This window comes from Cavia porcellus, unplaced genomic scaffold (genome assembly GCF_034190915.1).
Source record: "Cavia porcellus strain 051 isolate PalLab524CR breed Dunkin Hartley unplaced genomic scaffold, mCavPor4.1 scaffold_9, whole genome shotgun sequence".
Classification (NCBI taxonomy): Eukaryota; Metazoa; Chordata; class Mammalia; order Rodentia; family Caviidae; genus Cavia; species Cavia porcellus.
In genome coordinates this window covers 93137113-93425470 of record NW_026947492.1, presented here as the reverse complement: position 1 = coordinate 93425470, position 288358 = coordinate 93137113, and positions in this window count along the sequence as shown.

Below are 288358 nucleotides of genomic sequence, written 5' to 3'. Positions count from 1 at the left end.
GTCAGATTCATGAAATAGGCCCTATGAAAGAGAGCACAGGAAGTTGGATTCAGGAAATCGAACTCAGGAAGTAGACCACACGAAAAAGCATTCAGGAAATAGGCCTCAAGGAGAACACAGGAAGTAGGATTCAGCGAATACAATTACGGAAGTAGAACACAGCAAGCAATATTCAGGAAATAGGCCTCATGAAGCAGAATCCAGGAGCTAGGATTCAGGATATATAATTCCTCAAGTGGAACAAAGGAAGTAGGATTCAGGAAACAGAATTTCAGCAGTAGAACACAGGAAATACAATTCAGGAAATAGAACTGAGGAACGAGAACACTGGAAGTAGGATTCAGGAAATAGAACTCAGGAAGTACAACGCAGGATATAGTATTCTGCAAATAGGCCTCATGAAACAAAGCACAGGAAGTTGGATTCAGGAAATAGAACTCAGGAAGTAGAACACAGGAAGTAGGATTCAGGAAAACAACATAGGAAGCAGAAAACAGGAATTCAGATTCAGAAATAGAACTCAGGAAGCAGTACACAGGGAGTAGCTTTCAGGAAATAGAATTCCGGAAGTGGAACACAGGAATTAGGAGTCAGGAAATGGAACTCAGGATGTAGAACAAAAGACTAAGATTCAGCAAATAGAACTCAGGAAGGAGAACACAGGGAGTAGGATTCAGGCAATAGAATTCCAGAAGTCGAACACAGGAAGCAGGATTCAGGAAATAGAATTCCAGAAGTAGAACACAGGAATTACTACTCAGGAAATCGGCCTCATATAGAGAACACAGGAAGTAGGATTCAAGGAATAGAATTCCAGAAGTAGCAGACAGGAAATAGAACTCAGGAAGTAGAACACAGGAAGTAGCATTCAGAAAATAGAACTTAGGAAGTAGAACAGAGGAAGTAGGATTCAGGAAATAGAATTCCATATGTAGAAAACAGGAAGTAGGATTCAGGAAATAGGTCTCATTAAGGAGCACACAGGAAGTTGGATTCAGGAAAGAGAACTGAGAAAATAGAACACAGGAAGTAGAATTCAGGAAATAGAACTCAGGAAGTAGAACACAGGAAGTAAGATTCAGGAAATAGGTCTCATGAAGGAGAGCACAGGAAGTTGAATTCAGGAAATAGAACTCAGAAAGGAGAACACACGTAGTAGGATTCAGGAAGTAGAATTCCGGACAGGAATTAGGATTCAGAAAATAGAATTGCCTAAGTAGAACCCAAGAAGTAGTATTTAGGAAATAGGCCTGATGAAGGAGAACACAGGAAGTGGGATTCACAGAAAAGAATTCTGGAGGTAGAACAAGGGAAGTAGCATTCAGGGAACAGAATTCCGGAAGTAGAACACAGGAAGTAGTATTCAGGAAATAATCCTCATGAAGGAGAATATAAGAAGTAGGATTCAGGAAATAGAATTCCGGAAGCAGGAAACAGGAAGTAGTATTCAGAAAGTATTCATGAAGGACAACACAGGAAGTAGGATTCATGGAATAGAATTCCAGAAGTAAAAACAAGAAGTAGGATTCAGGAAATAGAATTCCGGAAGTATGACACAGGAAGTAAGATTCAGGAAATAGCACTCAGGAAGGAGAACAGAGGAAGTATGATTCAGGAAATGGAATTCCGGTATTAGAGCACACGAATTCGGATTCAGGAAAAAGAATTCCGGAAGTACAACGTGGAATTAGGATTCACGAAATAGAACTCAGGAAGGAGAACACAGGAATTAACATTCAGGAAATAGAACTCAGGAAGGAGAACACAGGAAGTAGGATTCAGGAAACAGAATTCCAGAAGTAGAACACAGGAAGTAGTATTCAGGAATTAATCCTCATGAAGGGTAAAATAGGAAGTAGCATTCAGGGACAAGAAATCCCGAAGTAGAACACAGGAACAAGGATTCAGGAAATAGAATTCCGGAAGTACAACATAGGAAGTAAAATTCAGGAAATAGAATCCCGGAAGTAGATCTCAGCAAGCAGGATTGACAAAACAGAATTGCGGAAGTACAACACTGGAATTCGGATTCACAAAATAGAACTCAGGAAGGAGAACACAGGAATTAACATTCAGGAAATAGAACTCAGGAAGGAGAACACAGCAAGTAGGATTCAGGAAACAGAATTCCGGAAGAAGAACACAGGAAGTAGAATTCAGGAAATAGAACTCAGGAAGTAGAACACAGGAAATAGGATTCAGGAAAAAGAATTCCTGGATTACAACACAGGAAATAAAATTTAGGAAATAGAACTCCCAAAGGAGAACACAGGAAGTAAGATTCAAGAAACGAAACTCAGGAAGGAGAACACAGGAATTAGGATTGAGGAAATAGAACTCAGGAAGTAGAACACAGGAAGTAGGATTCAGGGAATACAATTCCAGAAGTAGAACACAGGAAGTAGGATTCTGTAAATAGATCTAAGCAAGTAGAACACAGGATGTAGGATACTGGAAATAGGCCTCATCAAAGAGGGCACAGGAAGTTGGATTGAGGAAATAGACCTCAGGAAGCACAACAAAGGAAGTAGGATTCAAGAAATAGAATTCTGGAATTAGCACACAGGAAGTAGGGTTTAGGAAATAGGATTCTGGAAGTAGAACACAGGAATTAGAATTCAGGAAATAGATCTTAGGAAGTAGAATACAGGAATTCAGAATAAGAAATAGAACTCAGGAAGAGAACACAGGGAGAAGGATTCAGGAAATAGAACTCAGGAAGTACAACGCAGGATGTAGTATTCTGCAAATAGGCCTCATGAAAGAAAGCACAGGAAGTTGAATTCAGGAAATAGAACTCAGGAAGTAGAACACAGGAAGTAGGATTCAGGAATACAACATAGGAAGCAGAAAACAGGAATTCAGATTCAGAAGTAGAACTCAGGAAGCAGTACACAGGGAGTAGCTTGCAGGAAATAGAATTCCGGAAGTGGAACACAGGAATTAGGAGTCAGGAAATGGAACTCAGGATGTAGAACAAAAGACTAAGATTCAGCAAATAGAACTCAGGAAGGAGAACACAGGGAGTAGGATTCAGGCAATAGAATTCCAGAAGTCGAACACAGGAAACAGGATTCAGGAAATAGAATTCCAGAAGTAGAACACAGGAATTACTACTCAGGAAATCGGCCTCATATAGAGAACACAGGAAGTAGGATTCAAGGAATAGAATTCCGGAAGTAGCAGACAGGAAATAGAACTCAGGAAGTAGAACACAGGAAGTAGCATTCAGAAAATAGAACTCAGGAAGTAGAACAGAGGAAGTAGGATTCAGGAAATAGAATTCCATATGTAGAAAACAGGAAGTAGGATTCAGGAAATAGGTCTCATTAAGGAGCACACAGGAAGTTGGATTCAGGAAAGAGAACTGAGAAAATAGAACACAGGAAGTAGAATTCAGGAAATAGAACTCAGGAAGTAGAACACAGGAAGTAAGATTCAGGAAATAGGTCTCATGAAGGAGAGCACAGGAAGTTGAATTCAGGAAATAGAACTCAGAAAGGAGAACACACGTAGTAGGATTCAGGAAGTAGAATTCCGGACAGGAATTAGGATTCAGAAAATAGAATTGCCTAAGTAGAACCCAAGAAGTAGTATTTAGGAAATTGGCCTGATGAAGGAGAACCCAGGAAGTGGGATTCACAGAAAAGAATTCTGGAGGTAGAACAAGGGAAGTAGCATTCAGGGAACAGAATTCCGGAAGTAGAACACAGGAAGTAGTATTCAGGAAATAATCCTCATGAAGGAGAATATAAGAAGTAGGATTCAGGAAATAGAATTCCGGAAGCAGGAAACAGGAAGTAGTATTCAGAAAGTATTCATGAAGGACAACACAGGAAGTAGGATTCATGGAATAGAATTCCAGAAGTAAACACAAGAAGTAGGATTCAGGAAATAGAATTCCGGAAGTATGACACAGGAAGTAAGATTCAGGAAATAGCACTCAGGAAGGAGAACAGAGGAAGTATGATTCAGGAAATGGAATTCCGGTATTAGAGCACACGAATTCGGATTCAGGAAAAAGAATTCCGGAAGTACAACGTGGAATTAGGATTCACGAAATAGAACTCAGGAAGGAGAACACAGGAATTAACATTCAGGAAATAGAACTCAGGAAGGAGAACACAGGAAGTAGGATTCAGGAAACAGAATTCCAGAAGTAGAACACAGGAAGTAGTATTCAGGAATTAATCCTCATGAAGGGTAAAATAGGAAGTAGCATTCAGGGACAAGAAATCCCGAAGTAGAACACAGGAACAAGGATTCAGGAAATAGAATTCCGGAAGTACAACATAGGAAGTAAAATTCAGGAAATAGAATCCCGGAAGTAGATCTCAGCAAGCAGGATTGACAAAACAGAATTGCGGAAGTACAACACTGGAATTCGGATTCACAAAATAGAACTCAGGAAGGAGAACACAGGAATTAACATTCAGGAAATAGAACTCAGGAAGGAGAACACAGCAAGTAGGATTCAGGAAACAGAATTCCGGAAGAAGAACACAGGAAGTAGAATTCAGGAAATAGAACTCAGGAAGTAGAACACAGGAAATAGGATTCAGGAAAAAGAATTCCTGGATTACAACACAGGAAATAAAATTTAGGAAATAGAACTCCCAAAGGAGAACACAGGAAGTAACATTCAAGAAACGAAACTCAGGAAGGAGAACACAGGAATTAGGATTGAGGAAATAGAACTCAGGAAGTAGAACACAGGAAGTAGGATTCAGGGAATACAATTCCAGAAGTAGAACACAGGAAGTAGGATTCTGTAAATAGATCTAAGCAAGTAGAACACAGGATGTAGGATACTGGAAATAGGCCTCATCAAAGAGGGCACAGGAAGTTGGATTGAGGAAATAGACCTCAGGAAGCACAACAAAGGAAGTAGGATTCAAGAAATAGAATTCTGGAATTAGCACACAGGAAGTAGGGTTTAGGAAATAGGATTCTGGAAGTAGAACACAGGAATTAGAATTCAGGAAATAGATCTTAGGAAGTAGAATACAGGAATTCAGAATAAGAAATAGAACTCAGGAAGAGAACACAGGGAGAAGGATTCAGGAAATAGAATTCCGGAAGTATAACACAGGTAGCAAGATTCAGGAAATAGAATTCCGCAAGTAGAACACAGGAAGTAGTGTATAGGAAATAGGTCTCATGAAGGAGAACACAGGAAATAGGGTTCAGGGAATAGAATTCCGAAAGTAGAACACAGGAAATAGGTTTCAGGAAAGAGATCTTATGGAGTAGAACACAGGAAATAGAATTCAGGAAATAGAATTCCTGAAGTAGAACACAGGAAATACGATTCAGGAAATAGAATTTAGGAAGCACAACACAGGAAGTAGGAGTCAGGAAATAAAACTCCGGAAGCAGAACACAGGAAGTAGGATTCAGGAAATAGGACTAATGATAGAAACGACAGGAAGTTGGATTCGGGAAAGAGAAATACAGAAGTACAACTTGAGAAGTAAGTTTCATTAAATAGAACTCCTTCCTGAGTTCTATTGAAGGACAACACAGGAAGAAGGATTCAGGAAATTGAACTCAGGAAGCAGAACACAGGAAGTAGGATTCAGGAAATAGGACTAATGATAGAAAAGACAGGAAGTTGGATTCGGGAAAGAGAAATACAGAAGTACAACTTGAGAAGTAAGTTTCATTAAATAGAACTCCTTCCTGAGTTCTATTGAAGGACAACACAGGAAGAAGGATTCAGGAAATAGAACTCAGGAAGCAGAACACAGGAAGTAGGATTCACGAAATAGTCCTCATGAAGGAGAGAACAGGAAGTTGGATGCAGGAAACACAACTCAGGAAATAGAACACAGGAAGTAGGATTCCGGAAATAGAATTCTGGAAGGAGAACACAGGAAGTAGAATTTAGGAAATAGAATTCCGGAAGTATAACACAGGAAGTAGGATTCAGGAAATAGATCTGAGGAAGTAGAACACAAGAATAAAATTCAGGAAAGATAACTCAGGGAGTAGGTCACAGGAAGTAGGATTCAGGAAGTAGAACTTAGGAAGTAGAACACAGGATTCAGATTCAGAAAGAGAACTCAGGAAGCAGAACACAGGGAGTAGGATACAGGAAATAGAATTCCAGAAGTGGAACAGAGGAAACAAGATTCAGAAAATAGAGTGCCGGAGGTAGAACACATGAAGTAGTATTCAGGAAATCGGTCTCATGAAGGAGAACACAGGAAGTAGGATTCAAGGAATAGAATTCAGGAAATAGAACACAGGAAATAGGATTCATGAAATAGAACTCAGGAAGTAGAACACAGGATGTCAGATTCATGAAATAGGCCCTATGAAAGAGAGCACAGGAAGTTGGATTCAGGAAATCGAACTCAGGAAGTAGACCACACGAAAAAGCATTCAGGAAATAGGTCTCAAGAAGGAGAACACAGGAAGTAGGATTCAGCGAATACAATTACGGAAGTAGAACACAGCAAACAATATTCAGGAAATAGGCCTCATGAAGCAGAATCCAGGAGCTAGGATTCAGGATATAGAATTCCTCAAGTAGAACAAAGGAAGTAGGATTCAGGAAACAGAATTCCAGCAGTAGAACACAGGAAATAGGATTCAGGAAAGAGAACTGAGGAACGAGAACACTGGAAGTAGGATTCAGGAAATAGAACTCAGGAAGTACAACGCAGGATGTAGTATTCTGCAAATAGGCCTCATGAAAGAAAGCACAGGAAGTTGGATTCAGGAAATAGAACTCAGGAAGTAGAACACAGGAAGTAGGATTCAGGAATACAACATAGGAAGCAGAAAACAGGAATTCAGATTCAGAAGTAGAACTCAGGAAGCAGTACACAGGGAGTAGCTTGCAGGAAATAGAATTCCGGAAGTGGAACACAGGAATTAGGAGTCAGGAAATGGAACTCAGGATGTAGAACAAAAGACTAAGATTCAGCAAATAGAACTCAGGAAGGAGAACACAGGGAGTAGGATTCAGGCAATAGAATTCCAGAAGTCGAACACAGGAAACAGGATTCAGGAAATAGAATTACAGAAGTAGAACACGGGAATTACTACTCAGGAAATCGGCCTCATATAGAGAACACAGGAAGTAGGATTCAAGGAATAGAATTCCCAAGTAGCAGACAGGAAATAGAACTCAGGAAGTAGAACACAGGAAGTAGCATTCAGAAAATAGAACTCAGGAAGTAGAACAGAGGAAGTAGGATTCAGGAAATAGAATTCCATATGTAGAAAACAGGAAGTAGGATTCAGGAAATAGGTCTCATTAAGGAGCACACAGGAAGTTGGATTCAGGAAAGAGAACTGAGAAAATAGAACACAGGAAGTAGATTTCAGGAAATAGAACTCAGGAAGTAGAACACAGGAAGTAAGATTCAGGAAATAGGTCTCATGAAGGAGAGCACAGGAAGTTGAATTCAGGAAATAGAACTCAGAAAGGAGAACACACGTAGTAGGATTCAGGAAGTAGTATTCCGGATAGGAATTAGGATTCAGAAAATAGAATTGCCTAAGTAGAACCCAAGAAGTAGTATTTAGGAAATAGGCCTCATGAAGGAGAACACAGGAAGTGGGATTCACAGAAAAGAATTCTGGAGGTAGAACAAGGGAAGTAGCATTCAGGGAACAGAATTCCGGAAGTAGAACACAGGAAGTAGTATTCAGGAAATAATCCTCATGAAGGAGAATATAAGAAGTAGGATTCAGGAAATAGAATTCCGGAAGCAGGAAACAGGAAGTAGTATTCAGAAAGTATTCATGAAGGACAACACAGGAAGTAGGATTCATGGAATAGAATTCCAGAAGTAAACACAAGAAGTAGGATTCAGGAAATAGAATTCCGGAAGTATGACACAGGAAGTAAGATTCAGGAAATAGCACTCAGGAAGGAGAACAGAGGAAGTATGATTCAGGAAATGGAATTCCGGTATTAGAGCACACGAATTCGGATTCAGGAAAAAGAATTCCGGAAGTACAACGTGGAATTAGGATTCACGAAATAGAACTCAGGAAGGAGAACACAGGAATTAACATTCAGGAAATAGAACTCAGGAAGGAGAACACAGGAAGTAGGATTCAGGAAACAGAATTCCAGAAGTAGAACACAGGAAGTAGTATTCAGGAATTAATCCTCATGAAGGGTAAAATAGGAAGTAGCATTCAGGGACAAGGAATCCCGAAGTAGAACACAGGAACAAGGATTCAGGAAATAGAATTCCGGAAGTACAACGTAGGAAGTAAAATTCAGGAAATAGAATCCCGGAAGTAGATCTCAGCAAGTAGGATTGACAAAAGAGAATTGCGGAAGTATAACACTGGAATTCGGATTCACAAAATAGAACTCAGGAAGGAGAACACAGGAATTAACATTCAGGAAATAGAACTCAGGAAGGAGAACACAGGAAGTAGGATTCAGGAAACAGAATTCCGGAAGAAGAACACAGGAAGTAGAATTCAGGAAATAGAACTCAGGAAGTAGAACACAGGAAATAGGATTCAGGAAAAAGAATTCCTGGATTACAACACAGGAAATAAAATTTAGGAAATAGAACTCCCAAAGGAGAACACAGGAAGTAAGATTCAAGAAACGAAACTCAGGAAGGAGAACACAGGAATTAGGATTGAGGAAATAGAACTCAGGAAGTAGAACACAGGAAGTAGGATTCAGGGAATACAATTCCAGAAGTAGAACACAGGAAGTAGGATTCTGTAAATAGATCTAAGCAAGTAGAACACAGGATGTAGGATACTGGAAATAGGCCTCATCAAAGAGGGCACAGGAAGTTGGATTGAGGAAATAGACCTCAGGAAGCACAACAAAGGAAGTAGGATTCAAGAAATAGAATTCTGGAATTAGCACACAGGAAGTAGGGTTTAGGAAATAGGATTCTGGAAGTAGAACACAGGAATTAGAATTCAGGAAATAGATCTTAGGAAGTAGAATACAGGAATTCAGAATAAGAAATAGAACTCAGGAAGAGAACACAGGGAGAAGGATTCAGGAAATAGAATTCCGGAAGTATAACACAGGTAGCAAGATTCAGGAAATAGAATTCCGCAAGTAGAACACAGGAAGTAGTGTATAGGAAATAGGTCTCATGAAGGAGAACACAGGAAATAGGGTTCAGGAAAGAGATCTTATGGAGTAGAACTCAGGAAATAGAATTCAGGAAATAGAATTCCTGAAGTAGAACACAGGAATTACGATTCAGGAAATAGAATTTAGGAAGCACAACACAGGAAGTAGGAGTCAGGAAATAAAACTCCGGAAGCAGAACACAGGAAGTAGGATTCAGGAAATAGGACTAATGATAGAAAAGACAGGAAGTTGGATTCGGGAAAGAGAAATACAGAAGTACAACTTGAGAAGTAAGTTTCATTAAATAGAACTCCTTCCTGAGTTCTATTGAAGGACAACACAGGAAGAAGGATTCAGGAAATAGAACTCAGGAAGCAGAACACAGGAAGTAGGATTCACGAAATAGTCCTCATGAAGGAGAGAACAGGAAGTTGGATGCAGGAAACACAACTCAGGAAATAGAACACAGGAAGTAGGATTCCGGAAATAGAATTCTGGAAGGAGAACACAGGAAGTAGAATTTAGGAAATAGAATTCCGGAAGTACAACACAGGAAGTAGGATTCAGGAAATAGATATGAGGAAGTAGAACACAAGAATAAAATTCAGGAAAGATAACTCAGGGAGTAGGTCACAGGAAGTAGGATTCAGGAAATAGAACTTAGGAAGTAGAACACAGGATTCAGATTCAGAAAGAGAACTCAGGAAGCAGAACACAGGGAGTAGGATACAGGAAATAGAATTCCAGAAGTGGAACACAGGAAACAAGATTCAGAAAATAGAATGCCGGAGGTAGAACACATGAAGTAGTATTCAGGAAATCGGTCTCATGAAGGAAGACACGGGAAGGAGGATTCAAGGAATAAAATTCAGGAAATAGAACACAGGAAATAGGATTCAGGAAATAGAACTCAGGAAGTAGAACACAGGATGTCAGATTCATGAAATAGGCCCTATGAAAGAGAGCACAGGAAGTAGGATTCAGGAAGTAGAACTTAGGAAGTAGAACACAGGATTCAGATTCAGAAAGAGAACTCAGGAAGCAGAACACAGGGAGTAGGATACAGGAAATAGAATTCCAGAAGTGGAACACAGGAAACAAGATTCAGAAAATAGAATGCCGGAGGTAGAACACATGAAGTAGTATTCAGGAAATCGGTCTCATGAAGGAGAACATGGGAAGTAGGATTCAAGGAATAAAATTCAGGAAATAGAACACAGGAAATAGGATTCAGGAAATAGAACTCAGGAAGTAGAACACAGGATGTCAGATTCATGAAATAGGCCCTATGAAAGAGAGCACAGGAAGTTGGATTCAGGAAATCGAACTCAGGAAGTAGACCACACGAAAAAGCATTCAGGAAATAGGCCTCAAGAAGGAGAACACAGGAAGTAGGATTCAGCGAATACAATTACGGAAGTAGAACACAGCAAGCAATATTCAGGAAATAGGCCTCATGAAGCAGAATCCAGGAGCTAGGATTCAGGATATAGAATTCCTCAAGTAGAACAAAGGAAGTAGGATTCAGGAAACAGGATTCCAGCAGTAGAACACAGGAAATAGGATTCAGGAAATAGAACTGAGGAACGAGAACACTGGAAGTAGGATTCAGGAAATAGAACTCAGGAAGTACAACGCAGGATGTAGTATTCTTCAAATAGGCCTCATGAAAGAAAGCACAGGAAGTTGGATTCAGGAAATAGAACTCAGGAAGTAGAACACAGGAAGTAGGATTCAGGAATACAACATAGGAAGCAGAAAACAGGAATTCAGATTCAGAAATACAACTCAGGAAGCAGTACACAGGGAGTAGCTTGCAGGAAATAGAATTCCGGAAGTGGAACACAGGAATTAGGAGTCAGGAAATGGAACTCAGGATGTAGAACAAAAGACTAAGATTCAGCAAATAGAACTCAGGAAGGAGAACACAGGGAGTAGGATTCAGGCAATAGAATTCCAGAAGTCGAACACAGGAAGCAGGATTCAGGAAATAGAATTCCAGAAGTAGAACACAGGAATTACTACTCAGGAAATCGGCCTCATATAGAGAACACAGGAAGTAGGATTCAAGGAATAGTATTCCAGAAGTAGCAGACAGGAAATAGAACTCAGGAAGTAGAACACAGGAAGTAGCATTCAGAAAATAGAACTTAGGAAGTAGAACAGAGGAAGTAGGATTCAGGAAATAGAATTCCATATGTAGAAAAGAGGAAGTAGGATTCAGGAAATAGGTCTCATTAAGGAGCACACAGGAAGTTGGATTCAGGAAAGATAACTGAGAAAATAGAACACAGGAAGTAGAATTCAGGAAATAGAACTCAGGAAGTAGAACACAGGAAGTAAGATTCAGGAAATAGGTCTCATGAAGGAGAGCACAGGAAGTTGAATTCAGGAAATAGAACTCAGAAAGGAGAACACACGTAGTAGGATTCAGGAAGTAGAATTCCGGACAGGAATTAGGATTCAGAAAATAGAATTGCCTAAGTAGAACCGAAGTAGTATTTAGGAAATAGGCCTCATGAAGGAGAACACAGGAAGTGGGATTCACAGAAAAGAATTCTGGAGGTAGAACAAGGGAAGTAGCATTCAGGGAACAGAATTCCGGAAGTAGAACACAGGAAGTAGTATTCAGGAAATAATCCTCATGAAGGAGAATATAAGAAGTAGGATTCAGGAAATAGAATTCCGGAAGCAGGAAACAGGAAGTAGTATTCAGAAAGTATTCATGAAGGACAACACAGGAAGTAGGATTCATGGAATAGAATTCCAGAAGTAAACACAAGAAGTAGGATTCAGGAAATAGAATTCCGGAAGTATGACACAGGAAGTAAGATTCAGGAAATAGCACTCAGGTAGGAGAACAGAGGAAGTATGTTTCAGGAAATGGAATTCCGGTATTAGAGCACACGAATTCGGATTCAGGAAAAAGAATTCCGGAAGTACAACGTGGAATTAGGATTCACGAAATAGAACTCAGGAAGGAGAACACAGGAAGTAGGATTCAGGAAACAGAATTCCAGAAGTAGAACACAGGAAGTAGTATTCAGTAATTAATCCTCATGAAGGGTAAAATAGGAAGTAGCATTCAGGGACAAGAAATCCCGAAGTAGAACACAGGAACAAGGATTCAGGAAATAGAATTCCGGAAGTACAACATAGGAAGTAAAATTCAGGAAATAGAATCCCGGAAGTAGATCTCAGCAAGTAGGATCGACAAAAGAGAATTGCGGAAGTACAACACTGGAATTCGGATTCACAAAATAGAACTCAGGAAGGAGAACACAGGAATTAACATTCAGGAAATAGAACTCAGGAAGGAGAACACAGGAAGTAGGATTCAGGAAACAGAATTCCGGAAGAAGAACACAGGAAGTAGAATTCAGGAAATAGAACTCAGGAAGTAGAACACAGGAAATAGGATTCAGGAAAAAGAATTCCTGGATTACAACACAGGAAATAAAATTTAGGAAATAGAACTCCCAAAGGAGAACACAGCAAGTAAGATTCAAGAAACGAAACTCAGGAAGGAGAACACAGGAATTAGGATTGAGGAAATAGAACTCAGGAAGTAGAACACAGGAAGTAGGATTCAGGGAATACAATTCCAGAAGTAGAACACAGGAAGTAGGATTCTGTAAATAGATCTAAGCAAGTAGAACACAGGATGTAGGATACTGGAAATAGGCCTCATCAAAGAGGGCACAGGAAGTTGGATTGAGGAAATAGACCTCAGGAAGCACAACAAAGGAAGTAGGATTCAAGAAATAGAATTCTGGAATTAGCACACAGGAAGTAGGGTTTAGGAAATAGGATTCTGGAAGTAGAACACAGGAATTAGAATTCAGGAAATAGATCTTAAGAAGTAGAATACAGGAATTCAGAATAAGAAATAGAACTCAGGAAGAGAACACAGGGAGAAGGATTCAGGAAATAGAATTCCGGAAGTATAACACAGGTAGCAAGATTCAGGAAATAGAATTCCGCAAGTAGAACACAGGAAGTAGTGTATAGGAAATAGGTCTCATGAAGGAGAACACAGGAAATAGAGTTCAGGGAATAGAATTCCGAAAGTAGAACACAGGAAATAGGTTTCAGGAAATAGATCTTATGGAGTAGAACTCAGGAAATAGAATTCAGGAAATAGAATTCCTGAAGTAGAACACAGGAATTACGATTCAGGAAATAGAATTTAGGAAGCACAACACAGGAAGTAGGAGTCAGGAAATAAAACTCCGGAAGCAGAACACAGGAAGTAGGATTCAGGAAATAGGACTAATGATAGAAAAGACAGGAAGTTGGATTCGGGAAAGAGAAATACAGAAGTACAACTTGAGAAGTAAGTTTCATTAAATAGAACTCCTTCCTGAGTTCTATTGAAGGACAACACAGGAAGAAGGATTCAGGAAATAGAACTCAGGAAGCAGAACACAGGAAGTAGGATTCACGAAATAGTCCTCATGAAGGAGAGAACAGGAAGTTGGATGCAGGAAACACAACTCAGGAAATAGAACACAGGAAGTAGGATTCCGGAAATAGAATTCTGGAAGGAGAACACAGGAAGTAGAATTTAGGAAATAGAATTCCGGAAGTACAACACAGGAAGTAGGATTCAGGAAATAGATCTGAGGAAGTAGAACACAAGAATAAAATTCAGGAAAGATAACTCAGGGAGTAGGTCACAGGAAGTAGGATTCAGGAAGTAGAACTTAGGAAGTAGAACACAGGATTCAGATTCAGAAAGAGAACTCAGGAAGCAAAACACAGGGAGTAGGATACAGGAAATAGAATTCCAGAAGTGGAACACAGGAAACAAGATTCAGAAAATAGAATGCCGGAGGTAGAACACATGAAGTAGTATTCAGGAAATCGGTCTCATGAAGGAGAACACAGGAAGTAGGATTCAAGGAATAGAATTCAGGAAATAGAACACAGGAAATAGGATTCAGGAAATAGAACTCAGGAAGTAGAACACAGGATGTCAGATTCATGAAATAGGCCCTATGAAAGAGAGCACAGGATGTTGGATTCAGGAAATCGAACTCAGGTAGTAGACCACACGAAAAAGCATTCAGGAAATAGGCCTCAAGAAGGAGAACACAGGAAGTAGGATTCAGGGAATACAATTACGGAAGTAGAACACAGCAAGCAATATTCAGGAAATAGGCCTCATGAAGCAGAATCCAGGAGATAGGATTCAGTATATAGATTTCCTCAAGTAGAACAAAGGAAGTAGGATTCAGGAAACAGAATTCCAGCAGTAGAACACAGGAAATAGGATTCAGGAAATAGAACTGAGGAACGAGAACACTGGAAGTAGGATTCAGGAAATAGAACTCAGGAAGTACAACGCAGGATGTAGTATTCTGCAAATAGGCCTCATGAAAGAAAGCACAGGAAGTTGGATTCAGGAAATAGAACTCAGGAAGTAGAACACAGGAAGTAGGATTCAGGAATAAAACATAGGAAGCAGAAAACAGGAATTCAGATTCAGAAGTAGAACTCAGGAAGCAGTACACAGGGAGTAGCTTGCAGGAAATAGAATTCCGGAAGTGGAACATAGGAATTAGGAGTCAGGAAATGGAACTCAGTATGTAGAACAAAAGACTAAGATTCAGCAAATAGAACTCAGGAAGGAGAACACAGGGAGTAGGATTCAGGCAATAGAATTCCAGAAGTCGAACACAGGGAGCAGGATTCAGGAAATAGAATTCCAGAAGTAGAACACAGGAATTACTACTCAGGAAATCGGCCTCATATAGAGAACACAGGAAGTAGGATTCAAGGAATAGTATTCCGGAAGTAGCAGACAGGAAATAGAACTCAGGAAGTAGAACACAGGAAGTAGCATTCAGAAAATAGAACTCAGGAAGTAGAACAGAGGAAGTAGGATTCAGGAAATAGAATTCCATATGTAGAAAACAGGAAGTAGGATTCAGGAAATAGGTCTCATTAAGGAGCACACAGGAAGTTGGATTCAGGAAAGAGAACTGAGAAAATAGAACACAGGAAGTAGAATTCAGGAAATAGAACTCAGGAAGTAGAACACAGGAAGTAAGATTCAGGAAATAGGTCTCATGAAGGAGAGCACAGGAAGTTGAATTCACGAAATAGAACTCAGAAAGGAGAACACACGTAGTAGGATTCAGGAAGTAGAATTCCGGAAAAGGAATTAGGATTCAGAAAATAGAATTGCCTAAGTAGAACCGAAGTAGTATTTAGGAAATAGGCCTCATGAAGGAGAACACAGGAAGTGCGATTCACAGAAAAGAATTCTGGAGGTAGAACAAGGGAAGTAGCATTCAGGGAACAGAATTCCGGAAGTAGAACACAGGAAGTAGTATTCAGGAAATAATCCTCATGAAGGAGAATATAAGAAGTAGGATTCAGGAAATAGAATTCCGGAAGCAGGAAACAGGAAGTAGTATTCAGAAAGTATTCATGAAGGACAACACAGGAAGTAGGATTCATGGAATAGAATTCCAGAAGTAAACACAAGAAGTAGGATTCAGGAAATAGAATCCCGGAAGTACGACACAGGAAGTAAGATTCAGGAAATAGCACTCAGGTAGGAGAACAGAGGAAGTATGATTCAGGAAATGGAATTCCGGTATTAGAGCACACGAATTCGGATTCAGGAAAAAGAATTCCGGGAGTACAACGTGGAATTAGGATTCACGAAATAGAAATCAGGAAGGAGAACACAGGAATTAACATTCAGGAAATAGACCTCAGGAAGGAGAACACAGGAAGTAGGATTCAGGAATTAATCCTCATGAAGGGTAAAATAGGAAATAGCATTCAGGGACAAGAAATCCCGAAGTAGAACACAGGAACAAGGATTCAGGAAATAGAATTCCGGAAATACAACATAGGAAGTAAAATTCAGGAAATAGAATCCCGGAAGTAGATCTCAGCAAGTAGGATTGACAAAAGAGAATTGCGGAAGTACAACACTGGTATTCGGATTCACAAAATAGAACTCAGGAAGGAGAACACAGGAATTAACATTCAGGAAATAGAACTCAGGAAGGAGAACACAGGAAGTAGGATTCAGGAAACAGAATTCCGGAAGAAGAACACAGGAAGTAGAATTCAGGAAATAGAACTCAGGAAGTAGAACACAGGAAATAGGATTTAGGAAAAAGAATTCCTGGATTACAACACAGGAAATAAAATTTAGGAAATAGAACTCCCAAAGGAGAACACAGGAAGTAAGATTCAAGAAACGAAACTCAGGAAGGAGAACACAGGAATTAGGATTGAGGAAATAGATCTCAGGAAGTAGAACACAGGAAGTATGATTCAGGGAATACAATTCCTGAAGTAGAACACAGGAAGTAGGATTCTGTAAATAGATCTAAGCAAGTAGAACACAGGATGTAGGGTACTGGAAATAGGCCTCATCAAAGAGGGCACAGGAAGTTGGATTGAGGAAATAGACCTCAGGAAGCACAACAAAGGAAGTACGATTCAAGAAATAGAATTCTGGAATTAGCACACAGGAAGTAGGGTTTAGGAAATAGGATTCCGGAAGTAGAACACAGGAATTAGAATTCAGGAAATAGATCTTAGGAAGTAGAATACAGGAATTCAGAATAAGAAATAGAACTCAGGAAGAGAACACAGGGAGAAGGATTCAGGAAATAGAATTCCGGAAGTATAACACAGGTAGCAAGATTCAGGAAATAGAATTCCGCAAGTAGAACACAGGAAGTAGTGTATAGGAAATAGGTCTCATGAAGGAGAACACAGGAAATAGGGTTCAGGGAATAGAATTCCGAAAGTAGAACACAGGAAATAGGTTTCAGGAAATAGATCTTATGGAGTAGAACTCAGGAAATAGAATTCAGGAAATAGAATTCCTGAAGTAGAACACAGGAATTACGATTCAGGAAATAGAATTTAGGAAGCACAACACAGGAAGTAGGAGTCAGGAAATAGAACTCCGGAAGCAGAACACAGGAAGTAGGATTCAGGAAATAGGACTAATGATAGAAAAGACAGGAAGTTGGATTCGGGAAAGAGAAATACAGAAGTACAACTTGAGAAGTAAGTTTCATTAAATAGAACTCCTTCCTGAGTTCTATTGAAGGACAACACAGGAAGAAGGATTCAGGAAATAGAACTCAGGAAGCAGAACACAGGAAGTAGGATTCACGAAATAGTCCTCATGAAGGAGAGAACAGGAAGTTGGATGCAGGAAACACAACTCAGGAAATAGAACACAGGAAGTAGGATTCAGGAAATAGAATTCCGGAAGTACAACATAGGAAGTAAAATTCAGGAAATAGAATTCCGCAAGTAGAACACAGGAAGTAGTGTATAGGAAATAGGTCTCATGAAGGAGAACACAGGAAATAGGGTTCAGGGAATAGAATTCTGAAAGTAGAACACAGGAAATAGGTTTCAGGAAATAGATCTTATGGAGTAGAACTCAGGAAATAGAATTCAGGAAATAGAATTCCTGAAGTAGAACACAGGAATTACAATTCAGGAAATAGAATTTAGGAAGCACAACACAGGAAGTAGGAGTCAGGAAATAGGACTAATGATAGAAAAGACAGGAAGTTGGATTCGGGAAAGAGAAATACAGAAGTACAACTTGAGAAGTAAGTTTCATTAAATAGAACTCCTTCCTGAGTTCTATTGAAGGACAACACAGGAAGAAGGATTCAGGAAATAGAACTCAGGAAGCAGAACACAGGAAGTAGGATTCACGAAATAGTCCTCATGAAGGAGAGAACAGGAAGTTGGATGCAGGAAACACAACTCAGGAAATAGAACACAGGAAGTAGGATTCCGGAAATAGAATTCTGGAAGGAGAACACAGGAAGTAGAATTTAGGAAATAGAATTCCGGAAGTACAACACAGGAAGTAGGATTCAGGAAATAGATCTGAGGAAGTAGAACACAAGAATAAAATTCAGGAAAGATAACTCAGGGAGTAGGTCACAGGAAGTAGGATTCAGGAAGTAGAACTTAGGAAGTAGAACACAGGATTCAGATTCAGAAAGAGAACTCAGGAAGCAGAACACAGGGAGTAGGATACAGGAAATAGAATTCCAGAAGTGGAACACAGGAAACAAGATTCAGAAAATAGAATGCCGGAGGTAGAACACATGAAGTAGTATTCAGGAAATCGGTCTCATGAAGGAGAACACAGGAAGTAGGATTCAAGGAATAGAATTCAGGAAATAGAACACAGGAAATAGGATTCAGGAAATAGAACTCAGGAAGTAGAACACAGGATGTCAGATTCATGAAATAGGCCCTATGAAAGAGAGCACAGGAAGTTGGATTCAGGAAATCGAACTCAGGAAATAGACCACACGAAAAAGCATTCAGGAAATAGGCCTCAAGAAGGAGAACACAGGAAGTAGGATTCAGCGAATACAATTACGGAAGTAGAACACAGCAAGCAATATTCAGGAAATAGGCCTCATGAAGCAGAATCCAGGAGCTAGGATTCAGGATATAGAATTCCTCAAGTAGAACAAAGGAAGTAGGATTCAGGAAACAGAATTCCAGCAGTAGAACACAGGAAATAGGATTCAGGAAATAGAACTGAGGAACGAGAACACTGGAAGTAGGATTCAGGAAATAGAACTCAGGAAGTACAATGCAGGATGTAGTATTCTGCAAATAGGCCTCATGAAAGAAAGCACAGGAAGTTGGATTCAGGAAATAGAACTCAGGAAGTAGAACACAGGAAGTAGGATTCAGGAATACAACATAGGAAGCAGAAAACAGGAATTCAGATTCAGAAGTAGAACTCAGGAAGCAGTACACAGGGAGTAGCTTGCAGGAAATAGAATTCCGGAAGTGGAACACAGGAATTAGGAGTCAGGAAATGGAACTCAGGATGTAGAACAAAAGACTAAGATTCAGCAAATAGAACTCAGGAAGGAGAACACAGGGAGTAGGATTCAGGCAATAGAATTCCAGAAGTCGAACACAGGAAACAGGATTCAGGAAATAGAATTCCAGAAGTAGAACACAGGAATTACTACTCAGGAAATCGGCCTCATATAGAGAACACAGGAAGTAGGATTCAAGGAATAGAATTCCGGAAGTAGCAGACAGGAAATAGAACTCAGGAAGTAGAACACAGGAAGTAGCATTCAGAAAATAGAACTCAGGAAGTAGAACAGAGGAAGTAGGATTCAGGAAATAGAATTCCATATGTAGAAAACAGGAAGTAGGATTCAGGAAATAGGTCTCATTAAGGAGCACACAGGAAGTTGGATTCAGGAAAGAGAACTGAGAAAATAGAACACAGGAAGTAGAATTCAGGAAATAGAACTCAGGAAGTAGAACACAGGAAGTAAGATTCAGGAAATAGGTCTCATGAAGGAGAGCACAGGAAGTTGAATTCAGGAAATAGAACTCAGAAAGGAGAACACACGTAATAGGATTCAGGAAATAGAATTCCGGACAGGAATTAGGATTCAGAAAATAGAATTGCCTAGGTAGAACCCAAGAAGTAGTATTTAGGAAATAGGCCTCATGAAGGAGAACACAGGAAGTGGGATTCACAGAAAAGAATTCTGGAGGTAGAACAAGGGAAGTAGCATTCAGAGAACAGAATTCCGGAAGTAGAACACAGGAAGTAGTATTCAGGAAATAATCCTCATGAAGGGAGAATATAAGAAGTAGGATTCAGGAAATAGAATTCCGGAAGCAGGAAACAGGAAGTAGTATTCAGAAAGTATTCATGAAGGACAACAGAGGAACTAGGATTCATGGAATAGAATTCCAGAAGTAAACACAAGAAGTAGGATTCAGGAAATAGAATTCGGGAAGTACAACGCAGGATGTAGTATTCTGCAAATAGGCCTCATGAAAGAAAGCACAGGAAGTTGGATTCAGGAAATAGAACTCAGGAAGTAGAACACAGGAAGTAGGATTCAGGAATACAACATAGGAAGCAGAAAACAGGAATTCAGATTCAGAAGTAGAACTCAGGAAGCAGTACACAGGGAGTAGCTTGCAGGAAATAGAATTCCGGAAGTGGAACACAGGAATTAGGAATCAGGAAATGGAACTCAGGATGTAGAACAAAAGACTAAGATTCAGCAAATAGAACTCAGGAAGGAGAACACAGGGAGTAGGATTCAGGCAATAGAATTCCAGAAGTCGAACACAGGAAACAGGATTCAGGAAATAGAATTCCAGAAGTAGAACACAGGAATTACTACTCAGGAAATCGGCCTCATATAGAGAACACAGGAAGTAGGATTCAAGGAATAGAATTCCGGAAGTAGCAGACAGGAAATAGAACTCAGGAAGTAGAACACAGGAAGTAGCATTCAGAAAATAGAACTCAGGAAGTAGAACAGAGGAAGTAGGATTCAGGAAATAGAATTCCATATGTAGAAAACAGGAAGTAGGATTCAGGAAATAGGTCTCATTAAGGAGCACACAGGAAGTTGGATTCAGGAAAGAGAACTGAGAAAATAGAACACAGGAAGTAGAATTCAGGAAATAGAACTCAGGAAGTAGAACACAGGAAGTAAGATTCAGGAAATAGGTCTCATGAAGGAGAGCACAGGAAGTTGAATTCAGGAAATAGAACTCAGAAAGGAGAACACACGTAGTAGGATTCAGCAAGTAGAATTCCGGACAGGAATTAGGATTCAGAAAATAGAATTGCCTAAGTAGAACCCAAGAAGTAGTATTTAGGAAATAGGCCTCATGAAGGAGAACACAGGAAGTGGGATTCACAGAAAAGAATTCTGGAGGTAGAACAAGGGAAGTAGCATTCAGGGAACAGAATTCCGGAAGTAGAACACAGGAAGTAGTATTCAGGAAATAATGCTCATGAAGGAGAATATAAGAAGTAGGATTCAGGAAATAGAATTCCGGAAGCAGGAAACAGGAAGTAGTATTCAGAAAATATTCATGAAGGACAACACAGGAAGTAGGATTCATGGAATAGAATTCCAGAACTAAACACAAGAAGTAGGATTCAGGAAATAGAATTCCGGAAGTATGACACAGGAAGTAAGATTCAGGAAATAGCACTCAGGAAGGAGAACAGAGGAAGTATGATTCAGGAAATGGAATTCCGGTATTAGAGCACACGAATTCGGATTCAGGAAAAAGAATTCCGGAAGTACAATGTGGAATTAGGATTCACGAAATAGAACTCAGGAAGGAGAACACAGGAATTAACATTCAGGAAATAGAACTCAGGAAGGAGAACACAGGAAGTAGGATTCAGGAAACAGAATTCCAGAAGTAGAACACAGGAAGTAGTATTCAGGAATTAATCCTCATGAAGGGTAAAATAGGAAGTAGCATTCAGGGACAAGAAATCCCGAAGTAGAACACAGGAAAAAGGATTCAGGAAATAGAATTCCGGAAGTACAACATAGGAAGTAAAATTCAGGAAATAGAATCCCGGAAGTAGATCTCAGCAAGTAGGATTGACAAAAGAGAATTGCGGAAGTACAACACTGGAATTCGGATTCACAAAATAGAACTCAGGAAGGAGAACACAGGAATTAACATTCAGGAAATAGAACTCAGGAAGGAGAACACAGCAAGTAGGATTCAGGAAACAGAATTCCGGAAGAAGAACACAGGAAGTAGAATTCAGGAAATAGAACTCAGGAAGTAGAACACAGGAAATAGGATTCAGGAAAAAGAATTCCTGGATTACAACACAGGAAATAAAATTTAGGAAATAGAACTCCCAAAGGAGAACACAGGAAGTAACATTCAAGAAACGAAACTCAGGAAGGAGAACACAGGAATTAGGATTGAGGAAATAGAACTCAGGAAGTAGAACACAGGAAGTAGGATTCAGGGAATACAATTCCAGAAGTAGAACACAGGAAGTAGGATTCTGTAAATAGATCTAAGCAAGTAGAACACAGGATGTAGGATACTGGAAATAGGCCTCATCAAAGAGGGCACAGGAAGTTGGATTGAGGAAATAGACCTCAGGAAGCACAACAAAGGAAGTAGGATTCAAGAAATAGAATTCTGGAATTAGCACACAGGAAGTAGGGTTTAGGAAATAGGATTCTGGAAGTAGAACACAGGAATTAGAATTCAGGAAATAGATCTTAGGAAGTAGAATACAGGAATTCAGAATAAGAAATAGAACTCAGGAAGAGAACACAGGGAGAAGGATTCAGGAAATAGAATTCCGGAAGTATAACACAGGTAGCAAGATTCAGGAAATAGAATTCCGCAAGTAGAACACAGGAAGTAGTGTATAGGAAATAGGTCTCATGAAGGAGAACACAGGAAATAGGGTTCAGGGAATAGAATTCCGAAAGTAGAACACAGGAAATAGGTTTCAGGAAAGAGATCTTATGGAGTAGAACACAGGAAATAGAATTCAGGAAATAGAATTCCTGAAGTAGAACACAGGAAATACGATTCAGGAAATAGAATTTAGGAAGCACAACACAGGAAGTAGGAGTCAGGAAATAAAACTCCGGAAGCAGAACACAGGAAGTAGGATTCAGGAAATAGGACTAATGATAGAAACGACAGGAAGTTGGATTCGGGAAAGAGAAATACAGAAGTACAACTTGAGAAGTAAGTTTCATTAAATAGAACTCCTTCCTGAGTTCTATTGAAGGACAACACAGGAAGAAGGATTCAGGAAATTGAACTCAGGAAGCAGAACACAGGAAGTAGGATTCAGGAAATAGGACTAATGATAGAAAAGACAGGAAGTTGGATTCGGGAAAGAGAAATACAGAAGTACAACTTGAGAAGTAAGTTTCATTAAATAGAACTCCTTCCTGAGTTCTATTGAAGGACAACACAGGAAGAAGGATTCAGGAAATAGAACTCAGGAAGCAGAACACAGGAAGTAGGATTCACGAAATAGTCCTCATGAAGGAGAGAACAGGAAGTTGGATGCAGGAAACACAACTCAGGAAATAGAACACAGGAAGTAGGATTCCGGAAATAGAATTCTGGAAGGAGAACACAGGAAGTAGAATTTAGGAAATAGAATTCCGGAAGTATAACACAGGAAGTAGGATTCAGGAAATAGATCTGAGGAAGTAGAACACAAGAATAAAATTCAGGAAAGATAACTCAGGGAGTAGGTCACAGGAAGTAGGATTCAGGAAGTAGAACTTAGGAAGTAGAACACAGGATTCAGATTCAGAAAGAGAACTCAGGAAGCAGAACACAGGGAGTAGGATACAGGAAATAGAATTCCAGAAGTGGAACAGAGGAAACAAGATTCAGAAAATAGAGTGCCGGAGGTAGAACACATGAAGTAGTATTCAGGAAATCGGTCTCATGAAGGAGAACACAGGAAGTAGGATTCAAGGAATAGAATTCAGGAAATAGAACACAGGAAATAGGATTCATGAAATAGAACTCAGGAAGTAGAACACAGGATGTCAGATTCATGAAATAGGCCCTATGAAAGAGAGCACAGGAAGTTGGATTCAGGAAATCGAACTCAGGAAGTAGACCACACGAAAAAGCATTCAGGAAATAGGTCTCAAGAAGGAGAACACAGGAAGTAGGATTCAGCGAATACAATTACGGAAGTAGAACACAGCAAACAATATTCAGGAAATAGGCCTCATGAAGCAGAATCCAGGAGCTAGGATTCAGGATATAGAATTCCTCAAGTAGAACAAAGGAAGTAGGATTCAGGAAACAGAATTCCAGCAGTAGAACACAGGAAATAGGATTCAGGAAAGAGAACTGAGGAACGAGAACACTGGAAGTAGGATTCAGGAAATAGAACTCAGGAAGTACAACGCAGGATGTAGTATTCTGCAAATAGGCCTCATGAAAGAAAGCACAGGAAGTTGGATTCAGGAAATAGAACTCAGGAAGTAGAACACAGGAAGTAGGATTCAGGAATACAACATAGGAAGCAGAAAACAGGAATTCAGATTCAGAAGTAGAACTCAGGAAGCAGTACACAGGGAGTAGCTTGCAGGAAATAGAATTCCGGAAGTGGAACACAGGAATTAGGAATCAGGAAATGGAACTCAGGATGTAGAACAAAAGACTAAGATTCAGCAAATAGAACTCAGGAAGGAGAACACAGGGAGTAGGATTCAGGCAATAGAATTCCAGAAGTCGAACACAGGAAACAGGATTCAGGAAATAGAATTACAGAAGTAGAACACGGGAATTACTACTCAGGAAATCGGCCTCATATAGAGAACACAGGAAGTAGGATTCAAGGAATAGAATTCCGGAAGTAGCAGACAGGAAATAGAACTCAGGAAGTAGAACACAGGAAGTAGCATTCAGAAAATAGAACTCAGGAAGTAGAACAGAGGAAGTAGGATTCAGGAAATAGAATTCCATATGTAGAAAACAGGAAGTAGGATTCAGGAAATAGGTCTCATTAAGGAGCACACAGGAAGTTGGATTCAGGAAAGAGAACTGAGAAAATAGAACACAGGAAGTAGAATTCAGGAAATAGAACTCAGGAAGTAGAACACAGGAAGTAAGATTCAGGAAATAGGTCTCATGAAGGAGAGCACAGGAAGTTGAATTCAGGAAATAGAACTCAGAAAGGAGAACACACGTAGTAGGATTCAGGAAGTAGAATTCCGGACAGGAATTAGGATTCAGAAAATAGAATTGCCTAAGTAGAACCCAAGAAGTAGTATTTAGGAAATAGGCCTGATGAAGGAGAACCCAGGAAGTGGGATTCACAGAAAAGAATTCTGGAGGTAGAACAAGGGAAGTAGCATTCAGGGAACAGAATTCCGGAAGTAGAACACAGGAAGTAGTATTCAGGAAATAATCCTCATGAAGGAGAATATAAGAAGTAGGATTCAGGAAATAGAATTCCGGAAGCAGGAAACAGGAAGTAGTATTCAGAAAGTATTCATGAAGGACAACACAGGAAGTAGGATTCATGGAATAGAATTCCAGAAGTAAACACAAGAAGTAGGATTCAGGAAATAGAATTCCGGAAGTATGACACAGGAAGTAAGATTCAGGAAATAGCACTCAGGAAGGAGAACAGAGGAAGTATGATTCAGGAAATGGAATTCCGGTATTAGAGCACACGAATTCGGATTCAGGAAAAAGAATTCCGGAAGTACAACGTGGAATTAGGATTCACGAAATAGAACTCAGGAAGGAGAACACAGGAATTAACATTCAGGAAATAGAACTCAGGAAGGAGAACACAGGAAGTAGGATTCAGGAAACAGAATTCCAGAAGTAGAACACAGGAAGTAGTATTCAGGAATTAATCCTCATGAAGGGTAAAATAGGAAGTAGCATTCAGGGACAAGAAATCCCGAAGTAGAACACAGGAACAAGGATTCAGGAAATAGAATTCCGGAAGTACAACATAGGAAGTAAAATTCAGGAAATAGAATCCCGGAAGTAGATCTCAGCAAGCAGGATTGACAAAACAGAATTGCGGAAGTACAACACTGGAATTCGGATTCACAAAATAGAACTCAGGAAGGAGAACACAGGAATTAACATTCAGGAAATAGAACTCAGGAAGGAGAACACAGCAAGTAGGATTCAGGAAACAGAATTCCGGAAGAAGAACACAGGAAGTAGAATTCAGGAAATAGAACTCAGGAAGTAGAACACAGGAAATAGGATTCAGGAAAAAGAATTCCTGGATTACAACACAGGAAATAAAATTTAGGAAATAGAACTCCCAAAGGAGAACACAGGAAGTAACATTCAAGAAACGAAACTCAGGAAGGAGAACACAGGAATTAGGATTGAGGAAATAGAACTCAGGAAGTAGAACACAGGAAGTAGGATTCAGGGAATACAATTCCAGAAGTAGAACACAGGAAGTAGGATTCTGTAAATAGATCTAAGCAAGTAGAACACAGGATGTAGGATACTGGAAATAGGCCTCATCAAAGAGGGCACAGGAAGTTGGATTGAGGAAATAGACCTCAGGAAGCACAACAAAGGAAGTAGGATTCAAGAAATAGAATTCTGGAATTAGCACACAGGAAGTAGGGTTTAGGAAATAGGATTCTGGAAGTAGAACACAGGAATTAGAATTCAGGAAATAGATCTTAGGAAGTAGAATACAGGAATTCAGAATAAGAAATAGAACTCAGGAAGAGAACACAGGGAGAAGGATTCAGGAAATAGAATTCCGGAAGTATAACACAGGTAGCAAGATTCAGGAAATAGAATTCCGCAAGTAGAACACAGGAAGTAGTGTATAGGAAATAGGTCTCATGAAGGAGAACACAGGAAATAGGGTTCAGGGAATAGAATTCCGAAAGTAGAACACAGGAAATAGGTTTCAGGAAAGAGATCTTATGGAGTAGAACACAGGAAATAGAATTCAGGAAATAGAATTCCTGAAGTAGAACACAGGAAATACGATTCAGGAAATAGAATTTAGGAAGCACAACACAGGAAGTAGGAGTCAGGAAATAAAACTCCGGAAGCAGAACACAGGAAGTAGGATTCAGGAAATAGGACTAATGATAGAAACGACAGGAAGTTGGATTCGGGAAAGAGAAATACAGAAGTACAACTTGAGAAGTAAGTTTCATTAAATAGAACTCCTTCCTGAGTTCTATTGAAGGACAACACAGGAAGAAGGATTCAGGAAATTGAACTCAGGAAGCAGAACACAGGAAGTAGGATTCAGGAAATAGGACTAATGATAGAAAAGACAGGAAGTTGGATTCGGGAAAGAGAAATACAGAAGTACAACTTGAGAAGTAAGTTTCATTAAATAGAACTCCTTCCTGAGTTCTATTGAAGGACAACACAGGAAGAAGGATTCAGGAAATAGAACTCAGGAAGCAGAACACAGGAAGTAGGATTCACGAAATAGTCCTCATGAAGGAGAGAACAGGAAGTTGGATGCAGGAAACACAACTCAGGAAATAGAACACAGGAAGTAGGATTCCGGAAATAGAATTCTGGAAGGAGAACACAGGAAGTAGAATTTAGGAAATAGAATTCCGGAAGTATAACACAGGAAGTAGGATTCAGGAAATAGATCTGAGGAAGTAGAACACAAGAATAAAATTCAGGAAAGATAACTCAGGGAGTAGGTCACAGGAAGTAGGATTCAGGAAGTAGAACTTAGGAAGTAGAACACAGGATTCAGATTCAGAAAGAGAACTCAGGAAGCAGAACACAGGGAGTAGGATACAGGAAATAGAATTCCAGAAGTGGAACAGAGGAAACAAGATTCAGAAAATAGAGTGCCGGAGGTAGAACACATGAAGTAGTATTCAGGAAATCGGTCTCATGAAGGAGAACACAGGAAGTAGGATTCAAGGAATAGAATTCAGGAAATAGAACACAGGAAATAGGATTCATGAAATAGAACTCAGGAAGTAGAACACAGGATGTCAGATTCATGAAATAGGCCCTATGAAAGAGAGCACAGGAAGTTGGATTCAGGAAATCGAACTCAGGAAGTAGACCACACGAAAAAGCATTCAGGAAATAGGTCTCAAGAAGGAGAACACAGGAAGTAGGATTCAGCGAATACAATTACGGAAGTAGAACACAGCAAACAATATTCAGGAAATAGGCCTCATGAAGCAGAATCCAGGAGCTAGGATTCAGGATATAGAATTCCTCAAGTAGAACAAAGGAAGTAGGATTCAGGAAACAGAATTCCAGCAGTAGAACACAGGAAATAGGATTCAGGAAAGAGAACTGAGGAACGAGAACACTGGAAGTAGGATTCAGGAAATAGAACTCAGGAAGTACAACGCAGGATGTAGTATTCTGCAAATAGGCCTCATGAAAGAAAGCACAGGAAGTTGGATTCAGGAAATAGAACTCAGGAAGTAGAACACAGGAAGTAGGATTCAGGAATACAACATAGGAAGCAGAAAACAGGAATTCAGATTCAGAAGTAGAACTCAGGAAGCAGTACACAGGGAGTAGCTTGCAGGAAATAGAATTCCGGAAGTGGAACACAGGAATTAGGAATCAGGAAATGGAACTCAGGATGTAGAACAAAAGACTAAGATTCAGCAAATAGAACTCAGGAAGGAGAACACAGGGAGTAGGATTCAGGCAATAGAATTCCAGAAGTCGAACACAGGAAACAGGATTCAGGAAATAGAATTACAGAAGTAGAACACGGGAATTACTACTCAGGAAATCGGCCTCATATAGAGAACACAGGAAGTAGGATTCAAGGAATAGAATTCCGGAAGTAGCAGACAGGAAATAGAACTCAGGAAGTAGAACACAGGAAGTAGCATTCAGAAAATAGAACTCAGGAAGTAGAACAGAGGAAGTAGGATTCAGGAAATAGAATTCCATATGTAGAAAACAGGAAGTAGGATTCAGGAAATAGGTCTCATTAAGGAGCACACAGGAAGTTGGATTCAGGAAAGAGAACTGAGAAAATAGAACACAGGAAGTAGAATTCAGGAAATAGAACTCAGGAAGTAGAACACAGGAAGTAAGATTCAGGAAATAGGTCTCATGAAGGAGAGCACAGGAAGTTGAATTCAGGAAATAGAACTCAGAAAGGAGAACACACGTAGTAGGATTCAGGAAGTAGAATTCCGGACAGGAATTAGGATTCAGAAAATAGAATTGCCTAAGTAGAACCCAAGAAGTAGTATTTAGGAAATAGGCCTGATGAAGGAGAACCCAGGAAGTGGGATTCACAGAAAAGAATTCTGGAGGTAGAACAAGGGAAGTAGCATTCAGGGAACAGAATTCCGGAAGTAGAACACAGGAAGTAGTATTCAGGAAATAATCCTCATGAAGGAGAATATAAGAAGTAGGATTCAGGAAATAGAATTCCGGAAGCAGGAAACAGGAAGTAGTATTCAGAAAGTATTCATGAAGGACAACACAGGAAGTAGGATTCATGGAATAGAATTCCAGAAGTAAACACAAGAAGTAGGATTCAGGAAATAGAATTCCGGAAGTATGACACAGGAAGTAAGATTCAGGAAATAGCACTCAGGAAGGAGAACAGAGGAAGTATGATTCAGGAAATGGAATTCCGGTATTAGAGCACACGAATTCGGATTCAGGAAAAAGAATTCCGGAAGTACAACGTGGAATTAGGATTCACGAAATAGAACTCAGGAAGGAGAACACAGGAATTAACATTCAGGAAATAGAACTCAGGAAGGAGAACACAGGAAGTAGGATTCAGGAAACAGAATTCCAGAAGTAGAACACAGGAAGTAGTATTCAGGAATTAATCCTCATGAAGGGTAAAATAGGAAGTAGCATTCAGGGACAAGAAATCCCGAAGTAGAACACAGGAACAAGGATTCAGGAAATAGAATTCCGGAAGTACAACATAGGAAGTAAAATTCAGGAAATAGAATCCCGGAAGTAGATCTCAGCAAGCAGGATTGACAAAACAGAATTGCGGAAGTACAACACTGGAATTCGGATTCACAAAATAGAACTCAGGAAGGAGAACACAGGAATTAACATTCAGGAAATAGAACTCAGGAAGGAGAACACAGCAAGTAGGATTCAGGAAACAGAATTCCGGAAGAAGAACACAGGAAGTAGAATTCAGGAAATAGAACTCAGGAAGTAGAACACAGGAAATAGGATTCAGGAAAAAGAATTCCTGGATTACAACACAGGAAATAAAATTTAGGAAATAGAACTCCCAAAGGAGAACACAGGAAGTAACATTCAAGAAACGAAACTCAGGAAGGAGAACACAGGAATTAGGATTGAGGAAATAGAACTCAGGAAGTAGAACACAGGAAGTAGGATTCAGGGAATACAATTCCAGAAGTAGAACACAGGAAGTAGGATTCTGTAAATAGATCTAAGCAAGTAGAACACAGGATGTAGGATACTGGAAATAGGCCTCATCAAAGAGGGCACAGGAAGTTGGATTGAGGAAATAGACCTCAGGAAGCACAACAAAGGAAGTAGGATTCAAGAAATAGAATTCTGGAATTAGCACACAGGAAGTAGGGTTTAGGAAATAGGATTCTGGAAGTAGAACACAGGAATTAGAATTCAGGAAATAGATCTTAGGAAGTAGAATACAGGAATTCAGAATAAGAAATAGAACTCAGGAAGAGAACACAGGGAGAAGGATTCAGGAAATAGAATTCCGGAAGTATAACACAGGTAGCAAGATTCAGGAAATAGAATTCCGCAAGTAGAACACAGGAAGTAGTGTATAGGAAATAGGTCTCATGAAGGAGAACACAGGAAATAGGGTTCAGGGAATAGAATTCCGAAAGTAGAACACAGGAAATAGGTTTCAGGAAAGAGATCTTATGGAGTAGAACACAGGAAATAGAATTCAGGAAATAGAATTCCTGAAGTAGAACACAGGAAATACGATTCAGGAAATAGAATTTAGGAAGCACAACACAGGAAGTAGGAGTCAGGAAATAAAACTCCGGAAGCAGAACACAGGAAGTAGGATTCAGGAAATAGGACTAATGATAGAAACGACAGGAAGTTGGATTCGGGAAAGAGAAATACAGAAGTACAACTTGAGAAGTAAGTTTCATTAAATAGAACTCCTTCCTGAGTTCTATTGAAGGACAACACAGGAAGAAGGATTCAGGAAATTGAACTCAGGAAGCAGAACACAGGAAGTAGGATTCAGGAAATAGGACTAATGATAGAAAAGACAGGAAGTTGGATTCGGGAAAGAGAAATACAGAAGTACAACTTGAGAAGTAAGTTTCATTAAATAGAACTCCTTCCTGAGTTCTATTGAAGGACAACACAGGAAGAAGGATTCAGGAAATAGAACTCAGGAAGCAGAACACAGGAAGTAGGATTCACGAAATAGTCCTCATGAAGGAGAGAACAGGAAGTTGGATGCAGGAAACACAACTCAGGAAATAGAACACAGGAAGTAGGATTCCGGAAATAGAATTCTGGAAGGAGAACACAGGAAGTAGAATTTAGGAAATAGAATTCCGGAAGTATAACACAGGAAGTAGGATTCAGGAAATAGATCTGAGGAAGTAGAACACAAGAATAAAATTCAGGAAAGATAACTCAGGGAGTAGGTCACAGGAAGTAGGATTCAGGAAGTAGAACTTAGGAAGTAGAACACAGGATTCAGATTCAGAAAGAGAACTCAGGAAGCAGAACACAGGGAGTAGGATACAGGAAATAGAATTCCAGAAGTGGAACAGAGGAAACAAGATTCAGAAAATAGAGTGCCGGAGGTAGAACACATGAAGTAGTATTCAGGAAATCGGTCTCATGAAGGAGAACACAGGAAGTAGGATTCAAGGAATAGAATTCAGGAAATAGAACACAGGAAATAGGATTCATGAAATAGAACTCAGGAAGTAGAACACAGGATGTCAGATTCATGAAATAGGCCCTATGAAAGAGAGCACAGGAAGTTGGATTCAGGAAATCGAACTCAGGAAGTAGACCACACGAAAAAGCATTCAGGAAATAGGTCTCAAGAAGGAGAACACAGGAAGTAGGATTCAGCGAATACAATTACGGAAGTAGAACACAGCAAACAATATTCAGGAAATAGGCCTCATGAAGCAGAATCCAGGAGCTAGGATTCAGGATATAGAATTCCTCAAGTAGAACAAAGGAAGTAGGATTCAGGAAACAGAATTCCAGCAGTAGAACACAGGAAATAGGATTCAGGAAAGAGAACTGAGGAACGAGAACACTGGAAGTAGGATTCAGGAAATAGAACTCAGGAAGTACAACGCAGGATGTAGTATTCTGCAAATAGGCCTCATGAAAGAAAGCACAGGAAGTTGGATTCAGGAAATAGAACTCAGGAAGTAGAACACAGGAAGTAGGATTCAGGAATACAACATAGGAAGCAGAAAACAGGAATTCAGATTCAGAAGTAGAACTCAGGAAGCAGTACACAGGGAGTAGCTTGCAGGAAATAGAATTCCGGAAGTGGAACACAGGAATTAGGAATCAGGAAATGGAACTCAGGATGTAGAACAAAAGACTAAGATTCAGCAAATAGAACTCAGGAAGGAGAACACAGGGAGTAGGATTCAGGCAATAGAATTCCAGAAGTCGAACACAGGAAACAGGATTCAGGAAATAGAATTACAGAAGTAGAACACGGGAATTACTACTCAGGAAATCGGCCTCATATAGAGAACACAGGAAGTAGGATTCAAGGAATAGAATTCCCAAGTAGCAGACAGGAAATAGAACTCAGGAAGTAGAACACAGGAAGTAGCATTCAGAAAATAGAACTCAGGAAGTAGAACAGAGGAAGTAGGATTCAGGAAATAGAATTCCATATGTAGAAAACAGGAAGTAGGATTCAGGAAATAGGTCTCATTAAGGAGCACACAGGAAGTTGGATTCAGGAAAGAGAACTGAGAAAATAGAACACAGGAAGTAGATTTCAGGAAATAGAACTCAGGAAGTAGAACACAGGAAGTAAGATTCAGGAAATAGGTCTCATGAAGGAGAGCACAGGAAGTTGAATTCAGGAAATAGAACTCAGAAAGGAGAACACACGTAGTAGGATTCAGGAAGTAGTATTCCGGATAGGAATTAGGATTCAGAAAATAGAATTGCCTAAGTAGAACCCAAGAAGTAGTATTTAGGAAATAGGCCTCATGAAGGAGAACACAGGAAGTGGGATTCACAGAAAAGAATTCTGGAGGTAGAACAAGGGAAGTAGCATTCAGGGAACAGAATTCCGGAAGTAGAACACAGGAAGTAGTATTCAGGAAATAATCCTCATGAAGGAGAATATAAGAAGTAGGATTCAGGAAATAGAATTCCGGAAGCAGGAAACAGGAAGTAGTATTCAGAAAGTATTCATGAAGGACAACACAGGAAGTAGGATTCATGGAATAGAATTCCAGAAGTAAACACAAGAAGTAGGATTCAGGAAATAGAATTCCGGAAGTATGACACAGGAAGTAAGATTCAGGAAATAGCACTCAGGAAGGAGAACAGAGGAAGTATGATTCAGGAAATGGAATTCCGGTATTAGAGCACACGAATTCGGATTCAGGAAAAAGAATTCCGGAAGTACAACGTGGAATTAGGATTCACGAAATAGAACTCAGGAAGGAGAACACAGGAATTAACATTCAGGAAATAGAACTCAGGAAGGAGAACACAGGAAGTAGGATTCAGGAAACAGAATTCCAGAAGTAGAACACAGGAAGTAGTATTCAGGAATTAATCCTCATGAAGGGTAAAATAGGAAGTAGCATTCAGGGACAAGGAATCCCGAAGTAGAACACAGGAACAAGGATTCAGGAAATAGAATTCCGGAAGTACAACGTAGGAAGTAAAATTCAGGAAATAGAATCCCGGAAGTAGATCTCAGCAAGTAGGATTGACAAAAGAGAATTGCGGAAGTATAACACTGGAATTCGGATTCACAAAATAGAACTCAGGAAGGAGAACACAGGAATTAACATTCAGGAAATAGAACTCAGGAAGGAGAACACAGGAAGTAGGATTCAGGAAACAGAATTCCGGAAGAAGAACACAGGAAGTAGAATTCAGGAAATAGAACTCAGGAAGTAGAACACAGGAAATAGGATTCAGGAAAAAGAATTCCTGGATTACAACACAGGAAATAAAATTTAGGAAATAGAACTCCCAAAGGAGAACACAGGAAGTAACATTCAAGAAACGAAACTCAGGAAGGAGAACACAGGAATTAGGATTGAGGAAATAGAACTCAGGAAGTAGAACACAGGAAGTAGGATTCAGGGAATACAATTCCAGAAGTAGAACACAGGAAGTAGGATTCTGTAAATAGATCTAAGCAAGTAGAACACAGGATGTAGGATACTGGAAATAGGCCTCATCAAAGAGGGCACAGGAAGTTGGATTGAGGAAATAGACCTCAGGAAGCACAACAAAGGAAGTAGGATTCAAGAAATAGAATTCTGGAATTAGCACACAGGAAGTAGGGTTTAGGAAATAGGATTCTGGAAGTAGAACACAGGAATTAGAATTCAGGAAATAGATCTTAGGAAGTAGAATACAGGAATTCAGAATAAGAAATAGAACTCAGGAAGAGAACACAGGGAGAAGGATTCAGGAAATAGAATTCCGGAAGTATAACACAGGTAGCAAGATTCAGGAAATAGAATTCCGCAAGTAGAACACAGGAAGTAGTGTATAGGAAATAGGTCTCATGAAGGAGAACACAGGAAATAGGGTTCAGGGAATAGAATTCCGAAAGTAGAACACAGGAAATAGGTTTCAGGAAAGAGATCTTATGGAGTAGAACTCAGGAAATAGAATTCAGGAAATAGAATTCCTGAAGTAGAACACAGGAATTACGATTCAGGAAATAGAATTTAGGAAGCACAACACAGGAAGTAGGAGTCAGGAAATAAAACTCCGGAAGCAGAACACAGGAAGTAGGATTCAGGAAATAGGACTAATGATAGAAAAGACAGGAAGTTGGATTCGGGAAAGAGAAATACAGAAGTACAACTTGAGAAGTAAGTTTCATTAAATAGAACTCCTTCCTGAGTTCTATTGAAGGACAACACAGGAAGAAGGATTCAGGAAATAGAACTCAGGAAGCAGAACACAGGAAGTAGGATTCACGAAATAGTCCTCATGAAGGAGAGAACAGGAAGTTGGATGCAGGAAACACAACTCAGGAAATAGAACACAGGAAGTAGGATTCCGGAAATAGAATTCTGGAAGGAGAACACAGGAAGTAGAATTTAGGAAATAGAATTCCGGAAGTACAACACAGGAAGTAGGATTCAGGAAATAGATATGAGGAAGTAGAACACAAGAATAAAATTCAGGAAAGATAACTCAGGGAGTAGGTCACAGGAAGTAGGATTCAGGAAATAGAACTTAGGAAGTAGAACACAGGATTCAGATTCAGAAAGAGAACTCAGGAAGCAGAACACAGGGAGTAGGATACAGGAAATAGAATTCCAGAAGTGGAACACAGGAAACAAGATTCAGAAAATAGAATGCCGGAGGTAGAACACATGAAGTAGTATTCAGGAAATCGGTCTCATGAAGGAAGACACGGGAAGGAGGATTCAAGGAATAAAATTCAGGAAATAGAACACAGGAAATAGGATTCAGGAAATAGAACTCAGGAAGTAGAACACAGGATGTCAGATTCATGAAATAGGCCCTATGAAAGAGAGCACAGGAAGTAGGATTCAGGAAGTAGAACTTAGGAAGTAGAACACAGGATTCAGATTCAGAAAGAGAACTCAGGAAGCAGAACACAGGGAGTAGGATACAGGAAATAGAATTCCAGAAGTGGAACACAGGAAACAAGATTCAGAAAATAGAATGCCGGAGGTAGAACACATGAAGTAGTATTCAGGAAATCGGTCTCATGAAGGAGAACATGGGAAGTAGGATTCAAGGAATAAAATTCAGGAAATAGAACACAGGAAATAGGATTCAGGAAATAGAACTCAGGAAGTAGAACACAGGATGTCAGATTCATGAAATAGGCCCTATGAAAGAGAGCACAGGAAGTTGGATTCAGGAAATCGAACTCAGGAAGTAGACCACACGAAAAAGCATTCAGGAAATAGGCCTCAAGAAGGAGAACACAGGAAGTAGGATTCAGCGAATACAATTACGGAAGTAGAACACAGCAAGCAATATTCAGGAAATAGGCCTCATGAAGCAGAATCCAGGAGCTAGGATTCAGGATATAGAATTCCTCAAGTAGAACAAAGGAAGTAGGATTCAGGAAAAAGGATTCCAGCAGTAGAACACAGGAAATAGGATTCAGGAAATAGAACTGAGGAACGAGAACACTGGAAGTAGGATTCAGGAAATAGAACTCAGGAAGTACAACGCAGGATGTAGTATTCTTCAAATAGGCCTCATGAAAGAAAGCACAGGAAGTTGGATTCAGGAAATAGAACTCAGGAAGTAGAACACAGGAAGTAGGATTCAGGAATACAACATAGGAAGCAGAAAACAGGAATTCAGATTCAGAAATACAACTCAGGAAGCAGTACACAGGGAGTAGCTTGCAGGAAATAGAATTCCGGAAGTGGAACACAGGAATTAGGAGTCAGGAAATGGAACTCAGGATGTAGAACAAAAGACTAAGATTCAGCAAATAGAACTCAGGAAGGAGAACACAGGGAGTAGGATTCAGGCAATAGAATTCCAGAAGTCGAACACAGGAAGCAGGATTCAGGAAATAGAATTCCAGAAGTAGAACACAGGAATTACTACTCAGGAAATCGGCCTCATATAGAGAACACAGGAAGTAGGATTCAAGGAATAGTATTCCAGAAGTAGCAGACAGGAAATAGAACTCAGGAAGTAGAACACAGGAAGTAGCATTCAGAAAATAGAACTTAGGAAGTAGAACAGAGGAAGTAGGATTCAGGAAATAGAATTCCATATGTAGAAAAGAGGAAGTAGGATTCAGGAAATAGGTCTCATTAAGGAGCACACAGGAAGTTGGATTCAGGAAAGATAACTGAGAAAATAGAACACAGGAAGTAGAATTCAGGAAATAGAACTCAGGAAGTAGAACACAGGAAGTAAGATTCAGGAAATAGGTCTCATGAAGGAGAGCACAGGAAGTTGAATTCAGGAAATAGAACTCAGAAAGGAGAACACACGTAGTAGGATTCAGGAAGTAGAATTCCGGACAGGAATTAGGATTCAGAAAATAGAATTGCCTAAGTAGAACCGAAGTAGTATTTAGGAAATAGGCCTCATGAAGGAGAACACAGGAAGTGGGATTCACAGAAAAGAATTCTGGAGGTAGAACAAGGGAAGTAGCATTCAGGGAACAGAATTCCGGAAGTAGAACACAGGAAGTAGTATTCAGGAAATAATCCTCATGAAGGAGAATATAAGAAGTAGGATTCAGGAAATAGAATTCCGGAAGCAGGAAACAGGAAGTAGTATTCAGAAAGTATTCATGAAGGACAACACAGGAAGTAGGATTCATGGAATAGAATTCCAGAAGTAAACACAAGAAGTAGGATTCAGGAAATAGAATTCCGGAAGTATGACACAGGAAGTAAGATTCAGGAAATAGCACTCAGGTAGGAGAACAGAGGAAGTATGTTTCAGGAAATGGAATTCCGGTATTAGAGCACACGAATTCGGATTCAGGAAAAAGAATTCCGGAAGTACAACGTGGAATTAGGATTCACGAAATAGAACTCAGGAAGGAGAACACAGGAAGTAGGATTCAGGAAACAGAATTCCAGAAGTAGAACACAGGAAGTAGTATTCAGTAATTAATCCTCATGAAGGGTAAAATAGGAAGTAGCATTCAGGGACAAGAAATCCCGAAGTAGAACACAGGAACAAGGATTCAGGAAATAGAATTCCGGAAGTACAACATAGGAAGTAAAATTCAGGAAATAGAATCCCGGAAGTAGATCTCAGCAAGTAGGATCGACAAAAGAGAATTGCGGAAGTACAACACTGGAATTCGGATTCACAAAATAGAACTCAGGAAGGAGAACACAGGAATTAACATTCAGGAAATAGAACTCAGGAAGGAGAACACAGGAAGTAGGATTCAGGAAACAGAATTCCGGAAGAAGAACACAGGAAGTAGAATTCAGGAAATAGAACTCAGGAAGTAGAACACAGGAAATAGGATTCAGGAAAAAGAATTCCTGGATTACAACACAGGAAATAAAATTTAGGAAATAGAACTCCCAAAGGAGAACACAGCAAGTAAGATTCAAGAAACGAAACTCAGGAAGGAGAACACAGGAATTAGGATTGAGGAAATAGAACTCAGGAAGTAGAACACAGGAAGTAGGATTCAGGGAATACAATTCCAGAAGTAGAACACAGGAAGTAGGATTCTGTAAATAGATCTAAGCAAGTAGAACACAGGATGTAGGATACTGGAAATAGGCCTCATCAAAGAGGGCACAGGAAGTTGGATTGAGGAAATAGACCTCAGGAAGCACAACAAAGGAAGTAGGATTCAAGAAATAGAATTCTGGAATTAGCACACAGGAAGTAGGGTTTAGGAAATAGGATTCTGGAAGTAGAACACAGGAATTAGAATTCAGGAAATAGATCTTAAGAAGTAGAATACAGGAATTCAGAATAAGAAATAGAACTCAGGAAGAGAACACAGGGAGAAGGATTCAGGAAATAGAATTCCGGAAGTATAACACAGGTAGCAAGATTCAGGAAATAGAATTCCGCAAGTAGAACACAGGAAGTAGTGTATAGGAAATAGGTCTCATGAAGGAGAACACAGGAAATAGAGTTCAGGGAATAGAATTCCGAAAGTAGAACACAGGAAATAGGTTTCAGGAAATAGATCTTATGGAGTAGAACTCAGGAAATAGAATTCAGGAAATAGAATTCCTGAAGTAGAACACAGGAATTACGATTCAGGAAATAGAATTTAGGAAGCACAACACAGGAAGTAGGAGTCAGGAAATAAAACTCCGGAAGCAGAACACAGGAAGTAGGATTCAGGAAATAGGACTAATGATAGAAAAGACAGGAAGTTGGATTCGGGAAAGAGAAATACAGAAGTACAACTTGAGAAGTAAGTTTCATTAAATAGAACTCCTTCCTGAGTTCTATTGAAGGACAACACAGGAAGAAGGATTCAGGAAATAGAACTCAGGAAGCAGAACACAGGAAGTAGGATTCACGAAATAGTCCTCATGAAGGAGAGAACAGGAAGTTGGATGCAGGAAACACAACTCAGGAAATAGAACACAGGAAGTAGGATTCCGGAAATAGAATTCTGGAAGGAGAACACAGGAAGTAGAATTTAGGAAATAGAATTCCGGAAGTACAACACAGGAAGTAGGATTCAGGAAATAGATCTGAGGAAGTAGAACACAAGAATAAAATTCAGGAAAGATAACTCAGGGAGTAGGTCACAGGAAGTAGGATTCAGGAAGTAGAACTTAGGAAGTAGAACACAGGATTCAGATTCAGAAAGAGAACTCAGGAAGCAAAACACAGGGAGTAGGATACAGGAAATAGAATTCCAGAAGTGGAACAGAGGAAACAAGATTCAGAAAATAGAGTGCCGGAGGTAGAACACATGAAGTAGTATTCAGGAAATCGGTCTCATGAAGGAGAACACAGGAAGTAGGATTCAAGGAATAGAATTCAGGAAATAGAACACAGGAAATAGGATTCATGAAATAGAACTCAGGAAGTAGAACACAGGATGTCAGATTCATGAAATAGGCCCTATGAAAGAGAGCACAGGAAGTTGGATTCAGGAAATCGAACTCAGGAAGTAGACCACACGAAAAAGCATTCAGGAAATAGGTCTCAAGAAGGAGAACACAGGAAGTAGGATTCAGCGAATACAATTACGGAAGTAGAACACAGCAAACAATATTCAGGAAATAGGCCTCATGAAGCAGAATCCAGGAGCTAGGATTCAGGATATAGAATTCCTCAAGTAGAACAAAGGAAGTAGGATTCAGGAAACAGAATTCCAGCAGTAGAACACAGGAAATAGGATTCAGGAAAGAGAACTGAGGAACGAGAACACTGGAAGTAGGATTCAGGAAATAGAACTCAGGAAGTACAACGCAGGATGTAGTATTCTGCAAATAGGCCTCATGAAAGAAAGCACAGGAAGTTGGATTCAGGAAATAGAACTCAGGAAGTAGAACACAGGAAGTAGGATTCAGGAATACAACATAGGAAGCAGAAAACAGGAATTCAGATTCAGAAGTAGAACTCAGGAAGCAGTACACAGGGAGTAGCTTGCAGGAAATAGAATTCCGGAAGTGGAACACAGGAATTAGGAATCAGGAAATGGAACTCAGGATGTAGAACAAAAGACTAAGATTCAGCAAATAGAACTCAGGAAGGAGAACACAGGGAGTAGGATTCAGGCAATAGAATTCCAGAAGTCGAACACAGGAAACAGGATTCAGGAAATAGAATTACAGAAGTAGAACACGGGAATTACTACTCAGGAAATCGGCCTCATATAGAGAACACAGGAAGTAGGATTCAAGGAATAGAATTCCCAAGTAGCAGACAGGAAATAGAACTCAGGAAGTAGAACACAGGAAGTAGCATTCAGAAAATAGAACTCAGGAAGTAGAACAGAGGAAGTAGGATTCAGGAAATAGAATTCCATATGTAGAAAACAGGAAGTAGGATTCAGGAAATAGGTCTCATTAAGGAGCACACAGGAAGTTGGATTCAGGAAAGAGAACTGAGAAAATAGAACACAGGAAGTAGATTTCAGGAAATAGAACTCAGGAAGTAGAACACAGGAAGTAAGATTCAGGAAATAGGTCTCATGAAGGAGAGCACAGGAAGTTGAATTCAGGAAATAGAACTCAGAAAGGAGAACACACGTAGTAGGATTCAGGAAGTAGTATTCCGGATAGGAATTAGGATTCAGAAAATAGAATTGCCTAAGTAGAACCCAAGAAGTAGTATTTAGGAAATAGGCCTCATGAAGGAGAACACAGGAAGTGGGATTCACAGAAAAGAATTCTGGAGGTAGAACAAGGGAAGTAGCATTCAGGGAACAGAATTCCGGAAGTAGAACACAGGAAGTAGTATTCAGGAAATAATCCTCATGAAGGAGAATATAAGAAGTAGGATTCAGGAAATAGAATTCCGGAAGCAGGAAACAGGAAGTAGTATTCAGAAAGTATTCATGAAGGACAACACAGGAAGTAGGATTCATGGAATAGAATTCCAGAAGTAAACACAAGAAGTAGGATTCAGGAAATAGAATTCCGGAAGTATGACACAGGAAGTAAGATTCAGGAAATAGCACTCAGGAAGGAGAACAGAGGAAGTATGATTCAGGAAATGGAATTCCGGTATTAGAGCACACGAATTCGGATTCAGGAAAAAGAATTCCGGAAGTACAACGTGGAATTAGGATTCACGAAATAGAACTCAGGAAGGAGAACACAGGAATTAACATTCAGGAAATAGAACTCAGGAAGGAGAACACAGGAAGTAGGATTCAGGAAACAGAATTCCAGAAGTAGAACACAGGAAGTAGTATTCAGGAATTAATCCTCATGAAGGGTAAAATAGGAAGTAGCATTCAGGGACAAGGAATCCCGAAGTAGAACACAGGAACAAGGATTCAGGAAATAGAATTCCGGAAGTACAACGTAGGAAGTAAAATTCAGGAAATAGAATCCCGGAAGTAGATCTCAGCAAGTAGGATTGACAAAAGAGAATTGCGGAAGTATAACACTGGAATTCGGATTCACAAAATAGAACTCAGGAAGGAGAACACAGGAATTAACATTCAGGAAATAGAACTCAGGAAGGAGAACACAGGAAGTAGGATTCAGGAAACAGAATTCCGGAAGAAGAACACAGGAAGTAGAATTCAGGAAATAGAACTCAGGAAGTAGAACACAGGAAATAGGATTCAGGAAAAAGAATTCCTGGATTACAACACAGGAAATAAAATTTAGGAAATAGAACTCCCAAAGGAGAACACAGGAAGTAACATTCAAGAAACGAAACTCAGGAAGGAGAACACAGGAATTAGGATTGAGGAAATAGAACTCAGGAAGTAGAACACAGGAAGTAGGATTCAGGGAATACAATTCCAGAAGTAGAACACAGGAAGTAGGATTCTGTAAATAGATCTAAGCAAGTAGAACACAGGATGTAGGATACTGGAAATAGGCCTCATCAAAGAGGGCACAGGAAGTTGGATTGAGGAAATAGACCTCAGGAAGCACAACAAAGGAAGTAGGATTCAAGAAATAGAATTCTGGAATTAGCACACAGGAAGTAGGGTTTAGGAAATAGGATTCTGGAAGTAGAACACAGGAATTAGAATTCAGGAAATAGATCTTAGGAAGTAGAATACAGGAATTCAGAATAAGAAATAGAACTCAGGAAGAGAACACAGGGAGAAGGATTCAGGAAATAGAATTCCGGAAGTATAACACAGGTAGCAAGATTCAGGAAATAGAATTCCGCAAGTAGAACACAGGAAGTAGTGTATAGGAAATAGGTCTCATGAAGGAGAACACAGGAAATAGGGTTCAGGGAATAGAATTCCGAAAGTAGAACACAGGAAATAGGTTTCAGGAAAGAGATCTTATGGAGTAGAACTCAGGAAATAGAATTCAGGAAATAGAATTCCTGAAGTAGAACACAGGAATTACGATTCAGGAAATAGAATTTAGGAAGCACAACACAGGAAGTAGGAGTCAGGAAATAAAACTCCGGAAGCAGAACACAGGAAGTAGGATTCAGGAAATAGGACTAATGATAGAAAAGACAGGAAGTTGGATTCGGGAAAGAGAAATACAGAAGTACAACTTGAGAAGTAAGTTTCATTAAATAGAACTCCTTCCTGAGTTCTATTGAAGGACAACACAGGAAGAAGGATTCAGGAAATAGAACTCAGGAAGCAGAACACAGGAAGTAGGATTCACGAAATAGTCCTCATGAAGGAGAGAACAGGAAGTTGGATGCAGGAAACACAACTCAGGAAATAGAACACAGGAAGTAGGATTCCGGAAATAGAATTCTGGAAGGAGAACACAGGAAGTAGAATTTAGGAAATAGAATTCCGGAAGTACAACACAGGAAGTAGGATTCAGGAAATAGATATGAGGAAGTAGAACACAAGAATAAAATTCAGGAAAGATAACTCAGGGAGTAGGTCACAGGAAGTAGGATTCAGGAAATAGAACTTAGGAAGTAGAACACAGGATTCAGATTCAGAAAGAGAACTCAGGAAGCAGAACACAGGGAGTAGGATACAGGAAATAGAATTCCAGAAGTGGAACACAGGAAACAAGATTCAGAAAATAGAATGCCGGAGGTAGAACACATGAAGTAGTATTCAGGAAATCGGTCTCATGAAGGAAGACACGGGAAGGAGGATTCAAGGAATAAAATTCAGGAAATAGAACACAGGAAATAGGATTCAGGAAATAGAACTCAGGAAGTAGAACACAGGATGTCAGATTCATGAAATAGGCCCTATGAAAGAGAGCACAGGAAGTAGGATTCAGGAAGTAGAACTTAGGAAGTAGAACACAGGATTCAGATTCAGAAAGAGAACTCAGGAAGCAGAACACAGGGAGTAGGATACAGGAAATAGAATTCCAGAAGTGGAACACAGGAAACAAGATTCAGAAAATAGAATGCCGGAGGTAGAACACATGAAGTAGTATTCAGGAAATCGGTCTCATGAAGGAGAACATGGGAAGTAGGATTCAAGGAATAAAATTCAGGAAATAGAACACAGGAAATAGGATTCAGGAAATAGAACTCAGGAAGTAGAACACAGGATGTCAGATTCATGAAATAGGCCCTATGAAAGAGAGCACAGGAAGTTGGATTCAGGAAATCGAACTCAGGAAGTAGACCACACGAAAAAGCATTCAGGAAATAGGCCTCAAGAAGGAGAACACAGGAAGTAGGATTCAGCGAATACAATTACGGAAGTAGAACACAGCAAGCAATATTCAGGAAATAGGCCTCATGAAGCAGAATCCAGGAGCTAGGATTCAGGATATAGAATTCCTCAAGTAGAACAAAGGAAGTAGGATTCAGGAAACAGGATTCCAGCAGTAGAACACAGGAAATAGGATTCAGGAAATAGAACTGAGGAACGAGAACACTGGAAGTAGGATTCAGGAAATAGAACTCAGGAAGTACAACGCAGGATGTAGTATTCTTCAAATAGGCCTCATGAAAGAAAGCACAGGAAGTTGGATTCAGGAAATAGAACTCAGGAAGTAGAACACAGGAAGTAGGATTCAGGAATACAACATAGGAAGCAGAAAACAGGAATTCAGATTCAGAAATACAACTCAGGAAGCAGTACACAGGGAGTAGCTTGCAGGAAATAGAATTCCGGAAGTGGAACACAGGAATTAGGAGTCAGGAAATGGAACTCAGGATGTAGAACAAAAGACTAAGATTCAGCAAATAGAACTCAGGAAGGAGAACACAGGGAGTAGGATTCAGGCAATAGAATTCCAGAAGTCGAACACAGGAAGCAGGATTCAGGAAATAGAATTCCAGAAGTAGAACACAGGAATTACTACTCAGGAAATCGGCCTCATATAGAGAACACAGGAAGTAGGATTCAAGGAATAGTATTCCAGAAGTAGCAGACAGGAAATAGAACTCAGGAAGTAGAACACAGGAAGTAGCATTCAGAAAATAGAACTTAGGAAGTAGAACAGAGGAAGTAGGATTCAGGAAATAGAATTCCATATGTAGAAAAGAGGAAGTAGGATTCAGGAAATAGGTCTCATTAAGGAGCACACAGGAAGTTGGATTCAGGAAAGATAACTGAGAAAATAGAACACAGGAAGTAGAATTCAGGAAATAGAACTCAGGAAGTAGAACACAGGAAGTAAGATTCAGGAAATAGGTCTCATGAAGGAGAGCACAGGAAGTTGAATTCAGGAAATAGAACTCAGAAAGGAGAACACACGTAGTAGGATTCAGGAAGTAGAATTCCGGACAGGAATTAGGATTCAGAAAATAGAATTGCCTAAGTAGAACCGAAGTAGTATTTAGGAAATAGGCCTCATGAAGGAGAACACAGGAAGTGGGATTCACAGAAAAGAATTCTGGAGGTAGAACAAGGGAAGTAGCATTCAGGGAACAGAATTCCGGAAGTAGAACACAGGAAGTAGTATTCAGGAAATAATCCTCATGAAGGAGAATATAAGAAGTAGGATTCAGGAAATAGAATTCCGGAAGCAGGAAACAGGAAGTAGTATTCAGAAAGTATTCATGAAGGACAACACAGGAAGTAGGATTCATGGAATAGAATTCCAGAAGTAAACACAAGAAGTAGGATTCAGGAAATAGAATTCCGGAAGTATGACACAGGAAGTAAGATTCAGGAAATAGCACTCAGGTAGGAGAACAGAGGAAGTATGTTTCAGGAAATGGAATTCCGGTATTAGAGCACACGAATTCGGATTCAGGAAAAAGAATTCCGGAAGTACAACGTGGAATTAGGATTCACGAAATAGAACTCAGGAAGGAGAACACAGGAAGTAGGATTCAGGAAACAGAATTCCAGAAGTAGAACACAGGAAGTAGTATTCAGTAATTAATCCTCATGAAGGGTAAAATAGGAAGTAGCATTCAGGGACAAGAAATCCCGAAGTAGAACACAGGAACAAGGATTCAGGAAATAGAATTCCGGAAGTACAACATAGGAAGTAAAATTCAGGAAATAGAATCCCGGAAGTAGATCTCAGCAAGTAGGATCGACAAAAGAGAATTGCGGAAGTACAACACTGGAATTCGGATTCACAAAATAGAACTCAGGAAGGAGAACACAGGAATTAACATTCAGGAAATAGAACTCAGGAAGGAGAACACAGGAAGTAGGATTCAGGAAACAGAATTCCGGAAGAAGAACACAGGAAGTAGAATTCAGGAAATAGAACTCAGGAAGTAGAACACAGGAAATAGGATTCAGGAAAAAGAATTCCTGGATTACAACACAGGAAATAAAATTTAGGAAATAGAACTCCCAAAGGAGAACACAGCAAGTAAGATTCAAGAAACGAAACTCAGGAAGGAGAACACAGGAATTAGGATTGAGGAAATAGAACTCAGGAAGTAGAACACAGGAAGTAGGATTCAGGGAATACAATTCCAGAAGTAGAACACAGGAAGTAGGATTCTGTAAATAGATCTAAGCAAGTAGAACACAGGATGTAGGATACTGGAAATAGGCCTCATCAAAGAGGGCACAGGAAGTTGGATTGAGGAAATAGACCTCAGGAAGCACAACAAAGGAAGTAGGATTCAAGAAATAGAATTCTGGAATTAGCACACAGGAAGTAGGGTTTAGGAAATAGGATTCTGGAAGTAGAACACAAGAATTAGAATTCAGGAAATAGATCTTAAGAAGTAGAATACAGGAATTCAGAATAAGAAATAGAACTCAGGAAGAGAACACAGGGAGAAGGATTCAGGAAATAGAATTCCGGAAGTATAACACAGGTAGCAAGATTCAGGAAATAGAATTCCGCAAGTAGAACACAGGAAGTAGTGTATAGGAAATAGGTCTCATGAAGGAGAACACAGGAAATAGAGTTCAGGGAATAGAATTCCGAAAGTAGAACACAGGAAATAGGTTTCAGGAAATAGATCTTATGGAGTAGAACTCAGGAAATAGAATTCAGGAAATAGAATTCCTGAAGTAGAACACAGGAATTACGATTCAGGAAATAGAATTTAGGAAGCACAACACAGGAAGTAGGAGTCAGGAAATAAAACTCCGGAAGCAGAACACAGGAAGTAGGATTCAGGAAATAGGACTAATGATAGAAAAGACAGGAAGTTGGATTCGGGAAAGAGAAATACAGAAGTACAACTTGAGAAGTAAGTTTCATTAAATAGAACTCCTTCCTGAGTTCTATTGAAGGACAACACAGGAAGAAGGATTCAGGAAATAGAACTCAGGAAGCAGAACACAGGAAGTAGGATTCACGAAATAGTCCTCATGAAGGAGAGAACAGGAAGTTGGATGCAGGAAACACAACTCAGGAAATAGAACACAGGAAGTAGGATTCCGGAAATAGAATTCTGGAAGGAGAACACAGGAAGTAGAATTTAGGAAATAGAATTCCGGAAGTACAACACAGGAAGTAGGATTCAGGAAATAGATCTGAGGAAGTAGAACACAAGAATAAAATTCAGGAAAGATAACTCAGGGAGTAGGTCACAGGAAGTAGGATTCAGGAAGTAGAACTTAGGAAGTAGAACACAGGATTCAGATTCAGAAAGAGAACTCAGGAAGCAAAACACAGGGAGTAGGATACAGGAAATAGAATTCCAGAAGTGGAACACAGGAAACAAGATTCAGAAAATAGAATGCCGGAGGTAGAACACATGAAGTAGTATTCAGGAAATCGGTCTCATGAAGGAGAACACAGGAAGTAGGATTCAAGGAATAGAATTCAGGAAATAGAACACAGGAAATAGGATTCAGGAAATAGAACTCAGGAAGTAGAACACAGGATGTCAGATTCATGAAATAGGCCCTATGAAAGAGAGCACAGGATGTTGGATTCAGGAAATCGAACTCAGGTAGTAGACCACACGAAAAAGCATTCAGGAAATAGGCCTCAAGAAGGAGAACACAGGAAGTAGGATTCAGGGAATACAATTACGGAAGTAGAACACAGCAAGCAATATTCAGGAAATAGGCCTCATGAAGCAGAATCCAGGAGATAGGATTCAGTATATAGATTTCCTCAAGTAGAACAAAGGAAGTAGGATTCAGGAAACAGAATTCCAGCAGTAGAACACAGGAAATAGGATTCAGGAAATAGAACTGAGGAACGAGAACACTGGAAGTAGGATTCAGGAAATAGAACTCAGGAAGTACAACGCAGGATGTAGTATTCTGCAAATAGGCCTCATGAAAGAAAGCACAGGAAGTTGGATTCAGGAAATAGAACTCAGGAAGTAGAACACAGGAAGTAGGATTCAGGAATAAAACATAGGAAGCAGAAAACAGGAATTCAGATTCAGAAGTAGAACTCAGGAAGCAGTACACAGGGAGTAGCTTGCAGGAAATAGAATTCCGGAAGTGGAACATAGGAATTAGGAGTCAGGAAATGGAACTCAGTATGTAGAACAAAAGACTAAGATTCAGCAAATAGAACTCAGGAAGGAGAACACAGGGAGTAGGATTCAGGCAATAGAATTCCAGAAGTCGAACACAGGGAGCAGGATTCAGGAAATAGAATTCCAGAAGTAGAACACAGGAATTACTACTCAGGAAATCGGCCTCATATAGAGAACACAGGAAGTAGGATTCAAGGAATAGTATTCCGGAAGTAGCAGACAGGAAATAGAACTCAGGAAGTAGAACACAGGAAGTAGCATTCAGAAAATAGAACTCAGGAAGTAGAACAGAGGAAGTAGGATTCAGGAAATAGAATTCCATATGTAGAAAACAGGAAGTAGGATTCAGGAAATAGGTCTCATTAAGGAGCACACAGGAAGTTGGATTCAGGAAAGAGAACTGAGAAAATAGAACACAGGAAGTAGAATTCAGGAAATAGAACTCAGGAAGTAGAACACAGGAAGTAAGATTCAGGAAATAGGTCTCATGAAGGAGAGCACAGGAAGTTGAATTCACGAAATAGAACTCAGAAAGGAGAACACACGTAGTAGGATTCAGGAAGTAGAATTCCGGAAAAGGAATTAGGATTCAGAAAATAGAATTGCCTAAGTAGAACCGAAGTAGTATTTAGGAAATAGGCCTCATGAAGGAGAACACAGGAAGTGCGATTCACAGAAAAGAATTCTGGAGGTAGAACAAGGGAAGTAGCATTCAGGGAACAGAATTCCGGAAGTAGAACACAGGAAGTAGTATTCAGGAAATAATCCTCATGAAGGAGAATATAAGAAGTAGGATTCAGGAAATAGAATTCCGGAAGCAGGAAACAGGAAGTAGTATTCAGAAAGTATTCATGAAGGACAACACAGGAAGTAGGATTCATGGAATAGAATTCCAGAAGTAAACACAAGAAGTAGGATTCAGGAAATAGAATCCCGGAAGTACGACACAGGAAGTAAGATTCAGGAAATAGCACTCAGGTAGGAGAACAGAGGAAGTATGATTCAGGAAATGGAATTCCGGTATTAGAGCACACGAATTCGGATTCAGGAAAAAGAATTCCGGGAGTACAGCGTGGAATTAGGATTCACGAAATAGAAATCAGGAAGGAGAACACAGGAATTAACATTCAGGAAATAGACCTCAGGAAGGAGAACACAGGAAGTAGGATTCAGGAATTAATCCTCATGAAGGGTAAAATAGGAAATAGCATTCAGGGACAAGAAATCCCGAAGTAGAACACAGGAACAAGGATTCAGGAAATAGAATTCCGGAAATACAACATAGGAAGTAAAATTCAGGAAATAGAATCCCGGAAGTAGATCTCAGCAAGTAGGATTGACAAAAGAGAATTGCGGAAGTACAACACTGGTATTCGGATTCACAAAATAGAACTCAGGAAGGAGAACACAGGAATTAACATTCAGGAAATAGAACTCAGGAAGGAGAACACAGGAAGTAGGATTCAGGAAACAGAATTCCGGAAGAAGAACACAGGAAGTAGAATTCAGGAAATAGAACTCAGGAAGTAGAACACAGGAAATAGGATTTAGGAAAAAGAATTCCTGGATTACAACACAGGAAATAAAATTTAGGAAATAGAACTCCCAAAGGAGAACACAGGAAGTAAGATTCAAGAAACGAAACTCAGGAAGGAGAACACAGGAATTAGGATTGAGGAAATAGATCTCAGGAAGTAGAACACAGGAAGTATGATTCAGGGAATACAATTCCTGAAGTAGAACACAGGAAGTAGGATTCTGTAAATAGATCTAAGCAAGTAGAACACAGGATGTAGGGTACTGGAAATAGGCCTCATCAAAGAGGGCACAGGAAGTTGGATTGAGGAAATAGACCTCAGGAAGCACAACAAAGGAAGTACGATTCAAGAAATAGAATTCTGGAATTAGCACACAGGAAGTAGGGTTTAGGAAATAGGATTCCGGAAGTAGAACACAGGAATTAGAATTCAGGAAATAGATCTTAGGAAGTAGAATACAGGAATTCAGAATAAGAAATAGAACTCAGGAAGAGAACACAGGGAGAAGGATTCAGGAAATAGAATTCCGGAAGTATAACACAGGTAGCAAGATTCAGGAAATAGAATTCCGCAAGTAGAACACAGGAAGTAGTGTATAGGAAATAGGTCTCATGAAGGAGAACACAGGAAATAGGGTTCAGGGAATAGAATTCCGAAAGTAGAACACAGGAAATAGGTTTCAGGAAATAGATCTTATGGAGTAGAACTCAGGAAATAGAATTCAGGAAATAGAATTCCTGAAGTAGAACACAGGAATTACGATTCAGGAAATAGAATTTAGGAAGCACAACACAGGAAGTAGGAGTCAGGAAATAGAACTCCGGAAGCAGAACACAGGAAGTAGGATTCAGGAAATAGGACTAATGATAGAAAAGACAGGAAGTTGGATTCGGGAAAGAGAAATACAGAAGTACAACTTGAGAAGTAAGTTTCATTAAATAGAACTCCTTCCTGAGTTCTATTGAAGGACAACACAGGAAGAAGGATTCAGGAAATAGAACTCAGGAAGCAGAACACAGGAAGTAGGATTCACGAAATAGTCCTCATGAAGGAGAGAACAGGAAGTTGGATGCAGGAAACACAACTCAGGAAATAGAACACAGGAAGTAGGATTCAGGAAATAGAATTCCGGAAGTACAACATAGGAAGTAAAATTCAGGAAATAGAATTCCGCAAGTAGAACACAGGAAGTAGTGTATAGGAAATAGGTCTCATGAAGGAGAACACAGGAAATAGGGTTCAGGGAATAGAATTCTGAAAGTAGAACACAGGAAATAGGTTTCAGGAAATAGATCTTATGGAGTAGAACTCAGGAAATAGAATTCAGGAAATAGAATTCCTGAAGTAGAACACAGGAATTACAATTCAGGAAATAGAATTTAGGAAGCACAACACAGGAAGTAGGAGTCAGGAAATAGGACTAATGATAGAAAAGACAGGAAGTTGGATTCGGGAAAGAGAAATACAGAAGTACAACTTGAGAAGTAAGTTTCATTAAATAGAACTCCTTCCTGAGTTCTATTGAAGGACAACACAGGAAGAAGGATTCAGGAAATAGAACTCAGGAAGCAGAACACAGGAAGTAGGATTCACGAAATAGTCCTCATGAAGGAGAGAACAGGAAGTTGGATGCAGGAAACACAACTCAGGAAATAGAACACAGGAAGTAGGATTCCGGAAATAGAATTCTGGAAGGAGAACACAGGAAGTAGAATTTAGGAAATAGAATTCCGGAAGTACAACACAGGAAGTAGGATTCAGGAAATAGATCTGAGGAAGTAGAACACAAGAATAAAATTCAGGAAAGATAACTCAGGGAGTAGGTCACAGGAAGTAGGATTCAGGAAGTAGAACTTAGGAAGTAGAACACAGGATTCAGATTCAGAAAGAGAACTCAGGAAGCAGAACACAGGGAGTAGGATACAGGAAATAGAATTCCAGAAGTGGAACACAGGAAACAAGATTCAGAAAATAGAATGCCGGAGGTAGAACACATGAAGTAGTATTCAGGAAATCGGTCTCATGAAGGAGAACACAGGAAGTAGGATTCAAGGAATAGAATTCAGGAAATAGAACACAGGAAATAGGATTCAGGAAATAGAACTCAGGAAGTAGAACACAGGATGTCAGATTCATGAAATAGGCCCTATGAAAGAGAGCACAGGAAGTTGGATTCAGGAAATCGAACTCAGGAAATAGACCACACGAAAAAGCATTCAGGAAATAGGCCTCAAGAAGGAGAACACAGGAAGTAGGATTCAGCGAATACAATTACGGAAGTAGAACACAGCAAGCAATATTCAGGAAATAGGCCTCATGAAGCAGAATCCAGGAGCTAGGATTCAGGATATAGAATTCCTCAAGTAGAACAAAGGAAGTAGGATTCAGGAAACAGAATTCCAGCAGTAGAACACAGGAAATAGGATTCAGGAAATAGAACTGAGGAACGAGAACACTGGAAGTAGGATTCAGGAAATAGAACTCAGGAAGTACAATGCAGGATGTAGTATTCTGCAAATAGGCCTCATGAAAGAAAGCACAGGAAGTTGGATTCAGGAAATAGAACTCAGGAAGTAGAACACAGGAAGTAGGATTCAGGAATACAACATAGGAAGCAGAAAACAGGAATTCAGATTCAGAAGTAGAACTCAGGAAGCAGTACACAGGGAGTAGCTTGCAGGAAATAGAATTCCGGAAGTGGAACACAGGAATTAGGAGTCAGGAAATGGAACTCAGGATGTAGAACAAAAGACTAAGATTCAGCAAATAGAACTCAGGAAGGAGAACACAGGGAGTAGGATTCAGGCAATAGAATTCCAGAAGTCGAACACAGGAAACAGGATTCAGGAAATAGAATTCCAGAAGTAGAACACAGGAATTACTACTCAGGAAATCGGCCTCATATAGAGAACACAGGAAGTAGGATTCAAGGAATAGAATTCCGGAAGTAGCAGACAGGAAATAGAACTCAGGAAGTAGAACACAGGAAGTAGCATTCAGAAAATAGAACTCAGGAAGTAGAACAGAGGAAGTAGGATTCAGGAAATAGAATTCCATATGTAGAAAACAGGAAGTAGGATTCAGGAAATAGGTCTCATTAAGGAGCACACAGGAAGTTGGATTCAGGAAAGAGAACTGAGAAAATAGAACACAGGAAGTAGAATTCAGGAAATAGAACTCAGGAAGTAGAACACAGGAAGTAAGATTCAGGAAATAGGTCTCATGAAGGAGAGCACAGGAAGTTGAATTCAGGAAATAGAACTCAGAAAGGAGAACACACGTAATAGGATTCAGGAAATAGAATTCCGGACAGGAATTAGGATTCAGAAAATAGAATTGCCTAGGTAGAACCCAAGAAGTAGTATTTAGGAAATAGGCCTCATGAAGGAGAACACAGGAAGTGGGATTCACAGAAAAGAATTCTGGAGGTAGAACAAGGGAAGTAGCATTCAGGGAACAGAATTCCGGAAGTAGAACACAGGAAGTAGTATTCAGGAAATAATCCTCATGAAGGGAGAATATAAGAAGTAGGATTCAGGAAATAGAATTCCGGAAGCAGGAAACAGGAAGTAGTATTCAGAAAGTATTCATGAAGGACAACACAGGAACTAGGATTCATGGAATAGAATTCCAGAAGTAAACACAAGAAGTAGGATTCAGGAAATAGAATTCGGGAAGTACAACGCAGGATGTAGTATTCTGCAAATAGGCCTCATGAAAGAAAGCACAGGAAGTTGGATTCAGGAAATAGAACTCAGGAAGTAGAACACAGGAAGTAGGATTCAGGAATACAACATAGGAAGCAGAAAACAGGAATTCAGATTCAGAAGTAGAACTCAGGAAGCAGTACACAGGGAGTAGCTTGCAGGAAATAGAATTCCGGAAGTGGAACACAGGAATTAGGAATCAGGAAATGGAACTCAGGATGTAGAACAAAAGACTAAGATTCAGCAAATAGAACTCAGGAAGGAGAACACAGGGAGTAGGATTCAGGCAATAGAATTCCAGAAGTCGAACACAGGAAACAGGATTCAGGAAATAGAATTCCAGAAGTAGAACACAGGAATTACTACTCAGGAAATCGGCCTCATATAGAGAACACAGGAAGTAGGATTCAAGGAATAGAATTCCGGAAGTAGCAGACAGGAAATAGAACTCAGGAAGTAGAACACAGGAAGTAGCATTCAGAAAATAGAACTCAGGAAGTAGAACAGAGGAAGTAGGATTCAGGAAATAGAATTCCATATGTAGAAAACAGGAAGTAGGATTCAGGAAATAGGTCTCATTAAGGAGCACACAGGAAGTTGGATTCAGGAAAGAGAACTGAGAAAATAGAACACAGGAAGTAGAATTCAGGAAATAGAACTCAGGAAGTAGAACACAGGAAGTAAGATTCAGGAAATAGGTCTCATGAAGGAGAGCACAGGAAGTTGAATTCAGGAAATAGAACTCAGAAAGGAGAACACACGTAGTAGGATTCAGCAAGTAGAATTCCGGACAGGAATTAGGATTCAGAAAATAGAATTGCCTAAGTAGAACCCAAGAAGTAGTATTTAGGAAATAGGCCTCATGAAGGAGAACACAGGAAGTGGGATTCACAGAAAAGAATTCTGGAGGTAGAACAAGGGAAGTAGCATTCAGGGAACAGAATTCCGGAAGTAGAACACAGGAAGTAGTATTCAGGAAATAATGCTCATGAAGGAGAATATAAGAAGTAGGATTCAGGAAATAGAATTCCGGAAGCAGGAAACAGGAAGTAGTATTCAGAAAATATTCATGAAGGACAACACAGGAAGTAGGATTCATGGAATAGAATTCCAGAACTAAACACAAGAAGTAGGATTCAGGAAATAGAATTCCGGAAGTATGACACAGGAAGTAAGATTCAGGAAATAGCACTCAGGAAGGAGAACAGAGGAAGTATGATTCAGGAAATGGAATTCCGGTATTAGAGCACACGAATTCGGATTCAGGAAAAAGAATTCCGGAAGTACAATGTGGAATTAGGATTCACGAAATAGAACTCAGGAAGGAGAACACAGGAATTAACATTCAGGAAATAGAACTCAGGAAGGAGAACACAGGAAGTAGGATTCAGGAAACAGAATTCCAGAAGTAGAACACAGGAAGTAGTATTCAGGAATTAATCCTCATGAAGGGTAAAATAGGAAGTAGCATTCAGGGACAAGAAATCCCGAAGTAGAACACAGGAAAAAGGATTCAGGAAATAGAATTCCGGAAGTACAACATAGGAAGTAAAATTCAGGAAATAGAATCCCGGAAGTAGATCTCAGCAAGTAGGATTGACAAAAGAGAATTGCGGAAGTACAACACTGGAATTCGGATTCACAAAATAGAACTCAGGAAGGAGAACACAGGAATTAACATTCAGGAAATAGAACTCAGGAAGGAGAACACAGCAAGTAGGATTCAGGAAACAGAATTCTGGAAGAAGAACACAGGAAGTAGAATTCAGGAAATAGAACTCAGGAAGTAGAACACAGGAAATAGGATTCAGGAAAAAGAATTCCTGGATTACAACACAGGAAATAAAATTTAGGAAATAGAACTCCCAAAGGAGAACACAGGAAGTAACATTCAAGAAACGAAACTCAGGAAGGAGAACACAGGAATTAGGATTGAGGAAATAGAACTCAGGAAGTAGAACACAGGAAGTAGGATTCAGGGAATACAATTCCAGAAGTAGAACACAGGAAGTAGGATTCTGTAAATAGATCTAAGCAAGTAGAACACAGGATGTAGGATACTGGAAATAGGCCTCATCAAAGAGGGCACAGGAAGTTGGATTGAGGAAATAGACCTCAGGAAGCACAACAAAGGAAGTAGGATTCAAGAAATAGAATTCTGGAATTAGCACACAGGAAGTAGGGTTTAGGAAATAGGATTCTGGAAGTAGAACACAGGAATTAGAATTCAGGAAATAGATCTTAGGAAGTAGAATACAGGAATTCAGAATAAGAAATAGAACTCAGGAAGAGAACACAGGGAGAAGGATTCAGGAAATAGAATTCCGGAAGTATAACACAGGTAGCAAGATTCAGGAAATAGAATTCCGCAAGTAGAACACAGGAAGTAGTGTATAGGAAATAGGTCTCATGAAGGAGAACACAGGAAATAGGGTTCAGGGAATAGAATTCCGAAAGTAGAACACAGGAAATAGGTTTCAGGAAAGAGATCTTATGGAGTAGAACACAGGAAATAGAATTCAGGAAATAGAATTCCTGAAGTAGAACACAGGAAATACGATTCAGGAAATAGAATTTAGGAAGCACAACACAGGAAGTAGGAGTCAGGAAATAAAACTCCGGAAGCAGAACACAGGAAGTAGGATTCAGGAAATAGGACTAATGATAGAAACGACAGGAAGTTGGATTCGGGAAAGAGAAATACAGAAGTACAACTTGAGAAGTAAGTTTCATTAAATAGAACTCCTTCCTGAGTTCTATTGAAGGACAACACAGGAAGAAGGATTCAGGAAATTGAACTCAGGAAGCAGAACACAGGAAGTAGGATTCAGGAAATAGGACTAATGATAGAAAAGACAGGAAGTTGGATTCGGGAAAGAGAAATACAGAAGTACAACTTGAGAAGTAAGTTTCATTAAATAGAACTCCTTCCTGAGTTCTATTGAAGGACAACACAGGAAGAAGGATTCAGGAAATAGAACTCAGGAAGCAGAACACAGGAAGTAGGATTCACGAAATAGTCCTCATGAAGGAGAGAACAGGAAGTTGGATGCAGGAAACACAACTCAGGAAATAGAACACAGGAAGTAGGATTCCGGAAATAGAATTCTGGAAGGAGAACACAGGAAGTAGAATTTAGGAAATAGAATTCCGGAAGTATAACACAGGAAGTAGGATTCAGGAAATAGATCTGAGGAAGTAGAACACAAGAATAAAATTCAGGAAAGATAACTCAGGGAGTAGGTCACAGGAAGTAGGATTCAGGAAGTAGAACTTAGGAAGTAGAACACAGGATTCAGATTCAGAAAGAGAACTCAGGAAGCAGAACACAGGGAGTAGGATACAGGAAATAGAATTCCAGAAGTGGAACAGAGGAAACAAGATTCAGAAAATAGAGTGCCGGAGGTAGAACACATGAAGTAGTATTCAGGAAATCGGTCTCATGAAGGAGAACACAGGAAGTAGGATTCAAGGAATAGAATTCAGGAAATAGAACACAGGAAATAGGATTCATGAAATAGAACTCAGGAAGTAGAACACAGGATGTCAGATTCATGAAATAGGCCCTATGAAAGAGAGCACAGGAAGTTGGATTCAGGAAATCGAACTCAGGAAGTAGACCACACGAAAAAGCATTCAGGAAATAGGTCTCAAGAAGGAGAACACAGGAAGTAGGATTCAGCGAATACAATTACGGAAGTAGAACACAGCAAACAATATTCAGGAAATAGGCCTCATGAAGCAGAATCCAGGAGCTAGGATTCAGGATATAGAATTCCTCAAGTAGAACAAAGGAAGTAGGATTCAGGAAACAGAATTCCAGCAGTAGAACACAGGAAATAGGATTCAGGAAAGAGAACTGAGGAACGAGAACACTGGAAGTAGGATTCAGGAAATAGAACTCAGGAAGTACAACGCAGGATGTAGTATTCTGCAAATAGGCCTCATGAAAGAAAGCACAGGAAGTTGGATTCAGGAAATAGAACTCAGGAAGTAGAACACAGGAAGTAGGATTCAGGAATACAACATAGGAAGCAGAAAACAGGAATTCAGATTCAGAAGTAGAACTCAGGAAGCAGTACACAGGGAGTAGCTTGCAGGAAATAGAATTCCGGAAGTGGAACACAGGAATTAGGAATCAGGAAATGGAACTCAGGATGTAGAACAAAAGACTAAGATTCAGCAAATAGAACTCAGGAAGGAGAACACAGGGAGTAGGATTCAGGCAATAGAATTCCAGAAGTCGAACACAGGAAACAGGATTCAGGAAATAGAATTCCAGAAGTAGAACACAGGAATTACTACTCAGGAAATCGGCCTCATATAGAGAACACAGGAAGTAGGATTCAAGGAATAGAATTCCGGAAGTAGCAGACAGGAAATAGAACTCAGGAAGTAGAACACAGGAAGTAGCATTCAGAAAATAGAACTCAGGAAGTAGAACAGAGGAAGTAGGATTCAGGAAATAGAATTCCATATGTAGAAAACAGGAAGTAGGATTCAGGAAATAGGTCTCATTAAGGAGCACACAGGAAGTTGGATTCAGGAAAGAGAACTGAGAAAATAGAACACAGGAAGTAGAATTCAGGAAATAGAACTCAAGAAGTAGAACACAGGAAGTAAGATTCAGGAAATAGGTCTCATGAAGGAGAGCACAGGAAGTTGAATTCAGGAAATAGAACTCAGAAAGGAGAACACATGTAGTAGGATTCAGGAAGTAGAATTCCGGACAGGAATTAGGATTCAGAAAATAGAATTGCCTAAGTAGAACCCAAGAAGTAGTATTTAGGAAATAGGCCTCATGAAGGAGAACACAGGAAGTGGTATTCACAGAAAAGAATTCTGCAGGTAGAACAAGGGAAGTAGCATTCAGGGAACAGAATTCCGGAAGTAGAACACAGGAAGTAGTATTCAGGAAATAATCCTCATGAAGGAGAATATAAGAAGTAGGATTCAGGAAAGAGAATTCTGGAAGCAGGAAACAGGAAGTAGTATTCAGAAAGTATTCATGAAGGACAACACAGGAAGTAGGATTCATGGAATAGAATTCCAGAAGTAAACACAAGAAGTAGGATTCAGGAAATAGAATTCCGGAAGTATGACACAGGAAGTAAGATTCAGGAAATAGCACTCAGGAAGGAGAACAGAGGAAGTATGATTCAGGAAATGGAATTCCGGTATTAGAGCACACGAATTCGGATTCAGGAAAAAGAATTCCGGAAGTACAACGTGGAATTAGGATTCACGAAATAGAACTCAGGAAGGAGAACACAGGAATTAACATTCAGGAAATAGAACTCAGGAAGGAGAACACAGGAAGTAGGATTCAGGAAACAGAATTCCAGAAGTAGAACACAGGAAGTAGTATTCAGGAATTAATCCTCATGAAGGGTAAAATAGGAAGTAGCATTCAGGGACAAGGAATCCCGAAGTAGAACACAGGAACAAGGATTCAGGAAATAGAATTCCGGAAGTACAACATAGGAAGTAAAATTCAGGAAATAGAATCCCGGAAGTAGATCTCAGGAATACAATTGACAAAAGAGAATTGCGGAAGTACAACACTGGAATTCGGATTCACAAAATAGAACTCAGGAAGGAGAACACAGGAATTAACATTCAGGAAATAGAACTCAGGATGGAGAACACAGGAAGTAGGATTCAAGAAACAGAATTCCGGAAGAAGAACACAGGAAGTAGAATTCAGGAAATAGAACTCAGGAAGTAGAACACAGGAAATAGGATTCAGGAAAAAGAATTCCTGGATTACAACACAGGAAATAAAATTTAGGAAATAGAACTCCCAAAGGAGAACACAGGAAGTAACATTCAAGAAATGAAACTCAGGAAGGAGAACACAGGAATTAGGATTGAGGAAATAGAACTCAGGAAGTAGAACACAGGAAGTAGGATTCAGGGAATACAATTCCAGAAGTAGAACACAGGAAGTAGGATTCTGTAAATAGATCTAAGCAAGTAGAACACAGGATGTAGGATACTGGAAATAGGCCTCATCAAAGAGGGCACAGGAAGTTGGATTGAGGAAATAGACCTCAGGAAGCACAACAAAGGAAGTAGGATTCAAGAAATAGAATTCTGGAATTAGCACACAGGAAGTAGGGTTTAGGAAATAGGATTCTGGAAGTAGAACACAGGAATTAGAATTCAGGAAATAGATCTTAGGAAGTAGAATACAGGAATTCAGAATAAGAAATAGAACTCAGGAAGAGAACACAGGGAGAAGGATTCAGGAAATAGAATTCCGGAAGTATAACACAGGTAGCAAGATTCAGGAAATAGAATTCCGCAAGTAGAACACAGGAAGTAGTGTATAGGAAATAGGTCTCATGAAGGAGAACACAGGAAATAGGGTTCAGGGAATAGAATTCCGAAAGTAGAACACAGGAAATAGGTTTCAGGAAAGAGATCTTATGGAGTAGAACACAGGAAATAGAATTCAGGAAATAGAATTCCTGAAGTAGAACACAGGAAATACGATTCAGGAAATAGAATTTAGGAAGCACAACACAGGAAGTAGGAGTCAGGAAATAAAACTCCGGAAGCAGAACACAGGAAGTAGGATTCAGGAAATAGGACTAATGATAGAAACGACAGGAAGTTGGATTCGGGAAAGAGAAATACAGAAGTACAACTTGAGAAGTAAGTTTCATTAAATAGAACTCCTTCCTGAGTTCTATTGAAGGACAACACAGGAAGAAGGATTCAGGAAATTGAACTCAGGAAGCAGAACACAGGAAGTAGGATTCAGGAAATAGGACTAATGATAGAAAAGACAGGAAGTTGGATTCGGGAAAGAGAAATACAGAAGTACAACTTGAGAAGTAAGTTTCATTAAATAGAACTCCTTCCTGAGTTCTATTGAAGGACAACACAGGAAGAAGGATTCAGGAAATAGAACTCAGGAAGCAGAACACAGGAAGTAGGATTCACGAAATAGTCCTCATGAAGGAGAGAACAGGAAGTTGGATGCAGGAAACACAACTCAGGAAATAGAACACAGGAAGTAGGATTCCGGAAATAGAATTCTGGAAGGAGAACACAGGAAGTAGAATTTAGGAAATAGAATTCCGGAAGTATAACACAGGAAGTAGGATTCAGGAAATAGATCTGAGGAAGTAGAACACAAGAATAAAATTCAGGAAAGATAACTCAGGGAGTAGGTCACAGGAAGTAGGATTCAGGAAGTAGAACTTAGGAAGTAGAACACAGGATTCAGATTCAGAAAGAGAACTCAGGAAGCAGAACACAGGGAGTAGGATACAGGAAATAGAATTCCAGAAGTGGAACAGAGGAAACAAGATTCAGAAAATAGAGTGCCGGAGGTAGAACACATGAAGTAGTATTCAGGAAATCGGTCTCATGAAGGAGAACACAGGAAGTAGGATTCAAGGAATAGAATTCAGGAAATAGAACACAGGAAATAGGATTCATGAAATAGAACTCAGGAAGTAGAACACAGGATGTCAGATTCATGAAATAGGCCCTATGAAAGAGAGCACAGGAAGTTGGATTCAGGAAATCGAACTCAGGAAGTAGACCACACGAAAAAGCATTCAGGAAATAGGTCTCAAGAAGGAGAACACAGGAAGTAGGATTCAGCGAATACAATTACGGAAGTAGAACACAGCAAACAATATTCAGGAAATAGGCCTCATGAAGCAGAATCCAGGAGCTAGGATTCAGGATATAGAATTCCTCAAGTAGAACAAAGGAAGTAGGATTCAGGAAACAGAATTCCAGCAGTAGAACACAGGAAATAGGATTCAGGAAAGAGAACTGAGGAACGAGAACACTGGAAGTAGGATTCAGGAAATAGAACTCAGGAAGTACAACGCAGGATGTAGTATTCTGCAAATAGGCCTCATGAAAGAAAGCACAGGAAGTTGGATTCAGGAAATAGAACTCAGGAAGTAGAACACAGGAAGTAGGATTCAGGAATACAACATAGGAAGCAGAAAACAGGAATTCAGATTCAGAAGTAGAACTCAGGAAGCAGTACACAGGGAGTAGCTTGCAGGAAATAGAATTCCGGAAGTGGAACACAGGAATTAGGAATCAGGAAATGGAACTCAGGATGTAGAACAAAAGACTAAGATTCAGCAAATAGAACTCAGGAAGGAGAACACAGGGAGTAGGATTCAGGCAATAGAATTCCAGAAGTCGAACACAGGAAACAGGATTCAGGAAATAGAATTACAGAAGTAGAACACGGGAATTACTACTCAGGAAATCGGCCTCATATAGAGAACACAGGAAGTAGGATTCAAGGAATAGAATTCCGGAAGTAGCAGACAGGAAATAGAACTCAGGAAGTAGAACACAGGAAGTAGCATTCAGAAAATAGAACTCAGGAAGTAGAACAGAGGAAGTAGGATTCAGGAAATAGAATTCCATATGTAGAAAACAGGAAGTAGGATTCAGGAAATAGGTCTCATTAAGGAGCACACAGGAAGTTGGATTCAGGAAAGAGAACTGAGAAAATAGAACACAGGAAGTAGATTTCAGGAAATAGAACTCAGGAAGTAGAACACAGGAAGTAAGATTCAGGAAATAGGTCTCATGAAGGAGAGCACAGGAAGTTGAATTCAGGAAATAGAACTCAGAAAGGAGAACACACGTAGTAGGATTCAGGAAGTAGTATTCCGGACAGGAATTAGGATTCAGAAAATAGAATTGCCTAAGTAGAACCCAAGAAGTAGTATTTAGGAAATAGGCCTGATGAAGGAGAACACAGGAAGTGGGATTCACAGAAAAGAATTCTGGAGGTAGAACAAGGGAAGTAGCATTCAGGGAACAGAATTCCGGAAGTAGAACACAGGAAGTAGTATTCAGGAAATAATCCTCATGAAGGAGAATATAAGAAGTAGGATTCAGGAAATAGAATTCCGGAAGCAGGAAACAGGAAGTAGTATTCAGAAAGTATTCATGAAGGACAACACAGGAAGTAGGATTCATGGAATAGAATTCCAGAAGTAAACACAAGAAGTAGGATTCAGGAAATAGAATTCCGGAAGTATGACACAGAAAGTAAGATTCAGGAAATAGCACTCAGGAAGGAGAACAGAGGAAGTATGATTCAGGAAATGGAATTCCGGTATTAGAGCACACGAATTCGGATTCAGGAAAAAGAATTCCGGAAGTACAACGTGGAATTAGGATTCACGAAATAGAACTCAGGAAGGAGAACACAGGAATTAACATTCAGGAAATAGAACTCAGGAAGGAGAACACAGGAAGTAGGATTCAGGAAACAGAATTCCAGAAGTAGAACACAGGAAGTAGTATTCAGGAATTAATCCTCATGAAGGGTAAAATAGGAAGTAGCATTCAGGGACAAGAAATCCCGAAGTAGAACACAGGAACAAGGATTCAGGAAATAGAATTCCGAAAGTACAACATAGGAAGTAAAATTCAGGAAATAGAATCCCGGAAGTAGATCTCAGCAAGTAGGATTGACAAAAGAGAATTGCGGAAGTATAACACTGGAATTCGGATTCACAAAATAGAACTCAGGAAGGAGAACAGAGGAATTAACATTCAGGAAATAGAACTCAGGAAGGAGAACACAGGAAGTAGGATTCAGGAAACAGAATTCCGGAAGAAGAACACAGGAAGTAGAATTCAGGAAATAGAACTCAGGAAGTAGAACACAGGAAATAGGATTCAGGAAAAAGAATTCCTGGATTACAACACAGGAAATAAAATTTAGGAAATAGAACTCCCAAAGGAGAACACAGGAAGTAACATTCAAGAAACGAAACTCAGGAAGGAGAACACAGGAATTAGGATTGAGGAAATAGAACTCAGGAAGTAGAAAACAGGAAGTAGGATTCAGGGAATACAATTCCAGAAGTAGAACACAGGAAGTAGGATTCTGTAAATAGATCTAAGCAAGTAGAACACAGGATGTAGGATACTGGAAATAGGCCTCATCAAAGAGGGCACAGGAAGTTGGATTGAGGAAATAGACCTCAGGAAGCACAACAAAGGAAGTAGGATTCAAGAAATAGAATTCTGAAATTAGCACACAGGAAGTAGGGTTTAGGAAATAGGATTCTGGAAGTAGAACACAGGAATTAGAATTCAGGAAATAGATCTTAGGAAGTAGAATACAGGAATTCAGAATAAGAAATAGAACTCAGGAAGAGAACACAGGGAGAAGGATTCAGGAAATAGAATTCCGGAAGTATAACACAGGTAGCAAGATTCAGGAAATAGAATTCCGCAAGTAGAACACAGGAAGTAGTGTATAGGAAATAGGTCTCATGAAGGAGAACACAGGAAATAGGGTTCAGGGAATAGAATTCCGAAAGTAGAACACAGGAAATAGGTTTCAGGAAAGAGATCTTATGGAGTAGAACTCAGGAAATAGAATTCAGGAAATAGAATTCCTGAAGTAGAACACAGGAATTACGATTCAGGAAATAGAATTTAGGAAGCACAACACAGGAAGTAGGAGTCAGGAAATAAAACTCCGGAAGCAGAACACAGGAAGTAGGATTCAGGAAATAGGACTAATGATAGAAAAGACAGGAAGTTGGATTCGGGAAAGAGAAATACAGAAGTACAACTTGAGAAGTAAGTTTCATTAAATAGAACTCCTTCCTGAGTTCTATTGAAGGACAACACAGGAAGAAGGATTCAGGAAATAGAACTCAGGAAGCAGAACACAGGAAGTAGGATTCACGAAATAGTCCTCATGAAGGAGAGAACAGGAAGTTGGATGCAGGAAACACAACTCAGGAAATAGAACACAGGAAGTAGGATTCCGGAAATAGAATTCTGGAAGGAGAACACAGGAAGTAGAATTTAGGAAATAGAATTCCGGAAGTACAACACAGGAAGTAGGATTCAGGAAATAGATATGAGGAAGTAGAACACAAGAATAAAATTCAGGAAAGATAACTCAGGGAGTAGGTCACAGGAAGTAGGATTCAGGAAATAGAACTTAGGAAGTAGAACACAGGATTCAGATTCAGAAAGAGAACTCAGGAAGCAGAACACAGGGAGTAGGATACAGGAAATAGAATTCCAGAAGTGGAACACAGGAAACAAGATTCAGAAAATAGAATGCCGGAGGTAGAACACATGAAGTAGTATTCAGGAAATCGGTCTCATGAAGGAGGACACGGGAAGTAGGATTCAAGGAATAAAATTCAGGAAATAGAACACAGGAAATAGGATTCAGGAAATAGAACTCAGGAAGTAGAACACAGGATGTCAGATTCATGAAATAGGCCCTATGAAAGAGAGCACAGGAAGTAGGATTCAGGAAGTAGAACTTAGGAAGTAGAACACAGGATTCAGATTCAGAAAGAGAACTCAGGAAGCAGAACACAGGGAGTAGGATACAGGAAATAGAATTCCAGAAGTGGAACACAGGAAACAAGATTCAGAAAATAGAATGCCGGAGGTAGAACACATGAAGTAGTATTCAGGAAATCGGTCTCATGAAGGAGAACATGGGAAGTAGGATTCAAGGAATAAAATTCAGGAAATAGAACACAGGAAATAGGATTCAGGAAATAGAACTCAGGAAGTAGACCACACGAAAAAGCATTCAGGAAATAGGCCTCAAGAAGGAGAACACAGGAAGTAGGATTCAGCGAATACAATTACGGAAGTAGAACACAGCAAGCAATATTCAGGAAATAGGCCTCATGAAGCAGAATCCAGGAGCTAGGATTCAGGATATAGAATTCCTCAAGTAGAACAAAGGAAGTAGGATTCAGGAAACAGGATTCCAGCAGTAGAACACAGGAAATAGGATTCAGGAAATAGAACTGAGGAACGAGAACACTGGAAGTAGGATTCAGGAAATAGAACTCAGGAAGTACAACGCAGGATGTAGTATTCTTCAAATAGGCCTCATGAAAGAAAGCACAGGAAGTTGGATTCAGGAAATAGAACTCAGGAAGTAGAACACAGGAAGTAGGATTCAGGAATACAACATAGGAAGCAGAAAACAGGAATTCAGATTCAGAAATACAACTCAGGAAGCAGTACACAGGGAGTAGCTTGCAGGAAATAGAATTCCGGAAGTGGAACACAGGAATTAGGAGTTAGGAAATGGAACTCAGGATGTAGAACAAAAGACTAAGATTCAGCAAATAGAACTCAGGAAGGAGAACACAGGGAGTAGGATTCAGGCAATAGAATTCCAGAAGTCGAACACAGGAAGCAGGATTCAGGAAATAGAATTCCAGAAGTAGAACACAGGAATTACTACTCAGGAAATCGGCCTCATATAGAGAACACAGGAAGTAGGATTCAAGGAATAGTATTCCAGAAGTAGCAGACAGGAAATAGAACTCAGGAAGTAGAACACAGGAAGTAGCATTCAGAAAATAGAACTTAGGAAGTAGAACAGAGGAAGTAGGATTCAGGAAATAGAATTCCATATGTAGAAAAGAGGAAGTAGGATTCAGGAAATAGGTCTCATTAAGGAGCACACAGGAAGTTGGATTCAGGAAAGAGAACTGAGAAAATAGAACACAGGAAGTAGAATTCAGGAAATAGAACTCAGAAAGTAGAACACAGGAAGTAAGATTCAGGAAATAGGTCTCATGAAGGAGAGCACAGGAAGTTGAATTCAGGAAATAGAACTCAGAAAGGAGAACACACGTAGTAGGATTCAGGAAGTAGAATTCCGGACAGGAATTAGGATTCAGAAAATAGAATTGCCTAAGTAGAACCGAAGTAGTATTTAGGAAATAGGCCTCATGAAGGAGAACACAGGAAGTGGGATTCACAGAAAAGAATTCTGGAGGTAGAACAAGGGAAGTAGCATTCAGGGAACAGAATTCCGGAAGTAGAACACAGGAAGTAGTATTCAGGAAATAATCCTCATGAAGGAGAATATAAGAAGTAGGATTCAGGAAATAGAATTCCGGAAGCAGGAAACAGGAAGTAGTATTCAGAAAGTATTCATGAAGGACAACACAGGAAGTAGGATTCATGGAATAGAATTCCAGAAGTAAACACAAGAAGTAGGATTCAGGAAATAGAATTCCGGAAGTATGACACAGGAAGTAAGATTCAGGAAATAGCACTCAGGTAGGAGAACAGAGGAAGTATGTTTCAGGAAATGGAATTCCGATATTAGAGCACACGAATTCGGATTCAGGAAAAAGAATTCCGGAAGTACAACGTGGAATTAGGATTCACGAAATAGAACTCAGGAAGGAGAACACAGGAAGTAGGATTCAGGAAACAGAATTCCAGAAGTAGAACACAGGAAGTAGTATTCAGTAATTAATCCTCATGAAGGGTAAAATAGGAAGTAGCATTCAGGGACAAGAAATCCCGAAGTAGAACACAGGAACAAGGATTCAGGAAATAGAATTCCGGAAGTACAACATAGGAAGTAAAATTCAGGAAATAGAATCCCGGAAGTAGATCTCAGCAAGTAGGATCGACAAAAGAGAATTGCGGAAGTACAACACTGGAATTCGGATTCACAAAATAGAACTCAGGAAGGAGAAAACAGGAATTAACATTCAGGAAATAGAACTCAGGAAGGAGAACACAGGAAGTAGGATTCAGGAAACAGAATTCCGGAAGAAGAACACAGGAAGTAGAATTCAGGAAATAGAACTCAGGAAGTAGAACACAGGAAATAGGATTCAGGAAAAAGAATTCCTGGATTACAACACAGGAAATAAAATTTAGGAAATAGAACTCCCAAAGGAGAACACAGCAAGTAAGATTCAAGAAACGAAACTCAGGAAGGAGAACACAGGAATTAGGATTGAGGAAATAGAACTCAGGAAGTAGAACACAGGAAGTAGGATTCAGGGAATACAATTCCAGAAGTAGAACACAGGAAGTAGGATTCTGTAAATAGATCTAAGCAAGTAGAACACAGGATGTAGGATACTGGAAATAGGCCTCATCAAAGAGGGCACAGGAAGTTGGATTGAGGAAATAGACCTCAGCAAGCACAACAAAGGAAGTAGGATTCAAGAAATAGAATTCTGGAGTTAGCACACAGGAAGTAGGGTTTAGGAAATAGTATTCTGGAAGTAGAACACAGGAATTAGAATTCAGGAAATAGATCTTAAGAAGTAGAATACAGGAATTCAGAATAAGAAATAGAACTCAGGAAGAGAACACAGGGAGAAGGATTCAGGAAATAGAATTCCGGAAGTATAACACAGGTAGCAAGATTCAGGAAATAGAATTCCGCAAGTAGAACACAGGAAGTAGTGTATAGGAAATAGGTCTCATGAAGGAGAACACAGGAAATAGAGTTCAGGGAATAGAATTCCGAAAGTAGAACACAGGAAATAGGTTTCAGGAAATAGATCTTATGGAGTAGAACTCAGGAAATAGAATTCAGGAAATAGAATTCCTGAAGTAGAACACAGGAATTACGATTCAGGAAATAGAATTTAGGAAGCACAACACAGGAAGTAGGAGTCAGGAAATAAAACTCCGGAAGCAGAACACAGGAAGTAGGATTCAGGAAATAGGACTAATGATAGAAAAGACAGGAAGTTGGATTCGGGAAAGAGAAATACAGAAGTACAACTTGAGAAGTAAGTTTCATTAAATAGAACTCCTTCCTGAGTTTTATTGAAGGACAACACAGGAAGAAGGATTCAGGAAATAGAACTCAGGAAGCAGAACACAGGAAGTAGGATTCACGAAATAGTCCTCATGAAGGAGAGAACAGGAAGTTGGATGCAGGAAACACAACTCAGGAAATAGAACACAGGAAGTAGGATTCCGGAAATAGAATTCTGGAAGGAGAACACAGGAAGTAGAATATAGGAAATAGAATTCCGGAAGTACAACACAGGAAGTAGGATTCAGGAAATAGATCTGAGGAAGTAGAACACAAGAATAAAATTCAGGAAAGATAACTCAGGGAGTAGGTCACAGGAAGTAGGATTCAGGAAGTAGAACTTAGGAAGTAGAACACAGGATTCAGATTCAGAAAGAGAACTCAGGAAGCAAAACACAGGGAGTAGGATACAGGAAATAGAATTCCAGAAGTGGAACACAGGAAACAAGATTCAGAAAATAGAATGCCGGAGGTAGAACACATGAAGTAGTATTCAGGAAATCGGTCTCATGAAGGAGAACACAGGAAGTAGGATTCAAGGAATAGAATTCAGGAAATAGAACACAGGAAATAGGATTCAGGAAATAGAACTCAGGAAGTAGAACACAGGATGTCAGATTCATGAAATAGGCCCTATGAAAGAGAGCACAGGATGTTGGATTCAGGAAATCGAACTCAGGTAGTAGACCACACGAAAAAGCATTCAGGAAATAGGCCTCAAGAAGGAGAACACAGGAAGTAGGATTCAGGGAATACAATTACGGAAGTAGAACACAGCAAGCAATATTCAGGAAATAGGCCTCATGAAGCAGAATCCAGGAGATAGGATTCAGTATATAGATTTCCTCAAGTAGAACAAAGGAAGTAGGATTCAGGAAACAGAATTCCAGCAGTAGAACACAGGAAATAGGATTCAGGAAATAGAACTGAGGAACGAGAACACTGGAAGTAGGATTCAGGAAATAGAACTCAGGAAGTACAACGCAGGATGTAGTATTCTGCAAATAGGCCTCATGAAAGAAAGCACAGGAAGTTGGATTCAGGAAATATAACTCAGGAAGTAGAACACAGGAAGTAGGATTCAGGAATAAAACATAGGAAGCAGAAAACAGGAATTCAGATTCAGAAGTAGAACTCAGGAAGCAGTACACAGGGAGTAGCTTGCAGGAAATAGAATTCCGGAAGTGGAACACAGGAATTAGGAGTCAGGAAATGGAACTCAGTATGTAGAACAAAAGACTAAGATTCAGCAAATAGAACTCAGGAAGGAGAACACAGGGAGTAGGATTCAGGAAATAGAATTCCAGAAGTCGAACACAGGGAGCAGGATTCAGGAAATAGAATTCCAGAAGTAGAACACAGGAATTACTACTCAGGAAATCGGCCTCATATAGAGAACACAGGAAGTAGGATTCAAGGAATAGTATTCCGGAAGTAGCAGACAGGAAATAGAACACAGGAAGTAGAACACAGGAAGTAGCATTCAGAAAATAGAACTCAGGAAGTAGAACAGAGGAAGTAGGATTCAGGAAATAGAATTCCATATGTAGAAAACAGGAAGTAGGATTCAGGAAATAGGTCTCATTAAGGAGCACACAGGAAGTTGGATTCAGGAAAGAGAACTGAGAAAATAGAACACAGGAAGTAGAATTCAGGAAATAGAACTCAGGAAGTAGAACACAGGAAGTAAGATTCAGGAAATAGGTCTCATGAAGGAGAGCACAGGAAGTTGAATTCAGGAAATAGAACTCAGAAAGGAGAACACACGTAGTAGGATTCAGGAAGTAGAATTCCGGAAAAGGAATTAGGATTCAGAAAATAGAATTGCCTAAGTAGAACCGAAGTAGTATTTAGGAAATAGGCCTCATGAAGGAGAACACAGGAAGTGCGATTCACAGAAAAGAATTCTGGAGGTAGAACAAGGGAAGTAGCATTCAGGGAACAGAATTCCGGAAGTAGAACACAGGAAGTAGTATTCAGGAAATAATCCTCATGAAGGAGAATATAAGAAGTAGGATTCAGGAAATAGAATTCCGGAAGCAGGAAACAGGAAGTAGTATTCAGAAAGTATTCATGAAGGACAACACAGGAAGTAGGATTCATGGAATAGAATTCCAGAAGTAAACACAAGAAGTAGGATTCAGGAAATAGAATCCCGGAAGTACGACACAGGAAGTAAGATTCAGGAAATAGCACTCAGGTAGGAGAACAGAGGAAGTATGATTCAGGAAATGGAATTCCGGTATTAGAGCACACGAATTCGGATTCAGGAAAAAGAATTCCGGAAGTACAACGTGGAATTAGGATTCACGAAATAGAACTCAGGAAGGAGAACACAGGAATTAACATTCAGGAAATAGACCTCAGGAAGGAGAACACAGGAAGTAGGATTCAGGAATTAATCCTCATGAAGGGTAAAATAGGAAATAGCATTCAGGGACAAGAAATCCCGAAGTAGAACACAGGAACAAGGATTCAGGAAATAGAATTCCGGAAATACAACATAGGAAGTAAAATTCAGGAAATAGAATCCCGGAAGTAGATCTCAGCAAGTAGGATTGACAAAAGAGAATTGCGGAAGTACAACACTGGTATTCGGATTCACAAAATAGAACTCAGGAAGGAGAACACAGGAATTAACATTCAGGAAATAGAACTCAGGAAGGAGAACACAGGAAGTAGGATTCAGGAAACAGAATTCCGGAAGAAGAACACAGGAAGTAGAATTCAGGAAATAGAACTCAGGAAGTAGAACACAGGAAATAGGATTCAGGAAAAAGAATTCCTGGATTACAACACAGGAAATAAAATTTAGGAAATAGAACTCCCAAAGGAGAACACAGGAAGTAAGATTCAAGAAACGAAACTCAGGAAGGAGAACACAGGAATTAGGATTGAGGAAATAGATCTCAGGAAGTAGAACACAGGAAGTATGATTCAGGGAATACAATTCCAGAAGTAGAACACAGGAAGTAGGATTCTGTAAATAGATCTAAGCAAGTAGAACACAGGATGTAGGGTACTGGAAATAGGCCTCATCAAAGAGGGCACAGGAAGTTGGATTGAGGAAATAGACCTCAGGAAGCACAACAAAGGAAGTAGGATTCAAGAAATAGAATTCTGGAATTAGCACACAGGAAGTAGGGTTTAGGAAATAGGATTCTGGAAGTAGAACACAGGAATTAGAATTCAGGAAATAGATCTTAGGAAGTAGAATACAGGAATTCAGAATAAGAAATAGAACTCAGGAAGAGAACACAGGGAGAAGGATTCAGGAAATAGAATTCCGGAAGTATAACACAGGTAGCAAGATTCAGGAAATAGAATTCCGCAAGTAGAACACAGGAAGTAGTGTATAGGAAATAGGTCTCATGAAGGAGAACACAGGAAATAGGGTTCAGGGAATAGAATTCCGAAAGTAGAACACAGGAAATAGGTTTCAGGAAATAGATCTTATGGAGTAGAACTCAGGAAATAGAATTCAGGAAATAGAATTCCTGAAGTAGAACACAGGAATTACGATTCAGGAAATAGAATTTAGGAAGCACAACACAGGAAGTAGGAGTCAGGAAATAAAACTCCGGAAGCAGAACACAGGAAGTAGGATTCAGGAAATAGGACTAATGATAGAAAAGACAGGAAGTTGGATTCGGGAAAGAGAAATACAGAAGTACAACTTGAGAAGTAAGTTTCATTAAATAGAACTCCTTCCTGAGTTCTATTGAAGGACAACACAGGAAGAAGGATTCAGGAAATAGAACTCAGGAAGCAGAACACAGGAAGTAGGATTCACGAAATAGTCCTCATGAAGGAGAGAACAGGAAGTTGGATGCAGGAAACACAACTCAGGAAATAGAACACAGGAAGTAGGATTCCGGAAATAGAATTCTGGAAGGAGAACACAGGAAGTAGAATTTAGGAAATAGAATTCCGGAAGTACAACACAGGAAGTAGGATTCAGGAAATAGATCTGAGGAAGTAGAACACAAGAATAAAATTCAGGAAAGATAACTCAGGGAGTAGGTCACAGGAAGTAGGATTCAGGAAGTAGAACTTAGGAAGTAGAACACAGGATTCAGATTCAGAAAGAGAACTCAGGAAGCAAAACACAGGGAGTAGGATACAGGAAATAGAATTCCAGAAGTGGAACACAGGAAACAAGATTCAGAAAATAGAATGCCGGAGGTAGAACACATGAAGTAGTATTCAGGAAATCGGTCTCATGAAGGAGAACACGGGAAGTAGGATTCAAGGAATAGAATTCAGGAAATAGAACACAGGAAATAGGATTCAGGAAATAGAACTCAGGACGTAGAACACAGGATGTCAGATTTATGAAATAGGCCCTATGAAAGAGAGCACAGGATGTTGGATTCAGGAAATCGAACTCAGGAAGTAGACCACACGAAAAAGCATTCAGGAAATAGGCCTCAAGAAGGAGAACACAGGAAGTAGGATTCAGGGAATACAATTACGGAAGTAGAACACAGCAAGCAATATTCAGGAAATAGGCCTCATGAAGCAGAATCCAGGAGATAGGATTCAGTATATAGATTTCGTCAAGTAGAACAAAGGAAGTAGGATTCAGGAAACAGAATTCCAGCAGTAGAACACAGGAAATAGGATTCAGGAAATAGAACTGAGGAACGAGAACACTGGAAGTAGGATTCAGGAAATAGAACTCAGGAAGTACAACGCAGGATGTAGTATTCTGCAAATAGGCCTCATGAAAGAAAGCACAGGAAGTTGGATTCAGGAAATAGAACTCAGGAAGTAGAACACAGGAAGTAGGATTCAGGAATACAACATAGGAAGCAGAAAACAGGAATTCAGATTCAGAAGCAGAACTCAGGAAGCAGTACACAGGGAGTAGCTTGCAGGAAATAGAATTCCGGAAGTGGAACATAGGAATTAGGAGTCAGGAAATGGAACTCAGGATGTAGAACAAAAGACTAAGATTCAGCAAATAGAACTCAGGAAGCAGAACACAGGGAGTAGGATTCAGGCAATAGAATTCCAGAAGTCGAACACAGGAAGCAGGATTCAGGAAATAGAATTCCAGAAGTAGAACACAGGAATTACTACTCAGGAAATCGGCCTCATATAGAGAACACAGGAAGTAGGATTCAAGGAATAGAATTCCGGAAGTAGCAGACAGGAAATAGAAATCAGGAAGTAGAACACAGGAAGTAGCATTCAGAAAATAGAACTTAGGAAGTAGAACAGAGGAAGTAGGATTCAGGAAATAGAATTCCATATGTAGAAAACAGGAAGTAGGATTCAGGAAATAGGTCTCATTAAGGAGCACACAGGAAGTTGGATTCAGGAAAGAGAACTGAGAAAATAGAACACAGGAAGTAGAATTCAGGAAATAGAACTCAGGAAGTAGAACACAGGAAGTAAGATTCAGGAAATAGGTCTCATGAAGGAGATCACAGGAAGTTGAATTCAGGAAATAGAACTCAGAAAGGAGAACACACGTAGTAGGATTCAGGAAGTAGAATTCCGGACAGGAATTAGGATTCAGAAAATAGAATTGCCTAAGTAGAACCCAAGAAGTAGTATTTAGGAAATAGGCCTCATGAAGGAGAACACAGGAAGTGGGATTCACAGAAAAGAATTCTGGAGGTAGAACAAGGGAAGTAGCATTCAGGGAACAGAATTCCGGAAGTAGAACACAGGAAGTAGTATTCAGGAAATAATCCTCATGAAGGAGAATATAAGAAGTAGGATTCAGGAAATAGAATTCCGGAAGCAGGAAACAGGAAGTAGTATTCAGAAAGTATTCATGAAGGACAACACAGGAAGTAGGATTCATGGAATAGAATTCCAGAAGTAAACACAAGAAGTAGGATTCAGGAAATAGAATTCCGGAAGTATGACACAGGAAGTAAGATTCAGGAAATAGCACTCAGGAAGGAGAACAGAGGAAGTATGATTCAGGAAATGGAATTCCGGTATTAGAGCACACGAATTCGGATTCAGGAAAAAGAATTCCGGAAGTACAACGTGGAATTAGGATTCACGAAATAGAACTCAGGAAGGAGAACACAGGAATTAACATTCAGGAAATAGAACTCAGGAAGGAGAACACAGGAAGTAGGATTCAGGAAACAGAATTCCAGAAGTAGAACACAGGAAGTAGTATTCAGGAATTAATCCTCATGAAGGGTAAAATAGGAAGTAGCATTCAGGGACAAGAAATCCCGAAGTAGAACACAGGAACAAGGATTCAGGAAATAGAATTCCGGAAGTACAACATAGGAAGTAAAATTTAGGAAATAGAATCCCGGAAGTAGATCTCAGCAAGTAGGATTGACAAAAGAGAATTGCGGGAGTACAACACTGGAATTCGGATTCACAAAATAGAACTCAGGAAGGAGAACACAGGAATTAACATTCAGGAAATCGAACTCAGGAAGTAGACCACACGAAAAAGCATTCAGGAAATAGGCCTCAAGAAGGATAACACAGGAAGTAGGATTCAGCGAATACAATTACGGAAGTAGAACACAGCAAGCAATATTCAGGAAATAGGCCTCATGAAGCAGAATCCAGGAGCTAGGATTCAGGATATAGAATTCCTCAAGTAGAACAAAGGAAGTAGGATTCAGGAAACAGAATTCCAGCAGTAGAACACAGGAAATAGGATTCAGGAAATAGAACTGAGGAACGAGAACACTGGAAGTAGGATTCAGGAAATAGAAATCAGGAAGTACAACGCAGGATGTAGTATTCTGCAAATAGGCCTCATGAAAGAAAGCACAGGAAGTTGGATTCAGGAAATAGAACTCAGGAAGTAGAACACAGGAAGTAGGATTCAGGAATACAACATAGGAAGCAGAAAACAGGAATTCAGATTCAGAAATAGAACTCAGGAAGCAGTACACAGGGAGTAGCTTTCAGGAAATAGAATTCCGGAAGTGGAACACAGGAATTAGGAGTCAGGAAATGGAACTCAGGATGTAGAACAAAAGACTAAGATTCAGCAAATAGAACTCAGGAAGGAGAACACAGGGAGTAGGATTCAGGCAATAGAATTCCAGAAGTCGAACACAGGAAGCAGGATTCAGGAAATAGAATTCCAGAAGTAGAACACAGGAATTACTACTCAGGAAATCGGCCTCATATAGAGAACACAGGAAGTAGGATTCAAGGAATAGTATTCCGGAAGTAGCAGACAGGAAATAGAACTCAGGAAGTAGAACACAGGAAGTAGCATTCAGAAAATAGAACTTAGGAAGTAGAACAGAGGAAGTAGGATTCAGGAAATAGAATTCCATATGTAGAAAACAGGAAGTAGGATTCAGGAAATAGGTCTCATTAAGGAGCACACAGGAAGTTGGATTCAGGAAAGAGAACTGAGAAAATAGAACACAGGAAGTAGAATTCAGGAAATAGAACTCAGGAAGTAGAACACAGGAAGTAAGATTCAGGAAATAGGTCTCATGAAGGAGAGCACAGGAAGTTGAATTCAGGAAATAGAACTCAGAAAGGAGAACACACGTAGTAGGATTCAGGAAGTAGAATTCCGGACAGGAATTAGGATTCAGAAAATAGAATTGCCTAAGTAGAACCCAAGAAGTAGTATTTAGGAAATAGGCCTCATGAAGGACAACACAGGAAGTGGGATTCACAGAAAAGAATTCTGGAGGTAGAACAAGGGAAGTAGCATTCAGGGAACAGAATTCCGGAAGTAGAACACAGGAAGTAGTATTCAGGAAATAATCCTCATGAAGGAGAATATAAGAAGTAGGATTCAGGAAATAGAATTCCGGAAGCAGGAAACAGGAAGTAGTATTCAGAAAGTATTCATGAAGGACAACACAGGAAGTAGGATTCATGGAATAGAATTCCAGAAGTAAACACAAGAAGTAGGATTCAGGAAATAGAATTCCGGAAGTATGACACAGGAAGTAAGATTCAGGAAATAGCACTCAGGAAGGAGAACAGAGGAAGTATGATTCAGGAAATGGAATTCCGGTATTAGAGCACACGAATTCGGATTCAGGAAAAAGAATTCCGGAAGTACAACGTGGAATTAGGATTCACGAAATAGAACTCAGGAGGAGAACACAGGAATTAACATTCAGGAAATAGAACTCAGGAAGGAGAACACAGGAAGTAGGATTCAGGAAACAGAATTCCAGAAGTAGAACACAGGAAGTAGTATTCAGGAATTAATCCTCATGAAGGGTAAAATAGGAAGTAGCATTCAGGGACAAGAAATCCCGAAGTAGAACACAGGAACAAGGATTCAGGAAATAGAATTCCAGAAGTACAACATAGGAAGTAAAATTCAGGAAATAGAATCCCGGAAGTAGATCTCAACAAGTAGGATTGACAAAAGAGAATTGCGGAAGTACAACACTGGAATTCGGATTCACAAAATAGAACTCAGGAAGGAGAACACAGGAATTAACATTCAGGAAATAGAACTCAGGAAGGAGAACACAGGAAGTAGGATTCAGGAAACAGAATTCCGGAAGAAGAACACAGGAAGTAGAATTCAGGAAATAGAACTCAGGAAGTAGAACACAGGAAATAGGATTCAGGAAAAAGAATTCCTGGATTACAACACAGGAAATAAAATTTAGGAAATAGAACTCCCAAAGGAGAACACAGGAAGTAACATTCAAGAAACGAAACTCAGGAAGGAGAACACAGGAATTAGGATTGAGGAAATAGAACTCAGGAAGTAGAACACAGGAAGTAGGATTCAGGGAATACAATTCCAGAAGTAGAACACAGGAAGTAGGATTCTGTAAATAGATCTAAGCAAGTAGAACACAGGATGTAGGATACTGGAAATAGGCCTCATCAAAGAGGGCACAGGAAGTTGGATTGAGGAAATAGACCTCAGGAAGCACAACAAAGGAAGTAGGATTCAAGAAATAGAATTCTGGAATTAGCACACAGGAAGTAGGGTTTAGGAAATAGGATTCTGGAAGTAGAACACAGGAATTAGAATTCAGGAAATAGATCTTAGGAAGTAGAATACAGGAATTCAGAATAAGAAATAGAACTCAGGAAGAGAACACAGGGAGAAGGATTCAAGAAATAGAATTCCGGAAGTATAACACAGGTAGCAAGATTCAGGAAATAGAATTCCGCAAGTAGAACACAGGAAGTAGTGTATAGGAAATAGGTCTCATGAAGGAGAACACAGGACATAGGGTTCAGGGAATAGAATTCCGAAAGTAGAACACAGGAAACAGGTTTCAGGAAATAGATCTCATGGAGTAGAACACAGGAAATAGAATTCAGGAAATAGAATTCCTGAAGTAGAACACAGGAATTACGATTCAGGAAATAGAATTTAGGAAGCACAACACAGGAAGTAGGAGTCAGGAAATAAAACTCCGGAAGCAGAACACAGGAAGTAGGATTCAGGAAATAGGACTAATGATAGAAAAGACAGGAAGTTGGATTCGGGAAAGAGAAATACAGAAGTATAACATGAGAAGTAAGTTTCATTAAATAGAACTCCTTCCTGAGTTCTATTGAAGGACAACACAGGAAGAAGGATTCAGGAAATAGAACTCAGGAAGCAGAACACAGGAAGTCGGATTCACGAAATAGTCCTCATGAAGGAGAGAACAGGAAGTTGGATGCAGGAAACACAACTCAGGAAATAGAACACACGAAGTAGGATTCCGGAAATAGAATTCTGGAAGGAGAACACAGGAAGTATAATTTAGGAAATAGAATTCCGGAAGTACAACCCAGGAAGTAGGATTCAGGAAATAGATCTGAGGATGTAGAACACAAGAATAAAATTCAGGAAAGATAACTCATGGAGTAGGTCACAGGAAGTAGGATTCAGGAAGTAGAACTTAGGAAGTAGAACACAGGATTCAGATTCAGAAAGAGAACTCAGGAAGCAGAATACATGGAATAGGATACAGGAAATAGAATTCCAGAAGTGGAACACAGGAAACAAGATTCAGAAAATAGAATGCCGGAGGTAGAACACATGAAGTAGTATTCAGGAAATCGGTCTCATGAAGGAGAACACGGGAAGTAGGATTCAAGGAATAGAATTCAGGAAATAGAACACAGGAAATAGGATTCAGGAAATAGAACTCAGGAAGTAGAACACAGGATGTCAGATTCATGAAATAGGCCCTATGAAAGAGAGCACAGGAAGTTGGATTCAGGAAATCGAACTCAGGAAGTAGACCACACGAAAAAGCTTTCAGGAAATAGGCCTCAAGAAGGAGAACACAGGAAGTAGGATTCAGCGAATACAATTACGGAAGTAGAACACAGCAAGCAATATTCAGGAAATAGGCCTCATGAAGCAGAATCCAGGAGCTAGGATTCAGGATATAGAATTCCTCAAGTAGAACAAAGGAAGTAGGATTCAGGAAACAGAATTCCAGCAGTAGAACACAGGAAATAGGATTCAGGAAATAGAACTGAGGAACGAGAACACTGGAAGTAGGATTCAGGAAATAGAACTCAGGAAGTACAACGCAGGATGTAGTATTCTGCAAATAGGCCTCATGAAAGAAAGCACAGGAAGTTGGATTCAGGAAATAGAACTCAGGAAGTAGAACACAGGAAGTAGGATTCAGGAATACAACATAGGAAGCAGAAAACAGGAATTCAGATTCAGAAGTAGAACTCAAGAAGCAGTACACAGGGAGTAGCTTTCAGGAAATAGAATTCCGGAAGTGGAACACAGGAATTAGGAGTCAGGAAATGGAACTCAGGATGTAGAACAAAAGACTAAGATTCAGCAAATAGAACTCAGGAAGGAGAACACAGGGAGTAGGATTCAGGCAATAGAATTCCAGAAGTCGAACACAGGAAGCAGGATTCAGGAAATAGAATTCCAGAAGTAGAACACAGGAATTACTACTCAGGAAATCGGCCTCATATAGAGAACACAGGAAGTAGGATTCAAGGAATAGAATTCCAGAAGTAGCAGACAGGAAATAGAACTCAGGAAGTAGAACACAGGAAGTAGCATTCAGAAAATAGAACTTAGGAAGTAGAACAGAGGAAGTAGGATTCAGGAAATAGAATTCCATATGTAGAAAACAGGAAGTAGGATTCAGGAAATAGGTCTCATTAAGGAGCACACAGGAAGTTGGATTCAGGAAAGAGAACTGAGAAAATAGAACACAGGAAGTAGAATTCAGGAAATAGAACTCAGGAAGTAGAACACAGGAAGTAAGATTCAGGAAATAGGTCTCATGAAGGAGAGCACAGGAAGTTGAATTCAGGAAATAGAACTCAGAAAGGAGAACACACGTAGTAGGATTCAGGAAGTAGAATTCCGGACAGGAATTAGGATTCAGAAAATAGAATTGCCTAAGTAGAACACAAGAAGTAGTATTTAGGAAATAGGCCTCATGAAGGACAACACAGGAAGTGGGATTCACAGAAAAGAATTCTGGAGGTAGAACAAGGGAAGTAGCATTCAGGGAACAGAATTCCGGAAGTAGAACACAGGAAGTAGTATTCAGGAAATAATCCTCATGAAGGAGAATGTAAGAAGTAGGATTCAGGAAATAGAATTCCGGAAGCAGGAAACAGGAAGTAGTATTCAGAAAGTATTCATGAAGGACAACACAGGAAGTAGGATTCATGGAATAGAATTCCAGAAGTAAACACAAGAAGTAGGATTCAGGAAATAGAATTCCGGAAGTATGACACAGGAAGTAAGATTCAGGAAATAGCACTCAGGAAGGAGAACAGAGGAAGTATGATTCAGGAAATGGAATTCCGGTATTAGAGCACACGAATTCGGATTCAGGAAAAAGAATTCCGGAAGTACAACGTGGAATTAGGATTCACGAAATAGAACTCAGGAAGGAGAACACAGGAATTAATATTCAGGAAATAGAACTCAGGAAGGAGAACACAGGAAGTAGGATTCAGGAAACAGAATTCCAGAAGTAGAACACAGGAAGTAGTATTCAGGAATTAATCCTCATGAAGGGTAAAATAGGAAGTAGCATTCAGGGACAAGAAATCCCGAAGTAGAACACAGGAACAAGGATTCAGGAAATAGAATTCCGGAAGTACAACATAGGAAGTAAAATTCAGGAAATAGAATCCCGGAAGTAGATCTCAACAAGTAGGATTGACAAAAGAGAATTGCGGAAGTACAACACTGGAATTCGGATTCACAAAATAGAACTCAGGAAGGAGAACACAGGAATTAACATTCAGGAAATAGAACTCAGGAAGGAGAACACAGCAAGTAGGATTCAGGAAACAGAATTCCGGAAGAAGAACACAGGAAGTAGAATTCAGGAAATAGAACTCAGGAAGTAGAACACAGGAAATAGGATTCAGGAAAAAGAATTCCTGGATTACAACACAGGAAATAAAATTTAGGAAATAGAACTCCCAAAGGAGAACACAGGAAGTAAGATTCAAGAAACGAAACTCAGGAAGGAGAACACAGGAATTAGGATTGAGGAAATAGAACTCAGGAAGTAGAACACAGGAAGTAGGATTCAGGGAATACAATTCCAGAAGTAGAACACAGGAAGTAGGATTCTGTAAATAGATCTAAGCAAGTAGAACACAGGATGTAGGATACTGGAAATAGGCCTCATCAAAGAGGGCACAGGAAGTTGGATTGAGGAAATAGACCTCAGGAAGCACAACAAAGGAAGTAGGATTCAAGAAATAGAATTCTGGAATTAGCACACAGGAAGTAGGGTTTAGGAAATAGGATTCTGGAAGTAGAACACAGGAATTAGAATTCAGGAAATAGATCTTAGGAAGTAGAATACAGGAATTCAGAATAAGAAATAGAACTCAGGAAGAGAACACAGGGAGAAGGATTCAAGAAATAGAATTCCGGAAGTATAACACAGGTAGCAAGATTCAGGAAATAGAATTCCGCAAGTAGAACACAGGAAGTAGTGTATAGGAAATAGGTCTCATGAAGGAGAACACAGGACATAGGGTTCAGGGAATAGAATTCCGAAAGTAGAACACAGGAAACAGGTTTCAGGAAATAGATCTTATGGAGTAGAGCACAGGAAATAGAATTGAGGAAATAGAATTCCTGAAGTAGAACACAGGAATTACGATTCAGGAAATAGAATTTAGGAAGCACAACACAGGAAGTAGGAGTCAGGAAATAAACCTCGGGAAGCAGAACACAGGAAGTAGGATTCAGGAAATAGGACTAATGATAGAAAAGACAGGAAGTTGGATTCGGGAAAGAGAAATACAGAAGTATAACATGAGAAGTAAGTTTCATTAAATAGAACTCCTTCCTGAGTTCTATTGAAGGACAACACAGGAAGAAGGATTCAGGAAATAGAACTCAGGAAGCAGAACACAGGAAGTCGGATTCACGAAATAGTCCTCATGAAGGAGAGAACAGGAAGTTGGATGCAGGAAACACAACTCAGGAAATAGAACACAGGAAGTAGGATTCCGGAAATAGAATTCTGGAAGGAGAACACAGGAAGTATAATTTAGGAAATAGAATTCCGGAAGTACAACACAGGAAGTAGGATTCAGGAAATAGATCTGAGGATGTAGAACACAAGAATAAAATTCAGGAAAGATAACTCAGGGAGTAGGTCACAGGAAGTAGGATTCAGGAAGTAGAACTTAGGAAGTAGAACACAGGATTCAGATTCAGAAAGAGAACTCAGGAAGCAGAATACATGGAATAGGATACAGGAAATAGAATTCCAGAAGTGGAACACAGGAAACAAGATTCAGAAAATAGAATGCCGGAGGTAGAACACATGAAGTAGTATTCAGGAAATCGGTCTCATGAAGCAGAACACGGGAAGTAGGATTCAAGGAATAGAATTCAGGAAATAGAACACAGGAAATAGGATTCAGGAAATAGAACTCAGGAAGTAGAACACAGGATGTCAGATTCATGAAATAGGCCCTATGAAAGAGAGCACAGGAAGTTGGATTCAGGAAATCAAACTCAGGAAGTAGACCACACGAAAAAGCATTCAGGAAATAGGCCTCAAGAAGGATAACACAGGAAGTAGGATTCAGCGAATACAATTACGGAAGTAGAACACAGCAAGCAATATTCAGGAAATAGGCCTCATGAAGCAGAATCCAGGAGCTAGGATTCAGGATATAGAATTCCTCAAGTAGAACAAAGGAAGTAGGATTCAGGAAACAGAATTCCAGCAGTAGAACACAGGAAATAGGATTCAGGAAATAGAACTGAGGAACGAGAACACTGGAAGTAGGATTCAGGAAATAGAAATCAGGAAGTACAACGCAGGATGTAGTATTCTGCAAATAGGCCTCATGAAAGAAAGCACAGGAAGTTGGATTCAGGAAATAGAACTCAGGAAGTAGAACACAGGAAGTAGGATTCAGGAATACAACATAGGAAGCAGAAAACAGGAATTCAGATTCAGAAATAGAACTCAGGAAGCAGTACACAGGGAGTAGCTTTCAGGAAATAGAATTCCGGAAGTGGAACACAGGAATTAGGAGTCAGGAAATGGAACTCAGGATGTAGAACAAAAGACTAAGATTCAGCAAATAGAACTCAGGAAGGAGAACACAGGGAGTAGGATTCAGGCAATAGAATTCCAGAAGTCGAACACAGGAAGCAGGATTCAGGAAATAGAATTCCAGAAGTAGAACACAGGAATTACTACTCAGGAAATCGGCCTCATATAGAGAACACAGGAAGTAGGATTCAAGGAATAGTATTCCGGAAGTAGCAGACAGGAAATAGAACTCAGGAAGTAGAACACAGGAAGTAGCATTCAGAAAATAGAACTTAGGAAGTAGAACAGAGGAAGTAGGATTCAGGAAATAGAATTCCATATGTAGAAAACAGGAAGTAGGATTCAGGAAATAGGTCTCATTAAGGAGCACACAGGAAGTTGGATTCAGGAAAGAGAACTGAGAAAATAGAACACAGGAAGTAGAATTCAGGAAATAGAACTCAGGAAGTAGAACACAGGAAGTAAGATTCAGGAAATAGGTCTCATGAAGGAGAGCACAGGAAGTTGAATTCAGGAAATAGAACTCAGAAAGGAGAACACACGTAGTAGGATTCAGGAAGTAGAATTCCGGACAGGAATTAGGATTCAGAAAATAGAATTGCCTAAGTAGAACCCAAGAAGTAGTATTTAGGAAATAGGCCTCATGAAGGACAACACAGGAAGTGGGATTCACAGAAAAGAATTCTGGAGGTAGAACAAGGGAAGTAGCATTCAGGGAACAGAATTCCGGAAGTAGAACACAGGAAGTAGTATTCAGGAAATAATCCTCATGAAGGAGAATATAAGAAGTAGGATTCAGGAAATAGAATTCCGGAAGCAGGAAACAGGAAGTAGTATTCAGAAAGTATTCATGAAGGACAACACAGGAAGTAGGATTCATGGAATAGAATTCCAGAAGTAAACACAAGAAGTAGGATTCAGGAAATAGAATTCCGGAAGTATGACACAGGAAGTAAGATTCAGGAAATAGCACTCAGGAAGGAGAACAGAGGAAGTATGATTCAGGAAATGGAATTCCGGTATTAGAGCACACGAATTCGGATTCAGGAAAAAGAATTCCGGAAGTACAACGTGGAATTAGGATTCACGAAATAGAACTCAGGAAGGAGAACACAGGAATTAACATTCAGGAAATAGAACTCAGGAAGGAGAACACAGGAAGTAGGATTCAGGAAACAGAATTCCAGAAGTAGAACACAGGAAGTAGTATTCAGGAATTAATCCTCATGAAGGGTAAAATAGGAAGTAGCATTCAGGGACAAGAAATCCCGAAGTAGAACACAGGAACAAGGATTCAGGAAATAGAATTCCGGAAGTACAACATAGGAAGTAAAATTCAGGAAATAGAATCCCGGAAGTAGATCTCAACAAGTAGGATTGACAAAAGAGAATTGCGGAAGTACAACACTGGAATTCGGATTCACAAAATAGAACTCAGGAAGGAGAACACAGGAATTAACATTCAGGAAATAGAACTCAGGAAGGAGAACACAGGAAGTAGGATTCAGGAAACAGAATTCCGGAAGAAGAACACAGGAAGTAGAATTCAGGAAATAGAACTCAGGAAGTAGAACACAGGAAATAGGATTCAGGAAAAAGAATTCCTGGATTACAACACAGGAAATAAAATTTAGGAAATAGAACTCCCAAAGGAGAACACAGGAAGTAAGATTCAAGAAACGAAACTCAGGAAGGAGAACACAGGAATTAGGATTGAGGAAATAGAACTCAGGAAGTAGAACACAGGAAATAGGATTCAGGGAATACAATTCCAGAAGTAGAACACAGGAAGTAGGATTCTGTAAATAGATCTAAGCAAGTAGAACACAGGATGTAGGATACTGGAAATAGGCCTCATCAAAGAGGGCACAGGAAGTTGGATTGAGGAAATAGACTTCAAGAAGCACAACAAAGGAAGTAGGATTCAAGAAATAGAATTCTGGAATTAGCACACAGGAAGTAGGGTTTAGGAAATAGGATTCTGGAAGTAGAACACAGGAATTAGAATTCAGGAAATAGATCTTAGGAAGTAGAATACAGGAATTCAGAATAAGAAATAGAACTCAGGAAGAGAACACAGGGAGAAGGATTCAAGAAATAGAATTCCGGAAGTATAACACAGGTAGCAAATTCAGGAAATAGAATTCCGCAAGTAGAACACAGGAAGTAGTGTATAGGAAATAGGTCTCATGAAGGAGAACACAGGACATAGGGTTCAGGGAATAGAATTCCGAAAGGAGAACACAGGAAACAGGTTTCAGGAAATAGATCTTATGGAGTAGAACACAGGAAATAGAATTCAGGAAATAGAATTCCTGAAGTAGAACACAGGAATTACGATTCAGGAAATAGAATTTAGGAAGCACAACACAGGAAGTAGGAGTCAGGAAATAAAACTCCGGAAGCAGAACACAGGAAGTAGGATTCAGGAAATAGGACTAATGATAGAAAAGACAGGAAGTTGGATTCGGGAAAGAGAAATACAGAAGTACAACTTGAGAAGTAAGTTTCATTAAATAGAACTCCTTCCTGAGTTCTATTGAAGGACAACACAGGAAGAAGGATTCAGGAAATAGAACTCAGGAAGCAGAACACAGGAAGTCGGATTCACGAAATAGTCCTCATGAAGGAGAGAACAGGAAGTTGGATGCAGGAAACACAACTCAGGAAATAGAACACAGGAAGTAGGATTCCGGAAATAGAATTCTGGAAGGAGAACACAGGAAGTATAATTTAGGAAATAGAATTCCGGAAGTACAACACAGGAAGTAGGATTCAGGAAATAGATCTGAGGAAGTAGAACACAAGTATAAAATTCAGGAAAGATAACTCAGGGAGTAGGTCACAGGAAGTAGGATTCAGGAAGTAGAACTTAGGAAGTAGAACACAGGATTCAGATTCAGAAAGAGAACTCAGGAAGCAGAATACATGGAATAGGATACAGGAAATAGAATTCCAGAAGTGGAACACAGGAAACAAGATTCAGAAAATAGAATGCCGGAGGTAGAACACATGAAGTAGTATTCAGGAAATCGGTCTCATGAAGGAGAACACGGGAAGTAGGATTCAAGGAATAGAATTCAGGAAATAGAACACAGGAAATAGGATTCAGGAAATAGAACTCAGGAAGTAGAACACAGGATGTCAGATTCATGAAATAGGCCCTATGAAAGAGAGCACAGGAAGTTGGATTCAGGAAATCGAACTCAGGAAGTAGACCACACGAAAAAGCATTCAGGAAATAGGCCTCAAGAAGGAGAACACAGGAAGTAGGATTCAGCGAATACAATTACGGAAGTAGAACACAGCAAGCAATATTCAGGAAATAGGCCTCATGAAGCAGAATCCAGGAGCTAGGATTCAGGATATAGAATTCCTCAAGTAGAACAAAGGAAGTAGGATTCAGGAAACAGAATTCCAGCAGTAGAACACAGGAAATAGGATTCAGGAAATAGAACTGAGGAACGAGAACACTGGAAGTAGGATTCAGGAAATAGAACTCAGGAAGTACAACGCAGGATGTAGTATTCTGCAAATAGGCCTCATGAAAGAAAGCACAGGAAGTTGGATTCAGGAAATAGAACTCAGGAAGTAGAACACAGGAAGTAGGATTCAGGAATACAACATAGGAAGCAGAAAATAGGAATTCAGATTCAGAAATAGAACTCAGGAAGCAGTACACAGGGAGTAGCTTTCAGGAAATAGAATTCCGGAAGTGGAACACAGGAATTAGGAGTCAGGAAATGGAACTCAGGATGTAGAACAAAAGACTAAGATTCAGCAAATAGAACTCAGGAAGGAGAACACAGGGAGTAGGATTCAGGCAATAGAATTCCAGAAGTCGAACACAGGAAGCAGGATTCAGGAAATAGAATTCCAGAAGTAGAACACAGGAATTACTACTCAGGAAATCGGCCTCATATAGAGAACACAGGAAGTAGGATTCAAGGAATAGAATTCCGGAAGTAGCAGACAGGAAATAGAACTCAGGAAGTAGAACACAGGAAGTAGCATTCAGAAAATAGAACTTAGGAAGTAGAACAGAGGAAGTAGGATTCAGGAAATAGAATTCCATATGTAGAAAACAGGAAGTAGGATTCAGGAAATAGGTCTCATTAAGGAGCACACAGGAAGTTGGATTCAGGAAAGAGAACTGAGAAAATAGAACACAGGAAGTAGAATTCAGGAAATAGAACTCAGGAAGTAGAACACAGGAAGTAAGATTCAGGAAATAGGTCTCATGAAGGAGAGCACAGGAAGTTGAATTCAGGAAATAGAACTCAGAAAGGAGAACACACGTAGTAGGATTCAGGAAGTAGAATTCCGGACAGGAATTAGGATTCAGAAAATAGAATTGCCTAAGTAGAACACAAGAAGTAGTATTTAGGAAATAGGCCTCATGAAGGACAACACAGGAAGTGGGATTCACAGAAAAGAATTCTGGAGGTAGAACAAGGGAAGTAGCATTCAGGGAACAGAATTCCGGAAGTAGAACACAGGAAGTAGTATTCAGGAAATAATCCTCATGAAGGAGAATGTAAGAAGTAGGATTCAGGAAATAGAATTCCGGAAGCAGGAAACAGGAAGTAGTATTCAGAAAGTATTCATGAAGGACAACACAGGAAGTAGGATTCATGGAATAGAATTCCAGAAGTAAACACAAGAAGTAGGATTCAGGAAATAGAATTCCGGAAGTATGACACAGGAAGTAAGATTCAGGAAATAGCACTCAGGAAGGAGAACAGAGGAAGTATGATTCAGGAAATGGAATTCCGGTATTAGAGCACACGAATTCGGATTCAGGAAAAAGAATTCCGGAAGTACAACGTGGAATTAGGATTCACGAAATAGAACTCAGGAAGGAGAACACAGGAATTAATATTCAGGAAATAGAACTCAGGAAGGAGAACACAGGAAGTAGGATTCAGGAAACAGAATTCCAGAAGTAGAACACAGGAAGTAGTATTCAGGAATTAATCCTCATGAAGGGTAAAATAGGAAGTAGCATTCAGGGACAAGAAATCCCGAAGTAGAACACAGGAACAAGGATTCAGGAAATAGAATTCCGGAAGTACAACATAGGAAGTAAAATTCAGGAAATAGAATCCCGGAAGTAGATCTCAACAAGTAGGATTGACAAAAGAGAATTGCGGAAGTACAACACTGGAATTCGGATTCACAAAATAGAACTCAGGAAGGAGAACACAGGAATTAACATTCAGGAAATAGAACTCAGGAAGGAGAACACAGCAAGTAGGATTCAGGAAACAGAATTCCGGAAGAAGAACACAGGAAGTAGAATTCAGGAAATAGAACTCAGGAAGTAGAACACAGGAAATAGGATTCAGGAAAAAGAATTCCTGGATTACAACACAGGAAATAAAATTTAGGAAATAGAACTCCCAAAGGAGAACACAGGAAGTAAGATTCAAGAAACGAAACTCAGGAAGGAGAACACAGGAATTAGGATTGAGGAAATAGAACTCAGGAAGTAGAACACAGGAAGTAGGATTCAGGGAATACAATTCCAGAAGTAGAACACAGGAAGTAGGATTCTGTAAATAGATCTAAGCAAGTAGAACACAGGATGTAGGATACTGGAAATAGGCCTCATCAAAGAGGGCACAGGAAGTTGGATTGAGGAAATAGACCTCAGGAAGCACAACAAAGGAAGTAGGATTCAAGAAATAGAATTCTGGAATTAGCACACAGGAAGTAGGGTTTAGGAAATAGGATTCTGGAAGTAGAACACAGGAATTAGAATTCAGGAAATAGATCTTAGGAAGTAGAATACAGGAATTCAGAATAAGAAATAGAACTCAGGAAGAGAACACAGGGAGAAGGATTCAAGAAATAGAATTCCGGAAGTATAACACAGGTAGCAAGATTCAGGAAATAGAATTCCGCAAGTAGAACACAGGAAGTAGTGTATAGGAAATAGGTCTCATGAAGGAGAACACAGGACATAGGGTTCAGGGAATAGAATTCCGAAAGTAGAACACAGGAAACAGGTTTCAGGAAATAGATCTTATGGAGTAGAGCACAGGAAATAGAATTGAGGAAATAGAATTCCTGAAGTAGAACACAGGAATTACGATTCAGGAAATAGAATTTAGGAAGCACAACACAGGAAGTAGGAGTCAGGAAATAAACCTCGGGAAGCAGAACACAGGAAGTAGGATTCAGGAAATAGGACTAATGATAGAAAAGACAGGAAGTTGGATTCGGGAAAGAGAAATACAGAAGTATAACATGAGAAGTAAGTTTCATTAAATAGAACTCCTTCCTGAGTTCTATTGAAGGACAACACAGGAAGAAGGATTCAGGAAATAGAACTCAGGAAGCAGAACACAGGAAGTCGGATTCACGAAATAGTCCTCATGAAGGAGAGAACAGGAAGTTGGATGCAGGAAACACAACTCAGGAAATAGAACACAGGAAGTAGGATTCCGGAAATAGAATTCTGGAAGGAGAACACAGGAAGTATAATTTAGGAAATAGAATTCCGGAAGTACAACACAGGAAGTAGGATTCAGGAAATAGATCTGAGGATGTAGAACACAAGAATAAAATTCAGGAAAGATAACTCAGGGAGTAGGTCACAGGAAGTAGGATTCAGGAAGTAGAACTTAGGAAGTAGAACACAGGATTCAGATTCAGAAAGAGAACTCAGGAAGCAGAATACATGGAATAGGATACAGGAAATAGAATTCCAGAAGTGGAACACAGGAAACAAGATTCAGAAAATAGAATGCCGGAGGTAGAACACATGAAGTAGTATTCAGGAAATCGGTCTCATGAAGCAGAACACGGGAAGTAGGATTCAAGGAATAGAATTCAGGAAATAGAACACAGGAAATAGGATTCAGGAAATAGAACTCAGGAAGTAGAACACAGGATGTCAGATTCATGAAATAGGCCCTATGAAAGAGAGCACAGGAAGTTGGATTCAGGAAATCAAACTCAGGAAGTAGACCACACGAAAAAGCATTCAGGAAATAGGCCTCAAGAAGGATAACACAGGAAGTAGGATTCAGCGAATACAATTACGGAAGTAGAACACAGCAAGCAATATTCAGGAAATAGGCCTCATGAAGCAGAATCCAGGAGCTAGGATTCAGGATATAGAATTCCTCAAGTAGAACAAAGGAAGTAGGATTCAGGAAACAGAATTCCAGCAGTAGAACACAGGAAATAGGATTCAGGAAATAGAACTGAGGAACGAGAACACTGGAAGTAGGATTCAGGAAATAGAAATCAGGAAGTACAACGCAGGATGTAGTATTCTGCAAATAGGCCTCATGAAAGAAAGCACAGGAAGTTGGATTCAGGAAATAGAACTCAGGAAGTAGAACACAGGAAGTAGGATTCAGGAATACAACATAGGAAGCAGAAAACAGGAATTCAGATTCAGAAATAGAACTCAGGAAGCAGTACACAGGGAGTAGCTTTCAGGAAATAGAATTCCGGAAGTGGAACACAGGAATTAGGAGTCAGGAAATGGAACTCAGGATGTAGAACAAAAGACTAAGATTCAGCAAATAGAACTCAGGAAGGAGAACACAGGGAGTAGGATTCAGGCAATAGAATTCCAGAAGTCGAACACAGGAAGCAGGATTCAGGAAATAGAATTCCAGAAGTAGAACACAGGAATTACTACTCAGGAAATCGGCCTCATATAGAGAACACAGGAAGTAGGATTCAAGGAATAGTATTCCGGAAGTAGCAGACAGGAAATAGAACTCAGGAAGTAGAACACAGGAAGTAGCATTCAGAAAATAGAACTTAGGAAGTAGAACAGAGGAAGTAGGATTCAGGAAATAGAATTCCATATGTAGAAAACAGGAAGTAGGATTCAGGAAATAGGTCTCATTAAGGAGCACACAGGAAGTTGGATTCAGGAAAGAGAACTGAGAAAATAGAACACAGGAAGTAGAATTCAGGAAATAGAACTCAGGAAGTAGAACACAGGAAGTAAGATTCAGGAAATAGGTCTCATGAAGGAGAGCACAGGAAGTTGAATTCAGGAAATAGAACTCAGAAAGGAGAACACACGTAGTAGGATTCAGGAAGTAGAATTCCGGACAGGAATTAGGATTCAGAAAATAGAATTGCCTAAGTAGAACCCAAGAAGTAGTATTTAGGAAATAGGCCTCATGAAGGACAACACAGGAAGTGGGATTCACAGAAAAGAATTCTGGAGGTAGAACAAGGGAAGTAGCATTCAGGGAACAGAATTCCGGAAGTAGAACACAGGAAGTAGTATTCAGGAAATAATCCTCATGAAGGAGAATATAAGAAGTAGGATTCAGGAAATAGAATTCCGGAAGCAGGAAACAGGAAGTAGTATTCAGAAAGTATTCATGAAGGACAACACAGGAAGTAGGATTCATGGAATAGAATTCCAGAAGTAAACACAAGAAGTAGGATTCAGGAAATAGAATTCCGGAAGTATGACACAGGAAGTAAGATTCAGGAAATAGCACTCAGGAAGGAGAACAGAGGAAGTATGATTCAGGAAATGGAATTCCGGTATTAGAGCACACGAATTCGGATTCAGGAAAAAGAATTCCGGAAGTACAACGTGGAATTAGGATTCACGAAATAGAACTCAGGAAGGAGAACACAGGAATTAACATTCAGGAAATAGAACTCAGGAAGGAGAACACAGGAAGTAGGATTCAGGAAACAGAATTCCAGAAGTAGAACACAGGAAGTAGTATTCAGGAATTAATCCTCATGAAGGGTAAAATAGGAAGTAGCATTCAGGGACAAGAAATCCCGAAGTAGAACACAGGAACAAGGATTCAGGAAATAGAATTCCGGAAGTACAACATAGGAAGTAAAATTCAGGAAATAGAATCCCGGAAGTAGATCTCAACAAGTAGGATTGACAAAAGAGAATTGCGGAAGTACAACACTGGAATTCGGATTCACAAAATAGAACTCAGGAAGGAGAACACAGGAATTAACATTCAGGAAATAGAACTCAGGAAGGAGAACACAGGAAGTAGGATTCAGGAAACAGAATTCCGGAAGAAGAACACAGGAAGTAGAATTCAGGAAATAGAACTCAGGAAGTAGAACACAGGAAATAGGATTCAGGAAAAAGAATTCCTGGATTACAACACAGGAAATAAAATTTAGGAAATAGAACTCCCAAAGGAGAACACAGGAAGTAAGATTCAAGAAACGAAACTCAGGAAGGAGAACACAGGAATTAGGATTGAGGAAATAGAACTCAGGAAGTAGAACACAGGAAATAGGATTCAGGGAATACAATTCCAGAAGTAGAACACAGGAAGTAGGATTCTGTAAATAGATCTAAGCAAGTAGAACACAGGATGTAGGATACTGGAAATAGGCCTCATCAAAGAGGGCACAGGAAGTTGGATTGAGGAAATAGACTTCAAGAAGCACAACAAAGGAAGTAGGATTCAAGAAATAGAATTCTGGAATTAGCACACAGGAAGTAGGGTTTAGGAAATAGGATTCTGGAAGTAGAACACAGGAATTAGAATTCAGGAAATAGATCTTAGGAAGTAGAATACAGGAATTCAGAATAAGAAATAGAACTCAGGAAGAGAACACAGGGAGAAGGATTCAAGAAATAGAATTCCGGAAGTATAACACAGGTAGCAAATTCAGGAAATAGAATTCCGCAAGTAGAACACAGGAAGTAGTGTATAGGAAATAGGTCTCATGAAGGAGAACACAGGACATAGGGTTCAGGGAATAGAATTCCGAAAGGAGAACACAGGAAACAGGTTTCAGGAAATAGATCTTATGGAGTAGAACACAGGAAATAGAATTCAGGAAATAGAATTCCTGAAGTAGAACACAGGAATTACGATTCAGGAAATAGAATTTAGGAAGCACAACACAGGAAGTAGGAGTCAGGAAATAAAACTCCGGAAGCAGAACACAGGAAGTAGGATTCAGGAAATAGGACTAATGATAGAAAAGACAGGAAGTTGGATTCGGGAAAGAGAAATACAGAAGTACAACTTGAGAAGTAAGTTTCATTAAATAGAACTCCTTCCTGAGTTCTATTGAAGGACAACACAGGAAGAAGGATTCAGGAAATAGAACTCAGGAAGCAGAACACAGGAAGTCGGATTCACGAAATAGTCCTCATGAAGGAGAGAACAGGAAGTTGGATGCAGGAAACACAACTCAGGAAATAGAACACAGGAAGTAGGATTCCGGAAATAGAATTCTGGAAGGAGAACACAGGAAGTATAATTTAGGAAATAGAATTCCGGAAGTACAACACAGGAAGTAGGATTCAGGAAATAGATCTGAGGAAGTAGAACACAAGTATAAAATTCAGGAAAGATAACTCAGGGAGTAGGTCACAGGAAGTAGGATTCAGGAAGTAGAACTTAGGAAGTAGAACACAGGATTCAGATTCAGAAAGAGAACTCAGGAAGCAGAATACATGGAATAGGATACAGGAAATAGAATTCCAGAAGTGGAACACAGGAAACAAGATTCAGAAAATAGAATGCCGGAGGTAGAACACATGAAGTAGTATTCAGGAAATCGGTCTCATGAAGGAGAACACGGGAAGTAGGATTCAAGGAATAGAATTCAGGAAATAGAACACAGGAAATAGGATTCAGGAAATAGAACTCAGGAAGTAGAACACAGGATGTCAGATTCATGAAATAGGCCCTATGAAAGAGAGCACAGGAAGTTGGATTCAGGAAATCGAACTCAGGAAGTAGACCACACGAAAAAGCATTCAGGAAATAGGCCTCAAGAAGGAGAACACAGGAAGTAGGATTCAGCGAATACAATTACGGAAGTAGAACACAGCAAGCAATATTCAGGAAATAGGCCTCATGAAGCAGAATCCAGGAGCTAGGATTCAGGATATAGAATTCCTCAAGTAGAACAAAGGAAGTAGGATTCAGGAAACAGAATTCCAGCAGTAGAACACAGGAAATAGGATTCAGGAAATAGAACTGAGGAACGAGAACACTGGAAGTAGGATTCAGGAAATAGAACTCAGGAAGTACAACGCAGGATGTAGTATTCTGCAAATAGGCCTCATGAAAGAAAGCACAGGAAGTTGGATTCAGGAAATAGAACTCAGGAAGTAGAACACAGGAAGTAGGATTCAGGAATACAACATAGGAAGCAGAAAATAGGAATTCAGATTCAGAAATAGAACTCAGGAAGCAGTACACAGGGAGTAGCTTTCAGGAAATAGAATTCCGGAAGTGGAACACAGGAATTAGGAGTCAGGAAATGGAACTCAGGATGTAGAACAAAAGACTAAGATTCAGCAAATAGAACTCAGGAAGGAGAACACAGGGAGTAGGATTCAGGCAATAGAATTCCAGAAGTCGAACACAGGAAGCAGGATTCAGGAAATAGAATTCCAGAAGTAGAACACAGGAATTACTACTCAGGAAATCGGCCTCATATAGAGAACACAGGAAGTAGGATTCAAGGAATAGAATTCCGGAAGTAGCAGACAGGAAATAGAACTCAGGAAGTAGAACACAGGAAGTAGCATTCAGAAAATAGAACTTAGGAAGTAGAACAGAGGAAGTAGGATTCAGGAAATAGAATTCCATATGTAGAAAACAGGAAGTAGGATTCAGGAAATAGGTCTCATTAAGGAGCACACAGGAAGTTGGATTCAGGAAAGAGAACTGAGAAAATAGAACACAGGAAGTAGAATTCAGGAAATAGAACTCAGGAAGTAGAACACAGGAAGTAAGATTCAGGAAATAGGTCTCATGAAGGAGAGCACAGGAAGTTGAATTCAGGAAATAGAACTCAGAAAGGAGAACACACGTAGTAGGATTCAGGAAGTAGAATTCCGGACAGGAATTAGGATTCAGAAAATAGAATTGCCTAAGTAGAACCCAAGAAGTAGTATTTAGGAAATAGGCCTCATGAAGGACAACACAGGAAGTGGGATTCACAGAAAAGAATTCTGGAGGTAGAACAAGGGAAGTAGCATTCAGGGAACAGAATTCCGGAAGTAGAACACAGGAAGTAGTATTCAGGAAATAATCCTCATGAAGGAGAATATAAGAAGTAGGATTCAGGAAATAGAATTCCGGAAGCAGGAAACAGGAAGTAGTATTCAGAAAGTATTCATGAAGGACAACACAGGAAGTAGGATTCATGGAATAGAATTCCAGAAGTAAACACAAGAAGTAGGATTCAGGAAATAGAATTCCGGAAGTATGACACAGGAAGTAAGATTCAGGAAATAGCACTCAGGAAGGAGAACAGAGGAAGTATGATTCAGGAAATGGAATTCCGGTATTAGAGCACACGAATTCGGATTCAGGAAAAAGAATTCCGGAAGTACAACGTGGAATTAGGATTCACGAAATAGAACTCAGGAAGGAGAACACAGGAATTAACATTCAGGAAATAGAACTCAGGAAGGAGAACACAGGAAGTAGGATTCAGGAAACAGAATTCCAGAAGTAGAACACAGGAAGTAGTATTCAGGAATTAATCCTCATGAAGGGTAAAATAGGAAGTAGCATTCAGGGACAAGAAATCCCGAAGTAGAACACAGGAACAAGGATTCAGGAAATAGAATTCCAGAAGTACAACATAGGAAGTAAAATTCAGGAAATAGAATCCCGGAAGTAGATCTCAACAAGTAGGATTGACAAAAGAGAATTGCGGAAGTACAACACTGGAATTCGGATTCACAAAATAGAACTCAGGAAGGAGAACACAGGAATTAACATTCAGGAAATAGAACTCAGGAAGGAGAACACAGGAAGTAGGATTCAGGAAACAGAATTCCGGAAGAAGAACACAGGAAGTAGAATTCAGGAAATAGAACTCAGGAAGTAGAACACAGGAAATAGGATTCAGGAAAAAGAATTCCTGGATTACAACACAGGAAATAAAATTTAGGAAATAGAACTCCCAAAGGAGAACACAGGAAGTAAGATTCAAGAAACGAAACTCAGGAAGGAGAACACAGGAATTAGGATTGAGGAAATAGAACTCAGGAAGTAGAACGCAGGAAGTAGGATTCAGGGAATACAATTCCAGAAGTAGAACACAGGAAGTAGGATTCTGTAAATAGATCTAAGCAAGTAGAACACAGGATGTAGGATACTGGAAATAGGCCTCATCAAAGAGGGCACAGGAAGTTGGATTGAGGAAATAGACCTCAGGAAGCACAACAAAGGAAGTAGGATTCAAGAAATAGAATTCTGGAATTAGCACACAGGAAGTAGGGTTTAGGAAATAGGATTCTGGAAGTAGAACACAGGAATTAGAATTCAGGAAATAGATCTTAGGAAGTAGAATACAGGAATTCAGAATAAGAAATAGAACTCAGGAAGAGAACACAGGGAGAAGGATTCAAGAAATAGAATTCCGGAAGTATAACACAGGTAGCAAGATTCAGGAAATAGAATTCCGCAAGTAGAACACAGGAAGTAGTGTATAGGAAATAGGTCTCATGAAGGAGAACACAGGACATAGGGTTCAGGGAATAGAATTCCGAAAGTAGAACACAGGAAACAGGTTTCAGGAAATAGATCTCATGGAGTAGAACACAGGAAATAGAATTCAGGAAATAGAATTCCTGAAGTAGAACACAGGAATTACGATTCAGGAAATAGAATTTAGGAAGCACAACACAGGAAGTAGGAGTCAGGAAATAAAACTCCGGAAGCAGAACACAGGAAGTAGGATTCAGGAAATAGGACTAATGATAGAAAAGACAGGAAGTTGGATTCGGGAAAGAGAAATACAGAAGTATAACATGAGAAGTAAGTTTCATTAAATAGAACTCCTTCCTGAGTTCTATTGAAGGACAACACAGGAAGAAGGATTCAGGAAATAGAACTCAGGAAGCAGAACACAGGAAGTCGGATTCACGAAATAGTCCTCATGAAGGAGAGAACAGGAAGTTGGATGCAGGAAACACAACTCAGGAAATAGAACACAGGAAGTAGGATTCCGGAAATAGAATTCTGGAAGGAGAACACAGGAAGTATAATTTAGGAAATAGAATTCCGGAAGTACAACACAGGAAGTAGGATTCAGGAAATAGATCTGAGGATGTAGAACACAAGAATAAAATTCAGGAAAGATAACTCATGGAGTAGGTCACAGGAAGTAGGATTCAGGAAGTAGAACTTAGGAAGTAGAACACAGGATTCAGATTCAGAAAGAGAACTCAGGAAGCAGAATACATGGAATAGGATACAGGAAATAGAATTCCAGAAGTGGAACACAGGAAACAAGATTCAGAAAATAGAATGCCGGAGGTAGAACACATGAAGTAGTATTCAGGAAATCGGTCTCATGAAGGAGAACACGGGAAGTAGGATTCAAGGAATAGAATTCAGGAAATAGAACACAGGAAATAGGATTCAGGAAATAGAACTCAGGAAGTAGAACACAGGATGTCAGATTCATGAAATAGGCCCTATGAAAGAGAGCACAGGAAGTTGGATTCAGGAAATCGAACTCAGGAAGTAGACCACACGAAAAAGCATTCAGGAAATAGGCCTCAAGAAGGAGAACACAGGAAGTAGGATTCAGCGAATACAATTACGGAAGTAGAACACAGCAAGCAATATTCAGGAAATAGGCCTCATGAAGCAGAATCCAGGAGCTAGGATTCAGGATATAGAATTCCTCAAGTAGAACAAAGGAAGTAGGATTCAGGAAACAGAATTCCAGCAGTAGAACACAGGAAATAGGATTCAGGAAATAGAACTGAGGAACGAGAACACTGGAAGTAGGATTCAGGAAATAGAACTCAGGAAGTACAACGCAGGATGTAGTATTCTGCAAATAGGCCTCATGAAAGAAAGCACAGGAAGTTGGATTCAGGAAATAGAACTCAGGAAGTAGAACACAGGAAGTAGGATTCAGGAATACAACATAGGAAGCAGAAAACAGGAATTCAGATTCAGAAATAGAACTCAGGAAGCAGTACACAGGGAGTAGCTTTCAGGAAATAGAATTCCGGAAGTGGAACACAGGAATTAGGAGTCAGGAAATGGAACTCAGGATGTAGAACAAAAGACTAAGATTCAGCAAATAGAACTCAGGAAGGAGAACACAGGGAGTAGGATTCAGGCAATAGAATTCCAGAAGTCGAACACAGGAAGCAGGATTCAGGAAATAGAATTCCAGAAGTAGAACACAGGAATTACTACTCAGGAAATCGGCCTCATATAGAGAACACAGGAAGTAGGATTCAAGGAATAGAATTCCAGAAGTAGCAGACAGGAAATAGAACTCAGGAAGTAGAACACAGGAAGTAGCATTCAGAAAATAGAACTTAGGAAGTAGAACAGAGGAAGTAGGATTCAGGAAATAGAATTCCATATGTAGAAAACAGGAAGTAGGATTCAGGAAATAGGTCTCATTAAGGAGCACACAGGAAGTTGGATTCAGGAAAGAGAACTGAGAAAATAGAACACAGGAAGTAGAATTCAGGAAATAGAACTCAGGAAGTAGAACACAGGAAGTAAGATTCAGGAAATAGGTCTCATGAAGGAGAGCACAGGAAGTTGAATTCAGGAAATAGAACTCAGAAAGGAGAACACACGTAGTAGGATTCAGGAAGTAGAATTCCGGACAGGAATTAGGATTCAGAAAATAGAATTGCCTAAGTAGAACCCAAGAAGTAGTATTTAGGAAATAGGCCTCATGAAGGACAACACAGGAAGTGGGATTCACAGAAAAGAATTCTGGAGGTAGAACAAGGGAAGTAGCATTCAGGGAACAGAATTCCGGAAGTAGAACACAGGAAGTAGTATTCAGGAAATAATCCTCATGAAGGAGAATGTAAGAAGTAGGATTCAGGAAATAGAATTCCGGAAGCAGGAAACAGGAAGTAGTATTCAGAAAGTATTCATGAAGGACAACACAGGAAGTAGGATTCATGGAATAGAATTCCAGAAGTAAACACAAGAAGTAGGATTCAGGAAATAGAATTCCGGAAGTATGACACAGGAAGTAAGATTCAGGAAATAGCACTCAGGAAGGAGAACAGAGGAAGTATGATTCAGGAAATGGAATTCCGGTATTAGAGCACACGAATTCGGATTCAGGAAAAAGAATTCCGGAAGTACAACGTGGAATTAGGATTCACGAAATAGAACTCAGGAAGGAGAACACAGGAATTAATATTCAGGAAATAGAACTCAGGAAGGAGAACACAGGAAGTAGGATTCAGGAAACAGAATTCCAGAAGTAGAACACAGGAAGTAGTATTCAGGAATTAATCCTCATGAAGGGTAAAATAGGAAGTAGCATTCAGGGACAAGAAATCCCGAAGTAGAACACAGGAACAAGGATTCAGGAAATAGAATTCCGGAAGTACAACATAGGAAGTAAAATTCAGGAAATAGAATCCCGGAAGTAGATCTCAACAAGTAGGATTGACAAAAGAGAATTGCGGAAGTACAACACTGGAATTCGGATTCACAAAATAGAACTCAGGAAGGAGAACACAGGAATTAACATTCAGGAAATAGAACTCAGGAAGGAGAACACAGCAAGTAGGATTCAGGAAACAGAATTCCGGAAGAAGAACACAGGAAGTAGAATTCAGGAAATAGAACTCAGGAAGTAGAACACAGGAAATAGGATTCAGGAAAAAGAATTCCTGGATTACAACACAGGAAATAAAATTTAGGAAATAGAACTCCCAAAGGAGAACACAGGAAGTAAGATTCAAGAAACGAAACTCAGGAAGGAGAACACAGGAATTAGGATTGAGGAAATAGAACTCAGGAAGTAGAACACAGGAAGTAGGATTCAGGGAATACAATTCCAGAAGTAGAACACAGGAAGTAGGATTCTGTAAATAGATCTAAGCAAGTAGAACACAGGATGTAGGATACTGGAAATAGGCCTCATCAAAGAGGGCACAGGAAGTTGGATTGAGGAAATAGACCTCAGGAAGCACAACAAAGGAAGTAGGATTCAAGAAATAGAATTCTGGAATTAGCACACAGGAAGTAGGGTTTAGGAAATAGGATTCTGGAAGTAGAACACAGGAATTAGAATTCAGGAAATAGATCTTAGGAAGTAGAATACAGGAATTCAGAATAAGAAATAGAACTCAGGAAGAGAACACAGGGAGAAGGATTCAAGAAATAGAATTCTGGAAGTATAACACAGGTAGCAAGATTCAGGAAATAGAATTCCGCAAGTAGAACACAGGAAGTAGTGTATAGTAAATAGGTCTCATGAAGGAGAACACAGGACATAGGGTTCAGGGAATAGAATTCCGAAAGTAGAACACAGGAAACAGGTTTCAGGAAATAGATCTTATGGAGTAGAGCACAGGAAATAGAATTGAGGAAATAGAATTCCTGAAGTAGAACACAGGAATTACGATTCAGGAAATAGAATTTAGGAAGCACAACACAGGAAGTAGGAGTCAGGAAATAAACCTCCGGAAGCAGAACACAGGAAGTAGGATTCAGGAAATAGGACTAATGATAGAAAAGACAGGAAGTTGGATTCGGGAAAGAGAAATACAGAAGTATAACATGAGAAGTAAGTTTCATTAAATAGAACTCCTTCCTGAGTTCTATTGAAGGACAACACAGGAAGAAGGATTCAGGAAATAGAACTCAGGAAGCAGAACACAGGAAGTCGGATTCACGAAATAGTCCTCATGAAGGAGAGAACAGGAAGTTGGATGCAGGAAACACAACTCAGGAAATAGAACACAGGAAGTAGGATTCCGGAAATAGAATTCTGGAAGGCGAACACAGGAAGTATAATTTAGGAAATAGAATTCCGGAAGTACAACACAGGAAGTAGGATTCAGGAAATAGATCTGAGGATGTAGAACACAAGAATAAAATTCAGGAAAGATAACTCAGGGAGTAGGTCACAGGAAGTAGGATTCAGGAAGTAGAACTTAGGAAGTAGAACACAGGATTCAGATTCAGAAAGAGAACTCAGGAAGCAGAATACATGGAATAGGATACAGGAAATAGAATTCCAGAAGTGGAACACAGGAAACAAGATTCAGAAAATAGAATGCCGGAGGTAGAACACATGAAGTAGTATTCAGGAAATCGGTCTCATGAAGCAGAACACGGGAAGTAGGATTCAAGGAATAGAATTCAGGAAATAGAACACAGGAAATAGGATTCAGGAAATAGAACTCAGGAAGTAGAACACAGGATGTCAGATTCATGAAATAGGCCCTATGAAAGAGAGCACAGGAAGTTGGATTCAGGAAATCGAACTCAGGAAGTAGACCACACGAAAAAGCATTCAGGAAATAGGCCTCAAGAAGGATAACACAGGAAGTAGGATTCAGCAAATACAATTACGGAAGTAGAACACAGCAAGCAATATTCAGGAAATAGGCCTCATGAAGCAGAATCCAGGAGCTAGGATTCAGGATATAGAATTCCTCAAGTAGAACAAAGGAAGTAGGATTCAGCAAACAGAATTCCAGCAGTAGAACACAGGAAATAGGATTCAGGAAATAGAACTGAGGAACGAGAACACTGGAAGTAGGATTCAGGAAATAGAACTCAGGAAGTACAACGCAGGATGTAGTATTCTGCAAATAGGCCTTATGAAAGAAAGCACAGGAAGTTGGATTCAGGAAATAGAACTCAGGAAGTAGAACACAGGAAGTAGGATTCAGGAATACAACATAGGAAGCAGAAAACAGGAATTCAGATTCAGAAATAGAACTCAGGAAGCAGTACACAGGGAGTAGCTTTCAGGAAATAGAATTCCGGAAGTGGAACACAGGAATTAGGAGTCAGGAAATGGAACTCAGGATGTAGAACAAAAGACTAAGATTCAGCAAATAGAACTCAGGAAGGAGAACACAGGGAGTAGGATTCAGGCAATAGAATTCCAGAAGTCGAACACAGGAAGCAGGATTCAGGAAATAGAATTCCAGAAGTAGAACACAGGAATTACTACTCAGGAAATCGGCCTCATATAGAGAACACAGGAAGTAGGATTCAAGGAATAGTATTCCGGAAGTAGCAGACAGGAAATAGAACTCAGGAAGTAGAACACAGGAAGTAGCATTCAGAAAATAGAACTTAGGAAGTAGAACAGAGGAAGTAGGATTCAGGAAATAGAATTCCATATGTAGAAAACAGGAAGTAGGATTCAGGAAATAGGTCTCATTAAGGAGCACACAGGAAGTTGGATTCAGGAAAGAGAACTGAGAAAATAGAACACAGGAAGTAGAATTCAGGAAATAGAACTCAGGAAGTAGAACACAGGAAGGAAGATTCAGGAAATAGAACTCAGAAAGGAGAGCACAGGAAGTTGAATTCAGGAAATAGAACTCAGAAAGGAGAACACACGTAGTAGGATTCAGGAAGTAGAATTCCGGACAGGAATTAGGATTCAGAAAATAGAATTGCCTAAGTAGAACCCAAGAAGTAGTATTTAGGAAATAGGCCTCATGAAGGAGAAGACAGGAAGTGGGATTCACAGAAAAGAATTCTGGAGGTAGAACAAGGGAAGTAGCATTCAGGGAACAGAATTCCGGAAGTAGAACACAGGAAGTAGTATTCAGGAAATAATCCTCATGAAGGAGAATATAAGAAGTAGGATTCAGGAAATAGAATTCCGGAAGCAGGAAACAGGAAGTAGTATTCAGAAAGTATTCATGAAGGACAACACAGGAAGTAGGATTCATGGAATAGAATTCCAGAAGTAAACACAAGAAGTAGGATTCAGGAAATAGAATTCCGGAAGTATGACACAGGAAGTAAGATTCAGGAAATAGCACTCAGGAAGGAGAACAGAGGAAGTATGATTCAGGAAATGGAATTCCGGTATTAGAGCACACGAATTCGGATTCAGGAAAAAGAATTCCGGAAGTACAACGTGGAATTAGGATTCACGAAATAGAACTCAGGAAGGAGAACACAGGAATTAACATTCAGGAAATAGAACTCAGGAAGGAGAACACAGGAAGTAGGATTCAGGAAACAGAATTCCAGAAGTAGAACACAGGAAGTAGTATTCAGGAATTAATCCTCATGAAGGGTAAAATAGGAAGTAGCATTCAGGGACAAGAAATCCCGAAGTAGAACACAGGAACAAGGATTCAGGAAATAGAATTCCGGAAGTACAACATAGGAAGTAAAATTCAGGAAATAGAATCCCGGAAGTAGATCTCAACAAGTAGGATTGACAAAAGAGAATTGCGGAAATACAACACTGGAATTCGGATTCACAAAATAGAACTCAGGAAGGAGAACACAGGAATTAACATTCAGGAAATAGAACTCAGGAAGGAGAACACAGGAAGTAGGATTCAGGAAACAGAATTCCGGAAGAAGAACACAGGAAGTAGAATTCAGGAAATAGAACTCAGGAAGTAGAACACAGGAAATAGGATTCAGGAAAAAGAATTCCTGGATTACAACACAGGAAATAAAATTTAGGAAATAGAACTCCCAAAGGAGAACACAGGAAGTAAGATTCAAGAAACGAAACTCAGGAAGGAGAACACAGGAATTAGGATTGAGGAAATAGAACTCAGGAAGTAGAACACAGGAAATAGGATTCAGGGAATACAATTCCAGAAGTAGAACACAGGAAGTAGGATTCTGTAAATAGATCTAAGCAAGTAGAACACAGGATGTAGGATACTGGAAATAGGCCTCATCAAAGAGGGCACAGGAAGTTGGATTGAGGAAATAGACTTCAAGAAGCACAACAAAGGAAGTAGGATTCAAGAAATAGAATTCTGGAATTAGCACACAGGAAGTAGGGTTTAGGAAATAGGATTCTGGAAGTAGAACACAGGAATTAGAATTCAGGAAATAGATCTTAGGAAGTAGAATACAGGAATTCAGAATAAGAAATAGAACTCAGGAAGAGAACACAGGGAGAAGGATTCAAGAAATAGAATTCCGGAAGTATAACACAGGTAGCAAGATTCAGGAAATAGAATTCCGCAAGTAGAACACAGGAAGTAGTGTATAGGAAATAGGTCTCATGAAGGAGAACACAGGACATAGGGTTCAGGGAATAGAATTCCGAAAGTAGAACACAGGAAACAGGTTTCAGGAAATAGATCTCATGGAGTAGAACACAGGAAATAGAATTCAGGAAATAGAATTCCTGAAGTAGAACACAGGAATTACGATTCAGGAAATAGAATTTAGGAAGCACAACACAGGAAGTAGGAGTCAGGAAATAAAACTCCGGAAGCAGAACACAGGAAGTAGGATTCAGGAAATAGGACTAATGATAGAAAAGACAGGAAGTTGGATTCGGGAAAGAGAAATACAGAAGTACAACTTGAGAAGTAAGTTTCATTAAATAGAACTCCTTCCTGAGTTCTATTGAAGGACAACACAGGAAGAAGGATTCAGGAAATAGAACTCAGGAAGCAGAACACAGGAAGTAGGATTCACGAAATAGTCCTCATGAAGGAGAGAACAGGAAGTTGGATGCAGGAAACACAACTCAGGAAATAGAACACAGGAAGTAGGATTCCGGAAATAGAATTCTGGAAGGAGAACACAGGAAGTATAATTTAGGAAATAGAATTCCTTAAGTACAACACAGGAAGTAGGATTCAGGAAATAGATCTGAGGAAGTAGAACACAAGTATAAAATTCAGGAAAGATAACTCAGGGAGTAGGTCACAGGAAGTAGGATTCAGGAAGTAGAACTTAGGAAGTAGAACACAGGATTCAGATTCAGAAAGAGAACTCAGGAAGCAGAATACATGGAATAGGATACAGGAAATAGAATTCCAGAAGTGGAACACAGGAAACAAGATTCAGAAAATAGAATGCCGGAGGTAGAACACATGAAGTAGTATTCAGGAAATCGGTCTCATGAAGGAGAACACGGGAAGTAGGATTCAAGGAATAGAATTCAGGAAATAGAACACAGGAAATAGGATTCAGGAAATAGAACTCAGGAAGTAGAACACAGGATGTCAGATTCATGAAATAGGCCCTATGAAAGAGAGCACAGGAAGTTGGATTCAGGAAATCGAACTCAGGAAGTAGACCACACGAAAAAGCATTCAGGAAATAGGCCTCAAGAAGGAGAACACAGGAAGTAGGATTCAGCGAATACAATTACGGAAGTAGAACACAGCAAGCAATATTCAGGAAATAGGCCTCATGAAGCAGAATCCAGGAGCTAGGATTCAGGATATAGAATTCCTCAAGTAGAACAAAGGAAGTAGGATTCAGGAAACAGAATTCCAGCAGTAGAACACAGGAAATAGGATTCAGGAAATAGAACTGAGGAACGAGAACACTGGAAGTAGGATTCAGGAAATAGAACTCAGGAAGTACAACGCAGGATGTAGTATTCTGCAAATAGGCCTCATGAAAGAAAGCACAGGAAGTTGGATTCAGGAAATAGAACTCAGGAAGTAGAACACAGGAAGTAGGATTCAGGAATACAACATAGGAAGCAGAAAATAGGAATTCAGATTCAGAAATAGAACTCAGGAAGCAGTACACAGGGAGTAGCTTTCAGGAAATAGAATTCCGGAAGTGGAACACAGGAATTAGGAGTCAGGAAATGGAACTCAGGATGTAGAACAAAAGACTAAGATTCAGCAAATAGAACTCAGGAAGGAGAACACAGGGAGTAGGATTCAGGCAATAGAATTCCAGAAGTCGAACACAGGAAGCAGGATTCAGGAAATAGAATTCCAGAAGTAGAACACAGGAATTACTACTCAGGAAATCGGCCTCATATAGAGAACACAGGAAGTAGGATTCAAGGAATAGAATTCCGGAAGTAGCAGACAGGAAATAGAACTCAGGAAGTAGAACACAGGAAGTAGCATTCAGAAAATAGAACTTAGGAAGTAGAACAGAGGAAGTAGGATTCAGGAAATAGAATTCCATATGTAGAAAACAAGAAGTAGGATTCAGGAAATAGGTCTCATTAAGGAGCACACAGGAAGTTGGATTCAGGAAAGAGAACTGAGAAAATAGAACACAGGAAGTAGAATTCAGGAAATAGAACTCAGGAAGTAGAACACAGGAAGTAAGATTCAGGAAATAGGTCTCATGAAGGAGAGCACAGTAAGTTGAATTCAGGAAATAGAACTCAGAAAGGAGAACACACGTAGTAGGATTCAGGAAGTAGAATTCCGGACAGGAATTAGGATTCAGAAAATAAAATTGCCTAAGTAGAACCCAAGAAGTAGTATTTAGGAAATAGGCCTCATGAAGGACAACACAGGAAGTGGGATTCACAGAAAAGAATTCTGGAGGTAGAACAAGGGAAGTAGCATTCAGGGAACAGAATTCCGGAAGTAGAACACAGGAAGTAGTATTCAGGAAATAATCCTCATGAAGGAGAATATAAGAAGTAGGATTCAGGAAATAGAATTCCGGAAGCAGGAAACAGGAAGTAGTATTCAGAAAGTATTCATGAAGGACAACACAGGAAGTAGGATTCATGGAATAGAATTCCAGAAGTAAACACAAGAAGTAGGATTCAGGAAATAGAATTCCGGAAGTATGACACAGGAAGTAAGATTCAGGAAATAGCACTCAGGAAGGAGAACAGAGGAAGTATGATTCAGGAAATGGAATTCCGGTATTAGAGCACACGAATTCGGATTCAGGAAAAAGAATTCCGGAAGTACAACGTGGAATTAGGATTCACGAAATAGAACTCAGGAAGGAGAACACAGGAAGTAGGATTCAGGAAACAGAATTCCAGAAGTAGAACACAGGAAGTAGTATACAGGAATTAATCCTCATGAAGGGTAAAATAGGAAGTAGCATTCAGGGACAAGAAATCCCAAAGTAGAACACAGGAACTAGGATTCAGGAAATAGAATTCTGGAAGTACAACATAGGAAGTAAAATTCAGGAAATAGAATCCCGGAAGTAGATCTCAGCAAGTAGGATTGACAAAAGAGAATTGCGGAAGTACAACACTGGAATTCGGATTCACAAAATAGAACTCAGGAAGGAGAACACAGGAATTAACATTCAGGAAATAGAACTCAGGAAGGAGAACACAGGAAGTAGGATTCAGGAAACAGAATTCCGGAAGAAGAACACAGGAAGTAGAATTCAGGAAATAGAACTCAGGAAGTAGAACACAGGAAATAGGATTCAGGAAAAAGAATTCCTGGATTACAACACAGGAAATAAAATTTAGGAAATAGAACTCCCAAAGGAGAACACAGGAAGTAAGATTCAAGAAACGAAACTCAGGAAGGAGAACACAGGAATTAGGATTGAGGAAATAGAACTCAGGAAGTAGAACACAGGAAGTAGGATTCAGGGAATACAATTCCAGAAGTAGAACACAGGAAGTAGGATTCTGTAAATAGATCTAAGCAAGTAGAACACAGGATGTAGGATACTGGAAATAGGCCTCATCAAAGAGGGCACAGGAAGTTGGATTGAGGAAATAGACCTCAGGAAGCACAACAAAGGAAGTAGGATTCAAGAAATAGAATTCTGGAATTAGCACACAGGAAGTAGGGTTTAGGAAATAGGATTCTGGAAGTAGAACACAGGAATTAGAATTCAGGAAATAGATCTTAGGAAGTAGAATACAGGAATTCAGAATAAGAAATAGAACTCAGGAAGAGAACACAGGGAGAAGGATTCAGGAAATAGAATTCCGGAAGTATAACACAGGTAGCAAGATTCAGGAAATAGAATTCCGCAAGTAGAACACAGGAAGTAGTGTATAGGAAATAGGTCTCATGAAGGAGAACACAGGAAATAGGGTTCAGGGAATAGAATTCCGAAAGTAGAACACAGGAAATAGGTTTCAGGAAATAGATCTTATGGAGTAGAACTCAGGAAATAGAATTCAGGAAATAGAATTCCTGAAGTAGAACACAGGAATTACGATTCAGGAAATAGAAATTAGGAAGCACAACACAGGAAGTAGGAGTCAGGAAATAAAACTCCGGAAGCAGAACACAGGAAGTAGGATTCAGGTAATAGGACTAATGATAGAAAAGACAGGAAGTTGGATTCGGGAAAGAGAAATACAGAAGTACAACTTGAGAAGTAAGTTTCATTAAATAGAACTCCTTCCTGAGTTCTATTGAAGGACAACACAGGAAGAAGGATTCAGGAAATAGAACTCAGGAAGCAGAACACAGCAAGTAGGATTCACGAAATAGTCCTCATGAAGGAGAGAACAGGAAGTTGGATGCAGGAAACACAACTCAGGAAATAGAACACAGGAAGTAGGATTCCGGAAATAGAATTCTGGAAGGAGAACACAGGAAGTAGAATTTAGGAAATAGAATTCCGGAAGTATAACACAGGAAGTAGGATTCAGGAAATAGATCTGAGGAAGTAGAACACAAGAATAAAATTCAGGAAAGATAACTCAGGGAGTAGGTCACAGGAAGTAGGATTCAGGAAGTAGAACTTAGGAAGTAGAACACAGGATTCAGATTCAGAAAGAGAACTCAGGAAGCAGAACACAGGGAGTAGGATACAGGAAATAGAATTCCAGAAGTGGAACACAGGAAACAAGATTCAGAAAATAGAATGCCGGAGGTAGAACACATGAAGTAGTATTCAGGAAATCGGTCTCATGAAGGAGAACACGGGAAGCAGGATTGAAGGAATAGAATTCAGGAAATAGAACACAGGAAATAGGATTCAGGAAATAGAACTCAGGAAGTAGAACACAGGATGTCAGATTCATGAAATAGGCCCTATGAAAGAGAGCACAGGAAGTTGGATTCAGGAAATCGAACTCAGGAAGTAGACCACACGAAAAAGCATTCAGGAAATAGGCCTCAAGAAGGAGAACACAGGAAGTAGGATTCAGCGAATACAATTACGGAAGTAGAACACAGCAAGCAATATTCAGGAAATAGGCCTCATGAAGCAGAATCCAGGAGCTAGGATTCAGGATATAGAATTCCTCAAGTAGAACAAAGGAAGTAGGATTCAGGAAACAGAATTCCAGCAGTAGAACACAGGAAATAGGATTCAGGAAATAGAACTGAGGAACGAGAACACTGGAAGTAGGATTCAGGAAATAGAACTCAGGAAGTACAACGCAGGATGTAGTATTCTGCAAATAGGCCTCATGAAAGAAAGCACAGGAAGTTGGATTCAGGAAATAGAACTCAGGAAGTAGAACACAGAAAGTAGGATTCAGGAATACAACATAGGAAGCAGAAAACAGGAATTCAGATTCAGAAGTAGAACTCAGGAAGCAGTATACAGGGAGTAGCTTTCAGGAAATAGAATTCCGGAAGTGGAACACAGGAATTAGGAGTCAGGAAATGGAACTCAGGATGTAGAACAAAAGACTAAGATTCAGCAAATAGAACTCAGGAAGGAGAACACAGGGAGTAGGATTCAGGCAATAGAATTCCAGAAGTCGAACACAGGAAGCAGGATTCAGGAAATAGAATTCCAGAAGTAGAACACAGGAATTACTACTCAGGAAATCGGCCTCATATAGAGAACACAGGAAGTAGGATTCAAGGAATAGAATTCCGGAAGTAGCAGACAGGAAATAGAACTCAGGAAGTAGAACACAGGAAGTAGCATTCAGAAAATAGAACTTAGGAAGTAGAACAGAGGAAGTAGGATTCAGGAAATAGAATTCCATATGTAGAAAACAGGAAGTAGGATTCAGGAAATAGGTCTCATTAAGGAGCACACAGGAAGTTGGATTCAGGAAAGAGAACTGAGAAAATAGAACACAGGAAGTAGAATTCAGGAAATAGAACTCAGGAAGTAGAACACAGGAAGGAAGATTCAGGAAATAGAACTCAGAAAGGAGAGCACAGGAAGTTGAATTCAGGAAATAGAACTCAGAAAGGAGAACACACGTAGTAGGATTCAGGAAGTAGAATTCCGGACAGGAATTAGGATTCAGAAAATAGAATTGCCTAAGTAGAACCCAAGAAGTAGTATTTAGGAAATAGGCCTCATGAAGGAGAAGACAGGAAGTGGGATTCACAGAAAAGAATTCTGGAGGTAGAACAAGGGAAGTAGCATTCAGGGAACAGAATTCCGGAAGTAGAACACAGGAAGTAGTATTCAGGAAATAATCCTCATGAAGGAGAATATAAGAAGTAGGATTCAGGAAATAGAATTCCGGAAGCAGGAAACAGGAAGTAGTATTCAGAAAGTATTCATGAAGGACAACACAGGAAGTAGGATTCATGGAATAGAATTCCAGAAGTAAACACAAGAAGTAGGATTCAGGAAATAGAATTCCGGAAGTATGACACAGGAAGTAAGATTCAGGAAATAGCACTCAGGAAGGAGAACAGAGGAAGTATGATTCAGGAAATGGAATTCCGGTATTAGAGCACACGAATTCGGATTCAGGAAAAAGAATTCCGGAAGTACAACGTGGAATTAGGATTCACGAAATAGAACTCAGGAAGGAGAACACAGGAATTAACATTCAGGAAACAGAACTCAGGAAGGAGAACACAGGAAGTAGTATACAGGAATTAATCCTCATGAAGGGTAAAATAGGAAGTAGCATTCAGGGACAAGAAATCCCAAAGTAGAACACAGGAACTAGGATTCAGGAAATAGAATTCCGGAAGTACAACATAGGAAGTAAAATTCAGGAAATAGAATCCCGGAAGTAGATCTCAGCAAGTAGGATTGACAAAAGAGAATTGCGGAAGTACAACACTGGAATTCGGATTCACAAAATAGAACTCAGGAAGGAGAACACAGGAATTAACATTCAGGAAATAGAACTCAGGAAGGAGAACACAGGAAGTAGGATTCAGGAAACAGAATTCCGGAAGAAGAACACAGGAAGTAGAATTCAGGAAATAGAACTCAGGAAGTAGAACACAGGAAATAGGATTCAGGAAAAAGAATTCCGGAAGAAGAACACAGGAAGTAGAATTCAGGAAATAGAACTCAGGAAGTAGAACACAGGAAATAGGATTCAGGAAAAAGAATTCCTGGATTACAACACAGGAAATAAAATTTAGGAAATAGAACTCCCAAAGGAGAACACAGGAAGTAAGATTCAAGAAACGAAACTCAGGAAGGAGAACACAGGAATTAGGATTGAGGAAATAGAACTCAGGAAGTAGAACGCAGGAAGTAGGATTCAGGGAATACAATTCCAGAAGTAGAACACAGGAAGTAGGATTCTGTAAATAGATCTAAGCAAGTAGAACACAGGATGTAGGATACTGGAAATAGGCCTCATCAAAGAGGGCACAGGAAGTTGGATTGAGGAAATAGACCTCAGGAAGCACAACAAAGGAAGTAGGATTCAAGAAATAGAATTCTGGAATTAGCACACAGGAAGTAGGGTTTAGGAAACAGGATTCTGGAAGTAGAACACAGGAATTAGAATTCAGGAAATAGATCTTAGGCAGTAGAATACAGGAATTCAGAATAAGAAATAGAACTCAGGAAGAGAACACAGGGAGAAGGATTCAGGAAATAGAATTCCGGAAGTATAACACAGGTAGCAAGATTCAGGAAATAGAATTCCGCAAGTAGAACACAGGAAGTAGTGTATAGGAAATAGGTCTCATGAAGGAGAACACAGGAAATAGGGTTCAGGGAATAGAATTCCGAAAGTAGAACACAGGAAATAGGTTTCAGGAAATAGATCTTATGGAGTAGAACTCAGGAAATAGAATTCAGGAAATAGAATTCCTGAAGTAGAACACAGGAATTACGATACAGGATATAGAATTTAGGAAGCACAACACAGGAAGTAGGAGTCAGGAAATAAAACTCCGGAAGCAGAACACAGGAAGTAGGATTCAGGAAATAGGACTAATGATAGAAAAGACAGGATGTTGGATTCGGGAAAGAGAAATACAGAAGTACAACTTGAGAAGTAATTTCATTAAATAGAACTCCTTCCTGAGTTCTATTGAAGGACAACACAGGAAGAAGGATTCAGGAAATAGAACTCAGGAAGCAGAACACAGGAAGTAGGATTCACGAAATAGTCCTCATGAAGGAGAGAACAGGAAGTTGGATGCAGGAAACACAACTCAGGAAATAGAACACAGGAAGTAGGATTCCGGAAATAGAATTCTGGAAGGAGATCACAGGAAGTAGAATTTAGGAAATAGAATTCCGGAAGTATAACACAGGAAGTAGGATTCAGGAAATAGATCTGAGGAAGTAGAACACAAGAATAAAATTCAGGAAAGATAACTCAGGGAGTAGGTCACAGGAAGTAGGATTCAGGAAGTAGAACTTAGGAAGTAGAACACAGGATTCAGATTCAGAAAGAGAACTCAGGAAGCAGAACACAGGGAGTAGGATACAGGAAATAGAATTCCAGAAGTGGAACACAGGAAACAAGATTCAGAAAATAGAATGCCGGAGGTAGAACACATGAAGTAGTATTCAGGAAATCGGTCTCATGAAGGAGAACACGGGAAGCAGGATTCAAGGAATAGAATTCAGGAAATAGAACACAGGAAATAGGATTCAGGAAATAGAACTCAGGAAGTAGAACACAGGATGTCAGATTCATGAAATAGGCCCTATGAAAGAGAGCACAGGAAGTTGGATTCAGGAAATCGAACTCAGGAAGTAGACCACACGAAAAAGCATTCAGGAAATAGGCCTCAAGAAGGATAACACAGGAAGTAGGATTCAGCGAATACAATTACGGAAGTAGAACACAGCAAGCAATATTCAGGAAATAGGCCTCATGAAGCAGAATCCAGGAGCTAGGATTCAGGATATAGAATTCCTCAAGTAGAACAAAGGAAGTAGGATTCAGGAAACAGAATTCCAGCAGTAGAACACAGGAAATAGGATTCAGGAAATAGAACTGAGGAACGAGAACACTGGAAGTAGGATTCAGGAAATAGAACTCAGGAAGTACAACACAGGATGTAGTATTCTGCAAATAGGCCTCATGAAAGAAAGCACAGGAAGTTGGATTCAGGAAATAGAACTCAGGAAGTAGAACACAGGAAGTAGGATTCAGGAATACAACATAGGAAGCAGAAAACAGGAATTCAGATTCAGAAATAGAACTCAGGAAGCAGTACACAGGGAGTAGCTTTCAGGAAATAGAATTCCGGAAGTGGAACACAGGAATTAGGAGTCAGGAAATGGAACTCAGGATGTAGAACAAAAGACTAAGATTCAGCAAATAGAACTCAGGAAGGAGAACACAGGGAGTAGGATTCAGGCAATAGAATTCCAGAAGTCGAACACAGGAAGCAGGATTCAGGAAATAGAATTCCAGAAGTAGAACACAGGAATTACTACTCAGGAAATCGGCCTCATATATAGAACACAGGAAGTAGGATTCAAGGAATAGAATTCCAGAAGTAGCAGACAGGAAATAGAACTCAGAAAGTAGAACACAGGAAGTAGCATTCAGAAAATAGAACTTAGGAAGTAGAACAGAGGAAGTAGGATTCAGGAAATAGAATTCCATATGTAGAAAACAGGAAGTAGGATTCAGGAAATAGGTCTCATTAAGGAGCACACAGGAAGTTGGATTCAGGAAAGATAACTGAGAAAATAGAACAGAGGAAGTAGAATTCAGGAAATAGAACTCAGGAAGTAGAACACAGGAAGTAAGATTCAGGAAATAGGTCTCATAAAGGAGAGCACAGGAAGTTGAATTCAGGAAATAGAACTCAGAAAGGAGAACACACGTAGTAGGATTCAGGAAGTAGAATTCCAGACAGGAATTAGGATTCAGAAAATAGAATTGCCTAAGTAGAACCCAAGAAGTAGTATTTAAGAAATAGGCCTCATGAAGGAGAACACAGGAAGTGGGATTCACAGAAAAGAATTCTGGAGGTAGAACAAGGGAAGAAGCATTCAGGGAACAGAATTCCGGAAGTAGAACACAGGAAGTAGTATTCAGGAAATAATCCTCATGAAGGAGAATATAAGAAGTAGGAGTCAGGAAATAGAATTCTGGAAGCAGGAAACAGGAAGTAGTATTCAGAAAGTATTCATGAAGGACAACACAGGAAGTAGGATTCATGGAATAGAATTCCAGAAGTAAACACAAGAAGTAGGATTCAGGAAATAGAATTCCGGAAGTATGACACAGGAAGTAAGATTCAGGAAATAGCACTCAGGAAGGAGAACAGAGGAAGTATGATTCAGGAAATGGAATTCCGGTATTAGAGCACACGAATTCGGATTCAGGAAAAAGAATTCCGGAAGTACAACGTGGAATTAGGATTCACGAAATAGAACTCAGGAAGGAGAACACAGGAAGTAGGATTCAGGAAACAGAATTCCAGAAGTAGAACACAGGAAGTAGTATACAGGAATTAATCCTCATGAAGGGTAAAATAGGAAGTAGCATTCAGGGACAAGATATCCCGAAGAAGAACACAGGAACAAGGATTCAGGAAATAGAATTCCGGAAGTACAACATAGGAAGTAAAATTCAGGAAATAGAATCCCGGAAGTAGATCTCAGCAAGTAGGATTGACAAAAGAGAATTGCGGAAGTACAACACTGGAATTCGGATTCACAAAATAGAACTCAGGAAGGAGAACACAGGAATTAACATTCAGGAAATAGAACTCAGGAAGGAGAACACAGGAAGTAGGATTCAGGAAACAGAATTCCGGAAGAAGAACACAGGAAGTAGAATTCATGAAATAGAACTCAGGAATTAGAACACAGGAAATAGGATTCAGGAAAAAGAATTCCTGGATTACAACACAGGAAATAAAATTTAGGAAATAGAACTCCCAAAGGAGAACACAGGAAGTAAGATTCAAGAAACGAAACTCAGGAAGGAGAACACAGGAATTAGGATTGAGGAAATAGAACTCAGGAAGTAGAACACAGGAAGTAGGATTCAGGGAATACAATTCCAGAAGTAGAACACAGGAAGTAGGATTCTGTAAATAGATCTAAGCAAGTAGAACACAGGATGTAGGATACTGGAAATAGGCCTCATCAAAGAGGGCACAGGAAGTTGGATTGAGGAAATAGACCTCAGGAAGCACAACAAAGGAAGTAGGATTCAAGAAATAGAATTCTGGAATTAGCACACAGGAAGTAGGGTTTAGGAAATAGGATTCTGGAAGTAGAACACAGGAATTAGAATTCAGGAAATAGATCTTAGGAAGTAGAATACAGGAATTCAGAATAAGAAATAGAACTCAGGAAGAGAACACAGGGAGAAGGATTCAGGAAATAGAATTCCGGAAGTATAACACAGGTAGCAAGATTCAGGAAATAGAATTCCGCAAGTAGAACACAGGAAGTAGTGTATAGGAAATAGGTCTCATGAAGGAGAACACAGGAAATAGGGTTCAGGGAATAGAATTCCAAAAGTAGAACACAGGAAATAGGTTTCAGGAAATAGATCTTATGGAGTAGAACTCAGGAAATAGAATTCAGGAAATAGAATTCCTGAAGTAGAACACAGGAATTACGATTCAGGAAATAGAATTTAGGAAGCACAACACAGGAAGTAGGAGTCAGGAAATAAAACTCCGGAAGCAGAACACAGGAAGTAGGATTCAGGAAATAGGACTAATGATAGAAAAGACAGGAAGTTGGATTCGGGAAAGAGAAATACAGAAGTACAACTTGAGAAGTAAGTTTCATTAAATAGAACTCCTTCCTGAGTTCTATTGAAGGACAACACAGGAAGAAGGATTCAGGAAATAGAACTCAGGAAGCAGAACACAGGAAGTAGGATTCACGAAATAGTCCTCATGAAGGAGAGAACAGGAAGTTGGATGCAGGAAACACAACTCAGGAAATAGAACACAGGAAGTAGGATTCCGGAAATAGAATTCTGGAAGGAGAACACAGGAAGTAGAATTTAGGAAATAGAATTCCGGAAGTATAACACAGGAAGTAGGATTCAGGAAATAGATCTGAGGAAGTAGAACACAAGAATAAAATTCAGGAATGATAACTCAGGGAGTAGGTCACAGGAAGTAGGATTCAGGAAGTAGAACTTAGGAAGTAGAACACAGGATTCAGATTCAGAAAGAGAACTCAGGAAGCAAAACACAGGGAGTAGGATACAGGAAATAGAATTCCAGAAGTGGAACACAGGAAACAAGATTCAGAAAATAGAATGCCGGAGGTAGAACACATGAAGTAGTATTCAGGAAATCGGTCTCATGAAGGAGAACACAGGAAGTAGGATTCAAGGAATAGAATTCAGGAAATAGAACACAGGAAATAGGATTCAGGAAACAGAACTCAGGAAGTAGAACACAGGATGTCAGATTCATGAAATAGGCCCTATGAAAGAGAGCACAGGAAGTTGGATTCAGGAAATCGAACTCAGGAAGTAGACCACACGAAAAAGCATTCAGGAAATAGGCCTCAAGAAGGAGAACACAGGAAGTAGGATTCAGCGAATACAATTACGGAAGTAGAACACAGCAAGCAATATTCAGGAAATAGGCCTCATGAAGCAGAATCCAGGAGCTAGGATTCAGGATATAGAATTCCTCAAGTAGAACAAAGGAAGTAGGATTCAGGAAACAGAATTCCAGCAGTAGAACACAGGAAATAGGATTCAGGAAATAGAACTGAGGAACGAGAACACTGGAAGTAGGATTCAGGAAATAGAACTCAGGAAGTACAACGCAGGATGTAGTATTCTGCAAATAGGCCTCATGAAAGAAAGCACAGGAAGTTGGATTCAGGAAATAGAACTCAGGAAGTAGAACACAGGAAGTAGGATTCAGGAATACAACATAGGAAGCAGAAAACAGGAATTCAGATTCAGAAGTAGAACTCAGGAAGCAGTACACAGGGAGTAGCTTTCAGGAAATAGAATTCCGGAAGTGGAACACAGGAATTAGGAGTCAGGAAATGGAACTCAGGATGTAGAACCAAAGACTAAGATTCAGCAAATAGAACTCAGGAAGGAGAACACAGGGAGTAGGATTCAGGCAATAGAATTCCAGAAGTCGAACACAGGAAGCAGGATTCAGGAAATAGAATTCCAGAAGTAGAACACAGGAATTACTACTCAGGAAATCGGCCTCATATAGAGAACACAGGAAGTAGGATTCAAGGAATAGAATTCCGGAAGTAGCAGACAGGAAATAGAACTCAGGAAGTAGAACACAGGAAGTAGCATTCAGAAAATAGAACTTAGGAAGTAGAACAGAGGAAGTAGAATTCAGGAAATAGAATTCCATATGTAGAAAACAGGAAGTAGGATTCAGGAAATAGGTCTCATTAAGGAGCACACAGGAAGTTGGATTCAGGAAAGATAACTGAGAAAATAGAACACAGGAAGTAGAATTCAGGAAATAGAACTCAGGAAGTAGAACACAGGAAGGAAGATTCAGGAAATAGAACTCAGAAAGGAGAGCACAGAAAGTTGAATTCAGGAAATAGAACTCAGAAAGGAGAACACACGTAGTAGGATTCAGGAAGTAGAATTCCGGACAGGAATTAGGATTCAGAAAATAGAATTGCCTAAGTAGAACCCAAGAAGTAGTATTTAGGAAATAGGCCTCATGAAGGAGAACACAGGAAGTGGGATTCACAGAAAAGAATTCTGGAGGTAGAACAAGGGAAGTAGCATTCAGGGAACAGAATTCCGGAAGTAGAACACAGGAAGTAGTATTCAGGAAATAATCCTCATGAAGGAGAATATAAGAAGTAGGATTCAGGAAATAGAATTCCGGAAGCAGGAAACAGGAAGTAGTATTCAGAAAGTATTCATGGAGGACAACACAGGAAGTAGGATTCATGGAATAGAATTCCAGAAGTAAACACAAGAAGTAGGATTCAGGAAATAGAATTCCGGAAGTATGACACAGGAAGTAATATTCAGGAAATAGCACTCAGGAAGGAGAACAGAGGAAGTATGATTCAGGAAATGGAATTCCGGTATTAGAGCACACGAATTCGGATTCAGGAAAAAGAATTCCGGAAGTACAACGTGGAATTAGGATTCACGAAATAGAACTCAGGAAGGAGAACACAGGAAGTAGGATTCAGGAAACAGAATTCCAGAAGTAGAACACAGGAAGTAGTATACAGGAATTAATCCTCATGAAGGGTAAAATAGGAAGTAGCATTCAGGGACAAGAAATCCCAAAGTAGAACACAGGAACTAGGATTCAGGAAATAGAATTCTGGAAGTACAACATAGGAAGTAAAATTCAGGAAATAGAATCCCGGAAGTAGATCTCAGCAAATAGGATTGACAAAAGAGAATTGCGGAAGTACAACACTGGAATTCGGATTCACAAAATAGAACTCAGGAAGGAGAACACAGGAATTAACATTCAGGAGATAGAACTCAGGAAGGAGAACACAGGAAGTAGGATTCAGGAAACAGAATTCCGGAAGAAGAACACAGGAAGTAGAATTCAGGAAATAGAACTCAGGAAGTAGAATACAGGAAATAGGATTCAGGAAAAAGAATTCCTGGATTACAACACAGGAAATAAAATTTAGGAAATAGAACTCCCAAAGGAGAACACAGGAAGTAAGATTCAAGAAATGAAACTCAGGAAGGATAACACAGGAATTAGGATTGAGGAAATAGAACTCAGGAAGTAGAACACAGGAAGTAGGAATCAGGGAATACAATTCCAGAAGTAGAACACAGGAAGTAGGATTCTGTAAATAGATCTAAGCAAGTAGAACACAGGATGTAGGATACTGGAAATAGGCCTCATCAAAGAGGGCACAGGAAGTTGGATTGAGGAAATAGACCTCAGGAAGCACAACAAAGGAAGTAGGATTCAAGAAATAGAATTCTGGAATTAGCACACAGGAAGTAGGGTTTAGGAAATAGGATTCTGGAAGTAGAACACAGGAATTAGAATTCAGGAAATAGATCTTAGGAAGTAGAATACAGGAATTCAGAATAAGAAATAGAACTCAGGAAGAGAACACAGGGAGAAGGATTCAGGAAATAGAATTCCGGAAGTATAACACAGGTAGCAAGATTCAGGAAATAGAATTCCGCAAGTAGAACACAGGAAGTAGTGTATAGGAAATAGGTTTCATGAAGGAGAACACAGGAAATAGGGTTCAGGGAATAGAATTCCGAAAGTAGAACACAGGAAATAGGTTTCAGGAAATAGATCTTATGGAGTAGAACTCAGGAAATAGAATTCAGGAAATAGAATTCCTGAAGTAGAACACAGGAATTACGATTGAGGAAATAGAATTTAGGAAGCACAACACAGGAAGTAGGAGTCAGGAAATAAATCTCCGGAAGCAGAACACAGGAAGTAGGATTCAGGAAATAGGACTAATGATAGAAAAGACAGGATGTTGGATTCGGGAAAGAGAAATACAGAAGTACAACTTGAGAAGTAAGTTTCATTAAATAGAACTCCTTCCTGAGTTCTATTGAAGGACAACACAGGAAGAAGGATTCAGGAAATAGAACTCAGGAAGCAGAACACAGGAAGTAGGATTCACGAAATAGTCCTCATGAAGGAGAGAACAGGAAGTTGGATGCAGGAAACACAACTCAGGAAATAGAACACAGGAAGTAGGATTCCGGAAATAGAATTCTGGAAGGAGAACACAGGAAGTAGAATTTAGGAAATAGAATTCCGGAAGTATAACACAGGAAGTAGGATTCAGGAAATAGATCTGAGGAAGTAGAACACAAGAATAAAATTCAGGAAAGATAACTCAGGGAGTAGGTCACAGGAAGTAGGATTCAGGAAGTAGAACTTAGGAAGTAGAACACAGGAAGTAGCATTCAGAAAATAGAACTTAGGAAGTAGAACAGAGGAAGTAGGTTTCAGGAAATAGAATTCCATATGTAGAAAACAGGAAGTAGGATTCAGGAAATAGTCCTCATGAAGGAGAGAACAGGAAGTTGGATTCAGGAAAGAGAACTGAGAAAATAGAACACAGGAAGTAGAATTCAGGAAATAGAACTCAGGAAGTAGAACACAGGAAGTAAGATTCAGGAAATAGGTCTCATGAAGGAGAGCACAGGAAGTTGAATTCAGGAAACAGAACTCAGAAAGGAGAACACACATAGTAGGATTCAGGAAGTAGAATTCCGGACAGGAATTAGGATTCAGAAAATAGAATTGCCTAAGTAGAACCCAAGAAGTAGTATTTAGGAAATAGGCCTCATGAAGGAGAACACAGGAAGTGGGATTCACAGAAAAGAATTCTGGAGGTAGAACAAGGGAAGTAGCATTCAGGGAACAGAATTCCGGAAGTAGAACACAGGAAGTAGTATTCAGGAAATAATCCTCATGAAGGAGAATATAAGAAGTAGGATTCAGGAAATAGAATTCCGGAAGCAGGAAACAGGAAGTAGTATTCAGAAAGTATTCATGAAGGACAACACAGGAAGTAGGATTCATGGAATAGAATTCCAGAAGTAAACACAAGAAGTAGGATTCAGGAAATAGAATTCCGGAAGTATGACACAGGAAGTAAGATTCAGGAAATAGCACTCAGGAAGGAGAACAGAGGAAGTATGATTCAGGAAATGGAATTCCGGTATTAGAGCACACGAATTCGGATTCAGGAAAAAGAATTCCGGAAGTACAACGTGGAATTAGGATTCACGAAATAGAACTCAGGAAGGAGAACACAGGAAGTAGGATTCAGGAAACAGAATTCCAGAAGTAGAACACAGGAACTGGTATACAGGAATTAATCCTCATGAAGGGTAAAATAGGAAGTAGCATTCAGGGACAAGAAATCCCAAAGTAGAACACAGGAACTAGGATTCAGGAAATAGAATTCCGGAAGTACAACATAGGAATTAAAATTCAGGAAATAGAATCCCGGAAGTAGATCTCAGCAAGTAGGATTGACAAAAGAGAATTGCGGAAGTACAACACTGGAATTCGGATTCACAAAATAGAACTCAGGAAGGAGAACACAGGAATTAACATTCAGGAGATAGAACTCAGGAAGGAGAACACAGGAAGTAGGATTCAGGAAACAGAATTCCGGAAGAAGAACACAGGAAGTAGAATTCAGGAAATAGAACTCAGGAAGTAGAACACAGGAAATAGGATTCAGGAAAAAGAATTCCTGGATTACAACACAGGAAATAAAATTTAGGAAATAGAACTCCCAAAGGAGAACACAGGAAGTAAGATTCAAGAAATGAAACTCAGGAAGGATAACACAGGAATTAGGATTGAGGAAATAGAACTCAGGAAGTAGAACACAGGAAGTAGGAATCAGGGAATACAATTCCAGAAGTAGAACACAGGAAGTAGGATTCTGTAAATAGATCTAAGCAAGTAGAACACAGGATGTAGGATACTGGAAATAGGCCTCATCAAAGAGGGCACAGGAAGTTGGATTGAGGAAATAGACCTCAGGAAGCACAACAAAGGAAGTAGGATTCAAGAAATAGAATTCTGGAATTAGCACACAGGAAGTAGGGTTTAGGAAATAGGATTCTGGAAGTAGAACACAGGAATTAGAATTCAGGAAATAGATCTTAGGAAGTAGAATACAGGAATTCAGAATAAGAAATAGAACTCAGGAAGAGAACACAGGGAGAAGGATTCAGGAAATAGAATTCCGGAAGTATAACACAGGTAGCAAGATTCAGGAAATAGAATTCCGCAAGTAGAACACAGGAAGTAGTGTATAGGAAATAGGTCTCATGAAGGAGAACACAGGAAATAGGGTTCAGGGAATAGAATTCCGAAAGTAGAACACAGGAAATAGGTTTCAGGAAATAGATCTTATGGAGTAGAACTCAGGAAATAGAATTCAGGAAATAGAATTCCTGAAGTAGAACACAGGAATTACGATTCAGGAAATAGAATTTAGGAAGCACAACACAGGAAGTAGGAGTCAGGAAATAAAACTCCGGAAGCAGAACACAGGAAGTAGGATTCAGGAAATAGGACTAATGATAGAAAAGACAGGATGTTGGATTCGGGAAAGAGAAATACAGAAGTACAACTTGAGAAGTAAGTTTCATTAAATAGAACTCCTTCCTGAGTTCTATTGAAGGACAACACAGGAAGAAGGATTCAGGAAATAGAACTCAGGAAGCAGAACACAGGAAGTAGGATTCACGAAATAGTCCTCATGAAGGAGAGAACAGGAAGTTGGATGCAGGAAACACAACTCAGGAAATAGAACACAGGAAGTAGGATTCCGGAAATAGAATTCTGGAAGGAGAACACAGGAAGTAGAATTTAGGAAATAGAATTCCGGAAGTATAACACAGGAAGTAGGATTCAGGAAATAGATCTGAGGAAGTAGAACACAAGAATAAAATTCAGGAAAGATAACTCAGGGAGTAGGTCACAGGAAGTAGTATTCAGGAAGTAGAACTTAGGAAGTAGAACACAGGAAGTAGCATTCAGAAAATAGAACTTAGGAAGTAGAACAGAGGAAGTAGTTTTCAGGAAATAGAATTCCATATGTAGAAAACAGGAAGTAGGATTCAGGAAATAGTCCTCATGAAGGAGAGAACAGGAAGTTGGATTCAGGAAAGAGAACTGAGAAAATAGAACACAGGAAGTAGAATTCAGGAAATAGAACTCAGGAAGTAGAACACAGGAAGGAAGATTCAGGAAATAGGTCTCATGAAGGAGAGCACAGGAAGTTGAATTCAGGAAATAGAACTCAGAAAGAGAACACACGTAGTAGGATTCAGGAAGTAGAATTCCGGACAGGAATTAGGATTCAGAAAATAGAATTGCCTAAGTAGAACCCAAGAAGTAGTATTTAGGAAATAGGCCTCATGAAGGAGAACACAGGAAGTGGGATTCACAGAAAAGAATTCTGGAGGTAGAACAAGGGAAGTAGCATTCAGGGAACAGAATTCCGGAAGTAGAACACAGGAAGTAGTATTCAGGAAATAATCCTCATGAAGGAGAATATAAGAAGTAGGATTCAGGAAATAGAATTCCGGAAGCAGGAAACAGGAAGTAGTATTCAGAAAGTATTCATGAAGGACAACACAGGAAGTAGGATTCATGGAATAGAATTCCAGAAGTAAACACAAGAAGTAGGATTCAGGAAATAGAATTCCGGAAGTATGACACAGGAAGTAAGATTCAGGAAATAGCCCTCAGGAAGGAGAACAGAGGAAGTATGATTCAGGAAATGGAATTCCGGTATTAGAGCACACGAATTCGGATTCAGGAAAAAGAATTCCGGAAGTACAACGTGGAATTAGGATTCACGAAATAGAACTCAGGAAGGAGAACACAGGAAGTAGGATTCAGGAAACAGAATTCCAGAAGTAGAATACAGGAACTGGTATACAGGAATTAATCCTCATGAAGGGTAAAATAGGAAGTAGCATTCAGGGACAAGAAATCCCAAAGTAGAACACAGGAACTAGGATTCAGGAAATAGAATTCCGGAAGTACAACATAGGAAGTAAAATTCAGGAAATAGAATCCCGGAAGTAGATCTCAGCAAGTAGGATTGACAAAAGAGAATTGCGGAAGTACAACACTGGAATTCGGATTCACAAAATAGAACTCAGGAAGGAGAACAAAGGAATTAACATTCAGGAGATAGAACTCAGGAAGGAGAACACAGGAAGTAGGATTCAGGAAACAGAATTCCGGAAGAAGAACACAGGAAGTAGAATTCAGGAAATAGAACTCAGGAAGTAGAACACAGGAAATAGGATTCAGGAAAAAGAATTCCTGGATTACAACACAGGAAATAAAATTTAGGAAATAGAACTCCCAAAGGAGAACACAGGAAGTAAGATTCAAGAAATGAAACTCAGGAAGGATAACACAGGAATTAGGATTGAGGAAATAGAACTCAGGAAGTAGAACACAGGAAGTAGGAATCAGGGAATACAATTCCAGAAGTAGAACACAGGAAGTAGGATTCTGTAAATAGATCTAAGCAAGTAGAACACATGATGTAGGATACTGGAAATAGGCCTCATCAAAGAGGGCACAGGAAGTTGGATTGAGGAAATAGACCTCAGGAAGCACAACAAAGGAAGTAGGATTCAAGAAATAGAATTCTGGAATTAGCACACAGGAAGTAGGGTTTAGGAAATAGGATTCTGGAAGTAGAACACAGGAATTAGAATTCAGGAAATAGATCTTAGGAAGTAGAATACAGGAATTCAGAATAAGAAATAGAACTCAGGAAGAGAACACAGGGAGAAGGATTCAGGAAATAGAATTCCGGAAGTATAACACAGGTAGCAAGATTCAGGAAATAGAATTCCGCAAGTAGAACACAGGAAGTAGTGTATAGGAAATAGGTCTCATGAAGGAGAACACAGGAAATAGGGTTCAGGGAATAGAATTCCGAAAGTAGAACACAGGAAATAGGTTTCAGGAAATAGATCTTATGGAGTAGAACTCAGGAAATAGAATTCAGGAAATAGAATTCCTGAAGTAGAACACAGGAATTACGATTGAGGAAATAGAATTAAGGAAGCACAACACAGGAAGTAGGAGTCGGGAAATAAAACTCCGGAAGCAGAACACAGGAAGTAGGATTCAGGAAATAGGACTAATGATAGAAAAGACAGGATGTTGGATTCGGGAAAAAGAAATACAGAAGTACAACTTGAGAAGTAAGTTTCATTAAATAGAACTCCTTCCTGAGTTCTATTGAAGGACAACACAGGAAGAAGGATTCAGGAAATAGAACTCAGGAAGCAGAACACAGGAAGTAGGATTCACGAAATAGTCCTCATGAAGGAGAGAACAGGAAGTTGGATGCAGGAAACACAACTCAGGAAATAGAACACAGGAAGTAGGATTCCGGAAATAGAATTCTGGAAGGAGAACACAGGAAGTAGAATTTAGGAAATAGAATTCCGGAAGTATAACACAGGAAGTAGGATTCAGGAAATAGATCTGAGGAAGTAGAACACAAGAATAAAATTCAGGAAAGATAACTCAGGGAGTAGGTCACAGGAAGTAGTATTCAGGAAGTAGAACTTAGGAAGTAGAACACAGGAAGTAGCATTCAGAAAATAGAACTTAGGAAGTAGAACAGAGGAAGTAGGTTTCAGGAAATAGAATTCCATATGTAGAAAACAGGAAGTAGGATTCAGGAAATAGTCCTCATGAAGGAGAGAACAGGAAGTTGGATTCAGGAAAGAGAACTGAGAAAATAGAACACAGGAAGTAGAATTCAGGAAATAGAACTCAGGAAGTAGAACACAGGAAGGAAGATTCAGGAAATAGGTCTCATGAAGGAGAGCACAGGAAGTTGAATTCAGGAAATAGAACTCAGAAAGGAGAACACACGTAGTAGGATTCAGGAAGTAGAATTCCGGACAGGAATTAGGATTCAGAAAATAGAATTGCCTAAGTAGAACCCAAGAAGTAGTATTTAGGAAATAGGCCTCATGAAGGAGAACACAGGAAGTGGGATTCACAGAAAAGAATTCTGGAGGTAGAACAAGGGAAGTAGCATTCAGGGAACAGAATTCCGGAAGTAGAACACAGGAAGTAGTATTCAGGAAATAATCCTCATGAAGGAGAATATAAGAAGTAGGATTCAGGAAATAGAATTCCGGAAGCAGGAAACAGGAAGTAGTATTCAGAAAGTATTCATGAAGGACAACACAGGAAGTAGGATTCATGGAATAGAATTCCAGAAGTAAACACAAGAAGTAGGATTCAGGAAATAGAATTCCGGAAGTATGACACAGGAAGTAAAATTCAGGAAATAGCACTCAGGAAGGAGAACAGAGGAAGTATGATTCAGGAAATGGAATTCCGGTATTAGAGCACACGAATTCGGATTCAGGAAAAAGAATTCCGGAAGTACAACGTGGAATTAGGATTCACGAAATAGAACTCAGGAAGGAGAACACAGGAAGTAGGATTCAGGAAACAGAATTCCAGAAGTAGAACACAGGAAGTAGTATACAGGAATTAATCCTCATGAAGGGTAAAATAGGAAGTAGCATTCAGGGACAAGAAATCCCAAAGTAGAACACAGGAACTAGGATTCAGGAAATAGAATTCCGGAAGTACAACATAGGAAGTAAAATTCAGGAAATAGAATCCCGGAAGTAGATCTCAGCAAGTAGGATTGACAAAAGAGAATTGCGGAAGTACAACACTGGAATTCGGATTCACAAAATAGAACTCAGGAAGGAGAACAAAGGAATTAACATTCAGGAAATAGAACTCAGGAAGGAGAACACAGGAAGTAGGATTCAGGGAACAGAATTCCGGAAGAAGAACACAGGAAGTAGAATTCAGGAAATAGAACTCAGGAAGTAGAACACAGGAAATAGGATTCAGGAAAAAGAATTCCTGGATTACAACACAGGAAATAAAATTTAGGAAATAGAACTCCCAAAGGAGAACACAGGAAGTAAGATTCAAGAAACGAAACTCAGGAAGGAGAACACAGGAATTAGGATTGAGGAAATAGAACTCAGGAAGTAGAACACAGGAAGTAGAATTCAGGGAATACAATTCCAGAAGTAGAACACAGGAAGTAGGATTCTGTAAATAGATCTAAGCAAGTAGAACACAGGATGTAGGATACTGGAAATAGGCCTCATCAAAGAGGGCACAGGAAGTTGGATTGAGGAAATAGACCTCAGGAAGCACAACAAAGGAAGTAGGATTCAAGAAATAGAATTCTGGAATTAGCACACAGGAAGTAGGGTTTAGGAAATAGGATTCTGGAAGTAGAACACAGGAATTAGAATTCAGGAAATAGATCTTAGGAAGTAGAATACAGGAATTCAGAATAAGAAATAGAACTCAGGAAGAGAACACAGGGAGAAGGATTCAGGAAATAGAATTCCGGAAGTATAACACAGGTAGCAAGATTCAGGAAATAGAATTCCGCAAGTAGAACACAGGAAGTAGTGTATAGGAAATAGGTCTCATGAAGGAGAACACAGGAAATAGGGTTCAGGGAATAGAATTCCGAAAGTAGAACACGGGAAATAGGTTTCAGGAAATAGATCTTATGGAGTAGAACTCAGGAAATAGAATTCAGGGAATAGAATTCCTGAAGTAGAACACAGGAATTACGATTCAGGAAATAGAATTTAGGAAGCACAACACAGGAAGTAGGAGTCAGGAAATAAAACTCCGGAAGCAGAACACAGGAAGTAGGATTCAGGAAATAGGACTAATGATAGAAAAGACAGGATGTTGGATTCGGGAAAGAGAAATACAGAAGTACAACTTGAGAAGTAAGTTTCATTAAATAGAACTCCTTCCTGAGTTCTATTGAAGGACAACACAGGAAGAAGGATTCAGGAAATAGAACTCAGGAAGCAGAACACAGGAAGTAGGATTCACGAAATAGTCCTCATGAAGGAGAGAACAGGAAGTTGGATGCAGGAAACACAACTCAGGAAATAGAACACAGGAAGTAGGATTCCGGAAATAGAATTCTGGAAGGAGAACACAGGAAGTAGAATTGAGGAAATAGAATTCCGGAAGTATAACACAGGAAGTAGGATTCAGGAAATAGATCTGAGGAAGTAGAACACAAGAATAAAATTCAGGAAAGATAACTCAGGGAGTAGGTCACAGGAAGTAGGATTCAGGAAGTAGAACTTAGGAAGTAGAACACAGGATTCAGATTCAGAAAGAGAACTCAGGATGCAGAACACAGGGAGTAGGATACAGGAAATAGAATTCCAGAAGTGGAACACAGGAAACAAGATTCAGAAAATAGAATGCCGGAGGTAGAACACATGAAGTAGTATTCAGGAAATCGGTCTCATGAAGGAGAACACAGGAAGTAGGATTCAAGGAATAGAATTTAGGAAATAGAACACAGGAAATAGGATTCAGGAAACAGAACTCAGGAAGTAGAACACAGGATGTCAGATTCATGAAATAGGCCCTATGAAAGAGAGCACAGGAAGTTGGATTCAGGAAATCGAACTCAGGAAGTAGACCACACGAAAAAGCATTCAGGAAATAGGCCTCAAGAAGGAGAACACAGGAAGTAGGATTCAGGGAATACAATTACGGAAGTAGAACACAGCAAGCAATATTCAGGAAATAGGCCTCATGAAGCAGAATCCAGGAGCTAGGATTCAGGATATAGAATTCCTCAAGTAGAACAAAGGAAGTAGGATTCAGGAAACAGAATTCCAGCAGTAGAACACAGGAAATAGGATTCAGGAAATAGAACTGAGGAACGAGAACACTGGAAGTAGGATTCAGGAAATAGAACTCAGGAAGTACAACGCAGGATGTAGTATTCTGCAAATAGGCCTCATGAAAGAAAGCACAGGAAGTTGGATTCAGGAAATAGAGCTCAGGAAGTAGAACACAGGAAGTAGGATTCAGGAATACAACATAGGAAGCAGAAAACAGGAATTCAGATTCAGAAGTAGAACTCAGGAAGCAGTACACAGGGAGTAGCTTTCAGGAAATAGAATTCCGGAAGTGGAACACAGGAATTAGGAGTCAGGAAATGGAACTCAGGATGTAGAACAAAAGACTAAGATTCAGCAAATAGAACTCAGGAAGGAGAACACAGGGAGTAGGATTCAGGCAAAAAAATTCCAGAAGTCGAACACAGGAAGCAGGATTCAGGAAATAGAATTCCAGAAGTAGAACACAGGAATTACTACTCAGGAAATCGGCCTCATATAGAGAACACAGGAAGTAGGATTCAAGGAATAGAATTCCGGAAGTAGCAGACAGGAAATAGAACTCAGGAAGTAGAACACAGGAAGTAGCATTCAGAAAATAGAACTTAGGAAGTAGAACAGAGGAAGTAGGATTCAGGAAATAGAATTCCATATGTAGAAAACAGGAAGTAGGATTCAGGAAATAGGTCTCATTAAGGAGCACACAGGAAGTTGGATTCAGGAAAGATAACTGAGAAAATAGAACACAGGAAGTAGAATTCAGGAAATAGAACTCAGGAAGTAGAACACAGGAAGGAAGATTCAGGAAATAGAACTCAGAAAGTAGAGCACAGGAAGTTGAATTCAGGAAATAGAACTCAGAAAGGAGAACACACGTAGTAGGATTCAGGAAGTAGAATTCCGGACAGGAATTAGGATTCAGAAAATAGAATTGCCTAAGTAGAACCCAAGAAGTAGTATTTAGGAAATAGGCCTCATGAAGGAGAACACAGGAGGTGGGATTCACAGAAAAGAATTCTGGAGGTAGAACAAGGGAAGTAGCATTCAGGGAACAGAATTCCGGAAGTAGAACACAGGAAGTAGTATTCAGGAAATAATCCTCATGAAGGAGAATATAAGAAGTAGGATTCAGGAAATAGAATTCCGGAAGCAGGAAACAGGAAGTAGTATTCAGAAAGTATTCGTGAAGGACAACACAGGAAGTAGGATTCATGGAATAGAATTCCAGAAGTAAACACAAGAAGTAGGATTCAGGAAATAGAATTCCGGAAGTATGACACAGGAAGTAAGATTCAGGAAATAGCACTCAGGAAGGAGAACAGAGGAAGTATGATTCAGGAAATTGAATTCCGGTATTAGAGCACACGAATTCGGATTCAGGAAAAAGAATTCCGGAAGTACAACGTGGAATTAGGATTCACGAAATAGAACTCAGGAAGGAGAACACAGGAAGTAGGATTCAGGAAACAGAATTCCAGAAGTAGAACACAGGAACTGGTATACAGGAATTAATCCTCATGAAGGGTAAAATAGGAAGTAGCATTCAGGGACAAGAAATCCCAAAGTAGAACACAGGAACTAGGATTCAGGAAATAGAATTCCGGAAGTACAACATAGGAAGTAAAATTCAGGAAATAGAATCCCGGAAGTAGATCTCAGCAAGTAGGATTGACAAAAGAGAATTGCGGAAGTACAACACTGGAATTCGGATTCACAAAATAGAACTCAGGAAGGAGAACACAGGAATTAACATTCAGGAAATAGAACTCAGGAAGGAGAACACAGGAAGTAGGATTCAGGAAACAGAATTCCGGAAGAAGAACACAGGAAGTAGAATTCAGGAAATAGAACTCAGGAAGTAGAACACAGGAAATAGGATTCAGGAAAAAGAATTCCTGGATTACAACACAGGAAATAAAATTTAGGAAATAGAACTCCCAAAGGAGAACACAGGAAGTAAGATTCAAGAAACGAAACTCAGGAAGGAGAACACAGGAATTAGGATTGAGGAAATAGAACTCAGGAAGTAGGATTCTGTAAATAGATCTAAGCACGTAGAACACAGGATGTAGGATACTGGAAATAGGCCTCATCAAAGAGGGCACAGGAAGTTGGATTGAGGAAATAGACCTCAGGAAGCACAACAAAGGAAGTAGGATTCAAGAAATAGAATTTTGGAATTAGCACACAGGAAGTAGGGTTTAGGAAATAGGATTCTGGAAGTAGAACACAGGAATTAGAATTCAGGAAATAGATCTTAGGAAGTAGAATACAGGAATTCAGAATAAGAAATAGAACTCAGGAAGAGAACACAGGGAGAAGGATTCAGGAAATAGAATTCCGGAAGTATAACACAGGTAGCAAGATTCAGGAAATAGAATTCCGCAAGTAGAACACAGGAAGTAGTGTATAGGAAATAGGTTTCATGAAGGAGAACACAGGAAATAGGGTTCAGGGAATAGAATTCCGAAAGTAGAACACAGGAAATAGGTTTCAGGAAATAGATCTTATGGAGTAGAACTCAGGAAATAGAATTCAGGAAATAGAATTCCTGAAGTAGAACACAGGAATTACGATTCAGGAAATAGAATTTAGGAAGCACAACACAGGAAGTAGGAGTCAGGAAATAAAACTCCGGAAGCAGAACACAGGAAGTAGGATTCAGGAAATAGGACTAATGATAGAAAAGACAGGATGTTGGATTCGGGAAAGAGAAATACAGAAGTACAACTTGAGAAGTAAGTTTCATTAAATAGAACTCCTTCCTGAGTTCTATTGAAGGACAACACAGGAAGAAGGATTCAGGAAATAGAACTCAGGAAGCAGAACACAGGAAGTAGGATTCACGAAATAGTCCTCATGAAGGAGAGAACAGGAAGTTGGATGCAGGAAACACAACTCAGGAAATAGAACACAGGAAGTAGGATTCCGGAAATAGAATTCTGGAAGGAGAACACAGGAAGTAGAATTTAGGAAATAGAATTCCGGAAGTATAACACAGGAAGTAGGATTCAGGAAATAGATCTGAGGAAGTAGAACACAAGAATAAAATTCAGGAAAGATAACTCAGGGAGTAGGTCACAGGAAGTAGGATTCAGGAAGTAGAACTTAGGAAGTAGAACACAGGATTCAGATTCAGAAAGAGAACTCAGGATGCAGAACACAGGGAGTAGGATACAGGAAATAGAATTCCAGAAGTGGAACACAGGAAACAAGATTCAGAAAATAGAATGCCGGAGGTAGAACACATGAAGTAGTATTCAGGAAATCGGTCTCATGAAGGAGAACACAGGAAGTAGGATTCAAGGAATAGAATTCAGGAAATAGAACACTGGAAATAGGATTCAGGAAACAGAACTCAGGAAGTAGAACACAGGATGTCAGATTCATGAAATAGGCCCTATGAAAGAGAGCACAGGAAGTTGGATTCAGGAAATCGAACTCAGGAAGTAGACCACACGAAAAAGCATTCAGGAAATAGGCCTCAAGAAGGAGAACACAGGAAGTAGGATTCAGGGAATACAATTACGGAAGTAGAACACAGCAAGCAATATTCAGGAAATAGGCCTCATGAAGCAGAATCCAGGAGCTAGGATTCAGGATATAGAATTCCTCAAGTAGAACAAAGGAAGTAGGATTCAGGAAACAGAATTCCAGCAGTAGAACACAGGAAATAGGATTCAGGAAATAGAACTGAGGAACGAGAACACTGGAAGTAGGATTCAGGAAATAGAACTCAGGAAGTACAACGCAGGATGTAGTATTCTGCAAATAGGCCTCATGAAAGAAAGCACAGGAAGTTGGATTCAGGAAATAGAACTCAGGAAGTAGAACACAGGAAGTAGGATTCAGGAATACAACATAGGAAGCAGAAAACAGGAATTCAGATTCAGAAGTAGAACTCAGGAAGCAGTACACAGGGAGTAGCTTTCAGGAAATAGAATTCCGGAAGTGGAACACAGGAATTAGGAGTCAGGAAATGGAACTCAGGATGTAGAACAAAAGACTAAGATTCAGCAAATAGAACTCAGGAAGGAGAACACAGGGAGTAGGATTCAGGCAATAGAATTCCAGAAGTCGAACACAGGAAGCAGGATTCAGGAAATAGAATTCCAGAAGTAGAACACAGGAATTACTACTCAGGAAATCGGCCTCATATAGAGAACACAGGAAGTAGGATTCAAGGAATAGAATTCCGGAAGTAGCAGACAGGAAATAGAACTCAGGAAGTAGAACACAGGAAGTAGCATTCAGAAAATAGAACTTAGGAAGTAGAACAGAGGAAGTAGGATTCAGGAAATAGAATTCCATATGTAGAAAACAGGAAGTAGGATTCAGGAAATAGGTCTCATTAAGGAGCACACAGGAAGTTGGATTCAGGAAAGAGAACTGAGAAAATAGAACACAGGAAGTAGAATTCAGGAAATAGAACTCAGGAAGTAGAACACAGGAAGGAAGATTCAGGAAATAGAACTCAGAAAGGAGAGCACAGGAAGTTGAATTCAGGAAATAGAACTCAGAAAGGAGAACACACGTAGTAGGATTCAGGAAGTAGAATTCCGGACAGGAATTAGGATTCAGAAAATAGAATTGCCTAAGTAGACCCCAAGAAGTAGTATTTAGGAAATAGGCCTCATGAAGGAGAACACAGGAAGTGGGATTCACAGAAAAGAATTCTGGAGGTAGAACAAGGGAAGTAGCATTCAGGGAACAGAATTCCGGAAGTAGAACACAGGAAGTAGTATTCAGGAAATAATCCTCATGAAGGAGAATATAAGAAGTAGGATTCAGGAAATAGAATTCCGGAAGCAGGAAACAGGAAGTAGTATTCAGAAAGTATTCATGAAGGACAACACAGGAAGTAGGATTCATGGAATAGAATTCCAGAAGTAAACACAAGAAGTAGGATTCAGGAAATAGAATTCCGGAAGTATGACACAGGAAGTAAGATTCAGGAAATAGCACTCAGGAAGGAGAACAGAGGAAGTATGATTCAGGAAATGGAATTCCGGTATTAGAGCACACGAATTCGGATTCAGGAAAAAGAATTCCGGAAGTACAACGTGGAATTAGGATTCACGAAATAGAACTCAGGAAGGAGAACACAGGAAGTAGGATTCAGGAAACAGAATTCCAGAAGTAGAACACAGGAAGTAGTATACAGGAATTAATCCTCATGAAGGGTAAAATAGGAAGTAGCATTCAGGGACAAGAAATCCCAAAGTAGAACACAGGAACTAGGATTCAGGAAATAGAATTCTGGAAGTACAACATAGGAAGTAAAATTCAGGAAATAGAATCCCGGAAGTAGATCTCAGCAAGTAGGATTGACAAAAGAGAATTGCGGAAGTACAACACTGGAATTCGGATTCACAAAATAGAACTCAGGAAGGAGAACACAGGAATTAACATTCAGGAAATAGAACTCAGGAAGGAGAACACAGGAAGTAGGATTCAGGAAACAGAATTCCGAAAGAAGAACACAGGAAGTAGAATTCAGGAAATAGAACTCAGGAAGTAGAACACAGGAAATAGGATTCAGGAAAAAGAATTCCTGGATTACAACACAGGAAATAAAATTTAGGAAATAGAACTCCCAAAGGAGAACACAGGAAGTAAGATTCAAGAAACGAAACTCAGGAAGGAGAACACAGGAATTAGGATTGAGGAAATAGAACTCAGGAAGTAGAACACAGGAAGTAGGATTCAGGGAATACAATTCCAGAAGTAGAACACAGGAAGTAGGATTCTGTAAATAGATCTAAGCAAGTAGAACACAGGATGTAGGATACTGGAAATAGGCCTCATCAAAGAGGGCACAGGAAGTTGGATTGAGGAAATAGATCTCAGGAAGCACAACAAAGGAAGTAGGATTCAAGAAATAGAATTCTGGAATTAGCACACAGGAAGTAGGGTTTAGGAAATAGGATTCTGGAAGTAGAACACAGGAATTAGAATTCAGGAAATAGATCTTAGGAAGTAGAATACAGGAATTCAGAATAAGAAATAGAACTCAGGAAGAGAACACAGGGAGAAGGATTCAGGAAATAGAATTCCGGAAGTATAACACAGGTAGCAAGATTCAGGAAATAGAATTCCGCACTAGAACACAGGAAGTAGTGTATAGGAAATAGGTCTCATGAAGGAGAACACAGGAAATAGGGTTCAGGGAATAGAATTCCGAAAGTAGAACACAGGAAATAGGTTTCAGGAAATAGATCTTATGGAGTAGAACTCAGGAAATAGAATTCAGGAAATAGAATTCCTGAAGTAGAACACAGGAATTACGATTCAGGAAATAGAATTTAGGAAGCACAACACAGGAAGTAGGAGTCAGGAAATAAAACTCCGGAAGCAGAACACAGGAAGTAGGATTCAGGAAATAGGACTAATGATAGAAAAGACAGGATTTTGGATTCGGGAAAGAGAAATACAGAAGTACAACTTGAGAAGTAAGTTTCATTAAATAGAACTCCTTCCTGAGTTCTATTGAAGGACAACACAGGAAGAAGGATTCAGGAAATAGAACTCAGGAAGCAGAACACAGGAAGTAGGATTCACGAAATAGTCCTCATGAAGGAGAGAACAGGAAGTTGGATGCAGGAAACACAACTCAGGAAATAGAACACAGGAAGTAGGATTCCGGAAATAGAATTCTGGAAGGAGAACACAGGAAGTAGAATTTAGGAAATAGAATTCCGGAAGTATAACACAGGAAGTAGGATTCAGGAAATAGATCTGAGGAAGTAGAACACAAGAATAAAATTCAGGAAAGATAACTCAGGGAGTAGGTCACAGGAAGTAGGATTCAGGAAGTAGAACTTAGGAAGTAGAACACAGGATTCAGATTCAGAAAGAGAACTCAGGAAGCAGAACACAGGGAGTAGGATACAGGAAATAGAATTCCAGAAGTGGAACACAGGAAACAAGATTCAGAAAATAGAATGCCGGAGGTAGAACACATGAAGTAGTATTCAGGAAATCGGTCTCATGAAGGAGAACACAGGAAGTAGGATTCAAGGAATAGAATTCAGGAAATAGAACACAGGAAATAGGATTCAGGAAATAGAACTCAGGAAGTAGAACACAGGATGTCAGATTCATGAAATAGGCCCTATGAAAGAGAGCACAGGAAGTTGGATTCAGGAAATCGAACTCAGGAAGTAGACCACACGAAAAAGCATTCAGGAAATAGGCCTCAAGAAGGAGAACACAGGAAGTAGGATTCAGGGAATACAATTACGGAAGTAGAACACAGCAAGCAATATTCAGGAAATAGGCCTCATGCAGCAGAATCCAGGAGCTAGGATTCAGGATATAGAATTCCTCAAGTAGAACAAAGGAAGTAGGATTCAGGAAACAGAATTCCAGCAGTAGAACACAGGAAATAGGATTCAGGAAATAGAACTGAGGAACGAGAACACTGGAAGTAGGATTCAGGAAATAGAACTCAGGAAGTACAACGCAGGATGTAGTATTCTGCAAATAGGCCTCATGAAAGAAAGCACAGGAAGTTGGATTCAGGAAATAGAACTCAGGAAGTAGAACACAGGAAGTAGGATTCAGGAATACAACATAGGAAGCAGAAAACAGGAATTCAGATTCAGAAGTAGAACTCAGGAAGCAGTACACAGGGAGTAGCTTTCAGGAAATAGAATTCCGGAAGTGGAACACAGGAATTAGGAGTCAGGAAATGGAACTCAGGATGTAGAACAAAAGACTAAGATTCAGCAAATAGAACTCAGGAAGGAGAACACAGGGAGTAGGATTCAGGCAATAGAATTCCAGAAGTCGAACACAGGAAGCAGGATTCAGGAAATAGAATTCCAGAAGTAGAACACAGGGATTACTACTCAGGAAATCGGCCTCATATAGAGAACACAGGAAGTAGGATTCAAGGAATAGAATTCTGGAAGTAGCAGACAGGAAATAGAACTCAGGAAGTAGAACACAGGAAGTAGCATTCAGAAAATAGAACTTAGGAAGTAGAACAGAGGAAGTAGGATTCAGGAAATAGAATTCCATATGTAGAAAACAGGAAGTAGGATTCAGGAAATAGGTCTCATTAAGGAGCACACAGGAAGTTGGATTCAGGAAAGATAACTGAGAAAATAGAATACAGGAAGTAGAATTCAGGAAATAGAACTCAGGAAGTAGAACACAGGAAGGAAGATTCAGGAAATAGAACTCAGAAAGGAGAGCACAGGAAGTTGAATTCAGGAAATAGAACTCAGAAAGGAGAACACACGTAGTAGGATTCAGGAAGTAGAATTCCGGACAGGAATTAGGATTCAGAAAATAGAATTGCCTAAGTAGAACCCAAGAAGTAGTATTTAGGAAATAGGCCTCATGAAGGAGAACACAGGAAGTGGGATTCACAGAAAAGAATTCTGGAGGTAGAACAAGGGAAGTAGCATTCAGGGAACAGAATTCCGGAAGTAGAACACAGGAAGTAGTATTCAGGAAATAATCCTCATGAAGGAGAATATAAGAAGTAGGATTCAGGAAATAGAATTCCGGAAGCAGGAAACAGGAAGTAGTATTCAGAAAGTATTCATGAAGGACAACACAGGAAGTAGGATTCATGGAATAGAATTCCAGAAGTAAACACAAGAAGTAGGATTCAGGAAATAGAATTCCGGAAGTATGACACAGGAAGTAAGATTCAGGAAATAGCACTCAGGAAGGAGAACAGAGGCAGTATGATTCAGGAAATGGAATTCCGGTATTAGAGCACACGAATTCGGATTCAGGAAAAAGAATTCCGGAAGTACAACGTGGAATTAGGATTCACGAAATAGAACTCAGGAAGGAGAACACAGGAATTAACATTCAGGAAATAGAACTCAGGAAGGAGAACACAGGAAGTAGGATTCAGGAAACAGAATTCCAGAAGTAGAACACAGGAAGTAGTATTCAGGAATTAATCCTCATGAAGGGTAAAATAGGAAGTAGCATTCAGGGACAAGAAATCCCGAAGTAGAACACAGGAACAAGGATTCAAGAAATAGAATTCCGGAAGTATGACACAGGAAGTAAGATTCAGGAAATAGCACTCAGGAAGGAGAACAGACTAAGTATGATTCAGGAAATGGAATTCCGGTATTAGAGCACATGAATTCGGATTCAGGAAAAAGAATTCCGGAAGTACAACGTGGAATTAGGATTCACGAAATAGAACTCAGGAAGGAGAACACAGGAAGTAGGATTCAGGAAAGAGAATTCCAGAAGTAGAACACAGGAAGTAGTATTCAGGAATTAATCCTCATGAAGGGTAAAATAGGAAGTAGCATTCAGGGACAAGAAATCCCGAAGTAGAACACAGGAACAAGGATTCAGGAAATAGAATTCCGGAAGTACAACATAGGAAGTAAAATTCAGGAAATAGAATCCCGGAAGTAGATCTCAGCATGTAGGATTGACAAAAGAGAATTGCGGAAGTACAACACTGGAATTCGGATTCACAAAATAGAACTCAGGAAGGAGAACACAGGAATTAACATTCAGGAAATAGAACTCAGGAAGGAGAACACAGGAAGTAGGATTCAGGAAACAGAATTCCAGAAGAAGAACACAGGAAGTAGAATTCATGAAATAGAACTCAGGAATTAGAACGCAGGAAATAGGATTCAGGAAAAAGAATTCCTGGATTACAACACAGGAAATAAAATTTAGGAAATAGAACTCCCAAAGGAGAACACAGGAAGTAAGATTCAAGAAACGAAACTCAGGAAGGACAACACAGGAATTAGGATTGAGGAAATAGAACTCAGGATGTAGAACACAGGAAGTAGGATTCAGGGAATACAATTCCAGAAGTAGAACACAGGAAGTAGGATTCTGTAAATAGATCTAAGCAAGTAGAACACAGGATGTAGGATACTGGAAATAGGCCTCATCAAAGAGGGCACAGGAAGTTGGATTGAGGAAATAGACCTCAGGAAGCACAGCAAAGGAAGTAGGATTCAAGAAATAGAATTCTGGAATTAGCACACAGGAAGTAGGGTTTAGGAAATAGGATTCTGGAAGTAGAACACAGGAATTAGAATTCAGGAAATAGATCTTAGGAAGTAGAATACAGGAATTCAGAATAAGAAATAGAACTCAGGAAGAGAACACAGGGAGAAGGATTCAGGAAATAGAATTCCGGAAGTATAACACAGGTAGCAAGATTCAGGAAATAGAATTCCGCAAGTAGAACACAGGAAGTAGTGTATAGGAAATAGGTCTATGAAGGAGAACACAGGAAATAGGGTTCAGGGGATAGAATTCCGAAAGTAGAACACAGGAAATAGGTCTTATGGAGTAGAACTCAGGAAATAGAATTCAGGAAATAGAATTCCTGAAGTAGAACACAGGAATTACGATTCAGGAAATAGAATTTAGGAAGCACAACACAGGAAGTAGGAGTCAGGAAATAAAACTCCGGAAGCAGAACACAGGAAGTAGGATTCAGGAAATAGGACTAATGATAGAAAAGACAGGAAGTTGGATTCGGGAAAGAGAAATACAGAAGTACAACTTGAGAAGTAAGTTTCATTAAATAGAACTCCTTCCTGAGTTCTATTGAAGGACAACACAGGAAGAAGGATTCAGGAAATAGAACTCAGGAAGCAGAACACAGGAAGTAGGATTCACGAAATAGTCCTCATGAAGGAGAGAACAGGAAGTTGGATGCAGGAAACACAACTCAGGAAATAGAACACAGGAAGTAGGATTCCGGAAATAGAATTCTGGAAGGAGAACACAGGAAGTAGAATTTAGGAAATAGAATTCCGGAAGTACAACACAGGAAGTAGGATTCAGGAAATAGATCTGAGGAAGTAGAACACAAGAATAAAATTCAGGAAAGATAACTCAGGGAGTAGGTCACAGGAAGTAGGATTCAGGAAGTAGAACTTAGGAAGTAGAACACAGGATTCAGATTCAGAAAGAGAACTCAGGAAGCAGAACACAGGGAGTAGGATACAGGAAATAGAATTCCAGAAGTGGAACACAGGAAACAAGATTCAGAAAATAGAATGCCGGAGGTAGAACACATGAAGTAGTATTCAGGAAATCGGTCTCATGAAGGAGAACACAGGAAGTAGGATTCAAGGAATAGAATTCAGGAAATAGAACACAGGAAATAGGATTCAGGAAATAGAACTCAGGAAGTAGAACACAGGATGTCAGATTCATGAAATAGGCCCTATGAAAGAGAGCACAGGAAGTTGGATTCAGGAAATCAAACTCAGGAAGTAGACCACACGAAAAAGCATTCAGGAAATAGGCCTAAAAAGGAGAACACAGGAAGTAGGATTCAGCGAATACAATTACAGAAGTAGAACACAGCAAGCAATATTCAGGAAATAGGCCTCATGAAGCAGAATCCAGGAGCTAGGATTCAGGATATAGAATTCCTCAAGTAGAACAAAGGAAGTAGGATTCAGGAAACGGAATTCCAGCAGTAGAACACAGGAAATAGGATTCAGGAAATAGAACTGAGGAACGAGAACACTGGAAGTAGGATTCAGGAAATAGAACTCAGGAAGTACAATGCAGGATGTAGTATTCTGCAAATAGGCCTCATGAAAGAAAGCACAGGAAGTTGGATTCAGGAAATAGAACTCAGGAAGTAGAACACAGGAAGTAGGATTCAGGAATACAACATAGGAAGCAGAAAACAGGAATTCAGATTCAGAAATAGAACTCAGGATGCAGTACACAGGGAGTAGCTTTCAGGAAATAGAATTCCGGAAGTGGAACACAGGAATTAGGAATCAGGAAATGGAACTCAGGATGTAGAACAAAAGACTAAGATTCAGCAAATAGAACTCAGGAAGGAGAACACAGGGAGTAGGATTCAGGCAATAGAATTCCAGAAGTCGAACACAGGAAACAGGATTCAGGAAATAGAATTCCAGAAGTAGAACACAGGAATTACTACTCAGGAAATCGGCCTCATATAGAGAACACAGGAAGTAGGATTCAAGGAATAGAATTCCGGAAGTAGCAGACAGGAAATAGAACTCAGGAAGTAGAACACAGGAAGTAGCATTCAGAAAATAGAACTTAGGAAGTAGAACAGAGGAAGTAGGATTCAGGAAATAGAATTCCATATGTAGAAAACAGGAAGTAGGATTCAGGAAATAGGTCTCATTAAGGAGCACACAGGAAGTTGGATTCAGGAAAGAGAACTGAGAAAATAGAACACAGGAAGTAGAATTCAGGAAATAGAACTCAGGAAGTAGAACACAGGAAGGAAGATTCAGGAAATAGAACTCAGAAAGGAGAGCACAGGAAGTTGAATTCAGGAAATAGAACTCAGAAAGGAGAACACATGTAGTAGGATTCAGGAAGTAGAATTCCGGACAGGAATTAGGATTCAGAAAATAGAATTGCCTAAGTAGAACCCAAGAAGTAGTATTTAGGAAATAGGCCTCATGAAGGAGAACACAGGAAGTGGGATTCACAGAAAAGAATTCTGGAGGTAGAACAAGGGAAGTAGCATTCAGGGAACAGAATTCCGGAAGTAGAACACAGGAAGTAGTATTCAGGAAATAATCCTCATGAAGGAGAATATAAGAAGTCGAATTCAGGAAATAGAATTCCGGAAGCAGGAAACAGGAAGTAGTATTCAGAAAGTATTCATGAAGGACAACACAGGAAGTAGGATTCACGGAATAGAATTCCAGAAGTAAACACAAGAAGTAGGATTCAGGAAATAGAATTCCGGAAGTATGACACAGGAAGTAAGATTCAGGAAATAGCACTCAGGAAGGAGAACAGAGGCAGTATGATTCAGGAAATGGAATTCCGGTATTAGAGCACACGAATTCGGATTCAGGAAAAAGAATTCCGGAAGTACAACGTGGAATTAGGATTCACGAAATAGAACTCAGGAAGGAGAACACAGGAATTAACATTCAGGAAATAGAACTCAGGAAAGAGAACACAGGAAGTAGGATTCAGGAAACAGAATTCCAGAAGTAGAACACAGGAAGTAGTATTCAGGAATTAATCCTCATGAAGGGTAAAATAGGAAGTAGCATTCAGGGACAAGAAATCCCGAAGTAGAACACAGGAACAAGGATTCAAGAAATAGAATTCCGGAAGTATGACACAGGAAGTAAGATTCAGGAAATAGCACTCAGGAAGGAGAACAGACTAAGTATGATTCAGGAAATGGAATTCCGGTATTAGAGCACATGAATTCGGATTCAGGAAAAAGAATTCCGGAAGTACAACGTGGAATTAGGATTCACGAAATAGAACTCAGGAAGGAGAACACAGGAAGTAGGATTCAGGAAAGAGAATTCCAGAAGTAGAACACAGGAAGTAGTATTCAGGAATTAATCCTCATGAAGGGTAAAATAGGAAGTAGCATTCAGGGACAAGAAATCCCGAAGTAGAACACAGGAACAAGGATTCAGGAAATAGAATTCCGGAAGTACAACATAGGAAGTAAAATTCAGGAAATAGAATCCCGGAAGTAGATCTCAGCATGTAGGATTGACAAAAGAGAATTGCGGAAGTACAACACTGGAATTCGGATTCACAAAATAGAACTCAGGAAGGAGAACACAGGAATTAACATTCAGGAAATAGAACTCAGGAAGGAGAACACAGGAAGTAGGATTCAGGAAACAGAATTCCAGAAGAAGAACACAGGAAGTAGAATTCATGAAATAGAACTCAGGAATTAGAACGCAGGAAATAGGATTCAGGAAAAAGAATTCCTGGATTACAACACAGGAAATAAAATTTAGGAAATAGAACTCCCAAAGGAGAACACAGGAAGTAAGATTCAAGAAACGAAACTCAGGAAGGACAACACAGGAATTAGGATTGAGGAAATAGAACTCAGGATGTAGAACACAGGAAGTAGGATTCAGGGAATACAATTCCAGAAGTAGAACACAGGAAGTAGGATTCTGTAAATAGATCTAAGCAAGTAGAACACAGGATGTAGGATACTGGAAATAGGCCTCATCAAAGAGGGCACAGGAAGTTGGATTGAGGAAATAGACCTCAGGAAGCACAGCAAAGGAAGTAGGATTCAAGAAATAGAATTCTGGAATTAGCACACAGGAAGTAGGGTTTAGGAAATAGGATTCTGGAAGTAGAACACAGGAATTAGAATTCAGGAAATAGATCTTAGGAAGTAGAATACAGGAATTCAGAATAAGAAATAGAACTCAGGAAGAGAACACAGGGAGAAGGATTCAGGAAATAGAATTCCGGAAGTATAACACAGGTAGCAAGATTCAGGAAATAGAATTCCGCAAGTAGAACACAGGAAGTAGTGTATAGGAAATAGGTCTATGAAGGAGAACACAGGAAATAGGGTTCAGGGGATAGAATTCCGAAAGTAGAACACAGGAAATAGGTCTTATGGAGTAGAACTCAGGAAATAGAATTCAGGAAATAGAATTCCTGAAGTAGAACACAGGAATTACGATTCAGGAAATAGAATTTAGGAAGCACAACACAGGAAGTAGGAGTCAGGAAATAAAACTCCGGAAGCAGAACACAGGAAGTAGGATTCAGGAAATAGGACTAATGATAGAAAAGACAGGAAGTTGGATTCGGGAAAGAGAAATACAGAAGTACAACTTGAGAAGTAAGTTTCATTAAATAGAACTCCTTCCTGAGTTCTATTGAAGGACAACACAGGAAGAAGGATTCAGGAAATAGAACTCAGGAAGCAGAACACAGGAAGTAGGATTCACGAAATAGTCCTCATGAAGGAGAGAACAGGAAGTTGGATGCAGGAAACACAACTCAGGAAATAGAACACAGGAAGTAGGATTCCGGAAATAGAATTCTGGAAGGAGAACACAGGAAGTAGAATTTAGGAAATAGAATTCCGGAAGTACAACACAGGAAGTAGGATTCAGGAAATAGATCTGAGGAAGTAGAACACAAGAATAAAATTCAGGAAAGATAACTCAGGGAGTAGGTCACAGGAAGTAGGATTCAGGAAGTAGAACTTAGGAAGTAGAACACAGGATTCAGATTCAGAAAGAGAACTCAGGAAGCAGAACACAGGGAGTAGGATACAGGAAATAGAATTCCAGAAGTGGAACACAGGAAACAAGATTCAGAAAATAGAATGCCGGAGGTAGAACACATGAAGTAGTATTCAGGAAATCGGTCTCATGAAGGAGAACACAGGAAGTAGGATTCAAGGAATAGAATTCAGGAAATAGAACACAGGAAATAGGATTCAGGAAATAGAACTCAGGAAGTAGAACACAGGATGTCAGATTCATGAAATAGGCCCTATGAAAGAGAGCACAGGAAGTTGGATTCAGGAAATCGAACTCAGGAAGTAGACCACACGAAAAAGCATTCAGGAAATAGGCCTCAAGAAGGAGAACACAGGAAGTAGGATTCAGCGAATACAATTACGGAAGTAGAACACAGCAAGCAATATTCAGGAAATAGGCCTCATGAAGCAGAATCCAGGAGCTAGGATTCAGGATATAGAATTCCTCAAGTAGAACAAAGGAAGTAGGATTCAGGAAACAGAATTCCAGCAGTAGAACACAGGAAATAGGATTCAGGAAATAGAACTGAGGAACGAGAACACTGGAAGTAGGATTCAGGAAATAGAACTCAGGAAGTACAATGCAGGATGTAGTATTCTGCAAATAGGCCTCATGAAAGAAAGCACAGGAAGTTGGATTCAGGAAATAGAACTCAGGAAGTAGAACACAGGAAGTAGGATTCAGGAATACAACATAGGAAGCAGAAAACAGGAATTCAGATTCAGAAATAGAACTCAGGATGCAGTACACAGGGAGTAGCTTTCAGGAAATAGAATTCCGGAAGTGGAACACAGGAATTAGGAATCAGGAAATGGAACTCAGGATGTAGAACAAAAGACTAAGATTCAGCAAATAGAACTCTGGAAGGAGAACACAGGGAGTAGGATTCAGGCAATAGAATTCCAGAAGTCGAACACAGGAAGCAGGATTCAGGAAATAGAATTCCAGAAGTAGAACACAGGAATTACTACTCAGGAAATCGGCCTCATATAGAGAACACAGGAAGTAGGATTCAAGGAATAGAATTCCGGAAGTAGCAGACAGGAAATAGAACTCAGGAAGTAGAACACAGGAAGTAGCATTCAGAAAATAGAACTTAGGAAGTAGAACAGAGGAAGTAGGATTCAGGAAATAGAATTCCATATGTAGAAAACAGGAAGTAGGATTCAGGAAATAGGTCTCATTAAGGAGCACACAGGAAGTTGGATTCAGGAAAGAGAACTGAGAAAATAGAACACAGGAAGTAGAATTCAGGAAATAGAACTCAGGAAGTAGAACACAGGAAGGAAGATTCAGGAAATAGAACTCAGAAAGGAGAGCACAGGAAGTTGAATTCAGGAAATAGAACTCAGAAAGGAGAACACACGTAGTAGGATTCAGGAAGTAGAATTCCGGACAGGAATTAGGATTCAGAAAATAGAATTGCCTAAGTAGAACCCAATAAGTAGTATTTAGGAAATAGGCCTCATGAAGGAGAACACAGGAAGTGGGATTCACAGAAAAGAATTCTGGAGGTAGAACAAGGGAAGTAGCATTCAGGGAACAGAATTCCGGAAGTAGAACACAGGAAGTAGTATTCAGGAAATAATCCTCATGAAGGAGAATATAAGAAGTAGAATTCAGGAAATAGAATTCCGGAAGCAGGAAACAGGAAGTAGTATTCAGAAAGTATTCATGAAGGACAACACAGGAAGTAGGATTCACGGAATAGAATTCCAGAAGTAAACACAAGAAGTAGGATTCAGGAAATAGAATTCCGGAAGTATGACACAGGAAGTAAGATTCAGGAAATAGCACTCAGGAAGGAGAACAGAGGCAGTATGATTCAGGAAATGGAATTCCGGTATTAGAGCACACGAATTCGGATTCAGGAAAAAGAATTCCGGAAGTACAACGTGGAATTAGGATTCACGAAATAGAACTCAGGAAGGAGAACACAGGAATTAACATTCAGGAAATAGAACTCAGGAAGGAGAACACAGGAAGTAGGATTCAGGAAACAGAATTCCAGAAGTAGAACACAGGAAGTAGTATTCAGGAATTAATCCTCATGAAGGGTAAAATAGGAAGTAGCATTCAGGGACAAGAAATCCCGAAGTAGAACACAGGAACAAGGATTCAAGAAATAGAATTCCGGAAGTATGACACAGGAAGTAAGATTCAGGAAATAGCACTCAGGAAGGAGAACAGACTAAGTATGATTCAGGAAATGGAATTCCGGTATTAGAGCACATGAATTCGGATTCAGGAAAAAGAATTCCGGAAGTACAACGTGGAATTAGGATTCACGAAATAGAACTCAGGAAGGAGAACACAGGAAGTAGGATTCAGGAAAGAGAATTCCAGAAGTAGAACACAGGAAGTAGTATTCAGGAATTAATCCTCATGAAGGGTAAAATAGGAAGTAGCATTCAGGGACAAGAAATCCCGAAGTAGAACACAGGAACAAGGATTCAGGAAATAGAATTCCGGAAGTACAACATAGGAAGTAAAATTCAGGAAATAGAATCCCGGAAGTAGATCTCAGCATGTAGGATTGACAAAAGAGAATTGCGGAAGTACAACACTGGAATTCGGATTCACAAAATAGAACTCAGGAAGGAGAACACAGGAATTAACATTCAGGAAATAGAACTCAGGAAGGAGAACACAGGAAGTAGGATTCAGGAAACAGAATTCCGGAAGAAGAACACAGGAAGTAGAATTCATGAAATAGAACTCAGGAATTAGAACGCAGGAAATAGGATTCAGGAAAAAGAATTCCTGGATTACAACACAGGAAATAAAATTTAGGAAATAGAACTCCCAAAGGAGAACACAGGAAGTAAGATTCAAGAAACGAAACTCAGGAAGGACAACACAGGAATTAGGATTGAGGAAATAGAACTCAGGATGTAGAACACAGGAAGTAGGATTCAGGGAATACAATTCCAGAAGTAGAACACAGGAAGTAGGATTCTGTAAATAGATCTAAGCAAGTAGAACACAGGATGTAGGATACTGGAAATAGGCCTCATCAAAGAGGGCACAGGAAGTTGGATTGAGGAAATAGACCTCAGGAAGCACAGCAAAGGAAGTAGGATTCAAGAAATAGAATTCTGGAATTAGCACACAGGAAGTAGGGTTTAGGAAATAGGATTCTGGAAGTAGAACACAGGAATTAGAATTCAGGAAACAGATCTTAGGAAGTAGAATACAGGAATTCAGAATAAGAAATAGAACTCAGGAAGAGAACACAGGGAGAAGGATTCAGGAAATAGAATTCCGGAAGTATAACACAGGTAGCAAGATTCAGGAAATAGAATTCCGCAAGTAGAACACAGGAAGTAGTGTATAGGAAATAGGTCTATGAAGGAGAACACAGGAAATAGGGTTCAGGGGATAGAATTCCGAAAGTAGAACACAGGAAATAGGTCTTATGGAGTAGAACTCAGGAAATAGAATTCAGGAAATAGAATTCCTGAAGTAGAACACAGGAATTACGATTCAGGAAATAGAATTTAGGAAGCACAACACAGGAAGTAGGAGTCAGGAAATAAAACTCCGGAAGCAGAACACAGGAAGTAGGATTCAGGAAATAGGACTAATGATAGAAAAGACAGGAAGTTGGATTCGGGAAAGAGAAATACAGAAGTACAACTTGAGAAGTAAGTTTCATTAAATAGAACTCCTTCCTGAGTTCTATTGAAGGACAACACAGGAAGAAGGATTCAGGAAATAGAACTCAGGAAGCAGAACACAGGAAGTAGGATTCACGAAATAGTCCTCATGAAGGAGAGAACAGGAAGTTGGATGCAGGAAACACAACTCAGGAAATAGAACACAGGAAGTAGGATTCCGGAAATAGAATTCTGGAAGGAGAACACAGGAAGTAGAATTTAGGAAATAGAATTCCGGAAGTACAACACAGGAAGTAGGATTCAGGAAATAGATCTGAGGAAGTAGAACACAAGAATAAAATTCAGGAAAGATAACTCAGGGAGTAGGTCACAGGAAGTAGGATTCAGGAAGTAGAACTTAGGAAGTAGAACACAGGATTCAGATTCAGAAAGAGAACTCAGGAAGCAGAACACAGGGAGTAGGATACAGGAAATAGAATTCCAGAAGTGGAACACAGGAAACAAGATTCAGAAAATAGAATGCCGGAGGTAGAACACATGAAGTAGTATTCAGGAAATCGGTCTCATGAAGGAGAACACAGGAAGTAGGATTCAAGGAATAGAATTCAGGAAATAGAACACAGGAAATAGGATTCAGGAAATAGAACTCAGGAAGTAGAACACAGGATGTCAGATTCATGAAATAGGCCCTATGAAAGAGAGCACAGGAAGTTGGATTCAGGAAATCAAACTCAGGAAGTAGACCACACGAAAAAGCATTCAGGAAATAGGCCTAAAAAGGAGAACACAGGAAGTAGGATTCAGCGAATACAATTACAGAAGTAGAACACAGCAAGCAATATTCAGGAAATAGGCCTCATGAAGCAGAATCCAGGAGCTAGGATTCAGGATATAGAATTCCTCAAGTAGAACAAAGGAAGTAGGATTCAGGAAACGGAATTCCAGCAGTAGAACACAGGAAATAGGATTCAGGAAATAGAACTGAGGAACGAGAACACTGGAAGTAGGATTCAGGAAATAGAACTCAGGAAGTACAATGCAGGATGTAGTATTCTGCAAATAGGCCTCATGAAAGAAAGCACAGGAAGTTGGATTCAGGAAATAGAACTCAGGAAGTAGAACACAGGAAGTAGGATTCAGGAATACAACATAGGAAGCAGAAAACAGGAATTCAGATTCAGAAATAGAACTCAGGATGCAGTACACAGGGAGTAGCTTTCAGGAAATAGAATTCCGGAAGTGGAACACAGGAATTAGGAATCAGGAAATGGAACTCAGGATGTAGAACAAAAGACTAAGATTCAGCAAATAGAACTCAGGAAGGAGAACACAGGGAGTAGGATTCAGGCAATAGAATTCCAGAAGTCGAACACAGGAAACAGGATTCAGGAAATAGAATTCCAGAAGTAGAACACAGGAATTACTACTCAGGAAATCGGCCTCATATAGAGAACACAGGAAGTAGGATTCAAGGAATAGAATTCCGGAAGTAGCAGACAGGAAATAGAACTCAGGAAGTAGAACACAGGAAGTAGCATTCAGAAAATAGAACTTAGGAAGTAGAACAGAGGAAGTAGGATTCAGGAAATAGAATTCCATATGTAGAAAACAGGAAGTAGGATTCAGGAAATAGGTCTCATTAAGGAGCACACAGGAAGTTGGATTCAGGAAAGAGAACTGAGAAAATAGAACACAGGAAGTAGAATTCAGGAAATAGAACTCAGGAAGTAGAACACAGGAAGGAAGATTCAGGAAATAGAACTCAGAAAGGAGAGCACAGGAAGTTGAATTCAGGAAATAGAACTCAGAAAGGAGAACACATGTAGTAGGATTCAGGAAGTAGAATTCCGGACAGGAATTAGGATTCAGAAAATAGAATTGCCTAAGTAGAACCCAAGAAGTAGTATTTAGGAAATAGGCCTCATGAAGGAGAACACAGGAAGTGGGATTCACAGAAAAGAATTCTGGAGGTAGAACAAGGGAAGTAGCATTCAGGGAACAGAATTCCGGAAGTAGAACACAGGAAGTAGTATTCAGGAAATAATCCTCATGAAGGAGAATATAAGAAGTCGAATTCAGGAAATAGAATTCCGGAAGCAGGAAACAGGAAGTAGTATTCAGAAAGTATTCATGAAGGACAACACAGGAAGTAGGATTCACGGAATAGAATTCCAGAAGTAAACACAAGAAGTAGGATTCAGGAAATAGAATTCCGGAAGTATGACACAGGAAGTAAGATTCAGGAAATAGCACTCAGGAAGGAGAACAGAGGCAGTATGATTCAGGAAATGGAATTCCGGTATTAGAGCACACGAATTCGGATTCAGGAAAAAGAATTCCGGAAGTACAACGTGGAATTAGGATTCACGAAATAGAACTCAGGAAGGAGAACACAGGAATTAACATTCAGGAAATAGAACTCAGGAAAGAGAACACAGGAAGTAGGATTCAGGAAACAGAATTCCAGAAGTAGAACACAGGAAGTAGTATTCAGGAATTAATCCTCATGAAGGGTAAAATAGGAAGTAGCATTCAGGGACAAGAAATCCCGAAGTAGAACACAGGAACAAGGATTCAAGAAATAGAATTCCGGAAGTATGACACAGGAAGTAAGATTCAGGAAATAGCACTCAGGAAGGAGAACAGACTAAGTATGATTCAGGAAATGGAATTCCGGTATTAGAGCACATGAATTCGGATTCAGGAAAAAGAATTCCGGAAGTACAACGTGGAATTAGGATTCACGAAATAGAACTCAGGAAGGAGAACACAGGAAGTAGGATTCAGGAAAGAGAATTCCAGAAGTAGAACACAGGAAGTAGTATTCAGGAATTAATCCTCATGAAGGGTAAAATAGGAAGTAGCATTCAGGGACAAGAAATCCCGAAGTAGAACACAGGAACAAGGATTCAGGAAATAGAATTCCGGAAGTACAACATAGGAAGTAAAATTCAGGAAATAGAATCCCGGAAGTAGATCTCAGCATGTAGGATTGACAAAAGAGAATTGCGGAAGTACAACACTGGAATTCGGATTCACAAAATAGAACTCAGGAAGGAGAACACAGGAATTAACATTCAGGAAATAGAACTCAGGAAGGAGAACACAGGAAGTAGGATTCAGGAAACAGAATTCCAGAAGAAGAACACAGGAAGTAGAATTCATGAAATAGAACTCAGGAATTAGAACGCAGGAAATAGGATTCAGGAAAAAGAATTCCTGGATTACAACACAGGAAATAAAATTTAGGAAATAGAACTCCCAAAGGAGAACACAGGAAGTAAGATTCAAGAAACGAAACTCAGGAAGGACAACACAGGAATTAGGATTGAGGAAATAGAACTCAGGATGTAGAACACAGGAAGTAGGATTCAGGGAATACAATTCCAGAAGTAGAACACAGGAAGTAGGATTCTGTAAATAGATCTAAGCAAGTAGAACACAGGATGTAGGATACTGGAAATAGGCCTCATCAAAGAGGGCACAGGAAGTTGGATTGAGGAAATAGACCTCAGGAAGCACAGCAAAGGAAGTAGGATTCAAGAAATAGAATTCTGGAATTAGCACACAGGAAGTAGGGTTTAGGAAATAGGATTCTGGAAGTAGAACACAGGAATTAGAATTCAGGAAATAGATCTTAGGAAGTAGAATACAGGAATTCAGAATAAGAAATAGAACTCAGGAAGAGAACACAGGGAGAAGGATTCAGGAAATAAAATTCCGGAAGTATAACACAGGTAGCAAGATTCAGGAAATAGAATTCCGCAAGTAGAACACAGGAAGTAGTGTATAGGAAATAGGTCTATGAAGGAGAACACAGGAAATAGGGTTCAGGGGATAGAATTCCGAAAGTAGAACACAGGAAATAGGTCTTATGGAGTAGAACTCAGGAAATAGAATTCAGGAAATAGAATTCCTGAAGTAGAACACAGGAATTACGATTCAGGAAATAGAATTTAGGAAGCACAACACAGGAAGTAGGAGTCAGGAAATAAAACTCCGGAAGCAGAACACAGGAAGTAGGATTCAGGAAATAGGACTAATGATAGAAAAGACAGGAAGTTGGATTCGGGAAAGAGAAATACAGAAGTACAACTTGAGAAGTAAGTTTCATTAAATAGAACTCCTTCCTGAGTTCTATTGAAGGACAACACAGGAAGAAGGATTCAGGAAATAGAACTCAGGAAGCAGAACACAGGAAGTAGGATTCACGAAATAGTCCTCATGAAGGAGAGAACAGGAAGTTGGATGCAGGAAACACAACTCAGGAAATAGAACACAGGAAGTAGGATTCCGGAAATAGAATTCTGGAAGGAGAACACAGGAAGTAGAATTTAGGAAATAGAATTCCGGAAGTACAACACAGGAAGTAGGATTCAGGAAATAGATCTGAGGAAGTAGAACACAAGAATAAAATTCAGGAAAGATAACTCAGGGAGTAGGTCACAGGAAGTAGGATTCAGGAAGTAGAACTTAGGAAGTAGAACACAGGATTCAGATTCAGAAAGAGAACTCAGGAAGCAGAACACAGGGAGTAGGATACAGGAAATAGAATTCCAGAAGTGGAACACAGGAAACAAGATTCAGAAAATAGAATGCCGGAGGTAGAACACATGAAGTAGTATTCAGGAAATCGGTCTCATGAAGGAGAACACAGGAAGTAGGATTCAAGGAATAGAATTCAGGAAATAGAACACAGGAAATAGGATTCAGGAAATAGAACTCAGGAAGTAGAACACAGGATGTCAGATTCATGAAATAGGCCCTATGAAAGAGAGCACAGGAAGTTGGATTCAGGAAATCGAACTCAGGAAGTAGACCACACGAAAAAGCATTCAGGAAATAGGCCTCAAGAAGGAGAACACAGGAAGTAGGATTCAGCGAATACAATTACGGAAGTAGAACACAGCAAGCAATATTCAGGAAATAGGCCTCATGAAGCAGAATCCAGGAGCTAGGATTCAGGATATAGAATTCCTCAAGTAGAACAAAGGAAGTAGGATTCAGGAAACAGAATTCCAGCAGTAGAACACAGGAAATAGGATTCAGGAAATAGAACTGAGGAACGAGAACACTGGAAGTAGGATTCAGGAAATAGAACTCAGGAAGTACAATGCAGGATGTAGTATTCTGCAAATAGGCCTCATGAAAGAAAGCACAGGAAGTTGGATTCAGGAAATAGAACTCAGGAAGTAGAACACAGGAAGTAGGATTCAGGAATACAACATAGGAAGCAGAAAACAGGAATTCAGATTCAGAAATAGAACTCAGGATGCAGTACACAGGGAGTAGCTTTCAGGAAATAGAATTCCGGAAGTGGAACACAGGAATTAGGAATCAGGAAATGGAACTCAGGATGTAGAACAAAAGACTAAGATTCAGCAAATAGAACTCAGGAAGGAGAACACAGGGAGTAGGATTCAGGCAATAGAATTCCAGAAGTCGAACACAGGAAGCAGGATTCAGGAAATAGAATTCCAGAAGTAGAACACAGGAATTACTACTCAGGAAATCGGCCTCATATAGAGAACACAGGAAGTAGGATTCAAGGAATAGAATTCCGGAAGTAGCAGACAGGAAATAGAACTCAGGAAGTAGAACACAGGAAGTAGCATTCAGAAAATAGAACTTAGGAAGTAGAACAGAGGAAGTAGGATTCAGGAAATAGAATTCCATATGTAGAAAACAGGAAGTAGGATTCAGGAAATAGGTCTCATTAAGGAGCACACAGGAAGTTGGATTCAGGAAAGAGAACTGAGAAAATAGAACACAGGAAGTAGAATTCAGGAAATAGAACTCAGGAAGTAGAACACAGGAAGGAAGATTCAGGAAATAGAACTCAGAAAGGAGAGCACAGGAAGTTGAATTCAGGAAATAGAACTCAGAAAGGAGAACACACGTAGTAGGATTCAGGAAGTAGAATTCCGGACAGGAATTAGGATTCAGAAAATAGAATTGCCTAAGTAGAACCCAATAAGTAGTATTTAGGAAATAGGCCTCATGAAGGAGAACACAGGAAGTGGGATTCACAGAAAAGAATTCTGGAGGTAGAACAAGGGAAGTAGCATTCAGGGAACAGAATTCCGGAAGTAGAACACAGGAAGTAGTATTCAGGAAATAATCCTCATGAAGGAGAATATAAGAAGTAGAATTCAGGAAATAGAATTCCGGAAGCAGGAAACAGGAAGTAGTATTCAGAAAGTATTCATGAAGGACAACACAGGAAGTAGGATTCACGGAATAGAATTCCAGAAGTAAACACAAGAAGTAGGATTCAGGAAATAGAATTCCGGAAGTATGACACAGGAAGTAAGATTCAGGAAATAGCACTCAGGAAGGAGAACAGAGGCAGTATGATTCAGGAAATGGAATTCCGGTATTAGAGCACACGAATTCGGATTCAGGAAAAAGAATTCCGGAAGTACAACGTGGAATTAGGATTCACGAAATAGAACTCAGGAAGGAGAACACAGGAATTAACATTCAGGAAATAGAACTCAGGAAGGAGAACACAGGAAGTAGGATTCAGGAAACAGAATTCCAGAAGTAGAACACAGGAAGTAGTATTCAGGAATTAATCCTCATGAAGGGTAAAATAGGAAGTAGCATTCAGGGACAAGAAATCCCGAAGTAGAACACAGGAACAAGGATTCAAGAAATAGAATTCCGGAAGTATGACACAGGAAGTAAGATTCAGGAAATAGCACTCAGGAAGGAGAACAGACTAAGTATGATTCAGGAAATGGAATTCCGGTATTAGAGCACATGAATTCGGATTCAGGAAAAAGAATTCCGGAAGTACAACGTGGAATTAGGATTCACGAAATAGAACTCAGGAAGGAGAACACAGGAAGTAGGATTCAGGAAAGAGAATTCCAGAAGTAGAACACAGGAAGTAGTATTCAGGAATTAATCCTCATGAAGGGTAAAATAGGAAGTAGCATTCAGGGACAAGAAATCCCGAAGTAGAACACAGGAACAAGGATTCAGGAAATAGAATTCCGGAAGTACAACATAGGAAGTAAAATTCAGGAAATAGAATCCCGGAAGTAGATCTCAGCATGTAGGATTGACAAAAGAGAATTGCGGAAGTACAACACTGGAATTCGGATTCACAAAATAGAACTCAGGAAGGAGAACACAGGAATTAACATTCAGGAAATAGAACTCAGGAAGGAGAACACAGGAAGTAGGATTCAGGAAACAGAATTCCGGAAGAAGAACACAGGAAGTAGAATTCATGAAATAGAACTCAGGAATTAGAACGCAGGAAATAGGATTCAGGAAAAAGAATTCCTGGATTACAACACAGGAAATAAAATTTAGGAAATAGAACTCCCAAAGGAGAACACAGGAAGTAAGATTCAAGAAACGAAACTCAGGAAGGACAACACAGGAATTAGGATTGAGGAAATAGAACTCAGGATGTAGAACACAGGAAGTAGGATTCAGGGAATACAATTCCAGAAGTAGAACACAGGAAGTAGGATTCTGTAAATAGATCTAAGCAAGTAGAACACAGGATGTAGGATACTGGAAATAGGCCTCATCAAAGAGGGCACAGGAAGTTGGATTGAGGAAATAGACCTCAGGAAGCACAGCAAAGGAAGTAGGATTCAAGAAATAGAATTCTGGAATTAGCACACAGGAAGTAGGGTTTAGGAAATAGGATTCTGGAAGTAGAACACAGGAATTAGAATTCAGGAAACAGATCTTAGGAAGTAGAATACAGGAATTCAGAATAAGAAATAGAACTCAGGAAGAGAACACAGGGAGAAGGATTCAGGAAATAGAATTCCGGAAGTATAACACAGGTAGCAAGATTCAGGAAATAGAATTCCGCAAGTAGAACACAGGAAGTAGTGTATAGGAAATAGGTCTATGAAGGAGAACACAGGAAATAGGGTTCAGGGGATAGAATTCCGAAAGTAGAACACAGGAAATAGGTCTTATGGAGTAGAACTCAGGAAATAGAATTCAGGAAATAGAATTCCTGAAGTAGAACACAGGAATTACGATTCAGGAAATAGAATTTAGGAAGCACAACACAGGAAGTAGGAGTCAGGAAATAAAACTCCGGAAGCAGAACACAGGAAGTAGGATTCAGGAAATAGGACTAATGATAGAAAAGACAGGAAGTTGGATTCGGGAAAGAGAAATACAGAAGTACAACTTGAGAAGTAAGTTTCATTAAATAGAACTCCTTCCTGAGTTCTATTGAAGGACAACACAGGAAGAAGGATTCAGGAAATAGAACTCAGGAAGCAGAACACAGGAAGTAGGATTCACGAAATAGTCCTCATGAAGGAGAGAACAGGAAGTTGGATGCAGGAAACACAACTCAGGAAATAGAACACAGGAAGTAGGATTCCGGAAATAGAATTCTGGAAGGAGAACACAGGAAGTAGAATTTAGGAAATAGAATTCCGGAAGTACAACACAGGAAGTAGGATTCAGGAAATAGATCTGAGGAAGTAGAACACAAGAATAAAATTCAGGAAAGATAACTCAGGGAGTAGGTCACAGGAAGTAGGATTCAGGAAGTAGAACTTAGGAAGTAGAACACAGGATTCAGATTCAGAAAGAGAACTCAGGAAGCAGAACACAGGGAGTAGGATACAGGAAATAGAATTCCAGAAGTGGAACACAGGAAACAAGATTCAGAAAATAGAATGCCGGAGGTAGAACACATGAAGTAGTATTCAGGAAATCGGTCTCATGAAGGAGAACACAGGAAGTAGGATTCAAGGAATAGAATTCAGGAAATAGAACACAGGAAATAGGATTCAGGAAATAGAACTCAGGAAGTAGAACACAGGATGTCAGATTCATGAAATAGGCCCTATGAAAGAGAGCACAGGAAGTTGGATTCAGGAAATCGAACTCAGGAAGTAGACCACACGAAAAAGCATTCAGGAAATAGGCCTAAAAAGGAGAACACAGGAAGTAGGATTCAGCGAATACAATTACAGAAGTAGAACACAGCAAGCAATATTCAGGAAATAGGCCTCATGAAGCAGAATCCAGGAGCTAGGATTCAGGATATAGAATTCCTCAAGTAGAACAAAGGAAGTAGGATTCAGGAAACAGAATTCCAGCAGTAGAACACAGGAAATAGGATTCAGGAAATAGAACTGAGGAACGAGAACACTGGAAGTAGGATTCAGGAAATAGAACTCAGGAAGTACAATGCAGGATGTAGTATTCTGCAAATAGGCCTCATGAAAGAAAGCACAGGAAGTTGGATTCAGGAAATAGAACTCAGGAAGTAGAACACAGGAAGTAGGATTCAGGAATACAACATAGGAAGCAGAAAACAGGAATTCAGATTCAGAAATAGAACTCAGGATGCAGTACACAGGGAGTAGCTTTCAGGAAATAGAATTCCGGAAGTGGAACACAGGAATTAGGAATCAGGAAATGGAACTCAGGATGTAGAACAAAAGACTAAGATTCAGCAAATAGAACTCAGGAAGGAGAACACAGGGAGTAGGATTCAGGCAATAGAATTCCAGAAGTCGAACACAGGAAACAGGATTCAGGAAATAGAATTCCAGAAGTAGAACACAGGAATTACTACTCAGGAAATCGGCCTCATATAGAGAACACAGGAAGTAGGATTCAAGGAATAGAATTCCGGAAGTAGCAGACAGGAAATAGAACTCAGGAAGTAGAACACAGGAAGTAGCATTCAGAAAATAGAACTTAGGAAGTAGAACAGAGGAAGTAGGATTCAGGAAATAGAATTCCATATGTAGAAAACAGGAAGTAGGATTCAGGAAATAGGTCTCATTAAGGAGCACACAGGAAGTTGGATTCAGGAAAGAGAACTGAGAAAATAGAACACAGGAAGTAGAATTCAGGAAATAGAACTCAGGAAGTAGAACACAGGAAGGAAGATTCAGGAAATAGAACTCAGAAAGGAGAGCACAGGAAGTTGAATTCAGGAAATAGAACTCAGAAAGGAGAACACATGTAGTAGGATTCAGGAAGTAGAATTCCGGACAGGAATTAGGATTCAGAAAATAGAATTGCCTAAGTAGAACCCAAGAAGTAGTATTTAGGAAATAGGCCTCATGAAGGAGAACACAGGAAGTGGGATTCACAGAAAAGAATTCTGGAGGTAGAACAAGGGAAGTAGCATTCAGGGAACAGAATTCCGGAAGTAGAACACAGGAAGTAGTATTCAGGAAATAATCCTCATGAAGGAGAATATAAGAAGTAGAATTCAGGAAATAGAATTCCGGAAGCAGGAAACAGGAAGTAGTATTCAGAAAGTATTCATGAAGGACAACACAGGAAGTAGGATTCACGGAATAGAATTCCAGAAGTAAACACAAGAAGTAGGATTCAGGAAATAGAATTCCGGAAGTATGACACAGGAAGTAAGATTCAGGAAATAGCACTCAGGAAGGAGAACAGAGGCAGTATGATTCAGGAAATGGAATTCCGGTATTAGAGCACACGAATTCGGATTCAGGAAAAAGAATTCCGGAAGTACAACGTGGAATTAGGATTCACGAAATAGAACTCAGGAAGGAGAACACAGGAATTAACATTCAGGAAATAGAACTCAGGAAGGAGAACACAGGAAGTAGGATTCAGGAAACAGAATTCCAGAAGTAGAACACAGGAAGTAGTATTCAGGAATTAATCCTCATGAAGGGTAAAATAGGAAGTAGCATTCAGGGACAAGAAATCCCAAAGTAGAACACAGGAACTAGGATTCAGGAAATAGAATTCTGGAAGTACAACATAGGAAGTAAAATTCAGGAAATAGAATCCCGGAAGTAGATCTCAGCAAGTAGGATTGACAAAAGAGAATTGCGGAAGTACAACACTGGAATTCGGATTCACAAAATAGAACTCAGGAAGGAGAACACAGGAATTAACATTCAGGAAATAGAACTCAGGAAGGAGAACACAGGAAGTAGGATTCAGGAAACAGAATTCCGAAAGAAGAACACAGGAAGTAGAATTCAGGAAATAGAACTCAGGAAGTAGAACACAGGAAATAGGATTCAGGAAAAAGAATTCCTGGATTACAACACAGGAAATAAAATTTAGGAAATAGAACTCCCAAAGGAGAACACAGGAAGTAAGATTCAAGAAACGAAACTCAGGAAGGAGAACACAGGAATTAGGATTGAGGAAATAGAACTCAGGAAGTAGAACACAGGAAGTAGGATTCAGGGAATACAATTCCAGAAGTAGAACACAGGAAGTAGGATTCTGTAAATAGATCTAAGCAAGTAGAACACAGGATGTAGGATACTGGAAATAGGCCTCATCAAAGAGGGCACAGGAAGTTGGATTGAGGAAATAGATCTCAGGAAGCACAACAAAGGAAGTAGGATTCAAGAAATAGAATTCTGGAATTAGCACACAGGAAGTAGGGTTTAGGAAATAGGATTCTGGAAGTAGAACACAGGAATTAGAATTCAGGAAATAGATCTTAGGAAGTAGAATACAGGAATTCAGAATAAGAAATAGAACTCAGGAAGAGAACACAGGGAGAAGGATTCAGGAAATAGAATTCCGGAAGTATAACACAGGTAGCAAGATTCAGGAAATAGAATTCCGCACTAGAACACAGGAAGTAGTGTATAGGAAATAGGTCTCATGAAGGAGAACACAGGAAATAGGGTTCAGGGAATAGAATTCCGAAAGTAGAACACAGGAAATAGGTTTCAGGAAATAGATCTTATGGAGTAGAACTCAGGAAATAGAATTCAGGAAATAGAATTCCTGAAGTAGAACACAGGAATTACGATTCAGGAAATAGAATTTAGGAAGCACAACACAGGAAGTAGGAGTCAGGAAATAAAACTCCGGAAGCAGAACACAGGAAGTAGGATTCAGGAAATAGGACTAATGATAGAAAAGACAGGATTTTGGATTCGGGAAAGAGAAATACAGAAGTACAACTTGAGAAGTAAGTTTCATTAAATAGAACTCCTTCCTGAGTTCTATTGAAGGACAACACAGGAAGAAGGATTCAGGAAATAGAACTCAGGAAGCAGAACACAGGAAGTAGGATTCACGAAATAGTCCTCATGAAGGAGAGAACAGGAAGTTGGATGCAGGAAACACAACTCAGGAAATAGAACACAGGAAGTAGGATTCCGGAAATAGAATTCTGGAAGGAGAACACAGGAAGTAGAATTTAGGAAATAGAATTCCGGAAGTATAACACAGGAAGTAGGATTCAGGAAATAGATCTGAGGAAGTAGAACACAAGAATAAAATTCAGGAAAGATAACTCAGGGAGTAGGTCACAGGAAGTAGGATTCAGGAAGTAGAACTTAGGAAGTAGAACACAGGATTCAGATTCAGAAAGAGAACTCAGGAAGCAGAACACAGGGAGTAGGATACAGGAAATAGAATTCCAGAAGTGGAACACAGGAAACAAGATTCAGAAAATAGAATGCCGGAGGTAGAACACATGAAGTAGTATTCAGGAAATCGGTCTCATGAAGGAGAACACAGGAAGTAGGATTCAAGGAATAGAATTCAGGAAATAGAACACAGGAAATAGGATTCAGGAAATAGAACTCAGGAAGTAGAACACAGGATGTCAGATTCATGAAATAGGCCCTATGAAAGAGAGCACAGGAAGTTGGATTCAGGAAATCGAACTCAGGAAGTAGACCACACGAAAAAGCATTCAGGAAATAGGCCTCAAGAAGGAGAACACAGGAAGTAGGATTCAGGGAATACAATTACGGAAGTAGAACACAGCAAGCAATATTCAGGAAATAGGCCTCATGCAGCAGAATCCAGGAGCTAGGATTCAGGATATAGAATTCCTCAAGTAGAACAAAGGAAGTAGGATTCAGGAAACAGAATTCCAGCAGTAGAACACAGGAAATAGGATTCAGGAAATAGAACTGAGGAACGAGAACACTGGAAGTAGGATTCAGGAAATAGAACTCAGGAAGTACAACGCAGGATGTAGTATTCTGCAAATAGGCCTCATGAAAGAAAGCACAGGAAGTTGGATTCAGGAAATAGAACTCAGGAAGTAGAACACAGGAAGTAGGATTCAGGAATACAACATAGGAAGCAGAAAACAGGAATTCAGATTCAGAAGTAGAACTCAGGAAGCAGTACACAGGGAGTAGCTTTCAGGAAATAGAATTCCGGAAGTGGAACACAGGAATTAGGAGTCAGGAAATGGAACTCAGGATGTAGAACAAAAGACTAAGATTCAGCAAATAGAACTCAGGAAGGAGAACACAGGGAGTAGGATTCAGGCAATAGAATTCCAGAAGTCGAACACAGGAAGCAGGATTCAGGAAATAGAATTCCAGAAGTAGAACACAGGGATTACTACTCAGGAAATCGGCCTCATATAGAGAACACAGGAAGTAGGATTCAAGGAATAGAATTCTGGAAGTAGCAGACAGGAAATAGAACTCAGGAAGTAGAACACAGGAAGTAGCATTCAGAAAATAGAACTTAGGAAGTAGAACAGAGGAAGTAGGATTCAGGAAATAGAATTCCATATGTAGAAAACAGGAAGTAGGATTCAGGAAATAGGTCTCATTAAGGAGCACACAGGAAGTTGGATTCAGGAAAGATAACTGAGAAAATAGAATACAGGAAGTAGAATTCAGGAAATAGAACTCAGGAAGTAGAACACAGGAAGGAAGATTCAGGAAATAGAACTCAGAAAGGAGAGCACAGGAAGTTGAATTCAGGAAATAGAACTCAGAAAGGAGAACACACGTAGTAGGATTCAGGAAGTAGAATTCCGGACAGGAATTAGGATTCAGAAAATAGAATTGCCTAAGTAGAACCCAAGAAGTAGTATTTAGGAAATAGGCCTCATGAAGGAGAACACAGGAAGTGGGATTCACAGAAAAGAATTCTGGAGGTAGAACAAGGGAAGTAGCATTCAGGGAACAGAATTCCGGAAGTAGAACACAGGAAGTAGTATTCAGGAAATAATCCTCATGAAGGAGAATATAAGAAGTAGGATTCAGGAAATAGAATTCCGGAAGCAGGAAACAGGAAGTAGTATTCAGAAAGTATTCATGAAGGACAACACAGGAAGTAGGATTCATGGAATAGAATTCCAGAAGTAAACACAAGAAGTAGGATTCAGGAAATAGAATTCCGGAAGTATGACACAGGAAGTAAGATTCAGGAAATAGCACTCAGGAAGGAGAACAGAGGCAGTATGATTCAGGAAATGGAATTCCGGTATTAGAGCACACGAATTCGGATTCAGGAAAAAGAATTCCGGAAGTACAACGTGGAATTAGGATTCACGAAATAGAACTCAGGAAGGAGAACACAGGAATTAACATTCAGGAAATAGAACTCAGGAAGGAGAACACAGGAAGTAGGATTCAGGAAACAGAATTCCAGAAGTAGAACACAGGAAGTAGTATTCAGGAATTAATCCTCATGAAGGGTAAAATAGGAAGTAGCATTCAGGGACAAGAAATCCCGAAGTAGAACACAGGAACAAGGATTCAAGAAATAGAATTCCGGAAGTATGACACAGGAAGTAAGATTCAGGAAATAGCACTCAGGAAGGAGAACAGACTAAGTATGATTCAGGAAATGGAATTCCGGTATTAGAGCACATGAATTCGGATTCAGGAAAAAGAATTCCGGAAGTACAACGTGGAATTAGGATTCACGAAATAGAACTCAGGAAGGAGAACACAGGAAGTAGGATTCAGGAAAGAGAATTCCAGAAGTAGAACACAGGAAGTAGTATTCAGGAATTAATCCTCATGAAGGGTAAAATAGGAAGTAGCATTCAGGGACAAGAAATCCCGAAGTAGAACACAGGAACAAGGATTCAGGAAATAGAATTCCGGAAGTACAACATAGGAAGTAAAATTCAGGAAATAGAATCCCGGAAGTAGATCTCAGCATGTAGGATTGACAAAAGAGAATTGCGGAAGTACAACACTGGAATTCGGATTCACAAAATAGAACTCAGGAAGGAGAACACAGGAATTAACATTCAGGAAATAGAACTCAGGAAGGAGAACACAGGAAGTAGGATTCAGGAAACAGAATTCCAGAAGAAGAACACAGGAAGTAGAATTCATGAAATAGAACTCAGGAATTAGAACGCAGGAAATAGGATTCAGGAAAAAGAATTCCTGGATTACAACACAGGAAATAAAATTTAGGAAATAGAACTCCCAAAGGAGAACACAGGAAGTAAGATTCAAGAAACGAAACTCAGGAAGGACAACACAGGAATTAGGATTGAGGAAATAGAACTCAGGATGTAGAACACAGGAAGTAGGATTCAGGGAATACAATTCCAGAAGTAGAACACAGGAAGTAGGATTCTGTAAATAGATCTAAGCAAGTAGAACACAGGATGTAGGATACTGGAAATAGGCCTCATCAAAGAGGGCACAGGAAGTTGGATTGAGGAAATAGACCTCAGGAAGCACAGCAAAGGAAGTAGGATTCAAGAAATAGAATTCTGGAATTAGCACACAGGAAGTAGGGTTTAGGAAATAGGATTCTGGAAGTAGAACACAGGAATTAGAATTCAGGAAATAGATCTTAGGAAGTAGAATACAGGAATTCAGAATAAGAAATAGAACTCAGGAAGAGAACACAGGGAGAAGGATTCAGGAAATAGAATTCCGGAAGTATAACACAGGTAGCAAGATTCAGGAAATAGAATTCCGCAAGTAGAACACAGGAAGTAGTGTATAGGAAATAGGTCTATGAAGGAGAACACAGGAAATAGGGTTCAGGGGATAGAATTCCGAAAGTAGAACACAGGAAATAGGTCTTATGGAGTAGAACTCAGGAAATAGAATTCAGGAAATAGAATTCCTGAAGTAGAACACAGGAATTACGATTCAGGAAATAGAATTTAGGAAGCACAACACAGGAAGTAGGAGTCAGGAAATAAAACTCCGGAAGCAGAACACAGGAAGTAGGATTCAGGAAATAGGACTAATGATAGAAAAGACAGGAAGTTGGATTCGGGAAAGAGAAATACAGAAGTACAACTTGAGAAGTAAGTTTCATTAAATAGAACTCCTTCCTGAGTTCTATTGAAGGACAACACAGGAAGAAGGATTCAGGAAATAGAACTCAGGAAGCAGAACACAGGAAGTAGGATTCACGAAATAGTCCTCATGAAGGAGAGAACAGGAAGTTGGATGCAGGAAACACAACTCAGGAAATAGAACACAGGAAGTAGGATTCCGGAAATAGAATTCTGGAAGGAGAACACAGGAAGTAGAATTTAGGAAATAGAATTCCGGAAGTACAACACAGGAAGTAGGATTCAGGAAATAGATCTGAGGAAGTAGAACACAAGAATAAAATTCAGGAAAGATAACTCAGGGAGTAGGTCACAGGAAGTAGGATTCAGGAAGTAGAACTTAGGAAGTAGAACACAGGATTCAGATTCAGAAAGAGAACTCAGGAAGCAGAACACAGGGAGTAGGATACAGGAAATAGAATTCCAGAAGTGGAACACAGGAAACAAGATTCAGAAAATAGAATGCCGGAGGTAGAACACATGAAGTAGTATTCAGGAAATCGGTCTCATGAAGGAGAACACAGGAAGTAGGATTCAAGGAATAGAATTCAGGAAATAGAACACAGGAAATAGGATTCAGGAAATAGAACTCAGGAAGTAGAACACAGGATGTCAGATTCATGAAATAGGCCCTATGAAAGAGAGCACAGGAAGTTGGATTCAGGAAATCAAACTCAGGAAGTAGACCACACGAAAAAGCATTCAGGAAATAGGCCTAAAAAGGAGAACACAGGAAGTAGGATTCAGCGAATACAATTACAGAAGTAGAACACAGCAAGCAATATTCAGGAAATAGGCCTCATGAAGCAGAATCCAGGAGCTAGGATTCAGGATATAGAATTCCTCAAGTAGAACAAAGGAAGTAGGATTCAGGAAACGGAATTCCAGCAGTAGAACACAGGAAATAGGATTCAGGAAATAGAACTGAGGAACGAGAACACTGGAAGTAGGATTCAGGAAATAGAACTCAGGAAGTACAATGCAGGATGTAGTATTCTGCAAATAGGCCTCATGAAAGAAAGCACAGGAAGTTGGATTCAGGAAATAGAACTCAGGAAGTAGAACACAGGAAGTAGGATTCAGGAATACAACATAGGAAGCAGAAAACAGGAATTCAGATTCAGAAATAGAACTCAGGATGCAGTACACAGGGAGTAGCTTTCAGGAAATAGAATTCCGGAAGTGGAACACAGGAATTAGGAATCAGGAAATGGAACTCAGGATGTAGAACAAAAGACTAAGATTCAGCAAATAGAACTCAGGAAGGAGAACACAGGGAGTAGGATTCAGGCAATAGAATTCCAGAAGTCGAACACAGGAAACAGGATTCAGGAAATAGAATTCCAGAAGTAGAACACAGGAATTACTACTCAGGAAATCGGCCTCATATAGAGAACACAGGAAGTAGGATTCAAGGAATAGAATTCCGGAAGTAGCAGACAGGAAATAGAACTCAGGAAGTAGAACACAGGAAGTAGCATTCAGAAAATAGAACTTAGGAAGTAGAACAGAGGAAGTAGGATTCAGGAAATAGAATTCCATATGTAGAAAACAGGAAGTAGGATTCAGGAAATAGGTCTCATTAAGGAGCACACAGGAAGTTGGATTCAGGAAAGAGAACTGAGAAAATAGAACACAGGAAGTAGAATTCAGGAAATAGAACTCAGGAAGTAGAACACAGGAAGGAAGATTCAGGAAATAGAACTCAGAAAGGAGAGCACAGGAAGTTGAATTCAGGAAATAGAACTCAGAAAGGAGAACACATGTAGTAGGATTCAGGAAGTAGAATTCCGGACAGGAATTAGGATTCAGAAAATAGAATTGCCTAAGTAGAACCCAAGAAGTAGTATTTAGGAAATAGGCCTCATGAAGGAGAACACAGGAAGTGGGATTCACAGAAAAGAATTCTGGAGGTAGAACAAGGGAAGTAGCATTCAGGGAACAGAATTCCGGAAGTAGAACACAGGAAGTAGTATTCAGGAAATAATCCTCATGAAGGAGAATATAAGAAGTCGAATTCAGGAAATAGAATTCCGGAAGCAGGAAACAGGAAGTAGTATTCAGAAAGTATTCATGAAGGACAACACAGGAAGTAGGATTCACGGAATAGAATTCCAGAAGTAAACACAAGAAGTAGGATTCAGGAAATAGAATTCCGGAAGTATGACACAGGAAGTAAGATTCAGGAAATAGCACTCAGGAAGGAGAACAGAGGCAGTATGATTCAGGAAATGGAATTCCGGTATTAGAGCACACGAATTCGGATTCAGGAAAAAGAATTCCGGAAGTACAACGTGGAATTAGGATTCACGAAATAGAACTCAGGAAGGAGAACACAGGAATTAACATTCAGGAAATAGAACTCAGGAAGGAGAACACAGGAAGTAGGATTCAGGAAACAGAATTCCAGAAGTAGAACACAGGAAGTAGTATTCAGGAATTAATCCTCATGAAGGGTAAAATAGGAAGTAGCATTCAGGGACAAGAAATCCCGAAGTAGAACACAGGAACAAGGATTCAAGAAATAGAATTCCGGAAGTATGACACAGGAAGTAAGATTCAGGAAATAGCACTCAGGAAGGAGAACAGACTAAGTATGATTCAGGAAATGGAATTCCGGTATTAGAGCACATGAATTCGGATTCAGGAAAAAGAATTCCGGAAGTACAACGTGGAATTAGGATTCACGAAATAGAACTCAGGAAGGAGAACACAGGAAGTAGGATTCAGGAAAGAGAATTCCAGAAGTAGAACACAGGAAGTAGTATTCAGGAATTAATCCTCATGAAGGGTAAAATAGGAAGTAGCATTCAGGGACAAGAAATCCCGAAGTAGAACACAGGAACAAGGATTCAGGAAATAGAATTCCGGAAGTACAACATAGGAAGTAAAATTCAGGAAATAGAATCCCGGAAGTAGATCTCAGCATGTAGGATTGACAAAAGAGAATTGCGGAAGTACAACACTGGAATTCGGATTCACAAAATAGAACTCAGGAAGGAGAACACAGGAATTAACATTCAGGAAATAGAACTCAGGAAGGAGAACACAGGAAGTAGGATTCAGGAAACAGAATTCCAGAAGAAGAACACAGGAAGTAGAATTCATGAAATAGAACTCAGGAATTAGAACGCAGGAAATAGGATTCAGGAAAAAGAATTCCTGGATTACAACACAGGAAATAAAATTTAGGAAATAGAACTCCCAAAGGAGAACACAGGAAGTAAGATTCAAGAAACGAAACTCAGGAAGGACAACACAGGAATTAGGATTGAGGAAATAGAACTCAGGATGTAGAACACAGGAAGTAGGATTCAGGGAATACAATTCCAGAAGTAGAACACAGGAAGTAGGATTCTGTAAATAGATCTAAGCAAGTAGAACACAGGATGTAGGATACTGGAAATAGGCCTCATCAAAGAGGGCACAGGAAGTTGGATTGAGGAAATAGACCTCAGGAAGCACAGCAAAGGAAGTAGGATTCAAGAAATAGAATTCTGGAATTAGCACACAGGAAGTAGGGTTTAGGAAATAGGATTCTGGAAGTAGAACACAGGAATTAGAATTCAGGAAATAGATCTTAGGAAGTAGAATACAGGAATTCAGAATAAGAAATAGAACTCAGGAAGAGAACACAGGGAGAAGGATTCAGGAAATAGAATTCCGGAAGTATAACACAGGTAGCAAGATTCAGGAAATAGAATTCCGCAAGTAGAACACAGGAAGTAGTGTATAGGAAATAGGTCTATGAAGGAGAACACAGGAAATAGGGTTCAGGGGATAGAATTCCGAAAGTAGAACACAGGAAATAGGTCTTATGGAGTAGAACTCAGGAAATAGAATTCAGGAAATAGAATTCCTGAAGTAGAACACAGGAATTACGATTCAGGAAATAGAATTTAGGAAGCACAACACAGGAAGTAGGAGTCAGGAAATAAAACTCCGGAAGCAGAACACAGGAAGTAGGATTCAGGAAATAGGACTAATGATAGAAAAGACAGGAAGTTGGATTCGGGAAAGAGAAATACAGAAGTACAACTTGAGAAGTAAGTTTCATTAAATAGAACTCCTTCCTGAGTTCTATTGAAGGACAACACAGGAAGAAGGATTCAGGAAATAGAACTCAGGAAGCAGAACACAGGAAGTAGGATTCACGAAATAGTCCTCATGAAGGAGAGAACAGGAAGTTGGATGCAGGAAACACAACTCAGGAAATAGAACACAGGAAGTAGGATTCCGGAAATAGAATTCTGGAAGGAGAACACAGGAAGTAGAATTTAGGAAATAGAATTCCGGAAGTACAACACAGGAAGTAGGATTCAGGAAATAGATCTGAGGAAGTAGAACACAAGAATAAAATTCAGGAAAGATAACTCAGGGAGTAGGTCACAGGAAGTAGGATTCAGGAAGTAGAACTTAGGAAGTAGAACACAGGATTCAGATTCAGAAAGAGAACTCAGGAAGCAGAACACAGGGAGTAGGATACAGGAAATAGAATTCCAGAAGTGGAACACAGGAAACAAGATTCAGAAAATAGAATGCCGGAGGTAGAACACATGAAGTAGTATTCAGGAAATCGGTCTCATGAAGGAGAACACAGGAAGTAGGATTCAAGGAATAGAATTCAGGAAATAGAACACAGGAAATAGGATTCAGGAAATAGAACTCAGGAAGTAGAACACAGGATGTCAGATTCATGAAATAGGCCCTATGAAAGAGAGCACAGGAAGTTGGATTCAGGAAATCGAACTCAGGAAGTAGACCACACGAAAAAGCATTCAGGAAATAGGCCTCAAGAAGGAGAACACAGGAAGTAGGATTCAGCGAATACAATTACGGAAGTAGAACACAGCAAGCAATATTCAGGAAATAGGCCTCATGAAGCAGAATCCAGGAGCTAGGATTCAGGATATAGAATTCCTCAAGTAGAACAAAGGAAGTAGGATTCAGGAAACAGAATTCCAGCAGTAGAACACAGGAAATAGGATTCAGGAAATAGAACTGAGGAACGAGAACACTGGAAGTAGGATTCAGGAAATAGAACTCAGGAAGTACAATGCAGGATGTAGTATTCTGCAAATAGGCCTCATGAAAGAAAGCACAGGAAGTTGGATTCAGGAAATAGAACTCAGGAAGTAGAACACAGGAAGTAGGATTCAGGAATACAACATAGGAAGCAGAAAACAGGAATTCAGATTCAGAAATAGAACTCAGGATGCAGTACACAGGGAGTAGCTTTCAGGAAATAGAATTCCGGAAGTGGAACACAGGAATTAGGAATCAGGAAATGGAACTCAGGATGTAGAACAAAAGACTAAGATTCAGCAAATAGAACTCAGGAAGGAGAACACAGGGAGTAGGATTCAGGCAATAGAATTCCAGAAGTCGAACACAGGAAGCAGGATTCAGGAAATAGAATTCCAGAAGTAGAACACAGGAATTACTACTCAGGAAATCGGCCTCATATAGAGAACACAGGAAGTAGGATTCAAGGAATAGAATTCCGGAAGTAGCAGACAGGAAATAGAACTCAGGAAGTAGAACACAGGAAGTAGCATTCAGAAAATAGAACTTAGGAAGTAGAACAGAGGAAGTAGGATTCAGGAAATAGAATTCCATATGTAGAAAACAGGAAGTAGGATTCAGGAAATAGGTCTCATTAAGGAGCACACAGGAAGTTGGATTCAGGAAAGAGAACTGAGAAAATAGAACACAGGAAGTAGAATTCAGGAAATAGAACTCAGGAAGTAGAACACAGGAAGGAAGATTCAGGAAATAGAACTCAGAAAGGAGAGCACAGGAAGTTGAATTCAGGAAATAGAACTCAGAAAGGAGAACACACGTAGTAGGATTCAGGAAGTAGAATTCCGGACAGGAATTAGGATTCAGAAAATAGAATTGCCTAAGTAGAACCCAATAAGTAGTATTTAGGAAATAGGCCTCATGAAGGAGAACACAGGAAGTGGGATTCACAGAAAAGAATTCTGGAGGTAGAACAAGGGAAGTAGCATTCAGGGAACAGAATTCCGGAAGTAGAACACAGGAAGTAGTATTCAGGAAATAATCCTCATGAAGGAGAATATAAGAAGTAGAATTCAGGAAATAGAATTCCGGAAGCAGGAAACAGGAAGTAGTATTCAGAAAGTATTCATGAAGGACAACACAGGAAGTAGGATTCACGGAATAGAATTCCAGAAGTAAACACAAGAAGTAGGATTCAGGAAATAGAATTCCGGAAGTATGACACAGGAAGTAAGATTCAGGAAATAGCACTCAGGAAGGAGAACAGAGGCAGTATGATTCAGGAAATGGAATTCCGGTATTAGAGCACACGAATTCGGATTCAGGAAAAAGAATTCCGGAAGTACAACGTGGAATTAGGATTCACGAAATAGAACTCAGGAAGGAGAACACAGGAATTAACATTCAGGAAATAGAACTCAGGAAGGAGAACACAGGAAGTAGGATTCAGGAAACAGAATTCCAGAAGTAGAACACAGGAAGTAGTATTCAGGAATTAATCCTCATGAAGGGTAAAATAGGAAGTAGCATTCAGGGACAAGAAATCCCGAAGTAGAACACAGGAACAAGGATTCAAGAAATAGAATTCCGGAAGTATGACACAGGAAGTAAGATTCAGGAAATAGCACTCAGGAAGGAGAACAGACTAAGTATGATTCAGGAAATGGAATTCCGGTATTAGAGCACATGAATTCGGATTCAGGAAAAAGAATTCCGGAAGTACAACGTGGAATTAGGATTCACGAAATAGAACTCAGGAAGGAGAACACAGGAAGTAGGATTCAGGAAAGAGAATTCCAGAAGTAGAACACAGGAAGTAGTATTCAGGAATTAATCCTCATGAAGGGTAAAATAGGAAGTAGCATTCAGGGACAAGAAATCCCGAAGTAGAACACAGGAACAAGGATTCAGGAAATAGAATTCCGGAAGTACAACATAGGAAGTAAAATTCAGGAAATAGAATCCCGGAAGTAGATCTCAGCATGTAGGATTGACAAAAGAGAATTGCGGAAGTACAACACTGGAATTCGGATTCACAAAATAGAACTCAGGAAGGAGAACACAGGAATTAACATTCAGGAAATAGAACTCAGGAAGGAGAACACAGGAAGTAGGATTCAGGAAACAGAATTCCGGAAGAAGAACACAGGAAGTAGAATTCATGAAATAGAACTCAGGAATTAGAACGCAGGAAATAGGATTCAGGAAAAAGAATTCCTGGATTACAACACAGGAAATAAAATTTAGGAAATAGAACTCCCAAAGGAGAACACAGGAAGTAAGATTCAAGAAACGAAACTCAGGAAGGACAACACAGGAATTAGGATTGAGGAAATAGAACTCAGGATGTAGAACACAGGAAGTAGGATTCAGGGAATACAATTCCAGAAGTAGAACACAGGAAGTAGGATTCTGTAAATAGATCTAAGCAAGTAGAACACAGGATGTAGGATACTGGAAATAGGCCTCATCAAAGAGGGCACAGGAAGTTGGATTGAGGAAATAGACCTCAGGAAGCACAGCAAAGGAAGTAGGATTCAAGAAATAGAATTCTGGAATTAGCACACAGGAAGTAGGGTTTAGGAAATAGGATTCTGGAAGTAGAACACAGGAATTAGAATTCAGGAAACAGATCTTAGGAAGTAGAATACAGGAATTCAGAATAAGAAATAGAACTCAGGAAGAGAACACAGGGAGAAGGATTCAGGAAATAGAATTCCGGAAGTATAACACAGGTAGCAAGATTCAGGAAATAGAATTCCGCAAGTAGAACACAGGAAGTAGTGTATAGGAAATAGGTCTATGAAGGAGAACACAGGAAATAGGGTTCAGGGGATAGAATTCCGAAAGTAGAACACAGGAAATAGGTCTTATGGAGTAGAACTCAGGAAATAGAATTCAGGAAATAGAATTCCTGAAGTAGAACACAGGAATTACGATTCAGGAAATAGAATTTAGGAAGCACAACACAGGAAGTAGGAGTCAGGAAATAAAACTCCGGAAGCAGAACACAGGAAGTAGGATTCAGGAAATAGGACTAATGATAGAAAAGACAGGAAGTTGGATTCGGGAAAGAGAAATACAGAAGTACAACTTGAGAAGTAAGTTTCATTAAATAGAACTCCTTCCTGAGTTCTATTGAAGGACAACACAGGAAGAAGGATTCAGGAAATAGAACTCAGGAAGCAGAACACAGGAAGTAGGATTCACGAAATAGTCCTCATGAAGGAGAGAACAGGAAGTTGGATGCAGGAAACACAACTCAGGAAATAGAACACAGGAAGTAGGATTCCGGAAATAGAATTCTGGAAGGAGAACACAGGAAGTAGAATTTAGGAAATAGAATTCCGGAAGTACAACACAGGAAGTAGGATTCAGGAAATAGATCTGAGGAAGTAGAACACAAGAATAAAATTCAGGAAAGATAACTCAGGGAGTAGGTCACAGGAAGTAGGATTCAGGAAGTAGAACTTAGGAAGTAGAACACAGGATTCAGATTCAGAAAGAGAACTCAGGAAGCAGAACACAGGGAGTAGGATACAGGAAATAGAATTCCAGAAGTGGAACACAGGAAACAAGATTCAGAAAATAGAATGCCGGAGGTAGAACACATGAAGTAGTATTCAGGAAATCGGTCTCATGAAGGAGAACACAGGAAGTAGGATTCAAGGAATAGAATTCAGGAAATAGAACACAGGAAATAGGATTCAGGAAATAGAACTCAGGAAGTAGAACACAGGATGTCAGATTCATGAAATAGGCCCTATGAAAGAGAGCACAGGAAGTTGGATTCAGGAAATCGAACTCAGGAAGTAGACCACACGAAAAAGCATTCAGGAAATAGGCCTAAAAAGGAGAACACAGGAAGTAGGATTCAGCGAATACAATTACAGAAGTAGAACACAGCAAGCAATATTCAGGAAATAGGCCTCATGAAGCAGAATCCAGGAGCTAGGATTCAGGATATAGAATTCCTCAAGTAGAACAAAGGAAGTAGGATTCAGGAAACAGAATTCCAGCAGTAGAACACAGGAAATAGGATTCAGGAAATAGAACTGAGGAACGAGAACACTGGAAGTAGGATTCAGGAAATAGAACTCAGGAAGTACAATGCAGGATGTAGTATTCTGCAAATAGGCCTCATGAAAGAAAGCACAGGAAGTTGGATTCAGGAAATAGAACTCAGGAAGTAGAACACAGGAAGTAGGATTCAGGAATACAACATAGGAAGCAGAAAACAGGAATTCAGATTCAGAAATAGAACTCAGGATGCAGTACACAGGGAGTAGCTTTCAGGAAATAGAATTCCGGAAGTGGAACACAGGAATTAGGAATCAGGAAATGGAACTCAGGATGTAGAACAAAAGACTAAGATTCAGCAAATAGAACTCAGGAAGGAGAACACAGGGAGTAGGATTCAGGCAATAGAATTCCAGAAGTCGAACACAGGAAACAGGATTCAGGAAATAGAATTCCAGAAGTAGAACACAGGAATTACTACTCAGGAAATCGGCCTCATATAGAGAACACAGGAAGTAGGATTCAAGGAATAGAATTCCGGAAGTAGCAGACAGGAAATAGAACTCAGGAAGTAGAACACAGGAAGTAGCATTCAGAAAATAGAACTTAGGAAGTAGAACAGAGGAAGTAGGATTCAGGAAATAGAATTCCATATGTAGAAAACAGGAAGTAGGATTCAGGAAATAGGTCTCATTAAGGAGCACACAGGAAGTTGGATTCAGGAAAGAGAACTGAGAAAATAGAACACAGGAAGTAGAATTCAGGAAATAGAACTCAGGAAGTAGAACACAGGAAGGAAGATTCAGGAAATAGAACTCAGAAAGGAGAGCACAGGAAGTTGAATTCAGGAAATAGAACTCAGAAAGGAGAACACATGTAGTAGGATTCAGGAAGTAGAATTCCGGACAGGAATTAGGATTCAGAAAATAGAATTGCCTAAGTAGAACCCAAGAAGTAGTATTTAGGAAATAGGCCTCATGAAGGAGAACACAGGAAGTGGGATTCACAGAAAAGAATTCTGGAGGTAGAACAAGGGAAGTAGCATTCAGGGAACAGAATTCCGGAAGTAGAACACAGGAAGTAGTATTCAGGAAATAATCCTCATGAAGGAGAATATAAGAAGTAGAATTCAGGAAATAGAATTCCGGAAGCAGGAAACAGGAAGTAGTATTCAGAAAGTATTCATGAAGGACAACACAGGAAGTAGGATTCACGGAATAGAATTCCAGAAGTAAACACAAGAAGTAGGATTCAGGAAATAGAATTCCGGAAGTATGACACAGGAAGTAAGATTCAGGAAATAGCACTCAGGAAGGAGAACAGAGGCAGTATGATTCAGGAAATGGAATTCCGGTATTAGAGCACACGAATTCGGATTCAGGAAAAAGAATTCCGGAAGTACAACGTGGAATTAGGATTCACGAAATAGAACTCAGGAAGGAGAACACAGGAATTAACATTCAGGAAATAGAACTCAGGAAGGAGAACACAGGAAGTAGGATTCAGGAAACAGAATTCCAGAAGTAGAACACAGGAAGTAGTATTCAGGAATTAATCCTCATGAAGGGTAAAATAGGAAGTAGCATTCAGGGACAAGAAATCCCGAAGTAGAACACAGGAACAAGGATTCAAGAAATAGAATTCCGGAAGTATGACACAGGAAGTAAGATTCAGGAAATAGCACTCAGGAAGGAGAACAGACTAAGTATGATTCAGGAAATGGAATTCCGGTATTAGAGCACATGAATTCGGATTCAGGAAAAAGAATTCCGGAAGTACAACGTGGAATTAGGATTCACGAAATAGAACTCAGGAAGGAGAACACAGGAAGTAGGATTCAGGAAAGAGAATTCCAGAAGTAGAACACAGGAAGTAGTATTCAGGAATTAATCCTCATGAAGGGTAAAATAGGAAGTAGCATTCAGGGACAAGAAATCCCGAAGTAGAACACAGGAACAAGGATTCAGGAAATAGAATTCCGGAAGTACAACATAGGAAGTAAAATTCAGGAAATAGAATCCCGGAAGTAGATCTCAGCATGTAGGATTGACAAAAGAGAATTGCGGAAGTACAACACTGGAATTCGGATTCACAAAATAGAACTCAGGAAGGAGAACACAGGAATTAACATTCAGGAAATAGAACTCAGGAAGGAGAACACAGGAAGTAGGATTCAGGAAACAGAATTCCAGAAGAAGAACACAGGAAGTAGAATTCATGAAATAGAACTCAGGAATTAGAACGCAGGAAATAGGATTCAGGAAAAAGAATTCCTGGATTACAACACAGGAAATAAAATTTAGGAAATAAAACTCCCAAAGGAGAACACAGGAAGTAAGATTCAAGAAACGAAACTCAGGAAGGACAACACAGGAATTAGGATTGAGGAAATAGAACTCAGGATGTAGAACACAGGAAGTAGGATTCAGGGAATACAATTCCAGAAGTAGAACACAGGAAGTAGGATTCTGTAAATAGATCTAAGCAAGTAGAACACAGGATGTAGGATACTGGAAATAAGCCTCATCAAAGAGGGCACAGGAAGTTGGATTGAGGAAATAGACCTCAGGAAGCACAGCAAAGGAAGTAGGATTCAAGAAATAGAATTCTGGAATTAGCACACAGGAAGTAGGGTTTAGGAAATAGGATTCTGGAAGTAGAACACAGGAATTAGAATTCAGGAAATAGATCTTAGGAAGTAGAATACAGGAATTCAGAATAAGAAATAGAACTCAGGAAGAGAACACAGGGAGAAGGATTCAGGAAATAGAATTCCGGAAGTATAACACAGGTAGCAAGATTCAGGAAATAGAATTCCGCAAGTAGAACACAGGAAGTAGTGTATAGGAAATAGGTCTATGAAGGATAACACAGGAAATAGGTTTCAGGGGATAGAATTCCGAAAGTAGAACACAGGAAATAGGTCTTATGGAGTAGAACTCAGGAAATAGAATTCAGGAAATAGAATTCCTGAAGTAGAACACAGGAATTACGATTCAGGAAATAGAATTTAGGAAGCACAACACAGGAAGTAGGAGTCAGGAAATAAAACTCCGGAAGCAGAACACAGGAAGTAGGATTCAGGAAATAGGACTAATGATAGAAAAGACAGGAAGTTGGATTCGGGAAAGAGAAATACAGAAGTACAACTTGAGAAGTAAGTTTCATTAAATAGAACTCCTTCCTGAGTTCTATTGAAGGACAACACAGGAAGAAGGATTCAGGAAATAGAACTCAGGAAGCAGAACACAGGAAGTAGGATTCACGAAATAGTCCTCATGAAGGAGAGAACAGGAAGTTGGATGCAGGAAACACAACTCAGGAAATAGAACACAGGAAGTAGGATTCCGGAAATAGAATTCTGGAAGGAGAACACAGGAAGTAGAATTTAGGAAATAGAATTCCGGAAGTACAACACAGGAAGTAGGATTCAGGAAATAGATCTGAGGAAGTAGAACACAAGAATAAAATTCAGGAAAGATAACTCAGGGAGTAGGTCACAGGAAGTAGGATTCAGGAAGTAGAACTTAGGAAGTAGAACACAGGATTCAGATTCAGAAAGAGAACTCAGGAAGCAGAACACAGGGAGTAGGATACAGGAAATAGAATTCCAGAAGTGGAACACAGGAAACAAGATTCAGAAAATAGAATGCCGGAGGTAGAACACATGAAGTAGTATTCAGGAAATCGGTCTCATGAAGGAGAACACAGGAAGTAGGATTCAAGGAATAGAATTCAGGAAATAGAACACAGGAAATAGGATTCAGGAAATAGAACTCAGGAAGTAGAACACAGGATGTCAGATTCATGAAATAGGCCCTATGAAAGAGAGCACAGGAAGTTGGATTCAGGAAATCGAACTCAGGAAGTAGACCACACGAAAAAGCATTCAGGAAATAGGCCTCAAGAAGGAGAACACAGGAAGTAGGATTCAGCGAATACAATTACGGAAGTAGAACACAGCAAGCAATATTCAGGAAATAGGCCTCATGAAGCAGAATCCAGGAGCTAGGATTCAGGATATAGAATTCCTCAAGTAGAACAAAGGAAGTAGGATTCAGGAAACAGAATTCCAGCAGTAGAACACAGGAAATAGGATTCAGGAAATAGAACTGAGGAACGAGAACACTGGAAGTAGGATTCAGGAAATAGAACTCAGGAAGTACAATGCAGGATGTAGTATTCTGCAAATAGGCCTCATGAAAGAAAGCACAGGAAGTTGGATTCAGGAAATAGAACTCAGGAAGTAGAACACAGGAAGTAGGATTCAGGAATACAACATAGGAAGCAGAAAACAGGAATTCAGATTCAGAAATAGAACTCAGGATGCAGTACACAGGGAGTAGCTTTCAGGAAATAGAATTCCGGAAGTGGAACACAGGAATTAGGAATCAGGAAATGGAACTCAGGATGTAGAACAAAAGACTAAGATTCAGCAAATAGAACTCAGGAAGGAGAACACAGGGAGTAGGATTCAGGCAATAGAATTCCAGAAGTCGAACACAGGAAGCAGGATTCAGGAAATAGAATTCCAGAAGTAGAACACAGGAATTACTACTCAGGAAATCGGCCTCATATAGAGAACACAGGAAGTAGGATTCAAGGAATAGAATTCCGGAAGTAGCAGACAGGAAATAGAACTCAGGAAGTAGAACACAGGAAGTAGCATTCAGAAAATAGAACTTAGGAAGTAGAACAGAGGAAGTAGGATTCAGGAAATAGAATTCCATATGTAGAAAACAGGAAGTAGGATTCAGGAAATAGGTCTCATTAAGGAGCACACAGGAAGTTGGATTCAGGAAAGAGAACTGAGAAAATAGAACACAGGAAGTAGAATTCAGGAAATAGAACTCAGGAAGTAGAACACAGGAAGGAAGATTCAGGAAATAGAACTCAGAAAGGAGAGCACAGGAAGTTGAATTCAGGAAATAGAACTCAGAAAGGAGAACACACGTAGTAGGATTCAGGAAGTAGAATTCCGGACAGGAATTAGGATTCAGAAAATAGAATTGCCTAAGTAGAACCCAAGAAGTAGTATTTAGGAAATAGGCCTCATGAAGAAGAACACAGGAAGTGGGATTCACAGAAAAGAATTCTGGAGGTAGAACAAGGGAAGTAGCATTCAGGGAACAGAATTCCGGAAGTAGAACACAGGAAGTAGTATTCAGGAAATAATCCTCATGAAGGAGAATATAAGAAGTCGAATTCAGGAAATAGAATTCCGGAAGCAGGAAACAGGAAGTAGTATTCAGAAAGTATTCATGAAGGACAACACAGGAAGTAGGATTCACGGAATAGAATTCCAGAAGTAAACACAAGAAGTAGGATTCAGGAAATAGAATTCCGGAAGTATGACACAGGAAGTAAGATTCAGGAAATAGCACTCAGGAAGGAGAACAGAGGCAGTATGATTCAGGAAATGGAATTCCGGTATTAGAGCACACGAATTCGGATTCAGGAAAAAGAATTCCGGAAGTACAACGTGGAATTAGGATTCACGAAATAGAACTCAGGAAGGAGAACACAGGAATTAACATTCAGGAAATAGAACTCAGGAAGGAGAACACAGGAAGTAGGATTCAGGAAACAGAATTCCAGAAGTAGAACACAGGAAGTAGTATTCAGGAATTAATCCTCATGAAGGGTAAAATAGGAAGTAGCATTCAGGGACAAGAAATCCCGAAGTAGAACACAGGAACAAGGATTCAAGAAATAGAATTCCGGAAGTATGACACAGGAAGTAAGATTCAGGAAATAGCACTCAGGAAGGAGAACAGACTAAGTATGATTCAGGAAATGGAATTCCGGTATTAGAGCACATGAATTCGGATTCAGGAAAAAGAATTCCGGAAGTACAACGTGGAATTAGGATTCACGAAATAGAACTCAGGAAGGAGAACACAGGAAGTAGGATTCAGGAAAGAGAATTCCAGAAGTAGAACACAGGAAGTAGTATTCAGGAATTAATCCTCATGAAGGGTAAAATAGGAAGTAGCATTCAGGGACAAGAAATCCCGAAGTAGAACACAGGAACAAGGATTCAGGAAATAGAATTCCGGAAGTACAACATAGGAAGTAAAATTCAGGAAATAGAATCCCGGAAGTAGATCTCAGCATGTAGGATTGACAAAAGAGAATTGCGGAAGTACAACACTGGAATTCGGATTCACAAAATAGAACTCAGGAAGGAGAACACAGGAATTAACATTCAGGAAATAGAACTCAGGAAGGAGAACACAGGAAGTAGGATTCAGGAAACAGAATTCCAGAAGAAGAACACAGGAAGTAGAATTCATGAAATAGAACTCAGGAATTAGAACGCAGGAAATAGGATTCAGGAAAAAGAATTCCTGGATTACAACACAGGAAATAAAATTTAGGAAATAAAACTCCCAAAGGAGAACACAGGAAGTAAGATTCAAGAAACGAAACTCAGGAAGGACAACACAGGAATTAGGATTGAGGAAATAGAACTCAGGATGTAGAACACAGGAAGTAGGATTCAGGGAATACAATTCCAGAAGTAGAACACAGGAAGTAGGATTCTGTAAATAGATCTAAGCAAGTAGAACACAGGATGTAGGATACTGGAAATAAGCCTCATCAAAGAGGGCACAGGAAGTTGGATTGAGGAAATAGACCTCAGGAAGCACAGCAAAGGAAGTAGGATTCAAGAAATAGAATTCTGGAATTAGCACACAGGAAGTAGGGTTTAGGAAATAGGATTCTGGAAGTAGAACACAGGAATTAGAATTCAGGAAATAGATCTTAGGAAGTAGAATACAGGAATTCAGAATAAGAAATAGAACTCAGGAAGAGAACACAGGGAGAAGGATTCAGGAAATAGAATTCCGGAAGTATAACACAGGTAGCAAGATTCAGGAAATAGAATTCCGCAAGTAGAACACAGGAAGTAGTGTATAGGAAATAGGTCTATGAAGGATAACACAGGAAATAGGGTTCAGGGGATAGAATTCCGAAAGTAGAACACAGGAAATAGGTCTTATGGAGTAGAACTCAGGAAATAGAATTCAGGAAATAGAATTCCTGAAGTAGAACACAGGAATTACGATTCAGGAAATAGAATTTAGGAAGCACAACACAGGAAGTAGGAGTCAGGAAATAAAACTCCGGAAGCAGAACACAGGAAGTAGGATTCAGGAAATAGGACTAATGATAGAAAAGACAGGAAGTTGGATTCGGGAAAGAGAAATACAGAAGTACAACTTGAGAAGTAAGTTTCATTAAATAGAACTCCTTCCTGAGTTCTATTGAAGGACAACACAGGAAGAAGGATTCAGGAAATAGAACTCAGGAAGCAGAACACAGGAAGTAGGATTCACGAAATAGTCCTCATGAAGGAGAGAACAGGAAGTTGGATGCAGGAAACACAACTCAGGAAATAGAACACAGGAAGTAGGATTCCGGAAATAGAATTCTGGAAGGAGAACACAGGAAGTAGAATTTAGGAAATAGAATTCCGGAAGTACAACACAGGAAGTAGGATTCAGGAAATAGATCTGAGGAAGTAGAACACAAGAATAAAATTCAGGAAAGATAACTCAGGGAGTAGGTCACAGGAAGTAGGATTCAGGAAGTAGAACTTAGGAAGTAGAACACAGGATTCAGATTCAGAAAGAGAACTCAGGAAGCAGAACACAGGGAGTAGGATACAGGAAATAGAATTCCAGAAGTGGAACACAGGAAACAAGATTCAGAAAATAGAATGCCGGAGGTAGAACACATGAAGTAGTATTCAGGAAATCGGTCTCATGAAGGAGAACACAGGAAGTAGGATTCAAGGAATAGAATTCAGGAAATAGAACACAGGAAATAGGATTCAGGAAATAGAACTCAGGAAGTAGAACACAGGATGTCAGATTCATGAAATAGGCCCTATGAAAGAGAGCACAGGAAGTTGGATTCAGGAAATCGAACTCAGGAAGTAGACCACACGAAAAAGCATTCAGGAAATAGGCCTCAAGAAGGAGAACACAGGAAGTAGGATTCAGCGAATACAATTACGGAAGTAGAACACAGCAAGCAATATTCAGGAAATAGGCCTCATGAAGCAGAATCCAGGAGCTAGGATTCAGGATATAGAATTCCTCAAGTAGAACAAAGGAAGTAGGATTCAGGAAACAGAATTCCAGCAGTAGAACACAGGAAATAGGATTCAGGAAATAGAACTGAGGAACGAGAACACTGGAAGTAGGATTCAGGAAATAGAACTCAGGAAGTACAATGCAGGATGTAGTATTCTGCAAATAGGCCTCATGAAAGAAAGCACAGGAAGTTGGATTCAGGAAATAGAACTCAGGAAGTAGAACACAGGAAGTAGGATTCAGGAATACAACATAGGAAGCAGAAAACAGGAATTCAGATTCAGAAATAGAACTCAGGATGCAGTACACAGGGAGTAGCTTTCAGGAAATAGAATTCCGGAAGTGGAACACAGGAATTAGGAATCAGGAAATGGAACTCAGGATGTAGAACAAAAGACTAAGATTCAGCAAATAGAACTCAGGAAGGAGAACACAGGGAGTAGGATTCAGGCAATAGAATTCCAGAAGTCGAACACAGGAAGCAGGATTCAGGAAATAGAATTCCAGAAGTAGAACACAGGAATTACTACTCAGGAAATCGGCCTCATATAGAGAACACAGGAAGTAGGATTCAAGGAATAGAATTCCGGAAGTAGCAGACAGGAAATAGAACTCAGGAAGTAGAACACAGGAAGTAGCATTCAGAAAATAGAACTTAGGAAGTAGAACAGAGGAAGTAGGATTCAGGAAATAGAATTCCATATGTAGAAAACAGGAAGTAGGATTCAGGAAATAGGTCTCATTAAGGAGCACACAGGAAGTTGGATTCAGGAAAGAGAACTGAGAAAATAGAACACAGGAAGTAGAATTCAGGAAATAGAACTCAGGAAGTAGAACACAGGAAGGAAGATTCAGGAAATAGAACTCAGAAAGGAGAGCACAGGAAGTTGAATTCAGGAAATAGAACTCAGAAAGGAGAACACACGTAGTAGGATTCAGGAAGTAGAATTCCGGACAGGAATTAGGATTCAGAAAATAGAATTGCCTAAGTAGAACCCAAGAAGTAGTATTTAGGAAATAGGCCTCATGAAGGAGAACACAGGAAGTGGGATTCACAGAAAAGAATTCTGGAGGTAGAACAAGGGAAGTAGCATTCAGGGAACAGAATTCCGGAAGTAGAACACAGGAAGTAGTATTCAGGAAATAATCCTCATGAAGGAGAATATAAGAAGTCGAATTCAGGAAATAGAATTCCGGAAGCAGGAAACAGGAAGTAGTATTCAGAAAGTATTCATGAAGGACAACACAGGAAGTAGGATTCACGGAATAGAATTCCAGAAGTAAACACAAGAAGTAGGATTCAGGAAATAGAATTCCGGAAGTATGACACAGGAAGTAAGATTCAGGAAATAGCACTCAGGAAGGAGAACAGAGGCAGTATGATTCAGGAAATGGAATTCCGGTATTAGAGCACACGAATTCGGATTCAGGAAAAAGAATTCCGGAAGTACAACGTGGAATTAGGATTCACGAAATAGAACTCAGGAAGGAGAACACAGGAATTAACATTCAGGAAATAGAACTCAGGAAGGAGAACACAGGAAGTAGGATTCAGGAAACAGAATTCCAGAAGTAGAACACAGGAAGTAGTATTCAGGAATTAATCCTCATGAAGGGTAAAATAGGAAGTAGCATTCAGGGACAAGAAATCCCGAAGTAGAACACAGGAACAAGGATTCAAGAAATAGAATTCCGGAAGTATGACACAGGAAGTAAGATTCAGGAAATAGCACTCAGGAAGGAGAACAGACTAAGTATGATTCAGGAAATGGAATTCCGGTATTAGAGCACATGAATTCGGATTCAGGAAAAAGAATTCCGGAAGTACAACGTGGAATTAGGATTCACGAAATAGAACTCAGGAAGGAGAACACAGGAAGTAGGATTCAGGAAAGAGAATTCCAGAAGTAGAACACAGGAAGTAGTATTCAGGAATTAATCCTCATGAAGGGTAAAATAGGAAGTAGCATTCAGGGACAAGAAATCCCGAAGTAGAACACAGGAACAAGGATTCAGGAAATAGAATTCCGGAAGTACAACATAGGAAGTAAAATTCAGGAAATAGAATCCCGGAAGTAGATCTCAGCATGTAGGATTGACAAAAGAGAATTGCGGAAGTACAACACTGGAATTCGGATTCACAAAATAGAACTCAGGAAGGAGAACACAGGAATTAACATTCAGGAAATAGAACTCAGGAAGGAGAACACAGGAAGTAGGATTCAGGAAACAGAATTCCGGAAGAAGAACACAGGAAGTAGAATTCATGAAATAGAACTCAGGAATTAGAACGCAGGAAATAGGATTCAGGAAAAAGAATTCCTGGATTACAACACAGGAAATAAAATTTAGGAAATAGAACTCCCAAAGGAGAACACAGGAAGTAAGATTCAAGAAACGAAACTCAGGAAGGACAACACAGGAATTAGGATTGAGGAAATAGAACTCAGGATGTAGAACACAGGAAGTAGGATTCAGGGAATACAATTCCAGAAGTAGAACACAGGAAGTAGGATTCTGTAAATAGATCTAAGCAAGTAGAACACAGGATGTAGGATACTGGAAATAGGCCTCATCAAAGAGGGCACAGGAAGTTGGATTGAGGAAATAGACCTCAGGAAGCACAGCAAAGGAAGTAGGATTCAAGAAATAGAATTCTGGAATTAGCACACAGGAAGTAGGGTTTAGGAAATAGGATTCTGGAAGTAGAACACAGGAATTAGAATTCAGGAAATAGATCTTAGGAAGTAGAATACAGGAATTCAGAATAAGAAATAGAACTCAGGAAGAGAACACAGGGAGAAGGATTCAGGAAATAGAATTCCGGAAGTATAACACAGGTAGCAAGATTCAGGAAATAGAATTCCGCAAGTAGAACACAGGAAGTAGTGTATAGGAAATAGGTCTATGAAGGAGAACACAGGAAATAGGGTTCAGGGGATAGAATTCCGAAAGTAGAACACAGGAAATAGGTCTTATGGAGTAGAACTCAGGAAATAGAATTCAGGAAATAGAATTCCTGAAGTAGAACACAGGAATTACGATTCAGGAAATAGAATTTAGGAAGCACAACACAGGAAGTAGGAGTCAGGAAATAAAACTCCGGAAGCAGAACACAGGAAGTAGGATTCAGGAAATAGGACTAATGATAGAAAAGACAGGAAGTTGGATTCGGGAAAGAGAAATACAGAAGTACAACTTGAGAAGTAAGTTTCATTAAATAGAACTCCTTCCTGAGTTCTATTGAAGGACAACACAGGAAGAATTCGATTCAGGAAATAGAACTCAGGAAGCAGAACACAGGAAGTAGGATTCACGAAATAGTCCTCATGAAGGAGAGAACAGGAAGTTGGATGCAGGAAACACAACTCAGGAAATAGAACACAGGAAGTAGGATTCCGGAAATAGAATTCTGGAAGGAGAACACAGGAAGTAGAATTTAGGAAATAGAATTCCGGAAGTACAACACAGGAAGTAGGATTCAGGAAATAGATCTGAGGAAGTAGAACACAAGAATAAAATTCAGGAAAGATAACTCAGGGAGTAGGTCACAGGAAGTAGGATTCAGGAAGTAGAACTTAGGAAGTAGAACACAGGATTCAGATTCAGAAAGAGAACTCAGGAAGCAGAACACAGGGAGTAGGATACAGGAAATAGAATTCCAGAAGTGGAACACAGGAAACAAGATTCAGAAAATAGAATGCCGGAGGTAGAACACATGAAGTAGTATTCAGGAAATCGGTCTCATGAAGGAGAACACAGGAAGTAGGATTCAAGGAATAGAATTCAGGAAATAGAACACAGGAAATAGGATTCAGGAAATAGAACTCAGGAAGTAGAACACAGGATGTCAGATTCATGAAATAGGCCCTATGAAAGAGAGCACAGGAAGTTGGATTCAGGAAATCGAACTCAGGAAGTAGACCACACGAAAAAGCATTCAGGAAATAGGCCTAAAAAGGAGAACACAGGAAGTAGGATTCAGCGAATACAATTACAGAAGTAGAACACAGCAAGCAATATTCAGGAAATAGGCCTCATGAAGCAGAATCCAGGAGCTAGGATTCAGGATATAGAATTCCTCAAGTAGAACAAAGGAAGTAGGATTCAGGAAACAGAATTCCAGCAGTAGAACACAGGAAATAGGATTCAGGAAATAGAACTGAGGAACGAGAACACTGGAAGTAGGATTCAGGAAATAGAACTCAGGAAGTACAATGCAGGATGTAGTATTCTGCAAATAGGCCTCATGAAAGAAAGCACAGGAAGTTGGATTCAGGAAATAGAACTCAGGAAGTAGAACACAGGAAGTAGGATTCAGGAATACAACATAGGAAGCAGAAAACAGGAATTCAGATTCAGAAATAGAACTCAGGATGCAGTACAGAGGGAGTAGCTTTCAGGAAATAGAATTCCGGAAGTGGAACACAGGAATTAGGAATCAGGAAATGGAACTCAGGATGTAGAACAAAAGACTAAGATTCAGCAAATAGAACTCAGGAAGGAGAACACAGGGAGTAGGATTCAGGCAATAGAATTCCAGAAGTCGAACACAGGAAGCAGGATTCAGGAAATAGAATTCCAGAAGTAGAACACAGGAATTACTACTCAGGAAATCGGCCTCATATAGAGAACACAGGAAGTAGGATTCAAGGAATAGAATTCCGGAAGTAGCAGACAGGAAATAGAACTCAGGAAGTAGAACACAGGAAGTAGCATTCAGAAAATAGAACTTAGGAAGTAGAACAGAGGAAGTAGGATTCAGGAAATAGAATTCCATATGTAGAAAACAGGAAGTAGGATTCAGGAAATAGGTCTCATTAAGGAGCACACAGGAAGTTGGATTCAGGAAAGAGAACTGAGAAAATAGAACACAGGAAGTAGAATTCAGGAAATAGAACTCAGGAAGTAGAACACAGGAAGGAAGATTCAGGAAATAGAACTCAGAAAGGAGAGCACAGGAAGTTGAATTCAGGAAATAGAACTCAGAAAGGAGAACACACGTAGTAGGATTCAGGAAGTAGAATTCCGGACAGGAATTAGGATTCAGAAAATAGAATTGCCTAAGTAGAACCCAAGAAGTAGTATTTAGGAAATAGGCCTCATGAAGGAGAACACAGGAAGTGGGATTCACAGAAAAGAATTCTGGAGGTAGAACAAGGGAAGTAGCATTCAGGGAACAGAATTCCGGAAGTAGAACACAGGAAGTAGTATTCAGGAAATAATCCTCATGAAGGAGAATATAAGAAGTCGAATTCAGGAAATAGAATTCCGGAAGCAGGAAACAGGAAGTAGTATTCAGAAAGTATTCATGAAGGACAACACAGGAAGTAGGATTCATGGAATAGAATTCCAGAAGTAAACACAAGAAGTAGGATTCAGGAAATAGAATTCCGGAAGTATGACACAGGAAGTAAGATTCAGGAAATAGCACTCAGGAAGGAGAACAGAGGCAGTATGATTCAGGAAATGGAATTCCGGTATTAGAGCACACGAATTCGGATTCAGGAAAAAGAATTCCGGAAGTACAACGTGGAATTAGGATTCACGAAATAGAACTCAGGAAGAAGAACACAGGAATTAACATTCAGGAAATAGAACTCAGGAAGGAGAACACAGGAAGTAGGATTCAGGAAACAGAATTCCAGAAGTAGAACACAGGAAGTAGTATTCAGGAATTAATCCTCATGAAGGGTAAAATAGGAAGTAGCATTCAGGGACAAGAAATCCCGAAGTAGAACACAGGAACAAGGATTCAAGAAATAGAATTCCGGAAGTATGACACAGGAAGTAAGATTCAGGAAATAGCACTCAGGAAGGAGAACAGACTAAGTATGATTCAGGAAATGGAATTCCGGTATTAGAGCACATGAATTCGGATTCAGGAAAAAGAATTCCGGAAGTACAACGTGGAATTAGGATTCACGAAATAGAACTCAGGAAGGAGAACACAGGAAGTAGGATTCAGGAAAGAGAATTCCAGAAGTAGAACACAGGAAGTAGTATTCAGGAATTAATCCTCATGAAGGGTAAAATAGGAAGTAGCATTCAGGGACAAGAAATCCCGAAGTAGAACACAGGAACAAGGATTCAGGAAATAGAATTCCGGAAGTACAACATAGGAAGTAAAATTCAGGAAATAGAATCCCGGAAGTAGATCTCAGCATGTAGGATTGACAAAAGAGAATTGCGGAAGTACAACACTGGAATTCGGATTCACAAAATAGAACTCAGGAAGGAGAACACAGGAATTAACATTCAGGAAATAGAACTCAGGAAGGAGAACACAGGAAGTAGGATTCAGGAAACAGAATTCCGGAAGAAGAACACAGGAAGTAGAATTCATGAAATAGAACTCAGGAATTAGAACACAGGAAATAGGATTCAGGAAAAAGAATTCCTGGATTACAACACAGGAAATAAAATTTAGGAAATAGAACTCCCAAAGGAGAACACAGGAAGTAAGATTCAAGAAACGAAACTCAGGAAGGACAACACAGGAATTAGGATTGAGGAAATAGAACTCAGGATGTAGAACACAGGAAGTAGGATTCAGGGAATACAATTCCAGAAGTAGAACACAGGAAGTAGGATTCTGTAAATAGATCTAAGCAAGTAGAACACAGGATGTAGGATACTGGAAATAGGCCTCATCAAAGAGGGCACAGGAAGTTGGATTGAGGAAATAGACCTCAGGAAGCACAGCAAAGGAAGTAGGATTCAAGAAATAGAATTCTGGAATTAGCACACAGGAAGTAGGGTTTAGGAAATAGGATTCTGGAAGTAGAACACAGGAATTAGAATTCAGGAAATAGATCTTAGGAAGTAGAATACAGGAATTCAGAATAAGAAATAGAACTCAGGAAGAGAACACAGGGAGAAGGATTCAGGAAATAGAATTCCGGAAGTATAACACAGGTAGCAAGATTCAGGAAATAGAATTCCGCAAGTAGAACACAGGAAGTAGTGTATAGGAAATAGGTCTATGAAGGAGAACACAGGAAATAGGGTTCAGGGGATAGAATTCCGAAAGTAGAACACAGGAAATAGGTCTTATGGAGTAGAACTCAGGAAATAGAATTCAGGAAATAGAATTCCTGAAGTAGAACACAGGAATTACGATTCAGGAAATAGAATTTAGGAAGCACAACACAGGAAGTAGGAGTCAGGAAATAAAACTCCGGAAGCAGAACACAGGAAGTAGGATTCAGGAAATAGGACTAATGATAGAAAAGACAGGAAGTTGGATTCGGGAAAGAGAAATACAGAAGTACAACTTGAGAAGTAAGTTTCATTAAATAGAACTCCTTCCTGAGTTCTATTGAAGGACAACACAGGAAGAAGGATTCAGGAAATAGAACTCAGGAAGCAGAACACAGGAAGTAAGATTCACGAAATAGTCCTCATGAAGGAGAGAACAGGAAGTTGGATGCAGGAAACACAACTCAGGAAATAGAACACAGGAAGTAGGATTCCGGAAATAGAATTCTGGAAGGAGAACACAGGAAGTAGAATTTAGGAAATAGAATTCCGGAAGTACAACACAGGAAGTAGGATTCAGGAAATAGATCTGAGGAAGTAGAACACAAGAATAAAATTCAGGAAAGATAACTCAGGGAGTAGGTCACAGGAAGTAGGATTCAGGAAGTAGAACTTAGGAAGTAGAACACAGGATTCAGATTCAGAAAGAGAACTCAGGAAGCAGAACACAGGGAGTAGGATACAGGAAATAGAATTCCAGAAGTGGAACACAGGAAACAAGATTCAGAAAATAGAATGCCGGAGGTAGAACACATGAAGTAGTATTCAGGAAATCGGTCTCATGAAGGAGAACACAGGAAGTAGGATTCAAGGAATAGAATTCAGGAAATAGAACACAGGAAATAGGATTCAGGAAATAGAACTCAGGAAGTAGAACACAGGATGTCAGATTCATGAAATAGGCCCTATGAAAGAGAGCACAGGAAGTTGGATTCAGGAAATCGAACTCAGGAAGTAGACCACACGAAAAAGCATTCAGGAAATAGGCCTCAAGAAGGAGAACACAGGAAGTAGGATTCAGCGAATACAATTACGGAAGTAGAACACAGCAAGCAATATTCAGGAAATAGGCCTCATGAAGCAGAATCCAGGAGCTAGGATTCAGGATATAGAATTCCTCAAGTAGAACAAAGGAAGTAGGATTCAGGAAACAGAATTCCAGCAGTAGAACACAGGAAATAGGATTCAGGAAATAGAACTGAGGAACGAGAACACTGGAAGTAGGATTCAGGAAATAGAACTCAGGAAGTACAATGCAGGATGTAGTATTCTGCAAATAGGCCTCATGAAAGAAAGCACAGGAAGTTGGATTCAGGAAATAGAACTCAGGAAGTAGAACACAGGAAGTAGGATTCAGGAATACAACATAGGAAGCAGAAAACAGGAATTCAGATTCAGAAATAGAACTCAGGATGCAGTACACAGGGAGTAGCTTTCAGGAAATAGAATTCCGGAAGTGGAACACAGGAATTAGGAATCAGGAAATGGAACTCAGGATGTAGAACAAAAGACTAAGATTCAGCAAATAGAACTCAGGAAGGAGAACACAGGGAGTAGGATTCAGGCAATAGAATTCCAGGAGTCGAACACAGGAAGCAGGATTCAGGAAATAGAATTCCAGAAGTAGAACACAGGAATTACTACTCAGGAAATCGGCCTCATATAGAGAACACAGGAAGTAGGATTCAAGGAATAGAATTCCGGAAGTAGCAGACAGGAAATAGAACTCAGGAAGTAGAACACAGGAAGTAGCATTCAGAAAATAGAACTTAGGAAGTAGAACAGAGGAAGTAGGATTCAGGAAATAGAATTCCATATGTAGAAAACAGGAAGTAGGATTCAGGAAATAGGTCTCATTAAGGAGCACACAGGAAGTTGGATTCAGGAAAGATAACTGAGAAAATAGAACACAGGAAGTAGAATTCAGGAAATAGAACTGAGGAAGTAGAACACAGGAAGTAAGATTCAGGAAATAGGTCTCATGAAGGAGAGCACAGGAAGTTGAATTCAGGAAATAGAACTCAGAAAGGAGAACACACGTAGGAGGATTCAGGAAGTAGAATTCCGGACAGGAATTAGGATTCAGAAAATAGAATTGCCTAAGTAGAACCCAAGAAGCAGTATTTAGGAAATAGGCCTCATGAAGGAGAACACAGGAAGTGGGATTCACAGAAAAGAATTCTGGAGGTAGAACAAGGGAAGTAGCATTCAGGGAACAGAATTCCGGAAGTAGAACACAGGAAGTAGTATTCAGGAAATAATCCTCATGAAGGAGAATATAAGAAGTAGGATTCAGGAAATAGAATTCCGGAAGCAGGAAACAGGAAGTAGTATTCAGAAAGTATTCATGAAGGACAACACAGGAAGTAGGATTCATGGAATAGAATTCCAGAAGTAAACACAAGAAGTAGGATTCAGGAAATAGAATTCCGGAAGTATGACACAGGAAGTAAGATTCAGGAAATAGCACTCAGGAAGGAGAACAGAGGAAGTATGATTCAGGAAATGGAATTCCGGTATTAGAGCACACGAATTCGGATTCAGGAAAAAGAATTCCGGAAGTACAACGTGGAATTAGGATTCACGAAATAGAAATCAGGAAGGAGAACACAGGAAGTAGGATTCAGGAAACAGAATTCCAGAAGTAGAACACAGGAAGTAGTATACAGGAATTAATCCTCATGAAGGGTAAAATAGGAAGTAGCATTCAGGGACAAGAAATCCCAAAGTAGAACACAGGAACTAGGATTCAGGAAATAGAATTCCGGAAGTACAACATAGGAAGTAAAATTCAGGAAATAGAATCCCGGAAGTAGATCTCAGCAAGTAGGATTGACAAAAGAGAATTGCGGAAGTACAACACTGGAATTCGGATTCACAAAATAGAACTCAGGAAGGAGAACACAGGAATTAACATTCAGGAAATAGAACTCAGGAAGGAGAACACAGGAAGTAGGCTTCAGGAAACAGAATTCCGGAAGAAGAACACAGGAAGTAGAATTCAGGAAATAGAACTCTGGAAGTAGAACACAGGAAATAGGATTCAGGAAAAAAGAATTCCTGGACTACAACACAGGAAATAAAATTTAGGAAATAGAACTCCCAAAGGAGAACACAGGAAGTAAGATTCAAGAAACGAAACTCAGGAAGGAGAACACAGGAATTAGGATTGAGGAAATAGAACTCAGGAAGTAGAACACAGGAAGTAGGATTCAGGGAATACAATTCCAGAAGTAGAACACAGGAAGTAGGATTCTGTAAATAGATCTAAGCAAGTAGAACACAGGATGTAGGATACTGGAAATAGGCCTCATCAAAGAGGGCACAGGAAGTTGGATTGAGGAAATAGACCTCAGGAAGCACAACAAAGGAAGTAGGATTCAAGAAATAGAATTCTGGAATTAGCACACAGGAAGTAGGGTTTACGAAATAGGATTCTGGAAGTAGAACACAGGAATTAGAATTCAGGAAATAGATCTTAGGAAGTAGAATACAGGAATTCAGAATAAGAAATAGAACTCAGGAAGAGAACACAGGGAGAAGGATTCAGGAAATAGAATTCCGGAAGTATAACACAGGTAGCAAGATTCAGGAAATATAATTCCGCAAGTAGAACACAGGAAGTAGTGTATAGGAAATAGGTCTCATGAAGGAGAACACAGGAAATAGGGTTCAGGGAATAGAATTCCGAAAGTAGAACACAGGAAATAGGTTTCAGGAAATAGATCTTATGGAGTAGAACTCAGGAAATAGAATTCAGGAAATAGAATTCCTGAAGTAGAACACAGGAATTACGATTCAGGAAATAGAATTTAGGAAGCACAACACAGGAAGTAGGAGTCAGGAAATAAAACTCCGGAAGCAGAACACAGGAAGTAGGATTCAGGTAATAGGACTAATGATAGAAAAGACAGGAAGTTGGATTCGGGAAAGAGAAATACAGAAGTACAACTTGAGAAGTAAGTTTCATTAAATAGAACTCCTTCCTGAGTTCTATTGAAGGACAACACAGGAAGAAGGATTCAGGAAATAGAACTCAGGAAGCAGAACACAGGAAGTAGGATTCACGAAATAGTCCTCATGAAGGAGAGAACAGGAAGTTGGATGCAGGAAACACAACTCAGGAAATAGAACACAGGAAGTAGGATTCCGGAAATAGAATTCTGGAAGGAGAACACAGGAAGTAGAATTTAGGAAATAGAATTCCGGAAGTACAACACAGGAAGTAGGATTCAGGAAATAGATCTGAGGAAGTAGAACACAAGAATAAAATTCAGGAAAGATAACTCAGGGAGTAGGTCACAGGAAGTAGGATTCAGGAAGTAGAACTTAGGAAGTAGAACACAGGATTCAGATTCAGAAAGAGAACTCAGGAAGCAGAACACAGGGAGTAGGATACAGGAAATAGAATTCCAGAAGTGGAACACAGGAAACAAGATTCAGAAAATAGAATGCCGGAGGTAGAACACATGAAGTAGTATTCAGGAAATCGGTCTCATGAAGGAGAACACAGGAAGTAGGATTCAAGGAATAGAATTCAGGAAATAGAACACAGGAAATAGGATTCAGGAAATAGAACTCAGGAAGTAGAACACAGGATGTCAGATTCATGAAATAGGCCCTATGAAAGAGAGCACAGGAAGTTGGATTCAGGAAATCGAACTCAGGAAGTAGACCACACGAAAAAGCATTCAGGAAATAGGCCTCAAGAAGGAGAACACAGGAAGTAGGATTCAGCGAATACAATTACAGAAGTAGAACACAGCAAGCAATATTCAGGAAATAGGCCTCATGAAGCAGAATCCAGGAGCTAGGATTCAGGATATAGAATTCCTCAAGTAGAACAAAGGAAGTAGGATTCAGGAAACAGAATTCCAGCAGTAGAACACAGGAAATAGGATTCAGGAAATAGAACTGAGGAACGAGAACACTGGAAGTAGGATTCAGGAAATAGAACTCAGGAAGTACAACGCAGGATGTAGTATTCTGCAAATAGGCCTCATGAAAGAAAGCACAGGAAGTTGGATTCAGGAAATAGAACTCAGGAAGTAGAACACAGGAAGTAGGATTCAGGAATACAACATAGGAAGCAGAAAACAGGAATTCAGATTCAGAAATAGAACTCAGGATGCAGTACACAGGGAGTAGCTTTCAGGAAATAGAATTCCGGAAGTGGAACACAGGAATTAGGAATCAGGAAATGGAACTCAGGATGTAGAACAAAAGACTAAGATTCAGCAAATAGAACTCAGGAAGGAGAACACAGGGAGTAGGATTCAGGCAATAGAATTCCAGAAGTCGAACACAGGAAACAGGATTCAGGAAATAGAATTCCAGAAGTAGAACACAGGAATTACTACTCAGGAAATCGGCCTCATATAGAGAACACAGGAAGTAGGATTCAAGGAATAGAATTCCGGAAGTAGCAGACAGGAAATAGAACTCAGGAAGTAGAACACAGGAAGTAGCATTCAGAAAATAGAACTTAGGAAGTAGAACAGAGGAAGTAGGATTCAGGAAATAGAATTCCATATGTAGAAAACAGGAAGTAGGATTCAGGAAATAGGTCTCATTAAGGAGCACACAGGAATTTGGATTCAGGAAAGAGAACTGAGAAAATAGAACACAGGAAGTAGAATTCAGGAAATAGAACTCAGGAAGTAGAACACAGGAAGTAAGATTCAGGAAATAGGTCTCATGAAGGAGAGCACAGGAAGTTGAATTCAGGAAATAGAACTCAGAAAGGAGAACACACGTAGTAGGATTCAGGAAGTAGAATTCCGGACAGGAATTAGGATTCAGAAAATAGAATTGCCTAAGTAGAACCCAAGAAGTAGTATTTAGGAAATAGGCCTCATGAAGGAGAACACAGGAAGTGGGATTCACAGAAAAGAATTCTGGAGGTAGAACAAGGGAAGTAGCATTCAGGGAACAGAATTCCGGAAGTAGAACACAGGAAGTAGTATTCAGGAAATAATCCTCATGAAGGAGAATATAAGAAGTAGGATTCAGGAAATAGAATTCCGGAAGCAGGAAACAGGAAGTAGTATTCAGAAAGTATTCATGAAGGACAACACAGGAAGTAGGATTCATGGAATAGAATTCCAGAAGTAAACACAAGAAGTAGGATTCAGGAAATAGAATTCCAGAAGTATGACACAGGAAGTAAGATTCAGGAAATAGCACTCAGGAAGGAGAACAGAGGAAGTATGATTCAGGAAATGGAATTCCGGTATTAGAGCACACGAATTCGGATTCAGGAAAAAGAATTCCGGAAGTACAACGTGGAATTAGGATTCACGAAATAGAACTCAGGAAGGAGAACACAGGAATTAACATTCAGGAAATAGAACTCAGGAAGGAGAACACAGGAAGTAGGATTCAGGAAAGAGAATTCCAGAAGTAGAACACAGGAAGTAGTATTCAGGAATTAATCCTCATGAAGGGTAAAATAGGAAGTAGCATTCAGGGACAAGAAATCCCGAAGTAGAACACAGGAACAAGGATTCAGGAAATAGAATTCCGGAAGTATGACACAGGAAGTAAGATTCAGGAAATAGCACTCAGGAAGGAGAACAGAGGAAGTATGATTCAGGAAATGGAATTCCGGTATTAGAGCACATGAATTCGGATTCAGGAAAAAGAATTCTGGAAGTAGAACGTGGAATTAGGATTCACGAAATAGAAATCAGGAAGGAGAACAGAGGAAGTAGGATTCAGGAAACAGAATTCCAGAAGTAGAACACAGGAAGTAGTATTCAGGAATTAATCCTCATGAAGGGTAAAATAGGAAGTAGCATTCAGGGACAAGAAATTCCGAAGTAGAACACAGGAACAAGGATTCAGGAAATAGAATTCCGGAAGTACAACATAGGAAGTAAAATTCAGGAAATAGAATCCCGGAAGTAGATCTCAGGAAGTAGGATTGACAAAAGAGAATTGCGGAAGTACAACACTGGAATTCGGATTCACAAAATAGAACTCAGGAAGGAGAACACAGGAATTAACATTCAGGAAATAGAACTCAGGAAGGAGAACACAGGAAGTAGGATTCAGGAAACAGAATTCCGGAAGAAGAACACAGGAAGTAGAATTCAGGAAATAGAACTCAGGAAGTAGAACACAGGAAATAGGATTCAGGAAAAAGAATTCCTGGATTACAACACAGGAAATAAAATTTAGGAAATAGAACTCCCAAAGGAGAACACAGGAAGTAAGATTCAAGAAGCGAAACTCAGGAAGGACAACACAGGAATTAGGATTGAGGAAATAGAACTCAGGAAGTAGAACACAGGAAGTAGGATTCAGGGAATACAATTCCAGAAGTAGAACACAGGAAGTAGGATTCTGTAAATAGATCTAAGCAAGTAGAACACAGGATGTAGGATACTGGAAATAGGCCTCATCAAAGAGGGCACAGGAAGTTGGATTGAGGAAATAGACTTCAGGAAGCACAACAAAGGAAGTAGGATTCAAGAAATAGAATTCTGGAATTAGCACACAGGAAGTAGGGTTTAGGAAATAGGATTCTGGAAGTAGAACACAGGAATTAGAATTCAGGAAATAGATCTTAGGAAGTAGAATACAGGAATTCAGAATAAGAAATAGAACTCAGGAAGAGAACACAGGGACAAGGATTCAGGAAATAGAATTCCGGAAGTATAACACAGGTAGCAAGATTCAGGAAATAGAATTCCGCAAGTAGAACACAGGAAGTAGTGTATAGGAAATAGGTCTCATGAAGGAGAACACAGGAAATAGGGTTCAGGGAATAGAATTCCGAAAGTAGAACACAGGAAATAGGTTTCAGGAAATAGATCTTATGGAGTAGAACTCAGGAAATAGAATTCAGGAAATAGAATTCCTGAAGTAGAACACAGGAATTACGATTCAGGAAATAGAATTTAGGAAGCACAACACAGGAAGTAGGAGTCAGGAAATAAAACTCCGGAAGCAGAACACAGGAAGTAGGATTCAGGTAATAGGACTAATGATAGAAAAGACAGGAAGTTGGATTCGGGAAAGAGAAATACAGAAGTACAACTTGAGAAGTAAGTTTCATTAAATAGAACTCCTTCCTGAGTTCTATTGAAGGACAACACAGGAAGAAGGATTCAGGAAATAGAACTCAGGAAGCAGAACACAGGAAGTAGGATTCACGAAATAGTCCTCATGAAGGAGAGAACAGGAAGTTGGATGCAGGAAACACAACTCAGGAAATAGAACACAGGAAGTAGGATTCCGGAAATAGAATTCTGGAAGGAGAACACAGGAAGTAGAATTTAGGAAATAGAATTCCGGAAGTACAACACAGGAAGTAGGATTCAGGAAATAGATCTGAGGAAGTAGAACACAAGAATAAAATTCAGGAAAGATAACTCAGGGAGTAGGTCACAGGAAGTAGGATTCAGGAAGTAGAACTTAGGAAGTAGAACACAGGATTCAGATTCAGAAAGAGAACTCAGGAAGCAGAACACAGGGAGTAGGATACAGGAAATAGAATTCCAGAAGTGGAACACAGGAAACAAGATTCAGAAAATAGAATGCCGGAGGTAGAACACATGAAGTAGTATTCAGGAAATCGGTCTCATGAAGGAGAACACAGGAAGTAGGATTCAAGGAATAGAATTCAGGAAATAGAACACAGGAAATAGGATTCAGGAAATAGAACTCAGGAAGTAGAACACAGGATGTCAGATTCATGAAATAGGCCCTATGAAAGAGAGCACAGGAAGTTGGATTCAGGAAATCGAACTCAGGAAGTAGACCACACGAAAAAGCATTCAGGAAATAGGCCTCAAGAAGGAGAACACAGGAAGTAGGATTCAGCGAATACAATTACGGAAGTAGAACACAGCAAGCAATATTCAGGAAATAGGCCTCATGAAGCAGAATCCAGGAGCTAGGATTCAGGATATAGAATTCCTCAAGTAGAACAAAGGAAGTAGGATTCAGGAAACAGAATTCCAGCAGTAGAACACAGGAAATAGGATTCAGGAAATAGAACTGAGGAACGAGAACACTGGAAGTAGGATTCAGGAAATAGAACTCAGGAAGTACAATGCAGGATGTAGTATTCTGCAAATAGGCCTCATGAAAGAAAGCACAGGAAGTTGGATTCAGGAAATAGAACTCAGGAAGTAGAACACAGGAAGTAGGATTCAGGAATACAACATAGGAAGCAGAAAACAGGAATTCAGATTCAGAAATAGAACTCAGGATGCAGTACACAGGGAGTAGCTTTCAGGAAATAGAATTCCGGAAGTGGAACACAGGAATTAGGAATCAGGAAATGGAACTCAGGATGTAGAACAAAAGACTAAGATTCAGCAAATAGAACTCAGGAAGGAGAACACAGGGAGTAGGATTGAGGCAATAGAATTCCAGGAGTCGAACACAGGAAGCAGGATTCAGGAAATAGAATTCCAGAAGTAGAACACAGGAATTACTACTCAGGAAATCGGCCTCATATAGAGAACACAGGAAGTAGGATTCAAGGAATAGAATTCCGGAAGTAGCAGACAGGAAATAGAACTCAGGAAGTAGAACACAGGAAGTAGCATTCAGAAAATAGAACTTAGGAAGTAGAACAGAGGAAGTAGGATTCAGGAAATAGAATTCCATATGTAGAAAACAGGAAGTAGGATTCAGGAAATAGGTCTCATTAAGGAGCACACAGGAAGTTGGATTCAGGAAAGATAACTGAGAAAATAGAACACAGGAAGTAGAATTCAGGAAATAGAACTGAGGAAGTAGAACACAGGAAGTAAGATTCAGGAAATAGGTCTCATGAAGGAGAGCACAGGAAGTTGAATTCAGGAAATAGAACTCAGAAAGGAGAACACACGTAGTAGGATTCAGGAAGTAGAATTCCGGACAGGAATTAGGATTCAGAAAATAGAATTGCCTAAGTAGAACCCAAGAAGCAGTATTTAGGAAATAGGCCTCATGAAGGAGAACACAGGAAGTGGGATTCACAGAAAAGAATTCTGGAGGTAGAACAAGGGAAGTAGCATTCAGGGAACAGAATTCCGGAAGTAGAACACAGGAAGTAGTATTCAGGAAATAATCCTCATGAAGGAGAATATAAGAAGTAGGATTCAGGAAATAGAATTCCGGAAGCAGGAAACAGGAAGTAGTATTCAGAAAGTATTCATGAAGGACAACACAGGAAGTAGGATTCATGGAATAGAATTCCAGAAGTAAACACAAGAAGTAGGATTCAGGAAATAGAATTCCGGAAGTATGACACAGGAAGTAAGATTCAGGAAATAGCACTCAGGAAGGAGAACAGAGGAAGTATGATTCAGGAAATGGAATTCCGGTATTAGAGCACACGAATTCGGATTCAGGAAAAAGAATTCCGGAAGTACAACGTGGAATTAGGATTCACGAAATAGAACTCAGGAAGGAGAACACAGGAAGTAGGATTCAGGAAACAGAATTCCAGAAGTAGAACACAGGAAGTAGTATACAGGAATTAATCCTCATGAAGGGTAAAATAGGAAGTAGCATTCAGGGACAAGAAATCCCAAAGTAGAACACAGGAACTAGGATTCAGGAAATAGAATTCCGGAAGTACAATATAGGAAGTAAAATTCAGGAAATAGAATCCCGGAAGTAGATCTCAGCAAGTAGGATTGACAAAAGAGAATTGCGGAAGTACAACACTGGAATTCGGATTCACAAAATAGAACTCAGGAAGGAGAACACAGGAATTAACATTCAGGAAATAGAACTCAGGAAGGAGAACACAGGAAGTAGGCTTCAGGAAACAGAATTCCGGAAGAAGAACACAGGAAGTAGAATTCAGGAAATAGAACTCTGGAAGTAGAACACAGGAAATAGGATTCAGGAAAAAAGAATTCCTGGACTACAACACAGGAAATAAAATTTAGGAAATAGAACTCCCAAAGGAGAACACAGGAAGTAAGATTCAAGAAACGAAACTCAGGAAGGAGAACACAGGAATTAGGATTGAGGAAATAGAACTCAGGAAGTAGAACACAGGAAGTAGGATTCAGGGAATACAATTCCAGAAGTAGAACACAGGAAGTAGGATTCTGTAAATAGATCTAAGCAAGTAGAACACAGGATGTAGGATACTGGAAATAGGCCTCATCAAAGAGGGCACAGGAAGTTGGATTGAGGAAATAGACCTCAGGAAGCACAACAAAGGAAGTAGGATTCAAGAAATAGAATTCTGGAATTAGCACACAGGAAGTAGGGTTTAGGAAATAGGATTCTGGAAGTAGAACACAGGAATTAGAATTCAGGAAATAGATCTTAGGAAGTAGAATACAGGAATTCAGAATAAGAAATAGAACTCAGGAAGAGAACACAGGGAGAAGGATTCAGGAAATAGAATTCCGGAAGTATAACACAGGTAGCAAGATTCAGGAAATATAATTCCGCAAGTAGAACACAGGAAGTAGTGTATAGGAAATAGGTCTCATGAAGGAGAACACAGGAAATAGGGTTCAGGGAATAGAATTCCGAAAGTAGAACACAGGAAATAGGTTTCAGGAAATAGATCTTATGGAGTAGAACTCAGGAAATAGAATTCCTGAAGTAGAACACAGGAATTACGATTCAGGAAATAGAATTTAGGAAGCACAACACAGGAAGTAGGAGTCAGGAAATAAAACTCCGGAAGCAGAACACAGGAAGTAGGATTCAGGTAATAGGACTAATGATAGAAAAGACAGGAAGTTGGATTCGGGAAAGAGAAATACAGAAGTACAACTTGAGAAGTAAGTTTCATTAAATAGAACTCCTTCCTGAGTTCTATTGAAGGACAACACAGGAAGAAGGATTCAGGAAATAGAACTCAGGAAGCAGAACACAGGAAGTAGGATTCACGAAATAGTCCTCATGAAGGAGAGAACAGGAAGTTGGATGCAGGAAACACAACTCAGGAAATAGAACACAGGAAGTAGGATTCCGGAAATAGAATTCTGGAAGGAGAACACAGGAAGTAGAATTTAGGAAATAGAATTCCGGAAGTACAACACAGGAAGTAGGATTCAGGAAATAGATCTGAGGAAGTAGAACACAAGAATAAAATTCAGGAAAGATAACTCAGGGAGTAGGTCACAGGAAGTAGGATTCAGGAAGTAGAACTTAGGAAGTAGAACACAGGATTCAGATTCAGAAAGAGAACTCAGGAAGCAGAACACAGGGAGTAGGATACAGGAAATAGAATTCCAGAAGTGGAACACAGGAAACAAGATTCAGAAAATAGAATGCCGGAGGTAGAACACATGAAGTAGTATTCAGGAAATCGGTCTCATGAAGGAGAACACAGGAAGTAGGATTCAAGGAATAGAATTCAGGAAATAGAACACAGGAAATAGGATTCAGGAAATAGAACTCAGGAAGTAGAACACAGGATGTCAGATTCATGAAATAGGCCCTATGAAAGAGAGCACAGGAAGTTGGATTCAGGAAATCGAACTCAGGAAGTAGACCACACGAAAAAGCATTCAGGAAATAGGCCTCAAGAAGGAGAACACAGGAAGTAGGATTCAGCGAATACAATTACAGAAGTAGAACACAGCAAGCAATATTCAGGAAATAGGCCTCATGAAGCAGAATCCAGGAGCTAGGATTCAGGATATAGAATTCCTCAAGTAGAACAAAGGAAGTAGGATTCAGGAAACAGAATTCCAGCAGTAGAACACAGGAAATAGGATTCAGGAAATAGAACTGAGGACCGAGAACACTGGAAGTAGGATTCAGGAAATAGAACTCAGGAAGTACAATGCAGGATGTAGTATTCTGCAAATAGGCCTCATGAAAGAAAGCACAGGAAGTTGGATTCAGGAAATAGAACTCAGGAAGTAGAACACAGGAAGTAGGATTCAGGAATACAACATAGGAAGCAGAAAACAGGAATTCAGATTCAGAAATAGAACTCAGGATGCAGTACACAGGGAGTAGCTTTCAGGAAATAGAATTCCGGAAGTGGAACACAGGAATTAGGAATCAGGAAATGGAACTCAGGATGTAGAACAAAAGACTAAGATTCAGCAAATAGAACTCAGGAAGGAGAACACAGGGAGTAGGATTCAGGCAATAGAATTCCAGAAGTCGAACACAGGAAACAGGATTCAGGAAATAGAATTCCAGAAGTAGAACACAGGAATTACTACTCAGGAAATCGGCCTCATATAGAGAACACAGGAAGTAGGATTCAAGGAATAGAATTCCGGAAGTAGCAGACAGGAAATAGAACTCAGGAAGTAGAACACAGGAAGTAGCATTCAGAAAATAGAACTTAGGAAGTAGAACAGAGGAAGTAGGATTCAGGAAATAGAATTCCATATGTAGAAAACAGGAAGTAGGATTCAGGAAATAGGTCTCATTAAGGAGCACACAGGAATTTGGATTCAGGAAAGAGAACTGAGAAAATAGAACACAGGAAGTAGAATTCAGGAAATAGAACTGAGGAAGTAGAACACAGGAAGTAAGATTCAGGAAATAGGTCTCATGAAGGAGAGCACAGGAAGTTGAATTCAGGAAATAGAACTCAGAAAGGAGAACACACGTAGTAGGATTCAGGAAGTAGAATTCCGGACAGGAATTAGGATTCAGAAAATAGAATTGCCTAAGTAGAACCCAAGAAGTAGTATTTAGGAAATAGGCCTCATGAAGGAGAACACAGGAAGTGGGATTCACAGAAAAGAATTCTGGAGGTAGAACAAGGGAAGTAGCATTCAGGGAACAGAATTCCGGAAGTAGAACACAGGAAGTAGTATTCAGGAAATAATCCTCATGAAGGAGAATATAAGAAGTAGGATTCAGGAAATAGAATTCCGGAAGCAGGAAACAGGAAGTAGTATTCAGAAAGTATTCATGAAGGACAACACAGGAAGTAGGATTCATGGAATAGAATTCCAGAAGTAAACACAAGAAGTAGGATTCAGGAAATAGAATTCCGGAAGTATGACACAGGAAGTAAGATTCAGGAAATAGCACTCAGGAAGGAGAACAGAGGAAGTATGATTCAGGAAATGGAATTCCGGAAGTACAACATAGGAAGTAAAATTCAGGAAATAGAATCCCGGAAGTAGATCTCAGGAAGTAGGATTGACAAAAGAGAATTGCGGAAGTACAACACTGGAATTCGGATTCACAAAATAGAACTCAGGAAGGAGAACACAGGAATTAACATTCAGGAAATAGAACTCAGGAAGGAGAACACAGGAAGTAGGATTCAGGGAATACAATTCCAGAAGTATAACACAGGAAGTAGGATTCTGTAAATAGATCTAAGCAAGTAGAACACAGGATGTAGGATACTGGAAATAGGCCTCATCAAAGAGGGCACAGGAAGTTGGATTGAGGAAATAGACCTCAGGAAGCACAACAAAGGAAGTAGTTTTCAAGAAATAGAATTCTGGAATTAGCACACAGGAAGTAGGGTTTACGAAATAGGATTCTGGAAGTAGAACACAGGAATTAGAATTCAGGAAATAGATCTTAGGAAGTAGAATACAGGAATTCAGAATAAGAAATAGAACTCAGGAAGAGAACACAGGGACAAGGATTCAGGAAATAGAATTCCGGAAGTATAACACAGGTAGCAAGATTCAGGAAATAGAATTCTGCAAGTAGAACACAGGAAGTGGTGTATAGGAAATAGGTCTCATGAAGGAGAACACAGGAAATAGGGTTCAGGGAATAGAATTCCGAAAGTAGAACACAGGAAATAGGTTTCAGGAAATAGATCTTATGGAGTAGAACTCAGGAAATAGAATTCAGGAAATAGAATTCCTGAAGTAGAACACAGGAATTACGATTCAGGAAATAGAATTTAGGAAGCACAACACAGGAAGTAGGAGTCAGGAAATAAAACTCCGGAAGCAGAACACAGGAAGTAGGATTCAGGAAATAGGACTAATGATAGAAAAGACAGGAAGTTGGATTCGGGAAAGAGAAATACAGAAGTACAACTTGAGAAGTAAGTTTCATTAAATAGAACTCCTTCCTGAGTTCTATTGAAGGACAACACAGGAAGAAGGATTCAGGAAATAGAACTCAGGAAGCAGAACACAGGAAGTAGGATTCACGAAATAGTCCTCATGAAGGAGAGAACAGGAAGTTGGATGCAGGAAACACAACTCAGGAAATAGAACACAGGAAGTAGGATTCCGGAAATAGAATTCTGGAAGGAGAACACAGGAAGTAGAATTTAGGAAATAGAATTCCGGAAGTACAACACAGGAAGTAGGATTCAGGAAATAGATCTGAGGAAGTAGAACACAAGAATAAAATTCAGGAAAGATAACTCAGGGAGTAGGTCACAGGAAGTAGGATTCAGGAAGTAGAACTTAGGAAGTAGAACACAGGATTCAGATTCAGAAAGAGAACTCAGGAAGCAGAACACAGGGAGTAGGATACAGGAAATAGAATTCCAGAAGTGGAACACAGGAAACAAGATTCAGAAAATAGAATGCCGGAGGTAGAACACATGAAGTAGTATTCAGGAAATCGGTCTCATGAAGGAGAACACAGGAAGTAGGATTCAAGGAATAGAATTCAGGAAATAGAACACAGGAAATAGGATTCAGGAAATAGAACTCAGGAAGTAGAACACAGGATGTCAGATTCATGAAATAGGCCCTATGAAAGAGAGCACAGGAAGTTGGATTCAGGAAATCGAACTCAGGAAGTAGACCACACGAAAAAGCATTCAGGAAATAGGCCTCAAGAAGGAGAACACAGGAAGTAGGATTCAGCGAATACAATTACAGAAGTAGAACACAGCAAGCAATATTCAGGAAATAGGCCTCATGAAGCAGAATCCAGGAGCTAGGATTCAGGATATAGAATTCCTCAAGTAGAACAAAGGAAGTAGGATTCAGGAAACAGAATTCCAGCAGTAGAACACAGGAAATAGGATTCAGGAAATAGAACTGAGGAACGAGAACACTGGAAGTAGGATTCAGGAAATAGAACTCAGGAAGTACAACGCAGGATGTAGTATTCTGCAAATAGGCCTCATGAAAGAAAGCACAGGAAGTTGGATTCAGGAAATAGAACTCAGGAAGTAGAACACAGGAAGTAGGATTCAGGAATACAACATAGGAAGCAGAAAACAGGAATTCAGATTCAGAAATAGAACTCAGGATGCAGTACACAGGGAGTAGCTTTCAGGAAATAGAATTCCGGAAGTGGAACACAGGAATTAGGAATCAGGAAATGGAACTCAGGATGTAGAACAAAAGACTAAGATTCAGCAAATAGAACTCAGGAAGGAGAACACAGGGAGTAGGATTCAGGCAATAGAATTCCAGAAGTCGAACACAGGAAACAGGATTCAGGAAATAGAATTCCAGAAGTAGAACACAGGAATTACTACTCAGGAAATCGGCCTCATATAGAGAACACAGGAAGTAGGATTCAAGGAATAGAATTCCGGAAGTAGCAGACAGGAAATAGAACTCAGGAAGTAGAACACAGGAAGTAGCATTCAGAAAATAGAACTTAGGAAGTAGAACAGAGGAAGTAGGATTCAGGAAATAGAATTCCATATGTAGAAAACAGGAAGTAGGATTCAGGAAATAGGTCTCATTAAGGAGCACACAGGAAGTTGGATTCAGGAAAGAGAACTGAGAAAATAGAACACAGGAAGTAGAATTCAGGAAATAGAACTCAGGAAGTAGAACACAGGAAGTAAGATTCAGGAAATAGGTCTCATGAAGGAGAGCACAGGAAGTTGAATTCAGGAAATAGAACTCAGAAAGGAGAACACACGTAGTAGGATTCAGGAAGTAGAATTCCGGACAGGAATTAGGATTCAGAAAATAGAATTGCCTAAGTAGAACCCAAGAAGTAGTATTTAGGAAATAGGCCTCATGAAGGAGAACACAGGAAGTGGGATTCACAGAAAAGAATTCTGGAGGTAGAACAAGGGAAGTAGCATTCAGGGAACAGAATTCCGGAAGTAGAACACAGGAAGTAGTATTCAGGAAATAATGCTCATGAAGGAGAATATAAGAAGTAGGATTCAGGAAATAGAATTCCGGAAGCAGGAAACAGGAAGTAGTATTCAGAAAGTATTCATGAAGGACAACACAGGAAGTAGGATTCATGGAATAGAATTCCAGAAGTAAACACAAGAAGTAGGATTCAGGAAATAGAATTCCGGAAGTATGACACAGGAAGTAAGATTCAGGAAATAGCACTCAGGAAGGAGAACAGAGGAAGTATGATTCAGGAAATGGAATTCCGGTATTAGACCACACGAATTCGGATTCAGGAAAAAGAATTCCGGAAGTACAACGTGGAATTAGGATTCACGAAATAGAACTCAGGAAGGAGAACACAGGAATTAACATTCAGGAAATAGAACTCAGGAAGGAGAACACAGGAAGTAGGATTCAGGAAACAGAATTCCAGAAGTAGAACACAGGAAGTAGTATTCAGGAATTAATCCTCATGAAGGGTAAAATAGGAAGTAGCATTCAGGGACAAGAAATCCCGAAGTAGAACACAGGAACAAGGATTCAGGAAATAGAATTCCGGAAGTATGACACAGGAAGTAAGATTCAGGAAATAGCACTCAGGAAGGAGAACAGAGGAAGTATGATTCAGGAAATGGAATTCCGGTATTAGAGCACATGAATTCGGATTCAGGAAAAAGAATTCCCGAAGTACAACGTGGAATTAGGATTCACGAAATAGAACTCAGGAAGAAGAACACAGGAAGTAGGATTCAGGAAAGAGAATTCCAGAAGTAGAACACAGGAAGTAGTATTCAGGAATTAATCCTCATGAAGGGTAAAATAGGAAGTAGCATTCAGGGACAAGAAATCCCGAAGTAGAACACAGGAACAAGGATTCAGGAAATAGAATTCCGGAAGTACAACATAGGAAGTAAAATTCAGGAAATAGAATCCCGGAAGTAGATCTCAGGAAGTAGGATTGACAAAAGAGAATTGCGGAAGTACAACACTGGAATTCGGATTCACAGAATAGAACTCAGGAAGGAGAACACAGGAATTAACATTCAGGAAATAGAACTCAGGAAGGAGAACACAGGAAGTAGGATTCAGGAAACAGAATTCCGGAAGAAGAACACAGGAAGTAGAATTCAGGAAATAGAACTCAGGAAGTAGAACACAGGAAATAGGATTCAGGAAAAAGAATTCCTGGATTACAACACAGGAAATAAAATTTAGGAAATAGAACTCCCAAAGGAGAACACAGGAAGTAAGATTCAAGAAACGAAACTCAGGAAGGACAACACAGGAATTAGGATTGAGGAAATAGAACTCAGGAAGGAGAACACAGGAATTAGGATTGAGGAAATAGAACTCAGGAAGTAGAACACAGGAAGTAGGATTCTGTAAATAGATCTAAGCAAGTAGAACACAGGATGTAGGATACTGGAAATAGGCCTCATCAAAGAGGGCACAGGAAGTTGGATTGAGGAAATAGACCTCAGGAAGCACAACAAAGGAAGTAGGATTCAAGAAATAGAATTCTGGAATTAGCACACAGGAAGTAGGGTTTAGGAAATAGGATTCTGGAAGTAGAACACAGGAATTAGAATTCAGGAAATAGATCTTAGGTAGTAGAATACAGGAATTCTGAATAAGAAATAGAACTCAGGAAGAGAACACAGGGACAAGGATTCAGGAAATAGAATTCCGGAAGTATAACACAGGTAGCAAGATTCAGGAAATATAATTCCGCAAGTAGAACACAGGAAGTAGTGTATAGGAAATAGGTCTCATGAAGGAGAACACAGGAAATAGGGTTCAGGGAATAGAATTCCGAAAGTAGAACACAGGAAATAGGTTTCAGGAAATAGATCTTATGGAGTAGAACTCAGGAAATAGAATTCAGGAAATAGAATTCCTGAAGTAGAACACAGGAATTACGATTCAGGAAATAGAATTTAGGAAGCACAACACAGGAAGTAGGAGTCAGGAAATAAAACTCCGGAAGCAGAACACAGGAAGTAGGATTCAGGAAATAGGACTAATGATAGAAAAGACAGGAAGTTGGATTCGGGAAAGAGAAATACAGAAGTACAACTTGAGAAGTAAGTTTCATTAAATAGAACTCCTTCCTGAGTTCTATTGAAGGACAACACAGGAAGAAGGATTCAGGAAATAGAACTCAGGAAGCAGAACACAGGAAGTAGGATTCACGAAATAGTCCTCATGAAGGAGAGAACAGGAAGTTGGATGCAGGAAACACAACTCAGGAAATAGAACACAGGAAGTAGGATTCCGGAAATAGAATTCTGGAAGGAGAACACAGGAAGTAGAATTTAGGAAATAGAATTCCGGAAGTACAACACAGGAAGTAGGATTCAGGAAATAGAACTGAGGAAGTAGAACACAAAAATAAAATTCAGGAAAGATAACTCAGGGAGTAGGTCACAGGAAGTAGGATTCAGGAAGTAGAACTTAGGAAGTAGAACACAGGATTCAGATTCAGAAAGAGAACTCAGGATGCAGAACACAGGGAGTAGGATACAGGAAATAGAATTCCAGAAGTGGAACACAGGAAACAAGATTCAGAAAATAGAATGCCGGAGGTAGAACACATGAAGTAGTATTCAGGAAATCGGTCTCATGAAGGAGAACACAGGAAGTAGGATTCAAGGAATAGAATTCAGGAAATAGAACACAGGAAATAGGATTCAGGAAATAGAACTCAGGAAGTAGAACACAGGATGTCAGATTCATGAAATAGGCCCTATGAAAGAGAGCACAGGAAGTTGGATTCAGGAAATCGAACTCAGGAAGTAGACCACACGAAAAAGCATTCAGGAAATAGGCCTCAAGAAGGAGAACACAGGAAGTAGGATTCAGCGAATACAATTACAGAAGTAGAACACAGCAAGCAATATTCAGGAAATAGGCCTCATGAAGCAGAATCCAGGAGCTAGGATTCAGGATATAGAATTCCTCAAGTAGAACAAAGGAAGTAGGATTCAGGAAACAGAATTCCAGCAGTAGAACATAGGAAATAGGATTCAGGAAATAGAACTGAGGACCGAGAACACTGGAAGTAGGATTCAGGAAATAGAACTCAGGAAGTACAACGCAGGATGTAGTATTCTGCAAATAGGCCTCATGAAAGAAAGCACAGGAAGTTGGATTCAGGAAATAGAACTCAGGAAGTAGAACACAGGAAGTAGGATTCAGGAATACAACATAGGAAGCAGAAAACAGGAATTCAGATTCAGAAATAGAACTCAGGATGCAGTACACAGGGAGTAGCTTTCAGGAAATAGAATTCCGGAAGTGGAACACAGGAATTAGGAATCAGGAAATGGAACTCAGGATGTAGAACAAAAGACTAAGATTCAGCAAATAGAACTCAGGAAGGAGAACACAGGGAGTAGGATTCAGGCAATAGAATTCCAGAAGTCGAACACAGGAAACAGGATTCAGGAAATAGAATTCCAGAAGTAGAACACAGGAATTACTACTCAGGAAATCGGCCTCATATAGAGAACACAGGAAGTAGGATTCAAGGAATAGTATTCCGGAAGTAGCAGACAGGAAATAGAACTCAGGAAGTAGAACACAGGAAGTAGCATTCAGAAAATAGAACTTAGGAAGTAGAACAGAGGAAGTAGGTTTCAGGAAATAGAATTCCATATGTAGAAAACAGGAAGTAGGATTCAGGAAATAGGTCTCATTAAGGAGCACACAGGAAGTTGGATTCAGGAAAGAGAACTGAGAAAATAGAACACAGGAAGTAGAATTCAGGAAATAGAACTCAGGAAGTAGAACACAGGAAGTAAGATTCAGGAAATAGGTCTCATGAAGGAGAGCACAGGAAGTTGAATTCAGGAAATAGAACTCAGAAAGGAGAACACACGTAGTAGGATTCAGGAAGTAGAATTCCGGACAGGAATTAGGATTCAGAAAACAGAATTGCCTAAGTAGAACCCAAGAAGCAGTATTTAGGAAATAGGCCTCATGAAGGAGAACACAGGAAGTGGGATTCACAGAAAAGAATTCTGGAGGTAGAACAAGGGAAGTAGCATTCAGGGAACAGAATTCCGGAAGTAGAACACAGGAAGTAGTATTCAGGAAATAATCCTCATGAAGGAGAATATAAGAAGTAGGATTCAGGAAATAGAATTCCGGAAGCAGGAAACAGGAAGTAGTATTCAGAAAGGATTCATGAAGGACAACACAGGAAGTAGGATTCATGGAATAGAATTCCAGAAGTAAACACAAGAAGTAGGATTCAGGAAATAGAATTCCGGAAGTATGACACAGGAAGTAAGATTCAGGAAATAGCACTCAGGAAGGAGAACAGAGGAAGTATGATTCAGGAAATGGAATTCCGGTATTAGACCACACGAATTCGGATTCAGGAAAAAGAATTCCGGAAGTACATCGTGGAATTAGGATTCACGAAATACAACTCAGGAAGGAGAACACAGGAATTAACATTCAGGAAATAGAAATCAGGAAGGAGAACACAGGAAGTAGGATTCAGGAAACAGAATTCCAGAAGTAGAACACAGGAAGTAGTATTCAGGAATTAATTCTCATGAAGGGTAAAATAGGAAGTAGCATTCAGGGACAAGAAATCCCGAAGTAGAACACAGGAACAAGGATTCAAGAAAAAGAATTCCGGAAGTATGACACAGGAAGTAAGATTCAGGAAATAGCACTCAGGAAGGAGAACAGAGGAAGTATGATTCAGGAAATGGAATTCCGGTATTAGAGCACATGAATTCGGATTCAGGAAAAAGAATTCCCGAAGTACAACGTGGAATTAGGATTCACGAAATAGAACTCAGGAAGAAGAACACAGGAAGTAGGATTCAGGAAAGAGAATTCCAGAAGTAGAACACAGGAAGTAGTATTCAGGAATTAATCCTCATGAAGGGTAAAATAGGAAGTAGCATTCAGGGACAAGAAATCCCGAAGTAGAACACAGGAACAAGGATTCAGGAAATAGAATTCCGGAAGTACAACATAGGAAGTAAAATTCAGGAAATAGAATCCCGGAAGTAGATCTCAGGAAGTAGGATTGACAAAAGAGAATTGCGGAAGTACAACACTGGAATTCGGATTCACAAAATAGAACTCAGGAAGGAGAACACAGGAATTAACATTCAGGAAATAGAACTCAGGAAGGAGAACACAGGAAGTAGGATTCAGGAAACAGAATTCCGGAAGAAGAACACAGGAAGTAGAATTCAGGAAATAGAACTCAGGAAGTAGAACACAGGAAATAGGATTCAGGAAAAAGAATTCCTGGATTACAACACAGGAAATAAAATTTAGGAAATAGAACTCCCAAAGGAGAACACAGGAAGTAAGATTCAAGAAACGAAACTCAGGAAGGACAACACAGGAATTAGGATTGAGGAAATAGAACTCAGGAAGTAGAACACAGGAAGTAGGATTCAGGGAATACAATTCCAGAAGTAGAACACAGGAAGTAGGATTCTGTAAATAGATCTAAGCAAGTAGAACACAGGATGTAGGATACTGGAAATAGTCCTCATCAAAGAGGGCACAGGAAGTTGGATTGAGGAAATAGACCTCAGGAAGCACAACAAAGGAAGTAGGATTCAAGAAATAGAATTCTGGAATTAGCACACAGGAAGTAGGGTTTAGGAAATAGGATTCTGGAAGTAGAACACAGGAATTAGAATTCAGGAAATAGATCTTAGGAAGTAGAATACAGGAATTCAGAATAAGAAATAGAACTCAGGAAGAGAACACAGGGACAAGGATTCAGGAAATAGAATTCCGGAAGTATAACACAGGTAGCAAGATTCAGGAAATAGAATTCCGCAAGTAGAACACAGGAAGTAGTGTATAGGAAATAGGTCTCATGAAGGAGAACACAGGAAATAGGGTTCAGGGAATAGAATTCCGAAAGTAGAACACAGGAAATAGGTTTCAGGAAATAGATCTTATGGAGTAGAACTCAGGAAATAGAATTCAGGAAATAGAATTCCTGAAGTAGAACACAGGAATTACGATTCAGGAAATAGAATTTAGGAAGCACAACACAGGAAGTAGGAGTCAGGAAATAAAACTCCGGAAGCAGAACACAGGAAGTAGGATTCAGGAAATAGGACTAATGATAGAAAAGACAGGAAGTTGGATTCGGGAAAGAGAAATACAGAAGTACAACTTGAGAAGTAAGTTTCATTAAATAGAACTCCTTCCTGAGTTCTATTGAAGGACAACACAGGAAGAAGGATTCAGGAAATAGAACTCAGGAAGCAGAACACAGGAAGTAGGATTCACGAAATAGTCCTCAAGAAGGAGAGAACAGGAAGTTGGATGCAGGAAACACAACTCAGGAAATAGAACACAGGAAGTAGGATTCCGGAAATAGAATTCTGGAAGGAGAACACAGGAAGTAGAATTTAGGAAATAGAATTCCGGAAGTATAACACAGGAAGTAGGATTCAGGAAATAGATCTGAGGAAGTAGAACACTAGAATAAAATTCAGGAAAGATAACTCAGGGAGTAGGTCACAGGAAGTAGGATTCAGGAAGTAGAACTTAGGAAGTAGAACACAGGATTCAGATTCAGAAAGAGAACTCAGGAAACAGAACACAGGGAGTAGGATACAGGAAATAGAATTCCAGAAGTGGAACACAGGAAACAAGATTCAGAAAATAGAATGCCGGAGGTAGAACACATGAAGTAGTATTCAGGAAATCGGTCTCATGAAGGAGAACACAGGAAGTAGGATTCAAGGAATAGAATTCAGGAAATAGAACACAGGAAATAGGATTCAGGAAATAGAACTCAGGAAGTAGAACACAGGATGTCAGATTCATGAAATAGGCCCTATGAAAGAGAGCACAGGAAGTTGGATTCAGGAAATCGAACTCAGGAAGTAGACCACACGAAAAAGCATTCAGGAAATAGGCCTCAAGAAGGAGAACACAGGAAGTAGGATTCAGCGAATACAATTACGGAAGTAGAACACAGCAAGCAATATTCAGGAAATAGGCCTCATGAAGCAGAATCCAGGAGCTAGGATTCAGGATATAGAATTCCTCAAGTAGAACAAAGGAAGTAGGATTCAGGAAACAGAATTCCTGCAGTAGAACACAGGAAACAGGATTCAGGAAATAGAACTGAGGAACGAGAACACTGGAAGTAGGATTCAGGAAATACAACTCAGAAGTACAACGCAGGATGTAGTATTCTGCAAATAGGCCTCATGAAAGAAAGCACAGGAAGTTGGATTCAGGAAATAGAACTCAGGAAGTAGAACACAGGAAGTAGGATTCAGGAATACAACATAGGAAGCAGAAAACAGGAATTCAGATTCAGAAATAGAACTCAGGATGCAGTACACAGGGAGTAGCTTTCAGGAAATAGAATTCCGGAAGTGGAACACAGGAATTAGGAATCAGGAAATGGAACTCAGGATGTAGAACAAAAGACTAAGATTCAGCAAATAGAACTCAGGAAGGAGAACACAGGGAGTAGGATTCAGGCAATAGAATTCCAGAAGTCGAACACAGGAAACTGGATTCAGGAAGTAGAATTGCAGAAGTAGAACACAGGAATTACTACTCAGGAAATCGGCCTCATATAGAGAACACAGGAAGTAGGATTCAAGGAATAGAATTCCGGAAGTAGCAGACAGGAAATAGAACACAGGAAGTAGAACACAGGAAGTAGCATTCAGAAAATAGAACTTAGGAAGTAGAACAGAGGAAGTAGGTTTCAGGAAATCGAATTCCATATGTAGAAAACAGGAAGTAGGATTCAGGAAATAGGTCTCATTAAGGAGCACACAGGAAGTTGGATTCAGGAAAGAGAACTGAGAAAATAGAACACAGGAAGTAGAATTCAGGAAATAGAACTCAGGAAGTAGAACACAGGAAGTAAGATTCAGGAAATAGGTCTCATGAAGGAGAGCACAGGAAGTTGAATTCAGGAAATAGAACTCAGAAAGGAGAACACACGTAGTAGGATTCAGGAAGTAGAATTCCGGACAGGAATTAGGATTCAGAAAATAGAATTGCCTAAGTAGAACCCAAGAAGTAGTATTTAGGAAATAGGCCTCATGAAGGAGAACACAGGAAGTGGGATTCACAGAAAAGAATTCTGGAGGTAGAACAAGGGAAGTAGCATTCAGGGAACAGAATTCCGGAAGTAGAACACAGGAAGTAGTATTCAGGAAATAATCCTCATGAAGGAGAATATAAGAAGTAGGATTCAGGAAATAGAATTCCGGAAGCAGGAAACAGGAAGTAGTATTCAGAAAGTATTCATGAAGGACAACACAGGAAGTAGGATTCATGGAATAGAATTCCAGAAGTAAACACAAGAAGTAGGATTCAGGAAATAGAATTCCGGAAGTATGACACAGGAAGTAAGATTCAGGAAATAGCACTCAGGAAGGAGAACAGAGGAAGTATGATTCAGGAAATGGAATTCCGGTATTAGAGCACACGAATTCGGATTCAGGAAAAAGAATTCCGGAAGTACAACGTGGAATTAGGATTCACGAAATAGAACTCAGGAAGGAGAACACAGGAATTAACATTCAGGAAATAGAACTCAGGAAGGAGAACACAGGAAGTAGGATTCAGGAAACAGAATTCCAGAAGTAGAACACAGGAAGTAGTATTCAGGAATTAATCCTCATGAAGGGTAAAATAGGAAGTAGCATTCAGGGACAAGAAATCCCGAAGTAGAACACAGGAACAAGGATTCAGGAAATAGAATTCCGGAAGTATGACACAGGAAGTAAGATTCAGGAAATAGCACTCAGGAAGGAGAACAGAGGAAGTATGATTCAGGAAATGGAATTCCGGTATTAGAGCACATGAATTCGGATTCAGGAAAAAGAATTCCGGAAGTACAACGTGGAATTAGGATTCACGAAATAGAACTCAGGAAGGAGAACACAGGAAGTAGGATTCAGGAAAGAGAATTCCAGAAGTAGAACACAGGAAGTAGTATTCAGGAATTAATCCTCATGAAGGGTAAAATAGGAAGTAGCATTCAGGGACAAGAAATCCCGAAGTAGAACACAGGAACAAGGATTCAGGAAATAGAATTCCGGAAGTACAACATAGGAAGTAAAATTCAGGAAATAGAATCCCGGAAGTAGATCTCAGGAAGTAGGATTGACAAAAGAGAATTGCGGAAGTACAACACTGGAATTCGGATTCACAAAATAGAACTCAGGAAGGAGAACACAGGAATTAACATTCAGGAAATAGAACTCAGAAAGGAGAACACAGGAAGTAGAATTCAGGAAACAGAATTCCGGAAGAAGAACACAGGAAGTAGAATTCAGGAAATAGAACTCAGGAAGTAGAACACAGGAAATAGGATTCAGGAAAAAGAATTCCTGGATTACAACACAGGAAATAAAATTTAGGAAATAGAACTCCCAAAGGAGAACACAGGAAGTAAGATTCAAGAAACGAAACTCAGGAAGGACAACACAGGAATTAGGATTGAGGAAATAGAACTCAGGAAGTAGAACACAGGAAGTAGGATTCAGGGAATACAATTCCAGAAGTAGAACACAGGAAGTAGGATTCTGTAAATAGATCTAAGCAAGTAGAACACAGGATGTAGGATACTGGAAATAGGCCTCATCAAAGAGGGCACAGGAAGTTGGATTGAGGAAATAGACCTCAGGAAGCACAACAAAGGAAGTAGGATTCAAGAAATAGAATTCTGGAATTAGCACACAGGAAGTAGGGTTTAGGAAATAGGATTCTGGAAGTAGAACACAGGAATTAGAATTCAGGAAATAGATCTTAGGAAGTAGAATACAGGAATTCAGAATAAGAAATAGAACTCAGGAAGAGAACACAGGGACAAGGATTCAGGAAATAGAATTCCGGAAGTATAACACAGGTAGCAAGATTCAGGAAATAGAATTCCGCAAGTAGAACACAGGAAGTAGTGTATAGGAAATAGGTCTCATGAAGGAGAACACAGGAAATAGGGTTCAGGGAATAGAATTCCGAAAGTAGAACACAGGAAATAGGTTTCAGGAAATAGATCTTATGGAGTAGAACTCAGGAAATAGAATTCAGGAAATAGAATTCCTGAAGTAGAACACAGGAATTACGATTCAGGAAATAGAATTTAGGAAGCACAACACAGGAAGTAGGAGTCAGGAAATAAAACTCTGGAAGCAGAACACTAGAAGTAGGATTCAGGAAATAGGACTAATGATAGAAAAGACAGGAAGTTGGATTCGGGAAAGAGAAATACAGAAGTACAACTTGAGAAGTAAGTTTCATTAAATAGAACTCCTTCCTGAGTTCTATTGAAGGACAACACAGGAAGAAGGATTCAGGAAATAGAACTCAGGAAGCAGAACACAGGAAGTAGGATTCACGAAATAGTCCTCAAGAAGGAGAGAACAGGAAGTTGGATGCAGGAAACACAACTCAGGAAATAGAACACAGGAAGTAGGATTCCGGAAATAGAATTCTGGAAGGAGAACACAGGAAGTAGAATTTAGGAAATAGAATTCCGGAAGTATAACACAGGAAGTAGGATTCAGGAAATAGATCTGAGGAAGTAGAACACTAGAATAAAATTCAGGAAAGATAACTCAGGGAGTAGGTCACAGGAAGTAGGATTCAGGAAGTAGAACTTAGGAAGTAGAACACAGGATTCAGATTCAGAAAGAGAACTCAGGAAACAGAACACAGGGAGTAGGATACAGGAAATAGAATTCCAGAAGTGGAACACAGGAAACAAGATTCAGAAAATAGAATGCCGGAGGTAGAACACATGAAGTAGTATTCAGGAAATCGGTCTCATGAAGGAGAACACAGGAAGTAGGATTCAAGGAATAGAATTCAGGAAATAGAACACAGGAAATAGGATTCAGGAAATAGAACTCAGGAAGTAGAACACAGGATGTCAGATTCATGAAATAGGCCCTATGAAAGAGAGCACAGGAAGTTGGATTCAGGAAATCGAACTCAGGAAGTAGACCACACGAAAAAGCATTCAGGAAATAGGCCTCAAGAAGGAGAACACAGGAAGTAGGATTCAGCGAATACAATTACGGAAGTAGAACACAGCAAGCAATGTTCAGGAAATAGGCCTCATGAAGCAGAATCCAGGAGCTAGGATTCAGGATATAGAATTCCTCAAGTAGAACAAAGGAAGTAGGATTCAGGAAACAGAATTCCTGCAGTAGAACACAGGAAACAGGATTCAGGAAATAGAACTGAGGAACAAGAACACTGGAAGTAGGATTCAGGAAATACAACTCAGAAGTACAACGCAGGATGTAGTATTCTGCAAATAGGCCTCATGAAAGAAAGCACAGGAAGTTGGATTCAGGAAATAGAACTCAGGAAGTAGAACACAGGAAGTAGCATTCAGAAAATAGAACTTAGGAAGTAGAACAGAGGAAGTAGGATTCAGGAAATAGAATTCCATATGTAGAAAACAGGAAGTAGGATTCAGGAAATAGGTCTCATTAAGGAGCACACAGGAAGTTGGATTCAGGAAAGAGAACTGAGAAAATAGAACACAGGAAATAGAATTCAGGAAATAGAACTCAGGAAGTAGAACACAGGAAGTAAGATTCAGGAAATAGGTCTCATGAAGGAGAGCACAGGAAGTTGAATTCAGGAAATAGAACTCAGAAAGGAGAACACACGTAGTAGGATTCAGGAAGTAGAATTCCGGACAGGAATTAGGATTCAGAAAATAGAATTGCCTAAGTAGAACCCAAGAAGTAGTATTTAGGAAATAGGCCTCATGAAGGAGAACAAAGGAAGTGGGATTCACAGAAAAGAATTCTGGAGGTAGAACAAGGGAAGTAGCATTCAGGGAACAGAATTCCGGAAGTAGAACACAGGAAGTAGTATTCAGGAAATAATCCTCATGAAGGAGAATATAAGAAGTAGGATTCAGGAAATAGAATTCCGGAAGCAAGAAACAGGAAGTAGTATTCAGAAAGTATTCATGAAGGACAACACAGGAAGTAGGATTCATGGAATAGAATTCCAGAAGTAAACACAAGAAGTAGGATTCAGGAAATAGAATTCCGGAAGTATGACACAGGAAGTAAGATTCAGGAAATAGCACTCAGGAAGGAGAACAGAGGAAGTATGATTCAGGAAATGGAATTCCGGAAGTACAACATAGGAAGTAAAATTCAGGAAATAGAATCCCGGAAGTAGATCTCAGGAAGTAGGATTGACAAAAGAGAATTGCGGAAGTACAACACTGGAATTCGGATTCACAAAATAGAACTCAGGAAGGAGAACACAGGAATTAACATTCAGGAAATAGAACTCAGGAAGGAGAACACAGGAAGTAGGATTCAGGAAACAGAATTCCGGAAGAAGAACACAGGAAGTAGAATTCAGGAAATAGAACTCAGGAAGTAGAACACAGGAAATAGGATTCAGGAAAAGGAATTCCTGGATTACAACACAGGAAATAAAATTTAGGAAATAGAACTCCCAAAGGAGAACACAGGAAGTAAGATTCAAGAAGCGAAACTCAGGAAGGACAACACAGGAATTAGGATTGAGGAAATAGAACTCAGGAAGTAGAACACAGGAAGTAGGATTCAGGGAATACAATTCCAGAAGTAGAACACAGGAAGTAGGATTCTGTAAATAGATCTAAGCAAGTAGAACACAGGATGTAGGATACTGGAAATAGGCCTCATCAAAGAGGGCACAGGAAGTTGGATTGAGGAAATAGACCTCAGGAAGCACAACAAAGGAAGTAGGATTCAAGAAATAGAATTCTGGAATTAGCACACAGGAAGTAGGGTTTAGGAAATAGGATTCTGGAAGTAGAACACAGGAATTAGAATTCAGGAAATAGATCTTAGGAAGTAGAATACAGGAATTCTGAATAAGAAATAGAACTCAGGAAGAGAACACAGGGACAAGGATTCAGGAAATAGAATTCCGGAAGTATAACACAGGTAGCAAGATTCAGGAAATAGAATTCCGCAAGTAGAACACAGGAAGTAGTGTATAGGAAATAGGTCTCATGAAGGAGAACACAGGAAATAGGGTTCAGGGAATAGAATTCCGAAAGTAGAACACAGGAAATAGGTTTCAGGAAATAGATCTTATGGAGTAGAACTCAGGAAATAGAATTCAGGAAATAGAATTCCTGAAGTAGAACACAGGAATTACGATTCAGGAAATAGAATTTAGGAAGCACAACACAGGAAGTAGGAGTCAGGAAATAAAACTCCGGAAGCAGAACACAGGAAGTAGGATTCAGGAAATAGGACTAATGATAGAAAAGACAGGAAGTTGGATTCGGGAAAGAGAAATACAGAAGTACAACTTGAGAAGTAAGTTTCATTAAATAGAACTCCTTCCTGAGTTCTATTGAAGGACAACACAGGAAGAAGGATTCAGGAAATAGAACTCAGGAAGCAGAACACAGGAAGTAGGATTCACGAAATAGTCCTCATGAAGGAGAGAACAGGAAGTTGGATGCAGGAAACACAACTCAGGAAATAGAACACAGGAAGTAGGATTCCGGAAATAGAATTCTGGAAGGAGAACACAGGAAGTAGAATTTAGGAAATAGAATTCCGGAAGTACAACACAGGAAGTAGGATTCAGGAAATAGATCTGAGGAAGTAGAACACAAGAATAAAATTCAGGAAAGATAACTCAGGGAGTAGGTCACAGGAAGTAGGATTCAGGAAGTAGAACTTAGGAAGTAGAACACAGGATTCAGATTCAGAAAGAGAACTCAGGAAACAGAACACAGGGAGTAGGATACAGGAAATAGAATTCCAGAAGTGGAACACAGGAAACAAGATTCAGAAAATAGAATGCCGGAGGTAGAACACATGAAGTAGTATTCAGGAAATCGGTCTCATGAAGGAGAACACAGGAAGTAGGATTCAAGGAATAGAATTCAGGAAATAGAACACAGGAAATAGGATTCAGGAAATAGAACTCAGGAAGTAGAACACAGGATGTCAGATTCATGAAATAGGCCCTATGAAAGAGAGCACAGGAAGTTGGATTCAGGAAATCGAACTCAGGAAGTAGACCACACGAAAAAGCATTCAGGAAATAGGCCTCAAGAAGGAGAACACAGCAAGTAGGATTCAGCGAATACAATTACGGAAGTAGAACACAGCAAGCAATATTCAGGAAATAGGCCTCATGAAGCAGAATCCAGGAGCTAGGATTCAGGATATAGAATTCCTCAAGTAGAACAAAGGAAGTAGGATTCAGGAAACAGAATTCCAGCAGTAGAACACAGGAAATAGGATTCAGGAAATAGAACTGAGGAACGAGAACACTGGAAGTAGGATTCAGGAAATAGAACTCAGGAAGTACAACGCAGGATGTAGTATTCTGCAAATAGGCCTCATGAAAGAAAGCACAGGAAGTTGGATTCAGGAAATAGAACTCAGGAAGTAGAACACAGGAAGTAGGATTCAGGAATACAACATAGGAAGCAGAAAACAGGAATTCAGATTCAGAAATAGAACTCAGGATGCAGTACACAGGGAGTAGCTTTCAGGAAATAGAATTCTGGAAGTGGAACACAGGAATTAGGAATCAGGAAATGGAACTCAGGATGTAGAACAAAAGACTAAGATTCAGCAAATAGAACTCAGGAAGGAGAACACAGGGAGTAGGATTCAGGCAATAGAATTCCAGAAGTCGAACACAGGAAACAGGATTCAGGAAATAGAATTCCAGAAGTAGAACACAGGAATTACTACTCAGGAAATCGGCCTCATATAGAGAACACAGGAAGTAGGATTCAAGGAATAGAATTCCGGAAGTAGCAGACAGGAAATAAAACTCAGGAAGTAGAACACAGGAAGTAGCATTCAGAAAATAGAACTTAGGAAGTAGAACAGAGGAAGTAGGATTCAGGAAATAGAATTCCATATGTAGAAAACAGGAAGTAGGATTCAGGAAATAGGTCTCATTAAGGAGCACACAGGAAGTTGGATTCAGGAAAGAGAACTGAGAAAATAGAACACAGGAAGTAGAATTCAGGAAATAGAACTCAGGAAGTAGAACACAGGAAGTAAGATTCAGGAAATAGGTCTCATGAAGGAGAGCACAGGAAGTTGAATTCAGGAAATAGAACTCAGAAAGGAGAACACACGTAGTAGGATTCAGGAAGTAGAATTCCGGACAGGAATTAGGATTCAGAAAATAGAATTGCCTAAGTAGAACCCAAGAAGTAGTATTTAGGAAATAGGCCTCATGAAGGAGAACACAGGAAGTGGGATTCACAGAAAAGAATTCTGGAGGTAGAACAAGGGAAGTAGCATTCAGGGAACAGAATTCCGGAAGTAGAACACAGGAAGTAGTATTCAGGAAATAATCCTCATGAAGGAGAATATAAGAAGTAGGATTCAGGAAATAGAATTCCGGAAGCAGGAAACAGGAAGTAGTATTCAGAAAGTATTCATGAAGGACAACACAGGAAGTAGGATTCATGGAATAGAATTCCAGAAGTAAACACAAGAAGTAGGATTCAGGAAATAGAATTCCGGAAGTATGACACAGGAAGTAAGATTCAGGAAATAGCACTCAGGAAGGAGAACAGAGGAAGTATGATTCAGGAAATGGAATTCCGGTATTAGAGCACACGAATTCGGATTCAGGAAAAAGAATTCCGGAAGTACAACGTGGAATTAGGATTCACGAAATAGAACTCAGGAAGGAGAACACAGGAATTAACATTCAGGAAATAGAACTCAGGAAGGAGAACACAGGAAGTAGGATTCAGGAAAGAGTATTCCAGAAGTAGAACACAGGAAGTAGTATTCAGGAATTAATCCTCATGAAGGGTAAAATAGGAAGTAGCATTCAGGGACAAGAAATCCCGAAGTAGAACACAGGAACAAGGATTCAGGAAATAGAATTCCGGAAGTATGACACAGGAAGTAAGATTCAGGAAATAGCACTCAGGAAGGAGAACAGAGGAAGTATGATTCAGGAAATGGAATTCCGGTATTAGAGCACATGAATTCGGATTCAGGAAAAAGAATTCTGGAAGTAGAACGTGGAATTAGGATTCACGAAATAGAAATCAGGAAGGAGAACAGAGGAAGTAGGATTAAGGAAACAGAATTCCAGAAGTAGAACACAGGAAGTAGTATTCAGGAATTAATCCTCATGAAGGGTAAAATAGGAAGTAGCATTCAGGGACAAGAAATTCCGAAGTAGAACACAGGAACAAGGATTCAGGAAATAGAATTCCGGAAGTACAACATAGGAAGTAAAATTCAGGAAATAGAATCCCGGAAGTAGATCTCAGGAAGTAGGATTGACAAAAGAGAATTGCGGAAGTACAACACTGGAATTCGGATTCACAAAATAGAACTCAGGAAGGAGAACACAGGAATTAACATTCAGGAAATAGAACTCAGGAAGGAGAACACAGGAAGTAGGATTCAGGAAACAGAATTCCGGAAGAAGAACACAGGAAGTAGAACACAGGAAATAGGATTCAGGAAAAAGAATTCCTGGATTACAACACAGGAAATAAAATTTAGGAAATAGAACTCCCAAAGGAGAACACAGGAAGTAAGATTCAAGAAGCAAAACTCAGGAAGGAGAACACAGGAATTAGGATTGAGGAAATAGAACTCAGGAAGTAGAACACAGGAAGTAGGATTCAGGGAATACAATTCCAGAAGTAGAACACAGGAAGTAGGATTCTGTAAATAGATCTAAGCAAGTAGAACACAGGATGTAGGATACTGGAAATAGGCCTCATCAAAGAGGGCACAGGAAGTTGGATTGAGGAAATAGACCTCAGGAAGCACAACAAAGGAAGTAGGATTCAAGAAATAGAATTCTGGAATTAGCACACAGGAAGTAGGGTTTAGGAAATAGGATTCTGGAAGTAGAACACAGGAATTAGAATTCAGGAAATAGATCTTAGGAAGTAGAATACAGGAATTCAGAATAAGAAATAGAACTCAGGAAGAGAACACAGGGACAAGGATTCAGGAAATAGAATTCCGGAAGTATAACACAGGTAGCAAGATTCAGGAAATAGAATTCCGCAAGTAGAACACAGGAAGTAGTGTATAGGAAATAGGTCTCATGAAGGAGAACACAGGAAATAGGGTTCAGGGAATAGAATTCCGAAAGTAGAACACAGGAAATAGGTTTCAGGAAATAGATCTTATGGAGTAGAACTCAGGAAATAGAATTCAGGAAATAGAATTCCTGAAGTAGAACACAGGAATTACGATTCAGGAAATAGAATTTAGGAAGCACAACACAGGAAGTAGGAGTCAGGAAATAAAACTCCGGAAGCAGAACACAGGAAGTAGGATTCAGGTAATAGGACTAATGATAGAAAAGACAGGAAGTTGGATTCGGGAAAGAGAAATACAGAAGTACAACTTGAGAAGTAAGTTTCATTAAATAGAACTCCTTCCTGAGTTCTATTGAAGGACAACACAGGAAGAAGGATTCAGGAAATAGAACTCAGGAAGCAGAACACAGGAAGTAGGATTCACGAAATAGTCCTCATGAAGGAGAGAACAGGAAGTTGGATGCAGGAAACACAACTCAGGAAATAGAACACAGGAAGTAGGATTCCGGAAATAGAATTCTGGAAGGAGAACACAGGAAGTAGAATTTAGGAAATAGAATTCCGGAAGTACAACACAGGAAGTAGGATTCAGGAAATAGATCTGAGGAAGTAGAACACAAGAATAAAATTCAGGAAAGATAACTCAGGGAGTAGGTCACAGGAAGTAGGATTCAGGAAGTAGAACTTAGGAAGTAGAACACAGGATTCAGATTCAGAAAGAGAACTCAGGAAGCAGAACACAGGGAGTAGGATACAGGAAATAGAATTCCAGAAGTGGAACACAGGAAACAAGATTCAGAAAATAGAATGCCGGAGGTAGAACACATGAAGTAGTATTCAGGAAATCGGTCTCATGAAGGAGAACACAGGAAGTAGGATTCAAGGAATAGAATTCAGGAAATAGAACACAGGAAATAGGATTCAGGAAATAGAACTCAGGAAGTAGAACACAGGATGTCAGATTCATGAAATAGGCCCTATGAAAGAGAGCACAGGAAGTTGGATTCAGGAAATCGAACTCAGGAAGTAGACCACACGAAAAAGCATTCAGGAAATAGGCCTCAAGAAGGAGAACACAGCAAGTAGGATTCAGCGAATACAATTACAGAAGTAGAACACAGCAAGCAATATTCAGGAAATAGGCCTCATGAAGCAGAATCCAGGAGCTAGGATTCAGGATATAGAATTCCTCAAGTAGAACAAAGGAAGTAGGATTCAGGAAACAGAATTCCAGCAGTAGAACACAGGAAATAGGATTCAGGAAATAGAACTGAGGAACGAGAACACTGGAAGTAGGATTCAGGAAATAGAACTCAGGAAGTACAACGCAGGATGTAGTATTCTGCAAATAGGCCTCATGAAAGAAAGCACAGGAAGTTGGATTCAGGAAATAGAACTCAGGAAGTAGAACACAGGAAGTAGGATTCAGGAATACAACATAGGAAGCAGAAAACAGGAATTCAGATTCAGAAATAGAACTCAGGATGCAGTACACAGGGAGTAGCTTTCAGGAAATAGAATTCCGGAAGTGGAACACAGGAATTAGGAATCAGGAAATGGAACTCAGGATGTAGAACAAAAGACTAAGATTCAGCAAATAGAACTCAGGAAGGAGAACACAGGGAGTAGGATTCAGGCAATAGAATTCCAGAAGTTGAACACAGGAAACAGGATTCAGGAAATAGAATTCCAGAAGTAGAACACAGGAATTACTACTCAGGAAATCGGCCTCATATAGAGAACACAGGAAGTAGGATTCAAGGAATAGAATTCCGGAAGTAGCAGACAGGAAATAGAACTCAGGAAGTAGAACACAGGAAGTAGCATTCAGAAAATAGAACTTAGGAAGTAGAACAGAGGAAGTAGGATTCAGGAAATAGAATTCCATATGTAGAAAACAGGAAGTAGGATTCAGGAAATAGGTCTCATTAAGGAGCACACAGGAATTTGGATTCAGGAAAGAGAACTGAGAAAATAGAACACAGGAAGTAGAATTCAGGAAATAGAACTCAGGAAGTAGAACACAGGAAGTAAGATTCAGGAAATAGGTCTCATGAAGGAGAGCACAGGAAGTTGAATTCAGGAAATAGAACTCAGAAAGGAGAACACACGTAGTAGGATTCAGGAAGTAGAATTCCGGACAGGAATTAGGATTCAGAAAATAGAATTGCCTAAGTAGAACCCAAGAAGTAGTATTTAGGAAATAGGCCTCATGAAGGAGAAGACAGGAAGTGGGATTCACAGAAAAGAATTCTGGAGGTAGAACAAGGGAAGTAGCATTCAGGGAACAGAATTCCGGAAGTAGAACACAGGAAGTAGTATTCAGGAAATAATCCTCATGAAGGAGAATATAAGAAGTAGGATTCAGGAAATAGAATTCCGGAAGCAGGAAACAGGAAGTAGTATTCAGAAAGTATTCATGAAGGACAACACAGGAAGTAGGATTCATGGAATAGAATTCCAGAAGTAAACACAAGAAGTAGGATTCAGGAAATAGAATTCCGGAAGTATGACACAGGAAGTAAGATTCAGGAAATAGCACTCAGGAAGGAGAACAGAGGAAGTATGATTCAGGAAATGGAATTCCGGAAGTACAACATAGGAAGTAAAATTCAGGAAATAGAATCCCGGAAGTAGATCTCAGGAAGTAGGATTGACAAAAGAGAATTGCGGAAGTACAACACTGGAATTCGGATTCACAAAATAGAACTCAGGAAGGAGAACACAGGAATTAACATTCAGGAAATAGAACTCAGGAAGGAGAACACAGGAAGTAGGATTCAGGAAACAGAATTCCGGAAGAAGAACACAGGAAGTAGAATTCAGGAAATAGAACTCAGGAAGTAGAACACAGGAAATAGGATTCAGGAAAAGGAATTCCTGGATTACAACACAGGAAATAAAATTTAGGAAATAGAACTCCCAAAGGAGAACACAGGAAGTAAGATTCAAGAAACGAAACTCAGGAAGGACAACACAGGAATTAGGATTGAGGAAATAGAACTCAGGAAGTAGAACACAGGAAGTAGGATTCAGGGAATACAATTCCAGAAGTAGAACACAGGAAGTAGGATTCTGTAAATAGATCTAAGCAAGTAGAACACAGGATGTAGGATACTGGAAATAGTCCTCATCAAAGAGGGCACAGGAAGTTGGATTGAGGAAATAGACCTCAGGAAGCACAACAAAGGAAGTAGGATTCAAGAAATAGAATTCTGGAATTAGCACACAGGAAGTAGGGTTTAGGAAATAGGATTCTGGAAGTAGAACACAGGAATTAGAATTCAGGAAATAGATCTTAGGAAGTAGAATACAGGAATTCAGAATAAGAAATAGAACTCAGGAAGAGAACACAGGGACAAGGATTCAGGAAATAGAATTCCGGAAGTATAACACAGGTAGCAAGATTCAGGAAATAGAATTCCGCAAGTAGAACACAGGAAGTAGTGTATAGGAAATAGGTCTCATGAAGGAGAACACAGGAAATAGGGTTCAGGGAATAGAATTCCGAAAGTAGAACACAGGAAATAGGTTTCAGGAAATAGATCTTATGGAGTAGAACTCAGGAAATAGAATTCAGGAAATAGAATTCCTGAAGTAGAACACAGGAATTACGATTCAGGAAATAGAATTTAGGAAGCACAACACAGGAAGTAGGAGTCAGGAAATAAAACTCTGGAAGCAGAACACAGGAAGTAGGATTCAGGAAATAGGACTAATGATAGAAAAGACAGGAAGTTGGATTCGGGAAAGAGAAATACAGAAGTACAACTTGAGAAGTAAGTTTCATTAAATAGAACTCCTTCCTGAGTTCTATTGAAGGACAACACAGGAAGAAGGATTCAGGAAATAGAACTCAGGAAGCAGAACACAGGAAGTAGGATTCACGAAATAGTCCTCATGAAGGAGAGAACAGGAAGTTGGATGCAGGAAACACAACTCAGGAAATAGAACACAGGAAGTAGGATTCCGGAAATAGAATTCTGGAAGGAGAACACAGGAAGTAGAATTTAGGAAATAGAATTCCGGAAGTACAACACAGGAAGTAGGATTCAGGAAATAGATCTGAGGAAGTAGAACACAAGAATAAAATTCAGGAAAGATAACTCAGGGAGTAGGTCACAGGAAGTAGGATTCAGGAAGTAGAACTTAGGAAGTAGAACACAGGATTCAGATTCAGAAAGAGAACTCAGGAAGCAGAACACAGGGAGTAGGATACAGGAAATAGAATTCCAGAAGTGGAACACAGGAAACAAGATTCAGAAAATAGAATGCCGGAGGTAGAACACATGAAGTAGTATTCAGGAAATCGGTCTCATGAAGGAGAACACAGGAAGTAGGATTCAAGGAATAGAATTCAGGAAATAGAACACAGGAAATAGGATTCAGGAAATAGAACTCAGGAAGTAGAACACAGGATGTCAGATTCATGAAATAGGCCCTATGAAAGAGAGCACAGGAAGTTGGATTCAGGAAATCGAACTCAGGAAGTAGACCACACGAAAAAGCATTCAGGAAATAGGCCTCAAGAAGGAGAACACAGCAAGTAGGATTCAGCGAATACAATTACAGAAGTAGAACACAGCAAGCAATATTCAGGAAATAGGCCTCATGAAGCAGAATCCAGGAGCTAGGATTCAGGATATAGAATTCCTCAAGTAGAACAAAGGAAGTAGGATTCAGGAAACAGAATTCCAGCAGTAGAACACAGGAAATAGGATTCAGGAAATAGAACTGAGGAACGAGAACACTGGAAGTAGGATTCAGGAAATAGAACTCAGGAAGTACAACGCAGGATGTAGTATTCTGCAAATAGGCCTCATGAAAGAAAGCACAGGAAGTTGGATTCAGGAAATAGAACTCAGGAAGTAGAACACAGGAAGTAGGATTCAGGAATACAACATAGGAAGCAGAAAACAGGAATTCAGATTCAGAAATAGAACTCAGGATGCAGTACACAGGGAGTAGCTTTCAGGAAATAGAATTCTGGAAGTGGAACACAGGAATTAGGAATCAGGAAATGGAACTCAGGATGTAGAACAAAAGACTAAGATTCAGCAAATAGAACTCAGGAAGGAGAACACAGGGAGTAGGATTCAGGCAATAGAATTCCAGAAGTCGAACACAGGAAACAGGATTCAGGAAATAGAATTCCAGAAGTAGAACACAGGAATTACTACTCAGGAAATCGGCCTCATATAGAGAACACAGGAAGTAGGATTCAAGGAATAGAATTCCGGAAGTAGCAGACAGGAAATAAAACTCAGGAAGTAGAACACAGGAAGTAGCATTCAGAAAATAGAACTTAGGAAGTAGAACAGAGGAAGTAGGATTCAGGAAATAGAATTCCATATGTAGAAAACAGGAAGTAGGATTCAGGAAATAGGTCTCATTAAGGAGCACACAGGAAGTTGGATTCAGGAAAGAGAACTGAGAAAATAGAACACAGGAAGTAGAATTCAGGAAATAGAACTCAGGAAGTAGAACACAGGAAGTAAGATTCAGGAAATAGGTCTCATGAAGGAGAGCACAGGAAGTTGAATTCAGGAAATAGAACTCAGAAAGGAGAACACACGTAGTAGGATTCAGGAAGTAGAATTCCGGACAGGAATTAGGATTCAGAAAATAGAATTGCCTAAGTAGAACCCAAGAAGTAGTATTTAGGAAATAGGCCTCATGAAGGAGAACACAGGAAGTGGGATTCACAGAAAAGAATTCTGGAGGTAGAACAAGGGAAGTAGCATTCAGGGAACAGAATTCCGGAAGTAGAACACAGGAAGTAGTATTCAGGAAATAATCCTCATGAAGGAGAATATAAGAAGTAGGATTCAGGAAATAGAATTCCGGAAGCAGGAAACAGGAAGTAGTATTCAGAAAGTATTCATGAAGGACAACACAGGAAGTAGGATTCATGGAATAGAATTCCAGAAGTAAACACAAGAAGTAGGATTCAGGAAATAGAATTCCGGAAGTATGACACAGGAAGTAAGATTCAGGAAATAGCACTCAGGAAGGAGAACAGAGGAAGTATGATTCAGGAAATGGAATTCCGGTATTAGAGCACATGAATTCGGATTCAGGAAAAAGAATTCCGGAAGTACAACGTGGAATTAGGATTCACGAAATAGAACTCAGGAAGGAGAACACAGGAATTAACATTCAGGAAATAGAACTCAGGAAGGAGAACACAGGAAGTAGGAGTCAGGAAATAAAACTCCGGAAGCAGAACACAGGAAGTAGGATTCAGGAAATAGGACTAATGATAGAAAAGACAGGAAGTTGGATTCGGGAAAGAGAAATACAGAAGTACAACTTGAGAAGTAAGTTTCTTTAAATAGAACTCCTTCCTGAGTTCTATTGAAGGACAACACAGGAAGAAGGATTCAGGAAATAGAACTCAGGAAGCAGAACACAGGAAGTAGGATTCACGAAATAGTCCTCATGAAGGAGAGAACAGGAAGTTGGATGCAGGAAACACAACTCAGGAAATAGAACACAGGAAGTAGGATTCCGGAAATAGAATTCTGGAAGGAGAACACAGGAAGTAGAATTTAGGAAATAGAATTCCGGAAGTACAACACAGGAAGTAGGATTCAGGAAATAGAACTGAGGAAGTAGAACACAAAAATAAAATTCAGGAAAGATAACTCAGGGAGTAGGTCACAGGAAGTAGGATTCAGGAAGTAGAACTTAGGAAGTAGAACACAGGATTCAGATTCAGAAAGAGAACTCAGGATGCAGAACACAGGGAGTAGGATACAGGAAATAGAATTCCAGAAGTGGAACACAGGAAACAAGATTCAGAAAATAGAATGCCGGAGGTAGAACACATGAAGTAGTATTCAGGAAATCGGTCTCATGAAGGAGAACACAGGAAGTAGGATTCAAGGAATAGAATTCAGGAAATAGAACACAGGAAATAGGATTCAGGAAATAGAACTCAGGAAGTAGAACACAGGATGTCAGATTCATGAAATAGGCCCTATGAAAGAGAGCACAGGAAGTTGGATTCAGGAAATCGAACTCAGGAAGTAGACCACACGAAAAAGCATTCAGGAAATAGGCCTCAAGAAGGAGAACACAGGAAGTAGGATTCAGCGAATACAATTACAGAAGTAGAACACAGCAAGCAATATTCAGGAAATAGGCCTCATGAAGCAGAATCCAGGAGCTAGGATTCAGGATATAGAATTCCTCAAGTAGAACAAAGGAAGTAGGATTCAGGAAACAGAATTCCAGCAGTAGAACATAGGAAATAGGATTCAGGAAATAGAACTGAGGACCGAGAACACTGGAAGTAGGATTCAGGAAATAGAACTCAGGAAGTACAACGCAGGATGTAGTATTCTGCAAATAGGCCTCATGAAAGAAAGCACAGGAAGTTGGATTCAGGAAATAGAACTCAGGAAGTAGAACACAGGAAGTAGGATTCAGGAATACAACATAGGAAGCAGAAAACAGGAATTCAGATTCAGAAATAGAACTCAGGATGCAGTACACAGGGAGTAGCTTTCAGGAAATAGAATTCCGGAAGTGGAACACAGGAATTAGGAATCAGGAAATGGAACTCAGGATGTAGAACAAAAGACTAAGATTCAGCAAATAGAACTCAGGAAGGAGAACACAGGGAGTAGGATTCAGGCAATAGAATTCCAGAAGTCGAACACAGGAAACAGGATTCAGGAAATAGAATTCCAGAATTAGAACACAGGAATTACTACTCAGGAAATCGGCCTCATATAGAGAACACAGGAAGTAGGATTCAAGGAATAGTATTCCGGAAGTAGCAGACAGGAAATAGAACTCAGGAAGTAGAACACAGGAAGTAGCATTCAGAAAATAGAACTTAGGAAGTAGAACAGAGGAAGTAGGTTTCAGGAAATAGAATTCCATATGTAGAAAACAGGAAGTAGGATTCAGGAAATAGGTCTCATTAAGGAGCACACAGGAAGTTGGATTCAGGAAAGAGAACTGAGAAAATAGAACACAGGAAGTAGAATTCAGGAAATAGAACTCAGGAAGTAGAACACAGGAAGTAAGATTCAGGAAATAGGTCTCATGAAGGAGAGCACAGGAAGTTGAATTCAGGAAATAGAACTCAGAAAGGAGAACACACGTAGTAGGATTCAGGAAGTAGAATTCCGGACAGGAATTAGGATTCAGAAAACAGAATTGCCTAAGTAGAACCCAAGAAGCAGTATTTAGGAAATAGGCCTCATGAAGGAGAACACAGGAAGTGGGATTCACAGAAAAGAATTCTGGAGGTAGAACAAGGGAAGTAGCATTCAGGGAACAGAATTCCGGAAGTAGAACACAGGAAGTAGTATTCAGGAAATAATCCTCATGAAGGAGAATATAAGAAGCAGGATTCAGGAAATAGAATTCCGGAAGCAGGAAACAGGAAGTAGTATTCAGAAAGGATTCATGAAGGACAACACAGGAAGTAGGATTCATGGAATAGAATTCCAGAAGTAAACACAAGAAGTAGGATTCAGGAAATAGAATTCCGGAAGTATGACACAGGAAGTAAGATTCAGGAAATAGCACTCAGGAAGGAGAACAGAGGAAGTATGATTCAGGAAATGGAATTCCGGTATTAGAGCACACGAATTCGGATTCAGGAAAAAGAATTCCGGAAGTACAACGTGGAATTAGGATTCACGAAATAGAACTCAGGAAGGAGAACACAGGAATTAACATTCAGGAAATAGAAATCAGGAAGGAGAACACAGGAAGTAGGATTCAGGAAACAGAATTCCAGAAGTAGAACACAGGAAGTAGTATTCAGGAATTAATCCTCATGAAGGGTAAAATAGGAAGTAGCATTCAGGGACAAGAAATCCCGAAGTAGAACACAGGAACAAGGATTCAAGAAAAAGAATTCCGGAAGTATGACACAGGAAGTAAGATTCAGGAAATAGCACTCAGGAAGGAGAACAGAGGAAGTATGATTCAGGAAATGGAATTCCGGTATTAGAGCACATGAATTCGGATTCAGGAAAAAGAATTCCGGAAGTACAACGTGGAATTAGGATTCACGAAATAGAACTCAGGAAGGAGAACACAGGAAGTAGGATTCAGGAAAGAGAATTCCAGAAGTAGAACACAGGAAGTAGTATTCAGGAATTAATCCTCATGAAGGGTAAAATAGGAAGTAGCATTCAGGGACAAGAAATCCCGAAGTAGAACACAGGAACAAGGATTCAGGAAATAGAATTCCGGAAGTACAACATAGGAAGTAAAATTCAGGAAATAGAATCCCGGAAGTAGATCTCAGGAAGTAGGATTGACAAAAGAGAATTGCGGAAGTACAACACTGGAATTCGGATTCACAAAATAGAACTCAGGAAGGAGAACACAGGAATTAACATTCAGGAAATAGAACTCAGGAAGGAGAACACAGGAAGTAGGATTCAGGAAACAGAATTCCGGAAGAAGAACACAGGAAGTAGAATTCAGGAAAGAGAACCCAGGAAGTAGAACACAGGAAATAGGATTCAGGAAACAGAATTCCTGGATTACAACACAGGAAATAAAATTTAGGAAATAGAACTCCCAAAGGAGAACACAGGAAGTAAGATTCAAGAAACGAAACTCAGGAAGGAGAACACAGGAATTAGGATTGAGGAAATAGAACTCAGGAAGTAGAACACAGGAAGTAGGATTCAGGGAATACAATTCCAGAAGTAGAACACAGGAAGTAGGATTCTGTAAATAGATCTCAGGAAGTAGAACACAGGATGTAGGATACTGGAAATAGGCCTCATCAAAGAGGGCACAGGAAGTTGGATTGAGGAAATAGACCTCAGGAAGCACAACAAAGGAAGTAGGATTCAAGAAATAGAATTCTGGAATTAGAACACAGGAAGTAGGATTTAGGAAATAGGATTCCGGATGTAGAACACAGGAATTAGAATTCAGGAAATAGATCTTAGGAAGTAGAATACAGGAATTCAGATTAAGAAATAGCACTCTGGAAGAGAACACAGGGAGAAGGATTCAGGAAATAGAATTCCGGAAGTATAACACAGGTAGCAAGATTCAGGAAATAGAATCCCGCAAGTAGAACACAGGAAGTAGTATATAGGAAATTGGTCTCATGATGGAGAACACAGGAAGTAGCGTTCAGGGATTAGAATTCCGAAAGTAGAACACAGGAAATAGGTTTCAGGAAATAGATCTTATGGAGTAGAACACAGGAAATAGAATTCAGGAAATAGAATTCCTGAAGTAGAACACAGGAATTACGATTCAGGAAATAGAATTTAGGAAACACAACACAGGAAGTAGGAGTCAGGAAATAAAACTCCGGAAGCAGAACACAGGAAGTAGGATTCAGGAAATAGGACTAATGATAGAAAAGACAGGAAGTTGGATTCGGGAAAGAGAAATACAGAAGTAGAACTCGAGAAGTAAGTTTCATTAAATAGAACTCAGGAAGGACAACACAGGAAGAAGGATTCAGGAAATAGAACTCAGGAAGCAGATCACAGGAAGTAGGATTCAAGAAATAGTCCTCATGAAGGAGAGAATAGGAAGTTGGATGCAGGAAACACAACTCAGGAAATAGAACCCAGGAAGTAGGATTCCGGAAATAGAATTCTGGAAGGAGAACACAGGAAGTAGGATTCAGGAAATAGAACTCAGGAAATAGAACACAGGAATTAACATTCAGAAATAGAACTCAGGAAGGAGAACACAGGGGGTAGGATTCGGGAAATAGAATTCCGGAAGTAGAACGCAGGAAATAGGATTCAGGAAATAGAACTCAAGAAGCAAAACACAGGAAGTAGGATCAGGATATAGAACTCAGTAAGCAGAAAACAAGAAGTAGGATCTGGATATAGAACTCAGGACGTAGAACACAGGAAGTAGGATTCATGAAATAGGACTCATTAAGGAGATGACAGGAAGGTGGATTCGGAAAATAGAAATACGGAAGTAGAACACAGGAAGTAGGATTCAGGAAATAGAACTCAGGAACGACAACACATGAAGTAGGATTCCGGAAATAGAACTCAGGAAGAAGGACACAGGAATTAGGATTCAGGAAATAGGCCTCCTGAAGGAGAGCACAGGAAGTTGGATGCAGGCAATAGAACTCAGGAGAGAGAACCCGTGAAGTAGTATTCAGGAAATAGAATTCTGGAAGTAGAGTACCGGAAATAGGATTCAAGAAAAAGAACTCAGAATGTAGAACACAGGAATTAAGATTCAGAAAATAGAACTCAGAAAGAAGAACAAAGGAAGTTAGATTCAGAAAATGGAACTCAGAAAGTAGGATTCAGAAAATAGAATTCTGGAAGTAGAACACAGGAAGTAGGATTTAGGAAATAGAATTCTGGAAGTGGAACACAGGAAGTAGGATTCAAGGAATAGAACTCAGGAAGTAGACCAAGGGAAGTAAGATTCAGGAAATTGAACTCAGGAAGCAAAACCGAGGAAGTAGGATTCAGGAAATGGAATTCTGTAAGTAGAACAGAGGAAGTAGGATTCAGGAAACAGAATTTTGGAAGTAGAACACAGGAAGTAGGATTTAGGTTATAGAACTCCGGAAGTAGAACACAGGAAGTAGGATTCAAGAAATAGAACTCAGGAAGTAGAACAAAGGAAGTAGGATTCAGGAAATTGAACTCAGGAAGGAGAACAGAGGAAGTAGGATTCAGGAAATGGAATTCCGGAAGTACAACAGAGGAAGTAGGATTCAGGAAACAGAATTTCGGAAGTAGAACACAGGAAGTAGGATTCAGGAAATAGAATTCCGGAAGTACAATACTGGAATTTGGATTCACAAAATAGAAGTCAGGAAGGAGAACACAGGAAGTAACATTCAGGAAATAGAACTCAGGACGGAGAACACAGGAAGAAGGATTCAGGAAACGGAATGCTGGAAGTAGAACACAGGAAGTAGGATTCAGGAAATAGAATTCCAGAACTTGAACACAGGAAGTAGTATTCAGGAAATAATCCTCATTAAGGAGACCATAGGAAGTAGGATTCAGGGAATAGAATTCCGGAAGTAGAACACAGGAAGTAGGATTCAGGAAATAGAATCCCGGAAGTACAACATAGGATGTACGATACAGAAAATAGAAATCAGGAAGAAGAACACAGGAATCAGGATTCACGAAAGAGAGCTCAAGAAGTAGAACACAGGATGTAGGATGCTGGAAATAGGCCTCATGTAAGAGAGCACAGGACATTGGATTCAGGAAATAGAACACAGGAAGTAGAACACAGCAAGTAGGATTCAGGATACAATTCAGGAAGCACAACACAGGAAGTAGGATTCAGGACATAGAATTCTGGAAGTAGAACACAGGAAGTAGGATTTAGGAAATAGAATTCCAGAAGTAGAACACAGGTAGTGGGATTCAAGAAATAGAACTCAGGAAGGAAAACACAGGAATTAAGATTCAGAAATAGAACTCAGGAAGGAGAACACAGGCAGTAGGTTTCAGGAAATAGAATTCTGGAAGTAGAACACACAAGTAGCATTCAGGAAATAGAACTCAGGAAGCAGAACACAGGAAGTAGGGTCAGGATATAGATCTCAGGACATAGAAGACAGGAAGTAGGACTCAGGAAATAGGACTTAGGAAGGAGAAGACAGTAAGTTGGATTCGGGAAATAGAAATACGGAAGTAGAACACAGGAAGTAGGATGCAGGAAATCGATCTCAGAGAGGACAACACAGGAAGAAGGATTCAGGAAATAAAACTCAGGAACAAGTACACAGGTAGTAGGATTCAGGAAATAGGCCTCCTGAAGGAGAGCACAGGAAGTTAGATGCAGGAAATAGAACTCAGAAAATGTAACACAGCAAGTAGGATTCAGGAAATAGAATTCTGGAAGTAGAACACAGGAAGTAGGATTCACAAAATAGAACTCAGGAAGTAGAACACAGGAATTAGGACTCAGGAAATAGAACTCAGGAAGGAGAACACAGGGAGTAGGATTCAGGAAATAGAATTCCAGAAGGAGAACACAGGAAGTGGTATTCAGGAATTAACCCTCATGAAGGATAAAATAGGAAGTAGCATTCAGGGACAAGGATTCCAGAAGTAGAACACAGGAACAAGGATTCAGGAAATAGAATTCCGGAGGTACAACATAGGAAGTAAAATTCAGGAAATAGAATCCCGGAAGTAGATCTCAGCAAGTAGGATTGACAAAAGAGAATTCCGGAAGTACAATACTGGAACTCGGATGAACAAAATAGAACTCAGCAAGGAGAACACAGGAGTTAACATTCAGGAAATAGAACTCAGGAAGGAGAACACAGGAAGTAGAATTCAAGCAACAGAATTCCGGAAGAAGAACACAGGAAGTAGAATTCAGGAAAGAGAACCCAGGAAGTAGAACACAGGAAATAGGATTCAGGAAACAGAATTCCTGGATTACAACACAGGAAATAAAATTTAGGAAATAGAACTCCCAAAGGAGAACACAGGAAGTAAGATTCAAGAAACGAAACTCAGGAAGAAGAACACAGGAATTAGGATTGAGGAAATAGAACTCAGGAAGTAGAACACAGGAATTAGGATTGAGGAAATAGAACTCAGGAAGTAGAACACAGGAAGTAGGATTCTGTAAATAGATCTAAGCAAGTAGAACACAGGATGTAGGATACTGGAAATAGGCCTCATCAAAGAGGGCACAGGAAGTTGGATTGAGGAAATAGACCTCAGGAAGCACAACAAAGGAAGTAGGATTCAAGAAATAGAATTCTGGAATTAGAACACAGGAAGTAGGATTTAGGAAATAGGATTCCGGATGTAGAACACAGGAATTAGAATTCAGGAAATAGATCTTAGGAAGTAGAATACAGGAATTCAGATTAAGAAATAGCACTCTGGAAGAGAACACAGGGAGAAGGATTCAGGAAATAGAATTCCGGAAGTATAACACAGGTAGCAAGATTCAGGAAATAGAATCCCGCAAGTAGAACACAGGAAGTAGTATATAGGAAATTGGTCTCATGATGGAGAACACAGGAAGTAGCGTTCAGGGATTAGAATTCCGAAAGTAGAACACAGGAAATAGGTTTCAGGAAATAGATCTTATGGAGTAGAACACAGGAAATAGAATTCAGGAAATAGAATTCCTGAAGTAGAACACAGGAATTACGATTCAGGAAATAGAATTTAGGAAACACAACACAGGAAGTAGGAGTCAGGAAATAAAACTCCGGAAGCAGAACACAGGAAGTAGGATTCAGGAAATAGGACTAATGATAGAAAAGACAGGAAGTTGGATTCGGGAAAGAGAAATACAGAAGTAGAACTCGAGAAGTAAGTTTCATTAAATAGAACTCAGGAAGGACAACACAGGAAGAAGGATTCAGGAAATAGAACTCAGGAAGCAGATCACAGGAAGTAGGATTCAAGAAATAGTCCTCATGAAGGAGAGAATAGGAAGTTGGATGCAGGAAACACAACTCAGGAAATAGAACCCAGGAAGTAGGATTCCGGAAATAGAATTCTGGAAGGAGAACACAGGAAGTAGGATTCAGGAAATAGAACTCAGGAAATAGAACACAGGAATTAACATTCAGAAATAGAACTCAGGAAGGAGAACACAGGGGGTAGGATTCGGGAAATAGAATTCCGGAAGTAGAACGCAGGAAATAGGATTCAGGAAATAGAACTCAAGAAGCAAAACACAGGAAGTAGGATCAGGATATAGAACTCAGTAAGCAGAAAACAAGAAGTAGGATCTGGATATAGAACTCAGGACGTAGAACACAGGAAGTAGGATTCATGAAATAGGACTCATTAAGGAGATGACAGGAAGGTGGATTCGGAAAATAGAAATACGGAAGTAGAACACAGGAAGTAGGATTCAGGAAATAGAACTCAGGAACGACAACACATGAAGTAGGATTCCGGAAATAGAACTCAGGAAGAAGGACACAGGAATTAGGATTCAGGAAATAGGCCTCCTGAAGGAGAGCACAGGAAGTTGGATGCAGGCAATAGAACTCAGGAGAGAGAACCCGTGAAGTAGTATTCAGGAAATAGAATTCTGGAAGTAGAGTACCGGAAATAGGATTCAAGAAAAAGAACTCAGAATGTAGAACACAGGAATTAAGATTCAGAAAATAGAACTCAGAAAGAAGAACAAAGGAAGTTAGATTCAGAAAATGGAACTCAGAAAGTAGGATTCAGAAAATAGAATTCTGGAAGTAGAACACAGGAAGTAGGATTTAGGAAATAGAATTCTGGAAGTGGAACACAGGAAGTAGGATTCAAGGAATAGAACTCAGGAAGTAGACCAAGGGAAGTAAGATTCAGGAAATTGAACTCAGGAAGCAAAACCGAGGAAGTAGGATTCAGGAAATGGAATTCTGTAAGTAGAACAGAGGAAGTAGGATTCAGGAAACAGAATTTTGGAAGTAGAACACAGGAAGTAGGATTTAGGTTATACAACTCCGGAAGTAGAACACAGGAAGTAGGATTCAAGAAATAGAACTCAGGAAGTAGAACAAAGGAAGTAGGATTCAGGAAATTGAACTCAGGAAGGAGAACAGAGGAAGTAGGATTCAGGAAATGGAATTCCGGAAGTACAACAGAGGAAGTAAAATTCAGGAAATAGAATCCCGGAAGTAGATCTCAGCAAGTAGGATTGACAAAAGAGAATTCCAGAAGTACAATACTGGAATTCGGATGAACAAAATAGAACTCAGCAAGGAGAACACAGGAGTTAACATTCAGGAAATAGAACTCAGGAAGGAGAACACAGGAAGTAGAATTCAAGCAACAGAATTCCGGAAGAAGAACACAGGAAGTAGAATTCAGGAAAGAGAACCCAGGAAGTAGAACACAGGAAATAGGATTCAGGAAACAGAATTCCTGGATTACAACACAGGAAATAAAATTTAGGAAATAGAACTCCCAAAGGAGAACACAGGAAGTAAGATTCAAGAAACGAAACTCAGGAAGGAGAACACAGGAATTAGGATTGAGGAAATAGAACTCAGGAAGTAGAACACAGGAAGTAGGATTCAGGGAATACAATTCCAGAAGTAGAACACAGGAAGTAGGATTCTGTAAATAGATCTCAGGAAGTAGAACACAGGATGTAGGATACTGGAAATAGGCCTCATCAAAGAGGGCACAGGAAGTTGGATTGAGGAAATAGACCTCAGGAAGCACAACAAAGGAAGTAGGATTCAAGAAATAGAATTCTGGAATTAGAACACAGGAAGTAGGATTTAGGAAATAGGATTCCGGATGTAGAACACAGGAATTAGAATTCAGGAAATAGATCTTAGGAAGTAGAATACAGGAATTCAGATTAAGAAATAGCACTCTGGAAGAGAACACAGGGAGAAGGATTCAGGAAATAGAATTCCGGAAGTATAACACAGGTAGCAAGATTCAGGAAATAGAATCCCGCAAGTAGAACACAGGAAGTAGTATATAGGAAATTGGTCTCATGATGGAGAACACAGGAAGTAGCGTTCAGGGATTAGAATTCCGAAAGTAGAACACAGGAAATAGGTTTCAGGAAATAGATCTTATGGAGTAGAACACAGGAAATAGAATTCAGGAAATAGAATTCCTGAAGTAGAACACAGGAATTACGATTCAGGAAATAGAATTTAGGAAACACAACACAGGAAGTAGGAGTCAGGAAATAAAACTCCGGAAGCAGAACACAGGAAGTAGGATTCAGGAAATAGGACTAATGATAGAAAAGACAGGAAGTTGGATTCGGGAAAGAGAAATACAGAAGTAGAACTCGAGAAGTAAGTTTCATTAAATAGAACTCAGGAAGGACAACACAGGAAGAAGGATTCAGGAAATAGAACTCAGGAAGCAGATCACAGGAAGTAGGATTCAAGAAATAGTCCTCATGAAGGAGAGAATAGGAAGTTGGATGCAGGAAACACAACTCAGGAAATAGAACCCAGGAAGTAGGATTCCGGAAATAGAATTCTGGAAGGAGAACACAGGAAGTAGGATTCAGGAAATAGAACTCAGGAAATAGAACACAGGAATTAACATTCAGAAATAGAACTCAGGAAGGAGAACACAGGGGGTAGGATTCGGGAAATAGAATTCCGGAAGTAGAACTCAGGAAATAGGATTCAGGAAATAGAACTCAAGAATCAAAACACAGGAAGTAGGATCCGGATATAGAACTCAGGACGTAGAACACAGGAAGTAGGATTCATGAAATAGGACTCATTAAGGAGATGACAGGAAGGTGGATTCGGAAAATAGAAATACGGAAGTAGAACACAGGAAGTAGGATTCAGGAAATAGAACTCAGGAACGACAACACATGAAGTAGGATTCCAGAAATAGAACTCAGGAAGAAGGACACAGGAATTAGGATTCAGGAAATAGGCCTCCTGAAGGAGAGCACAGGAAGTTGGATGCAGGCAATAGAACTCAGGAGAGAGAACCCTTGAAGTAGTATTCAGGAAATAGAATTCTGGAAGTAGAGTACCGGAAATAGGATTCAAGAAAAAGAACTCAGAATGTAGAACACAGGAATTAAGATTCAGAAAATAGAACTCAGAAAGAAGAACAAAGGAAGTTAGATTCAGAAGATGGAACTCAGGAAGTAGGATTCAGAAAATAGAATTCTGGAAGTAGAACACAGGAAGTAGGATTTAGGAAATAGAATTCTGGAAGTGGAACACAGGAAGTAGGATTCAAGGAATAGAACTCAGGAAGTAGACCAAGGGAAGTAAGATTCAGGAAATTGAACTCAGGAAGCAAAACCGAGGAAGTAGGATTCAGGAAATGGAATTCTGTAAGTAGAACAGAGGAAGTAGGATTCAGGAAACAGAATTTTGGAAGTAGAACACAGGAAGTAGGATTTAGGTTATAGAACTCTGGAAGTAGAACACAGGAAGTAGGATTCAAGAAATAGAACTCAGGAAGTAGAACAAAGGAAGTAAGATTCAGGAAATTGAACTCAGGAAGGAGAACAGAGGAAGTAGGATTCAGGAAATGGAATTCCGGAAGTACAACAGAGGAAGTAGGATTCAGGAAACAGAATTTCGGAAGTAGAACACAGGAAGTAGGATTCAGGAAATAGAATTCCGGAAGTACAATACTGGAATTTGGATTCACAAAATAGAAGTCAGGAAGGAGAACACAGGAAGTAACATTCAGGAAATAGAACTCAGGAAAGAGAACACAGGAAGAAGGATTCAGGAAACGAAATGCTGGAAGTAGAACACAGGAAGTAGTATTCAGGAAATAATCCTCATTAAGGAGACCATAGGAAGTAGGATTCAGGGAATAGAATTCCGGAAGTAGAACACAGGAAGTAGGATTCAGGAAATAGAATCCCGGAAGTACAACATAGGATGTACGATACAGAAAATAGAACTCAGGAAGAAGAACACAGGAATCAGGATTCACGAAAGAGAGCTCAAGAAGTAGAACACAGGATGTAGGATGCTGGAAATAGGCCTCATGTAAGAGAGCACAGGACATTGGATTCAGGAAATAGAACACAGGAAGTAGAACACAGCAAGTAGGATCCAGGATACAATTCAGGAAGCACAACACAGGAAGTAGGATTCAGGACATAGAATTCTGGAAGTAGAACACAGGAAGTAGGATTTAGGAAATAGAATTCCAGAAGTAGAACACAGGTAGTGGGATTCAAGAAATAGAACTCAGGAAGGAAAACACAGGAATTAAGATTCAGAAATAGAACTCAGGAAGGAGAACACAGGCAGTAGGTTTCAGGAAATAGAATTCTGGAAGTAGAACACACAAGTAGCATTCAGGAAATAGAACTCAGGAAGTAGAACACAGGAAGTAGCATTCAGAAAATAGAACTTAGGAAGTAGAACAGAGGAAGTAGGATTCAGGAAATAGAATTCCATATGTAGAAAACAGGAAGTAGGATTCAGGAAATAGGTCTCATTAAGGAGCACACAGGAAGTTGGATTCAGGAAAGAGAACTGAGAAAATAGAACACAGGAAATAGAATTCAGGAAATAGAACTCAGGAAGTAGAACACAGGAAGTAAGATTCAGGAAATAGGTCTCATGAAGGAGAGCACAGGAAGTTGAATTCAGGAAATAGAACTCAGAAAGGAGAACACACGTAGTAGGATTCAGGAAGTAGAATTCCGGACAGGAATTAGGATTCAGAAAATAGAATTGCCTAAGTAGAACCCAAGAAGTAGTATTTAGGAAATAGGCCTCATGAAGGAGAACAAAGGAAGTGGGATTCACAGAAAAGAATTCTGGAGGTAGAACAAGGGAAGTAGCATTCAGGGAACAGAATTCCGGAAGTAGAACACAGGAAGTAGTATTCAGGAAATAATCCTCATGAAGGAGAATATAAGAAGTAGGATTCAGGAAATAGAATTCCGGAAGCAAGAAACAGGAAGTAGTATTCAGAAAGTATTCATGAAGGACAACACAGGAAGTAGGATTCATGGAATAGAATTCCAGAAGTAAACACAAGAAGTAGGATTCAGGAAATAGAATTCCGGAAGTATGACACAGGAAGTAAGATTCAGGAAATAGCACTCAGGAAGGAGAACAGAGGAAGTATGATTCAGGAAATGGAATTCCGGAAGTACAACATAGGAAGTAAAATTCAGGAAATAGAATCCCGGAAGTAGATCTCAGGAAGTAGGATTGACAAAAGAGAATTGCGGAAGTACAACACTGGAATTCGGATTCACAAAATAGAACTCAGGAAGGAGAACACAGGAATTAACATTCAGGAAATAGAACTCAGGAAGGAGAACACAGGAAGTAGGATTCAGGAAACAGAATTCCGGAAGAAGAACACAGGAAGTAGAATTCAGGAAATAGAACTCAGGAAGTAGAACACAGGAAATAGGATTCAGGAAAAGGAATTCCTGGATTACAACACAGGAAATAAAATTTAGGAAATAGAACTCCCAAAGGAGAACACAGGAAGTAAGATTCAAGAAGCGAAACTCAGGAAGGACAACACAGGAATTAGGATTGAGGAAATAGAACTCAGGAAGTAGAACACAGGAAGTAGGATTCAGGGAATACAATTCCAGAAGTAGAACACAGGAAGTAGGATTCTGTAAATAGATCTAAGCAAGTAGAACACAGGATGTAGGATACTGGAAATAGGCCTCATCAAAGAGGGCACAGGAAGTTGGATTGAGGAAATAGACCTCAGGAAGCACAACAAAGGAAGTAGGATTCAAGAAATAGAATTCTGGAATTAGCACACAGGAAGTAGGGTTTAGGAAATAGGATTCTGGAAGTAGAACACAGGAATTAGAATTCAGGAAATAGATCTTAGGAAGTAGAATACAGGAATTCTGAATAAGAAATAGAACTCAGGAAGAGAACACAGGGACAAGGATTCAGGAAATAGAATTCCGGAAGTATAACACAGGTAGCAAGATTCAGGAAATAGAATTCCGCAAGTAGAACACAGGAAGTAGTGTATAGGAAATAGGTCTCATGAAGGAGAACACAGGAAATAGGGTTCAGGGAATAGAATTCCGAAAGTAGAACACAGGAAATAGGTTTCAGGAAATAGATCTTATGGAGTAGAACTCAGGAAATAGAATTCAGGAAATAGAATTCCTGAAGTAGAACACAGGAATTACGATTCAGGAAATAGAATTTAGGAAGCACAACACAGGAAGTAGGAGTCAGGAAATAAAACTCCGGAAGCAGAACACAGGAAGTAGGATTCAGGAAATAGGACTAATGATAGAAAAGACAGGAAGTTGGATTCGGGAAAGAGAAATACAGAAGTACAACTTGAGAAGTAAGTTTCATTAAATAGAACTCCTTCCTGAGTTCTATTGAAGGACAACACAGGAAGAAGGATTCAGGAAATAGAACTCAGGAAGCAGAACACAGGAAGTAGGATTCACGAAATAGTCCTCATGAAGGAGAGAACAGGAAGTTGGATGCAGGAAACACAACTCAGGAAATAGAACACAGGAAGTAGGATTCCGGAAATAGAATTCTGGAAGGAGAACACAGGAAGTAGAATTTAGGAAATAGAATTCCGGAAGTACAACACAGGAAGTAGGATTCAGGAAATAGATCTGAGGAAGTAGAACACAAGAATAAAATTCAGGAAAGATAACTCAGGGAGTAGGTCACAGGAAGTAGGATTCAGGAAGTAGAACTTAGGAAGTAGAACACAGGATTCAGATTCAGAAAGAGAACTCAGGAAACAGAACACAGGGAGTAGGATACAGGAAATAGAATTCCAGAAGTGGAACACAGGAAACAAGATTCAGAAAATAGAATGCCGGAGGTAGAACACATGAAGTAGTATTCAGGAAATCGGTCTCATGAAGGAGAACACAGGAAGTAGGATTCAAGGAATAGAATTCAGGAAATAGAACACAGGAAATAGGATTCAGGAAATAGAACTCAGGAAGTAGAACACAGGATGTCAGATTCATGAAATAGGCCCTATGAAAGAGAGCACAGGAAGTTGGATTCAGGAAATCGAACTCAGGAAGTAGACCACACGAAAAAGCATTCAGGAAATAGGCCTCAAGAAGGAGAACACAGCAAGTAGGATTCAGCGAATACAATTACGGAAGTAGAACACAGCAAGCAATATTCAGGAAATAGGCCTCATGAAGCAGAATCCAGGAGCTAGGATTCAGGATATAGAATTCCTCAAGTAGAACAAAGGAAGTAGGATTCAGGAAACAGAATTCCAGCAGTAGAACACAGGAAATAGGATTCAGGAAATAGAACTGAGGAACGAGAACACTGGAAGTAGGATTCAGGAAATAGAACTCAGGAAGTACAACGCAGGATGTAGTATTCTGCAAATAGGCCTCATGAAAGAAAGCACAGGAAGTTGGATTCAGGAAATAGAACTCAGGAAGTAGAACACAGGAAGTAGGATTCAGGAATACAACATAGGAAGCAGAAAACAGGAATTCAGATTCAGAAATAGAACTCAGGATGCAGTACACAGGGAGTAGCTTTCAGGAAATAGAATTCTGGAAGTGGAACACAGGAATTAGGAATCAGGAAATGGAACTCAGGATGTAGAACAAAAGACTAAGATTCAGCAAATAGAACTCAGGAAGGAGAACACAGGGAGTAGGATTCAGGCAATAGAATTCCAGAAGTCGAACACAGGAAACAGGATTCAGGAAATAGAATTCCAGAAGTAGAACACAGGAATTACTACTCAGGAAATCGGCCTCATATAGAGAACACAGGAAGTAGGATTCAAGGAATAGAATTCCGGAAGTAGCAGACAGGAAATAAAACTCAGGAAGTAGAACACAGGAAGTAGCATTCAGAAAATAGAACTTAGGAAGTAGAACAGAGGAAGTAGGATTCAGGAAATAGAATTCCATATGTAGAAAACAGGAAGTAGGATTCAGGAAATAGGTCTCATTAAGGAGCACACAGGAAGTTGGATTCAGGAAAGAGAACTGAGAAAATAGAACACAGGAAGTAGAATTCAGGAAATAGAACTCAGGAAGTAGAACACAGGAAGTAAGATTCAGGAAATAGGTCTCATGAAGGAGAGCACAGGAAGTTGAATTCAGGAAATAGAACTCAGAAAGGAGAACACACGTAGTAGGATTCAGGAAGTAGAATTCCGGACAGGAATTAGGATTCAGAAAATAGAATTGCCTAAGTAGAACCCAAGAAGTAGTATTTAGGAAATAGGCCTCATGAAGGAGAACACAGGAAGTGGGATTCACAGAAAAGAATTCTGGAGGTAGAACAAGGGAAGTAGCATTCAGGGAACAGAATTCCGGAAGTAGAACACAGGAAGTAGTATTCAGGAAATAATCCTCATGAAGGAGAATATAAGAAGTAGGATTCAGGAAATAGAATTCCGGAAGCAGGAAACAGGAAGTAGTATTCAGAAAGTATTCATGAAGGACAACACAGGAAGTAGGATTCATGGAATAGAATTCCAGAAGTAAACACAAGAAGTAGGATTCAGGAAATAGAATTCCGGAAGTATGACACAGGAAGTAAGATTCAGGAAATAGCACTCAGGAAGGAGAACAGAGGAAGTATGATTCAGGAAATGGAATTCCGGTATTAGAGCACACGAATTCGGATTCAGGAAAAAGAATTCCGGAAGTACAACGTGGAATTAGGATTCACGAAATAGAACTCAGGAAGGAGAACACAGGAATTAACATTCAGGAAATAGAACTCAGGAAGGAGAACACAGGAAGTAGGATTCAGGAAAGAGTATTCCAGAAGTAGAACACAGGAAGTAGTATTCAGGAATTAATCCTCATGAAGGGTAAAATAGGAAGTAGCATTCAGGGACAAGAAATCCCGAAGTAGAACACAGGAACAAGGATTCAGGAAATAGAATTCCGGAAGTATGACACAGGAAGTAAGATTCAGGAAATAGCACTCAGGAAGGAGAACAGAGGAAGTATGATTCAGGAAATGGAATTCCGGTATTAGAGCACATGAATTCGGATTCAGGAAAAAGAATTCTGGAAGTAGAACGTGGAATTAGGATTCACGAAATAGAAATCAGGAAGGAGAACAGAGGAAGTAGGATTAAGGAAACAGAATTCCAGAAGTAGAACACAGGAAGTAGTATTCAGGAATTAATCCTCATGAAGGGTAAAATAGGAAGTAGCATTCAGGGACAAGAAATTCCGAAGTAGAACACAGGAACAAGGATTCAGGAAATAGAATTCCGGAAGTACAACATAGGAAGTAAAATTCAGGAAATAGAATCCCGGAAGTAGATCTCAGGAAGTAGGATTGACAAAAGAGAATTGCGGAAGTACAACACTGGAATTCGGATTCACAAAATAGAACTCAGGAAGGAGAACACAGGAATTAACATTCAGGAAATAGAACTCAGGAAGGAGAACACAGGAAGTAGGATTCAGGAAACAGTATTCCGGAAGAAGAACACAGGAAGTAGAACACAGGAAATAGGATTCAGGAAAAAGAATTCCTGGATTACAACACAGGAAATAAAATTTAGGAAATAGAACTCCCAAAGGAGAACACAGGAAGTAAGATTCAAGAAGCAAAACTCAGGAAGGAGAACACAGGAATTAGGATTGAGGAAATAGAACTCAGGAAGTAGAACACAGGAAGTAGGATTCAGGGAATACAATTCCAGAAGTAGAACACAGGAAGTAGGATTCTGTAAATAGATCTAAGCAAGTAGAACACAGGATGTAGGATACTGGAAATAGGCCTCATCAAAGAGGGCACAGGAAGTTGGATTGAGGAAATAGACCTCAGGAAGCACAACAAAGGAAGTAGGATTCAAGAAATAGAATTCTGGAATTAGCACACAGGAAGTAGGGTTTAGGAAATAGGATTCTGGAAGTAGAACACAGGAATTAGAATTCAGGAAATAGATCTTAGGAAGTAGAATACAGGAATTCAGAATAAGAAATAGAACTCAGGAAGAGAACACAGGGACAAGGATTCAGGAAATAGAATTCCGGAAGTATAACACAGGTAGCAAGATTCAGGAAATAGAATTCCGCAAGTAGAACACAGGAAGTAGTGTATAGGAAATAGGTCTCATGAAGGAGAACACAGGAAATAGGGTTCAGGGAATAGAATTCCGAAAGTAGAACACAGGAAATAGGTTTCAGGAAATAGATCTTATGGAGTAGAACTCAGGAAATAGAATTCAGGAAATAGAATTCCTGAAGTAGAACACAGGAATTACGATTCAGGAAATAGAATTTAGGAAGCACAACACAGGAAGTAGGAGTCAGGAAATAAAACTCCGGAAGCAGAACACAGGAAGTAGGATTCAGGTAATAGGACTAATGATAGAAAAGACAGGAAGTTGGATTCGGGAAAGAGAAATACAGAAGTACAACTTGAGAAGTAAGTTTCATTAAATAGAACTCCTTCCTGAGTTCTATTGAAGGACAACACAGGAAGAAGGATTCAGGAAATAGAACTCAGGAAGCAGAACACAGGAAGTAGGATTCACGAAATAGTCCTCATGAAGGAGAGAACAGGAAGTTGGATGCAGGAAACACAACTCAGGAAATAGAACACAGGAAGTAGGATTCCGGAAATAGAATTCTGGAAGGAGAACACAGGAAGTAGAATTTAGGAAATAGAATTCCGGAAGTACAACACAGGAAGTAGGATTCAGGAAATAGATCTGAGGAAGTAGAACACAAGAATAAAATTCAGGAAAGATAACTCAGGGAGTAGGTCACAGGAAGTAGGATTCAGGAAGTAGAACTTAGGAAGTAGAACACAGGATTCAGATTCAGAAAGAGAACTCAGGAAGCAGAACACAGGGAGTAGGATACAGGAAATAGAATTCCAGAAGTGGAACACAGGAAACAAGATTCAGAAAATAGAATGCCGGAGGTAGAACACATGAAGTAGTATTCAGGAAATCGGTCTCATGAAGGAGAACACAGGAAGTAGGATTCAAGGAATAGAATTCAGGAAATAGAACACAGGAAATAGGATTCAGGAAATAGAACTCAGGAAGTAGAACACAGGATGTCAGATTCATGAAATAGGCCCTATGAAAGAGAGCACAGGAAGTTGGATTCAGGAAATCGAACTCAGGAAGTAGACCACACGAAAAAGCATTCAGGAAATAGGCCTCAAGAAGGAGAACACAGCAAGTAGGATTCAGCGAATACAATTACAGAAGTAGAACACAGCAAGCAATATTCAGGAAATAGGCCTCATGAAGCAGAATCCAGGAGCTAGGATTCAGGATATAGAATTCCTCAAGTAGAACAAAGGAAGTAGGATTCAGGAAACAGAATTCCAGCAGTAGAACACAGGAAATAGGATTCAGGAAATAGAACTGAGGAACGAGAACACTGGAAGTAGGATTCAGGAAATAGAACTCAGGAAGTACAACGCAGGATGTAGTATTCTGCAAATAGGCCTCATGAAAGAAAGCACAGGAAGTTGGATTCAGGAAATAGAACTCAGGAAGTAGAACACAGGAAGTAGGATTCAGGAATACAACATAGGAAGCAGAAAACAGGAATTCAGATTCAGAAATAGAACTCAGGATGCAGTACACAGGGAGTAGCTTTCAGGAAATAGAATTCCGGAAGTGGAACACAGGAATTAGGAATCAGGAAATGGAACTCAGGATGTAGAACAAAAGACTAAGATTCAGCAAATAGAACTCAGGAAGGAGAACACAGGGAGTAGGATTCAGGCAATAGAATTCCAGAAGTTGAACACAGGAAACAGGATTCAGGAAATAGAATTCCAGAAGTAGAACACAGGAATTACTACTCAGGAAATCGGCCTCATATAGAGAACACAGGAAGTAGGATTCAAGGAATAGAATTCCGGAAGTAGCAGACAGGAAATAGAACTCAGGAAGTAGAACACAGGAAGTAGCATTCAGAAAATAGAACTTAGGAAGTAGAACAGAGGAAGTAGGATTCAGGAAATAGAATTCCATATGTAGAAAACAGGAAGTAGGATTCAGGAAATAGGTCTCATTAAGGAGCACACAGGAATTTGGATTCAGGAAAGAGAACTGAGAAAATAGAACACAGGAAGTAGAATTCAGGAAATAGAACTCAGGAAGTAGAACACAGGAAGTAAGATTCAGGAAATAGGTCTCATGAAGGAGAGCACAGGAAGTTGAATTCAGGAAATAGAACTCAGAAAGGAGAACACACGTAGTAGGATTCAGGAAGTAGAATTCCGGACAGGAATTAGGATTCAGAAAATAGAATTGCCTAAGTAGAACCCAAGAAGTAGTATTTAGGAAATAGGCCTCATGAAGGAGAAGACAGGAAGTGGGATTCACAGAAAAGAATTCTGGAGGTAGAACAAGGGAAGTAGCATTCAGGGAACAGAATTCCGGAAGTAGAACACAGGAAGTAGTATTCAGGAAATAATCCTCATGAAGGAGAATATAAGAAGTAGGATTCAGGAAATAGAATTCCGGAAGCAGGAAACAGGAAGTAGTATTCAGAAAGTATTCATGAAGGACAACACAGGAAGTAGGATTCATGGAATAGAATTCCAGAAGTAAACACAAGAAGTAGGATTCAGGAAATAGAATTCCGGAAGTATGACACAGGAAGTAAGATTCAGGAAATAGCACTCAGGAAGGAGAACAGAGGAAGTATGATTCAGGAAATGGAATTCCGGAAGTACAACATAGGAAGTAAAATTCAGGAAATAGAATCCCGGAAGTAGATCTCAGGAAGTAGGATTGACAAAAGAGAATTGCGGAAGTACAACACTGGAATTCGGATTCACAAAATAGAACTCAGGAAGGAGAACACAGGAATTAACATTCAGGAAATAGAACTCAGGAAGGAGAACACAGGAAGTAGGATTCAGGAAACAGAATTCCGGAAGAAGAACACAGGAAGTAGAATTCAGGAAATAGAACTCAGGAAGTAGAACACAGGAAATAGGATTCAGGAAAAGGAATTCCTGGATTACAACACAGGAAATAAAATTTAGGAAATAGAACTCCCAAAGGAGAACACAGGAAGTAAGATTCAAGAAACGAAACTCAGGAAGGACAACACAGGAATTAGGATTGAGGAAATAGAACTCAGGAAGTAGAACACAGGAAGTAGGATTCAGGGAATACAATTCCAGAAGTAGAACACAGGAAGTAGGATTCTGTAAATAGATCTAAGCAAGTAGAACACAGGATGTAGGATACTGGAAATAGTCCTCATCAAAGAGGGCACAGGAAGTTGGATTGAGGAAATAGACCTCAGGAAGCACAACAAAGGAAGTAGGATTCAAGAAATAGAATTCTGGAATTAGCACACAGGAAGTAGGGTTTAGGAAATAGGATTCTGGAAGTAGAACACAGGAATTAGAATTCAGGAAATAGATCTTAGGAAGTAGAATACAGGAATTCAGAATAAGAAATAGAACTCAGGAAGAGAACACAGGGACAAGGATTCAGGAAATAGAATTCCGGAAGTATAACACAGGTAGCAAGATTCAGGAAATAGAATTCCGCAAGTAGAACACAGGAAGTAGTGTATAGGAAATAGGTCTCATGAAGGAGAACACAGGAAATAGGGTTCAGGGAATAGAATTCCGAAAGTAGAACACAGGAAATAGGTTTCAGGAAATAGATCTTATGGAGTAGAACTCAGGAAATAGAATTCAGGAAATAGAATTCCTGAAGTAGAACACAGGAATTACGATTCAGGAAATAGAATTTAGGAAGCACAACACAGGAAGTAGGAGTCAGGAAATAAAACTCTGGAAGCAGAACACAGGAAGTAGGATTCAGGAAATAGGACTAATGATAGAAAAGACAGGAAGTTGGATTCGGGAAAGAGAAATACAGAAGTACAACTTGAGAAGTAAGTTTCATTAAATAGAACTCCTTCCTGAGTTCTATTGAAGGACAACACAGGAAGAAGGATTCAGGAAATAGAACTCAGGAAGCAGAACACAGGAAGTAGGATTCACGAAATAGTCCTCATGAAGGAGAGAACAGGAAGTTGGATGCAGGAAACACAACTCAGGAAATAGAACACAGGAAGTAGGATTCCGGAAATAGAATTCTGGAAGGAGAACACAGGAAGTAGAATTTAGGAAATAGAATTCCGGAAGTACAACACAGGAAGTAGGATTCAGGAAATAGATCTGAGGAAGTAGAACACAAGAATAAAATTCAGGAAAGATAACTCAGGGAGTAGGTCACAGGAAGTAGGATTCAGGAAGTAGAACTTAGGAAGTAGAACACAGGATTCAGATTCAGAAAGAGAACTCAGGAAGCAGAACACAGGGAGTAGGATACAGGAAATAGAATTCCAGAAGTGGAACACAGGAAACAAGATTCAGAAAATAGAATGCCGGAGGTAGAACACATGAAGTAGTATTCAGGAAATCGGTCTCATGAAGGAGAACACAGGAAGTAGGATTCAAGGAATAGAATTCAGGAAATAGAACACAGGAAATAGGATTCAGGAAATAGAACTCAGGAAGTAGAACACAGGATGTCAGATTCATGAAATAGGCCCTATGAAAGAGAGCACAGGAAGTTGGATTCAGGAAATCGAACTCAGGAAGTAGACCACACGAAAAAGCATTCAGGAAATAGGCCTCAAGAAGGAGAACACAGCAAGTAGGATTCAGCGAATACAATTACAGAAGTAGAACACAGCAAGCAATATTCAGGAAATAGGCCTCATGAAGCAGAATCCAGGAGCTAGGATTCAGGATATAGAATTCCTCAAGTAGAACAAAGGAAGTAGGATTCAGGAAACAGAATTCCAGCAGTAGAACACAGGAAATAGGATTCAGGAAATAGAACTGAGGAACGAGAACACTGGAAGTAGGATTCAGGAAATAGAACTCAGGAAGTACAACGCAGGATGTAGTATTCTGCAAATAGGCCTCATGAAAGAAAGCACAGGAAGTTGGATTCAGGAAATAGAACTCAGGAAGTAGAACACAGGAAGTAGGATTCAGGAATACAACATAGGAAGCAGAAAACAGGAATTCAGATTCAGAAATAGAACTCAGGATGCAGTACACAGGGAGTAGCTTTCAGGAAATAGAATTCTGGAAGTGGAACACAGGAATTAGGAATCAGGAAATGGAACTCAGGATGTAGAACAAAAGACTAAGATTCAGCAAATAGAACTCAGGAAGGAGAACACAGGGAGTAGGATTCAGGCAATAGAATTCCAGAAGTCGAACACAGGAAACAGGATTCAGGAAATAGAATTCCAGAAGTAGAACACAGGAATTACTACTCAGGAAATCGGCCTCATATAGAGAACACAGGAAGTAGGATTCAAGGAATAGAATTCCGGAAGTAGCAGACAGGAAATAAAACTCAGGAAGTAGAACACAGGAAGTAGCATTCAGAAAATAGAACTTAGGAAGTAGAACAGAGGAAGTAGGATTCAGGAAATAGAATTCCATATGTAGAAAACAGGAAGTAGGATTCAGGAAATAGGTCTCATTAAGGAGCACACAGGAAGTTGGATTCAGGAAAGAGAACTGAGAAAATAGAACACAGGAAGTAGAATTCAGGAAATAGAACTCAGGAAGTAGAACACAGGAAGTAAGATTCAGGAAATAGGTCTCATGAAGGAGAGCACAGGAAGTTGAATTCAGGAAATAGAACTCAGAAAGGAGAACACACGTAGTAGGATTCAGGAAGTAGAATTCCGGACAGGAATTAGGATTCAGAAAATAGAATTGCCTAAGTAGAACCCAAGAAGTAGTATTTAGGAAATAGGCCTCATGAAGGAGAACACAGGAAGTGGGATTCACAGAAAAGAATTCTGGAGGTAGAACAAGGGAAGTAGCATTCAGGGAACAGAATTCCGGAAGTAGAACACAGGAAGTAGTATTCAGGAAATAATCCTCATGAAGGAGAATATAAGAAGTAGGATTCAGGAAATAGAATTCCGGAAGCAGGAAACAGGAAGTAGTATTCAGAAAGTATTCATGAAGGACAACACAGGAAGTAGGATTCATGGAATAGAATTCCAGAAGTAAACACAAGAAGTAGGATTCAGGAAATAGAATTCCGGAAGTATGACACAGGAAGTAAGATTCAGGAAATAGCACTCAGGAAGGAGAACAGAGGAAGTATGATTCAGGAAATGGAATTCCGGTATTAGAGCACATGAATTCGGATTCAGGAAAAAGAATTCCGGAAGTACAACGTGGAATTAGGATTCACGAAATAGAACTCAGGAAGGAGAACACAGGAATTAACATTCAGGAAATAGAACTCAGGAAGGAGAACACAGGAAGTAGGAGTCAGGAAATAAAACTCCGGAAGCAGAACACAGGAAGTAGGATTCAGGAAATAGGACTAATGATAGAAAAGACAGGAAGTTGGATTCGGGAAAGAGAAATACAGAAGTACAACTTGAGAAGTAAGTTTCTTTAAATAGAACTCCTTCCTGAGTTCTATTGAAGGACAACACAGGAAGAAGGATTCAGGAAATAGAACTCAGGAAGCAGAACACAGGAAGTAGGATTCACGAAATAGTCCTCATGAAGGAGAGAACAGGAAGTTGGATGCAGGAAACACAACTCAGGAAATAGAACACAGGAAGTAGGATTCCGGAAATAGAATTCTGGAAGGAGAACACAGGAAGTAGAATTTAGGAAATAGAATTCCGGAAGTACAACACAGGAAGTAGGATTCAGGAAATAGAACTGAGGAAGTAGAACACAAAAATAAAATTCAGGAAAGATAACTCAGGGAGTAGGTCACAGGAAGTAGGATTCAGGAAGTAGAACTTAGGAAGTAGAACACAGGATTCAGATTCAGAAAGAGAACTCAGGATGCAGAACACAGGGAGTAGGATACAGGAAATAGAATTCCAGAAGTGGAACACAGGAAACAAGATTCAGAAAATAGAATGCCGGAGGTAGAACACATGAAGTAGTATTCAGGAAATCGGTCTCATGAAGGAGAACACAGGAAGTAGGATTCAAGGAATAGAATTCAGGAAATAGAACACAGGAAATAGGATTCAGGAAATAGAACTCAGGAAGTAGAACACAGGATGTCAGATTCATGAAATAGGCCCTATGAAAGAGAGCACAGGAAGTTGGATTCAGGAAATCGAACTCAGGAAGTAGACCACACGAAAAAGCATTCAGGAAATAGGCCTCAAGAAGGAGAACACAGGAAGTAGGATTCAGCGAATACAATTACAGAAGTAGAACACAGCAAGCAATATTCAGGAAATAGGCCTCATGAAGCAGAATCCAGGAGCTAGGATTCAGGATATAGAATTCCTCAAGTAGAACAAAGGAAGTAGGATTCAGGAAACAGAATTCCAGCAGTAGAACATAGGAAATAGGATTCAGGAAATAGAACTGAGGACCGAGAACACTGGAAGTAGGATTCAGGAAATAGAACTCAGGAAGTACAACGCAGGATGTAGTATTCTGCAAATAGGCCTCATGAAAGAAAGCACAGGAAGTTGGATTCAGGAAATAGAACTCAGGAAGTAGAACACAGGAAGTAGGATTCAGGAATACAACATAGGAAGCAGAAAACAGGAATTCAGATTCAGAAATAGAACTCAGGATGCAGTACACAGGGAGTAGCTTTCAGGAAATAGAATTCCGGAAGTGGAACACAGGAATTAGGAATCAGGAAATGGAACTCAGGATGTAGAACAAAAGACTAAGATTCAGCAAATAGAACTCAGGAAGGAGAACACAGGGAGTAGGATTCAGGCAATAGAATTCCAGAAGTCGAACACAGGAAACAGGATTCAGGAAATAGAATTCCAGAAGTAGAACACAGGAATTACTACTCAGGAAATCGGCCTCATATAGAGAACACAGGAAGTAGGATTCAAGGAATAGTATTCCGGAAGTAGCAGACAGGAAATAGAACTCAGGAAGTAGAACACAGGAAGTAGCATTCAGAAAATAGAACTTAGGAAGTAGAACAGAGGAAGTAGGTTTCAGGAAATAGAATTCCATATGTAGAAAACAGGAAGTAGGATTCAGGAAATAGGTCTCATTAAGGAGCACACAGGAAGTTGGATTCAGGAAAGAGAACTGAGAAAATAGAACACAGGAAGTAGAATTCAGGAAATAGAACTCAGGAAGTAGAACACAGGAAGTAAGATTCAGGAAATAGGTCTCATGAAGGAGAGCACAGGAAGTTGAATTCAGGAAATAGAACTCAGAAAGGAGAACACACGTAGTAGGATTCAGGAAGTAGAATTCCGGACAGGAATTAGGATTCAGAAAACAGAATTGCCTAAGTAGAACCCAAGAAGCAGTATTTAGGAAATAGGCCTCATGAAGGAGAACACAGGAAGTGGGATTCACAGAAAAGAATTCTGGAGGTAGAACAAGGGAAGTAGCATTCAGGGAACAGAATTCCGGAAGTAGAACACAGGAAGTAGTATTCAGGAAATAATCCTCATGAAGGAGAATATAAGAAGCAGGATTCAGGAAATAGAATTCCGGAAGCAGGAAACAGGAAGTAGTATTCAGAAAGGATTCATGAAGGACAACACAGGAAGTAGGATTCATGGAATAGAATTCCAGAAGTAAACACAAGAAGTAGGATTCAGGAAATAGAATTCCGGAAGTATGACACAGGAAGTAAGATTCAGGAAATAGCACTCAGGAAGGAGAACAGAGGAAGTATGATTCAGGAAATGGAATTCCGGTATTAGAGCACACGAATTCGGATTCAGGAAAAAGAATTCCGGAAGTACAACGTGGAATTAGGATTCACGAAATAGAACTCAGGAAGGAGAACACAGGAATTAACATTCAGGAAATAGAAATCAGGAAGGAGAACACAGGAAGTAGGATTCAGGAAACAGAATTCCAGAAGTAGAACACAGGAAGTAGTATTCAGGAATTAATCCTCATGAAGGGTAAAATAGGAAGTAGCATTCAGGGACAAGAAATCCCGAAGTAGAACACAGGAACAAGGATTCAAGAAAAAGAATTCCGGAAGTATGACACAGGAAGTAAGATTCAGGAAATAGCACTCAGGAAGGAGAACAGAGGAAGTATGATTCAGGAAATGGAATTCCGGTATTAGAGCACATGAATTCGGATTCAGGAAAAAGAATTCCGGAAGTACAACGTGGAATTAGGATTCACGAAATAGAACTCAGGAAGGAGAACACAGGAAGTAGGATTCAGGAAAGAGAATTCCAGAAGTAGAACACAGGAAGTAGTATTCAGGAATTAATCCTCATGAAGGGTAAAATAGGAAGTAGCATTCAGGGACAAGAAATCCCGAAGTAGAACACAGGAACAAGGATTCAGGAAATAGAATTCCGGAAGTACAACATAGGAAGTAAAATTCAGGAAATAGAATCCCGGAAGTAGATCTCAGGAAGTAGGATTGACAAAAGAGAATTGCGGAAGTACAACACTGGAATTCGGATTCACAAAATAGAACTCAGGAAGGAGAACACAGGAATTAACATTCAGGAAATAGAACTCAGGAAGGAGAACACAGGAAGTAGGATTCAGGAAACAGAATTCCGGAAGAAGAACACAGGAAGTAGAATTCAGGAAAGAGAACCCAGGAAGTAGAACACAGGAAATAGGATTCAGGAAACAGAATTCCTGGATTACAACACAGGAAATAAAATTTAGGAAATAGAACTCCCAAAGGAGAACACAGGAAGTAAGATTCAAGAAACGAAACTCAGGAAGGAGAACACAGGAATTAGGATTGAGGAAATAGAACTCAGGAAGTAGAACACAGGAAGTAGGATTCAGGGAATACAATTCCAGAAGTAGAACACAGGAAGTAGGATTCTGTAAATAGATCTCAGGAAGTAGAACACAGGATGTAGGATACTGGAAATAGGCCTCATCAAAGAGGGCACAGGAAGTTGGATTGAGGAAATAGACCTCAGGAAGCACAACAAAGGAAGTAGGATTCAAGAAATAGAATTCTGGAATTAGAACACAGGAAGTAGGATTTAGGAAATAGGATTCCGGATGTAGAACACAGGAATTAGAATTCAGGAAATAGATCTTAGGAAGTAGAATACAGGAATTCAGATTAAGAAATAGCACTCTGGAAGAGAACACAGGGAGAAGGATTCAGGAAATAGAATTCCGGAAGTATAACACAGGTAGCAAGATTCAGGAAATAGAATCCCGCAAGTAGAACACAGGAAGTAGTATATAGGAAATTGGTCTCATGATGGAGAACACAGGAAGTAGCGTTCAGGGATTAGAATTCCGAAAGTAGAACACAGGAAATAGGTTTCAGGAAATAGATCTTATGGAGTAGAACACAGGAAATAGAATTCAGGAAATAGAATTCCTGAAGTAGAACACAGGAATTACGATTCAGGAAATAGAATTTAGGAAACACAACACAGGAAGTAGGAGTCAGGAAATAAAACTCCGGAAGCAGAACACAGGAAGTAGGATTCAGGAAATAGGACTAATGATAGAAAAGACAGGAAGTTGGATTCGGGAAAGAGAAATACAGAAGTAGAACTCGAGAAGTAAGTTTCATTAAATAGAACTCAGGAAGGACAACACAGGAAGAAGGATTCAGGAAATAGAACTCAGGAAGCAGATCACAGGAAGTAGGATTCAAGAAATAGTCCTCATGAAGGAGAGAATAGGAAGTTGGATGCAGGAAACACAACTCAGGAAATAGAACCCAGGAAGTAGGATTCCGGAAATAGAATTCTGGAAGGAGAACACAGGAAGTAGGATTCAGGAAATAGAACTCAGGAAATAGAACACAGGAATTAACATTCAGAAATAGAACTCAGGAAGGAGAACACAGGGGGTAGGATTCGGGAAATAGAATTCCGGAAGTAGAACGCAGGAAATAGGATTCAGGAAATAGAACTCAAGAAGCAAAACACAGGAAGTAGGATCAGGATATAGAACTCAGTAAGCAGAAAACAAGAAGTAGGATCTGGATATAGAACTCAGGACGTAGAACACAGGAAGTAGGATTCATGAAATAGGACTCATTAAGGAGATGACAGGAAGGTGGATTCGGAAAATAGAAATACGGAAGTAGAACACAGGAAGTAGGATTCAGGAAATAGAACTCAGGAACGACAACACATGAAGTAGGATTCCGGAAATAGAACTCAGGAAGAAGGACACAGGAATTAGGATTCAGGAAATAGGCCTCCTGAAGGAGAGCACAGGAAGTTGGATGCAGGCAATAGAACTCAGGAGAGAGAACCCGTGAAGTAGTATTCAGGAAATAGAATTCTGGAAGTAGAGTACCGGAAATAGGATTCAAGAAAAAGAACTCAGAATGTAGAACACAGGAATTAAGATTCAGAAAATAGAACTCAGAAAGAAGAACAAAGGAAGTTAGATTCAGAAAATGGAACTCAGAAAGTAGGATTCAGAAAATAGAATTCTGGAAGTAGAACACAGGAAGTAGGATTTAGGAAATAGAATTCTGGAAGTGGAACACAGGAAGTAGGATTCAAGGAATAGAACTCAGGAAGTAGACCAAGGGAAGTAAGATTCAGGAAATTGAACTCAGGAAGCAAAACCGAGGAAGTAGGATTCAGGAAATGGAATTCTGTAAGTAGAACAGAGGAAGTAGGATTCAGGAAACAGAATTTTGGAAGTAGAACACAGGAAGTAGGATTTAGGTTATAGAACTCCGGAAGTAGAACACAGGAAGTAGGATTCAAGAAATAGAACTCAGGAAGTAGAACAAAGGAAGTAGGATTCAGGAAATTGAACTCAGGAAGGAGAACAGAGGAAGTAGGATTCAGGAAATGGAATTCCGGAAGTACAACAGAGGAAGTAGGATTCAGGAAACAGAATTTCGGAAGTAGAACACAGGAAGTAGGATTCAGGAAATAGAATTCCGGAAGTACAATACTGGAATTTGGATTCACAAAATAGAAGTCAGGAAGGAGAACACAGGAAGTAACATTCAGGAAATAGAACTCAGGACGGAGAACACAGGAAGAAGGATTCAGGAAACGGAATGCTGGAAGTAGAACACAGGAAGTAGGATTCAGGAAATAGAATTCCAGAACTTGAACACAGGAAGTAGTATTCAGGAAATAATCCTCATTAAGGAGACCATAGGAAGTAGGATTCAGGGAATAGAATTCCGGAAGTAGAACACAGGAAGTAGGATTCAGGAAATAGAATCCCGGAAGTACAACATAGGATGTACGATACAGAAAATAGAAATCAGGAAGAAGAACACAGGAATCAGGATTCACGAAAGAGAGCTCAAGAAGTAGAACACAGGATGTAGGATGCTGGAAATAGGCCTCATGTAAGAGAGCACAGGACATTGGATTCAGGAAATAGAACACAGGAAGTAGAACACAGCAAGTAGGATTCAGGATACAATTCAGGAAGCACAACACAGGAAGTAGGATTCAGGACATAGAATTCTGGAAGTAGAACACAGGAAGTAGGATTTAGGAAATAGAATTCCAGAAGTAGAACACAGGTAGTGGGATTCAAGAAATAGAACTCAGGAAGGAAAACACAGGAATTAAGATTCAGAAATAGAACTCAGGAAGGAGAACACAGGCAGTAGGTTTCAGGAAATAGAATTCTGGAAGTAGAACACACAAGTAGCATTCAGGAAATAGAACTCAGGAAGCAGAACACAGGAAGTAGGGTCAGGATATAGATCTCAGGACATAGAAGACAGGAAGTAGGACTCAGGAAATAGGACTTAGGAAGGAGAAGACAGTAAGTTGGATTCGGGAAATAGAAATACGGAAGTAGAACACAGGAAGTAGGATGCAGGAAATCGATCTCAGAGAGGACAACACAGGAAGAAGGATTCAGGAAATAAAACTCAGGAACAAGTACACAGGTAGTAGGATTCAGGAAATAGGCCTCCTGAAGGAGAGCACAGGAAGTTAGATGCAGGAAATAGAACTCAGAAAATGTAACACAGCAAGTAGGATTCAGGAAATAGAATTCTGGAAGTAGAACACAGGAAGTAGGATTCACAAAATAGAACTCAGGAAGTAGAACACAGGAATTAGGACTCAGGAAATAGAACTCAGGAAGGAGAACACAGGGAGTAGGATTCAGGAAATAGAATTCCAGAAGGAGAACACAGGAAGTGGTATTCAGGAATTAACCCTCATGAAGGATAAAATAGGAAGTAGCATTCAGGGACAAGGATTCCAGAAGTAGAACACAGGAACAAGGATTCAGGAAATAGAATTCCGGAGGTACAACATAGGAAGTAAAATTCAGGAAATAGAATCCCGGAAGTAGATCTCAGCAAGTAGGATTGACAAAAGAGAATTCCGGAAGTACAATACTGGAACTCGGATGAACAAAATAGAACTCAGCAAGGAGAACACAGGAGTTAACATTCAGGAAATAGAACTCAGGAAGGAGAACACAGGAAGTAGAATTCAAGCAACAGAATTCCGGAAGAAGAACACAGGAAGTAGAATTCAGGAAAGAGAACCCAGGAAGTAGAACACAGGAAATAGGATTCAGGAAACAGAATTCCTGGATTACAACACAGGAAATAAAATTTAGGAAATAGAACTCCCAAAGGAGAACACAGGAAGTAAGATTCAAGAAACGAAACTCAGGAAGAAGAACACAGGAATTAGGATTGAGGAAATAGAACTCAGGAAGTAGAACACAGGAATTAGGATTGAGGAAATAGAACTCAGGAAGTAGAACACAGGAAGTAGGATTCTGTAAATAGATCTAAGCAAGTAGAACACAGGATGTAGGATACTGGAAATAGGCCTCATCAAAGAGGGCACAGGAAGTTGGATTGAGGAAATAGACCTCAGGAAGCACAACAAAGGAAGTAGGATTCAAGAAATAGAATTCTGGAATTAGAACACAGGAAGTAGGATTTAGGAAATAGGATTCCGGATGTAGAACACAGGAATTAGAATTCAGGAAATAGATCTTAGGAAGTAGAATACAGGAATTCAGATTAAGAAATAGCACTCTGGAAGAGAACACAGGGAGAAGGATTCAGGAAATAGAATTCCGGAAGTATAACACAGGTAGCAAGATTCAGGAAATAGAATCCCGCAAGTAGAACACAGGAAGTAGTATATAGGAAATTGGTCTCATGAAGGAGAACACAGGAAGTAGCGTTCAGGGATTAGAATTCCGAAAGTAGAACACAGGAAATAGGTTTCAGGAAATAGATCTTATGGAGTAGAACACAGGAAATAGAATTCAGGAAATAGAATTCCTGAAGTAGAACACAGGAATTACGATTCAGGAAATAGAATTTAGGAAACACAACACAGGAAGTAGGAGTCAGGAAATAAAACTCCGGAAGCAGAACACAGGAAGTAGGATTCAGGAAATAGGACTAATGATAGAAAAGACAGGAAGTTGGTTTCGGGAAAGAGAAATACAGAAGTAGAACTCGAAAAGTAAGTTTCATTAAATAGAACTCAGGAAGGACAACACAGGAAGAAGGATTCAGGAAATAGAACTCAGGAAGCAGATCACAGGAAGTAGGATTCAAGAAATAGTCCTCATGAAGGAGAGAATAGGAAGTTGGATGCAGGAAACACAACTCAGGAAATAGAACCCAGGAAGTAGGATTCCGGAAATAGAATTCTGGAAGGAGAACACAGGAAGTAGGATTCAGGAAATAGAACTCAGGAAATAGAACACAGGAATTAACATTCAGAAATAGAACTCAGGAAGGAGAACACAGGGGGTAGGATTCGGGAAATAGAATTCCGGAAGTAGAACTCAGGAAATAGGATTCAGGAAATAGAACTCAAGAATCAAAACACAGGAAGTAGGATCCGGATATAGAACTCAGGACGTAGAACACAGGAAGTAGGATTCATGAAATAGGACTCATTAAGGAGATGACAGGAAGGTGGATTCGGAAAATAGAAATACGGAAGTAGAACACAGGAAGTAGGATTCAGGAAATAGAACTCAGGAACGACAACACATGAAGTAGGATTCCAGAAATAGAACTCAGGAAGAAGGACACAGGAATTAGGATTCAGGAAATAGGCCTCCTGAAGGAGAGCACAGGAAGTTGGATGCAGGCAATAGAACTCAGGAGAGAGAACCCTTGAAGTAGTATTCAGGAAATAGAATTCTGGAAGTAGAGTACCGGAAATAGGATTCAAGAAAAAGAACTCAGAATGTAGAACACAGGAATTAAGATTCAGAAAATAGAACTCAGAAAGAAGAACAAAGGAAGTTAGATTCAGAAGATGGAACTCAGGAAGTAGGATTCAGAAAATAGAATTCTGGAAGTAGAACACAGGAAGTAGGATTTAGGAAATAGAATTCTGGAAGTGGAACACAGGAAGTAGGATTCAAGGAATAGAACTCAGGAAGTAGACCAAGGGAAGTAAGATTCAGGAAATTGAACTCAGGAAGCAAAACCGAGGAAGTAGGATTCAGGAAATGGAATTCTGTAAGTAGAACAGAGGAAGTAGGATTCAGGAAACAGAATTTTGGAAGTAGAACACAGGAAGTAGGATTTAGGTTATAGAACTCTGGAAGTAGAACACAGGAAGTAGGATTCAAGAAATAGAACTCAGGAAGTAGAACAAAGGAAGTAAGATTCAGGAAATTGAACTCAGGAAGGAGAACAGAGGAAGTAGGATTCAGGAAATGGAATTCCGGAAGTACAACAGAGGAAGTAGGATTCAGGAAACAGAATTTCGGAAGTAGAACACAGGAAGTAGGATTCAGGAAATAGAATTCCGGAAGTACAATACTGGAATTTGGATTCACAAAATAGAAGTCAGGAAGGAGAACACAGGAAGTAACATTCAGGAAATAGAACTCAGGAAAGAGAACACAGGAAGAAGGATTCAGGAAACGAAATGCTGGAAGTAGAACACAGGAAGTAGTATTCAGGAAATAATCCTCATTAAGGAGACCATAGGAAGTAGGATTCAGGGAATAGAATTCCGGAAGTAGAACACAGGAAGTAGGATTCAGGAAATAGAATCCCGGAAGTACAACATAGGATGTACGATACAGAAAATAGAACTCAGGAAGAAGAACACAGGAATCAGGATTCACGAAAGAGAGCTCAAGAAGTAGAACACAGGATGTAGGATGCTGGAAATAGGCCTCATGTAAGAGAGCACAGGACATTGGATTCAGGAAATAGAACACAGGAAGTAGAACACAGCAAGTAGGATCCAGGATACAATTCAGGAAGCACAACACAGGAAGTAGGATTCAGGACATAGAATTCTGGAAGTAGAACACAGGAAGTAGGATTTAGGAAATAGAATTCCAGAAGTAGAACACAGGTAGTGGGATTCAAGAAATAGAACTCAGGAAGGAAAACACAGGAATTAAGATTCAGAAATAGAACTCAGGAAGGAGAACACAGGCAGTAGGTTTCAGGAAATAGAATTCTGGAAGTAGAACACACAAGTAGCATTCAGGAAATAGAACTCAGGAAGCAGAACACAGGAAGTAGGGTCAGGATATAGATCTCAGGACATAGAAGACAGGAAGTAGGACTCAGGAAATAGGACTTAGGAAGGAGAAGACAGTAAGTTGGATTCGGGAAATAGAAATATGGAAGTAGAACACAGGAAGTAGGATTCAGGAATTCGATCTCAGAGAGGACAACACAGGAAGAAGGATTCAGGAAATAAAACTCAGGAACAAGTACACAGGTAGTAGGATTCAGGAAATAGGCCTCCTGAAGGAGAGCACAGGAAGTTACATGCAGGAAATAGAACTCAGGAAATGTAACACAGCAAGTAGGATTCAGGAAATAGAATTCTGGAAGTAGAACACAGGAAGTAGGATTCACAAAATAGAACTCAGGAAGTAGAACACAGGAATTAGGACTCAGGAAATAGAACTCAGGAAGGAGAACACAGGGAGTAGGATTCAGGAAATAGAATTCCAGAAGGAGAACACAGGAAGTGGTATTCAGGAATTAATCCTCATGAAGGATAAAATAGGAAGTAGCATTCAGGGACAAGGATTCCAGAAGTAGAACACAGGAACAAGGATTCAGGAAATAGAATTCCGGAGGTACAACATAGGAAGTAAAATTCAGGAAATAGAATCCCGGAAGTAGATCTCAGCAAGTAGGATTGACAAAAGAGAATTCCAGAAGTACAATACTGGAATTCGGATGAACAAAATAGAACTCAGCAAGGAGAACACAGGAGTTAACATTCAGGAAATAGAACTCAGGAAGGAGAACACAGGAAGTAGAATTCAAGCAACAGAATTCCGGAAGAAGAACACAGGAAGTAGAATTCAGGAAAGAGAACCCAGGAAGTAGAACACAGGAAATAGGATTCAGGAAACAGAATTCCTGGATTACAACACAGGAAATAAAATTTAGGAAATAGAACTCCCAAAGGAGAACACAGGAAGTAAGATTCAAGAAACGAAACTCAGGAAGGAGAACACAGGAGTTAGGATTGAGGAAATAGAACTCAGGAAGTAGAACACAGGAAGTAGGATTCAGGGAATACAATTCCGGAAGTAGAACACAGGAAGTAGGATTCTGTAAATAGATCTCAGGAAGTAGAACACAGGATGTAGGATACTGGAAATAGGCCTCATCAAAGAGGGCACAGGAAGTTGGATTGAGGAAATAGACCTCAGGAAGCACAACAAAGGAAGTAGGATTCAAGAAATAGAATTCTGGAATTAGAACACAGGAAGTAGGATTTAGGAAATAGGATTCCGGATGTAGAACACAGGAATTAGAATTCAGGAAATAGATCTTAGGAAGTAGAATACAGGAATTCAGATTAAGAAATAGCACTCTGGAAGAGAACACAGGGAGAAGGATTCAGGAAATAGAATTCCGGAAGTATAACACAGGTAGCAAGATTCAGGAAATAGAATCCCGCAAGTAGAACACAGGAAGTAGTATATAGGAAATTGGTCTCATGAAGGAGAACACAGGAAGTAGCGTTCAGGGATTAGAATTCCGAAAGTAGAACACAGGAAATAGGTTTCAGGAAATAGATCTTATGGAGTAGAACACAGGAAATAGAATTCAGGAAATAGAATTCCTGAAGTAGAACACAGGAATTACGATTCAGGAAATAGAATTTAGGAAACACAACACAGGAAGTAGGAGTCAGGAAATAAAACTCCGGAAGCAGAACACAGGAAGTAGGATTCAGGAAATAGGACTAATGATAGAAAAGACAGGAAGTTGGTTTCGGGAAAGAGAAATACAGAAGTAGAACTCGAGAAGTAAGTTTCATTAAATAGAACTCAGGAAGGACAACACAGGAAGAAGGATTCAGGAAATAGAACTCAGGAAGCAGATCACAGGAAGTAGGATTCAAGAAATAGTCCTCATGAAGGAGAGAATAGGAAGTTGGATGCAGGAAACACAACTCAGGAAATAGAACCCAGGAAGTAGGATTCCGGAAATAGAATTCTGGAAGGAGAACACAGGAAGTAGGATTCAGGAAATAGAACTCAGGAAATAGAACACAGGAATTAACATTCAGAAATAGAACTCAGGAAGGAGAACACAGGGGTTAGGATTCGGGAAATAGAATTCCGGAAGTAGAACGCAGGAAATAGGATTCAGGAAATAGAACTCAAGAAGCAAAACACAGGAAGTAGGATCAGGATATAGAACTCAGTAAGCAGAAAACAAGAAGTAGGATCTGGATATAGAACTCAGGACGTAGAACACAGGAAGTAGGATTCATGAAATAGGACTCATTAAGGAGATGACAGGAAGGTGGATTCGGAAAATAGAAATACGGAAGTAGAACACAGGAAGTAGGATTCAGGAAATAGAACTCAGGAACGACAACACATGAAGTAGGATTCCGGAAATAGAACTCAGGAAGAAGGACACAGGAATTAGGATTCAGGAAATAGGCCTCCTGAAGGAGAGCACAGGAAGTTGGATACAGGCAATAGAACTCAGGAGAGAGAACCCGTGAAGTAGTATTCAGGAAATAGAATTCTGGAAGTAGAGTACCGGAAATAGGATTCAAGAAAAAGAACTCAGAATGTAGAACACAGGAATTAAGATTCAGAAAATAGAACTCAGAAAGAAGAACAAAGGAAGTTAGATTCAGAAGATGGAACTCAGGAAGTAGGATTCAGAAAATAGAATTCTGGAAGTAGAACACAGGAAGTAGGATTTAGGAAATAGAATTCTGGAAGTGGAACACAGGAAGTAGGATTCAAGGAATAGAACTCAGGAAGTAGACCAAGGGAAGTAAGATTCAGGAAATTGAACTCAGGAAGCAAAACCGAGGAAGTAGGATTCAGGAAATGGAATTCTGTAAGTAGAACAGAGGAAGTAGGATTCAGGAAACAGAATTTTGGAAGTAGAACACAGGAAGTAGGATTTAGGTTATACAACTCCGGAAGTAGAACACAGGAAGTAGGATTCAAGAAATAGAACTCAGGAAGTAGAACAAAGGAAGTAAGATTCAGGAAATTGAACTCAGGAAGGAGAACAGAGGAAGTAGGATTCAGGAAATGGAATTCCGGAAGTACAACAGAGGAAGTAGGATTCAGGAAACAGAATTTTGGAAGTAGAACACAGGAAGTAGGATTCAGGAAATAGAATTCCGGAAGTACAATACTGGAATTTGGATTCACAAAATAGAAGTCAGGAAGGAGAACACAGGAAGTAACATTCAGGAAATAGAACTCAGGAAGGAGAACACAGGAAGAAGGATTCAGGAAACGGAATGCTGGAAGTAGAACACAGGAAGTAGGATTCAGGAAATAGAATTCCAGTACTTGAACACAGGAAGTAGTATTCAGGAAATAATCCTCATTAAGGAGACCATAGGAAGTAGGATTCAGGGAATAGAATTCCGGAAGTAGAACACAGGAAGTAGGATTCAGGAAATAGAATCCCGGAAGTACAACATAGGATGTACGATACAGAAAATAGAACTCAGGAAGAAGAACACAGGAATCAGGATTCACGAAAGAGAGCTCAAGAAGTAGAACACAGGATGTAGGATGCTGGAAATAGGCCTCATGTAAGAGAGCACAGGACATTGGATTCAGGAAATAGAACACAGGAAGTAGAACACAGCAAGTAGGATCCAGGATACAATTCAGGAAGCACAACACAGGAAGTAGGATTCAGGACATAGAATTCTGGAAGTAGAACACAGGAAGTAGGATTTAGGAAATAGAATTCCAGAAGTAGAACACAGGTAGTGGGATTCAAGAAATAGAACTCAGGAAGGAAAACACAGGAATTAAGATTCAGAAATAGAACTCAGGAAGGAGAACACAGGCAGTAGGTTTCAGGAAATAGAATTCTGGAAGTAGAACACACAAGTAGCATTCAGGAAATAGAACTCAGGAAGCAGAACACAGGAAGTAGGGTCAGGATATAGATCTCAGGACATAGAAGACAGGAAGTAGGACTCAGGAAATAGGACTTAGGAAGGAGAAGACAGTAAGTTGGATTCGGGAAATAGAAATATGGAAGTAGAACACAGGAAGTAGGATTCAGGAATTCGATCTCAGAGAGGACAACACAGGAAGAAGGATTCAGGAAATAAAACTCAGGAACAAGTACACAGGTAGTAGGATTCAGGAAATAGGCCTCCTGAAGGAGAGCACAGGAAGTTAGATGCAGGAAATAGAACTCAGGAAATGTAACACAGCAAGTAGGATTCAGGAAATAGAATTCTGGAAGTAGAACACAGGAAGTAGGATTCACAAAATAGAACTCAGGAAGTAGAACACAGGAATTAGGACTCAGGAAATAGAACTCAGGAAGGAGAACACAGGGAGTAGGATTCAGGAAATAGAATTCCAGAAGGAGAACACAGGAAGTGGTATTCAGGAATTAATCCTCATGAAGGATAAAATAGGAAGTAGCATTCAGGGACAAGGATTCCAGAAGTAGAACACAGGAACAAGGATTCAGGAAATAGAATTCCGGAGGTACAACATAGGAAGTAAAATTCAGGAAATAGAATCCCGGAAGTAGATCTCAGCAAGTAGGATTGACAAAAGAGAATTCCAGAAGTACAATACTGGAATTCGGATGAACAAAATAGAACTCAGCAAGGAGAACACAGGAGTTAACATTCAGGAAATAGAACTCAGGAAGGAGAACACAGGAAGTAGAATTCAAGCAACAGAATTCCGGAAGAAGAACACAGGAAGTAGAATTCAGGAAAGAGAACCCAGGAAGTAGAACACAGGAAATAGGATTCAGGAAACAGAATTCCTGGATTACAACACAGGAAATAAAATTTAGGAAATAGAACTCCCAAAGGAGAACACAGGAAGTAAGATTCAAGAAACGAAACTCAGGAAGGAGAACACAGGAGTTAGGATTGAGGAAATAGAACTCAGGAAGTAGAACACAGGAAGTAGGATTCAGGGAATACAATTCCGGAAGTAGAACACAGGAAGTAGGATTCTGTAAATAGATCTCAGGAAGTAGAACACAGGATGTAGGATACTGGAAATAGGCCTCATCAAAGAGGGCACAGGAAGTTGGATTGAGGAAATAGACCTCAGGAAGCACAACAAAGGAAGTAGGATTCAAGAAATAGAATTCTGGAATTAGAACACAGGAAGTAGGATTTAGGAAATAGGATTCCGGATGTAGAACACAGGAATTAGAATTCAGGAAATAGATCTTAGGAAGTAGAATACAGGAATTCAGATTAAGAAACAGCACTCTGGAAGAGAACACAGGGAGAAGGATTCAGGAAATAGAATTCCGGAAGTATAACACAGGTAGCAAGATTCAGGAAATAGAATCCCGCAAGTAGAACACAGGAAGTAGTATATAGGAAATTGGTCTCATGAAGGAGAACACAGGAAGTAGCGTTCAGGGATTAGAATTCCGAAAGTAGAACACAGGAATTACGATTCAGGAAATAGAATTTAGGAAACACAACACAGGAAGTAGGAGTCAGGAAATAAAACTCCGGAAGCAGAACACAGGAAGTAGGATTCAGGAAATAGGACTAATGATAGAAAAGACAGGAAGTTGGATTCGGGAAAGAGAAATACAGAAGTACAACTTGAGAAGTAAGTTTCATTAAATAGAACTCCTTCCTGAGTTCTATTGAATGACAACACAGGAAGAAGGATTCAGGAAATAGAACTCAGGAAGCAGAACACAGGAAGTAGGATTCAGGAAATAGGACTAATGATAGAAAAGACAGGAAGTTGGTTTCGGGAAAGAGAAATACAGAAGTAGAACTCGAGAAGTAAGTTTCATTAAATAGAACTCAGGAAGGACAACACAGGAAGAAGGATTCAGGAAATAGAACTCAGGAAGCAGATCACAGGAAGTAGGATTCAAGAAATAGTCCTCATGAAGGAGAGAATAGGAAGTTGGATGCAGGAAACACAACTCAGGAAATAGAACCCAGGAAGTAGGATTCCGGAAATAGAATTCTGGAAGGAGAACACAGGAAGTAGGATTCAGGAAATAGAACTCAGGAAATAGAACACAGGAATTAACATTCAGAAATAGAACTCAGGAAGGAGAACACAGGGGGTAGGATTCGGGAAATAGAATTCCGGAAGTAGAACGCAGGAAATAGGATTCAGGAAATAGAACTCAAGAAGCAAAACACAGGAAGTAGGATCAGGATATAGAACTCAGTAAGCAGAAAACAAGAAGTAGGATCTGGATATAGAACTCAGGACGTAGAACACAGGAAGTAGGATTCATGAAATAGGACTCATTAAGGAGATGACAGGAAGGTGGATTCGGAAAATAGAAATACGGAAGTAGAACACAGGAAGTAGGATTCAGGAAATAGAACTCAGGAACGACAACACATGAAGTAGGATTCCGGAAATAGAACTCAGGAAGAAGGACACAGGAATTAGGATTCAGGAAATAGGCCTCCTGAAGGAGAGCACAGGAAGTTGGATGCAGGCAATAGAACTCAGGAGAGAGAACCCGTGAAGTAGTATTCAGGAAATAGAATTCTGGAAGTAGAGTACCGGAAATAGGATTCAAGAAAAAGAACTCAGAATGTAGAACACAGGAATTAAGATTCAGAAAATAGAACTCAGAAAGAAGAACAAAGGAAGTTAGATTCAGAAAATGGAACTCAGGAAGTAGGATTCAGAAAATAGAATTCTGGAAGTAGAACACAGGAAGTAGGATTTAGGAAATAGAATTCTGGAAGTGGAACACAGGAAGTAGGATTCAAGGAATAGAACTCAGGAAGTAGACCAAGGGAAGTAAGATTCAGGAAATTGAACTCAGGAAGCAAAACCGAGGAAGTAGGATTCAGGAAATGGAATTCTGTAAGTAGAACAGAGGAAGTAGGATTCAGGAAACAGAATTTTGGAAGTAGAACACAGGAAGTAGGATTTAGGTTATAGAACTCCGGAAGTAGAACACAGGAAGTAGGATTCAAGAAATAGAACTCAGGAAGTAGAACAAAGGAAGTAAGATTCAGGAAATTGAACTCAGGAAGGAGAACAGAGGAAGTAGGATTCAGGAAATGGAATTCCGGAAGTACAACAGAGGAAGTAGGATTCAGGAAACAGAATTTCGGAAGTAGAACACAGGAAGTAGGATTCAGGAAATAGAATTCCGGAAGTACAATACTGGAATTTGGATTCACAAAATAGAAGTCAGGAAGGAGAACACAGGAAGTAATATTCAGGAAATAGAACTCAGGACGGAGAACACAGGAAGAAGGATTCAGGAAACGGAATGCTGGAAGTAGAACACAGGAAGTAGGATTCAGGAAATAGAATTCAAGAACTTGAACACAGGAAGTAGTATTCAGGAAATAATCCTCATTAAGGAGACCATAGGAAGTAGGATTCAGGGAATAGAATTCCGGAAGTAGAACACAGGAAGTAGGATTCAGGAAATAGAATCCCGGAAGTACAACATAGGATGTACGATACAGAAAATAGAACTCAGGAAGAAGAACACAGGAATCAGGACTCACGAAAGAGAGCTCAAGAAGTAGAACACAGGATGTAGGATGCTGGAAATAGGCCTCATGTAAGAGAGCACAGGACATTGGATTCAGGAAATAGAACACAGGAAGTAGAACACAGCAAGTAGGATTCAGGATACAATTCAGGAAGCACAACACAGGAAGTAGGATTCAGGACATAGAATTCTGGAAGTAGAACACAGGAAGTAGGATTTAGGAAATAGAATTCCAGAAGTAGAACACAGGTAGTGGGATTCAAGAAATAGAACTCAGGAAGGAAAACACAGGAATTAAGATTCAGAAATAGAACTCAGGAAGGAGAACACAGGCAGTAGGTTTCAGGAAATAGAATTCTGGAAGTAGAACACACAAGTAGCATTCAGGAAATAGAACTCAGGAAGCAGAACACAGGAAGTAGGGTCAGGATATAGATCTCAGGACATAGAAGACAGGAAGTAGGACTCAGGAAATAGGACTTAGGAAGGAGAAGACAGTAAGTTGGATTCGGGAAATAGAAATACGGAAGTAGAACACAGGAAGTAGGATTCAGGAATTCGATCTCAGAGAGGACAACACAGGAAGAAGGATTCAGGAAATAAAACTCAGGAACAAGTACACAGGTAGTAGGATTCAGGAAATAGGCCTCCTGAAGGAGAGCACAGGAAGTTAGATGCAGGAAATAGAACTCAGGAAATGTAACACAGCAAGTAGGATTCAGGAAATAGAATTCTGGAAGTAGAACACAGGAAGTAGGATTCACAAAATAGAACTCAGGAAGTAGAACACAGGAATTAGGACTCAGGAAATAGAACTCAGGAAGGAGAACACAGGGAGTAGGATTCAGGAAATAGAATTCCAGAAGGAGAACACAGGAAGTGGTATTCAGGAATTAATCCTCATGAAGGATAAAATAGGAAGTAGCATTCAGGGACAAGGATTCCAGAAGTAGAACACAGGAACAAGGATTCAGGAAATAGAATTCCGGAGGTACAACATAGGAAGTAAAATTCAGGAAATAGAATCCCGGAAGTAGATCTCAGCAAGTAGGATTGACAAAAGAGAATTCCAGAAGTACAATACTGGAATTCGGATGAACAAAATAGAACTCAGCAAGGAGAACACAGGAGTTAACATTCAGGAAATAGAACTCAGGAAGGAGAACACAGGAAGTAGAATTCAAGCAACAGAATTCCGGAAGAAGAACACAGGAAGTAGAATTCAGGAAAGAGAACCCAGGAAGTAGAACACAGGAAATAGGATTCAGGAAACAGAATTCCTGGATTACAACACAGGAAATAAAATTTAGGAAATAGAACTCCCAAAGGAGAACACAGGAAGTAAGATTCAAGAAACGAAACTCAGGAAGGAGAACACAGGAGTTAGGATTGAGGAAATAGAACTCAGGAAGTAGAACACAGGAAGTAGGATTCAGGGAATACAATTCCGGAAGTAGAACACAGGAAGTAGGATTCTGTAAATAGATCTCAGGAAGTAGAACACAGGATGTAGGATACTGGAAATAGGCCTCATCAAAGAGGGCACAGGAAGTTGGATTGAGGAAATAGACCTCAGGAAGCACAACAAAGGAAGTAGGATTCAAGAAATAGAATTCTGGAATTAGAACACAGGAAGTAGGATTTAGGAAATAGGATTCCGGATGTAGAACACATGAATTAGAATTCAGGAAATAGATCTTAGGAAGTAGAATACAGGAATTCAGATTAAGAAATAGCACTCTGGAAGAGAACACAGGGAGAAGGATTCAGGAAATAGAATTCCGGAAGTATAACACAGGTAGCAAGATTCAGGAAATAGAATCCCGCAAGTAGAACACAGGAAGTAGTATATAGGAAATTGGTCTCATGAAGGAGAACACAGGAAGTAGCGTTCAGGGATTAGAATTCCGAAAGTAGAACACAGGAAATAGGTTTCAGGAAATAGATCTTATGGAGTAGAACACAGGAAATAGAATTCAGGAAATAGAATTCCTGAAGTAGAACACAGGAATTACGATTCAGGAAATAGAATTTAGGAAACACAACACAGGAAGTAGGAGTCAGGAAATAAAACTCCGGAAGCAGAACACAGGAAGTAGGATTCAGGAAATAGGACTAATGATAGAAAAGACAGGAAGTTGGTTTCGGGAAAGAGAAATACAGAAGTAGAACTCGAGAAGTAAGTTTCATTAAATAGAACTCAGGAAGGACAACACAGGAAGAAGGATTCAGGAAATAGAACTCAGGAAGCAGATCACAGGAAGTAGGATTCAAGAAATAGTCCTCATGAAGGAGAGAATAGGAAGTTGGATGCAGGAAACACAACTCAGGAAATAGAACCCAGGAAGTAGGATTCCGGAAATAGAATTCTGGAAGGAGAACACAGGAAGTAGGATTCAGGAAATAGAACTCAGGAAATAGAACACAGGAATTAACATTCAGAAATAGAACTCAGGAAGGAGAACACAGGGGGTAGGATTCGGGAAATAGAATTCCGGAAGTAGAACGCAGGAAATAGGATTCAGGAAATAGAACTCAAGAAGCAAAACACAGGAAGTAGGATCAGGATATAGAACTCAGTAAGCAGAAAACAAGAAGTAGGATCTGGATATAGAACTCAGGACGTAGAACACAGGAAGTAGGATTCATGAAATAGGACTCATTAAGGAGATGACAGGAAGGTGGATTCGGAAAATAGAAATACGGAAGTAGAACACAGGAAGTAGGATTCAGGAAATAGAACTCAGGAACGACAACACATGAAGTAGGATTCCGGAAATAGAACTCAGGAAGAAGGACACAGGAATTAGGATTCAGGAAATAGGCCTCCTGAAGGAGAGCACAGGAAGTTGGATGCAGGCAATAGAACTCAGGAGAGAGAACCCGTGAAGTAGTATTCAGGAAATAGAATTCTGGAAGTAGAGTACCGGAAATAGGATTCAAGAAAAAGAACTCAGAATGTAGAACACAGGAATTAAGATTCAGAAAATAGAACTCAGAAAGAAGAACAAAGGAAGTTAGATTCAGAAAATGGAACTCAGGAAGTAGGATTCAGAAAATAGAATTCTGGAAGTAGAACACAGGAAGTAGGATTTAGGAAATAGAATTCTGGAAGTGGAACACAGGAAGTAGGATTCAAGGAATAGAACTCAGGAAGTAGACCAAGGGAAGTAAGATTCAGGAAATTGAACTCAGGAAGCAAAACCGAGGAAGTAGGATTCAGGAAATGGAATTCTGTAAGTAGAACAGAGGAAGTAGGATTCAGGAAACAGAATTTTGGAAGTAGAAGACAGGAAGTAGGATTTAGGTTATAGAACTCCGGAAGTAGAACACAGGAAGTAGGATTCAAGAAATAGAACTCAGGAAGTAGAACAAAGGAAGTAAGATTCAGGAAATTGAACTCAGGAAGGAGAACAGAGGAAGTAGGATTCAGGAAATGGAATTCCGGAAGTACAACAGAGGAAGTAGGATTCAGGAAACAGAATTTGGGAAGTAGAACACAGGAAGTAGGATTCAGGAAATAGAATTCCGGAAGTACAATACTGGAATTTGGATTCACAAAATAGAAGTCAGGAAGGAGAACACAGGAAGTAACATTCAGGAAATAGAACTCAGGACGGAGAACACAGGAAGAAGGATTCAGGAAACGGAATGCTGGAAGTAGAACACAGGAAGTAGGATTCAGGAAATAGAATTCAAGAACTTGAACACAGGAAGTAGTATTCAGGAAATAATCCTCATTAAGGAGACCATAGGAAGTAGGATTCAGGGAATAGAATTCCGGAAGTAGAACACAGGAAGTAGGATTCAGGAAATAGAATCCCGGAAGTACAACATAGGATGTACGATACAGAAAATAGAACTCAGGAAGAAGAACACAGGAATCAGGATTCACGAAAGAGAGCTCAAGAAGTAGAACACAGGTTGTAGGATGCTGGAAATAGGCCTCATGTCAGAGAGCACAGGACATTGGATTCAGGAAATAGAACACAGGAAGTAGAACACAGCAAGTAGGATTCAGGATACAATTCAGGAAGCAAAACACAGGAAGTAGGATTCAGGACATAGAATTCTGGAAGTAGAACACAGGAAGTAGGATTTAGGAAATAGAATTCCAGAAGTAGAACACAGGTAGTGGGATTCAAGAAATAGAACTCAGGAAGGAAAACACAGGAATTAAGATTCAGAAATAGAACTCAGGAAGGAGAACACAGGCAGTAGGTTTCAGGAAATAGAATTCTGGAAGTAGAACACACAAGTAGCATTCAGGAAATAGAACTCAGGAAGCAGAACACAGGAAGTAGGGTCAGGATATAGATCTCAGGACATAGAAGACAGGAAGTAGGACTCAGGAAATAGGACTTAGGAAGGAGAAGACAGTAAGTTGGATTCGGGAAATAGAAATACGGAAGTAGAACACAGGAAGTAGGATTCAGGAAATTGATCTCAGAGAGGACAACACAGGAAGAAGGATTCAGGAAATAAAACTCAGGAACAAGTACACAGGTAGTAGGATTCAGGAAATAGGCCTCCTGAAGGAGAGCACAGGAAGTTAGATGCAGGAAATAGAACTCAGGAAATGTAACACAGCAAGTAGGATTCAGGAAATAGAATTCTGGAAGTAGAACACAGGAAGTAGGATTCACAAAATAGAACTCAGGAAGTAGAACACAGGAATTAGGACTCAGGAAATAGAACTCAGGAAGGAGAACACAGGGAGTAGGATTCAGGAAATAGAATTCCAGAAGGAGAACACAGGAAGTGGTATTCAGGAATTAATCCTCATGAAGGATAAAATAGGAAGTAGCATTCAGGGACAAGGATTCCAGAAGTAGAACACAGGAACAAGGATTCAGGAAATAGAATTCCGGAGGTACAACATAGGAAGTAAAATTCAGGAAATAGAATCCCGGAAGTAGATCTCAGCAAGTAGGATTGACAAAAGAGAATTCCAGAAGTACAATACTGGAATTCGGATGAACAAAATAGAACTCAGCAAGGAGAACACAGGAGTTAACATTCAGGAAATAGAACTCAGGAAGGAGAACACAGGAAGTAGAATTCAAGCAACAGAATTCCGGAAGAAGAACACAGGAAGTAGAATTCAGGAAAGAGAACCCAGGAAGTAGAACACAGGAAATAGGATTCAGGAAACAGAATTCCTGGATTACAACACAGGAAATAAAATTTAGGAAATAGAACTCCCAAAGGAGAACACAGGAAGTAAGATTCAAGAAACGAAACTCAGGAAGGAGAACACAGGAATTAGGATTGAGGAAATAGAACTCAGGAAGTAGAACACAGGAAGTAGGATTCAGGGAATACAATTCCAGAAGTAGAACACAGGAAGTAGGATTCTGTAAATAGATCTCAGGAAGTAGAACACAGGATGTAGGATACTGGAAATAGGCCTCATCAAAGAGGGCACAGGAAGTTGGATTGAGGAAATAGACCTCAGGAAGCACAACAAAGGAAGTAGGATTCAAGAAATAGAATTCTGGAATTAGAACACAGGAAGTAGGATTTAGGAAATAGGATTCCGGATGTAGAACACAGGAATTAGAATTCAGGAAATAGATCTTAGGAAGTAGAATACAGGAATTCAGATTAAGAAATAGCACTCTGGAAGAGAACACAGGGAGAAGGATTCAGGAAATAGAATTCCGGAAGTATAACACAGGTAGCAAGATTCAGGAAATAGAATCCCGCAAGTAGAACACAGGAAGTAGTATATAGGAAATTGGTCTCATGATGGAGAACACAGGAAGTAGCGTTCAGGGATTAGAATTCCGAAAGTAGAACACAGGAAATAGGTTTCAGGAAATAGATCTTATGGAGTAGAACACAGGAAATAGAATTCAGGAAATAGAATTCCTGAAGTAGAACACAGGAATTACGATTCAGGAAATAGAATTTAGGAAACACAACACAGGAAGTAGGAGTCAGGAAATAAAACTCCGGAAGCAGAACACAGGAAGTAGGATTCAGGAAATAGGACTAATGATAGAAAAGACAGGAAGTTGGATTCGGGAAAGAGAAATACAGAAGTAGAACTCGAGAAGTAAGTTTCATTAAATAGAACTCAGGAAGGACAACACAGGAAGAAGGATTCAGGAAATAGAACTCAGGAAGCAGATCACAGGAAGTAGGATTCAAGAAATAGTCCTCATGAAGGAGAGAATAGGAAGTTGGATGCAGGAAACACAACTCAGGAAATAGAACCCAGGAAGTAGGATTCCGGAAATAGAATTCTGGAAGGAGAACACAGGAAGTAGGATTCAGGAAATAGAACTCAGGAAATAGAACACAGGAATTAACATTCAGAAATAGAACTCAGGAAGGAGAACACAGGGGGTAGGATTCGGGAAATAGAATTCCGGAAGTAGAACGCAGGAAATAGGATTCAGGAAATAGAACTCAAGAAGCAAAACACAGGAAGTAGGATCAGGATATAGAACTCAGTAAGCAGAAAACAAGAAGTAGGATCTGGATATAGAACTCAGGACGTAGAACACAGGAAGTAGGATTCATGAAATAGGACTCATTAAGGAGATGACAGGAAGGTGGATTCGGAAAATAGAAATACGGAAGTAGAACACAGGAAGTAGGATTCAGGAAATAGAACTCAGGAACGACAACACATGAAGTAGGATTCCGGAAATAGAACTCAGGAAGAAGGACACAGGAATTAGGATTCAGGAAATAGGCCTCCTGAAGGAGAGCACAGGAAGTTGGATGCAGGCAATAGAACTCAGGAGAGAGAACCCGTGAAGTAGTATTCAGGAAATAGAATTCTGGAAGTAGAGTACCGGAAATAGGATTCAAGAAAAAGAACTCAGAATGTAGAACACAGGAATTAAGATTCAGAAAATAGAACTCAGAAAGAAGAACAAAGGAAGTTAGATTCAGAAAATGGAACTCAGAAAGTAGGATTCAGAAAATAGAATTCTGGAAGTAGAACACAGGAAGTAGGATTTAGGAAATAGAATTCTGGAAGTGGAACACAGGAAGTAGGATTCAAGGAATAGAACTCAGGAAGTAGACCAAGGGAAGTAAGATTCAGGAAATTGAACTCAGGAAGCAAAACCGAGGAAGTAGGATTCAGGAAATGGAATTCTGTAAGTAGAACAGAGGAAGTAGGATTCAGGAAACAGAATTTTGGAAGTAGAACACAGGAAGTAGGATTTAGGTTATAGAACTCCGGAAGTAGAACACAGGAAGTAGGATTCAAGAAATAGAACTCAGGAAGTAGAACAAAGGAAGTAGGATTCAGGAAATTGAACTCAGGAAGGAGAACAGAGGAAGTAGGATTCAGGAAATGGAATTCCGGAAGTACAACAGAGGAAGTAGGATTCAGGAAACAGAATTTCGGAAGTAGAACACAGGAAGTAGGATTCAGGAAATAGAATTCCGGAAGTACAATACTGGAATTTGGATTCACAAAATAGAAGTCAGGAAGGAGAACACAGGAAGTAACATTCAGGAAATAGAACTCAGGACGGAGAACACAGGAAGAAGGATTCAGGAAACGGAATGCTGGAAGTAGAACACAGGAAGTAGGATTCAGGAAATAGAATTCCAGAACTTGAACACAGGAAGTAGTATTCAGGAAATAATCCTCATTAAGGAGACCATAGGAAGTAGGATTCAGGGAATAGAATTCCGGAAGTAGAACACAGGAAGTAGGATTCAGGAAATAGAATCCCGGAAGTACAACATAGGATGTACGATACAGAAAATAGAAATCAGGAAGAAGAACACAGGAATCAGGATTCACGAAAGAGAGCTCAAGAAGTAGAACACAGGATGTAGGATGCTGGAAATAGGCCTCATGTAAGAGAGCACAGGACATTGGATTCAGGAAATAGAACACAGGAAGTAGAACACAGCAAGTAGGATTCAGGATACAATTCAGGAAGCACAACACAGGAAGTAGGATTCAGGACATAGAATTCTGGAAGTAGAACACAGGAAGTAGGATTTAGGAAATAGAATTCCAGAAGTAGAACACAGGTAGTGGGATTCAAGAAATAGAACTCAGGAAGGAAAACACAGGAATTAAGATTCAGAAATAGAACTCAGGAAGGAGAACACAGGCAGTAGGTTTCAGGAAATAGAATTCTGGAAGTAGAACACACAAGTAGCATTCAGGAAATAGAACTCAGGAAGCAGAACACAGGAAGTAGGGTCAGGATATAGATCTCAGGACATAGAAGACAGGAAGTAGGACTCAGGAAATAGGACTTAGGAAGGAGAAGACAGTAAGTTGGATTCGGGAAATAGAAATACGGAAGTAGAACACAGGAAGTAGGATGCAGGAAATCGATCTCAGAGAGGACAACACAGGAAGAAGGATTCAGGAAATAAAACTCAGGAACAAGTACACAGGTAGTAGGATTCAGGAAATAGGCCTCCTGAAGGAGAGCACAGGAAGTTAGATGCAGGAAATAGAACTCAGAAAATGTAACACAGCAAGTAGGATTCAGGAAATAGAATTCTGGAAGTAGAACACAGGAAGTAGGATTCACAAAATAGAACTCAGGAAGTAGAACACAGGAATTAGGACTCAGGAAATAGAACTCAGGAAGGAGAACACAGGGAGTAGGATTCAGGAAATAGAATTCCAGAAGGAGAACACAGGAAGTGGTATTCAGGAATTAACCCTCATGAAGGATAAAATAGGAAGTAGCATTCAGGGACAAGGATTCCAGAAGTAGAACACAGGAACAAGGATTCAGGAAATAGAATTCCGGAGGTACAACATAGGAAGTAAAATTCAGGAAATAGAATCCCGGAAGTAGATCTCAGCAAGTAGGATTGACAAAAGAGAATTCCGGAAGTACAATACTGGAACTCGGATGAACAAAATAGAACTCAGCAAGGAGAACACAGGAGTTAACATTCAGGAAATAGAACTCAGGAAGGAGAACACAGGAAGTAGAATTCAAGCAACAGAATTCCGGAAGAAGAACACAGGAAGTAGAATTCAGGAAAGAGAACCCAGGAAGTAGAACACAGGAAATAGGATTCAGGAAACAGAATTCCTGGATTACAACACAGGAAATAAAATTTAGGAAATAGAACTCCCAAAGGAGAACACAGGAAGTAAGATTCAAGAAACGAAACTCAGGAAGAAGAACACAGGAATTAGGATTGAGGAAATAGAACTCAGGAAGTAGAACACAGGAATTAGGATTGAGGAAATAGAACTCAGGAAGTAGAACACAGGAAGTAGGATTCTGTAAATAGATCTAAGCAAGTAGAACACAGGATGTAGGATACTGGAAATAGGCCTCATCAAAGAGGGCACAGGAAGTTGGATTGAGGAAATAGACCTCAGGAAGCACAACAAAGGAAGTAGGATTCAAGAAATAGAATTCTGGAATTAGAACACAGGAAGTAGGATTTAGGAAATAGGATTCCGGATGTAGAACACAGGAATTAGAATTCAGGAAATAGATCTTAGGAAGTAGAATACAGGAATTCAGATTAAGAAATAGCACTCTGGAAGAGAACACAGGGAGAAGGATTCAGGAAATAGAATTCCGGAAGTATAACACAGGTAGCAAGATTCAGGAAATAGAATCCCGCAAGTAGAACACAGGAAGTAGTATATAGGAAATTGGTCTCATGATGGAGAACACAGGAAGTAGCGTTCAGGGATTAGAATTCCGAAAGTAGAACACAGGAAATAGGTTTCAGGAAATAGATCTTATGGAGTAGAACACAGGAAATAGAATTCAGGAAATAGAATTCCTGAAGTAGAACACAGGAATTACGATTCAGGAAATAGAATTTAGGAAACACAACACAGGAAGTAGGAGTCAGGAAATAAAACTCCGGAAGCAGAACACAGGAAGTAGGATTCAGGAAATAGGACTAATGATAGAAAAGACAGGAAGTTGGATTCGGGAAAGAGAAATACAGAAGTAGAACTCGAGAAGTAAGTTTCATTAAATAGAACTCAGGAAGGACAACACAGGAAGAAGGATTCAGGAAATAGAACTCAGGAAGCAGATCACAGGAAGTAGGATTCAAGAAATAGTCCTCATGAAGGAGAGAATAGGAAGTTGGATGCAGGAAACACAACTCAGGAAATAGAACCCAGGAAGTAGGATTCCGGAAATAGAATTCTGGAAGGAGAACACAGGAAGTAGGATTCAGGAAATAGAACTCAGGAAATAGAACACAGGAATTAACATTCAGAAATAGAACTCAGGAAGGAGAACACAGGGGGTAGGATTCGGGAAATAGAATTCCGGAAGTAGAACGCAGGAAATAGGATTCAGGAAATAGAACTCAAGAAGCAAAACACAGGAAGTAGGATCAGGATATAGAACTCAGTAAGCAGAAAACAAGAAGTAGGATCTGGATATAGAACTCAGGACGTAGAACACAGGAAGTAGGATTCATGAAATAGGACTCATTAAGGAGATGACAGGAAGGTGGATTCGGAAAATAGAAATACGGAAGTAGAACACAGGAAGTAGGATTCAGGAAATAGAACTCAGGAACGACAACACATGAAGTAGGATTCCGGAAATAGAACTCAGGAAGAAGGACACAGGAATTAGGATTCAGGAAATAGGCCTCCTGAAGGAGAGCACAGGAAGTTGGATGCAGGCAATAGAACTCAGGAGAGAGAACCCGTGAAGTAGTATTCAGGAAATAGAATTCTGGAAGTAGAGTACCGGAAATAGGATTCAAGAAAAAGAACTCAGAATGTAGAACACAGGAATTAAGATTCAGAAAATAGAACTCAGAAAGAAGAACAAAGGAAGTTAGATTCAGAAAATGGAACTCAGAAAGTAGGATTCAGAAAATAGAATTCTGGAAGTAGAACACAGGAAGTAGGATTTAGGAAATAGAATTCTGGAAGTGGAACACAGGAAGTAGGATTCAAGGAATAGAACTCAGGAAGTAGACCAAGGGAAGTAAGATTCAGGAAATTGAACTCAGGAAGCAAAACCGAGGAAGTAGGATTCAGGAAATGGAATTCTGTAAGTAGAACAGAGGAAGTAGGATTCAGGAAACAGAATTTTGGAAGTAGAACACAGGAAGTAGGATTTAGGTTATAGAACTCCGGAAGTAGAACACAGGAAGTAGGATTCAAGAAATAGAACTCAGGAAGTAGAACAAAGGAAGTAGGATTCAGGAAATTGAACTCAGGAAGGAGAACAGAGGAAGTAGGATTCAGGAAATGGAATTCCGGAAGTACAACAGAGGAAGTAAAATTCAGGAAATAGAATCCCGGAAGTAGATCTCAGCAAGTAGGATTGACAAAAGAGAATTCCAGAAGTACAATACTGGAATTCGGATGAACAAAATAGAACTCAGCAAGGAGAACACAGGAGTTAACATTCAGGAAATAGAACTCAGGAAGGAGAACACAGGAAGTAGAATTCAAGCAACAGAATTCCGGAAGAAGAACACAGGAAGTAGAATTCAGGAAAGAGAACCCAGGAAGTAGAACACAGGAAATAGGATTCAGGAAACAGAATTCCTGGATTACAACACAGGAAATAAAATTTAGGAAATAGAACTCCCAAAGGAGAACACAGGAAGTAAGATTCAAGAAACGAAACTCAGGAAGGAGAACACAGGAATTAGGATTGAGGAAATAGAACTCAGGAAGTAGAACACAGGAAGTAGGATTCAGGGAATACAATTCCAGAAGTAGAACACAGGAAGTAGGATTCTGTAAATAGATCTCAGGAAGTAGAACACAGGATGTAGGATACTGGAAATAGGCCTCATCAAAGAGGGCACAGGAAGTTGGATTGAGGAAATAGACCTCAGGAAGCACAACAAAGGAAGTAGGATTCAAGAAATAGAATTCTGGAATTAGAACACAGGAAGTAGGATTTAGGAAATAGGATTCCGGATGTAGAACACAGGAATTAGAATTCAGGAAATAGATCTTAGGAAGTAGAATACAGGAATTCAGATTAAGAAATAGCACTCTGGAAGAGAACACAGGGAGAAGGATTCAGGAAATAGAATTCCGGAAGTATAACACAGGTAGCAAGATTCAGGAAATAGAATCCCGCAAGTAGAACACAGGAAGTAGTATATAGGAAATTGGTCTCATGATGGAGAACACAGGAAGTAGCGTTCAGGGATTAGAATTCCGAAAGTAGAACACAGGAAATAGGTTTCAGGAAATAGATCTTATGGAGTAGAACACAGGAAATAGAATTCAGGAAATAGAATTCCTGAAGTAGAACACAGGAATTACGATTCAGGAAATAGAATTTAGGAAACACAACACAGGAAGTAGGAGTCAGGAAATAAAACTCCGGAAGCAGAACACAGGAAGTAGGATTCAGGAAATAGGACTAATGATAGAAAAGACAGGAAGTTGGATTCGGGAAAGAGAAATACAGAAGTAGAACTCGAGAAGTAAGTTTCATTAAATAGAACTCAGGAAGGACAACACAGGAAGAAGGATTCAGGAAATAGAACTCAGGAAGCAGATCACAGGAAGTAGGATTCAAGAAATAGTCCTCATGAAGGAGAGAATAGGAAGTTGGATGCAGGAAACACAACTCAGGAAATAGAACCCAGGAAGTAGGATTCCGGAAATAGAATTCTGGAAGGAGAACACAGGAAGTAGGATTCAGGAAATAGAACTCAGGAAATAGAACACAGGAATTAACATTCAGAAATAGAACTCAGGAAGGAGAACACAGGGGGTAGGATTCGGGAAATAGAATTCCGGAAGTAGAACTCAGGAAATAGGATTCAGGAAATAGAACTCAAGAATCAAAACACAGGAAGTAGGATCCGGATATAGAACTCAGGACGTAGAACACAGGAAGTAGGATTCATGAAATAGGACTCATTAAGGAGATGACAGGAAGGTGGATTCGGAAAATAGAAATACGGAAGTAGAACACAGGAAGTAGGATTCAGGAAATAGAACTCAGGAACGACAACACATGAAGTAGGATTCCAGAAATAGAACTCAGGAAGAAGGACACAGGAATTAGGATTCAGGAAATAGGCCTCCTGAAGGAGAGCACAGGAAGTTGGATGCAGGCAATAGAACTCAGGAGAGAGAACCCTTGAAGTAGTATTCAGGAAATAGAATTCTGGAAGTAGAGTACCGGAAATAGGATTCAAGAAAAAGAACTCAGAATGTAGAACACAGGAATTAAGATTCAGAAAATAGAACTCAGAAAGAAGAACAAAGGAAGTTAGATTCAGAAGATGGAACTCAGGAAGTAGGATTCAGAAAATAGAATTCTGGAAGTAGAACACAGGAAGTAGGATTTAGGAAATAGAATTCTGGAAGTGGAACACAGGAAGTAGGATTCAAGGAATAGAACTCAGGAAGTAGACCAAGGGAAGTAAGATTCAGGAAATTGAACTCAGGAAGCAAAACCGAGGAAGTAGGATTCAGGAAATGGAATTCTGTAAGTAGAACAGAGGAAGTAGGATTCAGGAAACAGAATTTTGGAAGTAGAACACAGGAAGTAGGATTTAGGTTATAGAACTCTGGAAGTAGAACACAGGAAGTAGGATTCAAGAAATAGAACTCAGGAAGTAGAACAAAGGAAGTAAGATTCAGGAAATTGAACTCAGGAAGGAGAACAGAGGAAGTAGGATTCAGGAAATGGAATTCCGGAAGTACAACAGAGGAAGTAGGATTCAGGAAACAGAATTTCGGAAGTAGAACACAGGAAGTAGGATTCAGGAAATAGAATTCCGGAAGTACAATACTGGAATTTGGATTCACAAAATAGAAGTCAGGAAGGAGAACACAGGAAGTAACATTCAGGAAATAGAACTCAGGAAAGAGAACACAGGAAGAAGGATTCAGGAAACGAAATGCTGGAAGTAGAACACAGGAAGTAGTATTCAGGAAATAATCCTCATTAAGGAGACCATAGGAAGTAGGATTCAGGGAATAGAATTCCGGAAGTAGAACACAGGAAGTAGGATTCAGGAAATAGAATCCCGGAAGTACAACATAGGATGTACGATACAGAAAATAGAACTCAGGAAGAAGAACACAGGAATCAGGATTCACGAAAGAGAGCTCAAGAAGTAGAACACAGGATGTAGGATGCTGGAAATAGGCCTCATGTAAGAGAGCACAGGACATTGGATTCAGGAAATAGAACACAGGAAGTAGAACACAGCAAGTAGGATCCAGGATACAATTCAGGAAGCACAACACAGGAAGTAGGATTCAGGACATAGAATTCTGGAAGTAGAACACAGGAAGTAGGATTTAGGAAATAGAATTCCAGAAGTAGAACACAGGTAGTGGGATTCAAGAAATAGAACTCAGGAAGGAAAACACAGGAATTAAGATTCAGAAATAGAACTCAGGAAGGAGAACACAGGCAGTAGGTTTCAGGAAATAGAATTCTGGAAGTAGAACACACAAGTAGCATTCAGGAAATAGAACTCAGGAAGCAGAACACAGGAAGTAGGGTCAGGATATAGATCTCAGGACATAGAAGACAGGAAGTAGGACTCAGGAAATAGGACTTAGGAAGGAGAAGACAGTAAGTTGGATTCGGGAAATAGAAATATGGAAGTAGAACACAGGAAGTAGGATTCAGGAATTCGATCTCAGAGAGGACAACACAGGAAGAAGGATTCAGGAAATAAAACTCAGGAACAAGTACACAGGTAGTAGGATTCAGGAAATAGGCCTCCTGAAGGAGAGCACAGGAAGTTACATGCAGGAAATAGAACTCAGGAAATGTAACACAGCAAGTAGGATTCAGGAAATAGAATTCTGGAAGTAGAACACAGGAAGTAGGATTCACAAAATAGAACTCAGGAAGTAGAACACAGGAATTAGGACTCAGGAAATAGAACTCAGGAAGGAGAACACAGGGAGTAGGATTCAGGAAATAGAATTCCAGAAGGAGAACACAGGAAGTGGTATTCAGGAATTAATCCTCATGAAGGATAAAATAGGAAGTAGCATTCAGGGACAAGGATTCCAGAAGTAGAACACAGGAACAAGGATTCAGGAAATAGAATTCCGGAGGTACAACATAGGAAGTAAAATTCAGGAAATAGAATCCCGGAAGTAGATCTCAGCAAGTAGGATTGACAAAAGAGAATTCCAGAAGTACAATACTGGAATTCGGATGAACAAAATAGAACTCAGCAAGGAGAACACAGGAGTTAACATTCAGGAAATAGAACTCAGGAAGGAGAACACAGGAAGTAGAATTCAAGCAACAGAATTCCGGAAGAAGAACACAGGAAGTAGAATTCAGGAAAGAGAACCCAGGAAGTAGAACACAGGAAATAGGATTCAGGAAACAGAATTCCTGGATTACAACACAGGAAATAAAATTTAGGAAATAGAACTCCCAAAGGAGAACACAGGAAGTAAGATTCAAGAAACGAAACTCAGGAAGGAGAACACAGGAGTTAGGATTGAGGAAATAGAACTCAGGAAGTAGAACACAGGAAGTAGGATTCAGGGAATACAATTCCGGAAGTAGAACACAGGAAGTAGGATTCTGTAAATAGATCTCAGGAAGTAGAACACAGGATGTAGGATACTGGAAATAGGCCTCATCAAAGAGGGCACAGGAAGTTGGATTGAGGAAATAGACCTCAGGAAGCACAACAAAGGAAGTAGGATTCAAGAAATAGAATTCTGGAATTAGAACACAGGAAGTAGGATTTAGGAAATAGGATTCCGGATGTAGAACACAGGAATTAGAATTCAGGAAATAGATCTTAGGAAGTAGAATACAGGAATTCAGATTAAGAAATAGCACTCTGGAAGAGAACACAGGGAGAAGGATTCAGGAAATAGAATTCCGGAAGTATAACACAGGTAGCAAGATTCAGGAAATAGAATCCCGCAAGTAGAACACAGGAAGTAGTATATAGGAAATTGGTCTCATGAAGGAGAACACAGGAAGTAGCGTTCAGGGATTAGAATTCCGAAAGTAGAACACAGGAAATAGGTTTCAGGAAATAGATCTTATGGAGTAGAACACAGGAAATAGAATTCAGGAAATAGAATTCCTGAAGTAGAACACAGGAATTACGATTCAGGAAATAGAATTTAGGAAACACAACACAGGAAGTAGGAGTCAGGAAATAAAACTCCGGAAGCAGAACACAGGAAGTAGGATTCAGGAAATAGGACTAATGATAGAAAAGACAGGAAGTTGGTTTCGGGAAAGAGAAATACAGAAGTAGAACTCGAGAAGTAAGTTTCATTAAATAGAACTCAGGAAGGACAACACAGGAAGAAGGATTCAGGAAATAGAACTCAGGAAGCAGATCACAGGAAGTAGGATTCAAGAAATAGTCCTCATGAAGGAGAGAATAGGAAGTTGGATGCAGGAAACACAACTCAGGAAATAGAACCCAGGAAGTAGGATTCCGGAAATAGAATTCTGGAAGGAGAACACAGGAAGTAGGATTCAGGAAATAGAACTCAGGAAATAGAACACAGGAATTAACATTCAGAAATAGAACTCAGGAAGGAGAACACAGGGGTTAGGATTCGGGAAATAGAATTCCGGAAGTAGAACGCAGGAAATAGGATTCAGGAAATAGAACTCAAGAAGCAAAACACAGGAAGTAGGATCAGGATATAGAACTCAGTAAGCAGAAAACAAGAAGTAGGATCTGGATATAGAACTCAGGACGTAGAACACAGGAAGTAGGATTCATGAAATAGGACTCATTAAGGAGATGACAGGAAGGTGGATTCGGAAAATAGAAATACGGAAGTAGAACACAGGAAGTAGGATTCAGGAAATAGAACTCAGGAACGACAACACATGAAGTAGGATTCCGGAAATAGAACTCAGGAAGAAGGACACAGGAATTAGGATTCAGGAAATAGGCCTCCTGAAGGAGAGCACAGGAAGTTGGATACAGGCAATAGAACTCAGGAGAGAGAACCCGTGAAGTAGTATTCAGGAAATAGAATTCTGGAAGTAGAGTACCGGAAATAGGATTCAAGAAAAAGAACTCAGAATGTAGAACACAGGAATTAAGATTCAGAAAATAGAACTCAGAAAGAAGAACAAAGGAAGTTAGATTCAGAAGATGGAACTCAGGAAGTAGGATTCAGAAAATAGAATTCTGGAAGTAGAACACAGGAAGTAGGATTTAGGAAATAGAATTCTGGAAGTGGAACACAGGAAGTAGGATTCAAGGAATAGAACTCAGGAAGTAGACCAAGGGAAGTAAGATTCAGGAAATTGAACTCAGGAAGCAAAACCGAGGAAGTAGGATTCAGGAAATGGAATTCTGTAAGTAGAACAGAGGAAGTAGGATTCAGGAAACAGAATTTTGGAAGTAGAACACAGGAAGTAGGATTTAGGTTATACAACTCCGGAAGTAGAACACAGGAAGTAGGATTCAAGAAATAGAACTCAGGAAGTAGAACAAAGGAAGTAAGATTCAGGAAATTGAACTCAGGAAGGAGAACAGAGGAAGTAGGATTCAGGAAATGGAATTCCGGAAGTACAACAGAGGAAGTAGGATTCAGGAAACAGAATTTTGGAAGTAGAACACAGGAAGTAGGATTCAGGAAATAGAATTCCGGAAGTACAATACTGGAATTTGGATTCACAAAATAGAAGTCAGGAAGGAGAACACAGGAAGTAACATTCAGGAAATAGAACTCAGGAAGGAGAACACAGGAAGAAGGATTCAGGAAACGGAATGCTGGAAGTAGAACACAGGAAGTAGGATTCAGGAAATAGAATTCCAGTACTTGAACACAGGAAGTAGTATTCAGGAAATAATCCTCATTAAGGAGACCATAGGAAGTAGGATTCAGGGAATAGAATTCCGGAAGTAGAACACAGGAAGTAGGATTCAGGAAATAGAATCCCGGAAGTACAACATAGGATGTACGATACAGAAAATAGAACTCAGGAAGAAGAACACAGGAATCAGGATTCACGAAAGAGAGCTCAAGAAGTAGAACACAGGATGTAGGATGCTGGAAATAGGCCTCATGTAAGAGAGCACAGGACATTGGATTCAGGAAATAGAACACAGGAAGTAGAACACAGCAAGTAGGATCCAGGATACAATTCAGGAAGCACAACACAGGAAGTAGGATTCAGGACATAGAATTCTGGAAGTAGAACACAGGAAGTAGGATTTAGGAAATAGAATTCCAGAAGTAGAACACAGGTAGTGGGATTCAAGAAATAGAACTCAGGAAGGAAAACACAGGAATTAAGATTCAGAAATAGAACTCAGGAAGGAGAACACAGGCAGTAGGTTTCAGGAAATAGAATTCTGGAAGTAGAACACACAAGTAGCATTCAGGAAATAGAACTCAGGAAGCAGAACACAGGAAGTAGGGTCAGGATATAGATCTCAGGACATAGAAGACAGGAAGTAGGACTCAGGAAATAGGACTTAGGAAGGAGAAGACAGTAAGTTGGATTCGGGAAATAGAAATATGGAAGTAGAACACAGGAAGTAGGATTCAGGAATTCGATCTCAGAGAGGACAACACAGGAAGAAGGATTCAGGAAATAAAACTCAGGAACAAGTACACAGGTAGTAGGATTCAGGAAATAGGCCTCCTGAAGGAGAGCACAGGAAGTTAGATGCAGGAAATAGAACTCAGGAAATGTAACACAGCAAGTAGGATTCAGGAAATAGAATTCTGGAAGTAGAACACAGGAAGTAGGATTCACAAAATAGAACTCAGGAAGTAGAACACAGGAATTAGGACTCAGGAAATAGAACTCAGGAAGGAGAACACAGGGAGTAGGATTCAGGAAATAGAATTCCAGAAGGAGAACACAGGAAGTGGTATTCAGGAATTAATCCTCATGAAGGATAAAATAGGAAGTAGCATTCAGGGACAAGGATTCCAGAAGTAGAACACAGGAACAAGGATTCAGGAAATAGAATTCCGGAGGTACAACATAGGAAGTAAAATTCAGGAAATAGAATCCCGGAAGTAGATCTCAGCAAGTAGGATTGACAAAAGAGAATTCCAGAAGTACAATACTGGAATTCGGATGAACAAAATAGAACTCAGCAAGGAGAACACAGGAGTTAACATTCAGGAAATAGAACTCAGGAAGGAGAACACAGGAAGTAGAATTCAAGCAACAGAATTCCGGAAGAAGAACACAGGAAGTAGAATTCAGGAAAGAGAACCCAGGAAGTAGAACACAGGAAATAGGATTCAGGAAACAGAATTCCTGGATTACAACACAGGAAATAAAATTTAGGAAATAGAACTCCCAAAGGAGAACACAGGAAGTAAGATTCAAGAAACGAAACTCAGGAAGGAGAACACAGGAGTTAGGATTGAGGAAATAGAACTCAGGAAGTAGAACACAGGAAGTAGGATTCAGGGAATACAATTCCGGAAGTAGAACACAGGAAGTAGGATTCTGTAAATAGATCTCAGGAAGTAGAACACAGGATGTAGGATACTGGAAATAGGCCTCATCAAAGAGGGCACAGGAAGTTGGATTGAGGAAATAGACCTCAGGAAGCACAACAAAGGAAGTAGGATTCAAGAAATAGAATTCTGGAATTAGAACACAGGAAGTAGGATTTAGGAAATAGGATTCCGGATGTAGAACACAGGAATTAGAATTCAGGAAATAGATCTTAGGAAGTAGAATACAGGAATTCAGATTAAGAAACAGCACTCTGGAAGAGAACACAGGGAGAAGGATTCAGGAAATAGAATTCCGGAAGTATAACACAGGTAGCAAGATTCAGGAAATAGAATCCCGCAAGTAGAACACAGGAAGTAGTATATAGGAAATTGGTCTCATGAAGGAGAACACAGGAAGTAGCGTTCAGGGATTAGAATTCCGAAAGTAGAACACAGGAATTACGATTCAGGAAATAGAATTTAGGAAACACAACACAGGAAGTAGGAGTCAGGAAATAAAACTCCGGAAGCAGAACACAGGAAGTAGGATTCAGGAAATAGGACTAATGATAGAAAAGACAGGAAGTTGGATTCGGGAAAGAGAAATACAGAAGTACAACTTGAGAAGTAAGTTTCATTAAATAGAACTCCTTCCTGAGTTCTATTGAATGACAACACAGGAAGAAGGATTCAGGAAATAGAACTCAGGAAGCAGAACACAGGAAGTAGGATTCAGGAAATAGGACTAATGATAGAAAAGACAGGAAGTTGGTTTCGGGAAAGAGAAATACAGAAGTAGAACTCGAGAAGTAAGTTTCATTAAATAGAACTCAGGAAGGACAACACAGGAAGAAGGATTCAGGAAATAGAACTCAGGAAGCAGATCACAGGAAGTAGGATTCAAGAAATAGTCCTCATGAAGGAGAGAATAGGAAGTTGGATGCAGGAAACACAACTCAGGAAA